Source organism: Myotis daubentonii, chromosome 1, assembly GCF_963259705.1.
Source record: "Myotis daubentonii chromosome 1, mMyoDau2.1, whole genome shotgun sequence".
NCBI classification, from domain to species: Eukaryota; Metazoa; Chordata; class Mammalia; order Chiroptera; family Vespertilionidae; genus Myotis; species Myotis daubentonii.
Genome location: NC_081840.1, coordinates 224,997,673 through 225,285,073, shown reverse-complemented (window position 1 = coordinate 225,285,073; position 287,401 = coordinate 224,997,673). Strand labels below are relative to the sequence as shown.

Here is a 287,401-nt window from a genome sequence, read left to right as displayed (position 1 = left end):
TGCATGCTCTGAGTGTTCCGCTGGGGAAGTGGGAGATAGAAATCAAGACAGATGGCTCTAGTAAGTGTGGGTGAGTCTGACATCAAGCTTATGAGCCAAATGGTGTTTTCCAAGTTCTACGTTTCCAGATCCCACACATAACAGACCCACTAACTCATGCCATGGGTTCCCACCTTTGAAGCCTCTCGTGCCCCTTCCAGCACAGTCCATTTGCTTTCTTCTGATAATAACAAATGACTCCAGGAGGATAAGCATGGGCTGCCTGTGAAGCATTATGACTTAAGCGTCATCTTCCACAGGTGTAGTTCCTTGAAGGCCACATGATGGTCTTCTCTCTCTGTATCCAGCCAGCCCAGCATTTCTCCAGTTACTCAGTACCTACGTAACACCTGCATGTGCCAGGCAGTGTGCTTTGCCCTAGCGAACCAGCATTGTTCTAGAAAAGAGCAATAATATAGACATAAATAAAAAGAAGGAATCTGGCTCCTGGTTAAAAACTTACGCGTGATGATTTTTCAGGACCAACTACAAAAAAAGGGGAAAACCTTGAAAACAAGGTTTTTCACTCTGAATACTCAGTATTTTTCCACTCCTAGCCCTCCCTGTCATTCTCCCCATGACCCCAAGGTTTATAAAACTGCTGGAACCAATAACCAGACAACCCCCACAGCTGTGCTGACCACCTGACCTTCCCATAAAACCACAGTACTCGGTAGGACTTTGTCAAGCTTGAGCCTAGAAGTACAGAAAACACATTCAGTTGGATGAGGATCTGAAATTTTGACATTAAATTGGACTAGGCTATTTCATATCTAAAAACAAGATGATTTATCACTCAAAATTATTGTAATAGCTACAAGATTTGCTTGCAATATCATCCTTGGCAAATCCTTCCCAAGCAGGTTTGAAGCTGTGATAGGTAAAAAATAAAGTTAGTTCCTGATCTGATCTTACCAAATATAGCCTGTTCAAATGTCAGTTAGTGAAACAAAAAGGAAGCTGAGAGGCAGACAGACCAGGATGAAATCTGCTTTAGAAACTGGGAAAGCTGAGGAGGCAACTGGTAATGAAAGAAGGTACCTGCTCTGTGCAGAGAATGAGAAATCATTTCAGGCTGAGGGAGGGTATGTGCAAGAGCCATAAAGCAGAAAAGAGGAAGCAGTAGAACTATGATGTCAGCAGCAGGGCAGAACACATCACACACACACACACACACACACACACACACACATTTCCTCCCTCAACCACCAAAAAGCTCAAAACTTAATTTCATGTTCTAGTATGGTAATTTCTCACCTTGTTATCAGTTTCTAATCTCTCCTTTAATATGATTTCAACACAAGAATGTACTTTTTGGTTCTTCATGAGCCACTTAAAATCCATTTTGAAGATTTTTTTGCACAGCCTGCCCAAAGATTTTTTTCATAACAGTTTAGAAATCAGGTTAAAAAAATACTTCCAATTATCAAAAACTGTTTCAATTCTTTTTCTATGCAAGTTACATGGAGCAATCCATCTCTGGCTTGACCCTATAGGATAGCTAACCCACACAGACCCACTGCCAGCCCATGAAGATAAGCTGCAAACACCTCCTAGGGTTTGAGACATTTCCCAAGAAACCTCACCCCCTCTTCTACATTTCAGACCTATTTTAATAGCTATTATACATTGAGCACTTTGTTCTGTGCCAGGCACCATGCTAAGCACTTTATGTATATTATAATAATCCATCATCACAAAAGCTGTTTAAGGTAAGAACTATTATTATATATTCCTACTTTATAGCATAAGAAACTGAAGCAGGAGAGTGTTAGTAGCATATCCAAGGTCAACCAGATGGTCAATAGTGACACCAATGTTTTCACTCTAAATCTATCTGCTAAACTTTTGTGACTGAGACCCTCACCTCGACTCCCACCACAGCCTCACCCTGACGGGGTGTTTGGCTATGTCCTCTCTAGCTCATGGGCCTTATCTGTCTGCTATATGTACTAGCCTAGCCCTTAGCCTACCCACCCACCAGCACCACCCATGGGAAATCTCAGGCTTGACTCGGGCCCTAAACCACCACTGTTTCCATGTAGGGGTAATGGAATCAAGACAGACTGTCCTGTGCTAGATCAACTTATAAAGGTTTTGGGGAGCCAATCATGTGCATTACCTCTCAATTATGCATTCAGTGATATCATATTGCTAGCTTGAAATCAGCCACAATGGGAGATTTACACCACAGAAATTGGCAAACACCACAAAGATGTTTTGGGAAGGAGAGCCTCATTTACCAGTACATCACTTGAGACAGACATTGGGGATAATAACAAAAGCATTCCTTAGACAGTCTTTTCTTCACAGCCCTTGATAAACAAATCATTCTGAACCCCCAACACCCCATCAAAAGAAGCTCAGCTGAAATTGTACATGTCGGAGCCAGTTCTTCTTGCCCGGGATACAAATCTCCTTCCTCAGCCTGTGCTGCTTTCCTTGCTGCATTAAGAGAAACAGGCTAGGAAATTTTTTCATGCTTTCCTACATTCTGTTGAGCTTGCAGTCTTGCTGGAAGGAGGGAGCCAATCTCAGGTGCTGAACATCAAACTGGTTATTGGAACAGCTGCTGCTTTCAGCTGAGTAAGCAGGACATTCAGGGGTGGCGCTTTCTACCGATGGTGCTTCAGCCAGTGAAAAAATTAGTGTTAGGGATAGAAAATAAGAAACAAAAGGAAAACCATCTGATGGCTTGATAGGAGCCATGTGTTTACACTTTTAAACGCTGTAGCATGACGGGAATGATGTGAACACTAAAATAAGAAAGACCTACATTTGAGCTTTCACTCTTACACTTGCTACATGTTCTGATGGGACAAAAAGGTAAGAGGAAAGAAAAAAATGGTGTAATGAGTATAAAAGAGCTATTAGCAGTCTGAAGAAACAAAGACTCTACTAGGACAGAAACTCGGTGATGATTCTAATACATCATTCATTCACTTGCTTATTCAATATTCATTGGGCGCCTTCTATGTGCCATGAGATATGCTAGATATCGTTGTGACCAATACAGACACAGTTCCTGCCCTCATGGAGCTTACAATCTACTGGCAAGCAGAAACATGAAATATGCAGTACTAAAAAAAAGTAATTTTTGTCATGATAAAGAAAATAAATGAGCCATGGGAACATAACAGGGTGAAACTGTGGTTGACCTAGTCCAGGAACCAGAGAATCAAGTCCTGCTCACTGAGTAGAAGGGCAAAGTGGCTTGAAAGCCAAAACACATTGGGTGACAGCATGACCGACCTCATTACTCTTGTAATGGTCTTGTAAGAACTCCAGGGTGGGCCAGACACTATGGGTTTGGAAGTCAGATACTTGGATTCAAATCTGACGCTACTACTGACAGGCTGAGCAGTTACTTAGCCTCAGTGAGCTCTAAACCTTCATCATGTGTAGGGACAGTAATACTCTTTACCTTCCAGACTTACTGTTTGGTGTAAATTAGTGGGGGGTGGGAGGTGGAGGGGGGTAATAGAACCCAGCATGGTGCATGGCCTACAGCAAATTCCCAATACATGATAGCTACATATATATAAAGATTAATCAATGAGAATTGTATTTTAAAAATTAAGGATCTCTTCAACTGCACACACAGGCCACTGGGTGAGTAAATGCCCAAATATCTATCAGCAGAGGGATTTAATGAGGTTTCACAGTCCTGTCCTGCACGGTAACCTGAGAGTTTGCACAGCAAGAGGCTTCGAAAATGCGTGGATGAAACACATGCAGAGTAGTCAGCATTTGCTTTCAGCATCAGAGGCAGCAGACACTCTCCTTCCCAACCCACCTTGTCTTGCTTTATCCAGCATGTAGTTCCCACCTGCAGTGACTCTATGCCCAGATATTCTCAGGTGAGTTTCCATTTCATTCTTTCCAATAAATAGCAATTGCATAAATGGGGTTTCATGTGTTTGCCTTTGTAAAGCCTTTCTTTTAAACAAATTCACGGATCCGGGGGAAAATCCATTGTCTAATGACGTGTGCCAACTTGATAGTAGAGAAAATATGGTCATTATAGAGATTTCTATAAACCTCTTGAAAGTCTGAGTTGGAATAGATCAATTCAATTGCTACCAATAGCTTCTGTGAAACGTGCTGCCTTGTTTTTCATCTCTCTGGTGAGGTATGTGAATTTTAAACATCTGCAATACTTCCATATGCTATATTTGCTGCAGGGACGATGGGCTAAAACACGTTGTCTCCCTTGCACCTTTGCTCGCCTTCAACATAAATTCTCAAAGAAGGTAACAAAATGCAAGTTGATCCATCTCCCCATTTTAATTTAGCAAGGCAGGTTCTAATGGCTTTGTTCCTTGGCCAGACATGCCAGGGAGCTGTTTTCACATATTAATGTGACATGACTTGGAGGGTCATAATAACTATGACAAGATAAAGGAATTAGTTAAAACTTAATTAAAACCACATGGATAACAAGTAGAACACTGTATGTTTAGTACCTTGAATTCGTTGTTGCTGGATTGACAAGAAAAAAAAAAGGGAAGAAATGCTTCGCAGCAAGCACAAGGGCCCCAATTAATAAAGAGCATTTCACCCTGGTCTGAAGTGACCCGATCAAAATCCGAATCAAAGGAAATGAAACTGGCAATTCTGATACCTGTCAGCCCTCTCCTGGCCCACGAGTGACAGGAGAAGAGGCCATGGGTGGAGTTCTCATCAAACCAGAGATCGGAAGCTCTGTCAGGGGTTCCGGCATTTTAACATGCTGATAATACCTGATTTGGGGATCTGCCCCAGACGTTCTGATTTTGCTGAGCCTGGTGTGGCTGACCTGAAATCTTCATTTTTAGCTGGCACATTCCGTGTGAAAGTTATTTCTAATAAAAATGTATTTGGTTACAACAGGCAATGTGGGGAGAGACTCTGAGATTAAGATTATGTAAAATCCTGCTCTTCATTAAACTATCACCCCCTAGTGTTAGCATGCATGGATGAACCCATTATTACTCTCACGGTTGCAAAACAGTGACTTTTCTAACTCCTACATTTAGGAGTTGGCATTTATTGTTTCTTCCTTCTATATCTATTAGCTAGGATATATTATTTCTTCATTGTTCCTTTCTATATTTATTAGCTGGGATTTTCCTACAGGGAAAAGCTCGCCCATTGACTGAGGATACTTACTTTCTCCCATGGGTGACTGATCCATTCCTGTGGTTTACTGGCAGTGTTCATCTTGTCCCCCATCTGATCAGAGGTAGCTCCTTCAAACTGGTTCCTGGAAGTTTTCAAGCACTTTCTTACTTTCTGGACAACAAGATGTCCCAGGCTCATGGGTTCTCTCCCTTCCCAGCCTTGGGATCAGACATTCCTCAAAGGAGCCTCGTTCCTCTAATTCTGGGGAACAATATTTGAAAATAAATTGCTGTATTCAGAAAGAACCAGCAGCATTTCTGTGGCATTCCTGCCCAAAATGCGTACCCTCAGCTGATAAAAAATAAACATCAAAAAAAATAAAATAAAAATAAACATCAGACAAACCAAAATCAAGGGCTGTTCCACCAAAACAGAAGCCTGTGCTCTTCAACAATGGCCATGCCCAGAAAGGCAGAGAGGCTAAGGTAAAAGAAGGCTCAAGAGGCACAAAAAAGCAAAAGTAACCCATGATACTGGTTTAGATCTTGATCAGACTCTTTAAAAAGGCTATCTGAAGAACATTTGGGGGACAACGAATAAATTTTGGATAAGGACTGTAGATTAGATAATATTGTACTAATACTAAATTTTGTGATTTCGAGAGAATGATAAATGTTGTACACAGCACATCCCATAGAAGTTTGTTCTCTCTTATGCCCTCACTTGCTCATTTTCTAAAGGGGAAGTTAGCTGAAATGTACTGAGGAAAGCCAACCAAAAGAGGAACAAAAAGATAGTCTAGTTCACAGCTCGACACTAGAGGTTCATTAGGGTCAAAAGAAGATATACTTAAACCTAATTAAGATAAAGAATTCCTCATTAGGCTGAGAGAAACTCTACGAGTAAAACCTCGGAGGACACGTTGACTTCTGTCTGATCCCTGTCAGAAAAATGTTCCATCAAGGAAGCACACAGACAACATGAAGAGAGACAGTCCTGGCTGTAATTCTGAAGGCATTTTCGCTATTATAAAGCTCAGGAAACAATAATACCGTCATACTGACCCATTGTTTTAAACTTTATAAAACCCTTTGGCATGCGCTAATGAATCCCAATCTCACTTCTTAGCCTGCTAGTGTTCTATTCAAATTGGAGGCTATGAACCCCTCCAGGGTAGGGGCCTTGTTCATATGTGTATCCCCAACATTGGGCAGAGGTCTGGCATCTAGCAGGCATTCGACAAATACTGTTGTGAAAAGATTTTCCCCCTGGTCCTCAAAGATATCATTTCCCCTTTCCTTGAACTGAAGCTACCATCAATTATACGACACACTATTATTTTATGCATCTCAAAGAAAGAAAGAAAATGCTTCCTTTGAAACCTTGTGCACCATTGATTGTAAGATTCATCCCAATTTCAGAGATATTACAATGTGGAGAAGAAATGTACATTTAGAGTTGAGAGACTACAGTAGGTGTGGTCTTCTAGATGGTCACCTACCCAGAGCAGACAGAAAATGGTTAATGGCAAAACATTGGGATTGCTGAAGAAACCATGGGTAAGGAGGAAGACAAATAGGGACAGGGAGGTGTTTCTTTATAACATAACTAGAAGCCCAATGCACAAAATTCGTGCATGGGTAGGGTTCCTAGGCCTGGCCGACAATCAGGGCCAATCAGGTTCCCCGCCTCTCTGCCTCCCTGCCACCTCCTTCCCTCGCTCCCTCAGCTTCCCACCACCACCACTGGTTGCCTACCATGTTCCGTGCCCCCCGCCCCTGCCCCGGTGGTCAGTGCACGTCATAGTGAGCAATTGAACTCCCATTCTCCTGGTCAAACTCCCAAGGAGACACTTTGCATATTAGCCTTTTATATATATGGATATGTATCATACTTTCAATGACTCTGGGGCAGGTGGTATTTCTGTCAGATTGCAGTCAGGTTGGCAGCCATCTTTTCTCAGGAAAAATACTGGGGGACCCTTGCCTTTACAGGGAAAAGCACAGACCAAGGGGAGAGCAGAATCCACAAGACAGTGTTGTAAAGCCAACGGCCCTTTAACAGAAAGCATCCTGAAGAAGTGAAAGGCAGAGAAGGAGAAGGAAGAGGAGGAACAGAAGGGATGTCATCACTTTCCCAAGTTACACAAATCTGTGTAGAAGCAATCAGAGGTACCCAGAGCTATAGAAACCCAGTGAGTGAGGCTGCTTGGAGCAATTGCAGAGGACATGACAAAGAATTCTCAGTCCCTGGTATAAATGCCTCCATTCAGAGTGGGCACTTTCTGCTATGGGTAAAGGAACCATATTTGTGTTGTCAAAAGAGGTTCTCTCAACAGATAATCATGTTGAATGCTAGACTCTAGGGCCCAGCAGGACAAATGAAGAAACCTGACTGGTCCCCCAGTTAGCTTTCCCTACGTGGGTGAGCTACATGTCACCATAAACCAGAGTGACAGCAACATGCCATGTACTCTACAGCTGCCTTTATTTGAGCGGAAAGGACATTTGTGAAGGTCAAGTAATGACCTAGGGCAAATTACTCTGTGCCTCAGTCTCCTCATCTATAAAATGGTGAGAGTCCTGGTCCTCACTTTCTCCTTGATATGAGGATGGAATAAGTTCATCCATGAGAACCTTCGGAACAGTGTCTGATATAAGGCAATCCCTCAATGGGTGTTACTTACTTTTACTCTTATGATCTGACATACAGTTGTTCTTAGATTAACACAATGACATGACTCATGGTTAGTGATCATGCAACAGGTCACATCAGCCAGCAGTGTTCCCATGGTCCTATCCCAAATTTTTTTTTAAAAAATGTTGGACTTACACAGGCAACAGGAAAATGGCATGGGTCGGGGAGGGGAAGGGGAAAGGGATGCCTTCTAGAAAGAATCCAATTCCAGGAAACCAGGAGCCTGGCCTTCCAAGAACCAAGACCATGCCAATTCCCATGAAGCCAGCTTGCAGCTATGACAACACAGAGACCAGGCTGTTGGTGGGGCTGCCTTAGCTCTGTGTCTCCTCTCAGGATGCAGACCATGTGCTGTGTAATCTGTCTTGGCCACAAAAACATTAACCTCTGGAATCAAATGTGTCTGTTAATAAACCAGCACACCACTCACACCGCCAGCCCCTCGCGGGTCCCCGCTCCAGAGCCGTGTGGCCGACACATCTCATGCATCAGCTGGTTCAACTGCTTAGACACGATATAATTTGGAAATGTGAAAGATCCGAAATTATCTCATCCTGAGGTGACAAAGCAAGTACAGTGCCCACAAGCCCAGGCAGTTTACACACCAAACAAACAAAGCGCACCAGGAGCAAGGATCTCTATCTCATAACAGTTTAGGAAAAATAAGTTTCTCTCTTATCTGCAAGATTAATGAACCCGGCTGTAACCTCGCCTCTAATTGTGGCTGCAGAGAAATTAGGTGCTGTTTTTAATCTATTCTGTGGTAACATAATAATGCCTTGTCCCAAAAGTTCATAAAGAGAAGCTCTACACTTACCTCTGGAATTATTTAAAATGCCCACAGACTAGCCACTCATGTGAAATTAATAAATTTTTCTCAGATATACTGCTGTTTTTAAAAAATTAGATGTGGGCAAACTAAGAACAACATCTTCTTACTAAATAAGACTTTGTTTTCCTACTCTAGACACAGCTATAAAGAATATTTATTTATATGGCATATTACTGGGATACCTAAGCTACTGCTATTGTATATCTTTCTGACATTTTGCTGAACCTATTTGTTCCAGTAGCTCCTCAGTTTATTTCTGCCTCTTGATTTTGAGTGAATATCTATGTTATCTGCATTTAACCAGGCCCACTCACCCTGCCTCCACATCTGAGGTGGGACAGAAGCCTGTGAGAAGCTGGGGTGAGGAAGGAGGAGTGAAAGGCAGAAGTGATTGAGGAAAGAGAACTCAGGGTCCTTAAGACAGATACGCACCAGGGCAGACGGAGAGCTCCTGGAGGCTCAGTCTCAAAGTCCAATGCCTCTTCTATTCCCACATTCTGCCCAGAGCATTATATAATTCATGAAACTTCACATGGTTAAAAATAGAGCCAGGGAGCTTTTTTCCACATGGAATGTATTTTTCCTTAAAATTCCATATTCCACCAGCAAGATGCTGAGGAAAAACCCAGTTTCTTAGAGAGGCAAGGGCAGGCAATGCCTACAGAGAGGCAAAGGTGATATTTCCCAGTAAATCCCCAACCTGGGAGATGGGCTGGAAGCGTGGGGCATGGCTACACTGCTGACTTGGGCAGTGGAATTTGGATATAAGTTCAAGTGGGATTGTCCTTGTTATACTCATGTGTAAACTGATTTGAAAGGAAAATTGTAATGAACCAATACTGAGGTTTGGTCATTAGTCTAAGTGATGAACTGTGCTTACCTAACAACCCAGGAAGTTCTAGACTAGGTACATGCAAATGAAATGATCTTTTAGTGTGAGTGAGTGTGTGTGTGTGTGTGTGTGTGTGTGTGTGTGTGTGTTTTCAACTGAGGGATTGTTTCATGTCTAAATTATCCAAGTTATGCATATTCAACACATACTAAACCAGGCCTTTTTACTAAGGGGTAAATAATCAAATGACTACAGGACACCCTCATTTCAGAGAGAACAAAAAAACTAGAGTGGGAGGGAGGTAGCCCAAAACCCATTATTTCTTCTTTGTGACCACCTCACTTCTTTTTTACTTTTATTTTTGTTGATTGATTTTTAAAAGTGATAGGAAGGGAAAGAGAGGGGAGGACATTGATTTGTTGTTCTGTTTATTTATGCATTTGTTGGTCAATTCATGTATGTGTCTTAACCAGGGATCGAACCCACAACCTTGGTGTATTGGGATGATGCTCTAACCCAGGGGTGGGCAAACTTTTTGACTCGAGGGCCACAATGGGTTCTTAAACTGGACCGGAGGGCCGGAACAAAAGCATGGATGGAGTGTTTGTGTGAACTAATATAAATTCAAAGTAAACATCATTACATAAAAGGATACGGTCTTTTTTTTTTTTTTTAGTTTTATTCATTTCAAACGGGCCGGATCCGGCCCGCGGGCCGTAGTTTGCCCACGGCTGCGAGTCTAACCACTTAACTACCCAGACAGGGACCACCTCATTTCTTGTACCAGAGAAACCTTCAACAAGTGTAAGGAGACTGCACACCACAGGTTTCTGACTACCTCCCAAAGCTTCAGTCTGGGAACCCTTGTAATTCTGGGATGTTGCTAGATGCAACATTCAGGTCAAGCATTTCTTAGTTTTAAGCTTATTGGTGAAGGATACAAAGTCTGATTCCGCTACTGGGAGCAGAGAAAAACATTCAAGTACTGAATTCCCTCTGTTCATGGCCCTGAAATCTTCCCAATGACCAGAAAGACTTGAGAAATCCATGGAGTGGGCATATTCTTTTCTTCTTACCAATGAGATCAGACCCAGAGAATAGCCTCATTCCTCACTAATAATGACAAGAAGGAGTAATATTTAAGACCAATATAAACACACTGGGATAAGTGCCTCCCTAAAAGAATAAGAAGACTTCACACAGCTTAATGGGAGGGAAGATCTGGAAGCAAGTAATTAAATACAGTGGGTTAAGTGTTAAACTCAGATAAATGAAAGTACTGTGTGACAGAAAGTCAATGTTTACTATTGTGGTAAAAATGTAGAGAGAGGTGTAAAAGCAAAAGAAAATGTTATTCAAATATCTGGTACTAAAGTTTTTCTTAGCGGAGAAACTTTCTTTGGGGAAAATCACATATTGAGTTTTGGGGTACACTGATACTCTAACATGTGCATGGCAATGGCCCCCCAAACTTCAAAGAAGGAGAGTTAAGTGTTCTTATTCAAACAAGAAGATGGATTTTTTTGTTGCTGAGATAAAGAGAGAGAGAGAGAGAGAGAGAGAGAGAGAGAGAGAGAGAGAGAGAGGTGCTGAGTGGGCCTGGCCCATGAAAGGGACCTTGATCACAACATGAGCAACCTGGAGAACAGAGCGTGGTTTGCGGTACACCTGTCCCCATGAATTTTGTCTCTTAGATAATATTTTCGGTGGTGGTGATGGGGTCCTCAGGACTGATGATGAAGGGGCTAGAGTTCATGTCTGGATTGACATGTCAGACAAGAAGCTGCCTGAAAAGAAGCAAGAAGCAGGAGGCAATCAGAGTATCTCCCAGTTTTTCCATGATTTCAAGGGGCAGGGCAAGGAGAAACCGGCTCTCATCTGGGTTACCAAAAAACCCTGACCACAACTTCACCCACTCCCCTGCCCGCCACCTTCCTCTTGGTGTATCAAAGATTGTATCCTTTAGGATAAATTCCCCGAACTGGAATTACTAGAGAAAAGGTAAAATGATTTCTAGCAATTTGTAGTCCCACCTTTTTTAATGGGAAATTCTAAAGAATAAAGCAATGCTGTCTGTAGAAATGGTTGTCTTAGATTACAAGTTCTAATTCTTACACTCTTTAAAAGTACACACACCATAAGCCTTTCATAAGTGATATTTGAATTAAAGTCCTACCATTCCTGGTGCTTAAAACTAGCCATTTTTAATATGGACATTTTCTCCCCATCTCTAAGTAGGCTGCTGTATGTCTTGATTTTTTAGATCATAAGTCCTTCATCCCAATATTTACAAATATCCCTCGAGCTTTTGAACTCATGTGTGCTTTACAAGAATCTCGGTTGTGTGGATTTTCCAATTCTATTAATCTTGTTTTTTAAAGTTCTTAACACCTGTACTGCAGATTAGCATAATAAGATCACAGTGCTTACCTAAATCTTTCTGGAATTTAAGTAAGATTTTGTTGTGTTTCATTTTATAAAATGTGGCATTATTTTGAACCAGTACTTGTTTTTTTCTTTTTTTCTACCAAATTTGGTCCTCCTCTTTAATATTTGTTATTAAAAATTTAGGCAATATGGTGGGAAAAAATAAAAATAATAGAATAATAATTTCAGAATTTATCATGGAGCCATTCTTTTAGACTCCATTGGGCTTTCTATTTCTTAGAAAAAGAAATGGGCTCTGAGATTAAAATAAATAAATTTAACCTGTACTAGCCATTTTATCCTCTATTTATACTTTATTAATACATTAAGGGGTTTTTTTATCAAAATTTTTATTTCTGCAATTGATCACTTGGCCTGATACATTAGTGGTTGGATTAGAATCTGGCCATATAATGTTTTCTAGGGCACAGCAATGCCACGTTAGAAACTTATCCTACAGTTATACTCTCACAAAGATTTACACACAAAAAGGTTTATTGTGACATTGTTTGTAATATCAAAATGCAGGAAACCATGTAAATCTCTAGCATTAGGGGACTAGTTAAATAAATTAGTTAAATTGCAGCCAAAAAAAATAGAACAAGACATAATTACATGTGTCAATATGAAATGAATTCTAAGATATATTTTCAAGTCAATAAAAAAAACTACAGAATATTGTGTATAATATATGTTTTGTATGCTTAGAACATTTCTACTGGGTTACCCAAGAAATAATAATTGCTGTTTCTGGGGAAGGCAGTGGGAGACTTGGTTCTGACATGGAAGGAAAATTCATTTCATTTTTTGTTGAAATGTTTTCATTTTTACCATGAGCATATATTAATTTTTAGCTAAAAGTAGATAGTAAAATGGGAAGAGGAGGAACTTTGGGTCTATATTTCACACAAAAACATCAAAATTCCTACCAATTTCAGTTGATGATAAATTGAAAAGTACCTTCTGTCAGCAGTATTTCAGCATCTTACCAAATCTTGCTAAGAGTAAACACATGCTGAACAGTCATTGGCACAGTCATTCTTTCATTGAATCATTCAGTTCACTCTAACTGTGGACCTGTGCCACGCCAGGCCCTGTATCAGGATGTAGGAACGCAGCAGTGAGCAAGAATAAAGATAGTCCTGACCTCCTCAGGCTCATAGTCTAGCAGAAAAGACAACCTTCTATCTAAATAACTGGAGAAATGTTGATGAGAGTGTGGGAGCTTACACCACTGAGAGAAGCTTACACCAGTCTAGGTCTCAGGAAAGACCTCTAAGAAAGGTACATTTAAACTAATACCTGTAAGATGTGCAGGACTTAACCAGGTGACAGAAAGAAAGGCTGTTCTAAGAAAAAATGAGCAGCTATGCTGTACACATAAAACTAATCTAATATTGAATATTAACTGTAATTGAAATAAAACATTTTTTAATTAAAAAAAGAAGAAGAAAATATGGGCAAATGGTCTCTAAGAAGAGATGGCTCTAGAGTAAGAGAGAGCTCTGCTTAGAGAGACTGAAGGACATTAAGTTCAGAGGAAAGGATGGGAGCAATGAGGCTGGAGAGAACATGAGAGAGCAGACCTAGAGGACTTGAGCAAGGTTACAAGTCTGTACCTCACTCTGATGACAAGGAGAACCACAGCAGGATTTTGAGCAGAGAGGTATTAGTTTCCTAAAGCTGTTGTAACAAATTATCACAAACTGGATGGCTCAAAACAACTGAAACTTACTTTCTCACGGTTCTGGAGGCTAGAAGTCTGAAGCCCATGTGTCCACTGGCCTATGCTTCCTCTCAACTCTCTAGCCCAGTGGTTCTCAACCTTCCTAATGCCGCGACCCTTTAATACAGTTCCTCATGTTGTGGTGACCCCCAACCATAAAATTATTTTCGTTGCTACTTCATAACTGTAATTTTGCTACTGTTATGAATCATAATGTAAATATCTGATATGCAGGATGTATTTTCATGTTACAAATTGAACATAACTAAAGCATAGTGATTAATCACAAAAACAATATGTAATTATATATGTGTTTTCCGATGGTCTTGGGCGACCCCTGTGAAAGGGTCGTTTGACCCCGAAGGGGTCGCGACCCACAGGTTGAGAACCACTGCTCTAGCCTCTTCGTAACTTTTGGAGGTTGCCAGCAATCGTTGGTGTTCCTTGGCTTGTAGATACATCACTCCAATCTCTGCTTCTGACTCACATGGTCTTCTCCTCTCTGCGTCCAAATGTCCCTCTTCTTATAAGGATACGGGTCATATTGGATTTAGGGCCCACCCTAATCCAGTATGAATTTATCTTAATTTGATTACATCTGCAAGAACCTGCTTCCAAATAAGGTCATACTCCCAGAGTCCACATCAGCCATGGGCAAACTACGGCCTGCGGGCCGGATCCAGCCCGTTTGAAATGAATAAAACTATTGAAAAAAAAGACCGTACCCTTTTATGTAATGATGTTTACTTTGAATTTATATTAGTTCACACAAACACTCCATCCATGCTTTTGTTCTGGCCCTCCGGTCCAGTTTAAGAACCCATTGTGGCCCTCGAGTCAAAAAGTTTGCCCACCCCTGGTCCACATGAACATGAATTCTGGGATACTATTCAATCCAGTGTGGCAGGAAATGCATAATCTGATTTACATTTTAGGAAAATTGTTCTGAAGATAGAAAGCTTGAAGACAGGAAGGGCTCAAGACTGAGAGGATAGAGATTAACTTCATGTACATATTTATTATTATTTTAGGTTTCTCTTGAGGTCCTACAGCATCGGACATTGAACTAAAAGCTATTTCCATGATATATCACTCAGTCCTCACATGCCCTGTGAGAAAGAGAGGTGACTTTACTGTCCACAGTCACACAGTACAGCTTCAAATCTGGGTCCCACAGACCCTGGAACCCCTCAACTCTCCATCCCAGGCCCAAAACTGAAGACTTAATGGAGGCAGGGGGAATCCTTTGACTCATCTCCAGGAGGTGGAAATTACCAAGCACATTCCTTATGTAAAGCCAGGGCAAAAGGTGAACAGCTAGCATGTCTTAAAAAGCAGCCGTGCCCTAACCGGTTTGGCTCAGTGGATAGAGCATCAGCCTGTGCAATGAACAGTCCCAGGTTGGATTCTGGTCAAGGGCATGTATCTTGGTTTCGGGCACATCCCCAGTAGTGGGTGTGCAAGAGGCAGCTGATCAATGTTTCTCTCTCATCGATGTTTCTAACTCTCTATCCTTCTCCCTTCCTCTCTGTAAAAAAATCAATAAAATATATTTAAAAAAAGAAAGAAAAAAAGCAGCCGTGTTGCAATGCCAGGAAATCTGACAGTTCCAATCACATTAAGCCGGGTCTGGTGATTCAACGCTAGGTCAAAAATGTTCTTTAAAAAAAGGGCCTAAGTAAAATTCATGCTTCACAAACACAATATCATATGAAAACAAGCCTTCTTTTTCTAAGATGAACAAACTTGAAGCCATGATCTGAAAATTCAGACTACAGAAATTAATTTAGGGCAAAGAAGTTAATTGGTGGGAGTCCTTCAAACTGATAGCTGTTATTGATCAGAAACAGAGACCTGGACCCTCTTCCCTGCTTTGTCTCCAAAACCCACAATTTTAAAGGTGGATTGAAATTTTAAGAAAAGACAGTAAAGACCAAGGTTATTCTCTCTTGATCTCGGTATTTTTCCGGGGGGGCGGGGGGGAGGGGGAGGGGGAGGAATGAGTATTCTGGGTGTAGGCTACAGCTTTCATTACCTATCAGGATTTTGGAATCTCAAAATCTGGGCAGAGCACTCAACTTTCAATTATTGCTTTTTGGTCCATGTCTTTTCCCTGTGATGTTAAAAAAGCAAGGAAGGAAGAGAGGCAAGGAGGAACGGAGAGAGGGAGTGAAAAAAAGAAAAGAAAATGGAAAAAGAAGAAAGTAAAGAGGGGTCCAAAAGGGGAGGAAAAATACAATGGTCCGATCAATTATTCTGATATCTATTGCTAGTTTAAAACAATAAGAAGAAAAAGCAAAACTGTAAGCCAAGGTTCTATTTTGAAAACTGGTTCCTAAAAATAAAGAATAAATGTGTTAAAAAGCAATTAATAAGCAATTTTTATCTAGGAGTGGGTGATTTTTGTGCAAAGGGCGGGGGGGAGAAAGGCTTCAGGCTTTGCCTCGTCTCCTAGAAGTATCCCATATTCTTAGATGTGACGTTGCCTTGGTAACCACAACTTGGTGATCTCGTTATTTCAACCTAATCCCGCTTTGAAATTATAGTTGCTCCACCCTTTTGCCTGGCTAGCCTGATAACATAATCATTGTAAATGAGGATGGGGAAAACCCAGCAGGACACAGTCCCTTCGGTGACACAGGACCAGTCTCACCTTCTCACGGAAATAGACCAACAATTAAACAGCATGAATCTGAAACCCTAAAAGTGGATTTTCTTCTTCTTTTTTTTTTTTTACATGGTTTGTTATGCTTATTTTCAAAACCTACTGGTTGACTCAGCGTAGCAGGGTATCTCAATATTACTGTATGAAGATGGAAATTTCCTATTTATGTTAAAGAGAAAAATAAAGGACAGCTAACCTGTCAAAGGTGCCGTTCTTAATTGTGCATTCGTTTTGCCCAACAGCAAAGAGAAACAGGGATCAGAATATAATTTTTTAACAAATAGAATGGCAGGATCCGGGTTTGTTTGCCCGGCTTAACTTCCTCTGGCTAAAGCCCCACAAATCCTGTGTCATCTTGAATTCAGATTCCTCTCTTAAGGAAGGGGTCTTAGGAGACAGTACTGCTTCAATTCCGAATGCTACAAGTGTAAATACAGTTTTAAAGGACATAAAATGAGCTCATTTGTTTCCATTTTAATCTGGGTGCTTTGAGATCTCTGTTATGCTGGGAAAGAGAGGAAAAATCTATTCTCTCTCTCACCCATTTCTTATTATTATTATTATTTTTATTCCAAAATGACCAGGGTAGATGAGCGCTGGGTTCAGCTCTCAATAAAATTTCATACTGCCGAAATCGGTTTGGCTCAGTGGATAGAGCGTCAGCCTGCAGACTGAAAGGTCCCAGGTTCGATTCTGGTCAAGGGCATGTACCTTGGTTGCGGGCACATCCCCAGTAGGAGATGTGCAGGAGGCAGCTGATCGATGTTTCTCTCTCATCAATGTTTCTAACTCTCTATCTCTCTCCCTTCCTCTCTGTAAAAAATCAATAAAATATATTTAAAAAAATAAAATAAAATAAAATAAAATAAAATTTCATACTGCATCCAGTTCATAGAATCTAGATGACTGTGTGACCCTGTCTCTTAGGATCCTGAGTTCCCAAACCTCCCCTCTAGAAGACCCTCCCTATCTCTGACTGCCACACACCAGCTTGTCTAGTGTCTTTCCAAGAGATCCCCAAGTGTTGCACTTGCAGGGAGGGGAGTTGTGTGACTTGGCTATACCCCCACCACTTACTAGCTGTATCTCTTGGAGGTTACTTAATGCCTCTGTGCCTCAGTTTCCTCATCTGCAATATGAGGCAATACTCATCTTACAAAATAGCTGTGAGGTTTAAATCAGTTCATATATGCAAACTATTTAGAACAGAGTGAGTACATGTGAGTGTCATATGAGTTGACCACTGTTATCCTTTTTCAGGATGTAAAAGAGTAAACTCAATGAAGAAGGAGAAGTAGAGAAAGCAGGAAAAACAGATAACCTGCACAGAAAGAATGGCAAAGGGCTCTAAGATGCCAAGTGAGTCGGTCAGCAGGCTCTCTGCATTGGTCCATGAGTGATGGGGGGAGGATTCATAGTGCCTGGCACTGCCCGATGGGTTAAGGACAGACCCAGAAGAATTAGATGATGTGGCCTCTATTTCCTAAGACAGCGGTTCTCAACCTGTGGGTCGCGACCCCTTTGGGGGTCAAACGACCCTTTCCCAGGGGTCGCCTAAGACCATCCTGCATATCAGACATTTACATTACGATTCATAACAGTAGCAACATTACAGTTATGAAGTAGCAATGAAAATAATTTTATGGTTGGGGGTCACAACATGAGGAACTATATTTAAAGGGCCAGAAGGTTGAGAACCACTGCAAGACATTAGATTCAACAAGACTAAACACAGGAAAGAATTTAAGAAGTATCCAAGACAGCATATAACTAGTGTGGACCTAGTGCGGACTAGTGCCAGACTCCAGTGATAAGATCAAGGGAAATATAAATGACAATATCTATGTGTTTACAATGTGCCAGCCACTGGGCTCAACACTTTATATGTTTTTCCGGTCCATTTCAGTTTATAAATATCTGTTATGTGACTTTCTTCAATGACAAAACCTCCAGGAGATCTCAAAGAATGAAGAGAGTGACCAAAGGGCCTCATGAAGGCAGTAAACCTTGAGCTAGGCCTCGAAGAGAAGGATGGAATTTGAATAGAGAGATGGGTGAATTAGGGACAGGGCAGGGTTCATCTGATGGAAATGTAATGTGAGCCACAAATACAAGCCACATGTATACTTTCAAATTTTAATAGCCACCTTTTTAAAAATTAAAAAGAAACAGATGAAATTAACTTTTTAAATGTGTTTAACCCAACATATGCGAAGACATCATTTCAACATGTAGACAGTATAAGAAATTATTAATGAGATATTTTAAATTCTTTTGCCCTTGAAAAAGTCTTTGAAATTCGATGTGTTTTTCACACCTAGAGCACTTACCAGCTGCAAGTAGCCGTGTGGCATGCATCCAATAGCCACATGTGGCTGATGGCTACCATCTTGGACGGCACAGGTCATGAGGGAAAAAATGACTGGCACCCCCCTGGATTCAGAGAAGGGGAGGAAAACAAACAAACAAACAAACAAACAAACAAGCAAAAAACCTTTCCCTTTCCAGATAAGTAGAAATTGAAGCTCTAACACTGCTTCCTAACAGCAAAGCTACAAAGGCATCGCAGGAGACATATATAGTATATAAAGTATATACATATATATAGTATATAAAACTTGTGTTGCAGGGATGAGTAGGATGATGAAATACGTGGGGCTTCTCAGACAGGGGAGCAGGGCTCCCTTGCACCTTTCTCAGGCTCAATTTTGTCATCAATTACTGTTTCTAAAACTATTAGGCGGGGGGAAAGGGGAAGAGTATAAAGAGAATGAACAGTAATTTATGATCTGCAAAGGGACAGCAGGAGTTTGAAATCTGTCTCCATTAGGACCTTTTCCCTGTGCTCACTGGACCCCCACGCCACAAGATCCTGTGGGAAAAGGATGTTGATACCCCGTTCCTGGCAGGAGAGACGCTTGCTTTTCCTTGTGCCCAGAGGGCAAGTTCAACCCACTTTCCTCTGGGGAGTCTGCCTGTGCTGAGCATGCTGCCGGGACCCTATCTCCAGTGTGGGAGATACTGAGCTTTTTGCATTTTTTGTTTTATTTTATTTCTTGTTCAATGATCCTTCCCCGATGTCCACAGGGGCCTCCAAGCCTGCCCTTCGCCACCTCAACCATCAGCAAAGCCCGCAAGAAAACTGCCCAGAGACACACTGGTTGTCAGCTCTTCAGTGGAAATGTTTTCATGCTTCTGTCTTCCACAGTTCCAGAGTCTTCCAGACTCTTCCAGACAAAGGTTTATTCTACCATTGAAGCCATGTTATGCCGTGCAATTTCACTTTGCAGAGCCCACTTTTCAAGTCAAGGAATTGCAAAGCCACAATATGTAGCAACTTGAGTTGGAGTCCCAAAGGAGAGCCAGCTGCACCCCAGAATTGTTGCTCCTTTCTTCTTTTTTTCTTTTTTGGTGGATATTAGGATGTTGTGGCCCTGCTCTGGCTCTGAACACTGCCTCTGGCACGTGCTATGGTCCACTCGGGTTAATGATGTGATCAAGTCTTTGGGTAAATTCTGGCGCTAAAGGAAGAGGACAGAAAGAAAATTTCATAAACCACCCCCAGAATCCATTAGCTGTAGCACATTTTTTTTTAATGTCTTCACCAGCCAGTCTCTTAGATCACTAGCGACCCCAAGTGGCCGACTTAAAATAATGGTAATTTTTTTTCTGCAGAAAAGAAATATGTACTTCAAGATATTTCATTTCCAAATCCTTGTAGAATTTTAAAACTACGGAGCTGGAAAGACCATTAATGCTACTTGACCCAACCACCTGGTTTGACAGGAAGCACAGGTCCAGGAAGGTAAAGGGGGATGCTAAAGGTTGCACAGCATGTTAGGGGCAAGTTAAGAAGCAGTACAGGAATGGCTCTGAGAGTTCCTTAATAGAAAAAAAAAAAAATTCCTCAACCCACAAAAGAAATGTGGCTATTACAGAAGAATCACCGTAATTGGCATGTCCTAACAGATCCGGTACGTATCCACTGCACACTCCTTTCTTCCTCTTCTATGTCCAAACTGACAGGGTGCATTAAATTGAATCATGTCAGTTCTGATGCCAGCATGGCAGAGAAGGGGTCGTCCACATTTGGCAAATGTGAAGCAGATGCTTATTCACAAACCCTGGGCCTTGAGTAGAGAAAAAGTTTGACTTTGGTTCCCACCCTCATAAGCACCATCATTCCCATTTTAGATAAGAAAATCCAGGCTCAGGGAAATTAACTCACTTGCCCAAGATCAGTCAGCTACTAACTTGCAAAGCCAACACTCTGCATGGCTTTGCCTATGAATGCCTTGATTTGTCCATCCATCAAATGGCATCATAAATTCAGCCTATAGAATTAGGTAATGGTGATATAGAAGGCACTCTCAGAGGAGCGCTTCTTCAAGCAAAATGGACCCCCGGTTTATAAACGATTACTGCCTACTAGTATTTATGATAAAATCAAATCCAAGAGAACATGGGTATTGTTGTCATGAGCACCAGAAAATCCCACTCTTCCTAAAACAAAACGAGAATCTCCAAGGTTTCACTCCAGGCCAAATCTCTATTCTTCCCCCATCTGTCACCTTCCCCTTGCGGCGTCCCCCTCGGTCTCCTCCTGCCCTCAGGAAGCTGGACCCAGGCAGGACACGGCTGTCACTTGGCAGCTCTGTCCCGAGCATGGAGGGAGTTCCTTTTGCTGCCGGCGTTGAGCACCATGGAGACAGTCTGGAATTTCCCCAGTGCCGTCCCTAAAATTGCTGCAGAATAGAAGGTGCATAAACAGAGGGGGAGAAGCCTAAAATCGGTCGGATTTACAAAGCATGAAATTCTGACTTCTCCAGAGCTAGCAGATCCCACTCCTCTCTGGGAAGGGCCGCATTTAGAAGCACTGTGTGTAAATTGTTCCCTCCCCTCGGAAAAGCAACGTGGCACTACGTTCCAGGGTCTGTGAGAGATTCCTACCCGGTAATTCCACTCGTGGCAATCCACTTGAGTGAAAGAATGAGAGTGCAGGCATAACATATACACAGATGATCATCACTAACTTACTTGTAATTGTTAAAAAAAGGGGGAGCCAATTGTACAATGATAGGGCTTATAATGTAACCAGAGAATGGAAGACTATATGACCATTAAAAACTATACTTTCAGCCTGGCTGGTGTGGCTAACTAAGAAGTTGGGCATCGACCTATGAACCAGGTCATGATTCCATAGTGGGTGTGTAGGAGGCAGCCTATCAATGATTCTCTCTTGTCATTGATCTTTCTCTCTCTCCCTCTCTCTTCTTCTCTGAAATCAATAAAAATATATTTTTTAAAATTTATGTTTTCAAAGCATTTCTCATGACACTAAATCTTTAAAAAAAAAATTTAAGAGATAGTAAGTAGGGGGAAAAAAGCAGGGTGCAATACTAGTACACCTTATGTGATCAAATATTTTAAACCGAAACAAGAGAAATGTGAATATGTAGAGAGAAAAAAAGGAGAGAAATGTTTTTTCTCCAAAATGTGCACAGTACAATGTAATGACCATGCTCCAACTCCTATGACCAAATGTTGAGATCAGTGTTAACTTCTTTCATGATTATATTTTGCTTTAGTTTTACAGTGAGGTTGCATTAATTTTTAATCTGAAAATAAAATAATTGTTTAAGATATTGATCTTGTGGCCCAAAATGCTGATGCATTCCTCAGGCCACACCCTCCTTACGGCTGCTCTGTGCCCATCTTGCTGCTCTATCTTGGCACCTTCTCCACCCACCTCCCCTCTGCCCTCCTTTCTGCTTGTCCATTCATGCCCCAGCAGTGATGTGACCCATTAAGGGAACCTTCAGGTCACATTTGTCCAGAAGCTAGTGCCCCTTCTCAATTTTGTACCATGAAACAGGGGAATCCAGGGGGACCTACATTCCCTGGTCATCTTAGAATGCCGTTTTCTTTCCCCCTGGTCGAAAGGCAGGGTCTATGCTATTTATTGAGTGTCTGCTATGTGCCATGCTCTGTTCTAGCAGGATGCGAGAGACCAGGCCCCTACCCTCAAGGAGCTGGACAGGTAACATTAATGGTGCAAATGAAAGCAGGATCAGCTCCGAGATGCCAAGCCAGGAGTGACTGGGTGGCTCCCTGAGATGGCTTCGCATCAGATCTGTGAAGGCAAAGGCGGAAGGGAGCATTCAGAATGCACCTGGATGCCACGATGTCTGGAGAAGCCCTCCTTCTCCAGGGCTGGGCATTGGTGGTGAATGTTAGACGAGGCTAAGAACTGGCGAGGAGAGAGCTGAGAGCTTCAGGAGACTTGGGAAGGCAGACGTGTGTGCAGACCTGCGGGTGCCAGCTGACCACTCCCGCTTTCTGCCGACACTCCCCCTGCTCCTGACATCTGATGAGGTTAGGGGAGAGCCTGGAGAGGACTGTGAAGGGATGTTTGAGGCTTAAATGTCCATCCTCGAATGTCCTGGAAATGGCTATAGGTACCCTATTGCTTACTTCTCCTATGACTTGTTGCTGTTTACCAAAGGAATAACAGAAGCTTTAAAATCACTATTATCACCTGGCCGGTGTGGCTCAGTGGTTGAGTGTTGACCTATGAACCAGGAGATTTCTTTCCCTCTCCCTTCCTCTCTGAAATCAATAAAAAATATATATTTTTTAAAAATCACTATTGTCGCACTGGCCAGTTTGGCTCAGTGGATAGAGCATCGCCCTTCGGACTGAAGGGTCCCAGGTTCGATTCTGGCCAAGGGCACATGCCTGGGTTGCGGGCTTGATCCCCAGTGGGGGGCATGCGGGAGGCAGCTGATCAATGATTCTCTCTCATCACTGAAGTTTCTATCTCTCTATTCCTCTCTCTTCCTCTCTGAAATCAATAAAAATATACTTTTTTTAAAAAATCACTATTGTCATAATAGCTTCATCTTCATTAAGTTTCATCAGTGACTACCTTAGAGTCTGAGGTCCTAGGAGCACACATCAAATGTACAACAGATATAAGAAACCGGAGAAAGTAGTACAATGACAATCCAAAGAGGAGAGAGAATCTCCAACTCACTTCTACACACACACACACTCAACATGCTCACACATATTCACTCAGTCATACTCACTCACACACACTCTCACACACACACATGCTCACACACACTCACTCACATTCACACACATTCACACACACTCACATACACACTCTCACTCATACACACACACACACACACACACACACACATTCATTCATACACACTCTCACTCACTCACTCACTCATTCACACCTGTCCACCAGTCCAGATCATATGGTGTCACCTAGCCTCCATTCAGAAATTTTTCCAACTTTTCTGTAATTTATATAACACTTCTTTCTGGACACAAACAGGGATTTCCGCTGGGCAGCAAGCCATCACTAAATCACCAAAATACTCATCAAGCACCAAACAACAGAGCGGGAAGTGGCTTGAAGCTGATCGTAAGAGATTAAGGCAAAAGGTTCCGTCCTGAGGAATCGCTGTTTCAACAGGAAATCAAATGACCGAGGTGGTTGTTGGGAGAGGGGATGGACAGACATAAATCAAGGCAACAGCCCAAAACCTGCTGCTCTCGGGTCTGTGGAAATTTTTTAGAGAAAAGTCAAGCAGATGAAAATGGAACCAGCCCCAAATATATCCCAGATGTCCACTTTCCACTCCCAAGAAGCGGGAAGGTGAAGGGGAATGACCATGCTCCAACTCCTAAAAATATTTAAAATGCAAAGGGGCCCTTAGAATCTGTGCCCACTACGTGGCCTCCAGAATTACCTTCTCTAATTGCTGAAACCAAACAGCAAATTGACGAGCCGATGCTGCTTTGTTCCCGAAATGGGTCAGTGTCTGCTTTATTTCTGCTGCTGCTGCCTTAATGGGCCTTGAGGGTAGAGCCAATGTTTGCACTCACCATGGCTGCTCGGAGGTGTCCAATAAATATTTATTGATTGACTGAATGATAAACCTTTAAGATGTGGGGGTCTATAGATACATATTGCCTGTTAATAAAAGGCCCACCAGCAGCCAGCCTCTGTGGAGCAAGTGTTTATGAAGCTATTGGCAATCACAATAATGGTAAATAAATACCTCTTTCCCGTTTACAAAGCACTTGCATAAACTTTATCTCTTAACTCCCATAACAGCTATGTGAGATAGTATTGAGGTTAATTCTCCAGCCCCAGCACCTTTCCGAGAATATAACCAGATGGCCTAATTACTCCGTTCATAAAAGAATATGCCCACTCCGCCCCCAGGAATCCCCAATAGAGCTGTGTTAGCAGAAGCGGAGGGCAGTGAGCCTCCTCGCACATCCTCACAAAGACACAGTCTGGGCGGCAGCTATAAACGGCACAGTGACTTCACCTGGGAAGGGAGACTGGGGACTTTATGTTTCATGTTTCTACCATCGTGGGCTCATTTTTTATTTGTGGGATGTCTTTGTTTTATTTCATTTTTTAACATAATTTTTGGTCAGCATAACCCCTTGCCCCCCAAATACCTAACACTCAAATAAACAAATAAATAAATACACAAAAATGGGCTGGGGGAAGAAAAACTAGAAAATAGCTTTTTACGAAGATGGCGCCGAAAGCTAAGAAGGAAGCCCCTGCCCCTCCCAAAGCCGAAGCCAAAGCAAAGGCTTTGAAGGCAAAGAAAGCAGTGTTGAAAGGCGTCCACAGCCACAAAAAAAAGAAGATCCGCACGTCACCCACTTTCCGACGGCCAAAGACACTAAGGCTCCGGAGGCAGCCTAAATACCCTCGGAAGAGCGCACCCAGGAGAAACAAGCTTGACCAGTATGCCATCATCAAATTCCCCCTGACGACCGAGTCAGCCATGAAGAAGATAGAAGACAACAATACGCTGGTGTTCATTGTGGACGTCAAGGCCAACAAGCACCAAATCAAACAGGCTGTGAAGAAGCTCTATGACATCGACGTGGCCAAGGTCAACACCCTCATCAGGCCTGATGGCGAGAAGAAGGCATATGTTCGACTGGCTCCTGACTATGATGCTTTGGATGTTGCCAACAAAATTGGAATCATCTAAACTGAGTCCAGCTGCCTAATTCTAAATATAAAAATTTTACACTGTAAAAAAAAAAAAAAGAAAAGAAAAAGAAAATAGTTCATGCATCGACCTACTCCAGCTTGACTTATTTTATTTTAACAAGTCCACAGCTTGAACCAAGAAACTCATTAATAAACCTATTATTACAATGTTTCTACACCAATTTTCCAATTTCTAAAGGCTTTGAAAAGTGAATTCAGGATTGTACAGTCCTCCAAACTTTTCAGATTTTTCATGTTATACTACCTATAATTTATATTAAATTTCATCAGTATAGGAAATGTAGTGTGTGTGTGTGTGTGTGTGTGTGTGTGTGTGTGTGTGTGTGTAAATTAGTTTTAATCTACCACATAGAATAGGTTAGTTAATACTTGAGGAACCCTTATCAGAAATATGTACCCCAGGAGTGTTAATTAACTAATTAGAAGTCCTAACCCCAGAAACAGAAACTCCATGACAATCACTTCAAATATCAAAATTCTTAGTCTGTAATTTAGGGTGTATTCAGTGAACATAAGGAATATTTTAAGTAATTTCTCACTGTTGAAATGCATAGTGTTCAAACACGCAGATTGGGTTCAAATGCCACACAGGTATCTCTGTTACAGCATGATGGAGCATAAAAGTCTGAGGAGCCCAATAGTCGACATCAGTGGGACACCCTGGCTTGGTCTACCTTTCATACTGTATTGCACCTTGCCAGAGAATTCTATTGCCTGGTCCAACTGAAAAGCAGGCTAATCTGACCTCTAGATGGGATATTGCTACATCTCCCTACAGTGCACCTTTCTTGCAACGTGCTTTTAAGAGTGTTAAAGAGTAAAGAATCAGAACTTCCCCCAAGATTACAAGCTCAAACCCATGACTGCTGGGGGTCCTGCTTTTAATTTATGTTTGCACAGGCAGCAAAATTCATTGCCACCTCATGGTAAGATATCACCTGATAGCAAGGTCATGGGTGAGGGGACTGTGGCTCTGGCCTACCTATGATTCTTGGAGGCAACCAATATCCACCAAAACAAGTCAATTCTGAACAGCCAATTTGACTTAGAAGAGTCAACATAGCTCAGCTTGAACTAATCTATGTGAAATATGTTGGGGTAGAACAGTGGTTATGTTTCTCTACCTGCCTTGCAGCTTTCTCTCTCTCTCACTCACACACACACACACACACACACACACACACACACACACACATACACACGTCTCAAGATTCACATTTAGGCCTAAGCTATGTTCTCCAATCCATCTTTCATGAAAGATGGGTTCTTGGGAGCTTGCCTGTGCACCGCTTTATAAAACAGACCTTCATTCATCATCGGCTATTGATCCCTAGGTGTATATTCCATTGGTCAGAAACTCAGAGAAGAGGAAAGATGTGTAGCACTCCAAATCCCTACCAGAATGCTCTACACCCATCAAAATCATTTTTTTCTAATAATATATTTACAATATTGTAAGAAAAAAAGCTTAGTGCTCAAGAGGATGTGGAGTATGGTTTCAGTTTTGTTTTATATATGAAAGGATAATGGGACAAAAAATCTCCAAAATGCTTATCTGCCTATCTCAGAGAGATGACACTGTTAAAGACTTCTATTTTTGATCATGTTGTCAAAATGTTTTACAATAAGCAAAAATATTTATATTCAGTTAAATATAGATAGATGATAGATGATAGATAGATAGATAGATAGATAGATAGATAGATAGATAGATAGATAGATAGATAGACACACACACTATAGCCCTGGCTGAGTGGCTCAGTTGGCTGCAGTATCATCCTGTACACCAAAAGGTTGCAGGTTCGATCCCCCATTGGGCCCATATGGGAGGCAGCTGATCAATCTCTCTCTCTCTCTCTCTTTCACTCCCTTCCTCTTTCTCTAAAATCAATAAACATATCCTCAGATGAGGATAAAAATATATGCAAATATATATGTATATATATATATGCATATATTCACTGTAACAATTTAAATATTTGCTCTTACCAGGAACGTTCTATACCAGTGAAGTCCAACAAGAATATAATATAAGCCACAGATGGTTTTTAAGTTTTCTACCAGCTATGTTTTAAAAGTACAAAGAAAAAAGTAAACTTTAATAATACATTTTCTTTTGCCCAATATACCAAAATATTATCATTTGAATGTAAACTCAATATAAAAATTATTAGTGAAATAGTTTTTGTACTAAGCCTTCCAACAAAATGTTGGGTATATTGTACACTTGGAGCACCAGCTGTATTTCAGACTGGCCACGTTTCAGGGCCTCAATAGACACATGCGCCTAGTGGCTCCAGAAACGGACAGCACAGCTCTGTACACTAGCAACAGAAGAATCAACATGGAAAGCATGATGCTGGGAGAATCAAGGTCTCCCCTAGTGTGCTCTGGACCTTGACATTCTCACGTCGCCATATTTTAAAGTTGGGACTGTAAAGGTCCCTGTTTAGAAAGTAAACATTCATCCTTTACTCATCTATTGTTCAATGGGCCATCACCATAGGTCAGGCACTTGGCTGGTGGCTAAAGATGATGAGGTGAAAGAAAGAGAGCCTCACTCCTCTGGTAGCCCACTGCCCAGTGGGAGAGATGGACCGTGAATAGATGATAACAATGGTACATGTAAATATGATCATTACACATCATGTGTGATGGGGAGATGATGACAATGTCATTGATGGAGCACAGGTACCTACAGGAGAGGAAAGTTGAGTTTATCTGGAAGATGAAGGGAGAGCCTTGACAGAGGCAATAGAGGGTGCAATGGGCACAGATGCATAAAGGGGCAGGCATCTCTCCAGGAGCCGGGTGAAGTCAGGAGTGGCTGGGTTGCAGGCTGCATTGGGAATAATGATGGAGCTGGGAGGAGAGAGAGGGCAGATGCCTTGGGTGGGAAATAAACAAAAGACACAGGATTAGCTTTCTGTTCTAGAAAGACCACGTTGGCTGCTGTATAGAAGATAAATTGGAGCCAATGAGAGACTGGCAATGTGAAGACCAAATAAGGAAAAGAACTATGGCCAGAGAAGAGCAGAAGGTGCCTGGACCACACAGTGGCAATAGGGAATGGAGACAAGTGGACAGGGGTAAAATTCACATAACTTGGCAAGGAACATGACATGGGGATGAAGGAGACAGGAGAAGGTTTCAGTAAAGGTTTACTTCTCTTGTCCAAGTTTGGCTCAGTTGGTGTGCAGTCATGACTGTAAACAGTGGGGACTATGTTATCTGCACACAGGAGACTGGGGACTGGGAATCAGCAACCCCTGCCCAGCACATGAACCCAACCCACGGAAGAGGCATGAGCTTGAGCCTCTCTCCTCCACCATGCAGCCAGCCTGGCAGGGCCTGGTGCTCCTTGAGACTGGGCCCCACCCTGACCCCTTGCCTTGACTTGGAGATGCCCCGGGGCCTAATCCACCTTGCCAGCCCCTGCCCTAGTGCTCCTGGGTGGACAAACCACAACTGATTATCCACTCATCTGCTTTCCTGAATTTTCTCTCCTACCAGGAGGGGAGGAGGGGGTCATTCCCAGTCATTCCCCTTAAATATTCTTTCTTTTCAAATTTAATGTCAGACTGACTTGAAAAAGTAATTTAGCAATACCAAAATACTCATGTTTTTTCTAGTGCCCAAAACATTTTCCAGGAAATGAAATTCCTTATACTAAGTACAAATGTCCAGCTTATGCCAAAAAAAAACAGTAATGTTATTCATCGTTTTAGAGCACTTTTCCTTTCCAAAGCACTTCATTGGCTCCCCATTTACTCTCAAAGCAATGTCCCAATGCCTGTTCATGACATGCCAGGCTCTTCCTGACTTCACCCCCTCCTTCTCTCACTGTCTCCTCTCTCACCACCCTGCTTCCCAATCACACCCACAGCTCCTGGACTGCATCACACACACTCTCTCACCTCTATTTGCACCTCTGCATGTGCTATACCTTCTACCTGGAAAGCCTGCCCCCACCTCGTTCACCTTGTTCATCTCTTTTCTACCTACACTTTCAAGCCCATCCCAGCCCCACCCAAGGCAGAGTTAGGAGCCCCAACCCTTGGGCTCCTTAGCAACTTGCACACACCCTGCCCTAGGCCTGGCCACACTGGATCAGAAGGGCCTGCCTGCGTCTCCATCTGCCTCAGGCCCACTAGACTGTGAGCAACATGTGGCCATGTCCCATGTCTTATTCATCCTCTTATTCTCCTTGCACAGAGTCTAGCATGGAGTTTAATAGATGAACATTATCCTATTCTCACTCTTGGTAATAAGAGCATAGTAGGTTAAACAGTGGCCCCCAGAAGACACATTCAATATCTAATGCCTTTATCTGTGAATGTGACCTTATTTGGAAATAGGCCTTTACAGGTGTAATGAAGGATCTCTAGATGAGATCATCCTGGATTTGGTGTCCTTATGAGATGAGCAGCAGTCACACAGAGATTCAGAGAGATGGCCATGGGATGATGGCGCAGAGATTGGAGTGATGAGTCCACAAGCCAAGGACACCAGAGATGACTGGGAACTCATGAAAGGTAGGAAGAGACAGAAAGGATGCTCCCTCAGAGCCTTCGGAGCAAGCTCGGCCCTGCCGCCATTCTGACTTGGACTTCTGGCTTCCAGAACTGTGAGAGAATAAATGTCTGTGTGTTAAGCTACCACATTTGTGGTAGTGAGTTACAGTAGCCATAGGAAACCAACACAAGGAATCACTACGAAATGGAAGATGGACACAGGTGTGATACTAAATGCTTGAGCAAAAAATTGCCTGTTTATGATATGGTTTGATTTTGGAAATTTCCATAAATGTCTAAGCTGCTTCACCCTCCACACCCCACCCCACCCCTGCCAGCAAATCATCCTTCTAGAAATAAGCAAGTTCATGTTCTTCACTCTACTGTCCTGTTCTTCCTCTCCCCACACTCCATCACGCCTCATACCCCACAGTGGAGCCCAATTGGAATCTGTGACCCTGTGTAGCCCTGGCCCCTGTCCCAGCTTTTCTTTCATCCCCAGTCTTCAACTGCTGTGTCTGCTTTCTGACACCAAGTGCTACAGGGTCCTCCTCTGGGCCATACAGGGTCCTCCTCTGGGCCAAACTCCTCCCCTAGGACAAGTTCCAAGATCACCCCATTCCAACCTTGAACTTGCCTCTCTCCCACGCATGGCGGACTCCTAAACACAGAACCAGTGAGCGTGTAATGAGCCAACACATCTTCCACAGTTTCCATGCACCATCAATGCAGATAACAATGGTAATTGCTACCTTAGAGCAGCATTAATTAAAGAAGGAGGATCTTTTCTTGTCTACCTACAGCACATTTTCAGCATCAAAATCATACATGTTTTCTTTAAGGGTGCCATTGGTCCTCAAGGTGTTTTCTTACTTACTTTTCCCGCTGAAACTTGGGAGCTGTCTGACTAAGTAGGAAGGTAGGCTGGCCTCCACAAACACAATCTCTGTGATACATGGTTTTAAAAAGTCACTATCTAATCCCGCCCTAATTTAGTGGCTAATTGTGCGAAGGTAGGTAATAGTCCTACTCATGGACTCAGCCAGCCCCTAGACCCCCCAAAAATTAGATTTCAAAAATGCAGTGCCAGCAAAGCAAAGGAAGAGAGTCCCACTCCTGGAACACAGCAGGGGCTTTGTTGTTAGGAATAGGTCTGGGTGCAGAGGGGGAGCACAGCAAGAAGCAATATTAGCGGGTCTCTGTGTGATGTGGGAAAGGCACCGTTGAGGAGTCCAGGATTTATTTTTGTAATTTTGACTCAATTCAGTAATTTTCCAGAAGGTCAGAGGGCCTGAAGCAGATGGTTGGTTCCCTCTGATTTGCAACAGTAACGTCCTTCCTGGCCGGTCTTCTCACCCTGGTTCAGCGCCTCATTATCTTCCCTCCTGCTATTTCTAAAGCCTCCTGCCTAGCCACCCTGCCACTTCCCACAGCTTCTCAGTCCCTCAGTCCTGGGATACCAGGGCGTCTGTCCAAAGTATGTATTTAAACTTGCCGTGTCCTCTCACAATGGCCTTCGGGATAAAATCAGATTTCTCGGCCCTTTCTCTGGCAACAAGAGGCACCTGAGCACCGACCACATTGGAGGCATTTGAATTTCTGGATCACTTCTCTCACCACCAATTGACAGCATTTTCTAAACTAAAGGGATGGTTTTATGGTTGCCAGGCACGAAGCGCTCTATTTCATTTACTTTTGAACTCTTCGGTCACCTTCCCTTCAAATTTGGTTACAATTTAAACTATTTACTTCTGTTTGTTTTATTTTTATTGTCTTTAAAATTCCAAAAAGACCAAAAGAAATAATAAGTTCCTCACAAGTAGGCAACATGGTAAAGGAAAAAGCAGGTGTGCTAATGGTCTTGTGGCTCCATAGTAGAATGTCCTCATCCTTAGGAGCCCCCTGTAGGAATGTTAGGCTAAGGTGTCACGTGTCTGCAACATTTTCTCAAATGATTCAATTAAAGAAAAAATGTGAATGCGAGAGGGTGAAAATTTTCCAAAATAAAAAGTTGGGCCCTAGCTGGTTTGGCTTAGTGGATAGAGCATTGGCCTGCGAACTGAAGGGTCCCAAATTCAATTCAGGTCAAGGGCACATGCCCAGGTTGCAGGCTTGATCCCCAGTAAAGGGCATGCAGGAGGCAGCCTATCAATGATTCTCTCTCATCACTGATGTTTCTATCTCTCGCGCACTCTCCCTTCCTCTCTGAAATCAATAAAAATATATTTTTTAAAACTATATTTTTATAGTGGGAAGTAGATTGACTTTTAAATTCAGCTGGTTATGGAACAAATGAAGCCTAAATGAGCTGGCTTAGGGAAAAGCAACTGTGACCTCTAAACGTCCTTCACACCCCATTCTGCTCCCTGCACCTGAAGCCCTTGCAAAGTCCTCAGTTCAAACACTTGCTCCTCCATGCTCCCTCCTTTACAATAATGCTCTGTTGTGAATTCTCTTCTTTCCTATAATGGCTGCATTTGGGGTTGCAGTCAGCTTCCCGTGAGGAGTTTGAGAGCTCCTAGTGCCTAGGATGAGGCACACAGAGGGGCTCAAACATGCTTTCTTAGAGAGGCAGTGAAGAGGGGAGGCGATGAGTGCAAAGATACCGTCTATTTTGTACAGAACTATATTCTTTTACCACCACCACCAGCCCCCTTCAGGGCACTTGGATAAATGAGGTCATTGGAAATTCACTGGGCTCATAGAGCTTAGATGTTAGGAAGCCTGAGGATTTGAGAGCCTGTGAGAGAATCAGGCTGTAGGAATCAAGTCCGTTGCTGTGTTGGGATGAGCAACATCCCAGCACCAAGCAGTGGGGACAAGTTCCCGGTATGTGAGGTACCAACACTGGGCACCAGCTGTGGGGCTGTTCTTGGCCCAGCCAGCCATGTCAGGTGTGTCTAGAGGGGCTGGCTTCAGCCAATCCAGCCCAGGTGGCTGGTTATGCATCCCCTGAGGTCATGGCTACTAGTCCTCTCTTCTCTGTGGACCCACTACATTCACAGGGAGCTCCCCAGAGCACTTTCCCATGTCAAGTTCACATGCACACATTACAGCAAACCGGTGACAAAGAACAGGGCTTGCACAGCCAAGATTGTTGGCAGCCCTGAAATGAGAGAAGGTGTGGAAATGCAATCACCACCCTCCAGGGGAGCCCGAGTGCGCGGATTTTCCAGCGCCTCACCGCAGACCATCCACTCACCTACTCTGTTCACGCCATCTTTACACCATCACTCCCTCCAATGACCTCTCTTCTCCACCGTGGAACCCCAACACATCATAATTCAAAACACTTTGGACCTTAAATTGGCTTTAAAAAAGCATTTCTAAATTCCACAGTACCTTTCTTATTGTATAACCTATGGGGTGTATATACATCACTTCCCATGTCTTAAGAATCCACATCTGCCTTCAAACTTTTAAACTATTTTTTAATGTGAGGTTTGGGGAACTGAATCATAATCTGGATTTTTACTAAACTGTCTGTACATCTACGGAAGGCAGAGGGGAGTGGGAAGCCCACAGTCCTTGCATAGGCCAGACTATGTGACTTTTATAACTGTCCATCATCTCTCAAAATGCCAGATTCCTCAACTCCAATAGCAGCAGTTGTTCCAACCTCAAAGATGACCTGAATTGTCGATGACAAAACAAACGCTGATTGCCCAGCCTGATGCATGATACTCAGATTCCAGTTCCCTTCCCCCCATTCCAACAATAATAAGAGCTGGGGTTTACTGAGCACTTACTATGAGAGAGGAAAATAAATAACATCTGCAAATGTCCTGCCTAAAGAACCCCTGTGTTTAGAAAGCTGGCTTACTTACATGTGTCCCCAGAAAGGCAAACTGTAAGTTCCAATCAGATGTTGACTTGGGCTCACAATTTATGATCTTAGGGGAAAAATTTAAAGGACAGCTGTATATCTCCTACTCTTGTAGGGCCAGTCCCCCCAAGGCCTTGGCTGTGGGCTTCAGGCAAGATCCCCCTGATGCTCCCCTCACAACCCCCTCACTGGGCCACTGTGGGACTAGGAAGCATTTGACATGGGAAGATCACACCCCCATCCCTGCAAGAGTTAGTAACTGGATACCATAGCCTGGCACTGTATCCATAAAGCCCTTCGACTGGCCTCCGCCTCCCAGCAATCAAAATAACTAGTCAGGGTCTAGTGCAGGGAAGAGAGATTTGCACTAGGCTTGGCAGGCCCTGGGACAATGACTTTGAATTGAGTGACTTAAGTTTAGCAAAACTTGGGTTTCTTACCCAAAAATATGACAATAATAATATCTGTTGTGACTGTTTCAAGGCCCACTGTGAATATTAAATTTAGGGGACAACTGGGCAAAATGGTGAAGAGATCAGATTGGAGAGCCAGATTACCTGAGTTCAAACCCCAGCTCTGCCGCCTACTAGTTGCATGACCTTAGGCAAGCAATTTAACTTGTGCAAGCCTCAGATTCCTTATTTGAAACTGGAAAAATTAAAGGTCCCAAGTCAGAAGGTTGTTGTGAGGATTAAATGGGATAAAACATGTACAGCATTTAGAGTGGTGTCTGCCATATAAGTAGTTTGGCTTGTGTTACCTGGTAGTCATTATTATGTGAAAGAACAAAAAGCAAAAGCAGTCATCCAAAGATACTGGTGCACTGTGGAATGGGCCTTATCCACCAGCTTTCTGCTAACTTCCTAACAAGAGCCTAGAAGTTGGCTTTTAGAGCATTTCAAAATATCCCCTACCCAAGTCACCAAGTCCGTGGCAGGCCCCCGCCCTGCTTTCTGGCACCCTCAAGCACCCACTTTAAGCAAGCTAGAAAGGACTTCCTGAGGATGGTGGTGAGGACTGGAACCACATGGGATCATTGGATAGCATTTTACAGCAGCGGAAGCATTAACCCTTCAATGACAACCAATTCACAGATCATCATTCTCTACTGCCCTCTCTTAGAGACAGACGTTAAAAAGCCTAGATCATAGAAACCACATGCCAGCAATACAAAGAACCTCCACTATTTCTGAAAAATTACTGTGACATTCACCCCCAAACCCTCACTGAATCAGTTCCTAGGACTAAACATCTAATTATTCTATCAATTGTGACCTGTCTCAACAAGTTAATGGCTTAGACTCCAAGACACACAAAGAGAGAGAAGCCATGCGTGTACAAATATTACTGGATGATGTAATGGGGGAGACACGGGTTAGCAACTGTCTCAGGCACTGGGTGGACATTTGATCATCACATCTGTAGGTCACATAGCACGTTACCTAACATGCATAAGGTGCTCCGTGAACACGTTAGAGTTGGGGTTTCTGAAGCATCTTCACATACATCACATGGCTTTTCAACCTCAAACCACCCTTCACAATAGGCATTTTCACTTACACTCACTCACTTCACAGTCAGTGAAACTGAAGTTCCTGGCCAGACACCCCAGGGGGGACACCCACCCTGAAGGGACTGTGGCCAGCCTGCAAACAGCCTTCAGCCCCTCACCCAGGCTGGCCAGGCACCCCAGGGGGACCCCCACCCTGATCCAGGACACACTTCAGGGCAAACCAGTTGGCCCCCTCCCATGCACCAGGCCTCTATCCTATATAATAAAAGGGTAATATGCAAATTGACCCCAACAGCAGAATGACTGGGAATGACTGGTCACTATGACACACACTGACTACCAGGGGGCAGACGCTCAATGCAGGAGCTGCCCCCTGGTGGTCAGTGTGCTCCCACAGGGGGAGCTCTGCTCAGCCACAAGCCAGGCTGATGGCTGCCAGTACAGCAGTGGCGGTGGGAGCCTCTCCCGCCTCCTCAGCAGCACTAAGGATGTCCAACTGCAGCTTAGGCCTGCTCCCCGCTGGCAAGTAGACATCCCCCAAGGGCTCCCGAGCTGCCAGAGGGATGTCTGACTGCCAGCTTAGGCCCAATCCCACGAGGAGCGAGCCTAAGCCAGCAGGTGGTCATCCCCCGAGGGGTCCCAGACTGCAAGAGGGCACAGACCGGGCTGAGGGATGCCCCCCCCCCACCTGAGTGCACAAATTTTTGTGCACCGGGCCTCTAGTTATACTGTAAAATGCTTATGTACAAAACGATACCATAATATGACTATCTTAAAACCTGTTTGTGTTTTTTACTCAACAAGCTATCATGCACAACTTTTCATGTTAAGGCATAAAAACAGTTAAGCATCATCATGATTTGGGCATAAAGTATTTAATTAGTTCACTATTGATGAACATTTAGGTGGGTTCTAAATTTTGATATTTTAAGCAACACTTATATGAGTACTGTTGAATATATGTCTTTGTACATCTGATTTATTTCTTTAGGATAAATGCTAACAAGTATCTGATTATCTTATCATTAGGAGATTTTTAATGGCTTCATTTTCTAGAATAAATTTTGATTTTTAGGATAAATTACAAATGCATTATCTTAGCCCACTCTTACTCTTACATCCCTTCATCCCTTCCTTTCCTCACATCCACTGTTGGTACCGTCTCCTGTTTTTGACCTTCTGTTCCTATCTTCCACTTCACTTATTCTTTCTTCAGCTTTAAAATTCAAATGAAATATCACCTAGAAGTTTTCCGTCATCCTGGTCCTTCATCAGTACAATTCAAATTTTACTTCTACCACTAATCATCACCATCATCATCATTACATACTTGTAGTACTTATTTTGTGCCAGACAATATTCTAAGCATGTTACATATACATCATTTCATCCGTTCAACAAATCTATGAGGCAATTATTGATACCCCACTTTTACAGATAAACAAATGGAGACTCAGATGCTATATTAGAATTTCTGAAACTATGAGTACTTATGCAAAATTTTAAATTACATAAGTATACATGTATGTATGCTGCTCTAGCTAAAGGTATAACTTAACTATCTGTGTTGATGAATAAATTCGTTTTCAGAAACATATAAAACTGGTATCAATCATCTGGAGGAAAGAACTATAAGATGCAATTAAAGAAAACTAGGGTGGAGCTGGGCAAAGGGGGAGGGAGAAGTCAGAGACATCTGCAATAGTGTCAACATTAGAAATTTTTAATTAAAAAATATGCATCTGAAGGTGAAGCTATTTGGATAAAAAATGAGAGATGAAAGTGAATTATGAGCGTTCTAGATTAAAACTCAAGCCCCAGAATCTGGTGAACACTTTAGTTGCCTTTGCACATCAATGAGAATTGGGGGAAATACAACCTCTGTGCACCATTTCGGTATAAGTATTGGGCCATTTTGTTGGGTAGTTAACATCCTACAATAGAAATCAATGCTATTACTTTATTTTACCTAGTTGGTCAAAAAGAAAATTGGAACCCCTACCCCTAAGAAAATAAAATTCAAAACAGCACCACATTATAGCTAAGCATTTATATAAAGCACATTCCATCTTTAAAGTATTCGATAAGTAATGAGTTGAACCTGAAATTAGATTTGTTTTTATCATCGGAATGTGGAAGTCAACCTACTACTGAATAAGTTATTCAGCTATTCACCCTTGACAACCCCCAAAAATATATTAATTGCTTACACTGCTATAAAATGAAAACAACATTTTTTTCTTTCCAATCAGCTAGCAAGGCCTGCGTGGCATCCACTAATTCACTTAGTTTCTCACTGAGTGTGTAAAATAATACACGCTCAGTGGAGAGGCCGGTCCTGCTTGTCAAAAAGGGGGCAGAGCCTCTGAACTGAGGGCTCTATGCCTGGTGATGTGAGAACACGTGATAGATAGAATCAATCTTCCCAGGGCATCCATTTTTCTAATGATGTGAGGAGATAAACATATGTTTTTTTCCAAAATGAGCAATTACACTATGAAATCAAACAAAATTGCATGAATTTTGAAAATAAAAAACTATCATCTACTTAAACGCCTTCCTTTTCACTTTACAACAAACATGCCTTCTGCACCATTTTAATCTGTGACCTCTTAGAAAAGTGAACTTTTTAAAGCTATAACATTGGAAAAATAATTTAGAAAAATGTAAATAATTGTTCTTGGCACACCTAAATTTGTGGAGAATTCCCACCTGCTATGCCTGTGTGTTCTCGGTGGGGTAGCCTCCATGTCCCCACTTGTCACTGGTGGAAGTGAGCTCCTTGGGGTGCCATAGGAGCAATAATTCCCTGAGGCCCCCATGGGAGGAGGATGTATCGTGGAAAGCTTTATTTCTGTGGGATTAAACCCCTGAGTTTCCAAGGTGTCATCTCCCTCCATCCCAGCATGGAAAAGTCCCATTTTGTCCTCAGCAGAGCTGGGATCAAAGCCACTGCCCGAGTCACTCCATATTTGCACAGTGCAGGCCAGCACCAGGCTAGGTCAGCTTGTGCCCCCAGCAGCAGTCCACTGCGGGTGGGGTCCACATGGCCACGGGCCCTGCAGCTTCTAGGGCCACATGGCAGGCCACTGTAGGTCATGGAACAAGCAAGAGCGAGGAAACAGGAACACAAGAGCAAATAAGCAAGAGAGAGAATTCTTTGTTTCTGGGATTTTAACTAGGAGCTTATCCAAGGAATCCTTCGGGATTTTGTGTGCTCCATCCCCTCTGGCCAGTTATCTTTTTCCCAGGCTAGACTGGCAGGCGAGCACCTTCCCTACATCACCCCGACTTCACTGGGCATGTGTCCATCTTCCCCTTTCTTGGACCTCGTCCCCCTGTGATCTGCAGGAACGGACCTGTGGTTCCCTGTAGAGTGTAAAGTTGAAGCTTCCTGGTGAAGCTGCCCAGATGGCCGTGCTTATAATGCCTGGCCTTCCCTTTGCTCTCTTCCTATTAATAATATTAGCCAGCTAGTTATGACAGTAGCATGTACAACTGAAAAGATTATCCTTGCCCAAAATGTGTATATTAATCTCTCTCTCTCGACACTTGTAATATTTCTAAAGGTATCCACAAAAGAACTGCTAATAGCCAAAATAAGCAAAACTATTCACCCCCTCTTCACTCCAAAGACATGACCCAGAGGAGCCACTAGAGATAATAAACTATTTTTTTTACTAAATATTTTTGAAGTCTTGGTTTTTTTTTATGTCTATTAATTTATTTTTAATGTATGTTTGATTTATTTAGCTTTTTCTTGACAATTTTAATTCATTTGAATAGTTAAAAAAAATTATAAAAGAATAGATATAAACATTTTCCCTTTCACCTCAGCCCCCAGTCACCCCATTTCCCTCCCTGAAGTCACCATTGTTGGGAGCTCCTGTGAACCCCTCCAGAGTTCTCCTTAAATCTGACCCTGCCCTCATCACACCAGGCTGAGAGAGTTTAATCTCAGCCATGTCAAGAGATACATTTTTGGAAAAGGTATAGTCATGCCTTCCATACAGATATAAAATGAAAATATGTGAACATTTTATAGAACTCATTAAATAAGGAGAGAGCCAGTAAGGTGTTAGAACCAGTCTAACAAGGCCGTGGATGGGAGAGCCTTGGTTGGCCCCGGAGACTCTGAAACCTGTGTCCTAACCTTCGTGCCCCTCTCAGCCTCCCTCCTCTGGGGCCCTGCCACCGCTTGTCCCAGGTGCTATGAAAGTATAGGACATGACTTACAAACCATCAACCCCTGTCCCTTGCTAGTCCCGGGCCTGTCCTTTTAGAGAGCTGATCTCCCTACTCCCAAAGGCACCCTCTTCCCTCTCTAATTCCTGGTGGGACTACCCAAATCCAAAGTCACAATAGCATGGCGCCTTCCATGGACATGGAAGCACGTTTCCCTGGAAGAATGGGAAGCAGAAGGTGCAATTGCCTTCCGGAAATAGAGAGAAAGCAAGAACACACACACAAGCTCAAGTCTCAGACTTTACCCTGCGTGCAGGCACTCTGCTCTGAGCTGCTTGGGGAGAAGGAGTGGTGAAAATACGGCACCCCTCTCAGCTGAGATCTGATGGTCTCTGCTAACGACTCCCCTGGCCCCATGTTTGGAAGGCAGGTATTTCCCAGATTGTCCCTTCCTCCCCAGCCCAGAGCCGGAGTTGGCAGATTCTCCTCCACCCAGGACTGTGAAGAGGTAGTTATACCTCCTGCCTTATCTGCACATTTCACGTTCTCATTATTTTAAAGTTAGTTTGTTCTTCTCTAGCTTATGATGAGAAATGAGAGTAAAAACCACCCAACCCTGCCTCATAAGACGCATTTTAAGATAAGAACATTGAGGGCCAGAGAGGTTAAGAAATTTCCCCGAGGTCACAGAGCTCCAGTTGGAACCAGGGTTCAAACCTAATCCATCTGACATTTCCCACTAGACCACGGCACGCACTTCCTTTATTAAATCTTAACCGGCTTTCATCCCTTCCAAGCTAAAAGTTTATGAGATGACGAAAACAATGGAATTTTCCCTCAATCTTTTCAAATCCTAGTAGGGGAACGTTGAGATCCTCAATTATGATGGTGACAAATAGAAAATAAGACTGAAGAAAATGTATTGCATCTGTTAGTGGACATCAAAGTCAATCTGCCACGTTCCGGGAAGTCACCTTCTGCCACGTGAACCACATTTTTACGTAGCACTCTTGGTAAGAACAGTCTCCAGCGGCCTTCAGCAGGCCGCACCATGGTTCGCACAATGAAGCAGTATTTCACCTGTTTCCTCTTATGCTCATGGGAGGAAGTGGCCGTAGTGAAAAGGTCAGAGGCGTGGCGGACAGAGCAACCGAGGACGAACAACGTGACCCTGACAAGCCCTTCATGCATTGGACCCGTGCTCACTGCGCACCTGCTATGTGCCAGGCTCTGCGGGGCAACTGGCCCCGACCCACAGTAACTGTGAGACCCTCAGTGTGTATTGCTTTAAGCGAGTTGGTGGCAGTTTGTTCCATGGCAATAGAAAACTAACACAAAGCACAAGAACAGGATGCTTGGAGGGAGCCCGGGAGAGGCTGCTGAGACGAAGTGGCGAGAATGGGCCTCTCTGAGGAGCCACATTTTTTTATTCTTGTTAATCCTCACCTGAGGATATTTTTTCCATTGATTTTTAGAGTGGAATGGAGGGTGGGAGAGAGCGGGGAAAGAGAGAGAAACATCGATGTGAGAGAGACACATTGATTGGTTGCCTGCTGCATGCACCCTCAGGGGGCTGGGGATCGAACCTGCAACCCAGGTATATGCCCTTGACCAGGAATCTAACCCTCACCTTTCAGTGGGCAACACTGACCAGGACTCTGAGGGGCCAATTTAAGCACAGGCCTGAACGAGGACCAGGAGCCAGCCAGGAATGATGGGGGAAGAGAACTCCAGGTCCCTTAACCTTAGCTGAGCGCCAGTTTTCTGAGATGGAAAATGAGAATTTTCTCTAGGTGCCCACCAACAACGGCCTACCTCTGACAGCTGTTCTGAGGACTAAGTAGACAATGTGTGTAGTGTGCTTTGGGTGGTGCAAACAACAAACCCAATTACAGTGATGGGTGGTGGGGGTGTCATTACAATCAGTGTTTTCTGAAGAAAGTACTATGACTGAATGGCACCCAATGCTCAAAAACTACAAGAATGAGCATTTCCTGCCCACAAATTATATTCTTTGTAAAGTTCCTCTGGCTGCACGTGCCCTTGCCAGCAGGCTGGGGGAAGAGGCTGGGGAAGCCCGCTCCCTAACCATTTTGCAGATACCTTCATTTCTCTGTTGTAAACCACTGTGGCATGGCTGGCTGGCTCTCCTACCAGCAAATAGCAAATAATTCCACACGTGGCTCTGGCAGCCCTGCCTTCTGATTCCATTCACTCCCATCTACCTAATGAAAATGCACTCCCAAAGGCAGGGTTGTAGCATATGCCCCTTTATGTTTTAATTTCATCCTCACCTCCTCCTCCCCCCACACTACTGTCCAATGGACCAATTCCTAACAACCCTGAAAATCCCAGCTCAGAATCACAGCCCCTGAGAAACCATCTTTCCCTTCCCCAAGTGATGGAATTAATCATCTCGCTCCTCTGGACCTTGAATCTGCTTCTATCATTGCACTGATCAGAATGTGTTGTGATTGATTTATGGGTGTTATCTCCTCAACTAGTAGCTTCTTGAGCTCTGGCAGCATATTTTAGAGCCTACTGTGTGCCAGCAGCTGGGGATATAGTAATGAACCCAGCCTGTCCTGTAGGAAAGGCAATAATGAACCCAACACAGCCTACCAAGGAGGGGAGGAGGATGTAAACAAGGGGTTGAACATAATAGGGCTAGTGCTCCAATCCATGTATATCAAGGTGCTTTCAATCTGAAAGGGCAGGAGCTGAGCCCTTGACCAGCCTCGAGACCCCCAGAGAATCTAGAAAGGCTTCCTGGAGGAAGCAGCAGGGGATCTGAACTCTGAAGGATGGGAAAGCTTTGGGCAATGCTATGGACTGAATTGTGACATACACACACACACACACACACACACACACACACACACACAAATTAATATGTTGAAGTCTTAACCCCCAGTGTGATGATACTTGGATATGGGGGTTTGAGGAGGTAATTAGAGGTGGATGAGGTCATGAGGGTGGAGCCCTCACAATGGGATTAGTGCCCTTCAAAGAAGAGACACAAGAGAGCTTGCTCTCTCTCCCTGCCACTCGAGGACACAGTGTAAAGGAGGTTGTCTGAAAACCAGGAAGAGTCTTCACCAGAAACCATGCTTGCACCCTGATCTTGGATGTTCTCACCTCTAAAACTATGAGAATTAAGTTTCTGCACTTTAAGCCACTCAGTATGGCACTTTTTTGGTGTGTTTGGTTAGGGGATCAAGAGTTAGAGATTTATAACAAAGGTATTTTCCTGTATGAATTTCATTAATAAAGACATAATTTTAGTTGTATAGACATCTTATTAAGGCAAAATGATAAGTTAATTTTTTTAAATGAACAAAGACAAATCTAAACATCACCTGAAGCCACCAACTTTTTTTAGGCATTCTGATGATAACTCAAATTATAGAGTTTGAGTTTGGAGATTTAAAGAGCTAGGTCGTCTCAAAGAACAAAAGTGAAACAGACTTAGAGAAATCGAGTGCTCAAGACCAGAATCCAAACTATAAACCAGGCTCTGCTTCTCCTCATGGGTACCATCCTCTCTCCCCCCTGGGATTGGAAAGGTGATGATAAGAACAGAGTTGGTAAGATGATAACCCAAAGCAACTCATGTCAATGCTGACAAAAATCCATTGGGCTTATTTGACTTCTATGATTGATTTATTAAAAGAAGATTTTTCCTAATCTTGATGAAAAAGGGTATTTCCCAGAAAGAAAAGGAATGTCAAGGCATGTGTTACCTTGGCAGAGCCCAGTTCGAGCACTTTAATAGTCCACAACCAGATGTGCATTTAGAGAAACCATCTGCTCCATTCAGGATACAAAATAAATGACAAAAAGGGGAACTCTCACTCCCAATCCCTCTCTGAATTGGAAGAAATAATCGGGGAACCATAAACAGAAGTTAAAGAGGTAGATAGGTAATTAGATGAGTAATAACACAGTGAGAATTGCATTAGAGGGCAACAAAGGTAGGTGCTTGATAAAAGTTGGCAGACGAAACAGGTGTTCAGACTGTGGTTCCATGTGCTTCAGTGAGAACATTTTCAGTCAGTGAGGCTTGGGGGAAAGTCTGGCAGGACGGAAGCTTTTACCCACAGTTGTGTTCACTCCACAGACAACTACTTCAGTATTTTTTGGCCTATTGACTTCACATTCTAGCTCTCTCTTACTTCCTACTATTGGTTAAAAGTGTACAGTCTTTATTTAAATAAAAATTCACCTTTTTATTTAAATAAAAAGCTACCTTGTTGGTAGCTTGTTCAGGGAAATAAATACCAGAGAAGCTACATTTGGCTTGATAGGAAAGCTGCTTTTGGAAAGCTCTCACCATACCAGCACTCTGTTTAGACCTCTTTCCATTTTGATTTTATGCTGATACACTGGAGTATGATTTCAGCAACTCAGTATTCACCATGCGGAAAGTGCTCTTGATCCTGATGAGCTCAATGTAGCTATGAATCCACATCCAAGAATGTGGGACAGATTTAGTTTTTTTGCTCAAAATCCCATTTCCCACAAACGTGTCTCAATGGAAGGGCTGCAATAGGATGACTAGTTTCCTGAGGAATTACAAGAACTCTCTTCTACTATTTTGATCATGTGTAGGCAACCATCCATGTAGGCAACCATCCATGCATTCTTTCAATCAACATTTACTAAGCACCCATTTTGTGCTGGACCCTGGGCTCAATGAAGAAGATACTGAAATGATTCATAGTCACGACCACAGCTCCTATCTCCAGAACTCATCAATGAATAAGGATTGGTTTAGACCCTTAGGCAATCGCCCCCACCATGACCCCACCTCCTGTAATATATATAAAATACTATAGGTACTATATGTATTATATTATACATTATGATATATATATATTATACACCATATTACATATTCTATAATCTCCTGCCCTTGAATGCGGGCAGGATCTGTGACTTGCTTCTAATCAATACAATATGGCAAAGCTGATAGGCTGTCACTTCCTATGATTAAATTGCATTTCTTTTCTTTTTTTCTAATATATTTTATTGAGTTTTTACAGAGAGGAAAGGAGAGAGATAGAGAGTTATAAACATCGATGAGAGAGAAACATTGACCAGCTGCCTCCTGCACACTCCCCACTGGGGATGTGCCCGCAACCAAGGTACATGCCCTTGACCGGAATCGAACCTGGGACCTTTCAGTCCGCAGGCCGGCGCTCTATCCACTGAGCCAAACCGGTTTCGGCTAGATTGCATTTCATAAGACTCCTTCTTGCTTGCTTGATGCAGCCATGTTGAGGAAGCCCACATAGCAAGGAACTGCAGCTGACAGTCAGCAAAGTCAGGGGCTTCGGTCATACAGCCACAGGAATTGAATTCTGCCAGCAACCTAGCAAGTAGATTCTTGCCTAGTCACGCCTTCCGAAGGAAACACAGCCTGGCTGACATCTTGACTGTAGGCTTTTAAGACTCTAAGTAGAGGAGCCAGCTAAGCAATGCCTGAACTCCTGACCCACAGAAACTGTGAATTAATAAATAGGTGTTATTTTCAGAGGCTAAGTTTGTGATGATTTGTTACATAGCACTAGAAAACTAACACAGCAAAGGACAGCCCCCGGGCCAGATCTGTTCTGCTACCTGTTTTTGTATGGCCTAAGACTGCTAAGAGCAATTTTTTGCATTTTTAAGTGGTAAAAGAAAATCACGAGAAGGAAAATCACAACATAGGAAAATTATAAGAAATTCACATTTCAGTGTCCATAAAGTTTTAGTGGGAAACAACCACACCCATTCATTTATGCATCCTCCAGGGCTGCTTACGCACTGCAATGTCACAGTGCAGCAGGTGTGATGGAGACCAGATAAACTGAAAAACCTATAATATTTACTATCTGGCCCTTTTTAGGAAAAAAAATATGTGCTGGGCCTTGATCTAATGGAAGAAACAGATATATAAACAGATGACGTACAAGTCAAATGGATAGAGCTCAGAAGAGGAGCTGGGTCCTGACACTAGGAGTTTTCCAGATGGAAAGTCAAGAAAGGATGTCCCAGAGGAGGAGTCAGCAGTGGAAAGGCTATGGAGATAGGGCATGGCTCCATCATCAGGAATTCGGGATGAACTCCGAAAAGCCTGGAGTCCCACCCACCATTCTACAATGCTGTAGCTTTCTGGAGACCTACCCGACTACCATCAGATCCCATGTCAAGCTTTGGGAAGTTATTGCCCAGAACAATATCGGCAATTTAATCCGTTGGTTCCTGTGGTTCCCCTGGAGCTCTTGGCCACATCGTGTCACACATGCTCCTGCCTAAATGAGTTGGTTGATACAGCTGCCTCCCCACTTCCAAGGGCCATAAAATCCACACATTGTTAGTTTTCATATCGGAAAACATTACTATTGTACTGCTGTTTTTATTTTGTGTCGGGGGTGGAGAGAAACACATCTCTTCAGCTTAGTAGCTACAGATCATAATCTGTTACTGGGTTATTTACAGGATTGAGTTTCACCTCATCTTCTCAAGTGTTCTACTCCTGTCTTCTCCAAGACCCACATCACTTCATGTGTAGGTGCCACTGAAGTTTGAAAAATAAAAAGCAGGAGGTGAGAGCATCGCGTGGGGCAGATCGGCCAGCTGGCTCCAAGGGACCTCACGAGGCGAATCTGTCAGGGTCTGGCCTGCAGCTTCTCAAGCCCAGAATCTCTTCATTAGAACTTTCTTTCTGTCACCAATGTTGTCATTATTGCTATCATCATGCCTCTCTGATTTTATCAGAGGGTATGCCATTGTGTGACTCCAACCTACATGACCCCAAATCACTGAATATTTTGTAACTGAATATTATGATTTTTCTGTCCTCTTTGTGTACCTGGGATGTGGGGGCACCTCTGCCTATCCCATTGACTGCCTATCAGTAGCCTCCACACTGTCCATTTCTAATTGATGAGAGCTTAAGAAGAGATAACATAGGTCTTTAAATTATGTGTAAAACAGCCCAGTTGATATGGCTCAGTGGTTGGGCATTGACCTATGAACCAGGAGGTCACAGTTGGATTCCAGGTCAGGGCACATGCGCGGGTTGTGGGCTTACTCCCCAGTAGAGGGCATGTAGGAGGCAGCTGATCAATGATTCTCTCTCATCATTGATGTTTCTATCTCTCTCTCCCTCTCCCTTCCTCTCTGAAATCAATAAAAATATATTTTTTAAAGGAACATGGGGCTCACCATACTTTAAATAAATAAATAAATAGTGTGTGTAAAACCATCTACAGGCAAAGAGTAGAGCCCTAAAGAGCTCCTCAATTATCTAAGCTGCATGACTGCAGTATACTCCATTGGTGCCCCCTCTGGCGCTCAGAAGCCTTTTTCCTACCACTGGGCTTTCCGTTGCATTCCAGACAGCAAAGTTCAGTATAAGTTAGCAGTTACCACTTTGCTCTTGACACACTCATGGACAGTAGAGTATGCATGCCAAGAAAAGGCAAAACTCTATCAGGCAAAATATTTATTTATATTCACTGGGTACATAGCTGTCTACAGATCATTCTATCCACATTATACATCGTATTTCTCCTTAATGTCCTTTAGCCTACACCTAAGTTTGAGGAATTCAGCAAATTGATTAAACTAATCAATGGCCCCCATCCTGCCAGGGCTGTGGAACATTTTCAGCAGCTCAGCAGTTACTTACAGGGCTGTCTAGTTGCCAGTGGCCTCAGAGGGCCACCCTCTCTCTCCCTCCCATTCTCCCCCTGGGCCCAGCACAATGAAACTGCCCTTGTTCTGGAGACAGAAACTAACAAGATCTCACTAATTCATTTAAAAATATGGGAGGTAGGACAGAAAAGGGGCAGGGCATTCTGTTCAAACAAATACGGCAATAGTGAGCCACTGTCCTGACAGGCCCTCAACTGGGGGTGCTCCCAGGATGTGGGAATTCCAATGCCAAAACTGGGAAGGATTCAGGCAAACTGGGATAAGTTGACCACCTTCTACCGTATATTCATTGTGGCTATGGCTTTCTTACAAACCTATAACTGAACTGAAAAGGAAAAAGGAAGATGAATAACCAGCAAAAGTCAAGAGAGAAAGGCACAGTAAGAAGCTCCTGGTGTTTCCACTGATTGGCAGTTTATCTGTGAGCATGAGTTACTCTTGGCTGTGTTTCATCAGAGGTGAGGCAACAGTAGGCTCAAAAGCCAAAGTTGTTTTTGTTTCCAAGTCCTTTTCAATTGATTTATCCAAACAAATGTTAAATACCTAAGTGCCATACACTCATTTACTGTGCACTTTGAATATACAGAGGGATGGATAAGTGACAGTCCCCCACTCTTAAGGAGCTCATGATTAATGGGAAATGCAGACATATGCAGAATTAATTATGATGCCCTCTATTAGGTATAATTATAAAGATGTTCACAGGGCATCAGTATGCCACTGACACAGAAAGCAAAGCCAAAGCCTCTAACATAGCAGAAATGGTACTTCATCAGCCGGTCCCCGGCTGCTAGCCAGCCCCATGCTTTCCTTTTCCTGATGAAACTCAGCCCCACACAATTCTCTTCAACTTCTGAGCACTTAACCAAGCAATTCTTGTGTTACTCCTCACTTCATGGTGCACACCTTATTTTTCCAGTTAGGATGTAAGGCCTTGCAAAACAAAGACTTTTGAATTAAGCTTCTTTTCTACATCTCATAACCCCTCATACAATGCTGGGCTAATAATGTAACTAAACAAAGGCTTTGAGAAACACATTAACTTTCTATAAAAACGTCACCCATTGGACACAAGCCTGGGTAGGATAGTAATTAAGGACAAATTCTAGAGTCCAGTAATCCAAGTTCCAATCCAGGTATTTAAGTATTTGTCCACCTCTCACTAGCTCTATAACCTTGGACCATTCATTTAACATACCTAAGTGTGCTTCCTCAATGGGCAAAATGAAGGTAGTAAAAGTACTTACCATATAAATATATACATATATATGTATATACTTATATACATATATATGTATATATATTATTTATTACATGCCAGGCAATGGAGGTACAATTCAGATCAAAATAAAGTTTCTTATTTGTTAACAAATGGAGACAGACAATAAATATTTAACCAACAAATACTATAATTCCAGATAATGGTAAGTGGTACAAAGAAAATATACTGGGGCATTGAGAGAGCATGATGGGTAGGTGGGATAACCTTAGATAAAATCCTATATAATAAATAATATATAATATGCTAAGTATCTGGTCATCTGTTCAACCAATCAAAGCGTAATATGCTAATGATATGCTAAGGCCACTCAACAGCTCGCTATGACGTGCACTGACCACCAGGGGTCAGATGCCCCAGCTGGTAGGTTAGCTTGCTACTGGGGTCCAGTCAATCAGAACTGAGCGACATGCCGAGGCCGGTTTGGCTCAGTGGATGGAGCGTCAGCCTGTGGACTGAAAGGTCCCGGGTTCGATTCCGGTCGGGGGCATGTGCCTGGGTTGCGGGCATATCCCCAGTGGGAGATGTGCAGGAGGCAGCTGATCGATGTTTCTCTCTCATCGATGTTTCTAGCTCTCTATCTCTCTCCCTTCCTCTCTGTAAAAAATCAATAAAATATATTTAAAAAAAAAAAAAAAAAAGAACTGAGCGACATGAGCTGGACACGCCCTGGAGCCCTCCCGCAGTCCCTCCCCAGCTGGCCAATCTTCCATGTCCCTCCCCAGCCCCTATAATGCACCAGTGGGGTCCCTTGACCTGACCTGGGCCCTCTCACAATCCAGGACCCCTTGGAGGATGTTGGAGAGCCGGTTTCAGCCCCATCCCTCAGGTCAGGCCAAGGGACCCCACTGATGCATGAATTCGTGCACCGGGCCTCTAGTTGCAAATAAAAGCCTCATTGAGGAGGTTAAACTTAATCTCCTAAACTACAGAGGGATTCTTGTGAAGATAAAATGAAATAAATGCATTTAAATTTCTGAAAAGTGAATATAAATATTGTGAATATTCTACAGTTACTGTTGCTATTACAGGGAATCCCCACTAGAGGGCATGACCATTCATTGAGTACTTGCTGTGTGCCTGGCACAGGGTTCGTTGTTTTACATGTAATTTTCATTTAGCCTCTCCACAGATACAACTTGAAGCACAGGTATTATTGGCTCCATTCTCCATTTTCCAGAGAAATTGGCCCTGCAGTCACACAGCTGATAAGTGGCAGCGCCAAGCAGGTCTGTGCGACATCAAACCTGTGCTTTTTCAGTTAAACCACACTGCCTCTTTCTTCATACCACTGACTTTCCTCAAAGACAAAGAAAAGAGCGCAGCAGTTGAAGATCAATAAGTAGGAGGAGGAAGGAGAAAGATCTATAGGAAGTTCATGGTTCACAATCTGGGGTCAAAAGCACGGGCAAGGCACAAAATGAACATGCCACTTACATCAAGGGGAAATTCTTCAAAACTGCTTTCAGAGATAGTCCCGTGTCCCACCCCATCCTGGGGCTTCAGAACTCCGAGAGGCCCATGAAATCAAAGCTCAAAGTGACACTTCACAACCGTGAAACAAGAACAGAGACCCTTCCCCAAGACCCCCTCAGGGCAGAGGGGGTGGGCAATTTCACTCCGTGAACCCAAAAGAATGTTGTAAACAACATTCTGGGTTTCCCCCCTGACATACAAAGACTCCGCTCAGAGAAGCAGATAAAGGGTCCCACATGCTCTATTTCAGAAATTTGGAATGTAGGGAAGCACCTAGAATTCAATCAATGTCAGATTTTACAGAGCCAGCTGGAAAGAGAGTCTGGGGCAAGAAATGGCAGGAGAGCTCTGCTTCGTGGATAAATTAAAACCTGTGTAATGAACACAGCCAGTCCACACTAACTTCGGAGACAAGACACTCAAAAATGGTTCATTCAATCCCCCAAACATTAACCACTAACATTGTGTCGGGCTAAGAAGGACAGTATTATTCACACTGTTAATTTATTTGCCTTTTGGCTGAAAATAAACCCAATTGTACAATATTTGTTGTAAAAATACATTCTGCACTTTTCAAATTAAAATCAACACTGGTGTGCTGGTAAAGGTTTATCAGCTGTCCCTGTAGGAGTGGGTGGTAGGAAGCCTGATTGTTAAGATTCGCCCCTTCCCCTGGTATAAATATTTCCGCCAAGGCCAGTTTTAAGCTATCACTGGGAAACCACTGAAATGAGGAGTTGAGGAGAGATGTCAGAGCCAGTGTGAACCAGTGTAAGCCAGTGTGAGCCAGTGTGAGCCAGTGCCAGCACACCAGGGGCTAAGAGACATTCAATAGAACGGGATTGAGGCAGCCAACCTCCCTTTACTAATAGCAGCAAAGACACCCAGACAGTAGAAATAGCTCTCAAGCTTCACAAGGAAGTTAGTAAGATTATGTGGCTTCTGTGTTGCTTTTCTTTACCCCTGAGTTTGATACCAGGCACCAGGAGGTCAGGAACCCAGTCTAAAGCCCAATCAGCAACCTTGTTTTAAAAATACTTTGGCCCTGACCAGATTGGCTCAGTGGATAGAGTGTCTGCCTAGGGACTAAAGGGTGCCAGGTTCGATTCCAGTCAAGGGCATGTACCTTGGTTGCGGGCATATCCCCAGTGGGGGGGTGTGCAGGAGACAGCTGATTGATGTTTCTCTCTCATCGATGTTTCTAATTCTCTACCCCTCTCCCTTCCTCTCTGTAAAAACTCAATAAAATATATTTTAAAAAATACTTTGGAAAAAAATATAAATTAGAATTTATTCCCAAAGGAAAAGATTATCACTTTTAAAGTAACTGCATGTTTAGCCAATTCTTTCTAAGGAAACTGCATCCTGACTCTTAGAAGTGAGATGTAGTCAGAGGACAAGACACAGCTCGAAGATTTGGTGCTGTTGACTTGGCCTCAGAGAAAGAGAAGCTTCCAGCAAAGTAAATGAAGGTGAAGACATGTGCGAAATAAAATTAGCAAGGGGAGATGAAAACAAGTTAGGGAAGTGAGTTTAGAGTTTGTTTTTTATACACGTACCACACTTACGTTTAATCATTTTAGTCATTAATCATTATTAATGGTTTCCACCTCCCATGGTCCTAAACAAGATCCAGGTGCCTCCCTTTGTCTTGCCATAATATTTAGCGATAGGGAAAGGAATGCCATTCCTCACATGGGTAAAACTAGGAATTTACCTAGTTCTTTCTAATATTTATTCCCACTTAATAAGGATTGAGAGGTATTTGCATGAGTATCTCAGCTAACCTACAATAGATTGGTATTTTTCCAAATGTATGCTTTCTTATAAAACGTCTAAAAAACAGGAATGAAGGGAAAAGCATACTGATGGTCCCTTCCCTCAGGAAAAAAAAAAGAAAAGATTAAATAACACATCACGGAGAAACAAGTCACCAAGGAAAACAATGTGCCTTTGTTTCTACATTAAGCACACGATCCTTACCTCTGAGTCCATTTCCTGCTCAGACCTACTGAAGCACGCTGTCTTGGATAGAAGTTCTTTCTATTGAAATCAAGATCAAGAAACAAATGGCTCTGAGATATATGTACAGTATAAAACTTACAGGTTCTTCCGCCACAAAGGCCAATGTCGGGGGCAGGTCCTGGGCTGGCGGTCCCTTCTGTGTGGGTATCTCCACGTTGTTATTGGATGCAGGCTGCTTTCTTTACTGCTTCCATTTGAAGCAGCGTCCTGTTAGCATCCGCCATGGTCAGAAGGGAGCATTCTGGCCCTCCCATTCATCACACCAACAAGCCACAAGGGGCACACATCATTAAAGGAATTACAGAGTGGTGTTAAGTGAGCTGATTATGGAGGCAACCTGTGTGGGTTTGAATCCTATTAGCAGCTGTGGGATTTCAGGAAACTAACTTAACCACTCTGGTCCTCAGTTTTCCTATCTAAAAGTTTGGAGGACAGTAATACTCATCTTAATATTCATCTTATGATTAATAAATGGCTCAATTTATTCAAAACACTTGGACCAGTCTTTGCACTATGTAAGCATTTCTGATCACAGTTCTTTCTTTTTCTACTTCAGGAAACAAACTAAATGCTTGTTGATTGGCCCATTGACAAGATAGGGGACCGAGTAAATTATTAAAGAACTAATGTCCCCATGATCTTACCAACATGTCCTGTCTCACGTCTGTGCTCCGCCCTAGCTGAGCCTCCTTCGATTTCTTAAACTCTCCATGTTCTCCTTATGTTTGACCTTGCACCTGATGTGCTTCTGTGTGGAAGGCTGACACCCACCTCCCCCAACATGGTTCACCTCACTGCCTCCAAGAAGCCTTCCTTGACCCCTGCATTAGTTCCATTAAGGATGCCTCCTTATGAAATGGGAGTGTTCCTTAAAGTGACATGGTTCCAGCTAGAATCACACTTTCTGTCTGACTGACACGGAGCTGAGGATTTGTAACACTCATCAGTATACTACAATGTCCCACTTGGCCACTATAATGTTCAATTTATTTGATTTCTTAACTGATTTCACACTTACTAGAAATTTCACATTATGGTCACACTGTTTTTATTAATAATCTCCCTATAATACCAGGACAGATAGGGGGAAATAGATTTTTGCCAGAGACTGTTTTTTTTTTTATTGCAAAATACAGATTTTAATGGAAACTTATCACATCTCTCTCTCTCTCTCTTTCTCTTTCACACACACACACACACACACACACGCTCTCCTATAAAACTAAAGCCATCTTATTTTGATATATAAATATATCACATAATTTGTATCTTTAATCAACACATATAATTTGGCTAATGCACAGGGTGACTTGGTGTCTGTGCTAATACCAGTGTCTGAGTGCTAATGGCTGGGGAAGGCTAAACCCCCTGAGAACAGACTTGGAGTAACTATGAGCACTTGCCTCTTGGCTTTCCTAGAACTGTTTGGTTTCACCTCCATATAACCTTGACATTTATAAACCAAACCTAAAGACTTGGCAAATAGGGACCCGACTTAAACACAAAGCAGAATGCCAAAAATCCCACATATATGCCCCCAAGAGCATAAAAGGCAAAACTGAGTGAAACCATCTTCATTTAATACCTTGTACTTTGTCCTCATCAAGTAAAGATGATGCAAGAATCAAATAGTCTACTATTAAAAGGAGTTCTTGGTGGGTAAAAGAATGAGGAGTACTTGATTACCCATAAAACTATTCAAGGACTTCTGTCCTTGAAGAAGTGATAAATGCCACACTTCCCAAGTGTTCCAAGGAACATCATCCAGCACAATCCTGGATGAATGTAGAATTCTATTTTCTAATAAGTTGAGAATAAATAAATTATTGAATATAATATACCCCCACCCACCTCTGAGTTTCACATTATGGATCTCTATCTGAAAGGCTCAAAAAACTCTCACGGCAGAGAAACCTAGTGATATTTGGTTAATCAATTGTTGTCTACATTGACTTGCTCACAGTATCGTTTTTGAGCATCAAAATTTTGGGATGTTAGTTAAATGAAAAAATAACTGCGGGGGGGTAGGGGGGCAGGCATTGAGGGGATCAGGACACTTAAAGGCTAAGCGTAGCTCTCCTTTAGTTGACTACACAACCTAGAACAAGTATTTCCATTTAGCTCATGCTTTGAGAAAATGAAAGGGTTGGACTAGATGAGCTCTGAGGTCTCTTCCAGCTCATAAATTAAACGATCCAGGGTCACTCTAATGAAAATGAAGTTTAGAGGCTGAAAAAATATTAGACATCACTTCAAGGACTGGGAAAAACGAGGTGAGAATAACGACCAGGTGGGTCAAAGGTATGAACTTGGACAAAGTTATTTCCAAAGACTTCAGCAAGCAACTTGGGGAAGGTCCAGATCCTCGTCAAAACGAGTCCAAGTCAGACACAGGAAGATAAGACCTTGCAACAGCAAGTAAATAAGAAAAAGATAGAAACCAAAACTCAGCCAGAAGCATGGATGGGGGTATCCATTGTATACGGGATGAAAGGAGGTTCATGGACTAGTTCAAGGTGAGTGGTTCAAAAGTGAGACCAAGATGCCATCTTTTTTATAGATGTACGATAGTCTGGGACTAGCCGGACAAAAGTAGCCACAATAGACTGGACAAAAATTCAAATATAGGTCACCTTTTCTGCAATAGTAAGTTGGTTCTTTAGAGCTTTTAATACATTTTGAATGAAATTTACAATTTAGTAAACAAACAAACAAAAATACTGTGGTTAAATAAGACCAAAGTTTTCCAGCCTGGAGTCCCTGGGCTGCTATAGTTTGCAAGAGTCATAAGGGGGGGGGTCCAAGTCACCCCTTTGTAAAGAGAAGTGGGATGAGCCCTAGCCAGTTTGGCTTGGTGGATGGAGCATCGACCTACAGACCAAAGGCCCCTGGTTTGATTCCCTGTCAGGGCACATGCCCAGTTGCAGGCTCAATCCCCAGTAGCGGGTGCGCAGGAGGCAGCCGATCAATGATTCTCTCTCCTCATTGATGTTTCTCTCTCTCTCACCCTCTCCATTCCTCTCTGAAGTCAATAAAAACATATTTTTTAAGCTGCTTTCTCAGGATGCTGGTCCAGAGGCCATTGCCTGGGGTTGGAGTCCAAGAGGATGCAGGTAGGGCAAGAGGTTAACACTGGTTAGGGAAAGGCAAAAATACAAATCCTAAGACCAGAAGAACAAGGCAGAACAGAAGCTCGGGTTGCATGGCCAAGACAAAGCAACAAGCAGACCGCCTCTAATTCACATTCCATAATTTTTAAAGATTGAGTATAACACATACCTGCACTGTTTGCAGATTTTATATGTATAAAGCTGTACTAAGTCATATGCATTACAAAGTAAAGGGTGTCCCAAAATTCACGCAAGAAGTAATTTTGATAGAAATCAAAGGTTTATAATTAAAAATTGTAAAGTTTTTATTGATACATAAAGTATACAGTATAGGGTTATGTATTGAACAGCAAACTGGATTTCTATGTCGCGATAGCGAGCACCATTAACTGTTATTGCCTGAGCAGCCGCATTGAAGCAGTTCGTGAGAGTGTTGCTGAGAGTCCAGGGACATCAATTCGGCGCCGTGGTCAGGAATTGGACATTTTACGAAGCTCTCTACAGTGTATTCTCACGAAAGATTTGCATCTTCCTGCTTACAAAGTTCAATTGACTCAAGAACTGAAGCCTACTGACCACGCCCAGCGAAGAGAGTTCGTTGAATGGATTATGGAACAAGTGGATGCTGATTTTTTCGAACAAAATCACCTTCAGCGATGAGGCTCATTTTCATCTTGATGGCTTGGTTAATCGACAAAATTGTCGCATTTGGGGTTCAGAAAATCCACGAGTGATTGTTGAGAAACAAGTGCATCCACAACGTGTCACTGTTTGGTGCGGATTCTGGGCTGGAGGCATCCTGGGACCATTCTTCTTCGAAAATGCAGCTGATCAGGCAATAACAGTTAATGGTGCTCGCAATCGCGACATGATAATCCAGTTTGCTATTCCATACATAACCCTATACTGTATACTTTATGAATCAATAAAAAATTTACAATTTATAATTATAAACTTGTGTTTTCTATCAAAATTACTTCTTGCGTGAATTTTGGGACACCCTTTACATACAGAAAAGTTTAACCGGTGAGAGAACAATAAAGCTCTAACACTATATCGTTCCTGGAGTGGAAGCCCCCACTTTGGAGAGCCTGATAGGCAGATGAGAACAAGAGGAGAAAGATGCAGCGAGAAGGGGACCCCCCAAAGTGAAGACAACAGTGGGGGGCTCACTCTGGGGGAGTTTGCAGGCTGGTTTAAAGAATTAGAAGGAATGGCAATCGGACCTGAAAATCCTACTCAGAAATTGAAGACTTAAAATGTGCCGAAACCGGTTTGGCGCAGTGGATGGAGCGTCGGTCTGTGGACTGAAGGGTCCCGGGTTCGATTCCGGTCAGGGGCATGTACCTGGGTTGCGGGCACATCCCCAGTGGGAGATGTGCAGGAGGCAGCTGATCGATGTTTCTCTCTCGTCGATGTTTCTGACTCTCTGTCTCTCTCCCTTCCTCTCTGTGAAAAATCAATAAAATATATTTTTATTTAAAAAAAATGTAAAATATACCCTTGACTGTAATAAGGTTACCAAAACTAAAAATAAATCATAATAATTAATTTTTTTCCTTCAATCAGCTTTATCGAGCTAAATTACATTTTAAAAATTAGCAATTTTATGGTATACATTTCCCTGAGTTTGACAAATGTATATGCTACAGCACATTTCCACTACCCCTAAAAATGTCCTTGTTCCCTGGGTGGTCATTGCGGACCCCAGATCCTGGCCCCTGGTGACAACTGAACTTTTTATGGCTACACATTTGCCTTTTCTAGATTTCATATAAAAATTAAGAATAATATTTTAAATTTTGTCTAGGATTGTATCAACTTAATGCAGTCCTATTTTACCTCCTAACAGATGGCATCACATTTGTTTATGCCTTAAATTAGCAAGTGAGGGAAGATAGTGTCTATTATTTAATAAAAACCCTGTAAAACAGGACTTTTTTAAATCAGAAAATATACATAGGTTCTTAGAAGTAAAAATGTTGGGATTACTGGGCTAGAGTGTCTCTGATCTATGATTTGAGGTCACCAATGTGACCACTTTCCTTTACCAAAACTACTCAAGCATCTAGATCAGCGCTGTCTGACAGAACTTCCTACAGTGATGAAAATGGGGGAGCCCCTGGCCACATGTGACCACTGAGCACTTGAGGTGTGGCTAGTGGGATAGACAAACCGAATTTTTCATTTTATTTCATCTGAATTTAATTTAAATAGTCATGTGTGGCTAGTAGCTACTGTACCAGATAGTATAATTCCAAAATAAAGTACCAAACAAATATAAAAGTTACAAGTAGCAACCAACATCATTTATGAAGATTTGGGCAGACTTGCTAAAAGTCCACCATATAGCCCTAGCTGGTTTGGTTCAGTGGCTAGCATCGGCCTGCGGACTGAAGGGACCCAGGATCGATTCTGGATCAAGGGCACATAGCCAGGTTGCAGGCATGCAGGAGGCAGCAGATCAGTGATCTCTCTCATCATTGATGTTTCTATCTCTCTCTCCTTCTCCCTTCCTCTCTGAAACCAATAAAAATATTTTTTAAAAAAGAAAGAAAAGGGGAAGTTCAATAATTCTAAATTCATTTTCTTAAATCCACTATATAATTTGTCAAGTTGAGTCAACAAACCACAAAATCAAGGAAGCATGTTTAATAGGAATTAAATATAAGATATTAGACTGTAAACCAAAACAAAGGAAACCTACAGGTACAAGAAGGTCGAGGACCTACAAAGACACAGAAAGAGAATAAAGCCCACAGAACCACAATGGACACAAATGGGATGAGTCAGAGTGTGTCTGTGAAGATCAGAGGGGCCGAGCTGAGCGATAAGGATATGACAGGGCCCGTGAGGAGTCCTTCCGTGGGACCTGGCTCACAGTTTTTGGCCTCCTGCATGTATAGAAGAATGAGAGGGGAAAAAATGGAAAAGATCCAAGGAAGAAAGAAATGATTCAATTGTTGGATCACAGCAGCACAATGGGGCAATATTGGATGTATTGTGGCTTTTTAATCCAGAGAAATCGAATTTCAGGGTAACGATATCTGCCTTCAGGTACCAGAAGAGACACAATAAGTGGCATTTGCCAGATGGTCCCCATGCACATGGAGGGGAAAATGACTCTTAATACACAGTCAGGAAGATATTTCATTTAGCCAGAAGTGGGGCGTCTATTGAGAGGTAATGGTTTAACAAGAAAGCAGTTTCACTGGATCAGGGATATGGAGCAGTGGGGTCTGCTGGCACAGAGCCTAAAATATAAACAAGGCACACGCCCAGAGCGCCAGGAGCTCCACCCGGGAAGATGGGGAAAGGATCCGCCGCCTTAGCGCAACCACCAAACACTGGGGTGTGCTCCTGAGGAAGTGGGCTGTTGAATCTACACTCAGGCCTCCCTCCCCTCTCCACAGAGGGAGCAATTCACTCAAGCCACCAGGAGAAAACAAAGCAAGCCGTTATTCATAGCAGGGAAAGCAGCTGGAATCCCCTACCACCTCATGCTCAGGTAAATGCTGCATTGGAAAAGTTGATTCCTTGCCCTGAATCTTGGATGGCAGGGTCTGTGGGACAGAGCCTCCCCAACTTATCCTCTCAGGTGCCAGGGCCCAGGCAGGACCAAAAAATGTGGCAAGCCCTGTGCAGGTAAGTTTGCCACCTAGAAAAGAACACACAAAGAGCGTGGTACCCTCAAGGGGTCTTGCTGCTAGTGAGTCCTGATGGGGGTAACCACGTGGTGGCTAAGGGGGTGACCATGTGGTAATTAATCAGGGCTATCCCGGGAAAACTGGACATAGGGTCACCCTCCCCTTAAGGCACTGTACTCTCACTTTGCCCAATCAAGGCTGAAACTCTACCCAATCAGAACAGCATCTCTCTTGGGGAGAATGAGTGAAGGCTCCTGCTAACCTATTGCAATTATATCACAGATACAATCAAGCACTAATAAGAAATCAGAAAAGGGAATAGCATAAAAGGCAATTGCATATTATGCAACATTAATTTGAAAGTCTGTGATATTAATAAAGTCCAACTTACACACAAAATTTGAAATTATGCAATTTTCACTGCTGTTTAATTCATCAAGAATTGTTTCTTTTCAATGCTATTATGCCAATGAATTGTAGGCAGTGTTTACACCATTACCACTTGAGCTGGTAAACAGAAATACCTGCCATCAGAAATAGTTTTGTCAGATTTGTGAGAAAATGAATCTTTAATTATGTTTGTTTTGAATTATGTTAATTCTTTTTAAAAATCTATCCCTCATAAAAAATGTCACCTCTGTGTATGAGAGCAGCAGAAAGACAATTCAGGAAGAGATAAAAATGATTTGCAAGTGCACAGAGGCAAGAAAGAATTAAAGGAAGGGAGGGTGAAAGGGAAGGAAAGCAGCAAGCAAGGAAGAGGGCTTGGAATATTCCAGAAACAAAACCGTGAGAAGTGGGGGAGGGGGAAATGAACCTGGGAAAGATTAGTTGTGAGCCTCTGATTCCCAAAAGCCAGTCTTCATTCCAGTATCAGCCATGATGGAGTTTTCATAGATCCACAGTGAAATGAGGAAAAGATGGATTTTTCTATAAAGCTAAATACATAAAGTATTTATTCAGTTTTTCAAATTATCCTTTATTATGTCCTCCTTAATTTGTTGGCATTAAAATACCCTATCTGTTATGAATGATGACAATGGAAAGTAACAATAACAAGTAGGGTGGTTGTTTTTTAATGTCCTTATTTAAAAAATAAAATTTGACAAGCCTGTATAAATCCACAGTTTATTTTTCAGAAATATTACTGTTTCATAAAATGCAAGAGACCAGGAACCACAGCCCCATGGTAACAAGTTTAGGTAATTTAACACAGTAGCATATTAAGCACATTGAAAATAATTCTAGATGTTGATTTTTATATATTTTAAATGTACTAGCATATCAATAATTTTTAAAACCTACTAGAAGAATAAAAATTACATGCTTGTATTCCAAAGAACTAGAAAAAAAGGTGTAACAAAAACATTATAAATTCAACAAAGGGAAGAAAGAAAAAATAAACTAAGAGAGTATAAAATAACATAGTAAGAATAAGCCCAAATATATCATAAATCACAACAAATAAACTTGGGTTATATTTATCACACAGAAACTCCCAGATTGGTCATGAAAATCAAACCAAACTGAGCAAACAATAAAACCTATCTGTATGCTTTTTATAAGAATCACATTAAAATAACACCTTGAAAGTTTAAGAATAAGGTGTTGGAGAAACATAAATCAGGCAAATGCTAGGTACTATTCCCCAGTCTGTCCTCCTCAAAAGAAAACAACATCACAATGTTAATTTCAGGTATAATAAAATCCAATGGGGTGGAACATTAAGGGAGACACAAAAATTTTTATGTTGATAAAAATTAAAATCCACCAAATATCTAACAACATAATTGTGTACTTAACAACATAATTTCAAAATATATAAAGTAAAATTGTTAGAAAAACAAGCAGAAACTGACTACTCCATAGAAGCACTAGGATGGATTAATAGACAATCTCTTTAAAATTATTGTTTTTCTATATGGAAGTGGAGAATTGAATTTCACACCTGGTGGGTTCAATCAAATCACAACAGAAAATAAACACTTTTAAACACTTATGAAACATTTAAATATAAAGGCGACATACAAAAATCTCAGTAAGTTTTAAAACAATTCAATGGCAATATATATTTACATCAAACGATAACCAGCAGCATCCAACCCCAAAGTAACTATTTGGAAATTTTAAAGAGCTCTTTTCAACAACTTCTAAGTAAAGGCAGATATCAAAACAAAAATTATAGATAATTTCAAAATTAACACCAGTGACAACACTATACAACAAAAACACTGAGCTGTCACTTCCATGGTGCTCAGAGATCTTTGATGTGTTTATTGGGGTAAGTTATCTAAGTATTCAATTCAAGAAATTAAATATGAAAAGTCAAAATGGAGAAAGGGGAAGAAGGGATAAAAAGGGAGAGGCAGGCAAACGTAGGTTTACAGTTGTGAGTACACAACACATTTATTCTTGTGTTATTATTTATTTACTAGAGGCCCGGTGCACAAAAATTTGTGCACTCGGTGGGGAAGAGGGTCCCTCAGCCTGGCCTGTGCCCTCTCGCAGTCTGGGACCCCTCGGGGGATGACCAGCTGCTGGTTTAGTCCCGCTCCCCGGGGGATTAGGCCTAAGATGGCAACCCAGCAGCCCTCGGGGGATGTCCACTTGCCAGCGGGGAGCAGGCCTAAACTGCAGTCAGACATCCTTAGCGCTGCTGAGGAGGCAGGAGAGGCTCCCACCACCACCGCTGTACTGGCAGCCATCAGCCTGGCTTGTGGCTAAGCAGAGCTCCTCCCATGTGAGAGCGCCCTGACCACTAGGGGGCAGCTCCTGCATTGAGCGTCTGCCCCCTGGTGGTCAGTGTGTGTCACAGTGACCAGTCATTCCCAGTCCTTCTGCTGTTAGGGTCAGTTTGCATACTACCCTTTTACTATATAGCATAGAGGCCTGGTGCACGGGTGGGGGCCGGCTGGTTTGCCCTGAAGGGTGTCCCGGATCAGGGTCGGGTGCCGGGAGCCGGTCCATCCTTGCTGTTTCAGGGGACCTGGCATGTATGGCATGCTGTTCTTAATATGTTTGCTCCCCTTAGCGCTGTGTGTTTTGACCAAGGTCACCTCTCCGAGAGGGGTTGTTTCCCCAGGTGGGGATTTTTCCCTGAGATTGGGGAGGGAATAAAGCCCCTCAACTAAGTGCCAGGCGGGTAGTTAATCACTTTGACTGCGAACAATCGTGCTTAAGCTACATAATCTTTGCTCCCTGGAATGGAGATAGGAAACGCCCTAACCTTTGTAATAGAGATTGATAGGATTGAATCAACTGGTATAAATACAGATGTAACAAGACAGAAAGAGACAGAACTCAGAACACAGAACTTCAGAGACAGAACTGAGAAGAGAGAACCTACGGACAGAACCTACACAGAACCTACAGACAGAAGAACTTCGCTGGAGAGAACATGGCAAAAGATCCTGGACTGAACCTGACTACAGAAATTGGCAAGAGAACCTGACTAGAACCTGTTGACTGAACCTGGCTGGAGAACCTAGTACAGAACCTGGCTGGAGAACCTGGAGAGCCTAGCAAGAGAACATGGGCACAGAACCTGGCTGGAGATCCTAACCAGAACTTCGCTGGAGATCCAGACCAGAACTTGGCTGGAGACCCTGGCTGGGCTGCTGATCAACTGAACGCTGTCTCCGTGTCATTCCTTCTTCGCCGACTCCGTCCACGCCTTTGGGGACCCCTGGACCCGCTGGGGCTGGACCCCAGCAGTGGGGGTCCCGCTTGGGTGCCTGGCCAGCCTGGATGAGGGGATAATGGCTGTTTGCAGCTGGTCACACCCCCTTCAGTGTGGGGGTCCCCACTAGGGTGCCTGGCCAGTCTGGGTGAGGGGCTGAGGGCCGTTTTCAGGCTGGCAGGTGACTGAAGCTCCCAACCTCTCCTCTTTTTTTCTTTTTTTTATTCTGAGATTTATTTACCTTCTATGGCTGTCACTGGAACTGAGAGCCGGCTTTAGCTCTGAGGCTCGGCTCCAGCTCTGAGATCTCAGCTGCTGAAAGCAGGTATCTGGGTTTGTTTGGCTTCTATAACTGAAACACTGTTGCAGCTCCAGCTCTGAGGCCGGCTGGCTGAAAGCAGATTTCTGGGGTTTGTTTAGCTTCTATGATTGCAACATTGTTGCATCCGGAGCTCAGAGCTGGGCTGCGGCAGGCGGGGAACCTTGGCTTCCTCCATCGCCGGGGCAACCAAGCCTCATGTTCGCTTCAGCTGAGTGGCTGCCGGCCACCATCTTTGTTGGCAGTTAACTTGCATATCCTGCTGATTAGCCAATGGGAAGGGTAGCAAAGTTATGGTTAATTACCATGTTTCTCTATTATTAGATAGGATTATTATATTATTTTTCATAGGAACAACTAACTGTAAATCTACTTTTGTCCCACCCTGTGTATAAAATATACATCAATGGAATATAAAATAAATTGTAAATGAAAATTAATTTTAAACCGTTGATCAATACAATGAAAACTGGTCTTTGGAATAGAGAAATTACGAAAATAAAATAAAAATAAAAACGGGACATTTTAATCCTTCCTCATCCCAGTTTCCTTGTCTGTAAAATAGGGACACCAAAACCTACTCTCAAGTGACGTAATCAATAGGAAAAGCTGTGGTTGGCTCTTAATCACACACACACACACACACACACACACACACACACACACACACACACACACTGGGGTTGAGGAAGCCCTCAATGCTTTCGTAAGAGAATCCAGCCTCATGTGGAGAAAGTCTTTCAATATCAATCCTTTCTGTCCTTTGTTAGCATTTGGACTTCTAGGAGGAGAGACAGCAGTTAGAGCACAATCATGAGAAATCCAAATGGCTTTATAGATTCAAGCTTTTAATAAAAGCGATATTTTCATAGCTTTTTAGAAAAGAGGCCTAGATTGTCTTTCTGAAATCAATTTGCTGCATTCACAGAGACACTTTAGGAAAAGAGAAGTGGCTTTTCTAGGATCGATAGTAAGTGACTTGATTCGTACCCAAGCAATGAATTCACCAGGTGATCTCCTGGGAGCTGGGAGAAGTCATCCCAAAACCCACGCTTGCCGGATCTTGCTCGTCCCTGGAGACCCGACTTCCCTGCCACTTTTAATGGAATCAGGTGGAAAAGTTTCCAACACTTTTTAACTGTGTGCTCTGGAGTGAGTTGCTCAACCTCTTTAAGCCTACATTTCCTAATTTGTAAAATGGATATAATAAAATATCAGAAAACATAGGTTGTGGTTTGGATTTTTTTTCATGTGTCTTAGGTCAGGTTTCCCATCTGAGACTCTAAGACAAAGACTGTGGGCAGGAAGTTTTTAGAGAGTGTTACCCAAAGCAATGCCTGTGGGGTAGTGATGGATGAAGGATTAACTGACAGCGGGGCGGGGGAGAGAATGAAGTCACAACAGAGCCCTCAGCTGATCCCACAGAAGGTCTGGAGCTGGAATAGCCCCTCCCAGTTGTCTGGAATTGAGACAAAGGACTGGTCCCTTGTACCCTTCATCTGCTAATCACTGGATGCAGGCTGCCCCCAGGAGGGAGAATAACACTAGGTAAGGTGGGGTTCTTTAGCCGAGGACCATTCCTGTGGACCAGCAGCTGTCAACGCTGGCCAACAGCTGGAGCAATGAGTGCCCATTCCCCGCAGGGGTTCTGAGTGGCACAAGGCAACACCCACTACCACATATGAGAGAAGTTAGCCCACTAGATTGCAAACACGACAAAAGTAACCACCTTCTCTGCTGTTTGCTGCATCTTCCTAATGCCTAGAATAGTTCCCATCATATAGTTTGTGCTCAATAAATGTTGGTTGAGTGCAGAGAAGATCCATGATGAGTGTTAGCTACTATTATGATAAATAAGCCTTCCCTGATTCTTAATAGAAGGTCTCCTGTACCCTCTCCATTTGGGTCCTGTTGTGCCCATTCCCTTACTTTACCCTACCTTGCTACCCTACCTAAGTTTTTATTTAATCATTTATATCCCACACCATTCTGCAAAAGATCAGCCCTTAATTTTATCATCTCGGGTATTATCTGTCGCTCTTCAGCTGAAAGAGAGAAGGTGTAAGACTCTTAAGTGAACTATGGGTGGGAAGAAACCAGATTTCTAACCCATCTCTTCAGGGAGCAGGGGAGATAACACCTGTGTCTGTGTAAGGGGCCTTGGGGATGAAAACTTTGGCCAAGAGTGGAAATGGATCCCTTCCCTTGCACCTCACAAACTCCTAAGAGGTGAAGTCCCCATTGTACCTCCAGGGCACCTGAAACAATCCCCCCAATACCCAGCACTCTTAGAGGTGCCCCTCTGTAGTGAGGTCTCCCACTGGACTATAAGTGAGTGGAACCTGGGACCATCCGATGCCGCATCTGGGGCCCAGACCAAGCCAGTGCACACACATATGCGCACACGAACTACATACAACAGGCGTCCATGCTGTTTGGCCTGGTCAGTCCTGAATGCTCAGTATCCATTCCATAGCAGTTGTCAAGAATTTTGAAAATCACCTTTTCTTTTGCTTGCAGGACTTAGCACGAATCCTGACACACAGTGGGTGCTTGTTATACACTGAATTGTATGTCCCCCACCTAACATCCATATGTTAAAGTCCTAACCCCCAGGACCTCAGAATGTGGCTGTATTTTGAGATAGGGCCTTTAAAGAGATGATTATGTTAAAACTAGGTCGCTGGGACTCAGAGCGAGAAGGAGATGCCAGGCAAGGACAGGATGATCATGTAAAGAATCCCATGTTTCGGGGCTGCCCTACTGAGCTTAATGCTTGATACAGATGGCCCATTATCCCTAAGGCCAGGTGCATGGGCCCCAGACCATAAGGGACAAATAAAACTTGGCCTTGCTCAGATCTGTCTTTTCCGACCCCTCTGTCCCTGGGCTCCCATTATCTGGGGACAATGAGAAGATTTGTAGTGTTCTTGGTCATTTAAAGCCTTAAAAAGGTCATGCAGCACAGGAACAGCCCTCCGCAAATGATCAAGCAAATTGAACAGAGCATCCAGTTGACACTGAAAAAGCACAGGCAACAAATCCGGTTGTCTTGGTAACAAGGCCAATGAAGGAAACTGGACATAAAGGCAGCATTTGGCAATTAGCTTAGGAAAGGGGCTGGAAGAAGTCTGGGAGTGGGTGTGTGGAGACAAAGCATGGGATGGGGAGGAAACAAACTTGCTTGTCAATATCAGCACTGTATCTAAGTCCATGAGTTTGAGAACTTCTTAGGTTCCACAATGCCTCTTCCATTGCCAAGGTTGCAGTGAGTGTAAGTAATTGAAATGCCTGCGAGCCCAGAGCTCCTCAGGGCTTTCCTCCACCACCACCACAGCAAGCAAGAAAACTGCAACCTGAGCCAGGGGAATCCCTGTCTCCAGGGGGTGTTTGCAGATAGACTTGAGTTACTCCCTTGCTGCGTTGATTAAACTCCCATCCCCTACACCCATTCCAGAATGCCGAACCAACCGACGGAATTTAGGGTGCATACAAGGAGAACCTAAAAGATCTCTCAGCTTAGAAAACACATCCCCCAGTTTCCCCTAAAACCAAGAGACCCTCACCAGCTGTTTCCATTTCAATTTAAAATGATTCTCTCTTGCCCTAACCGGTTTGGCTCAGTAGATAGAGCGTCAGCCTGTGGACTGAAGGGTCCCAGGTTCGATTCCGGTCAAGGACATGTACCTTGGTTGTGGGCACATCCCCAGTGGGGAGTGCACAGGAGGCAGCTGAATAAATGTTTCTCTCTCATCGATGTTTCTAACTCTCTACCCCTCTCCCTTCCTCTCTGTAAAAAAATCAATAAAATATATTTAAAAATAAATTAAAAATATAAATAAATAAATAATTCTCTCTTTTCTTATAAAATGATTCTTATATTTAAGACCCAACCCCTGTAATCTTTTAAAGATAAAAGCTAAAGCCAGAGCAGGGGAGGCTAGGGGACTGTCTAGGGCGGGGGGAAAAAATGGACACATATGTAATACCCTTTGTAATACTTTAAGCAATAAAAAAATAAATAAATAAATAAAAATAAATGAGAGAAAAAAAAAAAAAAAAGCTAAAGCCAGAGCAAATGACAGTTTATACGCTTCACCTAAACATTTTTCTGATCAAAGCTTCCCTTCTCTTTCCGGCCTACCCCCAGAATGACTTTTCCTTATACCTTATCCCAATGTTTCTGTTATAAAGTAAATAAGGGGACACAGGCCAAGCTCCTGAGCATGTCAAGAACCAATGATAGAGTTCAGCAGAAAATAGCTCACAGGTAAAATATATGAGCCACACATGTTAGGAAGGACTTTGAGCTAAAAATCTGCCCAACCCCTTCCTTCTCTGAAGGCAAGAAAATGAATAAAACAGCCATGCATGAGAATGTTCTACTAGGAAGAAGGAAAACTTAGGACAAACAAGCTTTTCAAGTCGACCTGGTGAGTTACCAGCCACAGGGAGGACTGAAGGTTTGCGAAGAGTCAAAGCAACACAAAACCAGTCAAGTTCTAAGACATTTGTATTCCACTGGCTGCAGTGAAGTGAGTGCACCCTAATTAATTAAGTCACTAAAGTGCATGGTTCCCTCTCAGCATGAAACCTTAAGAAAGTTTTCTGTTTAATCTGGCTTCCCCAATCCCACTGATTGGGGTCATGACCAAGCCAATAGAGAGGTTTAGGAAACTGGTTAGCTAGATCTCTAAGAGTGGCAACGTGGTATGATTTTGAGGATGTAGGCTTTGAAGTCAAACAGATCGATGTTCAAGTCTCCTGGCCTGTCAGTCACTTTGTGACTTAGTATAAGATGCTGAACCACTCTGAGATGCAGGTGCCTCGCTGCTAAGTGGAAATAAGAATGTCTGGTTTGCAGTGTTGTTGTAAGAGTTAAATAAGATTATACTTCTAAAGTACCTGACATAGCGTTGGACAGAGATGGCTCCTGGTGAGTGTTAGGAAGGATGATCCTAATGATGGTAATAACAACCACCATGATGATGATGGTGATGGTGAGGTTGAGGATGAGGATGGTGATGCTGAGAGAAGAAGACCAAGACCAGCTCTTGTTCATCTGCACACTCCCCCTGAACTGGCTCCTCAACTCATAGAGTTAAAAAAAGAGTAAGCATATGCCAAACAGTCACCAATCCTGAGCCAGAGTCAGGACAGGAGGGAGATCAGAGGGGGACTCATCATGCACATACATGGCGATGAGAACTTCACCTCCAGTAAGTCCAGCTTCTCAGGGCAATGTCCCCAGCACGATGCACTAATGGACCAGAGCTTCTAACCATGGGCTCACTCCATGGACCTGTCTACACCACAAGGCAGGCATCATGTGCCTGGGCTCCCATCTTGTTTCAGCCCAAATGCTTACTGGGATCAGAAACTGTCGATGATTGCCCAGCCGCCTGAGACATGGAAATCTGCCTCAATAATGGTAAAAATGAATCTTTGTCACCTGATTCTTACTTTTTAGTGTTAACAAATGAAAACAGGACTGGGGCTCTTATTAAATACAAGACTCCATGGAGGGTAAGGATGGAAGATGAAGGGTGAGCTTCGCTATGAGGGGGTGGGGGTAAATAAACATCACCAAGTGGGAAATATTCTAGCCCTGTTCCCAGAAACAGGAGGCAGTAGCTCAAGGCAGAAAATGACAATAACTCCTTTGCTCAGGACTGTCAGCATGCATACATTGGAGCATCGAGCCCTGCCCGTGGATTCGCTTTCAAATCTCATTTCAGCAGCCTCCTTCTGGGAGCTGGGATCCCCTCCTTATGCCTAGAGGCGTACATTCTGCCTCTGCAAAAGGTAATTATTTTCAGACTTTCCCTCGAGTTGCCTGTTTTTGTTTAGGCAACAAAGTCCCACAAGCTTTTCAAGTCGACCTGGTGAGTTACCAGCCACAGGGAGGACTGAAGGGCAGACAGTGTCTGGCTCAGGGCCTCTCTGCTTCGAGTGGTTATTGTGTGTGTGCTGTCTCCCCACTCCCCACCCCCAGACCAGTCACACACCAACCTGGGCTTAAATCATAAACCTGTGCAAACCACTGCTCAAGCTATTCCAAGCCACCAAGCTGGCCTCCTCCGTCACGCTGGCTTTAGAACTTCATTGGCAGAGCGTGCTAGTGTATATGTGCATCTAGGAAAATGCATTCCAACTCTGTCGTACTGAAGGAGGGGACTGAGCTGTGTCCAGGAAAGCTCAGTCTCATAGTGCAAACGCTAAAGAGACAGAAGGGCATTTTAAAGTGTCATACTTTTGAAAGACAAACTATAAACATTCTTTTAGTAGCAAAATTTACACTGTGGGGTGAATTTTAAACTTTTGGATTTGGTAGCAATCAAAGCATTAGAATATAGGATTCTGTATTTGAAGGATCTCGGTGTTCCTAAGTTTTAAGTCTTAGCAATAGAAAGAAAAAAGTATTCAGGGAGAACTTCTCCGCTCAGAGGACACTCTGAACATTGTCATCCTCTGAACTTGAGTATCGAGACTCAGTGACCAGGCAGTGGCTGGTGATGGGGAAGACTGGGGGGGCGGGGGGGCGCGGGGGGGGCGGCGACAGAGAAGAAGCATGGACAACAGGGCCATCCCTCCCTTACGATGGCCCCTCTCAAAGTCCCAGCACAACTCCCAACATCCTGCAAGAGTATGACAACACTCAGAAACTTGAGTGAAGATGAAATGGAGTAAGGGAATCAAGAAGTTGTGGAATATGTCACAATTCCATTCATCCCGACATAGTGTTGATATCATGATTTGTTCAAGATTAAGACCAAAAATAAACATAAACCAAGTGCACCATCTCATAGAGAGATAGGCCTTCATCAGAGTGGCTCCTAACCCAGCTGTCACGAGGCCGTTTTCTCAAGGACACCTTTGCCAAGCGCAACCCCACAGCTTAAGGAACACACATTCATTCTCCACTTCTCAAGGCCCCACACAGGGGAGAGATGCCCAACGTCCCCTGCTGTATCAGTCAGGGTTCTCCAGAGAAATGGAACCAATGGCATAAACAGAGATATGCAGGAAGGGATTCGTTTATGGAATTGGCTCACGTGATTATGGAGGCTACGTCCCAAATCTGCAAGGTGGAGACCCAGGAAAGCCAGCGGGCAGTTCAAAGGCCTGAAACCCAAAGAACCAATGGTGTGGATCCCCCTCTGAGTCTGAAGGCCAAGGACCAAGAGTGCCAAGGACAAGAGATCAGTCTTGTAGAACGGAGCCCTTAACCCTTGGGTTCTGGCACTATCACCAGGTAGGCAGTGTCAGATTGAGTTGAATTGTAAGACACCCAGAGAATTGTTTGCTGGCATGGGGAGGTGGGGAGCGGGGGGGGGGGGGGGGTGGAGAATCCACACACTGGAATTGCTTTCTGAATCCTATTCCCAAAGGTACCCTGGCTGCCTCTCGGCCAGAAGGACTCATGTCCTTCCATGTTTCCAATGCACATCTTGGTTCCAGCCGTGTCTGCTCCCAAAGGCCCTTGACCTTGCCTTTGCTCTGGGGTCTCTTTGATGAAGGGTGAGCTTCACTATGAGGGGGTGGGGGTAAATAAACATCACCAAGTGGGAAATATGGAAGACTTTGGAAGACTTCCTGCCTCTTTCAGTCCCAGTTCCTTCCAAGGGTCTTCGTGGTCACTTATGCAGAGACAAAGAAAACCACACCTTCTCACATAAGATCTTCCCCTTCTGGCTGGAATTCCACAGCCAGCCAGACAATCTGTCTTTGAGAAAAATGCTGAACTCCTCCAAACCACATGAAATCTAGGGCTAAAATCCCAACAGTAGGGAACACAACATTCCACAGTAATTATTATCACTCAGTGCTTTTTTGAACATCGAAAGTACCATTCTCTGGTGAAGCTGGAAGCCCTTGACAGACGCCACCACACATGCCTGACATCAAAGGCCGCAAACACTCTTCCTGAGCAACACTTTCCAGCAGGGATGCCAGGAGCGTCTGCAGCTCTTTGGTGAGTGACTTTGCCAGGATTGAGAAACACCTCAAAAGAATTACACACAAAACATGAAGATTAAGAACAGGCAAAAATAGTTTTATCCTGCAGGGACAGTGCAGTGTATTCATTTTTTTATCGTTACTATAACAAATTACCACACATTTAATGGCCTAAACAATACAAATTTATTATCTTACTGTTCTGGAGATCAGAAGTTCAACACAGCCTCCCTGGACTGAGGTCAAGGTGTTGGCAGAGGTGTGTTTCCCTCCAGAGAGTCTAGGGGAGAACATGTTTTCTTGCCTTTTCCAGCTTCTAGAGGTTGCCTGCATGGCTTGGCTCGTGGCCCCCTCCTCCGTCTCTGAAGCCAGCAACGTTGCATTTCTCCAACCGTTCTTCCATGACCACGCTGCCCTCTGTCTTTTCTCTCCCACTTATAGGACCCTTGTGCTGACAATGGCCCACCCAGATGATCTAGGATGGCCTCCCCATTTTAAGGTCAGATAAATAGTAACCTTGTCCCTTTGCCAAGTAATCTAACGTATTTGCAGATTCTAAGAGTTAGGACATGGACATGATTCTGCCTTCCACAGGCAGATAACATGTAAGAGTAAAACAGACCAGACACAAGCTGAAAAGGGGATGCTAATTTTTATGTGAAATATTTTGCTTCTTGAACTTTAGCTGCTAAGTCAAACTTAACCCCAAACAAACCCTGTCCACATCAAAGTCATTTCTAGTCCACGTTCACCTGTAGTCTCTAGTATATAACTTCTGCCTTATATTATTGGGCAGTGACTAGTTACCGTTTTTTACCACCAAAAGCCCCATTTTGATTTCTCCTACTTAGATCCCAGGTTCTGATAGATTCAAACTAGTAAATGAATTCTGTTTGGGAAATAATGGCTCATTTTCCAAAGTTTTAGACAAAGGCAGAGGTAAACATTGATCCTCTGTAAGAAGAGCATAGGTAGGGTTGATAAATAATGAGGCCAGTGTGAACTGAGCACCCACTAACTGCCTTGTGCTATGCTAAGTGACTTCTATGCATTGATCCCCTGAGTCCTCACAACAATTCTATAAGATCAAGACTATTATTTCTCCCATTTTATCAATGAGAAAAATCAAAGCTCAAAAAGCTATGCCCCCAAAGTCACACAGACAATGAGTGGCTAAGTCATTCAAACCTAAATCTGATTTCAGGAGCCATATTTTTTTAAATATGTTTTTATTTATTTCAGAGAGAAGAACGGAGAGGGAGAGATAGAAACATCAATGATGAGAGAAGATCATTGATCAGTTGCCTCCTGCATGCCCTCTATTAGGGATCAAGGCTACAGCTCAGTCATGTGCCCTGACTGGGAATCAAGCCGTGACCTCCTGATCCATGGATCAACGCTCAAACACTGAGCCACACTGGCCAGGACAGGAGCCATATTTTTAATCGTTATGTTATTCTGCTGATACATTTCTAACATGAGAAAGTAAGTTTTATGGTCTTGTGTGTCTGTGCCACCTAAGGGTAGAGCCGTGGGCAAACTACGGCCCCCAGGCCGGATCCGGCCCGTTTGAAATGAATAAAACTAAAAAAAAAAAAAAAAAAGACCATACCATTTTATGTAATGATGTTTACTTTGAATTTATATTAGTTCACACAAACACTCCATCCATGCTTTTGTTCCGGCCCAGCGGTCCAGTTTAAGAACCCATTGTGGCCCTCAAGTTAAAAAGTTTGCCCACCCCTGGGGTAGACTATGGACATGAGTTTCTTTGAGGTGTTGAGAATAATATGGTTTTGTGCCTCTATTGCTTCCTTTGGTGACTCCTGAGGACCACCCAGCAGTGGAGTTTGAAATAATTCAAGCAATAGAGTGGTGACACACAGATCCCCTTCTCTCAGATGAAGCAGTCACCAAGATAATCTGAAAATTATCACTTCAAAGCAACAAGAATGCATAATAGATTGGGCATCACACACAGGAGACTCCAGCCATGCAAACAAAAAATCTTGAAAAGAAATCTGATTTCCTGAGAGACTTTCCACAGTTTGAATTTCCTTTTGAACAACTGCTAAAGGAGTCTGATTTCCTGGCAGCTCAGCTGCCCCTCCCCAGCCTGGAGAAGTCCTGGAGACCACTGCACCTGGAGCAGGTGCACCTCATCAATCTTAGAGTTACACGATGCACAGGATGATTGAAAATGTGGTACAACACTGTATGGTCAAGCACAAGCACAGTCATTAATCACCCTCAGCCTCCCCGGACAAAGACAGCCTGGTCCAGATGTTACACTTTCTGAATTTAGAGTCTGGAACTAAAACAAAGGCCAGTTCCCCAGATGTCTCTGGGACTCATGGTCAAGGCTTAGACCTACTCTGGCCTCTACTAGTAACACCAATCCTGAAGATAAATGGGAGGGAAGGAAAGAGGGAGAGAGAGAAAGGAAGGAAGGAAGGAAGGAAGGAAGGAAGGAAGGAAGGAAGGAAGGAAGGAAGGAAGGAAGGAAGGAAAAGAGGAAGAGGAAGAATAGAGGAGAGGAGAGGAGAGGAGAGGAGAGGAGAGGAGAGGAGAGGAGAGGAGAGGAGAGGAGAGGAGAGGAGAGGAGATAGGGGAGGGAAGGGAAGGGAAGGGAAGGGAAGGGAAGGGAAGGGAAGGAAAGGAAAGGAAAGGAAAGGAAAGGAAAGGAAAGGAAAGGAAAGGAAAGGAAAGGAAAGGAAAGGAAAGGAAAGGAAAGGAAAGGAAAGGAAAGGAAAGGAAAGGAGTGAGAAAGAAATACAATGTGTGTCTCATATCCAAGTTTCTTCTAATCATAGAAGTATCACATTTTCTTATTGTCTTTGTAGGTAGGCGGGATCATGTGACAAGTCTGCTTTGAAGCATAAGGATTTGGTGGCTGGTGCAGTTCCTCTTTGTTCTCTTCCCCTTCTGGGGTGATCATATGGAAATCGAAGGCCACGTGATGAGATAGAAGTGCCACAACACAGACAACTTTGTCCTGGAGAATTGCCCACATGCTCAGTGGACTTGAGTGAACAAGAAAGAAACTTTGGCCCTAACCGGTTTGGCTCAGTGGGTGGAGCGTCGGCCTGCAGACTGAAGGGTCCCAGGTTCGATTCCGGTCGGGGGCATGTACCTGGGTTGCGGGCACATCCCCGGTGGGGTGTGTGCAGGAGGCAGCTGATCGATGTTTCTCTCTCATTGATGTTTCTGACTCTCTACCCCTCTCTCTTCCTCTATATAAAAAAAATCAATAAAATATATTTTAAAAAAAAGAAAGAAAGAAACTTTGGCTTCTTAAGCCAGAGAGGTTGGGGTATTTTAGTTGCACACTGGCTAGGACTTAATCAGGGCTCAATAAATACTTGTTGAATATTATATGAAGGGTTTCCTCAACCACTAATTAGTGATGCCTTATCTCGTATGCAAAATATTCTTCCTACTACTCTCCACCCCTCACCTTCCATCTTCCTGTGCTTTAATGACTGTCTCAGGGTTGTGAGGATTCAGTGAGATGATTCACCTAAGGAGCTTTCAACAGTATTAGCACATAGTGAGTACTCAACCAATGTTGGCTACTGGTGGTGTTAGTGTCTTGTGATTCCTCCTAAACTTCATCCTCACTTACACTTCATTTGATCCTTTTCTCTTCCCTCACCCAAATCCCTGTGCTCATGGACAGCTGGCCACCTGAGCAAAGCTGTCCATCCTATGCACTGGGCCCCAGGACCTTCATCTCTCCCTCTTGGCTCCAATGCACTTGAAGACTTAGTGTTATAGGCACCAGGCTAAGCATGTTATCTATTTTAGCCAATTTTCGCAGTTCTAGGAAGTAGATGTTGTTATACCCACTTTATAGAAAAGGAAACTAAGACCCAGAGATGTGAAGTCACTGAGAGAAGTCACAGAGCCCCAGAGTGTCAAAGTCAGGACTCCACCCCCCAGGCCAATGACGCCGAGTTCACCGTTCTCTTGGTGCACATGGTTTCCCTTTGGAACATGAGCCAGGCACATCTCCCTCTCTAGAAATCGGGAAATGCGTCTCTACCTCTCTTTTAAGATGCTCTGCTGAACCCTTCAGGAATTAACATCTCAAGTGTCTGAGTAACTGCCATTGGGGATATGCAATCTTGATTAAATTAGCAAAGGGCCAACCCAATAAAAGCTCAATCAAAGTGGTTCATAATGGGCCTTCTGCTTTCCATAATGACATTTCATGTGTCTCTTCCTGAAGAAAGCTTGTGTCCGGGTAAGAGGTGGCCAGACTCACTCGCATTTTTCCCACGGGAAGACCCACTTAATACAATAAAATCTCAGACCTGTCAGAGAGTCTGAGCCCGGCTTCCTGGAAGGATTTTTTTGTTAAGTTCTATTTACATTAAAATAACCTCCACCCCAAGTCTCAAGGTTACTTCTTACTGCAGTTGACCAGGGAGCTGGAGATACACCCCAACAAAAAGAAATCAGAATGCATCTGGCTGATGCTAATCTCCCCCTTGAATACTTTCCCTCAGGGGAGAAAAAGATAAAACTGCTTTTTATATTCCACTATTGTCAAGTTTGAATACGTACACAGTTGTCTTGGCTTCATACATATTAACAAAACATCCTGGAAGGAACAGCTCAGACCCTCTATCCCCCTCACTTTCCTGGAATTCCGTTAAACCCCTTCTATTGAGTATTCATGATTAGAGACTAGAACCACCTCACACATTAAGTAAATGAAATCCCCAAAATCATAAACACTTTTCACTACATTTCTTACTCCTTAGGCTTGAATAAAAGCAGATACTATTTTTTCAACTCTATCTCCATTTTTGGCCCTTTAATAACTTCTGGGCTTGACCCTGTGTGATCAGAAGTCAGACATCGATGGTCCCGCTCACTGGGGCCGGGCTGACTCACCTACAGGTCCTCCACAGGTGCTGGGCTCGCTCTTGCCTTCAGTTCTTAACCACTGCTCCTCCTTCCGCCTAAAACAGGACTTTCCACTTCCCTCCTCCCAATATGACCTCGCTAGTGCCCGCTCACCCAGAAACTTCTATTCAAGGGCACTTCCAGAGCCTCCCTCCTGCTCTCGGGGAATGGAGTCCCCACAGCACCCGCACTTCCCTCCCTGGTAACACCATGAGGACAGTAGGCACACAGTGTCTAGAATGGCTGCTGCGGATTCAACAAATACAAATTCCCTTCTGTCATGTTCTCTGGTTATAAAGTTGCCTTGGGTAACTACCACCATGGCGCTTTCGGAGAGTCATAATGGAGTTAACAAGGCAGAGGAAAGAGGTGAATCCTTCATCCGGGTCTAAAACTACATTTATGGAGCATTTGCTACATGCTAGGGCTTGTGCTACTACTTAATACAGCATTTTATCAGATCTTCAAACCACACCAGGAGGGAGGCGTGGCTGTGCCCTTTTCACGTGGGGAAACCGTGTCCGTGAGGTGAGGCATCCGTGAGGTGAGGCATCTGCCCAGCCAGCAGCGATGGAGCTGGCTTCAAGCCGGGGTCCAACTCCAAAGCTCGCACACACCTTCCACCTGTTGCCTGCGGATCCATTAGTCCCAAGGTTCCTACTTCCCGGTCACCACGAGGACACTTACACAGAACCCCCCTACGCATTTGGAATTGGTTTGTTATATTATTTAAGACATTCTATTCTGCTAGAGAAAATCAGAAGCACAACGAGAAAAATAAATAAAACCAAGTGTAGAAGCAACTAGCTCGGGAAACACAAGCAGAATTCATTAGATGTTATTATAAAAAAGTTGGTTACATAAGGAGACATGTTAGCATGGACAAAGGAAGGAGAGCGTGCGTGTGCTGAACGTAGAAAGGAATGGAAGACCAAGAGGCAACAAATATTCATGACTCACTAAATATACATGAGGCACCTGAGGTTCCAAATAGTCATAAAACATGTAATATACATGAGGCACTCGACATGTATGAGTTCTTAAATCAGCCACCCAGTGGTGACTCCCAGGCCAGCCCAAGCCCTCTGCCGAATGAAACCCAAGCTGCTGTCAGGGTAACTGCTGAGTTACAATTAGGGGCCAGGCCTAGCGGCCCCTGCATCCCTCCCCTACAGCCAGTGCACCATGTTGACCCCAGGACCTTTCAGCTGCCCAGACCCTTCTTCCACCTCAACTCTGCCCCTTGTCCTTCTCCGTCCTCAGGGAAGACCGATGCAGCAGACAGGCAGGGGGGACACAGGAGCTTTGCCTAAGCCAGGGTTCAGGCAGTGTGGTCCTTGTCCCCTGTTGTCTGATCCTCAGGGCACCAGCTACCCCACCCCCCACTCCTCCTGCTTTGCACTGTGTGTTTTCCATCTCTACACTAAACCATGCGATTCAAGCATCTTAACTTGTTCCTTGAGCTTTTCTGTTACAAGAGTTTTGTGGTAGCCTTCCTTCCAGTTAGCATTGCATCAAGATAATTTCCCATGGGGCACCCTTGGGCAATTCTTTTCCCCTCCAGGGGTGCCCTGGACGCAGTGGTATAAGGAAGCAAGCGGTGGATTTGGAGTCAGGCTCCTGGATTTAACATTGCCTCAGCCTCGCTCCAGCTCTTTATGCTTTCATCCCCTCCAGATCTGTCAAGTGAGAATGGTAATCCTTCCCTCACAGGGCTGTTCTTAAGATTGAATGATGGTATTTGTAAAAATAGTTTGCAAAACCGTGAAACCTGGATGACTTTTTCTTTGACACTCTGATAGAATGTGTCTTATTTGGTATCTCAGCATCGATGGGAATCTTAATCCCAGTCTCTGGGTGGCGGGCTTACTCTCACGTGGATGTGTGAGGGTTCCAGGGCATTAGCAGGAAACTAACAGGCCCCTGAGATGCTCTCTGTTCGAGCCAGCACGGTGTGACGGGAGGTGGACATCTCTACTGCCCATAGGACTCACGCCCTTGGCATCAGACTCAGTTCTCGGACGTTTGCTGAGGCTGGATCAAGGCTGCATGCTGGGTGCCCAGTACCTAGGCGGTCCGTGTGCTGTTTGGGGGAAGGGCCACAGAGTCCCCACCTCTTTATTGCCCAGATCCAACTCTCCCTGGGGTGGAGTGCTCTCCCCTTCATCTCCCTGAACATCGCCCTCCCCGCCCCCCGCAACCAGCCCCGGCTCCACCATCTGGCGCTGAAGGTCCAGGTGCTGCTCACTGTCCCCTGGGAGGATAGTCAGCAATGCACACAGACGCGGGGGGGGGGGGGGGAGGGGGGAGGGGAGGCAGGGCGGGAGGGAGGGAGTCCAGGGTGTCCAGGGGGTCCAGGACAGCGTCAGAGTCCAGAGCAGAAGGCAGTGCCTGTCCTGGCCCTGTCACTGCCTGGCCTTGGGCAAGTTATGATTTAACCTCTCTGTGCATTGATATCAGTAAAATGGGTTTAATAATAGAACCCAGCTCATTGAATTGCCATGAGGATTAAACAAATTTTAAAATGCTTAGAATTGGGGAAGGGAAAGGATTAGGAAGAGAACAGAGGATTTTTAGAGCAGTAAAAAAAAAAAAAAAAAAAAAAAAAAAAAAAAAAAACACGAATATTATGATAGATGTCATTACACATTTACCCAAACTCACGGAGTGTACACTAAGCATGACTCCCACTATAAACGACTACCATGTATGTCAATGTAGGTTCATTATTTATAACGAAAGTACCATCCTGGTGGGGGATGTGGGTAATGGGGGAGACTGTGTGGGAGGGGCAGGGAATACATGGGAATTCTCTGCATCTTCACCTCAATTTTTAAAAATATCTTTTTATTGATTTCAGAGAGAGGAAGGGAGAGGGGGAGAGAAATAGAAACACCAATGAGGAGAGCGAATCTTCAATCGGCTGCCTCCTGCACGCCCCCTCCTGGGGACGGAGCCCACAACCCAGACATGTGCCTGGCTGTAATCAAACTCTAGTTCGTGGGTCGATGCTCAACCCCTGAGCCACACCAGCTGGGTTTCACCTCAATTTTGCTGCGAACCTAAAACTGTTCTTATAAGAAAAAAAATTAACTAAAAAATCCTTGGAACAATGCCCAGCATAAGGTATGCATTCAGAGCTAGACTTATTATTATTATTAATCTTTCTATACTCAAAGAAAATAAAACACAATTCACTTCTTTCCCTTTTAAAGTATAATTTACATACAATAAAATGTGCAAATCTTAACTGTACCAGGAGACCATCAGGCTCAAGGCAGACATTTCCACGTCCCCAGAGAATCCCCCCATCTTTTCCCAGCCAACACCCCACCCACCCAGATAACACTGTTCTGACTTTATCAGCGTAAATCAGTGTTGCCACTTCTTGGATTTCATGCTTCATTTCTAAACCAGGTTATCCTGTCGTGTGATAACAGGCTTCTCAGAGGCTAGATTTCCTGCGATCACGTGTTTCCACCGTATATACTCAGAGAAGCATCCTGAGAGAATGGGGGAGAGGGTTGTCAGCGTGACTTGACAACCCGCAGCCCCGCTCTCCAGACCCCCTGCTCCTGGCTCAGCCCAGCAGGGCACGAACAGGGGCAGAAGCCACAGCAGAGCTGAGCTGCGATAGCTGAGAAAGATGACCACCCCGACCAGGGTGTGATCAATAATTGATTCCCAGAATATGATTTTAAGGGGGATGGAGCTGTGGTGCGTGGACCTGAATCCCTGCGTCCTGCACCAGGCCGTGCAGCCTCAGGCGATAGCCCAATGCAGGCCTGTCAATAATTTTAACTCATGTCACGTGCACAGCTTGTTTCACCCCCAAATAAATTAATTATAGAGACTTTAAAGGATTTTCAGAGGGAATCTCATTACTCTCTGCACATTCGGCCCTACCAATCAATAGTCCTTTCATTTTTACATAGCAAGTGGGAGAGAAAAGAAGGCTTAGAAAAGGAAAACTTCTTCCAATTTCTCATCTCATCATCTCCAGCCTTGGCCCTTCGTGAGTGCTCTGCAACATGCTCAAACTCTCCGTCTCCGCCGTGTCACCTTGAACAACTTAATTAACCGCTCTGAGCCTCCTCACCTTTAAAACACCTTTGCTTTTCCCTCCACCTTGAATGCTCATCATTCTTGTTGGCCACATGAGAAATGCCTATTCATTCTACAAAACCCTACTGCAGTCATCACGGGCAGGATTCGGCCTGGTGATCAGAAGACCGAAGGTTAGAGTGAGACAGTCCTGGATTCAAATGCCACTCCAGCACTTACTAGCTAGGGTGACTGTGGGCAAGGGACTTGAGCCCCAGTCTCCTGGCCTGTACAATGGTGCCAATACACATGCCTCACCGGTGCTTATGTGGAATAAGTGATAGAAGGCACAGGGCTGACCACATAATAGGCGCTAAGTACCCGCTGGCTCTCATACTTATGCAGATATTTACGCCACAACTCTCTGTGGGAAGCCTACTATATGACGTCACTGTGTTGGGACAGAAGCCTTCCATGAGCCACTGCCCCATCTAAACAACCTCTGTGGACTCCCCATGGCTCCCCTGCTTTGTGCTCCCCCATTAGCCTGTGGGTCATATTCCATATTATATTTGTGGGTCAGCTGGTCAGCTCTTGGAGGGCAGGGACCAGTCTCACTTGGCTTTGCATCCTCGGCGTTTGGCATCCTGTGTGGGGCACACAGGAGGTGCTCAATACTAGTGGAACTGTTGGCATTTAAAGCCCCAGATACAGGCGGGTCCACGGTGCTACAGGAGCACCAGGGAGAAAGGGCACGACATGTCTTGAGAGTGGGAAAAATGCGCTAGGGAAGGTGCCATCTGAGCCAAGTCTTGGAGGATGAGCTGGGGTCAGGCAAGATAAAGGAGAGGAACTGCTTGGCCACCGAGGTCCCGGAGATGCTGCCACGAGCCCTGCTGTGGGTCAGCTCATGGCTCTGGCTCTCAGTGTCCAGGAGAGAGAAGCTGCAGATCAGGCCACTAGAACCCCAGTGCCAGCCCACAGCACTCAGCAGGGCCCCTGGCTGCAGACACTGCCTGACCCCTGGCCTGGAGATGTCCAAGGGCTGGAGGAACCAGAGCTTGCAGGACTTGGTGCATGCTAAGGAAAAATGAAGTTTTGGGAGGAGGGATGCTCCTAGAGCGGTGGTTCTCAACCTTCCTAATGCCATGACCCTTTAATACAGTTCCTCATGTTGTGGTGACCCCCAATTTCATTGTTACAAATTGAACATAATTAAAGCATAGTGATTAATCACAAAAACAATATGCAATTATATATGTGTTTTCTGATGGTCTTAGGCGACCCCTGTGAAAGGGTCGTTCGACCCCCAAAGGGGTCGCGACCCACAGGTTGAGAACCACTTTCCTAGAGGGTTCCAAGAAGAAACACATGCTCATACTGACTTTCTGAAACAGATGCACTGGGGAGCCAGGAGGACCGGCCTGCGAGAGAGTCGCTGAGGCTGGAGGAGCCGTGCAAGAGTCCCACATCTGATTGCGCTCGTTGCCATATCCCCCAAGGTCTGGCACATGGGAGATGCTGGGTAAATGAAGGAACAAGGAAGCATAGCTCCGAACTTGGAGGTCACTCAGGAGATGGCAGTGGGTGGAAAAGGAGAACCTGTGCCCTCCCCGGTTTGGCTCAGTGGATAGAGTGTTGGCCTGCAGACTGAAGGGCCCCGGGTTCGGGTCCCGTCAAGGGCACATGCCTCAGTTGCAGGATCCTGGCCCTGGTTGTGGGCATGCAGGAGGCAACCAATCGATGTGTCTCTCTCACATCAATGTTTCTCTCTCTGTGTCTCTCCTCCTCCCTTCTTCTCTCTCTAAAAATCAATGGGAAAATATCCTCAGGTGCGAATTATGGAGAAGGGGAAGGAGAAGGAGAAGGAGAAGGAGAAGGAGAAGGAGAAGGAGAAGGAGAAGGAGAAGGAGAAGGAGAAGGAGAAGGAGAAGGAGAAGGAGAAGGAGAAGGAGAAGGAGAAGGAGAAGGAGAAGGAGAAGGAGAAGGAGAAGGAGAAGGAGGAGGAGAAGGAGGAGGAGGAGAAGGAGCAGCTGGACCGGTGCTGTCCAGGAGCACTTTCGGTGATGATGGAACTGCCCTGTCACCAAGCTGCCACGTGGTATCCCAGCCATGGGGCTCCTCAGATGCAACTGGTGCCATGGAGGAGGTAAATTTCATTTTAATTCATTTAAATTTAAATAGACACCTATGTCTATCACCGTGCAGACCCATAGTAAGACCAGGACAGCATGAACAGCAAGGAATATCCCCTATGGTTCCCCTAATTTGAAATGTCTACACTCCCTAGCTGTGTGTAAGCAACATTTCTGTTTACACTTGTTTGTTACTCACAATGCCAATTAGGGTTTCTGATCAGCATAGTGTAATTACCAGTGAAGCTGGGCACTGCAGGCGGTGAGGGATAACAGTGCATGTCTGAGGCCCAGGTGCAGGAGCAGCTGGGGTCTATGGAGCCAGGCGGCCTGGGCTTGAGAGCCGGCCCTGAGGAGACAAATCCCATTCCTTCTCTGTGAAATGATAGCTCCTATTCCATGACATCGTTACAAGGATTCAGTTGCCGGGAGCCGGTCCATCCTTGCTGTTTCAAGGGACCTGGCATATATGGCATACGGTTCTTAATATGCTTGCTCACCTTCTTGGCGCTGTGTTTTAACCAAGGTCACCTCTCCGAGAAAGGTTGAATCCCCAGGTAGGGATTTTCCCCTGAAGTTAGGGAGGGAATAAAACCCCTCAACTAAGTGCCAGGCGGGTAATTAATCCCTTTAACTACGAACAATCATGCTTAAACTACATAATCTTTTCTCCCTGGAATGGAGATAAGAAACGCCCTAACCTTTGTAATAGAAATTGACAGGATTAGAATCAACTAGTATAAATACAGATGCAACAAGACAACAACAGACAGAATTTAGAACACAGAACTAGAGACAGAAGAACTTCGCTGGAGAGAGCATGCCGGAGGATCCTGGAGAGGGACTGGCCTCAGAGCCTAGAGACAGAGCCTAGCGGGAGAACATGGCAAGGGATCCTGGACTGAACCTGACTACAGAGATTGGCAGGAGAACCTGACTGGAACCTGGACACTGAACCTGACTGGAGAGCCTGGACAGAACCTGGCTGGAGAACCTAGCGAGGGAACATGGCTACAGAACCTCGCTGGAGATCCGAAGCAGAACCTCTCTGGAGATCCGGGCTAGAGATCCTGGCTAGGCTGCTGATCAACTGAACGCTGTCTCCGTGTCATTCCTTCTTCGCCGACTCCGTCCACACCTTTGGGGACCCCTGGACCCGCTGGGGTTGGACCCCGGCATTCAGTTGGTTCATACCCATGTTTAAAAGCCTGGCACATAGGTGCTTAGTGACAGAGGTGAGCCATTTTCGTGCATTTTACACACGTTGCCTCAATAACCCTCTCAATGACCCTGTGAGGTGGCTGTCATCATGCCCATTCTCCAGGTGGAACAACGCGCCCAGTGAGGAGAAGCAGCGGTCAGGTTTCCAGTGTCGCCCTGATGGCAGCACCAGGGCCAGGAATCAAACCCAGGTTTATTACCTCCAAAGCCCTGAGCTGAAGCAGTCGGACACCCCTAGGAAATGACAGTTTTCCTGGACATCAGGTGCAGGGCGATAACCCAGGAGAAAGGGGAACCAGCAGGGGGAGCCCTGTAGCTGCCCCAGCTTACCCCTGGGGAGAGTTTCCAGGCTGCCTGCAGGAAGGGAAAGCTGGGAGAAGGCCAGCAGCCTCTGAGTTGACTGGATAAACCTGGGAGTTAGGGGGTGGGGGGTGGGCAAGGGAGCCTGAGTCTGCAGGTCAGAAAGGAGAGGGCTTCACACACAGAGACAGAAACAGAAACAGACACAGACACAGACACAGTCACACACAGACACAGACACGGACAGACACAGACACACACAGGCACAGGCACAGTCACAGACACAGACACACACAGACACAGACACAGACACAGACACACACAGACACAGACACAGGCACAGACACACACAGACAAAGACACACACAGACACAGACACACACAGACACAGACACAGACACAGGCACAGCACAGGCACAGACACAGACAGACACAGACACAGACACACACAGACACAGACACAGACACAGACACAGGCATAGGCACAGGCACAGACAGACACAGACACAGATACAGGCACAGACACAGACACACACAGACACAGACACACACAGACACAGACACACACAGGCACAGGCACAGGCACAGGCACAGACACAGGCATAGGCACAGACACACACAGACACAGACACAGGCACAGACACAGGCATAGGCACAGGCACAGACAAACAGACACAGACACAGGCACAGACACACGCACACACATACAGACACACACACAGGCACACACACAGGCACAGACACAGACAGAGAGAGGAGAGACAGATACAGAGAGAGGAGAAAGAGAAGGAGAGAGAGCTCCAAAGACCTGCGGCGCTTCTTGTTCATAGAAGCTCAACTCCGAGCTCACTTACCCTCGAATGGATATTTTAACCATTCTTTTCTCTGGGGCCTCAGGGGATCTCTTTGAAGTGGTATCAGAGGAATAACTTTCAATTAATACTGAACAAGTAGAATGGAACTGCTGAAGATCGATACCCTTTTCCTCCCTTACTTTATAATTAATGGAGTGACTACTTTGCTTTGGCAACCACAGCTTACTACCGGGGGTGGCGGGAACCCCCAGGTGGGAGTGAAGTATACCAGTTATATATGAAGTATTTTGGAGTCTCTTCTGGTTTTTCTGAAGGCTTTGTTTTTACTCCCATTGCTGAGAACCATGATTTAAGCATAGGAATCTGCTTTGCAGTGATTTGAGACGTGTGCTTCTTGTAGCTTTTAGAAATGTTTAAAGAAGAAACGCACCTGTCGGCTTCTGGCCAGGCACAAAAGGGAGCCATGCTCTTTGGAGCTGCCCTGAGGGCCTGGCAAAGAGGGCCGTGGGGACTTCCACCCTAAAAGAGTGGGGGAGGAACCACGATCAGAAAACAGGAGTTCCGACCGGCCACTGTGGCTCAGTGGTTGAGCGTCAACCTGTGAACCAGGAGATCACAGTTTGATTCCCGGTCAGTCAGGGTACATTCCTGGGTTGTGGGCTTAATCCCCGGGGGGGGGGGGGGGGGATAAAAGGCGTGTGCAGGAGGCAGCCAATCAATGATCCTCTCTCATCATTGATGTTTCTATCTCTCTCTCCCTCCCCCTTCCTCTCTGAAATCAACAAAAATTTAGAAAAGAAAGAAAGAGAGAAAGAAAGAAAGAAAGAAAGAAAGAAAGAAAGAAAGAAAGAAAGAAAGAAAGAAAGAAAGAAAGAAAGAAAGAAAGAAAGAAAGGAAGGAAGGAAGGAAGGAAGGGAGAGAGAAAGGACAGGAGAGAGAGAAACATCTATCAGTTGCCTCCCATATATGCCCCCACTGGGGATCGAACTGCAACCTTTTGGTGAATGGAATGACACGCCAAACAACTGAGCCACCTGGCCAGAGCTAGAGGGGTTTTTTTTTTAACCCAACATTAGCTTAACCACAAAAATTTTATAGTTTAGTTACTCAAACTACATATGTATAAAATTGTATAAAATTTGACAGGGAAAGCTCTATATTAATTAAAGCATCACAACTTGCAAAGTTGTTGTACAATACAACCAGTTCCAAGTACAACTTCACTCCATAGGTTTCATAATTTAGTAAAAAGACTGTGTCTGTGTGTGTGTGTGTATCTGTGTCTGTGCCTGTACCTTGATACTGTGCGGCACCCAAAATTATATTTGTATTATTATGCTAAGACTAATTTTACCTTCAGTGTTGAACTTTTTAACTTCATCGACAACATTCCCCGTAATGTCAGACGTTTTCCCTTCAACCGAATGAATTTCCAAATTTCTTTTGTTTCCAATAATTGGGTGAAAAATTCAAATCATTATAGAAATTAAATAATTTTCTATCTGAAGCATCTCAGGACATGGATATAAACCCAGCACCATTTAACTGTCTGCAACGTTCTTCTTCGTGGAGAACTCTAAATAATGCCTCAGGACCAAGAAAGAGGACCCAAGTAAGGACCAAATCAAAGGGCCCCTCCCCCAGGCAGGATTCAGAGAAAAAGCTGTGTCTGTAACTTAGTAAACAGCCAAGAAGATCGTAGGGTTGCTAAAGCTGGTCCATGGTCTCCGGATAAGCAGGAAGTACCGAGGGGAGGGCGGTGGGGTTGTCTAGGCAGCGCACAGCCCCGGTGCCGCTGTCCACATTAGGGGGACTGTGAGAGGGGGTCTGGGCCAGGACTGTGAGTTCTCTAAGGAAATGCCTGCGTTGAGCTTACAACTGGGGCTGAGTGTTGACAAGGGTGCATCCCAACAAGAAGGAGCCAACACAGCAATCTGGACCCAGGAAGAGCGTCCTGACCTCCTGCAATGTCCCTCTAGCGCCCCCTCCTGACAAAGCTTAATATGTTCGCTGTTAAAGCTTACAGCTCCTGGATGGAGCCAGTACTGTCCTCAGGGGCGAATTTGGGACTCAGAGGTAATAAATTGATAGCTGGCATGCTGATTGAAAACACAGCGCATAAACCTTTTTTTTTAAATATTACACCTATTTATATTTCAAATAATGTTCAGGGGCCCACCGTTCAAGAGACGCTGGTCTTTGTGTACCAGAGATGATTTGCTCGGGGCGTTTTCCCGTTAGATGCATTCGTTGTTGTTGAATTCCAAAATTTGTTATGTCAACAACCACATCTGCAAAACACACTCCGCTTAGGAAGGCTGCCAAGGGCCGGGCTGGTGTGTGTGTGTGGGGGGGGGGGGGGGGTTAAATTCTGCAGCGAGGATTTTTTAATGCAGGAAGCAAAAAGATTCAATGAATCATTAATAAGAGCAATTTAGCAAAAGACATCAACAAGTCCTTGCGTTCCGTGACAATGTTATGACTACCGCCCCATTAGCCCAGATCTCTGGTGACATGGGCTTTGAAGATGCTCAAATAACACATCTCCTGAGCTAGCACAGAAATAAAAATCCGAAAGGCTAGAGATAGACTAGCTGCTTTTCACATCTCACAGAAAATCCTCGAGGTCTTTCTTGTCTTTCAAGTACCTGCTCAAGCGTAGACTCTCCCCAGCAGCCCCCAAATCAGAATGAGTCTCTCCCTCCTGCGTGGCCTGGTTTTTCCTTTGTGCCGCTATAGAAGCGCTTCCCCGGGCTAACTTGCGGAGCTGGTTATGTCTGCATCTTCCTCTCTCTCGAGGGGAGGGCGCATGCCTCATTCATCTTTGTATCCCAGAGCCAAGCACATGACTTGAGGTGGGAAGCCCCCGTCCGTACATGTTGACCCAAATGTGTTCACTTGGAGTGAAGGAAGAACATAGCTTGAAGTCTCGTGATTTTCCTTCCCGGCTTGCAAAGGAGCTCGGCCACGGGCAGGCACCTAATTAGCTGCTTTCTGCTGTGAGCCGTCTTCAAAGCATCTGGAAAACACTGGTCTTGGGGGGGTGGGGGGGCAGGCGGCGGGGGGGGGGGGCGGGGGGTTCTTTTGAGATCTGGTGCAAAATGTATTTGAGAAGTCTGGAATCCAGAAAGTTTACAGGCTAATTCAAATCCCAGGAAAAGTCATCAGACATTATTTTCTACGGCAATTCCGTTGCAGCTCACCTCGATTCGTTGCATGCCTTCTCCTCACCTCTCACTTCAAGTCTTGCTCCTGCACAATGTAAGACAGGACCACTTGTCTGGCACAGTCTGAAGATATTTAGTGAGTGGCACGGAATACTCTCCCCCACTCCAACCCTCCCTGAAGAGGTCAGATCCACTAGATCAGAGGCAGTAACCAACAGCCCTACGTTCCAGGGCCTTCAGGCTATCATAGTTTGTTTCTTACTTTTGCAAAGTCCACTGTGGGTCTGAGCAACCCTCAGGGCCACTGTGCCCAGGGCAGTAGCTCAGGGTTGCAGGTGACTCTCACCTGGTGCCTCTGACACCTCACGACGAGGTGATGAAGAAGAGCGAGGCGAGGATCTCACCCTGCGTGCCCAGTGCTGTGGCTCAGAAGTGGCACGTCCGGCATGAGTCACAGCAACGGTGGCCACAGCCAGACAGGATCCCCACTCGTGGGTAAGGAGATCCATATGCATGCATCCAAAGGAACAAACCTTAGGCTTCAAACAGGTGCTCATGGGGCTGAACGCGATCAGTTGTGTGTTCAGTTACGGGAGAGCAAAGACAAATTGAGGAGAAACATCCTGAACTGGAAATGTATTGGCAAAACTACAACTAAAAGGCAAGATGTAAATAGAAGTTTTATAGTATTTTTAGCTCTTGGAGTACAGGCCTTTCCTTATATAAATAAGCCTAAAGTTTAGACTCTTACATTTGATTTTCTCCACATTTTCAGGACACATTACACACAAAATCAGAATAATGCCAGTGTGGGTTGTTGTTGTTGTTTTTTACAATAGGTCTAACTTGTTCACTGTACATCCAGCAGCCAAATCAGTGTCTGGCACACAGTAGGCTCTCGGGAGGTATTTGCTGAACAAACAAATACCCAAATCTACAAAACTAATATACTAGTATATGACAACGAGTGAGGGAAATGTTTCAAAAGCTAGACCTGAAGACATGAACTCTTTGTAGGGAGAGAACTGCTTTTTGGGGGTAATAATTAATGCGACTTGTCCTAACCGGTTTGGCTCAGTGGATAGAGCGTCAGCCTGCGGACTCAAAGGTCCCAAGTTTGATTCCAGTCAAGGGCATGTACCTTGGTTGCAGGCACATCCCCAGTAGGGGAGGTACAGGAGGCAGCTGATCTATGTTTCTAACTCTCTATCCCTCTCCCTTCCTCTCTGTAAAAAATCAATAAAATATATTTTTAAACATGTTTTAAAAAAATAATTGATGAGACTTTTATGTCTGGAAGGATGACAGACCAGGTACTCTGAACCACCTTTTCATTGAAGAGTCACTAAAATACTAAAAGAAATTTTTTAAGTATCTTCAAAATGCATCACTAAGTAAGCTGGTACAAGTTTAAGGAATGTTCAGAGGCAAAAACAAACAAGTAAAATCTTCCCCATACAGAAAAGCTCATGAGCAAATAGCTCAATCAATTCGCACAAGGTGAACACATCTAAGTCACCGCTACCTGGATCAAGAAATAGGCTGTTACCGGAAGTCCTTGCTGCTTTGGCTGTTTCCTGATGCCTCCAAGCTGCTGTTTTGTCATTTTTCCAACTTGTATATTGTTGTCATTGGGCAGGGTTGGTCTCTCCCTAGCCATCCCTTTCCTCCTCTTTAAACAGAAGTTTATTGTATTCTACTGAATTCTCACAAATGCGTGAGGAGACATTATTATTCTAATTTTCCATTTGAGTATGTTGAGTCTCAGAGGTACATATTTTGCATAAGAATACCAGCTGGTAAGTAGCAGAGATAAGATTTAAACTCCCAGGTGGACACCAAGCTCACCCACTTAACCAGGATGCTACCTCCCTTGTCTACTAGACACAGCCCTGTGCATAAGGAGCTTACCGTCTTTAAGACATATTATAATATTATATGTAAATCTGGGTACCAACCCTTTTATATACTACTAGAGGCCCAGTGCACGAATTCATGCATCAGTGGGTTCCCTCGGCCTGGTCTGTGGGATTGGGCCAAAACCAGCTCTCCGACATCCCCTGAGGGGTCCCAGATTGCGAGAGGGCACAGGCCAGGCCGAGGGACCCCACCGGTGCACGATTGGGGCTGGGGAAGGACACAGGAGGTTGGTCAGCCAGGGAGGGACAGCAGGAGGGCTCCAGGGTGTGTCCGGCCCATCTCGCTTAGTCCTGATCAGCCAGACCCCAGCAGCAAGCTAACCTAGCGTTCGGAGCACCTGTCCCCTGGTGGTCAGTGCACGTCATAGTGAGTGGTTGAGCAGCCTTAGCATATCATTAGCATATTACTCTTTGATTGGTTGAATGGCCGACTGGAAGACCGGGCACTTAGCATATTGGGCTTTTATTATATAGGATATATACATGTGTATTGTATATATACAGTATACAGAGGAGGAACCTGAGAATCACAGGGTGAAGTAATGTCCCAGGTCACATAGCTGGAAACTAAAAGACCTGTGATTTGGGGTCTCTATCCACTTCTCAGTCACCCTCAATTGTAGACCTTCCCCAGTCTCCTGGCACCTCAGAGCCTCGAGGCTGTAACTGTCTTGCATGACCAGGGCACTCCTCAGTGCCGGCACACAGGACTCTATCGGAACCAGTGACTAGATCCTGATGTTCAAGGCTAGCATCCTGCCACCTTCCTAGCAGCTCACTTCCCATCTTGAGATGACTCTTGATTTGTTTGTCCTCTTGATAAGTATGTGCTGCTTAAAACTCAAAGTTCTCCCATCTTTTATCCTTCTGCCCTTTGGGGAAAGGCCACTCATTTCCTTGCTCAGACAGCTGGTTTAGGGAAACCGTACAGAGGAAAAGGGAACAACTTGTCCATGGAACTGCCAACCAGGAACACGAGTTCTATTGGAATTCTCCGCACAGGAAAATGCCCAGCCTGCTTACAAAGCAAGGGAGTGGCCCAGGGAAAACCAAATGCAACATAGTCCTTTTCTTGTGCTGCCTCCCTCACTTACATTCTCACCATCTTAATTCTCTTTGTTTCCTCCTTAACTGAAGCAGGAACGGCTCTTGGGCAGTGTAATGCACCTGTATTAGGCAGCCCCAACATGGCTCAATGCTCATAACTCCATCTGCTGATAAAAGTCAATTTGACACCAACCCTAAGCTGTTATTTTTCAAATAACAACGGTAGCATGTAATTAGAAATTAACCTGGTGCTTGCTTCCACATAACAACGGACAGCACACTAATCGTTTCCTGACTAAAGGAAGGACCGACATCCAGCGCAGTTGCCACATTTTACATGAGCTGCACGCGAGGGGTGTCTGATTATGCATAACACTCTGTCGTTAATTGCTTGTATTTCAAGCGGCTGGGAGGGTCAGCTGGTCTTTAGTCCTTCTGAGTAGGACAGCAAATTAGGTTAAGTCTCTGTCGGGCTATCACAATTGGTTTGTAAAGATGACTTGTATAGCCCAGCCAGTGTGGCTCAGGAGTTGAGTGTCCACCTACGAACCAGGAGGTCATGGTTCAATTCCTATTCAGGGCACATCACATGCCCATGTTGCAGGCTTGATCCCCTGGGGGGGGGATGCAGGAGGCAGCTGATCAATGATTCTCTCTCATCATTGATGTTTCTCTCTCTCCCTCTCCCTTCCTCTCTGAAATCAAGACATTTTTTAGAAAGGGGGGGGGGAAATATTTTTTTATTTCATTAAATATTCCAAAATACTGTTTGTTTAAAACAATTGGAATATCTGATTCTAAAGTAATTTTTTTTAAGTTGTGGCATTTAGATCACTTGAATTTTACCCATTATTTTGATAGTAATTAATTTTTCCTTATTGTTCAAAATGTTATTGACAAGTATCTAATGTCTTATGTTAGTCTAATTTGTTGTAAAAATGTTACCTGTATTATAAGTTAAATACTTGTAAAAATAAATAAATAAAATAAAAAATAATAATAAAAGAGAGAAAGCTGCTTCACATCTCCCCGCCCCCACATTGGTGACCCTCGATCATCCTCACATGGGGAGACGGCAGGAAAGGTAGCAATCCAGTGTGGTTTAAGGCGGGAACGCTGGAGTTCAAGTCCAAGCTCTGGCTTAAATGATGGCTCCGTGGCCCGCCAATATCGTGACCTTCACCTTTGTGAGGCTCAAGTGCCTTATTGTGAATACAGAAACTCAGGGAAATAACTATGCTCAACTTCCCAGCACCATGCCTGACCCAGCAGGAATTCAGTAAAGGGTAGTGAGGCCGCCATTGCCGTCAATAACCACCTCCTGGTATGCAGGGCGCTGGCACCTTTGCAGGGACTCCTGGCATAGGGGCAGGGATAGGCCTTTCCCAGTGACTGGTGTACACTCTCGTGGTCTAAACTGTGATGGAGGTGGTGGTGGTGGTGTGTGTGTTCATCTGTTTGCATGTGGATTGGGCTTTAACAATGTTGCAAGCTTGATAATGTTTGGGAAGCATCTACTACTTTTCTGAACCTGACTTTCCACTTCAGTGAAGAAAATAAACAAGAGAAATGCGAGAAAGGGTAAGAAGAAAGGAGGGAGAGAGAAAAAGTCAGAATGAACAGCGGCAAGTCTCCAAATGCTTGAGGTTACTGATCGATCTTAGATCTACTCAGAGAGCTGAGCAGAGGCCCCAGGAGGCAAAGAACAGTGAACCAAGTTTCGGCATGCTAGCTGGTTTTCGGCACCGCGTTTTCTCATCCATTGCCAACGCCTGCCCCCTTGTGGACAGTCCTCAAACTGCTTGTATTTTCTAAAATACCAGGGACCGGAAAGGCTCACAAGGAGAAAATGTATTAGGCTTTCAGAGGTTCCCCGTTGCCTGCAGGGTAAAAATCCCTAGACACAGATCCTTCGTGATCCATCCCCTGCCAACCAAGACAGCTCCGCACCGTGCCAGCACTTTATGCTCCAATAATAAGCTTCTCTAGTCCCCCAACAAAAGCGTTGATCAGAGACCAACCGGGTGATCGGGCCAGGGTTCAAACCCCGACTTCTTTTCTCCCTAGCTGTGTGACTCTGGGTAAGTTACCTAACTTCTCTCGGCTTGCACCTCATTTGCAATGTGAGGATAATCACAGCACCTCTCCGAGTTGTAGAGGTGACCGAGATAAAGCATGAGAAACATCTTACAAACGCAATACCCTTCACCTGCTATTTGTAAGCTCATCGTGTTCTTTCCACCCCTGGGCCATTTGTTTAGCGAGCATTTATTATGAACTACGTGGATGACAAATAAGGCCGGTTTTTAAAGACCTCCTAGTCAGCTGGAAGAGAAATAACTACAGATACATAATTATTCTTTTTAATTTTGGCAAAGGCAGTAGTAAAGTTAAAGATAGTTCGAGATTCCCCCCAAAAGCAAATCTCAGAGAAGGGATCATAGACTTTATTTGGGGAAGTAGTCCTTGAACACCACCTCCAGCCTGTAACACAGGAGAGACAAGATCTGGAAGAGTGTGGGAGAGCTGGACATTTCCCCTTTCCCTTCACTCTCAGAGAAGGGGCGGGAGGGGAGGCAGAGACATGTGCTTTCCCCCAGGCCAGATGTGACCCAGGTAGAAAGGAGCCAACCTCGAGCCATCCCGAAAGGGACACTGGCCAGCAGAGTGACCTAGAAGGACCCAGCGACCCAGCACAGGTAGCAGCCATGCACACCTAGGGCTGCAGGTTACACCTGCCGGAGGAGAAAACTGATGTTCAGGGTCATGGGCAGAGGACCCCAGGTGATGAACGCTTTGGAACTAGACAGAGCTGGTGGTGACGGATCATGAACATACCAAATGCCACTGCCTTTTTCACTTTGAAATGATTAATTCCATGTGGTGTTGTTTTATCCCAATTTTTTTTTTAAGAATCAAAAAAGAGCCTGGCCAGAGTGGCTCAGTGGTTGTGCGTCAACCTATGAACCAGAAGGTCACGGTTCACATCCTGGTCAGGGCACATGTCCAGTTTGCGGGCTCAATCCCCAGTGTGGGCCATGGAGGAGGCAGCCAATCAGTGATTCTCTCTCATCATTGATGTTTCTCTCTCTTTCCCTCCCTTTCTGAAAGCAGTGAAAATATATTTTAAAAAAAGAAAATCCATGGTACAGGTCTTTATGAACAGCAATCTGGTGCCCAGGTTCTGGGCTCAGTTCTGCCACCTACTGGCAATGAAGATGCTATGTCACCTCGGTTTCCTCCTGTGTAAAATGAAGGGTCCGACCCATCACTGGTTCTCAGGGAGGAGCAGCCTGCATCGTCATGTGGAGCGCTGCTTCCAAAGGTACAGGGCCCGACCAGCCGGCCACCCCAGATTCTGACCTGCCCAAGGGAGGGCTGTGCCTGTCACTGTATTGAAAAACATACTTCGGGCCCTGGCCGGGTAGCTCAGTTGGTTAGAGCAGTGGTCACCAACTGATGGTCCGTGAGGTCTGAAAGGTTGGCGACCGCTGGGTTAGAGCACTGTCCCGATATTCCAAGGTTGTGGGTTCGATCCCCGGTCAGGGCACATATAAGAAGCAACCAATGAATGTAGAAGTGGGACAACCAATCGATGTTTCTTTCTCTCTCTCTCTCTCTCTCTCTCTCTCTCTCTCTCCCCGTCTTCCTCTCTAATATAAAAAAACAAAACAAAATGCATTTCAGGGTTTGAATCTACCCCAGTGATGGTGAACCTTTTGAGCTCGGCGCATCAGCATTTTGAAAAACCCTAACTTAACTCTGGTGCCGTGTCACATATAGACATTTTTGATATTTGCAACCATAGTAAAACAAAGACTTATATTTTTTATATTTATTTTATATATTTAAATGCCATTTAACAAAGAAAAATCAACCAAAAAAACGAGTTCGTGTGTCACCTCTGACACGCGTGTCATAGGTTCGCCATCACTGGTCTACCCCCTTGCGAATACAGCAGACTAGAGCCGCTAGCAGCCCGTGACTCTAGCACACAACTGTGTATAAGACGTGCTTTGATTACAGAAGATAACACAATCAACGAAGTGCATTTATTAGGAAGATAACTCCAAGTCATCATGAGTGGCGACCGCACCGGGAAAAGATGCCTGACAGAGTCCATGGATTTCGCTTACACCACAAAAGGAGTTTTAAGGCGGTTTAATTCAACGCTGAAAAAACTACATCTGTGACAGAAACGTAACACTCAAACGTCCCCAGTGCCAACAAATCTCTGACCCAGTCAAGCCGACAGCCACTGTCAGGGGCAGATAAACAGTTTCAAAAGCCACTCAACGTGACCCCGACCCAGAGGGGCCCAAACCTAGGTGGTTAATACAGATGGACCACAGCGCCACCTGTAGGCCTCCCCACACACGGTTCTATTTCACATGAACACTTGACATTTACATTGTGTCTTAGGAAAGCAAATGCACATTAGGTGAGAGAAAAACAGGTGTCACCATCTCGAACCACAAACAGGACTACAGAAAACACGGGGCCAGACGCGGCTACACTGAGATACGCTGACGTTTCTGGCAGGCCCCTCGCAGGCACTGAGACGAAGCTTAAAAATACGCGGGGGTAAGTTCCGTCTTCCCCTCCGTCGTCACCACCTGGATCAGGCTCCCTGAGCTTGGCCGGTTTTTCTCTGTGATCCAGTCATGGAAGGTTCTAGAACAAACAAGAAAAGCATTACATTTTAAAAGCAAAAATCTAACATGTGCTTATATTCCCATCAACGGCTTGGAAGCTGCCATGAAAAGCCACTAAGGCAGTGGTTCTCAACCTTCCTAATGCCGCGGCCCTTTAATACAGTTCCTCATGTTGTGGTGACCCTCAACCATAAAATTATTTTCGTTGCTACTTCATAACTGTAATTTTGCTACTGTTATGAATCGTCATGTAAATATCTGATATGGCAGATACATTTTCATTGTTACAAATTGAACATAATTAAAGCATAGTGATTAATCACAAAAACAATATGTAATTATCTATGTGTTTTCCGATGGTCTTAGGCGACCCCTGTGAAAGGGTCATTTGACCCCTAAAGGGGTCACGACCCACAGGTTGAGAACCGCTACACTAAGGCATCCCAGACACATAACCAGGTCCCCATGATTTCAGCACTTTTCGAGTGGCAGGAGCTGGCAAGATTTGAAGGTTCATTTTTGTATTTTCCTGCATTGTTGGAATACGTTATAACACAGTGGTATGATTTTACGTAATTTAAAAAAAAGCACTTTAGCCCTAACCGGTTTGGCTCAGTGAATAGAGCGTCAGCCTTCGGACTAAAGGGTCCCGGGTTCGATTCTGGTCAAGGGCATGTACCTTGGTTGCAGGCACATCCCCAGTAGGGAGTGTGCAGGAGGCAGCTGATCGATGTTTCTCTCTCACTGATGTTTCTAACTGTCTATCCCTCTCCTTTCCTCTCTGTAAAAAATCAAGAAAAAAATTTTTTTTTTTAAAAAAGCACTTTAGTTTATACGCTGTTATATTACCTTCCCAGAAATTTGAAACAGAGAAAGAAGAAACTCATTTTTTTTATAGCAAACATGTAAGGAACACCTACAGCTGTATCAAGCAATGGGAAAAAAAGTACAAAAAATGGACTTTTACAATAAAATACATTAAATGCTAGAACAGGGGCATTTACTAACTCTGTGGGGGGAGGGGCAACCAACCCTACTTGAGGGTGTCAGGGAGAAAAGGCATCAGAAACCCAGGAGGTTGAACACAGAGCTGATGCTTTTTAAAACCTCTCCTGTGGCTGCTGAGTACACCATCCCCCTACCAGTCCCCCAGCCGGGACTCTGCACCCCTTTAACCGGACAGCACTCAGAGCTCCTGGGACATTCCTGAGTGCCAGGCTGTGCCCTCTGGACCAGAACTGAAGTTCAACTGCCACGTCTCCGGAGCTCCACCCTGAGTGTCGAACAAGCCGGGGGGAGGGACAGGCTCCAAACGCCAAGTGCCACTGAAACTCCCTGACATCTGCGATGGGTCATGCCCCTGTCTCTGGGGGCGGAGCAGGGCAGGGCTGGGGGACACTCTCCCGGCCCATGGACCGCCCCCCCAGCTGTATAAGATTCACACTGATGTGCCAGGTACACTCAGAGGCCAGTGAGCTCCCCGGCCACCCGTGCGGCTACGCCCAGGGGCACAGCGAGGGGCGGGAGCCGCCGGGCACTGGCACAGTGTGTCTGTGATACTCACTCCACGAGGAAGTCCAAGGGCGTCCAGGAGCTGAAGTCGGCCTCGGGCATGGACTTCCTGTTCATCGGGGTGTCGAGGGTAATCCTGGGGTGCAGAGATAAGCCTGTCACTGGTGTCTCCCCTCGGCAGCCCGGCCTCCTCGGCCAGGAGAACACACCGAGCGCCCCCAACAGCACGGGTGGCAGCGTCGCACGTGGAGGTATCACGCAGACAATCAGAGCAAGGCCAGGGAGCCGCTGCACACACAGAGGTCAAGTCCGAGTGCCATTCAGGGAGGCGCTTTGTGAACCCCCCGTCACGCAGACAGGAACCAAATGGAAGAGCCACATTTTGCCTTATTTTGTTAAATACAGTCTTCCCGGCCGGCATGGCTCAGTGGTTGAGCACTGAGCATTGACCGATGAACCAGGAGGTCACGGTTAGGTCAATTCCTGGTCAGGGCACGTGCCCAGGTTGCGGGGGGTGTGCAGGAGGCAGCCAATCGATGATTCTCTTTCATCATTGATGTTTCTCTCTCTCCCTCTCCCTTCCTCTCTGAAATCAATAAAAACGTATCTTTAAAAAAAAAAAAAAAAAGACAGAACTACAAGTATTCAAATAAAATGTGTGAACTAAGCTGAATCAGGGAAAAGGGGGAAACAGATGGGAGGAAGGAAAAAAAAAAAAAAAAAAAACAAGAAAGAGGCAGGACAGACAGACCCGCCGCCCATCAGCCAGTCCACCACTCTGGCCGCCAGGCTCACCAACACCAGAAGAAGGCTCTTCAGGGGTGAATTTTAGAGCCAAGGTGAGGGCACACACGCGTCCCTGGGGAAACGGCTCCAGGCCACGGGGACTCTGGGCAGAGGGGGGCAGTGGGGGCAGAGGGGGGCAGAGCACTTACGGGAGCACCGCGATGGCCGCAGCCCCGGGTGGCATGCCGCTGTTCTTCCCCGCGAGGCTCTGGCACAGCTGATGGACGGCGCCCTTGGCCATGCCATAGCCGATCATCCCTGGGAAATGGAGAGAAAACGGTTCCGTGAGCACTGGCCACCGCTGGTGTGCCCGAAGGCCACCACGCCAGGGTCCAGAGGCCAGGAAGAAGGGCAGGATGGACATCTATGGAGAGAGCGTGGAAGGCACGTAACGTTTCAAGTGCCCCGAGTGTCACCTGACAGTTAACGTTTATCACGAAAGCTGTAAGTTGAGCCTTTTTATTTTTATTGTTGAGAACATCAAGGCTCAGACAGGGTAAGTGACACGCCCAAGCTCACACACACACACTTGCACTGACGCCCGCGCCCCCCCCCCCCCCGCCCCCAGAGGTGAAGGGCCAGGCAAGAGCTGGGTTCTGAACCCCCAGATTGTTAATTGCTTGTGAGCAAAATCGAGCTGTCATTTGGAGTCAGGCTGCACAGGTTCAAATCCAAGCTCTTCCACTTACCACTAAAGAAATCCTGAGCTAGTTCTCATTGCCTTGCTAGCCTCAGTTACCCCATCTGTAAAATGGGAATGAAGTCCTTAATTCTGAGCTCAGCACACAGTAGGTGCTCAATAAATGTTTCCCATCAAATTCATAGAAGTAACGTGCCCAGGCGTCCACCTCCCTGGGTAAAGTGTGAGCGATGCTGACAGACGTATACAACGCTGCCCACGAGTCTTCGTGCGCCCCCACTGACCAGTGAATGCTTGCTGCCTGGACAAGGCGCGCCTTTCCTTAGGCCAGGTTTCCGCCTGCTCTGCAGACATAGGGCAGGAGCAGGGTCTCTCCTCTCCACAGTGCCCCACACCCCTAGCTGCGGACGCTCACTAAATGCTGGGAACACCTCTCCTCCTCCACAAAACTTCTTCAGTAGTCAGCAGCCTCTTTGAAAGCTCCCAGCAAGCATGCTCTTGTAAGCAAAACAGCTGAGGAGGCAGCAAAGGTCCAGAGGGAGGTGGGCATCATGTCCCTGCCGAGGGACCAATCACTGAACTGCTTCCACAGCAACCTCGGATTGCAAAAGCAGGTCAAGGTCTCACACGGTTATCTAGAAGCATAAGCAGAATATTTCACCATCCCGGGCTTCTCTGTTTAATCAGGGGCCGGGGGCCCCCAGTGGTAGAAAGGTCGCACAAACCCTGCAGGGGTTCAAAGCATATGACTCTCATTCATCCAGCCAAGACCCCAGCACACTCCAGGGCTCGCTCTTCATTCCTTTCAAACAACATGAGAGAGGATCTGATGAAGAAATAAACAAGCGCCCGGCTGGCGTGGCTCAGTGGTTGAGTGTCGACCTATGAACCAGGAGGTCATGGTTCGATTCCCAATCAAGGGCGCATGCCCAGGTTTCGGGCTCGATCCCCAGTAGTGGGCATGCAGGAGGCAGCCTATCAATGATTCTCTCATCATTGATGTTTCTTTCTCTCCCTCTCCCTTCCTCTCTGAAATCAATAAAAATATATTTTTTTGAAACAAGCAACCCGCAATCCTAATGGTTTAATTCTAGAGAATTCTACACAATGCAAGTAAGGACATCATTTGCAAGAAATTCTGGAAAAAAAGTATTTTATAAGAAAAGTGCTTTCTTCCCAATTATAAAATGATCAAGGTAGTCCCTCAAGACTGATTTCCAAACACAGCAAAACAAAAGTGATCACTAGCATTTAACACAGTTTATCCTCCAGAAGGTGACCTACAAATACAGCCTTGGAAATAAGAGGGTGGGTTTTCTCAGTATGTTTCCGTTTTTGAACAACTTTTCTTGGGTTTAAAGGATGACAGCCTCTTCGTCGTTTACTTTCAAATTATACATAGATTTCCCCAGATTTTTCTAGGGTCTGAACCAAAGCTGAAAAATTTCATGACTCAAATAAATTTAACAATACCTAACTCAGAACTTAAAGATGAACACAGTTATGAACATCTGCAGCAAAAGTAGCTGAGCAAGAGTAAGTCTGAAATAATCATGCCAGTTCACTTTTACCACTGACTCCGTCAGACCTGTCTAAGCCATTCACATCCATTAAGATGTTTGCAACTCCTAACTGCCACATAGAGTATTTTATTATTTATCCCCATTTTACAGATGGCACTATTGAGCCTTAGAGAGGTTAAGTAACTTGCCAAATATCACACAATAGGTGGCAAGATCACCAGAGACATCCAACCTGTGCAGTCCCAGAGCCTGCACTCTTAACCAGTATCCAAAACTATAAACAAAGAGATATTTACAAACCAAAGGAAAGTAGGAGAGTGTTCTGTCCTTCAGAAAAATTAGTCTTTCAAGTCTTGGGGTTTTTTCTTTTTTAAATGTCAAGCTGCTACTCATTTCTCTACTTACTTTCCAGTGCCTGTTCTCCGTCACCTTTAATAAAAGCCAGAACTCAACCAAGCTAGCATCTGACATTTACACAGCTTTAATGATTGCAATAGACATGGACGGGTAAGATCATAGGCTCTGAGACTCGTAGTAAAAAAACAAGAGACAAGAAACTGTTGGTTCCTAAGAGCCTCGCAGTTCAGCGAGTTGCATTAAAATGGAAAAAGGTGCCCTAGCTGGTTTGGCTCAGTGGATAAAGCGTCGGCCTGTGGACTGAAGGGTCCCAGGTTCGATTCCGGTCAAGGGTATATGCCTGGGTTGTGGGCTCAATCCCCAGTGGGGGGTGTGCAGGAGGCCGCCAATCAATGATCCTCTCTCATCATTGATGTTTCGATCTCTCTCTCCTTCCTTTCTCTCTGAAATCAATAAAAAAAATTTTTTTTAAAAAAATGGAAAAAGGTGCTCAAGCTCTCTAGCACACCAAAGAGGCCGAAAAGCAGCCCCCACTTTTATTAAAGAAGAGTTCCACTTAGGTAGTAGAGGTGGACACTTTCTGCCTCTGGGCTGTCCCCCCCAAACCGCCACTTAAGTTCCTTTAACCCTACCTGAAAGGGAGTATATAGGTTGAATTGTGCCCCCTAAATTCATATGTCAAAGTCCTAAACCCCTGTACCTCAGAATGTGATTGTACTTGGAAGTGGGGTCTTTAAAGAGGTCATCAAGTTAAAATGAGGTCATTAGGGTGGGTGCTACCGGTGTCCTTATAAGAAGAGGAGACTGGGACCCAGACGGGCACAGAGCATGTGAGGACACAGGAGAAAGACAGCCATTGACAAACCAAGGAAAGAGGCACCAGGAAGAAATCAAGAAATCGACCCTGCTGAAACCGGTTTGGCTCGGTGGATAAAGCGTCGGCCTGTGGACTGAAGGGTCCCAGGTTCGATTCCGGTCAAGGGCATGTACCTGGGTTGCGGGCACAACCCCAGTGGGGGATGTGCAGGAGGCGGCTGATTGATGTTTCTCTCTCATCGATGTTTCTGACTATGTCTCTCCCTTCCTCTCTGTAAAAAATCAATAAAATATAAAAAAAAGAAAGAAAGAAATCGACCCTGCTGACACCCTGATCTTGAACTTCCAGCCTCTAGAATTATGAGACGAGTGTCTGTTGTTTAAGCCGCAGGGGAACTTGGTTATGGCAGCCCTAGCAAATGAACACCAGGAGCAGAACATGCGAACAGAACTTGGATCTGCCTGACGCACTGGGAAAAGCACAGTTTAGAAGTGATGGGTTCTTGTTCAAAGCAAGGTTACAACTTACTGACCACAGAAACCCTGACAAGTGAATGAACCGTGCTCCGCCCTAGCTCCCGTACCTACAAACTGAGAAAGATCTCGAATGCCATCGGCCCCAGGATCCCATGAGAATACACAGAAGTGAGGTGGCCTACAGGAAACGGGCCCTGTGCTCGGCACCTCGCACCTGTTAAGGCCTCCCGCGCTTACAGCTGCTCCTCAAGGCCGACGCTACTGTCACTGGTTACAGCAACTCCGGCAGAAATCTGGTCAGATACGTGATTTGTTCAAGGCCACCCATCCAGGACGAAGAATGCACCCCGGCCTCTCTTACTCTATCACCCACACTTTTCTCGGCGGCCGAGCTGCTTCCCTGGGACACATGAGCACAACGTGATGGCGATAATACGTGTTTATGATCTAACTAGAGGCCCGGTGCACAAATTTGTGCAGGGGGGGGGGGGGTCCCTCTGGGTGGCCTGCAGGGATCGGGCTGAAACCCGCACTCCAATGCTGCCTGCAGCTCCTACCTGCTGCTCCCGCTCATCCCAGCCCCACTGTGCCTGCCGCAGGCTGGTGCCCAATCAGTCCCGATAGGGGGAGGCTCGCGCTGCCACAGCAATGCTCACCAGCCATGAGCCCTGCATCTGGTGCCCTCCCAAGGGGAGTGGCCTGCGGGATCAGGCTGAAACTGGCTCTCCGACATCCACCGAGGGGTCCCGGATTGCGAGAGGACACAGGCCAGACTGGGGGACCCACCAGTGCACAATCGAGCTGGGGAGAGACCATGGGAGGGCTCCAGGAAATGTCCAGCCCATCTGGCTAAATCCCGATTGGATGGACCCCAGCAGCAAGCTAACCTACCAGTTGGAGCATCTGCCCTCTGGTGGTCAGTGCACATCATAGCGGCTGGTCAATAGGTTGACTGGCTGCCCCCTGGTGGTCAGTGCACATCACAGCTAGCGGTTGAGCAGCCTTAGCATATCATCAGCATGTTACGCTTTGATTCGTTGTTTGGTTGTTCCGCCGTTTGGTATATTTGCATATTACCCTTTTATTATATAGGATTTGTACCTACTCCAGCACCATTCATACCCAGAGTGGAACATGGATAAATAAACCAGATTGGAGGGGGGTACAGGGGCAGATGGCAGCATTCCTTAACCACCAGGAAGATGAGGAATTCAGGAAGCAAAGGAAGCAAAACCCACCCACACTAAGCACCCCAGAAGGGAAAGGGTTTCAACATTCCCCGTGTCATCGAACTGCCCCGCAGCCCCAGCGAGCAAGCACTAGCACTCCCATTTCACAGAGGGGGAAACGGAGGCTCACCAGGAGTCCCGTCCAGGGCGGCCTTGGCACCCGCCAAGGTCAGGAGGCCTCCATCCTTGAGGTGCTTGGTGGCCAGGTGGCTGGAGATGGTGGACGTCCACATGCTCTGCTTCCACATGAGGTCGCAGTTTTTGAAGAGAGCTGAGGGAGGAAACACAGGTAGGCTCAGCCTCGGCGGGAGGAGCCTGACAGCTGAGTCGCTCAGGGCGCGGACACTGGGGAAGCACCAGCCTCTCCCGCCCCGACAACAGGGTCTGGTACGAGCAGCGAGGGCTCTGAGGTCAGAGACACAGGTTCGAATCCAGGCCACCAGTCCCAGCTTGCTCACCTGGAAACTGGCCACATTTCAGCCAGCACGTGCAGACTGTAAACAGTCTGCAGGACTGCCCATCAGAGAGGGTCCTGCTTTAGGTGGGCGTTAGGTTTGTAATAGAACCTGCATGTCTAAGTCAGGTTTGACTGATGATAAAAAGCTGAGGGGCCTTTACCACAAGGACATAGAGGGCTTTCACAAAGCTACATCATTTTCAAGGCCAAAAGTTTAATGCTGGCTTTAAAGACCTTTTAAAAGAAAGCTGAGCCCTGGCCGGTGTGGCGCAATAGTTAGAGCGTCGGCCCACACACCAAAGGGCTGCGGGTTCGATTCCGGTCAAGGGCACGTACTTGGTTTGCAGGGGTGCTCCCTGCCCCCGGTTGGGAGGCAACCAGTCTATGTGTCTCTCTCACATTGATGTTTCTCTCTCTTTCTCCCTCTCCATCCCTCCCTCCGTTCCACTCTCTCTGAAAAGCAACAGAAAAAATATCCTCAGGTGAGGATTAACAAAAACAAAAAAAGCTGAAATGATAACATTTCACACGTACTTTAACTCTCTGGCCTCACTAAAAATGCAAGAAGAAGCAAGTGGTGACATGTAACTTTGGCGGCTGGGTGGGCGGCTGTCCCCTTCCCCCCTCACAAGACACAAAGATCCCAGGGAGGCTGTGCCCATGACCCAGGAAGGAAGCCCCCATCCAGCGGGGGTCTTCCCCCAGGGACAACCAGGGATGCGTTTCCCTGCAGAAAAGGACTAGAAAAAAACTGATGGACCCACACTTACCACTCCTTGTCCCCAAAATACACCAAGGGCCACCAGGGTGTTTTGCCCAAACCCCACAAAATATCAGTTTCACATCCAAGTGTGGTTCACAGAAAATCAATTCCTTTTTACACAGCTTTGGCTAATACATGTAGAAGGAATGACAGAATTAGGACACTACCATTCTCCACCCCCGTCTGGAATCACTGACTCGGGCAGGGATAATCCATAGATGCTTAACGCCCTTGGGTTATAGAAATCTGGGATTCGCAAGGTGTTTGGGAAGAGGATACTTACACACAATACCAAAGCACAGTCCCACGGGTCGCTTACTAATTGCAAACAGAAAGCAGACCTTTACAATGGAAGCCTATCAGCTGCCACCTTAACCCACTGGCAAACGGGGCATCACTGGGGGTGGTAGGGCCATCTGACATGGCGACAGTCCCACTGGGATTAGTACGAAATACACATGACTCAGGAAGAATTCTCGCCTCCAAGATGCTTAACCTGATCCTAAGCAAGTCCCAGACCTAAATTCCAGTGCACCGGAAATACTCGGGCTAGATGAACTAGGTAAAGACACCTTGGAGAAACAGTGAGATACATTCATATGAAAACTGCCCTGCCTCACCCAGTGTATCACCGGGGGGAAAATTCTACATTAAGAGACTAAAAACAACAACAAAAGGAGGCATAAACCCTGATGTTTAGGGGGGGAAAAAACCCTCTAAAAGCTCTGGAATAAATTGGGGAATCTGAATGCAGGTTAGATATTATTAATCTTACGAATGACTATTACTTTCCTTAGCTATGATAGCAGTATTATGATGATGTAGGAAAACGAGCATATTCTTTGGAGATGCATGCTGAAATCAGCAAAGTGTTCATTTACTTGCAGCAAGTGGTTAACAAAAAAATGCCCACACAGAGCACCCCTGCGGAGAGCCAGGGAGCACGGACAGCAATGTCAGCAGTTACCGAATCCAGATGGAGGGGGCGGGTGCTCCCTGAACTCTTCTTCCAGCTTTTCCGTGTGTTTGCAAATGTTCATAATAAAAAGTTGGAAAATGGCCCTGACCGGTTTGGCTCAGTGGAGAGAACGTCGGCCTGCAGACTGAAAGGTCCCAGGTTCAATTCCAGTCAAAGGCATGTACCTTGGTTGCGGTCACATCCCCAGAAGGGAGTGTGCAGGAGGCAGCTGATCCATGTTTCTCTCTCATCGATGTTTCTAACTCTCTATCCCTCTCCCTTCCTCTCTGTAAAAAATCAATAAACTTAAAAAAAAAAGTTGGAAGATGTACTCAGCATTGATACAAGCTCAATGTTGAGTCCTTCTGACATGTGGAAGGATCTCTCCAAGTCATACACATCCCCCGATCCCCAGGAAAAAGCCCAGTGAGATTAGGGCGGGAACAATGCTGATTTCATCCTGCCTTTATACCTCCAGCTCAATGTCCCCTCCCCTAACCCTGTTGATGGGGAGTTGCTTCTCCAGCTGTGAAATGGGGTGGTCGTCCCTACCTCACAGAGCTACTCTACTGCATCTGGGAGACACGCAGGGAAACATCTGGCCTGGCACACAGAACCGACCCAGTCCCCACCCCCCGGACAAAGAGCAGAGCGGAGTGAATGATCAACTCAGAAAAGGACTCACACTTGGACTTGGCATTGCCCCCGGCCCAGCCTCCAGCCACACAAAGGATGGCGTCCACCTTCTCTTCACCGAGGAGCTTCCCGACATCAGCAGTCACCTGAACCGAAAAGGACGAAAAGAGGCGTAAATCGCCGGAGAAACCTAAACAGGCTGACGCCTTCAGACACATCAGTTTATTTTTCACTTTCTCTGAAGACAGGTAACAGCACCTGGCAAGGAACACTTTGAAAACTAAATGTAGGACAAACCTACGATGACCATTTGGGTTAGTAAAGCCCACCTACATTTCAATGTGATTTTTATAAAGCAATCTAGAATCTTCTTTTTAATTTTTATTGATTTCAGAGAGGAAGGGAAATAGAAACATCAATGATGAGAATCATTGATCTGCTGCTTCCTGCACGCCCCCTACTGGTGATCGAGCCCACAACCCCAGCATGTGCCCTGACCAGGAATCAAACCGTGACCTCCAGGTTCACTGGTCAATGCTCAACCACGGAGCAACACCGGCTGGGCCCTCCCTCCATTCTTAAGCCTTGTCCTGTTGCCAAGAGCCCAGAGCCCAGAGCCCAGGGGCTGGAAGTTGGATCACCTCCCCTGACATCTGTTCTACTTTTCAGGAAAGCAGGAAGCCCACAACAACAATGCAACTGTTTGACTTTTTTTATTTTTTACATCTAGGCATTTTTTAATTCCTCCCCCTTAAATGTTGCTTCCTGCCCAATAGTTTTCTATAAATAAATGTCATGCTTTCCTGGCTTCTGCATCTCTTCACTGTCACTAGTGAACTGCTGCCCAGGGGGCCAATTTTATATGTATTAGGGTTGAATTTCCTCTTCTAGAGCTTCACAAACAAAAACTGGATGTTGTGCTATTGTCCAGAAAATTCCTAATTGGGGGAGGGAGGGGGAAGAAGAGGAAGAGAAGTTAAAGAGTTTAAAAGTTCTGTAGAGTCAAGTCTCAGATACAAGCAACTTCACATTCAAAAAGCACATAGACATCAGCATCCGCAACTAACAAGAGCAGAGGAGACACTGACTGCAGGAACCACTCTGCCAGCGGCTCTCAGAGCCCAGGGCTCCCCTGCACTTAATTCCAGCTTGGGTTACTTGATTCGCATGGAGCTGCTTTGCTGCAAGGCAGCTTAGCATGCAGTTAGGAGAACAGGCATCCAAGCCCACTGCCCGGTTCAAATCCTGGCTATGCCACCTCCCACCTGTTTGACCCGAGCAAATACCAGGGCCTCTCTGTGCCTCAGACTGCCCATTCCTAAAAGGAAGATAAATTAGAAACTTTGTTCTGAGGGGTTACAGACATTCAGCAAGTTAATGTGAATAAAGCCCTTAGAATGATGCCTGACACAATGCCATGTCCATTAAAGCCAATAGTGCAGGAAACATCGGGACCAGGTTACGGAAAGTAAGAAAAGAGGCCTTGGCCGGTGTGGCTCAGTCGGTTGAGTGTGTCCCAGGCACCTAAAGGTCTCTGGTTAAATTCCCAGTCAGGGCACATATCCAGGTTGTGTGTTCAATCCCTGCATACAGGAGGCAACCGATCAATGTTCCTCTCTCACATTGATGTTTCTCCCTCCCCCTTCCTCTTTGTCTAAAATCAATAAAATAAAATAAAATAAAAACGTATTTTAAAAAGAGAACAGTAACAGCAACAAAAATCTACCTTCTGGAATAAGGCAGCTGGCTTTTTATATTCTAGCCCCGTGGTCGGCAAACTGCGGCTCGCGAGCCACATGCGGCTCTTTGGCCCCTTGAGTGTGGCTCTTCCTAAGCCTTAGGAGTACCCTAATTAAGTTAATAACAATGTACCTACCTATATAGTTTCAGTTTAAAAAATTTGGCTTTCAAAAGAAATTTCAATCGTTGTACTGTTGATATTTGGCTCTGTTGGCTAATGACTTTGCCGACCACTGCTGTTCTAGCCTATGTCAAACTGATGCTTTAGAAAGACGAAGTGAGCAGGACAGTATGCTCATGGGTTTTATTTTAAATTTATACATGTGCATGTCTGGAGCAATGGACCGAAAGGAAATCTCACAACATATTACTGCATAATGGGACTAGACACGATTTCCCCTTTCTTTTTATTTTAGTCTATCTCCTATATCATACATGCATCACTTGTAACATTTTTAAATGTGTTATAAAAAATGGCTAAGGACCACAAAACCTCCGGCCCACAACCGTGTTTAGATTACTCGGGAGAGTGCAACTAAACAAAAAACAGAGCCTGGATTTATTCAAGTTGTTCATGAGTCGTTAACAAGTCTCTTGTTCAGCGATTCATGCTCCCCCACCACCAAATAGCTTCTGTCTCTGAACCTCAGTCCCTTGGCTGTAAAGGGGGCTGCCACCCCTGCCGCCTGCCTCACAGGGTGCCTGTGTAAACACAGCCCATCGCACGGAGAAGGATGTCACTTCCTGGGGGATGTGGGCTGGAGCGCTGGCGCCAGGACCCCAGAAAGCACGTCCTTCGGGCGGTCTGTGGGAGCCACTTACGAGCATCTCAGCTACTGATCCCTACACATCCATCGAGCTGCTGAGAGAGCTTCCTGCTGGGGAGGGACACTGTCTCGGGGTCACAGGGGGAGTGCACCAGTGACTGAAATATTTACAGTTTTTGTTTGATTTCTTGGTTATGATAAGCACATCATTTTATAATTCAAAATAACCTGTTTCATTGGTATTCTTGCTTTGAACTAGGGATCTCCACTTTTTTAGAATGCACCCTAAATAAATAATCAGAGATGGGAACAAGGATGTTCGCCACTTGTTAATGGTAAAAGTAAAAAATTACAAAAATGTTAAATGTACATGTGGAAACTAAAAATTGTGGCCGATCCACAATATAAAAAATTACATGTTGACACAGAGGGTTTTTATTTTTAAGAGATTGAAGAAGGACTGAAATGAAATAAAATTTTATTTAAAAATGTTAAAAGCTGATCATAAAATATAAAACACAAGATGATTTCAACCTGTAACGCTAATAGGATCTATAGGAAAGACAAGAAAATCGGCCAAAATGTGAATACTCAGCTAGCTAGACATCAATTATGGGTAATAAATCTTCATTATACTTTTTCCACTTTTTCCAAATTTCCCTCAATGGGTACACATGGCTTTCATAATCAGAGAAATAACACTCGAAAAAGGGAAGGACACATGGCCAGTGGAGACCTATTCCCAGGGCTCCCCCCACACAGGCTTGGGGGGCCTTTTCTGGAATTACCTGGTCAGCCTGCTCGGTAAACGAGTCTGTCATTCTAACGACGACACTCGCGCTGGCCTCTTCATTCTCCACCACGTCAATGCTGGCCACCCACTGCAGTGAAGAAGGAAACAGCTTTGGTCAGAGACAACAGTTGCGATTCCTTTAAAGATCCATGCCCAGAAATGGGGGCTGTGGGGGCAGGTGACAGGCTTAGAGGAAAACCCACTAGAGAAAGGATCTAGCTGCTGACCTCTCGCACATACGGGGACGTCTGACCTAAGCCAGTCTACCCCAGCCCAGCCCATTCCGCCTCTGAACTCCTCATCTTCCTCTCCTTCCACTCTCAACTCTGAAAGCCAAACCCTGAACTTCCAGAGAACCCCCCCGCCCCAACCAGGGTCCGCAAACTTTTTCTGTAAAGGGCCAGAGAGGAAATATTTTCGGCTTTGCTGGCCCTATGGTCTCCGTTGCAACCGCTCAACTCCGCTGTTATAACGAGAGAACAGCCACAGGCCACAGGCGAACGAATGAGCGTGCTAATAAAACTTCAAGTGCCAAAGTATGAATTTCATATAATTTTCACACTTCACATGATATTCCTCTTTTAACCTCTTTTCAACCATTTAACAATGTGAACCCAGTCTTAGCTCTCGGACTGTACAAAAACAGACAGCAGGCTGGACCTGGCCCGTGCAAGGCGAGAGTTTTGGACCCCTGTTCCCAGCACAGAGGGAGGGAGATCAGGCAGACCAGGTTCAATCCTGCCTCTGTCATACAGTGGCTTTCTCCAGCTCATGCTCTGCAGAGGGTCCTCGCCTGCACAGTGGGGTTAGCAATAAACTCGGTTAGTGTGAGAATTAAATGAAACAGAGGAGGCTGCTGCTGCCAGCCCAGGTACACACGGATCTTACTCGGAGAGGGCCAGGGCCCTGAGGCCTGAAGGCCCGGAGATAAAGATCTCTACCAAGCTTTGGAGAACACAGCCTCCATTCAAGAACACTCACCACTTCTGTCACCAGCCATGGGAGAGACAGACAAAGACAAGGTTCCATCCCAGAGCTCCCAGGAATGAAGGGAGTGGGGACAAAGGTAAATCAGTTCACAGATCAAAGGTAAAGCCGTGCCCCCATCAGGGGGAGTACCCCCGCCAAGGGGAAAGCACAGTCCTCGCATCTGTAACACGTGGATACCAACAGGACTACACAGTAAAATTACTGCACAGAGTAAAAGAAACGAAGAGGACGTAAGGGATCTGGTATATAGGAACACAGTGCCTGGCCTGGCTGGAATCCTTAAACCTTACAATGGTCACCACCTCCCATCTATGCAGACTTCCTAGCTTCCAGAGCAGGTGTGCGTCAGGAAGGGGTGGTGTGTTTAGAATTCCTTACAAGCATATTCCTATGCCAGAGTCTGAGCCAGAAGAAAACCCTGGGACCCTCTCTCTCTGGCCCCAGGGCGCCCTCACCCAGCAGCTGCTGCGGCTGTGCTAACTGATCCCTCACGGCAGCTCCCCAGAGCTCCAGCGTGGACTTTGAGCGAGTGACAGATGCAGCAGGAAGACACAGGGCAGTCTCCACTGGGAACGCACTGATCCCCGCTGGGAGGCTGGGGGGTCAGGGTCCCTGGCCTGTGACCAGCTCCGTTCCTACATGGCCACCTTCAGGGAGTGAACCTGATTTGCAAAGTAGCTGAAATCGGCTACGCATCGAAGAAGCCTCCCGTGTTTGAAGGGCTGAGCCTTCGCAGTATCAGGTCCAATGGAGCTAAAGGAGCAGGAGCCTAGATCAGTATCTCCATAACAGGGGAGAGAGAAACTGCTCTCCCCTTCTAGAGTCTTCCAGCTGGCCTAATAATGAAATCAACATGAGATAATAACAAGGGAAAATAACTAAATTTAATTGCATATGTACATATGGGAACCCCACACAGATAAGGGCAGAGACAGAAAGTTAAAATGAAGTATAAGTTACATTCTGGGGCCTCAGAGGGGAGAAAGGTCATTCAAAGGACATAAGAAAAGCAGATGTTCAGTAATCAGAAGTTTGCACTGCCCTATACATTGGTCCTAAAAAAATATTTTTCTGGTGATGACTCTTATTACGGGCAAGGCCCCTAATTTAAAATTTTTAAGGGAGAGATAAAAGTTTCTCTTGAACCCACAGGGTCTCTAGCCTTCGGTTCAAAATAATTCACGTGCCAAAGTGACATATCTTGGGGAATCCTCTCGTGAACCCCTTCAATATACAAAATAAATATGCCAATAATAGCTAACATTTAAACATGTTTTACCAGGAGTCAGGTAAATTTACACGCTAGGGCACCAATGACCTCATCTCATCCTCACAACTCCCCTAAGGGGCAAATACTATCATTCTCCCCATTTTACAGACGTGGAAACGGGTTCGTGGAAGTTCAGTTCACGGTAGCAGGACTAGTGACCAGGGTCAGGCGGTAGAGTTTCCCAATCCTTCCTTCTTCTCTCTCCCTGGCCCCTCACCTGCGCTCCTCTTCCTCCGGCTCTGCAATTCTCCCCTGAGTCATGCCGGGCTTCCCGGGCCCGGCGGCGGCGGAGACCCAGGGGCAGCCGCCCCCACCCACTTGGCGCAAAGGCCGAACCCACGGCCGGGGTGGGCGCGCACGCGGAGGCCGGAGCAGACGTGCAGACTTGGGTATGCACTTCCAAGCACCCGTGTGTGGGGTGCACACGGACCCCCAGCTTCCTCCAGACCGGCCTCCCAGGATGCACCGGAAGGCCCCCGGCACCCCAATCACCATCGCCCCCGCCCGCCACCCAGGCCGCCCCTCCAAGGCACAGCCCGGGCGCCCCGCCCGCGGACTCACCCAGTTGCGGGCCCGGAACGCCTGCACGCAGCGGGAGCCCAGCGCGCCCCGGCCGCCGTACACCAGCACCCGGCGCGCCTCGCCCGCCGCCGCCGCCATGCTGCGCCTCCCGCGGGTCCCGCTGCCCCGATCGCCCGAGCCCGCACGCCACGCCCCTGCGCGCCCCGCCCCGCCCCGCCCCGGCCGGCCGGCCGGCCAACCAGCGAGAGGAACCGCGCGCACACCGCGCCCGCGCGCCCCGCCCCGCCCCGCCCCGCCCCGGCCGCCCAACCAGCCGAGGGGAGTCGCGCGCGGCCGCGCCCCGCGTGGCGCCCGCTGCTGCCGCCTAGCGCGCGGCCTGGCTCGGGGAGGAAGGCGACCCAGAGGGGCGGGCGCTCTCGGCCGCGCCCCCAACCCGGCGGGCCCGCCCCGGACCGGTGCGTCCGCTGAGCCCTGCAGCCTGCGGGTAGGTGCGGGGTTCTGGCGTGCAGGGCGCGGGGCTAAGGCCGGAGCGGTGGAGAGCAGGGCGGCGAGAGTGGGATGGCCCCGGCCGTCATCTCAGGATCAGAGAACGGGAGTCAACTGGCGAGAGAAGGCAAACCACTGGTGAGAACATATGTAATACCTTCATCAATAAAGAAAGAAGAAAATAAAAGTACAAACTGACAATTACAAAATAGTCATGAGGATCTAAATAAAGTACATCATAGGAAATATAGTCAATAGTATTGTAACAGCTATGTTGTACACCTGAAACTAATAGAATATTGTATGTCAACTGTAATTAAAATATTAAAAATTAAGTTAAAAACTAAAAAAAAAAAAGACAAACCACGAGTAATACAGTTTTCCTTCAGTAGGAGTGAAGGCTACTGCCTGGCCACCCTGCTTAACAGCCTCAGTCTCCTCGCCAGTTAAAGGGGAATATAATGGCCTAGCTGCCTTTGGTTTCGGAAAGGGTTTTAAAAGCTAGTACTACAGCTGTGTGGCTCTAAATAGTAGTAGGGGTTTGATAAATGCCGATTGAACATTAGTAATATTGACATTTTTGCCACCACTTATGCTACAATCCATTGGGCCTCTTCGAGATTGTGAGTTCCAGGCTTCTTGCATTTTGGGAGTAAGGGGGCTATTTTAATATCGATTTGGGGGGCATGTTTAAGCATTAAAATTTACCAAACCAATGATACAGAAATTGTAGCATACTGTAGTTTAAGTGTTTGTATCTCCCAAATTAATAAAAATAAATACTGCTTGCTTAAAAATATGAGTACGTAACAGGCCTCTGGTCTGATAGGAACACAAGTTCAATGGTGTCAAGTCCTATAATATTATCCTTGGAACTCTGTGACTGTGTGTAAGCCCCACCAAATGGTACCACCTGCCTCACCAATAGGCATTTTCTCTCTTGCAAATAGTTCACTCTGTGCCCCTCATACAGGGTTTCTCAATCACAGCACTGTCGGTTCTGTGCAGGCCATGGGTTGGGGTAGGGGTAGGGGGCATCTGTCCTGTGCCTTCTAGGATGCTTACAGCATCTCTGGTCTCTACCTCCTAGAGGCCAGGAGCAGCGCCCCACACCCTGGTCATCACAATCAAAAATATCACCAGGTATTTCCAAATGTACCCCAGGACGCAAAATCACCCTTGGTCGAGAACCGCTGTCCTAACTCTGTTGTAAGCTTGCCAGCAGGATCCCATATCACACACCTTTGTGTCACCCTCCACACAAACACAGGGCCCTGTACCCAGCACACACGCACGTTTATGCAATAAACTTGTGCCAGATACGGCATGCAGGAATACGTCATGAGGGAACAGGCTGCATCCTGTAACTCATTTTATTATCAGAAGCTTCATTACCGGCAATAGAATTACTGGGAGACTGGCTGGGGCAAACACCGGTTATTCAGGGCCCTCTATATGCCACGCACGCGCTGAGTGATCTGCGTGGGCCATTTCATGTGACCTCACACCGCAGTCCTGTGACAGGTTAGGAAACGGAGTCATGAGAGTCCCGGGCACGTGCCCAGAAGAGTAGGAATTTGAACCCAGGCCTTTAATGGTTCTGCTCAACCACATCTCCAATGTCATGCCAAGGGCTTGTTGGGAGTCAGTTGTTTCGCAGAGAGTATTTCTAAACAGAATGGCTTCGCCTCTGAAACATCAAAAGTTGACAGAGGCACATCATTTGGGGCCAAAATGTGATGCAAAAGTATTGCGCATGTCCTGCCTCTCAGAGCACGCTTCATGTTAAAACAGAATGTCATTATTGGCAAAGTATTCATGTGTCAAGAACTCTTTTTTTTTCTTTATTTTAAATTTTATTTCCCAATTACAGTTCCCTTTCAATATTATTTTGTATTAGTTTCAGGTGTACAGCATAGTTTACAAAATGTCCCTCCCAATATTTCCAGTACCCACCTGACACCATACATGGTCATTACAATATTATTGACTGTATTCCCTGTGCTGTACTTTGCATCCTCATCACAACTTTCTAACTACCAATTTGCGTTTTTTTTAAATAAATCTTTATTGTTGAAAGTATTACATAGGTCCCCTTTTTCCCCCCATTGGCCCCCTCCAGCCCCCCAAGCACTCTTTTATATGTAATTTGTTATTTATTGCCAGAAAAACACTATTTTAAGGTCATTGTGATGAAGATGAGCTATTGCAGGTCAAAGACCTGACCCTCAGTGTTCTCAGGAGAGAAATGGCTGGAATAGTCAGTACATCCCCGCCCCGCCCCACCCCCACCCCTGCCTCCCACAGAGGGTTATGGAGCATCAGGGTGGGAAAGCCCTGGGAAAGCCCTTTGCAGGTGGTAGAGCTCTGCAGAAGCTTCCGGGGACGGGGGGGGGGGGGGGGGGGGGGGGGGGGCTCTTCTTTGTGTTCCTTGTAGAGACACCACAGACGTGAACCCCAGTTATAGGGAAGGGACCTGGCTTTCCATTCTCCTGTCCCGCTCCTGTCCCGCTTCCCCCTCGGCACTCTCCAGCTGAGGTCCCCGAACCTCCTATTGGTTAGCAAGGAACCCTGGGGAGCCCCCCTCCAGATTTCTGTGACCAAAAAGGAATTTTTCCGTGACGCTTCTGCCCAATCTTGCTCCCCAAAGCCATTGCCAGTCTCATGAGATACTTTTTAAAATACATTTTATTAATTTTTTACAGAGAAGGATAGAGAGTTAGAAACATCGATGAGAGAGAAACATCGATCAGCTGCCTCCTGCTGGGGATGTGCCCACAACCAAGGTACATGCCCATGACCAGAATCGAACCTGGGACCCTTTAGTCCACAGGCCGACACTCTATCCACTGAGCCAAACTGGTTAGGGCTGTCTCACAAGATATTAAGGTAACATTTAAGCAATAGACCGCAAGTCAACATTTTTAAAGCTACCGTATAAGAAATAAGGGACTTTCTTTTCTAGTGCCTGCAGATTAAAAGAAAAAGAGAGGAAGAGCCCAGCGGGGGGATCATTATTTGCTAACACGTTGGAAAAATACGTTCCTTTCCCATTTCAGTGATGCCACAGGCAGGGGGTGGAAGAGAGGACTGTAGTGCGGGACCGGGCTGCAGTCTCACCCACGGCAGATTCACCCAGGGATACATCCAGGAGCCACCGTAAAGCCCGGTTTACACACGTCAGTTAAACGCCTTCGGCCCAGAAGTCATCCCACGGTATTTCTGACAGCGGTGACATCTTAGAGAAAGAAGTGCCCTGCACGCAGCGGAGTGATCGACATTCGATACCATGTATTGTTGGCAATATTCAAGGGCTAGTCATTCCACTTTCTTCCTTCCACTTAGGCATTTTGGATGCTTGCTGGTGTCTCTTTATAGTCAGATCTGCCTGGTTTTGCCTGCTAATAACATCTTCGTCACGAAGAGGTCCACACCAGGGTTATTTAAATACTTGAAACGAGGAACAATTAAACCCTGGGCTGAAACATTAGTCTAGTGGGAGGGATAGGGTTACTTCCTTCAGTAACACACTCATCTACCCTCTCAGGTGAAGACCGTCTCGCAGAGGCTCAGGGACATGGTTGTAAACACCGGCCGTGGACGCAGGCGCTGAGGGAGGACCGGGGGATGGACTTGGGATCTTGAAATGGTGGGTTTTGAAGAGCCGACCTCCGGCCAGAGGGTCATCGAGTGCCTGGAAGATGTCAACAGCCCCCGCTGCGGCTCGGACGCCTGGGGGGTGACCCGCACCCACTAGGATGCCCGGATGGTTCAAGAAGGTGTGGTACGGGCTGGCATCGCTACTCAGCTTCTCCTCCTTCATCCTCATCATTGTTGCTCTGGTGCTGCCCCACTGGCTGAGCGGAAAGATCCTTTGTCAGACGGGAGTGGACCTGGTCAACGCCACCGACCCAGAGCTGGTCAAATTCATTGGGGACATTTACTACGGGCTCTTCCGAGGGTGCAAGGTGCGGCAGTGCGGGCTCGGGGGCCGCGAGTCCCAATTCACGAGTGAGTACGTTCGGGGCAGGAAAGATGCTTTATTCTAACACTTATTTTTCCAAATCAGGAAGGGTGCTTATGTCTAAATGTGGAGTTTGACTTCTGCCTCACCCTGAGACACAATGACAAAGTCCACACTCACCCAGGGGTTCTTGTTCGGCACTAAGAAGAGACCTTTTTTCCCCTGTGAAGGCTCGTAGAAACATTAGAAATAGGGATTTGTATTCCTTTTCGTTTACCACTATTAATAATAGCTACTAAAATATTGAGTGCTTACATGTGGCAGACATTCTGCTAGTGCTTCACACAGCTGGTCTCTTAAGCCTTACAACAAGTTTATAAAGAGGGAATTATTAACGATCCCATTTTGCAGAGACTATACTGAGGCTCAGAGAGGTTGCATAACTTGCCTGAGGCCGCCCAGCCAGGAAACAGCAGAGCAGAGAGGGACTTCATGGCCACACCCTCTGCCTCAGGCTCTCTCAGCCAGTCCCATAGGCAGGTGCAGTAGGCTGCCAGCAGAAACCAGCCATCAGGGAGCATGGCAACTGCTTCTACTTCTGTTTTTATAAAAGCTTGGGAGTCTGCCCGGCTGGTGTGGCTCAATGGTTGAGTGTTGACCCATGAACCGGGAGGTTATGGTTCAATTCTTGGGCAGGGCATGTGAGGGGCATGCAGAAGGCAGCCGATCAATGATTCTCTCATCATTGATGTTTCTATCCCTCTCTCCCTCTCTCTTCCTCTCTGAAATCAATTTAAAAAAATTAAAAATTTTGTAGTCTGAAAAAAGCAAATGGGCTCTGTGCTGGGCTCTGGAATCAGACTACCCCGGTTCAAAGCCTAGCTTGCTTGTTTGCTGGCAGGAGACCTCAGGCAAGGCTGCTGGCCATGAACGTGGGCGGGCACGAGCATCGGCTGACAGGCACTAGTGTTGGCTGGCATCCAGTGTCACGTCAGAGCTGCTCTGGATGTAAATAGAGCAGGACTCCATGACTGGTCTTCTGGAAAGAAAAAACAAAAACAAAAAAGGCAATATCCTGCAAGCCTTTGGAGTCAGATTGCTGGTGAGAACAGCGTTCTACAAAATACAAAATCAAAATTACTCAACATATTGCTGAGAATAAAGAATTTTATTCATTATTTGATTTTATATTTCAAAATTGTAGTTCTTAAGAACCTGATCAGGGTTAGTATCTTTTTAAATGTATAAAGGCAGAAGCTGGGCCATTGACAAATACTCTAATACAAATTGACATCATTTAAAATACATGAAGGAAATACATATTTTGTTACATGCATTCAAGAAAATAGGAATAGTTGCATTTACCTGGCAATTAAATTAGAATGGGATATTGAGGATATTGGAATATATAGCTCTATTAAAAACATAACATAGCCCTGGCCAGATGGCTCAGCTGGTTGGCGTGTCATCATGTACAACAAAAGATCAGGGGTTCGATTCTAGGTCAAGGCACATACCTAGGTTTCGAGTACGATCCTCAGTCTGAGCACGTATGGGAGGCAACTGATTGATGTTTCTCTCTCTCAAAATCAATCTTTAAAAAACATAGGGTGAGAATTTAAAAAAAAAATAACATAAAAGGCTGAACACACACACACACACACACACACACACACACGAACAATGAAATAAAAATAAAGGACAAGTTAAAAGGAAACACCCCAGAGAACCAATTTCCAAACCAATCATAGAGAAAACCAAAGAACTATATGGTTGACCCTGGAACAATATGGAGGTTAGAGGTGCCAGTGCCCCACAACTGTAAGTTGATGCCATCTGTTTACAAGATGAAAATGGTCAGCATGTAAGTGGACCTGTGAAGTTCAAATCCATGTTGTTCAAGTGTCAACGGTAGCCTTGGCTGGGTAGCTCAGTTTGTTAGAGCCACATCCTGATACGCTGAGGTTGTGGGTTCCATCCCCAGTAGGGGGCACATACAATAATCAACCAATGAATGCATAAATGAGGAGAACAACAAATTGATTTATCTATCTATCTAAAATCAATCAATCAATAAAAATTTAGGGGGAAAAAGCCAACTGTATATTACAACCAGTTAAGATCCTTTTTCATACCTAAGGACACATGACTAGCAATTTCATCTTTTGATTTTTCTCCAATCTTTTGCTACTGGAATGAATATCCAATATACTAGTATACAGCTTTGAACATATGTGGGTGTGCTCTTGTGAAATTGCTTTGATAGAGTTACCAAATTGCCCTCTTAGGAGAGTAGAAGAATTACCAAATTGTCTTCTCAGGAGAGTATATGAATTAATATTCTACAGTTTGACACCTTTATCAACACACTGTATTAGCAAACTGTTTTATCTTTGCCAATCACATAGTGATTCATTTCTACTTTAAGTGTTTGGTGAGGATTGCGATGCTAGTCATGTTCTCAGGATTGCATTTCAAAAAAAGAGATAATGAGCCCAGCCAGCGTGGCTCAGTGGTTGTATGTCAGCCTATGAACCAGGAGGTCACAGCTCTATTCCCAGTTGGGGCATATGCCCAGGTTGCGGGCTCAACCTCCAGTGTGGGGTGTGCAGGTGGCAGCTGATCAACAGTTCTCTCTCATCATTGATATTTCTATCTTTCCCTCTCCCTTCCTCTCTGAAATCAATAAAAATATGTTTTACAAAGGAAGAAAGGGATAATGAAACAAGTAGGTAACCAGGCATAGGTACTATGTTTGGAATAAAAAAGGGCTGAAAGTGTGAAAAGAAAAACAAATATATATTAGGGGCACTGAGGTGGGAAGGAAAGAAAAGGGAGCTAGAAGCCTTACGCAGGAAAATCCCTTGGAAAGGAGTTTATTTTCCAGGGTACGGTTTCCAGTGCTGATCTGATAACCTGGTGGAGATAACTGTAAATGGAAACACTCCCAGACAGGAAGTTAGATCAAAACTAAGGACGTAGACATGGAATGTCTGGAAACTTCTGAGTGGAAAGGACACTTTAAAGGAAGAAGGACCCAAAACGCTCGCTCTCAGGCCTGGGAGACACCCACCTTCCATGAATAATGGGAGGCAGTGAGCCAGCAAAGGCCCCAAGGGGAAAGGAATGGGGTTGTGGGGTGAGTGGACTCAGGAGAGCTTTGAGTCCTGGATCCTGAGGGGGACAAAGAGGTGCTGGTCAGTGGTATCAAATGATGAAGGAGGGACTTTGGAGTTCAAAGACAGACCCCAATTTGACCGGGAGGTATTCAGTAGAAACCCTGGGATAGTTGCAGACAAGTGGGTCTGCCCATTTCTTTAGTGTTCCATCATTTTGAAGTCTTCATGTATAACTACAGAAAATAGTGATCTAAACTCTGTAGGCTACACAAGACTATAATCCTGTGTGTAGAGTTCAGGGTCACCTTCCCCAAAGATAAGGGAGTTAATGTCTCCAAACCTGTGGGGAAAAGGGGTTCATAAAGTCAACCACATATCCTTGTCACAAGGATGGAAGGAGAGAACAAATGTAAAATGCTCAGCCACTGACTAATGCTCAGTCAATGCTGATTACCCCCAATTCATACACTATGCAGGTATCATTACCCCCATTACACTGATAGGAGACAGGATCTGCAAAGTCAGAGAGTAAAAATAGCAACAGCAACAACCACAGCCACCCTTTTGGGGAACTGACTTTTTCCCAGGCAATATTTAAATTATTCTGGTATGATATATGCTTTAATCTTCACAGCTAGCACATAGTGGCAAATATAGAGAAAACAAATACCAATACTCAATTATCCTGCCACATGCATATGGACATTTTCAGAGTAGTGTGCAGCATAATTGAGTGTCCACCAGACATGGGGAAATAATGTCTACCTTGTGAGTCATTATGAGGGATGCACAGTGATGCTCCTTGCTCCCCATAGTGCCCACTGGTGGGCGCTATTATCATCCCTACACACTTCACTTGATCCGCTGGAAAATCTTGTAAGATGGGTATGAAGGGCAGGGTTTAGAGCAGTGGTTCTCAACCTGTGGGTCGCGACCCCTTTGGGGGTCGAACGACCCTTTCACAGCAGTCACCTAAGACCATTGGAAAACACATATATAATTACACTAGAGCAGTGATGGTGAACCTATGACACACGTGTCAGAGGTGACACGTGAACTCATTTTTTTTGGTTGATTTTTCTTTGTTAAATGGCATTTAAATATATAAAATAAATATCAAAAATATAAGTCTTTGTTTTACTATGGTTGCAAATATCAAAAAATTTCTATATGTGACACGGCACCAGAGTTAAGTTAGGGTTTTTCAAAATACTGACAAACCGAGCTCAAAAGGTTCGCCATCACTGCACTAGAGGCCCGGTGCACAAAAATTTGTGCTCTCGGGGGCAGGGGGGGGGCCCTCATCCCAGCCTTTGCCCTCTGGCAGCCTGGGAGCCCTCGGGGGATGTCCACTTGCCAGGAGGGAGCAGGCCTAAGCTGCAGTCAGCCATCCTTAGCGCTGCTGAGGAGGCAGGAGAGGCTCCCACCACCACCGCTGTACTGGCAGCCGTCAGCCTGGCTTGTGGTTGAGCAGAGCTCCCCCTGTGGGAGCTCACTGACCACCAGAGGGCAGCTCCTGCATTGAGCCTCTGCCCCCTGGTGGTCAGTGTGTGTCATAGTGACCAGTCATTCCCAGTCATTCTGCTGTTAGGGTCAATTTGCATATTACCCTTTTATTATATAGGATAGAAGCCTGGTGCATGGGTGGGGGCCGGCTGGTTTGCCCTGAAGGGTGTCCCGGATCAGGGTGGGGGTCCCACTGGGGTGCCTGGCCAGCCTGGGTGAGGGGCTGAGGGCCGTTTTCATACTGGCCACAGCCCCTTCAGGGTGGGGGTCCCTACTGGGGTGTCTGGCCATCCTGGGTGAGGGGCTGATGGCTGTTTGCAGGCTGGCCACAGCTCCTTCAGGGTGGGGGGTCCTGCTGGGGTGCCTGGCCAGCCTGGGTGAGTGGCTGATGGCTGTTTGCAGGCTGGCCACGGCCCCTAGTCCCAAGCCCCCAGTGGAGGCTGGCTGGAAGCAGGTATCTGGGATTTATTTATCTTCTATAATTGAAACTTTGCAGCCTTGAGCAGAGGCCACAGCCAGCCAGGGCAGGCTGGAAGGTTGGCTTTCTCCATTGCCAGGGCAACCAAGCCTCCTGCTTGCTCCAGCTCTGTGGCTGCCAGCCGCCATCTTGGTTGGGTTAATTTGCATATAATCGCTCTGATTGGCTGGTAGGCGTGGCTTGGGTGTAGCAGAGGTACAGTCAATTTGCATGTTCTCTTTTATTAGATTCGATATTGTTTTGTGAATAATCACTATGCTTTAATTATGTTCAGTTTGTGACAATGAAAATACATCCTGCATATCAGATATTTACATTACAATTCATAACAGTAGCAAAATTACAGTTATGAAGCAGCAACGAAAATAATTTTATGGTTAGGGGTCACCACAGGAGGAACTGTATTAAAGGGTCGCGGCATTAGGAAGGTTGAGAACCACTGGTTTAGAGGATCCTATTTGACAGTTGTGGCAAATGAGCAACGCTGAGATTTGAACCCAGATCTTTGGGTGCCAGATCTAGGCTTCACTCGGCTACATCCTGCTACCCTCTTCACACATATCCCTGAGACCAATCCTGATTTAATGAAAGCAACTCTCTTAACACATATTCAAGCTTTGCAATCGTCCCTCTTTCACTGACTCTCTTGCCAACCTCTTTTGCCAAAGAGACGCCTTCTGCCCCACCAGTGTGGCTCAGTGCTTGAGCATCCACCCATGAACCAGGAGATCATGGTTCAATTCCTGGTCAGGACACATGCCCAGATTGTGGACTTAATTCTCTCTCATCATTGATGTTTCTATCTCCCTCTCCCTTCCTCTCTGAAATCAATAATCCTATATCATAAAGATGTAATATGCAAATTGTTGTTACTTAATGACAGACCGCGTAAGGACCAGATCACTGATCAGCAGGAGGGTGGGGCAGCGAGCTACAAACGGGCGGCAGATAGCTACAGGAGGGGACAGGGCAGCAAGCCAATGAGAGGGGGGAAAAAGCGGGGAGGGGGAAGGGGACAGGGGCAGCTACAGGAGGGTGGGGCAGCAGGCGGAGAGCTACAGGAGGGCAGCAGCGAGCTACTGGCACACAGATTCATGCACAGGGCTACTAATATATATATAATGCCATCTGGGTTTATATGCACCAGCTCACACCAGACCCCAGGGCTGTGCAGTCAATGCACTTTAAATTGCCAACAGGACACGTTTAGAGTTTGCATTCTCCTCAAGGAAGAGAGGATGGTTGGACAACTAACAGGTGGCAGACCCGGAGGCCATGACCAGCTCCAGCTCTTTGAAAGCCCAGCACTTGCTGCCCGGCCTCACACCCTCTAGTAAAGCCTCCGTGGTACGCAAGCTTGGGCCCTAGGAACTTGAGCTGAGCTCTGGTGTTGACATAACGGCCGTGTCCTCTCCGCAGTCTTCCCACAGCTGGTGAAGGAGCTCAACGCGGGCCTGCACGTGATGATCCTGCTGCTCCTCTTCCTGGCCTTGGCCCTGGCTCTGGTCAGCATGGGCTTTGCCATTCTCAACATGATCCAGGTTCCCTACAAGGCGGTCAATGGCCCCGGGGGCATCTGCCTATGGAACGTCCTGGCAGGTAAGGAGGGCCCCAGGGGGAGAAACTGGTGTCCTCGCAGTCACTAGGCTGAGTTCCGCCTTCACTTCCCTGGGTCTATAGCCTTCCTGACGGCACGGATGTCCTCCTTATTAAACGAGGCAGAGTCTCTGTCACAATAAAGGACCCAATGGTTAGAGCGCATGACTAGGGGCTGCTGCTGGGAGGAGCCCTCATGGATGACAGGAGAGAAGAAACCTGGGGATTTCACCTGCCTCTTTTGTTTAAACCTCACAACCTCCATGCAGCGGTTGCCAACCTTTCGGACCTCACGGACCACCAGTTGGCGACCACTGAATGAAGTGTTATTAGCCCCCTATTTACAGATGCGGAGCCCGAAGCTCACACGTAAGGTCACACAGCAGCGAGTAGCAGAGGTGGGATTCCAACCAGGTAACGCTGAGGCCAAGCCCTTTGCCTTTTCATTAATCCTTGGTCTCATTGATGACCATTGCGCCCTATTTTCCAAGCCAAACACCAATACAAAAGGAGTGTGTGTGTGTGTGTGTGTGTGTGTGTGTGTGTGTGTGTGAGAATTTGGGCGTATATTGATACATGGACATTAATTCACATTTAGTTCTAAACTTTAAAAAATCATCTGTAATGAAAATAACAAAATCCTGAGAAATGAGGGCCATCTCAGAAAGCCCAGGTCCCATGGGCAATGTGTTCTAGCAATAATCTGCTACCTTTACCTGACAAGGGTGACCATGAAGTACAAAGACAGGTACTGTTGTTGGACCCTGTATTAGAATGCATTGTCCGTAAGTCAGTTAGCACGTAGTTGCCTGTGTCTGAGACTGTGGCCATCCTTTAGGATCACTTCTATACATGCTTGACCCCCCACCTGGGCTGCAGGTGTCCCGTTCACCTCTGCATGAACCCCCACAGTACTGGCGTGGAAAAGTGCTCAGTCCTGCTTCCTAAGTAAATGCTTATCTCTGGCAATTTCCTTCCTCAGAGAGACAATACTCTCAAGCTCCACTGACCAGGTACTAAAAAAAGGCATTTTGACAAAACTTTAGCATCAGAGGGCATAAAAATATGAATATCGTCCTAGCTGGTTTGGCTCAGTGGATAGAGCATCGGCCTGCAGATTGAAGGGTCCCAGGTTCGATTCCAGTCAAGGGCACATGCCCAGGTTGCAGGCTCGATCCCCAGTAGGGAGCGTGCAGGAGGCAGCTGATCAATGATTCTCATCATTGATGTTTCAATCTCTCTCTCCCTTTCCCTCTCTGAAATCAATAAAAATACATGTTTTTAAAATATGAATATATTTTCATGAAACAATTCCAATGGGAATTTTTGCTAAGGAAATAACTGGAAAAGATATTCATAAGAAGGGGTTTGCTGCAGTGCTTTCTAATATCAAAAATTAGAAGCAATCTAGGTACCCAGAAATAAGATCACACTTAATCAAACTGTTGTACCAGTGTAAAGTGGTGCAGTAACAGAATATTTGACAACGCGGGGAAATGTTCAAGTAAGGGGGGAAATCAAGTGTAAAACGGTTAGAGCGCCATAATACTGATTTTGTTCAAGAGAAAGAAATGCAAAGAAATACACTAAAATGTTTAAAGTGTTTATACCTGGCTTTTAGGATAAAAGTACATTTGTATTTTCATCTTTCTGATTTTTTCTGGTGTCCAAATTTTCTTCAATGGAGATGTAATAATCTAAACAAAAAGCATAGTAAATGTGTGTTTTTTTTTAAATACAGATAAAATCAAGGCAGTAGGAAAGAGAGAGAGAGAGAGAGAGAGAGAGAGAGAGAGAGAGAGAGAGGATAAGAGAGAGAAAGAGAAGTTAAAGTTTGAAGCAACAGGTCGGAAACATATGAAGCTTGGAGTCCTTTCCTCCTTTTCTCATCTCTTCTTAATCTAAAACATGGGAAGAGGATCATTAAAAAGCAGAGAGCAGTCTACCCTCTGTGGAAACCCCGATCCACACATAAGATATTCTTTTTTGTTATTGTTGTTAATTCTCACCCAAGGCTATTTTTCATTGATTTTTAGTGAGAGTAGGAGAGAGAGGGAAAGACTGAGAAGCATCATGTGAGAGAAACAAATCAACTGGTGGCCTCCTGCATTAGCCCAACCAGGTCCTGGGCCAGGGAGGAAACTACAATGGAGGTGGATGCCCTTGACTGGAATCTAACCCAGGACCCTTAGGTCTGCAGGCCAACACTCCATCCACTGAGCCAAACCGGCTAGGGCCGTGGTCGGCAAACCGCGGCTCGTGAGCCACATGCGGCTCTTTGGCCCCTTGAGTGTGGCTCTTCCACAAAGTACCACGTGCGGGCGCACACGTACAGTGCAATTGAAACTTTGTGGCCCATGCACAGAAGTCGGTATTTTATGGAAGAGCCACACTCAAGGGACCAAAGAGCCGCATGTGGCTCGCAAGCCATGGTTTGCCGAGCCGCAGTTTGCTGACCACTGGGCTAGGGCATTTTCTTATATCTTCCCACATCGCCCTCAGGGTCTACATCCTAATCCTAAACAATTTAGAAATTGAACTAATCCAGATGTGCACACCCTAGAAAGAACGGCACTGGGCAGGAAAAAAATCAGAGGGGTCAAGGGTGAAAGCCCATCTGATCTGAAGCTTACCCTCTTTCTGCAACATCGCTCACCTCTCACACCGTGTGGGCTATCTGCCGCTTTAAAAAGCAATTTAAAATTTGTGTCTCCCGCCCTAACTGGTTTGGCTCAGTGGATGGAGCGTCGGCCTGTGGACTGGGGGGTCCCGGGTTCGGTTCTGGTCGGGGGCGTGTGCCTTGGTTGCGGGCACATCCCCAGTGGGGTGTGCAGGAGGCAGCTGATTGATGTTTCTCTCTCATCGATGTTTCTAGCTCTCTGTCCCTCTCCCTTCCTCTCTGTAAAAAATCAATAAAATATATTTTAAAAAAAAATTTGTGTCTCCCTAAGGGCTTTTTTATACATCTGTGGGGTTTATTTTTTAATATATTTTTATTGATTTCAGAGAGGAAGGAAGAGGGAGAGATAGAAACATCCATGCTGAGAGAGAATCATGGATCAACTGCCTCCTGCATGTCCCCCACTGGGGATCGAGCCCACAACCTGGGCATTTGCCCTTGACCGGAATCGAACCTGGGACCTTTCAGTTCGCAGGCCAATGCTCTATCCACTGAGCCAAACCGGCTAGGGCTCCCTCAGGGCTTTTTTAAACCCAAAGCGAGTTTGTTGTCTGTGCCACAGAAATGCCACCTCCCATGAAGTCGTTACGACTGACGAAAGGAGCTGTGAGTGAGGGCCACCTTTCTGGGTTGCAGGTGGCGTCGTGGCCTTGGCCATCACCAGCTTCATGGCCGCCGTGAGATTCCACGACCTGACGGAACGCATCGCCAACTTCCAGGAGAGGCTCTTCCGCTTCGTGGTGGTGGAAGAGCAGTACGAAGAGTCCTTCTGGATCTGCGTGGCCAGCGCCTCCGCCCACGCTGCCAACTTGGTGGTGGTGGCCATCAGTCAGATTCCCCTCCCAGAGATTAAGACCAAAATAGAAGAGGCCACGGTCACGGCCGAGGATATCTTGTATTAATAGCCTTCTCCTGGCCACACCCTCTCCTCAGTCAGTCTGGTGCAGGGATGGAGGCCTCATCTTTGTTGCAGGCTTCGCCATCCAGAATGTCCATGATTTTGGCAACGAGAAGAAGGCGATGGGAGGAGGGAGGCTGGTACCTAGGCCAGGAGAGGAAAACGTTCCCGGATTCCTGGCATCTCTGTCCTTCTCTCTCAATGACCTTGGACTTGAACTTGAAAACGTTGCATTTGCCAGCTGTGTGACCTTGGACAATTCATTTCAGGTCTACTTCTCAGTTCCCTCATCTGTAAAATGGGGATAAGAATGACCTCACGTGATGTCCTGGGCTATAATGTTGCCAGGCTTTGGATATTTTAGAGCATTTCATGAATATAAGACACTGAACACTCTAATAGATGCCTATAGACCCTGGTCTATTCCATGCATTATGGCGGGGGGGAGGTTTGTTGCTGTCCCTGCCCTCCAGAAACACTGGATCTTTCCACCTGACACAGGAACCAAAGAGCAACAATAGCATTAAGAATGAAAATAACTGCCTTTTTTTTAGTGATTACTACATGTGGAAAATTATTCTTAGAGTTTTAGGTACATTAGGTTCTCACTACAACCATAGATTGTCAGTACAACTTTGTATTTCCATTTTTATAGATGAAACTAAGGCACGGAGAGGTTGGGTAACTTGTGAGGTCGGGACTTGAACCCTGGGAGCTGGAGCCGGGGTTTGCATTTGGCACCACTTTGCTAGTCTGTTGTCTGATGTGTAAGCAATTGCAGCGCAGTGTGTGTGACCAGTGCTGCCACAGCACAGGCATAGAGGGTCGAGGAAGGAACGAGTTCTTCGGGAAGGGAGGAAGGGATGTGGGATTAAAGGAAGTGTCACACCGGTGACATTGGATCTGAACTCTGAAAGGTGAGCAGAGTTTTTCCAGTGTTGAAGGAAGCAGGGTTGGGCAAAGGCATGCCAGGATGTGTCCGTGATGAGGGGAGGCACAAGGTATGAAATTACAAGGGGAACTAATTCACCGGTTGGATAAACCCAGCTGTTTTGTGTTGGGTTTGGGCTTTCCTACATGGTATTGTGATGGTTAATTTTATGCGTTGACTCAGCCAGGCCACAGGACCCAGATGTTTGCTCAAACACTATTCTAGATGTCTTTGTGAAGGTATTTCTGGGGTGGGATTTACAGTTAAATTAGTAGACTTTGAATAAAGCAGATTGCTCTCCATGTGTGGGTGGGCTTCATCCAATCAGTTGAAGGCCTTAAGAAAAAGACTTTCCAGTCCCAAGGGAGAGGGAATTCTGCCAACAATCGCCATCAGACTTAAAATGCACATCTTTCCTGGAACCAGCTCACCTCGCAGATTTTGGTCTTGCCAGTCTCCACAATCATGTGAGCCAATTTCTTAAAATCTCTCTCTCTCTCTCTCTCTCTCTCTCTCTCTCTCTCTCTCTCTCTATATATATATATATATATATATATATATATATATGCACATACATTCTATTGGTTCTTGTCTTCTGGAGAACCCTCACTCATTCAATCGTATTAATTTATTAATTCCTGGGGTGGATCTTTTCCCAGGTCTCCTGTCTTCATGCCAAGTAAAAGTTATCTAATCCCCCAAATTAGCTCCTTCTTACACGACACCTGATTTGGACTCTCTCTGCCTTGCTTAATGCGAAGTGTCCATGGCATTGTTCTGTTCTAATTGCTTATGACCCCCTGTGGGGCCCATCTGTCTCTTCCAGCCCTCAATCCCCATCCCAGACACAGCTGCAGTGCTAGTTAGTGGACTGATGTCACTCATCAAATATGCAGATGGCACATGGCTGGAGTGGATAGTTAACTCGATAGGTGATGGATCCAAAAGATAGTGGCAGACTGCAGTGCTGTCTCAAAACACATGGAAATGTCAATGTCCTACTAAGTTTAACGGACAGTCCTGCTGACAGTTAAAAACAATCAATAACATAAATCCGGGACACTCAAGCAACAGGTTATAATGATCTGTACTCTCTCTAAACTAGTGGTGTAAGTGCTATAGACAACATTTTTATTTGACTTTGATACTGAACTATGTAATTGGATTAAATGGAAAAAAAACCCACCCATGTAAACATATAATAAATGGAAATTTTATTAGAAGGCTGAAAATGATAATGAGTTAGGCTGGGAGAGTGATTTCACGTGGACACAAAAAGAGTAGTAATAGATCGGGTCCTATTATCATGTGCCTGAATGTAAGAGAAAATAGATGGTGGATGGTATTTTTTAAAAAGTCAGATGCCAAGTTCAAAGATGTATAATATTGTTTTAAAAAATGCTCACCCATGCCCAACTGGTTTGGCTCAGTGGATAGAGCATCAGCCTGCGGCCTGGAGGGTCCCAGGGTCTCAGGTTCAATTCCCGTCAAGGGCATGTACCTTGGTTGCGGGCACATCCCCAGTAGGAGGTGTGCAAGAGGCAGCTGATCGATGTTTCTCTCTCATCGATATTTCTAACTCTCTATTCCTCTCCCTTCCTCTCTGTAATAAATCAATAAAATATATTTTTTAAAAAATGCTCACCCTATTAATTGGTTATCTTGACAGTTTAGGACCTGAATATTCCTAATGCAGTGAAAACTGTATCCAAAACTGTATATTTTTATTGATTTCAGAGAGAAATAGAGAGTGCGAGAGAGATAGAAACATCAACGATGAGAGAATATATCATGGATCAGCTGCTTCCTGCAAGTCCACAACTGGGTATTGAGCACGGAAACCTGGAATGTGCCCTGATCAGGAATCGAACCATGACCTGCACTGGCCAGACTAAAAATATGTTTTTATTGATATTTTTTTAAGAGAGAGAGAAACATTAATCAGCTGCCTCCTGCACACACCCTGATGGGGGATGGAACCCAGAACCTGGGCATGTGCCCTGACTCAGAATCGAACCCGTGACCCTTTGGTGCAAAGAATGACGTTCAACCAACTGAGCCACACCAGCCAGAACCAACTAGAATATAATAAATCTGAAGACAGTAATGGGGTGTAATACTAAGGTTCTAAAAATAACCAATGATTAAACTAAACAAAGAACATAAAAACAAAAATCTCAGATACCACCCTAAGATGAGGGTCAGTATTAGATCAACTATCTTGTCCTGTACTGTAAGGGCATTTTTTGTACTGTAAGGGCAGTCTTGGAATAGAAAATAGGTGGACATTACAGTTTAAGAAATGACATATATCACCATTACGTTTCTGTTTCTTCAATTTGTATTCCCTCCTATGAAACTTTATCTTTGTTCCCAACCAAGTGTACAAAAAGACATTGATGATATTTGGAAATGTATCAAGAAGACAAAATCATTCGTATATTTTAGATATCTCTAAAATTTGACTGCACTGTTGAAATGAAATGCATCAGCATGTACATCAGAGATGATGATGATGTTCTTAAAGTCCAAACTCCCATAAGAAAAACAATGCTGAGAAATCTCCAGCTCATAAACATTGATGAATCTAAGATTTTTGCTATTATTTAGCATAATGATAATATAACTGATCAGAAATTTTCTGGAAGGGGGCTATTTTCATGTTCTAAATAGCTGATTGATCAAATTTATCTGATTTATAGAACTGTAGTGCATTACAGTTCAGGACTAAAGGAAATTTATATATATATATAGATAGATATATATCTATATCTATATCTATATATATATACACACACACACACACACACACATATATATAATCTCCCACGTTCAAAGGCTGTTAAATCGCGTTGTTTACCCATATCTTCAGAAAAAAATCACTTCTACTGTTGTGGTAAACAACCTGCTTCCCTATTTATAATGGTCTGGCCCTCTAGCACTTCAGTGTGAAATTATAGCTAATTTGCCTACAAATGTCAGGTGGTCATAATAATCTGGCCACTCAGTGTATAGTAAAGTGTGATATTTTTAAAGCAGGTAATAAATTTACTCAAAAATGGCTTTTCAGCATTATGTATCATTTTATAGTTAATTAAGGCATCTAATCATTATGACTTCAATTATAAATATCTAATTAATACAAAATTATTTAGAATATTAAATTAGAAAATGTATGTTACTTTTGTTACATGTTGGTAATTTATCATTGAATCGGTATTTTACAACCCTACTAGTATATTGGATTGTTTATTTTTGTTGCAAAGGAAAAGAATAGCTTTTTGGCTTCCAAATGGTCAAATAAATCATGAAACTGTTAATTTGCCCAGCAATTTATATCTATACTTGATACTGTATAAGAACTCTATAGATGTGTTTATCAATTTTAGGTAAGTAATAGTGAACTTGATGGATATTTATGGTGGTGTCTTTGAAGTAATGACCCCAATTTGCTCACACCTTTCTGTATCCATGCCATTTGTTAGTGTCCTCCAGACATGGGACTTGGTCATCTGATTTGCTTTGGTCAATGGGACAGCAGCAAGCACATATAAGGCAGCAAAGACTTGAAAAGCACTTGCACATTAGTGCTTACGCTCTTGCTGTGTTTGACATGCTGCCACTATGTAAATCGGCTCTAGCTAGCCTCTGAGTGATGAGACGCATGAGACACATGGCTCAGTCATTCCCATTATTTCAGCACATAGGAGCCAAACTCCAGACCAGAGTGAAGCCTTCCTAGATCATGCAGTTTCCAGCTTAACAATCCCAGCCAAGATCAGCAGAAGCTTGCCAGATCAGCAGAACTGCCCATCTGACACGTAGAGTTTCCAGCAGTAATCTTTTAAGCCACTAGGTTATGGATCGGCTTGTTACAGAGCAATCCTATATAATAAAAGGCTATGCAAATAGACCAAACAGCGGATGACGAGTCACTATGACATGCACTGACCACCAGGGGGCACATGCTCAACCCAGGAGCTGCCCCCTGGTGGTCAGTGCACTCCCACATGGGGAGCAACGCTCAGCCAGAAGCCCAGAGCTGGCGAGTGCAGCAGTGGTGGTGGGAACCTCTCCACCAGTGGGAACCTCTCTACAGCAGTGCTAAGGATGTCGGACTGACAGCCATCAGTCAGACATCCCCCGAGGGCTCCCAGGCTGCGAGAGGGTGCAGGCCAGGCTGTACACAAATGTCATGCACCCGGCCTCTAGTAAACAAATGATACACTATATATAGGAAATGGACTGCAGAACAAAAACATCTTTCCAAAGAACATTAACATTTCCTTTGAGAGTAACTAGATTTCCAGCGTAAGAGACAATCTTGAATATGACCCTCTTCTATCCTTAGATTTGTGGATAGCTGGCCTAGAAATTCTAGAGATACTATATTCATTAATTTTGTTCATTAACATTTCTATTCCCCTTTCTTTTAGGGAACATGGTAACATTACACTTTCCCATCTGCAGTTGATTACAAAAGTGGCCACAGATGATTTTTCCCCTCTATCCACACCCTTTTGCAATGTGACTTGCAACTCTTCTTGTTTAAAAGGTACTTACCCTCATTGACTCTGGGCTTGGCCATATGATTGCTTTAGCCATTTGGACTGGAGCAAATGTGACCCAAGCCAAAGCTTTAAGAGTGCCTGTGCATTAGGGCTTGCTCTTTTACTGACCTTGAAATCCATGTGAACAAGCCAAGGCTAGCCTCTTGATGATAAGGGACTATTGGCCTGCTTGGTCTGTTGTCCCAGATGACAGTCAACTCACCCTCAGAAACAGAGTTGCCTCTCTAACGGGAAGCTAATCACAAACATCTGAGTGAGCACAGCCCAGGTAAGTTGAACTATCCAGCTGAGACCAAACAAATTGTCACTCCATGGAATTATAAGCTAAATCAATTGTTGATGTTTTAAGCCAGTGGTTCTCAATCTTGGCTGCACATTAGAATCACCTGGGAATCTTTTTAAAATTCTGATTTCTGGGCCTCATCCTCCGGAAATTCTGTTTCCTTGCTAATGTTGTTGCCCCACCCCATAACAAAGAAAAAGAATTTCCGGAGGATGAGGCCCAGAAATCAGAATTTTAAAAAGATTCCCAGGTGATTCTAATGTGCAGCCAAGATTGAGAACCACTGTTTTAAGCTATTAAGTTTTCGGGTAGTTGGTTACACCTGCAAGCTATCCTATATAATAAAGAGCTAATATGCTAATTAGACCAACCATCCAACGACCTTCCAGATGAAACCAGGCTGTGAGGGGCGAGGCAGCCAGGGATTTGAGGACCAAGCCCCTTAAACAAATTTCATGCATTGTGCCTCTAATTATATATATGTATGTGTGTGTGTATATATATATGTATGCCAAGCGACCAGAACGACCAGTTGCTATGACACATACTGTGGCAGCCAACCAGCCCGATCGTGGCCCTGATCACAGCCCCCCCAAACCTCCCTCGGCCCCTCCCCCTGGCCGGCCCTGCCCCCAATCAGCTTTCCCCCAACCCCGATTGGGGGATCGGGGTGGGGGTGGCCAACCTCCCACATCTCCTCCCCCCCACCAGCCCGGCCTGATCAGCCCCTATTGGGGTGGGCCGGCCAGACCCCACCAGTACGTGAATTCGTGCACCAGGCCTCTAGTCTGATATATTACTGCCTTAAAGTTAGGCATGACCATTTGATTTGCTTTACCTAGTGAAATATGTCACTTCTGGCAGAAGCCTTTAAGAGCTGGACAGTGATTTAACACCTTTTTCTTGTCATGGTGACTGGGGAGGTTCCAGGTGGTGGTGCTCCATAAACCTGGGTCCCTGAATGGACATGGAACAGTTCTCCCCGCCCTCCTTCACACTGATTTTTGGAGGACATGGACTTTAAGTAAGAACTAAATCTTTGTATTAAGCTACTGAGGTTTTGAGTCTCTGTTACTAGAGAATAATCTAGTCCAGTCATCGGCAAACTCATTTGTCAACAGAGCCAAATATCAACAGCACTTCTTCAAAATAGACTCACCCAGGCCAAAAACCAACTTCTGTGCATGGGCCACAACGTTTTAATCGCACTGTATGTGCGCCTGCACATGGTATTTTGTGGAAGAGCCACACTCAAGGGGCCAAAAAGCCGCATGTGGCTCTCGAGCCGCAGTTTGCCGACCACAGATCTAGCCCATTCTGACTAGGTAGAAATTGGTACCCAGAAGGAGGTAGAGTTATGACAATGGAAAACCTAAAATATGTGGCTGTGACTTAGAGGCTCAGTGGGTGGTGGCAAGGAAACTGTTAGAGGCCGGAAAGTTAGTAGTCCATGTTAGCTGTGGTAAAATATGTGAGGCTCTCATTCTTTACCTTTACCATGGTTATTCTGACTCTGTCCCACCACTGTATATTGAGTGTGTGTGTGTGTGTGTGTGTGTGTGTGTAAGCAGAGAGGGATGAGTCTTCATCTTTTGAGGTCTCTATATCAATAGAAGCTTATTCCTGTTCTAATATAGGGACCATCAGCCATTGTTATTGTTACAGAAAAAAACCAGACCAGAACCAAACAACGCTCTGAGAGTTTGGAGTTACACTTTATTCACCACGGCGGGCTCAGGGAAATGAATCCAAATCTAAGCACAGCTGCAAGCAGAACTTCCCTTTTTATAGAAGAGCCAGCCCTTTGTGTGCTTGCTGGCGGCGGCCTTGAAAACTATACAGTTCTATCCAATTAAAAAATGCACCTGGCATGGCATTGGGTGTATCTAGTCTCTGGCCTACAAGGTCAGATAGCTAAGTTTATCTCCCCCACTATTCAAGCAGGCTAGAAAGCAAAGTTACTTTTTCAGAATAAGAGGCCGTCCAAAGAATAGCAGAGAATTCCAAACAGTAGTTTTACAGAATAGGGGTTTTCCTTCACATTATGGGTTAGCTCAGCGAGATAGACCACCGACTCAGAATTTAAATTTTAAGAGCCGTTATTAAGCTGACCAGCTGACTGCTGAAAGGCGCACCACCTCTCCGGGCGGTGCGGGGGGAGGAGTCTGACCGCCCGGCTCTGAGATCCCTCCGCGCCCGCCGTAGGGCCTGGTCTCCCCGGAGCGGGTCCAGGTCTCCGGACCGGCTGCGTGGTGGCCGGCGGCGGGCCGAGGGGTGGGAGCCTGGCGGCGACCGACCACGGGGGAGGTCCTGGGAGCGGAAGGCCTCACCGCCTCGCTCTTTCCTCCCTTCCCCCGTGGTCGGCTCCCCGCTTGCCCGCGCAGGGGCCGAGGGTCCGTGCAGCCCTCGGGGCCCGGTCGGGGGGACCGGGGCCTGCGTGGGCCGGCCGCCGGGCCCCATGTGGGGGGCATTGGCTCCCCAGCCCACAGCGGGAGCCCAGCGCGGGCTGCCCCCACCCCCGGACCGGGCCCAGTGCAGCAGCGGCGGCAGCGGAGTGGGGCGCGTGCCCTGGCTCGGGGAGGCCGCCATGCTGCAGTGTGCCGGCCCCATGGGCCGGGCCTGCTCCGAGCGGATGCCGCTCCTCCAGAGCTGGGCGCTCCACCGGCCGCACCCCGTTTGCTGGGCCTGTGCCGCCCAGACACGCTGGAGTCCCGGTCTGCCCGCAGGCCAGCTGCGGGTGCTGTGCGGAAGGGCCATCCTGCCTTGTGGCGAGTTCGAGCGGCAGCAGCAGGAGCCGGACAAGGACTGCGCCCTCCATCTTGCCTTGGGTTCTCCATCTTGGGACAGAACCATGTGCACCCTCCATCTTGCCTTGGGTCCTCCATTTTGGGATGGGGCCATGTGCTTCCTCACGGGAAGAAGCCGCTGCTAGCCACACCCAGGATTTCTCTGAATTAACCAATGGTGATCAAGGGAAGTGCACGCCATCACTATGACCACATCCTGTACCGACTCGTGCCTGGCCAATCGGCAGGGCCCACAGTGCCCTCTCCTGCCCTCACTCCACCCCCCTTTAAAACCTCCTATCCCATCAGGCCTCGCTCTCTCTGCCACTGGACTTTCCGCTGTGTCGGTGGGTCTGGTGAACGGGGAGCGCAGGCCGGCTTGCATAATAAAGGACTCTTTGCTTTTGCATCGGACTGACTGGCTCCCTGGGGGTCTTGGGAACTTTGAAATCTGGGCACAACATTTTGGGGGCTCGTCCGGGATTCCCAGGACCATCGAGGGACCCGCAATCCGAAGAGTCTGACTGACCGCGGCAGGGGTAGGTGTGTTGTTTGTTTTGTTTGTTGTGTGTTTTGTTCAGTGTGAGCTCGTTTCTGGAATCTGTAATTGCCTGAGAGGGTCTAGGTGGACGCGCCCCAAAAGACCACAGGCGGGGGGGAGTTGGAAGACGTTCCGCCCCCCCAGGAGGGATGGATATGCCCCTCAGAGGGATGGATATGCCCCTCGCGGAAAGCAGGTCGCTCCTGCTAGCTAGTTTGGTATAAGGCCATTGTCTAGCTTTCAGGTTTGGCTTCCATGGAATTGGAAGCCTGTATTTTCGGGCCCTGTTCAGTGTTCTGTGTTTGTACTGGATGGATGTTATGGGATGGACTCAGACTGCACCTTTGCGTATTGTGATTGATCATTTCAAGGAGACTGGGGGAGGCTTTAGAGCTCCCTCAGGGGTTGGGAAGTTGTTAGGAATTGAATGGATTGTTTGTCTGGTGAAGGTATGCGAGTGTGGAGGGAGGGGGACTGCCCTCCCCCCTCCTTTGTGTGGCAGTCGGCGGCTGCCTGAGTGAAGGTCTGTGGAAACAGGTCACCCCCTCCCCAGGTGTAAATGCGTCTGGGATTTCTGTGCACGTGTAGGGAGAAAAGCTGGCTTAAAACCAATGTGCGCACCGTCCGATTTTGGATAGGGTTTTGAGCTAGCGTCTCCCTTCAAAAGTGCAGGATAAATCCCAAGACTAATCCATAATAGAGAACAGTTTTTCCGGAAAAAAACAAAAAAACAAAAAACTGGTCCTTTGTTAATTAAGAAAGCTTTTCTTAATGGAGGGAGGAGATAGTCGCCTCCTGCCTGCAGCAAAATCTTAAAGAATGTGGTCAATTTACATCTGAAAAGACCAGGGAGGCCAAAAACCTGTCTTGCAAGGCTCCAATGTGGTTCTCCAGAGCCACTTGAAAGTAAAAAAGTAATTTGCCTCATGAAAAATCTAGAAGACAGAATTAAATCTGTTGGTTAAGTATTGAAAAATGAAATCTAGAAAACACTGCTTTCCTTAAACTAAGGACAATTAAAGGTTATGTCAAAGTCTTTCAGGTAGAAACTGTGGTTTCACACTGATCTTAAAGGGCTCCAGTTACCTTGCCAACTCAGTATTTGGGAGACCCAGGATATGCCTAAGTTTAACCTAGGTTCTAGATAATGTGTTTACTTAAATATGTATCTTTGTTGTTTAAAATTGTTTAACTAGTGCTAATCACCTAAAAATTAAGGCTAAAAGTTCTAGCTACCTGGAAAGCATGGCCTTGGTGTGATAGGAGGAAAAAAAGAAATGTTAAATGGATGGTAGACCAGTGAGCTGGGACTGGTCACTAATGGTGGATTGTGAGAAGGGCTGGTCGTGGCCTAACTTCTCCTTCCTTGGTACCCCTGAAACGTCAGAGGGTACTTCTGGCCTTGGTTTTCCAATGTGTTTAATCTGTCAATTTTGTTGTTTCGCCGAAATCCTCTTGAGTGACATTGAATGATTCTTTCCTTCCTCTTTAACTTTTGGGGGACTGTGTGAATGGATTAATAGCTTCTAGATGGTATTCACCATCTCTGAGACTTCCAGAGAGAAGTCAAAACTCAGACTGGCTACACAACTGAAAGTGATTTGTTGGTATTTTGTGGTATAAATGTGGACCGTTTCTATCTGGATGAGACATAGGTCAAAAGTCCTGTCCTAGGATGTGAGAAAGGGAGGCCTCCACATCTGTTCCTGTCTGCTCAAGATCCCAAGACTGTAAAGGTAGACGGCGTCACGACCTGGATCCATCACACTCACGTGCGGTCAGCGGATCCATCCATGACCCGGAAAGACTTCATCACCAAATGGAGCATCGATCGAGATCAATGCAACCCGTTCAAGCTCAAGCTACGGCGTGCTCGACCTGCCTGATGCCGGTAACATGGCTCGCGATCACTCCTGTCACCAGGAGCCCCCACAATACTGTGTAATACACTTAGATAATGCCTGCATCTTCATGGACAAGGCTCCAAAGAGACAAGGACAATTTATGGGGTCACATGTTTTTCATTATATTGATATGTTACATTAACCTTTGATTCTTTTGCAGGTTTTGAATGTATGTTGGCTGTCCTGGAAGGGAGCTGTGTGGGGTGACCCCCAAAAGTAAAGGGTGTCTAGCTGGCAAGGGGGCAGGTGCCCAACTGGGCAGGAAAGGGTGCCCATCAGGTTTTGGACTCTGTTGAGAGACAGCTAACAGTTGGCAGCTTGTATACTGCCTTGCAGGCCTGAGTCACCATGCCATGTCAGGGGTAGTAAAGCTGGGGAAAAAAAAGCCTGTTTAGAATAGAAGGTCTGGGGCATAGTTATGCCTAGGTAGAAGGTTTTATGCCAACAGTTACTGTTTTGTTTCAAATCCATGAAAAGGAAGTAGCAAGGAAAGTCAGAAAATCTTAGAGTAGATCAGTATGTTTTTCTCCTTATGTAATTCCTCCGAAATCTGGCAATGCTAAATAAGTACGTTTCTTTGCATAGATCCAATGAGATTGGTTCCTAATAATGGTTTTATTAACGGAAAACTTTGACTGGAGTATCATGTTTTAAAGAGCCCTGTCTGAGCTCTAAAGACTTGAAGCCACTAAGAATGCCACGAAGAAAGCCTGGTATCCTGCTTGGGAGCCCTGAAGATGGCTGGCGCTGGAGCGTCAGGCCCATGCCCTACCATCACTGGCGGTTGGTAAGAGTAGAAGGGGAGCAGTAAAGATGCCTCTGCATCCCTGCGGAACCCCCACACACTCTGGGCCGCAACGAGTAGGAGGGCTACTGAGATGGGCCTTAAAGCCTGGAGCGTGGGCTCAGGTGGAGTTGCTACAGGTGAGGGATTCACCTAACTCAGCAGATACTGCAGGCAGGCCTGATGGCATCTGGATGGCTTGGCTTCCTGGCCCTACGGGGCACATTAAGGTTCAACCATGAAATTCCAGCAAAGGTAATCAGTTACCATTCTTGTTGTGTTTATGCAAACATCAGGAATCTTGATTTGGTTTTTTATGATAACCATGGAGGAATTCTAAGAAGAAAGATCCTATTTCAATAGAAGTTATTAAATCTAAAATGGTTTCTTTCACTTCCACTGGACCATTTGTTAGCCTTATAGGGATAGTTCAGTTGATAGTTTTGGTGGAATAGAATTGCAGTCCGTCTCATGATTGAGCCGGAAGTTCCAAGACAAGGGGGGAATGAAAGGCGCACCACCTCTCCGGGCGGTGCGGGGGGAGGAGTCTGACCGCCCGGCTCTGAGATCCCTCCGCGCCCGCCGTAGGGCCTGGCCTCCCCGGAGCGGGTCCAGGTCTCCGGACCGGCTGCGTGGTGGCCGGCGGCGGGCCGAGGGGTGGGAGCCTGGCGGCGACCGACCACGGGGGAGGTCCTGGGAGCGGAAGGCCTCACCGCCTCGCTCTTTCCTCCCTTCCCCCGTGGTCGGCTCCCCGCTTGCCCGCGCAGGGGCCGAGGGTCCGTGCAGCCCTCGGGGCCCGGTCGGGGGGACCGGGGCCTGCGTGGGCCGGCCGCCGGGCCCCATGTGGGGGGCATTGGCTCCCCAGCCCACAGCGGGAGCCCAGCGCGGGCTGCCCCCACCCCCGGACCGGGCCCAGTGCAGCAGCGGCGGCAGCGGAGTGGGGCGCGTGCCCTGGCTCGGGGAGGCCGCCATGCTGCAGTGTGCCGGCCCCATGGGCCGGGCCTGCTCCGAGCAGATGCCGCTCCCCCAGAGCTGGGCCGCTCCACCGGCCGCACCCCGTTTGCTGGGCCTGTGCCGCCCAGACACGCTGGAGTCCCGGTCTGCCCGCAGGCCAGCTGCGGGTGCTGTGCGGAAGGGCCATCCTGCCTTGTGGCGAGTTCGAGCGGCAGCAGCAGGAGCCGGACAAGGACTGCGCCCTCCATCTTGCCTTGGGTTCTCCATCTTGGGACAGAACCATGTGCACCCTCCATCTTGCCTTGGGTCCTCCATTTTGGGATGGGGCCATGTGCTTCCTCACGGGAAGAAGCCGCTGCTAGCCACACCCAGGATTTCTCTGAATTAACCAATGGTGATCAAGGGAAGTGCACGCCATCACTATGACCACATCCTGTACCGACTCGTGCCTGGCCAATCGGCAGGGCCCACAGTGCCCTCTCCTGCCCTCACTCCACCCCCCTTTAAAACCTCCTATCCCATCAGGCCTCGCTCTCTCTGCCACTGGACTTTCCGCTGTGTCGGTGGGTCTGGTGAACGGGGAGCGCAGGCCGGCTTGCATAATAAAGGACTCTTTGCTTTTGCATCGGACTGACTGGCTCCCTGGGGGTCTTGGGAACTTTGAAATCTAGGCACAACACTGCTAGCCGTGTCCTTCCCATAAGAGCCCACAGCTTGCAGTCCCGACGAAGAGTACAGCAAGACCTTTTATCTGCAACACTAGTATTTTTTTTAAAAAAAGAAAAAAAACTGCAAAGCGGTTCATTAGCCGTTCCTGGTACTGGCAGGGTAAAAAGTTTACATAAAATTTACGAGCAGGGTCACACCTGGCTGGGTTCAATCATAACACATTGCTTTTCTAGCGAGATAATTAGCAATTTTTCTCCCATGGTCCCTGCCCCTCAGCCTACTTAGTAATTCTTTTTTGTCAGGCCCCTACCCCTAGCACACCATCACCCAGAGAGCTAGACTAAGATAAATGCCATTACTGAATAGAACTTTTGGATTGTCTCACTTGTGACAGGGGTGAATATATTTTGTAGTGTAAAGAGAGTGAACTGTAAATTGGTGACTAGAAAGATGGATTGCAGTATTGTCTTCACTAGCAGAGAGGTGTGGACAAGGAACCCAGAAGGCCGGTAAACTGGCAAAGGTCAGGGCTATGCACCCACTGTTTAGTCCAGACAATGGTAGCTGAAGCAACTTCCCCATCTATTATCATGTAAATCCTTGCTGATGGGATAGTCTTCCTGTTACTGGAACTTGCCTGCCTAAGGGCTATGGGTGGATCCCAAACTGAATAAAAAGATGGCGAGGCCTGAGCACAAGTGGAGCCCATCCTCTTGGGATGGGCTCTCGCCTGGCCCCCCAATCTTGAAATTATTATTTCTTGTCTCGTCTCTTTTCATTTGTGTGGGGCCCCTCTTCCAGATCCTGAACCCTGAACCACGCGGGACGTGCGGGGAACAAAAACAAACACATTACACACATTGGTGCTCTTCACCAGTAAATTTTGGCTATCTTCCTTCTGGAAAAACAGGATTGCACTTCTGAGCGCCCTTGAAAAATAGGCATGCCTGTATAATTTGCTTTTATCCAAGAAACGTGAATGGAATTTACTTGTATCACTTTCAGGAAGAACCAATTTGTCATTCATCTTCCTTGGCCCTATCATGCAAGTGGGGAAGTTACACTGATTGGGGCTCTCCTAAATGATTAGGTTGCTTGGTGACAAGGACCTGCTCTGAAGCTCCACCCCCCCCCCCCCAAAATTTTGGACCCTTGGTTAGGGCTTGTCGCTGCACCTTATACTACTAGACCATCCTCACTAATGTCAATTACTGTAAAAGTGATCAGAAAGCTACAAATGCTGATGGTTGGCAATTATAAGTGGGATCAGTAATTGAAACTATCCACTGATAATTCCTAAAGCACCTTCACAAGTGATTTTACTTACTTCTCCAATAGTGACCATTCTAGAAAGGTGATTAGGAGATTTTAAACTTCATTTTCTTAATCTGTGAAAATGTAAAACTACATCTTCAATGTCGAGAGGTAGTGATGAGCAATGAAATACTTCCTTGTAGGAAAAAAAAAAAAAGGCAAGGAAAGGTGGATAAGGATAAACTACAAAACAGGGAGGGTAGTACTGAACTCAGAAACCAGGAGTTTCCAGGAAGAATTGACACATATTGCCCACATACTTGTGCATAAATTTGCAGTAATACACAGAACTTCTTAGTAAATTTTGGGTTCGGCCCCCTCACATATACAGAAACACATGCACAATTGCTGTGGTGCAAAAGTCAAAAGTGTCACTGAAGTTTATTTTAAATGAAAAGCTCATTCTGAAGAAGAAAAAATATTTTCTCTAGCATAGTGTAGAATTCATTCCATAACATTTGTAAAGTGCTAAATACCACGCCACTCACTGTACTAGGTCAGGCAAGTGAAAGATGTCACGGTACAGAAGTCTCAATGGTCGCTGTCCTCCAGGAGTTTACATTTTGCAGAGGGTAAAGAGTTTCCTCTTTGGGGGTTTTTCATCCAGTCACACCCAATGCCCTCCGTAAATAATTTTCGGTGAAAAGCCCCGCATCTTTCCTTAACCCTTACACATATTCACACTTTCCGAAATCTCTTCGCCTGGAAACTGATGTTAGGGCGGGATCGCTCTGGATATTTCGCAGTTATTTGGGATGCGGCCCCAGGACCAGCTTGCTTTTTCCCTGCAGTGGCGGGATGACAGTGACCGCCCGCCCCTCCAAATTTCCAGGACTTAAAGCACAAAGTGCAGCTTGAACCATCAAGAAGCGGTCAACCTTGCGGTTTGCACCGCCCTTCTATAGCAGAACCTAAAGAAGTTGAGGCGTCTCGGTCAGACCGGGCAACGCGAGTAGAGCAGTGCTGGGCGCAGGGCGTCGGAGGCCAAGTCCACCAGAGGCGCAGCGCAAAGGAGTCCAGGGCCGGTCTAGAAGCCCAAGTGTGCAAGGAGGACTGAAGAGTGCCCGTCCCTGCGGGACTACAAGGACCAGCATGCATGGCGCCGCGGGGTCCAGCTCCGCTCTGGGACTCCGGCGCAATGGAGCCTGGGAAGTGAAGTCTCCGCGCAGCCCCAGTCGCTTCGGGAAGGCTGAAGGGAGGAGTAGTTAGTCCGCTCCATCCCACGCCGGTTCCCGGACGGGCTCGGAGCCTCTCGCTGTCGCTCGGGGATTTCGCGGGCGGCGGGAGCAGGATGGCTCGCTGGAGTAAACTCCGGGGGGAGGAGGCGGCGGCGGCGAAGGGATGGGGAGGCGGGGCCAGCGGAAGCGGCAGGTTGCTTCTATCTCCTCGCGCTTCTCCCAGTGGGAGCGGTGGGAGGGGGAGGGCCGAGCCGAGGGAAGGTAGTGACACGTGTCAATCAATCCCCCTCCGGGGGGCGCGCGCTACGGAGCTCGCGACCCTGCCTCGCGCCTGCGCCGCTTGTATGTAAATGAGGGCGCGTGACGCGGGACGCAGATGGACCAGGGAAGAGAGGATGGACTCCGACGCGGTTGCTCATTGCGGGAGCCATAGGTGCGCGGCGGAGAGGAGAGGATTCCGGCGGGAACTCAACTCCTGGCGCCACCGCCTCGTGCACTGTGTAGGTAAGAGAGACCCGGGCTGGGCCGCGGCTCCGCGCGGCGGCGTCCGCCGCGACCCGAGGAGTTTGGGGCTGAGGGGCTGAGTTGAATCTCCCGTTCGGGTCAGTTCAATGGGGGAGCGAGCTGGGAGCGGCGGCGGCGCGGCGGCCCGGGCTCGCCTTTTGTCTGGGGGCTCCCGGCCCGGCGCGGTCCGCGCTCCTTCCCCTTCGGAGCTGTTGGGCTCCCCGGGAACTGTTAGTTCGGACCCGCTCGCCCAGCCCCCGGGGGAACCGCTCGCTCGCGCTGTCCCCCAAACTCCTCGGCGCCTCTCGCCGCCCGGCGTCCGCCCGGTCTGGAGGGAGGAAGCGGCCCCGCGGTCGGCGTCCGGGCGGAGGGGAGCCGGCGGGAGAAAGGCGGGCTGGTCCGCGCCCCCACCGGGCGCACACACACCCCCTTCTCGCCGCCGGGGGCCGGGCCGGCCGCCGCCACGGAGTTCCAGAGGAGGGCATCCCCGGCGCTCGCGGGGCCGGGACCTCGGGGGGCCGGCGGGGGGCTCGGGGCAGCGGGGGCGGCGCCCGAGGGGCGGGGGCGCCCTCCTCTGCCCTCTCGCGCTCGGCGGCGGCGCGGTGTGTACCCCTTTAAGAAGGAGCCGCTGGAGCGCTGACGGTTGGGATTTGAAGTTCTTCCTCCCTCTTTGGAAGTCTGGACGGCGGGGAGCGGGGGGGACTGTTGCCATAGAGATGACACCCTCACCCCCCTTCTCTGCGCGGACGCCCCGGCGACTCTGGTCCTCTTTCGCTGTCATGTGATGGACCCCTCCCCGCACTTACCCGCACGACTCCCTCCCCGCCTCCCTCCCGCGTCCTCCTGACCGTCCGTCTTCCCAGTCGGTGGGGTCGGCGTCGTTCGTGCTTCTCAAACTTCTGGGCTCGGAGCTGTCATTCTGCAGGTTGCCGGGGGTGGCGGGAGGTGGCGGTACCTCTGGACCTCCGCCGCCGGCGCTCGCTTTTCTGTCCGAGTGGGACGTGTGCAGGGAGCTGTTCTCCCGCAGGTTGGTGTCCTGGGCAGGAAGGGGGCGACGAGGGGACAGGGACGAGGGGTGCTGTGCGCGTGTGTTTTGGAAGGGGATTTGGGGTGAGAGAGGAAGGGAAGAAGTGTGGGTAGTGGAAGCAGCTGGCTCAGTGAGCGATTAAATCTTGGCACCTGGAGTGGAGGCACTAACCTTCTCTTACTTGTTTCCATCTGTTCTTGCGCCACCTCGAGCCGCCCCCCACCCCCACCCCCACCTCCGCCCCCACCCCCACCCGGGTTTGTTCGTTTAACGCCTGGAGGAAGATTCTTCTTTTTGGCGAGTGAACAGGAGGTCGCAGTAGGATGAACTAGTACAACTTCAACTCAGAGGCGTGCACTGCAGAATACGATGGACATAGGAACTATTACTAGGGGCACTTTTATGTTTAAGCCACTTACTGTTTACCCTTATAAAATAGGTTTTGGTCTTAGCTAAGGAGACATTCTGGAAAATAGCTTTGATGGAGTTCTCATAAGTGATTTTAGTTTAAAAAAGTGTAGAAAAAAACACGGTATTCTTTATATAAAATTTTAAAGGTAAGTGTTATTAGTGCTTCCAGAATACAAAATGGACCCGTTTTTATTGGAAAGATCTCTTCTGCCGACAACCTGTTTAGAAATTGGGTTCATTGAATTAGGATCAGGGTAACGGCATTGTAACACTGGCTGGAGACATTATTGTGTCAAGTTTTCCCCCGAGGCACGCAGTGATTTTACGATGTTTTTGGTCAATTTTAAGTTTTTGAATCCTTTAAGGTTTTTATCCCCTCATCTTTTTGCTTATGTGGGTACATTAAGTATGCTCTGTATTTAAAAATATGTGTGATTTTGAAAAATAGTCAAATTTTAATTAAATACAAAATTAATTGAATTTCATGGGAAAAAGGACTTTCTGCCTTACCTACTTGGATACTGAAGTAGGATTGGGAAACATTGAAAGTTGAGTTCATGCTGTTATGTCTAACATGCAATCTCTGTATTACATTTTTAATGTAATATATAATTATACCATATTAGAAAGGAAATGTTTAACTGGGCTCTAATTATATTGCGAATTTTCCCCCATAGTCCTAGTCCTAGTCAGGAGACCTAGTAAGACCCGTCTCATACTTTTGTTTTTGCATTGTTATTTTATTTTTTAATTTTTTAAATACATCTTTATTGATTTCAGAGAGGAAGGGAGAAGGAAAGAGAGATAGAAACATCATTGATGAGAGAGAATCATTGATTGGCTGCCTCCTGCACATACCCCACTGGGGATAAAGCCCGCAACCCAGGCATGTGCCCTTGGCTGGAATCGAACCTGGGACCGTCCAGTCCGCAGGGCAGGCTGACGCTCTATCCACTGAGCCAAACCAGCTAGGGCGCATTGTTATTTTTAAATAAACAATGAAGCTCTCTTAAACAAGAAATTCACTTGTTGCTTGGGTTTTGTTTGTTTTTTTCAGTACCCTATATGTGAAGCATCTATTAATGGTGTGAATTGGGATTACATGTAGTTTGTGTACTTATTTCAATTTATCTTTTGCTATTAATGTGCTTACATTCAATATTTCACGTTATAAACATTTGCAAACTGGCATATTCTTTTTCCTTTGCATGTTTGTATGTGTGTGTATATATATGTGTATATATAAATTTCCGTATTGCATATCCAGTGCTCTTACGACTTGAAATCGTTTTTTATAAAATATGATCCTTTCTGCCATTGGGGAAGAAAATTTTTCAAAAGTGTTATTTTTAAATAAGGAAATTGTAAGCAATGTCTTAGGATTGTACCACAAGTTAGTATTAATCCAGTCGTAATGTTTTAAATCTCAGTTCCTAGAATAAGTCTTTCATTTGATTCACTTTTTTATAACATATATAATATTCTACTTTTATGGGGGGAAAGTTCATCATCCTTGTAGTTAGCCAAGATGTACCAAAACACCACATTTCTGAATTCAGTTGAGTTAGCCACACTTGGAGTTGGAGAGGCTTCATTGATAGAGATTAAGATACTTCAATTGTGTGGCACAAGTACCCCAGGCATTTCAAAACAAATAGGTATTAATGAGGAATGGTATTATTACAGGTGCTTTCTTAGAAGACCTAGAATTTTTGAGCCAGGCAAAATAAGGAATGGAGAAGGAAAAGAAGGAGAAGCCTATAGAGGCAAAGAAAAAGGAATGAACAGAGTGTTTTGGGAATAGAGTTGAGACAGTTGAGACAACCCGCTCTACCTTACTGGAGTAGAGGGTATACTAGTGGTAAAAGAAGCTATGTAAAGTGGAATAACCTCAAAATTTATTTTTTTAGTCTTTCATTTTTAAAAATAGTATTTCTTCTAATTTCTACCTGTACATATAGAAGTTGATTTCACCTATCAGGGAGGGGATTAAGATCATCTGATAAACTCTTCTATAAATCTCATATTTATATGAACACTAGTGGCCCGGTGCATGAAATTTGTGCACATTAAAAGGGGACTAATTAGAGGAAATATTTTAATATTGCTATTTGCCCTTTCTCTATAATAGAAGTGTCAGAGATGAAAGAAAATTAGTAAAATGTATATGAAAATCCTCCTCTTGTCCGAGTCTGGGACACACTGCGGGACTCAGAGTCAAGTCCCTGCACACCCGCGGCACCTCAAAATTGCGCGAGACCCAAACCCAGCCGGCCCCACCCCTGTCAAACCCTGCCGGGAGGGGGCACAGCCTGAGGTCCCCCGTCAAGCCCCATTGGGCAGGGGACGCAGCCTCAGGTCTCCCAGCCCAGCGCTGGGTGGGGGGTGCAGCCTCAGGTCCCCCGGTGTACACGGGGCAGGGAGCACAACCTCAGTTTCCCCAGCACACCCTCAGGTCCCCCGGTGCTGGGGCGGGGGGTGCAGCTTGAGGTCCCCCCGCCTGAACCAGAGGGCGTGTCTTGAGGGCCCCTTGCCCAGTCCAGGGGACGTGGCCTGAGGTCCCCTGTCAAGCCCCGCCGGGTGAGGTGTGCGGCCGGATGTTCCTTGGGCCAGGGCGGGGGTGCGCGCCTTGAGGTCCTCCGTCAAGCCCCGCATACCGGGGGGCACGGCCTCAGGTCCCCCAGCCTGTTGCTGGGACAGGGGCGCAGGCTCAGGTCCTCAGTCTGGGGCGTGGGTTGCAGCCTCAGCCCAGAACCGGGGCCAGGGGGTTGCGCCCTGAGTTCCCCCATCAAGCCCTGCCAGGCGAGGGGCGCGGCCTCAGATCTCCTGGCCCGAAGCTGGGGCAGGGATGCGTGGCCTGAGGTTCCTCAGCCTGGCGCCGAGGCAAGGGGAGCAGCCTGAGGTCCCCTGTCAAGCCCCACCAGCTGGGGGATGCAGCCTCAGGTCCTTGCTGATTGCTTGTTAAGGCTCTTTATGGGAACTCGGCCTCCACTGTGTGTGCAGCCATCTTGACCATTATGGCATGACAGTCAATTTGCATATCCTTTATTAGATAAGATATCACATTTTCCTTATATTTGTCTTTTTATCCTTTTAGTCTCAAAAGCGTTTTTTCCCACATACAGTTTTTCTGTGTAGTTTGTATCATGATTTTGCTTTCAAATCATTGTTCTATCCGATACAAAAAGCTTTTTATTTTTGAGAATCGTGGAATTTTTATTATGCTATGAGCATGTAGACAGCTACAGTGGGGCCTTGACTTACAAGATCCTGACTAACGAGTTTTTCGTGATAGGAGCCATCTCTTGGCCAATTTTTTGCTTTGAGTTGTAAGCTAAAATTCAGGTTACAAGCCAGCTTTAGATACCCCACTGCTAGTTGGCGCAGTGAACGCCACAAATTCAGCCCAGCATTCAATTCATTGTGATGGTGAAAATTGATTTGACATATGAGTAATTTCAGTTACAAGCTCCGTCACGGAACAAATTAAACTCGTAAGTCAAGGCACCACTGTAATTACCTTTCTTTTTTTTTTTAAGTAGAGCTAAATCGTTTTGTTTTTTTACTTTTTTTTCTTTATTGATTAAGGTATTACATATGGGTTCTTATCCTCCTATTGTCCCCCACCCCACCCCACCCATGCTCTCACCCCCCTGGTGTCTATGTCCGTTGGTTAGGCTTATATGCATGCATACAAGTCCTTTGGTTGATCTCTCCCCCTCTCCGCCCTCCCCTACCTTCCCTCTGAGGTTTGACAGTCTGATCGATGCTTCTCTGTCTCTGGATCTGTTTTTGTTCATCAGTTTATGTTGTTCATTGTATTCCACAAATGAGTGAAATGTGGTATTTATCTTTCTCTGACAGGCTTATTTCGCTTAGCATAATGCTCTCCAGTTCCATCCATGCTGTTGCAAATGGTAAGAATGCCTTCTTTTTTACAGCAGCATAGTATTCCATCGTGTAGATGTACCACAATTTTTTAATCCATTCATCTGCTGATGGGCACTTAGGCTGTTTCCAAATTTTAGCTATGGTAAATTATGCTTCTATGAACATAGGGGTGCATATATCCTTTCTGATCAGTGTTTCTAGTTTCTTGGGATATATTCCTAGAAATGGGATAACTGGGTCAAATGGGAGTTCCATTTTTAGGTTTTTTGAGGAAATTCCATACTGTTCTCCACAGTGGCTGCACCAATCTGCATTCCCACCAGCAGTGCACAGGGGTTCCTTTTTCTCCACATCCTCGCCAGCACTTGTCATTTGTTGATTTTTTGATGATAGCCATTCTGACAGGTGTGAGATGGGACTGCATTGTCATTTTGATTTGCATCTCTTGGATGATTAGTGACTTCGAGCATGTTTTCATATGTCTAATTCCCTTTCCCTATTAAATTTACTGATGACTTTGACACCTGAGTTTTAGTCTTCCATCTTTACTCTAAACCCTGACCATTATTCATGATTGACTTTAGTTTGCTTGTTTGTTTTTTTAAGGATGAACCCATCAAGTCATCTACTGACCTTCAACTTTCTCTGCTGCAGAAACTATCCATTATGCCTTTTCTTTAAAAAAAAAAAAAATTAGCAAGGTTTATTAACATATAATTTAGAGAATACAGTTCTATGAGTTTTAACACACAAACAATTGGATAACCAATTTCTCAATAAACAAGATATAAAACAGTTCCATTATCCCTAAAAGTTGTTTTGTGATTCTTCATAGTTATTTCCTTACCTAGGTAACATGGCACTAGCAACCATTGGTCTGCTCTGACTCTATAGTTTTGCTTTTCCCAGAGAATAAATAAGTGAAATCATTAGGTATATGCTTTTGAGTCTGGTTTTTTCATTTAACAATATGCATTTGATAAATATCCATGTTGTTGCATGTATCAGTAGTTTGTTCCTTTGGCTATGTAGTATTCCATTGTACCAGTTTGTTTTTTCATTCAGTGGTTGAAGGACATTGGATTGTTTCCAGTTTGGAGTAAATGTGACTGAAACTCTATGAATACTTGTGTATAGGTGTTTGTGTAAGTGTAGTTTCCATTTCTGTTTGGTAAATATTTAGGAGAGGGATTGTTTGATCATGTGGTAGTACATGTTTAAATTACTAGAAATTGTCAAACTTTTCTAAAATGGTTGTGTCATTTTGAATTCCACCAGCAATTTATGAGAAATCCAATTTAGTAAACTTGTATAAGGTGAGGCTATATATTTTGTTCAATATACAATAGAATGACATCTTAAAATAGTTTGTTTGCATTGTTAATTTTTGGAGTCCATTGATCACAGCATAATAGAATTAGATTATCTTAGTAAAAGAAAGAGATTTGGGGCTTGTTCGCTCTGAGGTTTTACCCAGTAGGAAAGTCTTTTCGATAGTGTTCTTGAAAGTGTTCTCTGGTTCTAGTTCATTTACTTTTCTGCCTGGAATGTCCACTCATGAGAACTAGTACTGAATCATTTCACATAGATTTTTTTAAGTGCATATTTCCTAAGTTCCATGATAACTACTTTGTCAAATCTAAGACATCATAAGTTACTAGGGGCCCAGTGCACAAGTTCATGCGCCTGAAAGGAACTGTGGACCATGAGGCTGTGGTAGGCACAGGGGCGGGTCTCAGCCCATCCTCTGTGCCCCCGCCCGGCCCCTCCTGCCGTGGCCCCCGGACACCTGTCTGCCCACAGCCCCACTCCCACCGCCACCACTCCCACATGCTGATGGCACTGGCCCTGGTCATACCTGCTGAAGGCACTAAGCAGTTGGGGCTGGCGCCAGCAGCAGGTGCAAATGGCAGCTGCTGGCCTGATCACCCCTCAGGAGCAGGGGGAGGTGGAGAAGCCGTGAGGGGCGATTGGTGCCGTGAGGGGCGATTGGTGCCGGCAGCCGCCACTCATTCCTGCTGATGGCACCGAGCGATCGGGACCTGCGCTGGGCGCTGGCAGTGGTTGTGAGCAGCAGCTCTGACGCCAGTTGTGGGTACAAGCGCCGGGCGGGACCACAGAGCACAGGAGTAAAGAATTTTCAGTAACCACCAGAGGCTCACCCTCTGCCTTAGTCTGGCGCCCCTACTCACCTGCTCCACCATCCCGCCGCAGCTGACAGCCACCTGTTCTGCGCACACCCCCTGGTGTCATAGGGACCGGTTGTTCCGCCATTTGGTCTATTTGCATATTAGCCTTTTATTATATAGGATAAGATGCATCATTTCTTCATGTTCTATGTCACTTTTTTTGTTACTTTGACACATCGACTTGAATATGCATCTTGATTATAGAGATGTTAACATGTCTTTTTAAAGCATGATTTATGGAACATTTCTAGAGTAGTATTTCTGCATTTTTACAATTTAGGAATATCACTGAGAAAATATCCTTTATCTTTCATTTTTCAGATCTATCATTCTACTTTAATATTTTCCCTCCCTAATTTAAGCATTCTTTAAGTAGTTCCTTTTCTTAATTTCCCAGTTATTTTGCCATTCTGGTCATTTTCCTTTGGATGCCTTGTAGTTTATAAAAAAACTGCTTAAAATTTAATATAATACAGATTTCAAAAAGAAAATTGTAAAATCTTAAAATTAGTATATCCAGAAAGTAGGACACTATGTAAGTTCGTGAACGAGGTTTTTAACTTGACAAGATTTTCAATAATTTTTTAAAATAGTCCATACCCATGAATAAATTATTGTCATGATTTTTACAAGTAGGTTAACATTTTATACCTCATATTTTTTTTAATCCTCACCCGAGGATATGTTTGTTGATTTTAGAGAGGGGTAAGGGAAGGGGGGAAGCAGAGGGGGGAACATCGATGTGAAAGAGAAACATCACTTGATTGCCTCCTGTAGGCGCCCCTATAGGGATCAAACCCACAGCCTAGTTATGTGTCCCAACCTGGAATTGAACTGCAGCCTTTTTGGTGCCCTGGATGATGCTCCAACCAACTGAGCCACCTGGCCGGGGCCATCATACATTTCATAGCAAGAATTTCTCTCCACTGGCACTCATTTACTCATTTTGGTAATTGAGGTTCAAGATGCTACTTTTTATAAACTAACATAGGTTGTTAACAAATATAAACAGAATTATACATCTTTTCTAGTTATTCTTCTCCTCTCTACAAAATTATTACAAGAGAAATCTGCCCGTAATAATTTAACCTGGGAATATTTCTAAATGTCAAAAATGTTTACCTGTTTTAGTAGTGAACATTTACATTTGAATATTTCTTTATAATCATGTAATTTCTGATGGTTATTATATGACTGTTTATTATGTTATGTATTTCCTAGTTCAAATTAATTCAACTAAAGGAAAAATGACACCTTATAGTATGTTAAGTTTATAATTTGCTGATTCCTATAGAGTTTATGGTTTTTTGTTATTGTAAAATTAAGCTTTCTTTCATAGTTAATATTCTTTTCTTTCTTTAATAACACAGGTTTTGAGAGTATTTTAGAAGGGCTTTATGGACCACGGCTACGAAGACACCTCAGTTTATTTGAAGGTAACGTTTTATTTCAAAATTTTAACCTTCTGTCCCATTTAACAAATGAGAAATGGATGTTCTACACTAACTTTATACTAAACATGAATTTGTGTTATTGTTTAGTTAAAAATATTTTAAATGAATACATAAAGTCATCCAAATATTCCTATTACTACATAATGTTATAATCTTTAAAAAAATTTAGATACTGATTAAAAATTGTAAATGAAGTTTGTTTTGGCTCAGTGGTAAAATTTGATTTTTGTCATTTTATACATTACATTCCCTGACTTCTTCTTAAAGAGGACTTAAAAGGGTTCAGTTGCGTGTTGCTTATGATATAGGCATTCTAGAACTCAGATTGTCACTCTGAGAAATCCTGCCACATATGTGTTCAGAGTTTTCTATTTATGTGTAGCCTCCTCTATTTATTATAGCCCACCCTTCCAAATGTTGTTGCATAAATCCTGGTATAAGATTTTGATCTGTATTATAATTGCTGTGGTAGCATAGTTTAGCTGTTTTACTGCTTGCTTGGAAACCTAGAGCACTAGGAGAGAACATTTTTGTAGGCATGTGAAAGTTTACAGTACAGTTCATTTACAAAATGGGTAATGCTAGAATAGATTTTCTAGTTTGATTTTGATTGGATTATTTCTGTATCTTGTCACTTTTCAGTGCTAACTCTTTTACCTTCTGCCCTACTCTGGTACCTTCCTTTCTATTAAGACCAAAGTCCTATCTAGTTGACTTAAAGGCCCTTCTCTCTGTGTATGTAAGTCTGTTGAGTTGAGGTGGTTACAGTGATAGTTGGTGTAGTCAAAAGTTTTCTGCTCATTCTTTGTTAATGTTGAGGAGGATGGTTGAGCTATGAATCATAGAGCTGACAGTATCTATGCAAGATCATTTGTCCCAACCACCCATCTTCAGTCAGATGAATGATATCCATGCAGAACATGACAATAAGGATCAAGATTCCAAAATATTCCCATTTCAATATTTTATCATTCTTATGGCTAAGATCTTTATCTTCTTATCTTTTAAACTTTCAACATCTCTCACTATGTCATAGCTTAACACTGAATTAAATATTTTTACCTGTTATAAGCAAAACTGACTATAGTTTCACCTTTTTTTCCTGAGCTTATAAATAAAGGAAAAATCTAAGAAATAAGAGTTTAACCTATGCTTGGTATTTCTCCAGCCTGCTGTTTTTCATTCATGTCAGAAGGCAGCATTATACTTAATTGCTTTCTGATAACCCAAAGTCCAGCTTGTGATTTTTAGCCTCTTGCTTTCATTTATTTACATATACTAGGGGCCCGGTGCACGGATCTTATGTTCCTATTTGCTGCCTTTTCCAAGTTCAGATAAATAGCAGGAATATTTCTGGACCGCTGCCAAAAATCAAAGGAAGCTATCACTACACTTTATATTCCAAAAATTATAGTGTCTTCTATGTATTATCTTCAAATGTGTGTTTGGATTGATGCAAGAGTATCCTAAGGGCTGATTCTAACTAAATTTTACTCATAATCACTTCAAAAACAGATAAGTGTATTTTCTGTCTAGTTTACCAGAAACATATTAAACTTCATTATGTATTTCAAAAGTATGAGAGTAAATTACTGTGGTACATCAGTGCTTTTCAAATTAGTCCTAGTGTAACTGCCTCAGATTGATAATGGTTGCTTTATGGTTTGAGGCTCTACATATGAATTTATTTGGAAAAAGAAATTGGCAGGTGGCGGGGGCGGGGGGGGGCAGTTCTGTTACAGGGAGTAAGTTTCAAAAATCACTGCCTATACTAAGTATAGTTGGGAGGACAATGTTATATCTTCAGAAAACCTTTCATCACAAAATGTTCGTTTTCCACAAATATTCTATATTATAGTAATCTAATCTAATAAAAGACAAACATGGTAATTAACCGTACCTCCGACACGCTTCACATTGGCTAATCAGGGCGATATGCAAATTAACTGCCAAAAAAGATGGCGGTTAACCACCAAAAAAGATGGCAGCACACGTAGGCGCAATGCTGGGAGGCAAACTGGGAAGGATGGAAGAAGCTGCCTGCTGCTGACGGTGATTGGAAACCCAAGCGGCAGGCAAGAACTGGGCAGCCTTTGCTCGGCCCCCCAGGCATGAATGGAGAAGCGGCGGCCTTTGACCCGCCCCTCAGGCGTGATCGGAGAAGCAGGGGCTTTGGCCCGGCCCCCGAGGTGTGATCGGAGAAGCGGGGGCCTTTGCCCCGCCCCCAGGTGTGATCGGAGAAGCGGGGGGCTTTGCCCCGTCCCCTAGGCATGATCGGAGAACCGGGGGGCTTTGCCTGGCCCCCCAGGGTGATTGGAGAAGCGGGGGCCTTTGCTTGGCCCCCCAGCCATGATCAGAGAAGCGGGGGCCTTTGCCCGGCCCCCCAGGCGTGATCGGAGAAGCCGGGCGGGGCAGGGAAGAGGCGGCACTGACACCTAAGTAGATTGCAAGCACCTTTCAAACTGCGCGGGTAAAACCCCATGAGACCAGGTCCTGACTCCCACATAGATTGAACTGCAAACCCCCTGAGACCAGGTCCTAGCCGCCACATAGATCGCGAGCACCTTGCAAACTGCACTGGTAAAGCCCCATGAAAATAGGTCCTGACCACCAGGTAGACCGCGAGCACCTTGCAAATGCAAACGCCATGAGAATGGGTCCTGGCCACCATGTAGATTGGGAGCACCTTGCAAACTGCACGGGTAAAATCCCATGAGAATGGGTCCTGACCACCAGGTAGATAGCGAGCACCTGTCAAATTGCAAACCCCATGAGAACAGGTCCTGGCTACCACCTAGATTGCGAGCACCTTTCAAATGCAAACCCCATGAGACCGGGTCCTGACTGCCACGTAGATCGCAAGCACCTTTCAAACTGCAAACCCCATGAGACTGGATCCTGGCTACCACGTAGATCGCGAGCACCTTTCAAACTGCAAAGCCCATGAGACCGGGTCCTGGCCGCCACGTAGATCGCGAGCACCTTTCAAATGCAAACCCCATGAGAACGGGTCCTGGCCACCACATAGATCGCGAGCACCTTGCATACTGCACGGGTAAAACCCCATGAGACCAGATCCTGACCGCCCACGTAGATCGAACTGCAAACCCCCTGAGACCAGGTCCTAGCCACTACGTAGATCGTGAGCACCTTTCCAACTGCAAACTCCATAAGACCAGGTTCTAGCCACCACGTAGATCTTGAACACCTTTCAAACTATGTGGGTAAAACCCATGAGACTGGGTCCTGGCCTCTATGTGTGCTGCCACGTAGATCTTGGGGGGCCAGCAGCTGCCTCTTCCCTGCCTCCCTCCTCGAGTCCCCCGCGGTGATCAGAGAAGTACCTGTATTTTTTTTTTCCAAAGTACCTGTATTTTTAATAATTTCTTGACAATGTAAAAGAATTTTACATTATGAACCAAGGGTGGTGGGGTGAGGAGAAGGAGCAGCAGAAAAATCCAACAAACAAAAAGGGAAACAGAAATGCATGGTGGAAGGGATTTGAAGGGTGGGTAGGGGCATTGCCCAACTAAAATGCAATTGGTTTGTTACTGAGTACTATCCATGGGAAGACAGCATCCTGACTCCTTCTCTATACAGAATATTGGGAGTAAATATGATGCATCCAGGTGGAAATATGATTAGGGGTTGGAAGACAGACAGGGAAAGAAGTCATAAATAGACACTAAGAGAGTTACTGGCTGGCTGGCTGCAAATACTGAGTCTCCAATAGTGATAGAATAAAAAAGTGGGGGATATCTCTGGAAGATTCAAGAGATAGGGGGCAACTCTTCTGTGGTTTTGACTTGCCCAGCAGATTTCCACATACACACGTGTACATGCCTGTATTTGCATGCACACACATATACACATAACTGACTGACCTCCCTGGAAGCACAGAAGAAGAAGCCGCCAGAAGAAGAAGCCGCCAACCTTTGGTCCAGGCACCAGCACCTGTGGCTGGCTGCAGCCCAGGAGACGGACAATCCACCCGCCTGAGGTCCCAGGCTGCAGCCACCCAGAGAAGCTGCCAGCCCTGTGGTCCAGAGCGCCAGCGCCTATGGCCAGGGAAATTGGTTCCCTCTTCTCTGACTGCAGTCATTACTTCAATATTCCCCTTCTGAATTTCTCTCCTGTGCTGCAACCCAACTCCCCTTTTCATCGGAAGGATACGGAACAGAGAGAGCAGTGTTAAAAGCTTACATTTTTAAGCTGGTAAGGTTGGTACTTAAACATATACATGGAAAACTAGAGTCCTCCTTAAGGTCACAAAGGCTACAAAGGAACAGGGACAGCGCATGACCTATTACATCCAGCAATCCATATGGGGACTGAAAACTTTGCAATGATGACAATTACTGAAGATATGAATCAACTAAAATAGTTGACAGGGACAATTCTTCCATCTTTGAAAATATCTATATCAAATCTGTTTAAATAGATTTGCATCTGCATAATATAACACATTCTGACAAGACCACCACCACCACCAATGTGGTCAGTGCTGTGCCAATAAATGTTTAATAACTGAGGGACACCACCCCTCCCCGAGTGCACAAATTTTTGTGCACCGGGCTACTAGTCCTATATAATAAAAGAGAAACATGCAAATTAACAGTCCCTCTGCTATGCTCAAGCCACGCCCATAACCCAATCAGGAGCAAGTATGCAAATTAACCCAACTAAGATGGTGGCAGCCACAGAGCTGGAACGAGGAGGAGGCTTGGGTTGCCCCCGGCGATGGAGAAAGCCAAGCTTTCCACCAGCCCTGGCCAGCCCTCAGCTCCACTCAAGACCACAAAGTTTCAGTTATAGAAGATAAATAAATCCCAGGGGGGAAAAAAGGAGAGGCTGGGAGCTTGAGTCGCCGGGAGGCATGGCCAGCCTGAAAACAGCCATTAGCCCCTCACCCAGGCTGGCCAGGCACCCCAGTGGGGACCCCCACCCTGAAGGGGGTGTGGCCAGCCTGAAAATGGTCCCCAGTCCCTCACCCAGGCTGGCCAGGCACCCCAGCGGGACCCCCACCCTGATCCGGGACACCCTTCAGGGCAAACCAGCCAGTCCTCCACCCGTGCACTAGGCCTCTATCCTATATAATAAAATTATATAGGATAATAATAATTATCCTATATAATAATATGCAAATTGACCCTAACAGCATAACGACTGGGAGTGACTGGTCACTATGACACACTGACTACCAGCGGCAGATGCTCAATGCAGGAGCTGCCCCCTGGTGGTCAGTGCGCTCCCACAGTGGGAGCTCTGCTCAGCCACAAGCCAGGCTGATGGCTGCCAGCACAGCTATGGTGGCGGGAGTCTCTCCCACCTCCTCAGCAGTGCTAAAGATGTCCGACTGCAGCTTAGGCCTGGCTCCCCGCTGGCAAGTGGACATCCCCCGAGGGCTCCTGGGCTGCCAGAGGAATGTCTGATTGGCAGCTTAAGCCATCAGGTGGACATCCCCCGAGGGGTCCTAGACTGCAAGAGGGCACAGGCCAGGCTGAGGGACCCTCACCCCCACCCCCCTAGTGCACAAATTTTTGTGCACTGGGCCTCCAGTTGAATTATAAAGGACCATTCTTCTGGGGGGAAAAAAAAAGTCATGTTGTGTGTTGAATAATATAACTTGTTTACCTGGTTTTTGCTCTAACTCTTGCAACAAGCCTTTAAACAATGTAATAAAAATCTGGTCTGACTTTTTAGCTGTGGATTTCTACTTTTGGACAGCATTACATGTTCTCAAATCTTTGGGCTTTTCTGGTGCTTTATTCCATTTCTGTGTTTTATGTTGTCTTTCATAATATGCAAAATTTATTCCTTTCCCCCATATTTCTTTGTTCTGATTTATTTCATAGTGAAAATAAAAAATTAATAGGCAGTGATAAATTGAATCTTGCAGAGGCTATATGAACCCTATTGTTAGAAAATTAATTTATAACCGGCTCATTGTTCTTGCTACTTTATCCCCTAATAGTGCAAAAATACTCTCCTTACAGCCTTCTCTGTTTATTTCTTTCTAGATGTCACCAGTTTAATTTAGGTGTTTTCCCCTTACTGTTAGTAGCTAGTTTTTTAACATGAGCCATTGCTCTGGAGAGTGGTATTTTTGTTTTAATAAAGTTAGTGTATTTAATGAATATTTTTCCCTCTTTTAAAGACTGTGAACCAGAAGAACTGACTGACTGGTCTATGGATGAAAAATGTTCATTTTGTAACCTACAAAGAGAAGCAGTCAGTGTAAGTTTCAGTGCTATGAAATTATTTCTAAACTATTTGCACAATTGTAACACAATTTTTAAACTTAATTTGTTTTGAAACTTTGTGTCTTATAGTAGAATATAAATACTTGATTTTTGGTAATGAGAAGAAAATTAAAGTCTCATGTTAGAAGTCTAACATTTAGCTTATCTAGTAGGTGAAAATCCCAAACTACTCATCTTTTTTGCTTATTTCACATTTCTTTCTCATAGCTCCCTAACTCATGAAATCAGTTCAGATCTGTTTGTATTTACATAGACAAGGTTGATGATCTTGGAGGCCTGGTTTGGTCTGAGACCATCCTACAGGCTGATTTCTCAGGAATCAGTAGTTGGAGGATAATGTGGTATTACATTTTAACTTTCTTCTTTCTCTTGAAGTCTTTTGGATATCGTAATCATCTCCTGTGTAAATTATTAAAATATTAGTGTCTACTCTAAACAGGGTATAAACTAGACAAGCAGCAGCATGTATGGTTGGATCCTAATTCTTTACGTACTGTTGTGAGAGGGCTGAGAGGAAATGAGAACTCAAGAACCTGTACCTATTTTGGTCAGATTAGTAGGTAAACATAACTGCTTTGTTGTTAAAATTCTCATTGCTGGCATGTTATATAGTGAAATTATTCAGCAATATATCTTATCTGCTCTTCCCTCTTTTTTGATTATAGTTTTGCTAAAAAATAAGGCTAAGTTGGCCCTCTGTTAGAGCTAAATTTCTTTTTTCCTGACTCCTGTTTCAAATTTAATATTCTCTATATAATTTGATATATTTAAAAGGTAGAACAAATGAGCATTTAGAGAGTTAAATTTTTCCATTTTTAATGGAATCCCACAGTTACAAAGTGATTTTTTTAATGTTGGTGTTTTATATATATATATATATATATATATATATAATTTTAGGATTGTATACCATCTCTTGATTCTTCACAGTCAACACCAACAGAGGAACTATCATCCCAGGGCCAGTCCAACACTGAAAAGATTGAATGCGAAGCAGAAAATTACCTAAATGCACTCTTTCGAAAGAAAGGTAATGTTGGTACACATTTTTTATGCTTCTGGTATTCCTTATTTTGTTGCTGTTCTCAAGACTTCAGATGTTCTTTCATGTTTAATAAGTGATAGATATATTACATTGCAAAACTATCTTTAGAATAAATTATAGCATTTATCAGCTGTTTCTTTGGTAGCTTGAGTATGCTTACTTGACATTAAAATGTCAGTATTCTTTTTAATTCCTGTTTATCTAAACTATATATAGTGGGGCCTTGACTTACGAGTGTCCCGACTAACGAGTTTTTCGAGATACGAGCTGTCTCTTGGCCAATTTTTCGCTTTGTGTTGCGAGCTAAAATTCGGGTTACAAGCCAGCTTCAGATACCCCACCGCTAGTTGGCGCAGCGAACGTCACAGTGAACGCCACAACATCAGCCCAGTATCACGTGTCTCACTCGTTCACTTTAAGCGGTTAGCTCTTAGTTGAAGCATCAGTGTTGTGCTCGCATTTGTGCTTGCAGTTATTTTGCAAAACTTCGTTTTTTCAACCATGGATCTGAAGAAAGTAAGTGCGAAGGACAGTGCTGAGAAGAAGAAGCGGATGATGTGCATTGAATTAAAGAAAGAAATTATCGAAAAACATGGCCAAGGTGTGCGTGTAATCGACTTGGCGAAGCAGTACGAGCGTAGCACTTCTACGATCTGCACCATACTAAAGCAGAAGGAGTCGATACAGGCTATAACTCCAGCCAAGGGCATTAAAATAATTTCTAAACAGCGGACATCTATCCATGAAAATATGGAGAAGCTGCTAATGGTGTGGTTAACGGAGAAGCAGCTCGCAGGAGATACCATGACGAAAGCTATTATCTGCGAGAAGGCACGAGCTATTTACACTGATTTGCTGCAGCAGACCCCAGGCACTTCAGTGGACGAGGCATCGGGCGAGCCATTTAAAGCCAGTCGGGGCTGGTTCGAAAATTTTAAAAAGAGGACCGGCATTCACTCCGTTGTCAGACATGGTGAGGCAGCGAGCACGGATATAAAGGAAGGTGACATCAACGAGCTCATCGAGGAGCACTCTGAGGAACTGACAACGCAGGAGCTAAAGGAACTACAGACGCAGCAGCACACGGAGGTTTTGCAGGAAATAGATGACACGGAGGAGGAGGTGGAGGAGGAGGAGGAGGAGGAGGAGGTTATCTCTATAAGTAAGATAAAGGAAATGTTGGGAATGTGGGAGAAACTTTCAGACTTTATTCAAAAGAAACACCCAGAAAAAATTGCAACTGGGCGTGCGATGGAGCTATTTAATGACACTTGCCTAACTCATTTCAGAAATATTCTGAAAGGGAGGATGAAACAGATCTCATTGGACAGGTTTTTATCGAAAACTCCTGTAGATGAAAGTGATGAAAGCATGGCGAAAAGGGTAAAAATCAGCAAATAAGATTCAGTTATTCAGTTCAGCCTTTCTCCTCCAACTCCATCAGCATCTTTAAGTTGCTTGATCTCCAAGGTAAATGCTGTACGTTAAATTTAATAAAACAAGTTTATTGCACTACATTCTATTGTTCAGTATTGTGTTTTTATACAATATTCGTTATTTTTAAATACACTTTTCTTATTTAAAAACATTTAACAAAACAATTGCGGTGTTTTTTGGGTGTCCAGAACGGATTAATGGCATTTCAATTCATTGTAATAGTGAAAATTGATTTGACATACGAGTAATTTGAGTTACGAGCTCCGTCACAGAACACATTAAACTCATAAGTCAAGGCCCCACTGTAAACCAAATGAGGCTTGTTTCATTTGTTACTTGACTTGCTACACATTATCAGGCAGAAGTAGCTTTACATCTTCGTTACCTGGGGAAAATATAGAAATATAGAATCTTCCATTTTTTGTTCTTGGCCATTTCTACAGTAGTAGAGTGTCTTAATTTTCACCACATAGTAAGTCATGGTGTAGAGCAGTGGTTGGCAAACCACGGCTCGCGAGCCACATGCGGCTCTTTAGCCCCTTGAGTGTGGCTCTTCCACAAAATACCACGTGTGGCGTGCACGTACAGTGCGATTGAAACTTCGTGGCCCATGCACAGAAGTTGTTTTTCGGCCTGGGCGAGTCTATTTTGAAGAAGTGGCGTTAGAAGAAGTGGGAGGTGTTGGTCAGTTGGCGGGCGGGCGACTGGAGACGCAGCTCAGGCGGGCCGCGGGATACGCTGCATGGGGGAGGTGCGCACAATTCATATACGAGTTGAGTGAGCCAGTCAGTCAGCAGTTGCATCCTCAAATCTCGTGAGGGTGACAAAAGTACCTACTCGAAGCATAAAGTTACCTGTATTTTTCCAACCAGCTGCAAATCCTACAGGTATTTTTGTCATCAATTTAAGAATTGTAATTATTTTGTGTTGGTGGCTTTATTATTATAAAATGAAACATTTTTTTAGGTGCCCTGTTTGACATGGCTACAAAGAAGAAGCAAAGAAAAACGGAAGACGAAAACCGTGAATTTAAAGTTGAATGGACTGAGACTTTCGCGTTTATTCAAAACTTAAATGGTCTTCCGACCTGTCTTATTTGTCAGGAAAAATTGGCGCATAACAAGAAATCAAATTTGGAGAGACACTTTACAACTAAACACGTGTCATTTAGTACTAAATATCCTGTCGGTGATGCAAGGAAGAAAGCAGTTGAGGAACTTCAGAAGAGTCAAGAAAAATCAAGTTCTGTATTTAATTACTGGATGCAATCTTCCAACAATGTTAATATTGCAAGTTTTGTGGTTAGTCAAGAGATTGCTAAGAGAGGAAAACCATATACAGACGGCGAATACATAAAAAGTTGTTTTATAAATGCATCCGAAGAGCTATTTCGGGATTTTAAGAACAAAGCAGATATTCTAAATAAAATTACAGAGTTACCATTGTCTGCTAAAACAGTGAAAGATAGAACAGTCCAAATGTCTTCACATATAACCAACCAGCAAGTCGAAGATCTTAAATTGGTTTCAGCTTTATCAATAGCAGTTGACGAGTCTTGTGACATAAATGATACAGCGCAAATTTCACTTTGTGTACGATTTATTTCATCTACAGGTCCTAAAGAAGAACTTTTAGGATTATTGCCACTCAGAGGTCAAACACGTGGAGAGGATATAGCAAATGCTGTAATTGAGTGCATTGAAAAACATCATATTCCACTCGATAAAATTGTCTCAATTTCAACAGATGGGTCGAAAAGTATGACCAGCGTAAGAAACGGGTTTGTTGCTATTGTGAAAGAAAAAATTAATCACGACATACTTACTTACCATTGCATCATTCATCAAGAAGCGCTTTGTGTGCAGACATTTCCAGAAGAAATTTGCAAAGTTATGGAATTGGTGATTAAGATTATCAACTCCATTATAGCTAAAGCTCTTAATCATCGCCAATTTAAAGAATTTTTAGTTGAAATGGAGAGTGAGTACGCAGATCTTCTACTGCATAACAAGGTACGTTGGTTATCAAGAGGAAACGTTTTAAAACATTTCGCTTCCTTATTAACAGAAATTAAAGCATTTCTCCTTGAGAAGGGTGTTCACTATCCAGAACTAACGAACGATCAGTGGATCCAAAAATTTTATTTCATGGTAGATGTTACATCTCATCTAAATCAGCTTAATCGTAAACTACAGGGGAAAGGAAACACAGTTTTTTCGATGTTAGAAGAAGTTATTTCATTTGAAAACAAATTATCTCTTTTTGCTGAAGATTTTGAAAGAGAAACTTTGATTCACTTTCCAAGCCTGTTGAAACATCGCCAAGAAAATAATTCTGATATTGACATTTGCTATTTCAAAACAACACTTTTAAATATGAGGGAAGCTTTTCTCAATAGGTTTCAGGAACTCAGAAGCAGCAAAGCAACGTTAGCCTTTGTTAAAAAACCTCTCAGTGCTACTGTAACAGAATTAAATTTTTCTCCCTTTAATATTGACATTGGCAACTTTGAAATGCAATTGCTGGATTTAAAAAATAGAGAACTGTGGAGCTCAAAATTTGAACGTCTTTGTGCTGATATAGAAATATTGGAGAAAAACAAATGTGACCTTATTTCACAGCACAAGTGGTCTTCTTTGGAAGACCTGGAGAAGGAAGATATGTTGATTTTTAACACCTGGAATAGTATTCCTGACTCATATAATCAACTGAAAAAACTAGCGTTTGCTGTTCTTTCCTTATTCGGGTCAACATATTTATGCGAACAATCATTTTCAAGCATGAACCTTATGAAGACTAAATTGAGAGGTTGTCTTATTGATAAGAACCTGGAATCGTGCCTAAAGTTAAAAACAACAACATACAAACCTGACTTAACCAAACTTTCCAAGGAGATGCAAGGCCATTGTTCACATTAGTGTTTGTCAGCCATTGTCATGATTTAATTTTATGGATATTGTAAGGTAAATTGTAAGGAATTTAATTTTATCAATAAATAATATCGTTATTAAGTATGATATCAAGTTTTATTCAACGTACCTATAGTTTAACTAAGACTTAAAACTTTAAGTAAAGTTTATTTAGTTAATTTTAGGGAACGTTGTGGAGTGAAAGAAAATGTAGTGTCGAGGATTGAGAAAGGTATGTTGAGATGGTTTGGACATATAGAGAGGATGAACGAAAGGAGATAGATGAAACAAGTACACAAGACTGGTGTGGATGGGAGAGTTGGAAGGGGTCGACCTCAGCGAACGTACCTCAATCAGATTGAGGACATTTTTAGCAAAGGCAAGCTTAGAAGTACCCTAATTAAGTTAATAACAATGTACCTACCTATATAGTTTAAGTTTAAAAAATTTGGCTCTCAAAAGAAATTTCAATCATTGTACTGTTGATATTTGGCTCTGTTTACTGAGTTTGCCAACCACTGGGTTATATGAATAACATCTGAGGATCTGGGCACATTTATTCATTCAACAAGTATTGGAACTGATCTAGGTGCTGGGAAGTAGAGGAATGAGCTAACAGAAAAAATCCCTGCCCTCCAGAGATTTCCTTCTCTGAGCGGCTGGGGATGATGTGCTGAGAAAGTGTGTGATGGAGCCACTAAACCCTTAGCCCAGCCAAACTCTCACCCTGATGGTGACCTCAGGCATGTTCAGACTTTCACGAAGAGACAGTGAATTTGCTTTTGCTCCCAATAGAATTACGTTATCAAGATGGTAACCTTGATCAGATGGAGGTGTTCCAAGGAGCCGAAGGGCAGGCTTTTGTTCAAGTGTGTGTATTTCTGGCGAGAGAGTTCACAGCTTTCAAAAGAGTTTCAGAAGTGTCTGTAGCACCTTAAGAGTTTTAAACCACGACCCATCAGGGCCAGCTGCAAAGTCGCCGGAGCTAATCAGGTCAACACAGTTCACTCGCATGGTCACCCAAGTGTGGAGAGAAAGTGTAGCTCCTTTAGTTTGACTGTAGCTAATGCCCTGGTCATTCGTACGATCTCTCCAGGGAATGCTAAGCCTCCCTGGGATACAGCGGCTATTCCATCACTCGCCTTCTCCTGAAGGTGGCTCTCAGGTTATGGAAGAGGGAGGCACCCACACACGTACTCCTGGCCTCCTGCTGGCTCTGGGAGGTGCACTGGCTAGGTTCACTGGGCTCCTGGCCCCCTGACTGCCACTTGCCCTGCCAGCCTCCCCAGCACTGTCTGAGGCTGGAATAATTCGTGAAACGTTCTTTCAACTGGTCCAAGTTCAGTCACTGCCCGAAGGCTTGTCCTCATCTTGGATCCTGCTGGCCATGGACACCTGAGTGGCCAGCAAGTCCTCGCTCACTCCAGCTCACCTGTCTGCTGGTCCATGCCCAGGCTCTGCTGCAGAGTCACCCACCTGGTGGTGGTGGTGGGGGGGGTGTGTGTCCTGGGCTCCTCTCCATTTCCTCTTACAAAGTAATTAAGTTGATTCACAGACTATTAATCTCCCCTCGAATTGTACTTAAGTTTCCTGCTGCTAATATGATATAGTCAAATATGAAATAAATTCCGTTTTAAAATTTAAGTCTCCAGACAATTAAAAATTCAAAAGTTAAATCACAGAATAGTCTGTAATTGGTATGAAATAGTATATAATTGGTATGAAAGTAAAATCTCACACTCAGAGCCCATTGAGATGGTTATATTCCCCCCACACCTGGAAGAAACTCGCAGAACTCACTTCCTGCCTAGTGCTTCAAGTGGCCTTGACACTAGCCGCAGGTCCATAGGGGAACATGGTCCTGTGCCTTAGGTGCTGCCCAGCCCTTTTGGGGTCACCGTTTCCTCATTCGGAGAATGAGAAATCTAGACTGCATGCTAACGACCACCTAGTGTACTTTACGTACTTCCTTCCTGTGTCTGACAACAGTTACTCAAGATACATAATGCTATCTTTATTTTACAGACTCCAGAGAACTTAAGTAGCTTGCTCAAGACACATCCTATGTAATAGAGGGAATATGCTAATTGACCACCACGCCCTCACAAGATGGTGGCGCCCACAGCCACAAGATGGCAGCGCCCAGTCCCCTCAGCCCCACCAGGGGCATCGGGTCCTCCTGCACGCCCCACTGACTGAGACTCAGGCAAGCAGAGCCGGCCGAGGCATAGGCAAGCCTCAGATGGTGGCTGCCCAGCCACCCAGGACCAGCCTGAGGCACTGCCGGCAGTGGCAGCAGCAGAGCTGTGATGGGGGTGTCGCCTTCTCCTGATCCCTGGGTCACCTCCTGCCCCTGAGGGCTCCCAGACTGTGAGGGGGCAGGCCGGGCTGAGGGACCCCCCCCCCACCTCCAGTGCATGAATTTTCATGCACCGGGCCTCTAGTTACTAATAAAGAATGGAGGAAGGGTTCAACCCCCATCTGCATAGTATCAAGACCACCATTCTCCCACTACCCCATGCTTGCTTTTCCTGAAAGATTCAAGAAACTCCTTCCAGGGCTTCTGCAGATGGCCGTGCAAGTTGCACCTGCCCAAGGGGTATCTGCTCAAATCAAATCCATGTTCCCCTGGCTGTCATGGCCTGAACGCTCAGGGATGCTCCCACCCAGAGAGGGAGTCTCTTCCTTACGCTCACCACGGTGTCTACTAGGCTCATAGTGCTTTATCCCCGTCCATGTAAAGTCCAAATGTTCATTATAAAGATTAGTTAATGACATGGATTACAGCATGATAATGATGATTACTTTTCATATGTCCCTTAGAAGTATCATATCATTGATAGATTATCACTCCCCATTTTCCTTTTAGTTGTGCTTGTTAAAGTAGGAGTAGGGCTTCGTAAGAAACCTATGTTACCATGACCCACATGAAATTATTGCCGAATAAATTAGGGTTTATGCTCTCCCCTGCTTAACTGCAAGGCACCAGTGAGCCAACAGGTCACATGCCAGGCTTTGTGCTGAATTCTCCACACGAATCGTCTCATTTCATCCTCACAAAAACCTAAGTAGTTACTCTGATAACTAGCTGTTGAGTTAAAGAATTAGAAACCTAGTTTTCTCCCTTGTAAAATAACCAGCTTGAATAAGATGATCTCTGATTTTGCTTTTCACGCTAAAATGTTTTTTAATCTTATTTTAAAAATTGATTTTAGAGAGAAAAAGGGGGGAAGAGGGGGAGAGAGGGAGAGAGAGAGCTTGCCTTGAGGGCTTCTATCCAATTCCAAAGGCAGGGACACTAGGGTACGTCTCAGGGGAGGATCTCAATAGAATATTCATCATTTTCTCAGGTGTGTCCTTTCAAGGTCATGGTCTGGGGGTCATTAGTCAGTGCACCTGGCTCTGAGGTCAGCCACTAGGACAGTGATGGCGAACCTATGACACGCGTGTCAGAGGTGACACATGAACTTTTTTTGGTTGATTTTTCTTTGTTAAATGGCATTTAAATATATAAAATAAATATCAAAAATATAAATCTTTGTTTTACTATGGTTGCAAATATCAAAAAATTTCTATATGTGACACGGCACCAGAGTTAAGTTAGGGTTTTTTAAAATGCTGACATGCCGAGCTCAAAAGGTTCGCCATCACTGCACTTGGACCTAGATGTACTCAGAGGACAGACCTTGTGAAGACCCAGGCCGTCTGCAAGCCAAGGAGGCAGGCCTCGGAAGAAACCAGCCCTGCTGACACTTGGTACTCAGATTTCCAAGCCCTAGAACTGTGAGACATAAATTTCTGATGTTTAGAAACTAGGATTCTGAGGTTGAATGACTTTTTAAAAACTGAAGCGGTGTGATCACTTTTCACCACTAGGGGGAAGCAGTCCACTGGCTCTCATTGCATTGTGTCCTGGGCTGTGACCATTGGCTGGACAGGAGACCTTGAATGGTTCTTCCAACTCAGATTTAGTCTGATTCTAATATGCAATTCCAAATTTCAATCAAATAGGAAAAGCCCTTTTACATTTTATATAAAATTTCTGGCTAATTATTATGGATGTCATTTCTGAGGGGGGTATTGCAGGACCCCAGAAGATAGAAACTGCTAGAATGTTAGAGGTCTTCTATCTTCCAGTCATCTGTAAAGTCACAGCCGCAAAAGGTTTTCTTTTTAATCCTCTAGGGGCACAACAATAAAATGCTTGGTTAACTGATAACTTATCCTATCTAATAAAAGAGAAACATGGTGATTAGCCGTACCTCCGCTACCCTTCCCATTGGCTAATCAGGGCGATATGCAAATTAACTGCCAGCCAAGATGGCGGCCGGCAGCCAGGCTGCTTGAAGCGAACATGAGGCTTGCTTGCTTCGGTGACGGAAGACTCCAGCGTTCCCCGCCTGCCACTGCCGGCCTCTAAGCTTGCAGTTTGAAACATTGTTACAAATATAGAAGCTAAACAAAACCCCAGAAACCTGCTTTCAGCCAGCCGGGATCTCAGAGCTGGAGTTGAAACAGTGTTTCGATTATAGAACCCAAACAAACCAGATACCTGCTTTCAGCAGCCGAGGCCTAAGAGCTGGAGCCAAGCCTCAGAGCTAAAGCTGGCCCAGAATAAAAAAAAAAAAAAAAAAAAGGAGCGATTGGGAGCTTCAGTCACCCGCCAGCCTGAAAACAGCCCTCAGCCCCTCACCCAGACTGGCCAGGCACCCCAGTGGGGACCCCCACCCTGAAGGGGGTGTGACCAGCTGCAAACAGCCATCATCCCCTCATCCAGGCTGGCCAGGCACCCAAGTGGAACCCCCACCCTGAACCAGGAAACCCTTCAGGGCAAACCAGCCAGCCACCACCCGTGCACCAGGCCTCTGTCCTATATAGTAAAAGGGTAATATGCCTCCCGGCACCGGGATCAGCGTGACAGGGGGCAGCGCCCAAACCCCCTGATCGCCCTGCAGCTTTGTGTGTGACAGGGTGCGGCGCCCCAACACCCTGATCGGCCCTGCTCTGTGTGTGACAGGGTGCGGCGCCCCAACCCCCTGATTGGCCCTTCTCTGTGGGTGATAAAGGGCAGCGCCCCAACCCCCGCCCCCCCTATGGGCCCTGCTCTGTGTGTGATGGGGTAGAGCCATAACCTCCCTATTGGCCCTGCCCTGAGTGCGACAGGGTGCGGTGCCCCAACCCCCTGATCCGCCCTGCTTTGTGTTTGACAGGGGGCGGTGCCCCAACTCCCCTGTCGGCCCTACTCTGTCAGTGACACGGGGGAGCTCCTCAACCCCCTGATGGGCCCTGCTCTGTGAGTGACAGGGGTCGGCGCCCCAACCCCCTGATTGGCCCTGCTCTGTGCGTGACGGGGTGGCGCCGCAACCTCCCCATCGACCCTGCCTTGAGTGTGACAGGGGCTGGTGCCCCAATCCCCCAATCGGCCCTACCCTGAGCATGACTGAGGGTGGCATCGCAACCTCCCCATCCGCCCTGCTCTTTGCATGACAGGGGGCAGCGCCCCAACTCCCCAATTGGACCTGCTCTGAGCCCGACCAGGGGCTGCACCTAGGGATTGGGCCTGCCCTCTGTCACCCGGGAGCAGGCCTAAGCCAGCAGGTTGTTACCTCCCAAGGGGTCCCAGACTGCGAGAGGGCACAGGCCAGGCTGAGGGCCCCCTCCCTCCCCCTCTGAGTGCACAAATTTTTGTGCACCGGGCCTCTAGTCAAATATAAAAAGAAAGGGGACCACCCTGATGGGATCAATTTTTTTTTAATCTGGAAAGGTTCACTCTTTAAAAGTTATTATCATTATAATAATACAAACCAAGAAAATTTGGAAAAAACAAAATTATGAGAAAGCAAATATTAACCCAATATGGATATTTTATTTTCTTAAATGATTGATACCTTAAATCTTTTCTAGAATAAGGAAAGCAGATGGATGGATGATTACACAGGAAACATCTCAATAGTTTCTAAACCTGAGCTTTAAAAAACTAAATAAGAATCTACTGGGGACGGGGAGGAGAGAGGATAATAGATTCGTGTGTGTGTGTGTGTGTGTGTGTGTGTGTGTGTGTTTTCTCTGAGTTCTCTAGTTGAAAGTTTAGATGTGGCATTTGGAAACTACTGATGTACTCGAGTTTGTGGGTGGTGCCACAGAAAATATTCAGGGCCAGCAAGGTTAAGTTTCACTAACCCAAATTTCCGAGGCCAAATTGCAATTAAAGTAGTTTTTTAAAAAAGAAATGGTTTTGCAATAGGAAAAATTGTAGAAGTCATGTATTTCACACTTTGACACCTAATGATACTTCCTTTTTTTTTCCTTTTAAAAAAATATATTTTTATTGATTTCAGAGAGGAAGGGAGATGGAGAGAGAGATAGAAACATCAATGATGAGAGAGAATCATTGATCAGCTGCCTCCTGCACGCCCCTCACTGGGGATCGAGCCCGCAAGCTGAGCATGTGCCCTTGACCAGAATCAAACCTGGGACCTTTCAATCCTCAGGTCAATGCTCTATCCTCTGAGCCAAACTGGCTAGGGCGATACTTCCTTTTTTAAGTCAGCAATATTTATTAGAGGAAGGAGTTTATCTGAAACCTCCACTACTCAGAACAGTTTGCCGCTGGAGGTATAAAGAGAACAAACTGCTGAACAAGGGAGTGAGCGCTATCACTCACTCATGACCTTCATTCACATTACTAGGAAGATTATTCCCCAAGAAGATCAAGGTCAGGGGATTATTGAAGGAGGGTCCCAGACCTGATAGTGGTGAGAATAAGAGAAGACGATTCATCTTTACTCTTAGCTCATGGAGGTCCGAGAATGCAAGGAAACGCTTTAAAAGGCATGTGGGCACACCTTCAAGTATAAGGACCTTTAGATTCGGTTCTTGTAAGTAAGCAGGACTAGATTCCTTTAAGGCTGGATGACAGGGGAGCTGGGACGGGGAGGCCAGTCACCCCAGGTGAGACTCTTGCCAAAAAAGGATATTAAGACCAGAAGTATCATCTGGCCAATTTGGTTCAGTGGTTGAGCATCGACCCATGAACCAAGAAGTCATTGGTTCAATTCCTGGTCAGGACACATGCCCGGTTTTCAGGCCAATCCCCAATAGAGGACATGCAGGAGTCAGCCGGTCAATGGTGTTTCTCTCTTACCAATGTTTCTACCTCTCTATCCCTCTCCCTTTCTCTCTCTCTAAACGTCAATGAAAAAAATTTAAAAAAGACCTGAGGAACAGAAAGTTCAAGTGGGCTTGAAAGCTAAGACAAGAACTACCTGGTTAGAAAGACTCACAGTTGAGACCTGAGTCAGGTAGAGACGGGAGACAGGTATGGAAGGGAGAGGACTGTTATGATTCACTGGCAGCCAACATGGCACTCACATCAGGAGCTGCTGAGAGCAAAGTCCACCTGCCTGGGCCAGCAGCCTGACTCAGAGGTACCCAGGGACCACGGAGCCTGAGAAAATCCCCTCTGGAGGTCAGAAATGAGAAGGTGCTTCTTAAGCGAGACTGCTGCTCACTGGTTCACGGGCCAGCAGCATCACGAGAGAGCTGGTTAGAAAGGCAGAATCTCAGGCCCTACTCCAGAGCCATTGAATCAGAAAGTGCACTTTTACAGGACCCTGGGGCCATTCTAAAACTCGAGGTTAGGAGTTCTAGACCACCCAACCGTAGTGGTGAGTCAATGGCACCAAGAGGGGCCACTGCAGACTCATTCATTCATTAACTTAGGAAGACGTCCGACCTGAGGGGTCCTGATGCAAATGCAGAATTAGCAGAATCAATAGGTTAATGACTACACTCCGTGCAGATTAGAAGAGTACGGGGATCTTAGACTGCTCAAGGTACAGAAGTGTAGCATTACATTTATATTCACTGGTAGAATTGATAAAAACGAAACAAATCTATTTCTTGTGTATTTCACTTGTCAAAGGCAAGTCAAAATATTGCCTTAACTCTAGGAAAATCACGACTACAGGTGTTGCGTGCTCACGATGCTTCAGGCATTCTTTCTCGCACTTCACAAATCTCTTCCTCGAATTCAGTCCCTACATAGATTCAACTGGCCTTCACTTCCACAGACTGCATTCCGCTGCAATTGTTGGGCATTGGTTTTCTAACTCTGGAACTAGATTCTGTGGCACTCAGAAACACATTTCTACAGTTCTCACATTTCAGAATCAGCCGGTTAGCTTTTGAAAAATACAAACTTTCAACTCACCCTCTTCGAGATTCTGAGTCAAAGAGTTGGGGGTGAAACCTGGAGCGCCCGTCCTAGAAGCACCCCAGGGAAATCTTACACACGCGGGCCACAACTGCGCCCAGAGACACGTGAGTCTAGTGATTAATGATCGCTTCCTACCCAGAGGCCTCCACTTCCCCAGAGGTGAAGGGGGGTTAACTAGAGCAGCCCCAGAGGTGCACTGGCTTTACAAGCGCCTCTGTTACACCAGTGATGCCAATGAAATCGGGTTGAAACAGGGCAGAACTTGGACTGACTCACCTGGCGATGCTTCCCTGGCAGGATGGGGTGCCTGGAACTTGAGCCTCTGCCACCTGGAGAGAACAGTGACTCACAGGTGAAGCCTAAGAGGTTAGGGATTTTGTATTCTCCAGCAATTCTCTCAGAAAACTGTCCCAATATAACCCCGCTAGAAGCAGCAGATTGCACAATGATAATTTTTTATTTTCATTTTTTAAATATATTTCTATTGATTTCAGAGAGGAAGGGAGAGGGAGAGAATTAGAAACATCCATGATGAGAGAATCATCTATCGGCTGCCTCTTGCACACCCCACACTGGGAATCGAGACCGCAACTAGGGCATATGCCCTGACCAGGAATCGAACAGTGACCTCCTGGTTCATTAGGTTGAGGCTCAACCACTGAGCCATACCTGCGTGATGCTTTGATTTTTATGTAAGGGGATTAGAAAGGTGTCGATATTGTTGGGTGAAGGAGAGTACAGCCATGATCCTTGCAGGTCAGTTAGGCAAGAATGCCTCCCAGTTACTATGGGAGGGTAGGTCCTATTTAATGGGGAGGCACCTCACACTTGCACGGGCGGTCTCTGCACTAGGAAATGCGATGGCAGGTACATCTGTGACAGTCACTCTGATGAGGAAAGTATCTAATTTCAAGCATTCACCTTTGAAAATGCAGGGGGCACAGAAGAATTACTAGCCTTGGTTGGACCCTGTCGATGTATAAACACTCTACCCAAAGTGGTTATCTCTACTGATCAATTCAATTCTCACAACAGCCCTTAGCGGTGGGTACACAGAGGAAGGAGGCAGGGAAGCATTGAATAATGTGCCCAAAGTCACAGTCATGTGGCTCTGAGGTGAGCAGTCTGGCTCTCGAACCCAGTTTACTACGACAGTGTCTGTCTGCAACACATTTATGGCATTTATTTGTTCTGGATACAAACCCTTTGCTGATTCCACGGACTGTAAATATCTTCTCCCAAGCTCTAGTTTGCTCTTTTATTCTTGATGTCTTTTTCTTGAACAAAAGTTCTCCATTGCAATGGAATTGGATTTATCAATCTTTGTTTTTTATCTTGTGGTAGTTTTTGGTTCCCTATTTAAGACAGCTTGGCCTACCTCAGGTTCACCAAAATCATCTCCTGTGTTATCTCCTACACCAGTGATGGCGAACCTTTTGAGCTCGACTTGTCAGCATTTTGAAAAACCCTAACTTAACTCTGGTGCCGTGTCACATATAGAAGTTTTTTGATATTTGCAACCGTAGTAAAACAAAGACTTATATTTTTGATATTTATTTTAGATATTTAAATGCCATTTAACAAAGAAAAATCAACCAAAAAAATGAGTTCACGTGTCACCTCTGACACGCGTGTCATAGGTTCGCCATCACTGTCCTACACACTGACTTGGAAATGAGTTTTGTGTTTGATGTGAGGTAAGGGTTGAAACTCCCTTTACCCCTCATGGATATCCAGCACAACCAGCTTCATTTATTAAAAAAGAGTGCAATAACACAGCTCCACAATACTACCTTTATAATAAATCAAATGTTCAGATAAGAATGCTAACTCACTTTTCAATATCAGTTTGGCATTAACTAGTGCACAAAATAAATCATATTGGAATACGTTTTCAATTTCAGGAGATTTTACTAAATATCTGATCACGATACTCTAATCCCACATGTATTTAAGTTTAGATGTATGCCTCCACTGGTGAAACTCCATGAAGGTTTAATGCACCTCTATCCTATCCCAGGGCTTTCCAATGTTGTGTGAGGAGAAAATTGTTCTCTCGGGGCGGTGGGTGGAGGGTAAGGGAGAGCTTAGAAATGAATGCAGAGAGGAAACCTATGAATCCTTCACCACATAAACTCATTTGTTCAGGCCAAAGAAAATCACCAGTTCCCCCCCCCCCCCCCCCCCCCCGGATTTTTCTGGACCTAGGGAGCTGCATTAAGAAGCATTTCCCATATTCATCCGACCACAAAGTCTTTTGATCTCAGATCACAGGGCCTCCATTCTGTTTAATGAGGAGTAGAGAAGCCATTCTGTTCCTGCCCCAAACCTGTAAAGTCACCTGCGTCTGACCTCATTCCTTCCCTCCTCCTCTGTTCCTGGGGCTCACCCTCCAGTCTAGGATTGTTGTTGTACACTGGGGAGAGCTTGTATTACATGGTGGCTGAAGCAAGGGAGAGAGGCAGAGAATTCCCATGCTGTTAGAGGTGGAAGCAAGATGACTTGGTGATGGGCTGCGTTGAAGAGTGAGGGAAAGTGAAGATTTAAAGGTGACGCCTAGCCCTAACCGGTTTGGTTCAGCGGATAGAGCGTCAGCCTGTGGACTGAAAGGTCCCAGGTTCGATTCCAGCCAAGGGCATGTACCTTGGTTGTGGGCACATCCCCATAGGAGGTGTGCAAAAGGCAGCTGATCGATGTTTCTCTCTCATCTATGTTTCTCTCTATCCCCTCTCCCTTCCTCTCTGTAAAAAATCAATAAAATATATTTAAAAAAAATAAAAATAAAGGTGACGCTTAAATATCTAGCTTGAGCAACAAAGTGAATGTCCTGCTTTAAAAAAATTTTTTATGTTTGTTTGTTTTAATATATTTTTATTGATTTCAGAGAGGAAGAGAGAGGGGAGATAGAGATCAAAACATCGATGATGAGAGAGAATCATTTACCAGTTGCCTCCTGCACAATCCCTATTGTGGACTGAACCCACAACCTGGGCATGTGCCCTTGACCAGAAACAAACCTGGGACCCTTCAGTCCATAGGCCGACACTCTATCCACTGAGCCAAACCAGCGAGGGCTGTTTGTGTGTGTTTTTTTAATTGATTTTAGAGAGAGGGAGAGAGAGAAAAACATTGATGTGAGAGAGAAACATTGATCAGTTGCCTCCTGCATGCACCATGACCAGGTAAACAGACACCTGGGTATGTGCCCTGACTGGGAATTGAACCTGCAACCCTTTGGTGTATGGAGGACACCCCAACCAACTGAGCCATATTGTCCAGGGCAGATGTCCTGCTTTTAACTGAGATGGAGGACACAGAAGCAGAAACAGCCCTGGTGGGGATTAAGGAAAGAGGCAGCAGAGCAAAACGGTTCCACTGTACACGAGTTGAGTTTGAAGGACTTTGAAACATCCAAGTGGAAATGGGCACTAGGCAGCTGGATGTATGGGTCTGGAGCTTGGGTGAGTCATCCTGGCTAATGATACCAGTTTTGCAAGCAAAAGCATATAGCTGGAATGGAATTAGGGGGATGATAAGATTGGCAAGTAGGGTATTTATGCTTGGATGATATGAGGGCCATTGGATGATATGAGCACCACATACCTAATCTTGACGAAGCCCTATCAGACAGAGGAAAAGAGACTGGAAAGGTGTGGCCTCAGAGGTAGGAGATAAAGATACTTGTTAGAGGACAAGAGTGGTCAACAAGCTAAAATACTGTTGAAAGGCCAGTGAGCAAGAATAAGGACTGAGGAGAGTCCAGTGGATTCTGCAAAGTGGAGATTACTTACCTTGGCAAGAGCAATTTCAAAGGTCATTTCCATCTTCACCAAATCTTGTAAAAATGGAGGTTACTCATGTCACTCCTCTGCTTTTCTGATTTACAGTGTCTGAGAAGGGATCTGGTCTCTTCACTTCCAACCAGTCATTTCCTGTCCTACAATTCTCTGCTCCTTTCACACTTGCCTCCTTGTTGTGTCTTTTTTTTTTTTTTTTTTTTTAAATTAAATCTTTATTGTTCATATTATTACATTTGTTCCTTTTTTTCCCCCCCATAACTCCCCTCCTCCCAGTTCCCGCCCTACCCTCCGCCCTCACTCCCCACCCACTGTCCTCATCCATAGGTGCACGATTTTTGTCCAGTCTCTTCCCACATCTCCCACACCCCTTTCCCCCCCAAGAATAGTCAGTCCATTCCCTTTCTATGTCCCTGATTCTATTATAATCAACAGTTCATTCTGTTCATCAGATTATTTATTCACTTGATTCTTAGATTCACTTGTTGATAGATGCATATTTGTTGTTCATAATTTGTATCTTTACCTTTTTCTTCCTCTTCCTCTTCTTAAAGGATACCTTTCAGCATTTCATATAATCCTGGTTTGGTGGTGATGAACTCCTTTAGCTTTTCCTTATCTGTGAAGCTCTTTATCTGACCTTCAATTCTGAATGATAGCTTTGCTGGATAAAGTAATCTTGGTTGTAGGTTCTTGGTATTCATCACTTTGAATATTTCTTGCCACTCCCTTCTGGCCTGCAAAGTTTCTGTTGAGAAATCAGCTGACAGTCGTATGGGTATTCCCTTGTAGGTAACTGAGTTTCTTTCTCTTGCTGTTTTTAAGATTCTCTCTTTATCTTTTGCTCTTGGCATTTTAATTATGATGTGCCTTGGTGTGGTCCTCTTTGGATTCCTTTTGTTTGGGGTTCTCCGCGCTTCTTGGACCTGTAAGTCCATTTCTTTCACCAGGTGGGGGAAGTTTTCTGTCATTATTTCTTCAAATAGGTTTTCAATATCTTGCTCTCTCTCATCTTCTGGCACCCCTATAATTCTGATGTTGGTACGCTTGAAGCTGTCCCAGAGGCTCCTTACACTATCCTCGCATTTTTGGATTCTTTTTTCATTTTGCTTTTCCGGTTGGATGTTTTTTGCTTCCTTGCATTTCAAATCATTGACTTGATTCTTGTGCTTCTCTGGTCTGCTGTCGGGCGTCTGTATAATATTCGTTATTTCAGTCCGTGTGTGCTTAATTTCTAGTTGGTTCCCCAATATAAGATCGAGGGTCTTATTAGTTTTCGTGTAGATCTCATTAAGTTTATCGGCAGCTTCTAAACAGTTCTTGAGAGACCTTAAAAGTGTGGTTCTGAACTCTATTTCTTCCATTGACAATTTTGTCCTGTTTCTTTGTCTCCGCATTTTGTTATGCTTCCTTGGTGCACCCCCTAGTGGTCTTTGTTCGCAGTCTTATAGATAAATCTTGATTGCTGTAGCTAATTCCAGGGAGGGTTTGACCTCCAGGCCAAGTGGCTATGAGATTCAGCTGTGTCAGCGGTGAGAGAACTTCTGTCCTCTAGGGAGGTGCTAATCTGGCGTTTGCCTGAGGCTATCCGGCAAATGCCTCTGTGCAGGGCTTGGGTGGGGCGGGTCGCACAGGATCGACAGGGTGGGCCGGAGAGAGCAGTTATGGCGGCTCTCAGTCCTGTCCCAAGGGGCTCTGCCTCTCTGAGTCCCAGCACCCGCTGCAAAGCTCAGAGAGAAAGCTGCACTCGCTCTGACCGAAGCCAGACAGTCCCGCTTCTCCCGCCTGAGTCTGGGTCCCTAAAGACTCGCCCGGATCTGGAGCTCAGAGTCTGCGACTCCCTCCCGATTGAAAACAACAACCGCGCCCTCCGCCGCCAGCCCGCTCCGCGCACTCCACACCTCAGAATTTGACTTCAGCACTGCGCCTCCTCTGAGTGTCCGTGTGCGTTTCTCTTTCCTCCTAGTTGTAGGACTTCCACTCAGCCAGCGTTCCTGTGGTTCTGGGTGATGTCCCTTCCGTTTTTTGGTTTCACTTTTGAAGTAGTTGTTCAAAGCAGCAAACTCCGGCGTTAACCTATGCCGCCATCTTGGTTCTCCTTGTTGTGTCTTTAAAAAGCCAGGAAGGCTCCTGCCACAGGGCCTGTGCGCTTGCTGTTTGCTCTGCCAGAAGTGATGCTCCCAGATTTCTGTCAAACTCACCCCTTTGCTTCCTTCAGGTCTTTGCTCAAATGTTACCTTTCAGTGAGGCCTTACTTGACACTCCATTTAAATCACTTTTGTTTCCACTCAAGCCCTTTCCCTAGTTCCTACTTTATTTTTCTTCACAGCACTCATCACCATTGACATGCTATCTATTTAATTGACTGACTTTACTGTCAGTCATCCCATCCTCCTTCAAAAGTAAGTTATATGAGGGAAGAGATTCTTTCCACTTGTGTGTCCCCAGAACCTAGAACAATGCCTATAACATAATGGGCACCTACAAATATTTGATGAGTAAATTCACTAAAATTTTCAGCTGATGAAACTGGTTTATCCTGATATCCCCGAGGGACCTTTCAGGAAAGGTTGGTGGACTGAGGGCTGCTCATTTCTTTTGAGCAAAATGAAGAAGAGCTGCCGCCATTTTCTTCCATGATCTTGGTTCAAACTCCTCTTCCTCTTCTTATGTCACCAGGACCTGCCCATCCAAGGTCTTCGAAGTCGCACATTGTGTCTCTGCACCTTCTCCTTTCCTTTCTTGCTGTTACTACCCCGTTTCAATTCATGAATGGAATAATGATGCAGGAAAAGGTAAATATGGAGAACATAAGCTAGAGAAAATGCTTCAAATAAGTTTGGCTGTAAAGAAGCAGAGAGGCGATTCCTGGTGGGGACTGTGGGTGCCAGGGAAGCTGAGATGTTTTTGTTTGTTTGCTATTTTTCCTTTTTTTCTTAGCTTTTTACTTTACAAAAAGTATTGCTTCACAGAAAATTGGAAAGAAAGTACAGCGAGGTTCTGTTTGCTCGTCACTTGGTTTTCCTACAAATACATAACCACAGCACAATATCAAAACCAGGAGATCGACGGTGGTGTAACCTGCCTGTATAATTCCCTGCTCCTCTGTGACATGGGCAGAGGAGCAGTTTGCTCATCAGATCAGTCATGGGCAGGACTAGGGCATTGTTTCTGGAAGCTCTTTTCTTCGGCCCTCATGCCTCCCTTTTATTACACCCTTCTGCTGAATCAGCCACGGTTGGCAGCCTCTGTTAGCCTTTCAAAATCTTCCTTAATCCAGCATCACTGTCTTTTATGACCACCTTTTATTCCAGGCCTAACCCCTTCACCCCAAGCTAAGCCAACACCTTCACATACCCCTCCATATCCTCATGTCCTCCTTAATCACCTGCATTCTTTTCATGCTACTGGCTCACTTCACGCTTTTTAATATTTTGCATTTATTATCTGAAGGACACAAGTGGGACCTATCCTGTTCTTTAATTGTCAATGTCACATCTGTTAGACCTTGATCATGCATTCATTCAAACATTTTATGAACACCTTGTGTGTGTGTGTGTGTGTGTGCCAGCTACAGTCTAGATTTAGAGATGAAAGTCAGGGCTCCCAAGAGGCCTCAGGGTAACAAACAGTGGTCACACAGGTGATTAGCACTTTGAGACAGGCTGCTACGGGGGCAAAGGAAGGGCACATGACCCAGATGTGGAATATCAGTGAAGGTTTCCTGGAGGACATGTGATAGAACAAAATCTTGGTCAAGCAGAGAAAGGGGCAGAAAGAACTGGAGCATACACACAGGTAACTGTATGAACACTGTCGATTTTTATCTCTTTACTAGAGGCCCGGTATACAGATTCCTGCACCGTTGGGATCCCTCGGCATAGCCTGCGGGGATCGGGCCGAAAACCACAGTCCAACACCGCCTGCTGCTCCTGCTCATCCCAGCCCAGCTGTGCCTGCCATGGCCACTGTTCGGTAGGCTCGCTGCTGCTCCACTGTGGTCTCCAAGCTGTGGTGGCCAGCTGTGAGCCCTGCATCTGGCATGTGTTGGTCAGCTGAGTGGTGCTACTGCTGTGGGAGCGCGCTGCCCCCTGGTGGTCAGTGCGCGTCATAGAGACTGGTCGACCGGTTGTTCGGTCGCTTAGACTTTTATATATAGAGATAGTCACCCTATATCTTGTCTCTACTAGATCATAAAGTCTTTGAGGCCAGGGACACAAATTCTGTTGTATCCCACAGTTTCCAACAGAAAAATACAGTAAATACTTTGTACTTAGAGTTTGATGGATTACTAACTTTTACATCCCAAAGTGTTCAATATAATTCTGTTCAGTAAGGACAGAAGGTTTTTGGAGGCTGTGGAATTTCTTTCTCCCATATCCCATTAGGCACATGAAAATGCACATGCTGTGGTCCTTGAAGCAAATGAGGATATGCCAGGAAGCAAGTTATTCCTTGTGGGAGCAGCAGACAAGTAAAATGAAGGGAACACACTCAGTTGAGTGGAGATAGTGACAACTCTGCACCATGGTTGCCTCTGAAGTTGACAGACAAGGTTGGGAGACAGGTTTTAGCCCTTAATTTTTGGTTGTGGAAACTGCAGCTTGATCTCATTGAAACTAGAGTTCTAAAGTGATTACAAAGATTTCTCTCTGTTTAAAGAGAATATAGGTGACTTCTGGAGAGTTTGCTGAGTTTATGATGCAACTCTTCTTTAACTATCTAAAGGAGGTGGAAGCCAAAGAGGACTGTCATTCCTGACTCTCAGGAAAGGACAATCACATCTCTCTGGGGCCAGCCCTCTTCTAGACAGTCTCTCCTTTCTGAGACTCAGACCAAGGCAGAGACTGCGCACTTGGGTTCTGTACCCGCCTACCCACCCCCCCCCCCTGAGCTAGAGCCAAAGACCCAGTTAAAACTAGGATCAGGTGTAACATGTAGGAAGGCCTTCGGATGCCTCCTTGAGCTAATGTTCTCTGAATTGCATTCAGCCGTGCACTTTTTTACCACACAATATTTTAAACACCGTTAAAAAAATAAAATGTATTAAAACATTGAGCACTACTCACAAAGTTCCTGTCTTCAAAACAGTATTTGGGGTAACTGCCCTACAAAGTTACACCTTTGGACCAGATGTAAGTTCCAAAAAAACTGAAGAAAACAAAAGGTCAGGAACTAAAAAAACAACTCTGTAGGAGCCTCATTCCTACAATAAGACCTCTACTGTACAGCCACGTGCATTGCCTATTTCCCGGTGTTCCCCGGAGCCCCGCTTCCATCCCCGCACCTCCTTGCCTGAGAGCCAAGACCCCGCCCTCGCTGGGGCGCTGGGAGGAGAGCCCCGCCTTTCCGAGCCCCACGGCACGTGCACGCGCGCGATGGCAACCTGATCCCAGCCACAGCCTCGCGCCCATCTCCCCGGACCACCCAGGCCTTCGGGGCAGACCCGCTCGCCCCGCCCCCACGTACCCGCTCCGCCCCTAAGGCGCGCCCCCCCCCGGCCCGAATTAGAAAGCCCCGCCCCCCTAGCGCGCGCCCGCCGCCCCGGAAGCTCCGCCCCCAGCCGCGCGCCCACCCTCCATTCGCCACGTGCTCGCCGAAGGGCGGTGCTGGGGGCCGAGCCGAGAAGATGTTCTTGCTGCCTCTTCCGGCCGTGGGGCGAGTCGCCGTCCGACGTCTCGGGGTGAACCGTTTCTGGAGCCGAGGTTTCGGCACCGCAGACATGACGAAGGTGAGAGGCGGCGGCGGGATCCGGGGCCGCCCCAGGATGCCCTGCCCGCGGGCGACGGGGGCTGCGGGATGGGTCGAGGTCGCGGTGAACCCGGCTTCTTCACCGAGTTGCCAAAATGGGCACAAAAGAAGAGGTCCCTCCCTTGGCAGAGCTCAGTCTGGGCACGGCCGGGGGTGGGGGCTGCGAGCACCCCGCGCATCTGCAGCCGGGCTTGGGTGCTGGGGTCCGCACTCCGGGCGCGCGAGCATGGCCCCAGCTGCCATTTCCTGGGCTCCCACCGTGTCATGCCCTTCATTATTTGGGTAGTCCTCGCAGTAACCCCGGAAAACACGGTGCCGGTGTTGTTCCCCCCTTAGCTAGGAGGGAGCCCAAGTTTGCTGAGGCGAAAGGTCATCTAAGGTCCCAGAGTTGGTCTGTAGGGCTCACCACCCGACCCGGTCCTCTGCGGCTGAATTCGGCCGGGAAAACGTGGGTAAGCTGCCTGCGGGGTTTCCTACGGGGACACAACGCCTCTGGGGAAAAGGGCTTTGCAGAGAGACCCATCTCTGCGTGAGATTAAAAGGAGAGGTCTCCGGGAAGAAACGCCTTCTCCACCCAATTGAACTCGAAACGATTACGAAGATCACTGTTGGGCTGTGGAGGACCTGGGAAGGGGAGTTTATGGGTGGGAGGTGCATAAGATTGGGAGTCCAGAAATAAGCGACTGTCCCTGGCGAGGAATGTTCTAGAAAGGGCTTGGGCTCGGGGCTCAGGTTGTGTCAGATGGCGGGGGGACCAGACGCCTGTCCATGCTCTTTCCGGTACCCCGCGACCACGTCCTCCCCAGGTAACACCGCTGTCGCGTCTCCAGCTCCCCACTTGGTTCCATGGGATCCCAGGAACAGCCGCCCTAGGAAAGCTAGAACCTGCAAAGGTTACCAACGCCAAGGAAGCCCGCTTTCTTGGATGAAAGGACACGACTTGGTCTGAGTGCCAGTGTGATTTTGTAGAGAGGAGGGAGGCTGAGAGGAAGGTGTCAGGGTTCTCGCAGAGCTCAGTTGCGCCCAGGCTAGTATGTCAGACCAGGTTTTGGTTTCCTCCTCTGTCAGGTGAGAAGACTGCACATTCGTTCCATCTCTCAGAGTTGCCTCCAGGCAGAAAACATGTGTAAAGTCATAACTTGCCGGGCAAAGGCAGAGAGCGATTTCTGTGTTTATGTCCTTATTTCACTTACCTGAGGCCCGGGGGGGGGGGGGGGGGGGGGGTGAGTTGCTTGGTGTTGGGCAGGATGCTCTGCTCCTGCCCCTCTCTGAGAAGTTGCATCCTTTCCCTCTTTCAGTCTACGACAGTGATGGCGAACCTATAACACGCATGTCAGAGGTGACACGCGAACTCATTTTTTTGGTTGATTTTTCTTTGTTAAATGGCATTTAAATATATAAAATAAATATCAAAAATATAAGTCTTTGTTTTACTATGGTTGCAAATATCAAAAAATGTCTATATGTGGACACGGCACCAGAGTTAAGTTAGGGTTTTTCAAAATGCTGACAAGCCGAGCCCAAAAGGTTCGCCATCACTGGTCTATGAGCTGGGCCAGAGTTCTTAGTATTGGCAGGTGCAGCCATTGGCTGTCCTGGGGTAGCACCCCTGCTTATCCGAGATTTGCCGTTGAAGGTTGTAGGAGAGGGAAAACTTCCTTTTGCTCTCCTGGGTCCTGCGGCTGGACCGAAGAATTAAACAGACATCAGATGAACAGGAGAAAAGCAAACAAGTTCTGTTTGGTATTTTCGTGGTTATGGGAGTCTTCGGGAGGAAAATAAAGACTCCAAAGCCTTTAGGCCCCCAAATGGATATACCTTTTTAAACAGAGAACGAAAAATTGTGGGGCAGTGATAGACAAAGGGGCTTGGGCTAGGGCAGTGCAGTGTGACACCGTGACTAGGAAATAGGTGGGGGGAAAGTATTGGAAGAGAAGGGTGATTTTAGTAGGTTTGTTTATACAGGTCCATTCTGCTGTCGACTCCCAGTCTCTGGGGATAACAGTGTCCTCTTGCTAGTACAGAGAGAGCACCTTTCTCCTGGGAAATTTCATGGCCTGCTTTCGGGTAGAAAGTGGGAGGTCAGAGAGCCCCTCCTATGTCTGTCTCCCGAGTACCGGTACCTGCAGCTCAAAGCAATATGACAAGTTCGGCATATTGTGGAGCGGCGTGTTCTGAACCCCTCTGACCTGGTTGCAGATGGAATTGGTTTTTTTAAACAAAACACCTTTCTGCTCTTATTTGACCGTGAAGGAAGGCCTTTATGTTGTGAGAACCCTTGGGAAAGGACCATGAGGCCCCAGGATACATAGTAATTCCAGTCTTGCTTGGCAAGAATTGGAAACATGTAGGCAGCATGTGAGTGTAGCTGACTCCCAGTACTACCTGCTTTTTTGGTTTTGTTCTCTCTGATGGGGACACAGTTTGCATGGAATTATTTGCTCCTTCTGGAATTTGGGGATCCAGATTAAATCCCCCCCCCCCCCTCTTATTTTCAGGGACTTGTTTTAGGAATCTACAGCAGAGAAAAAGAAAATGATGTGCCACAGTTTACAAGTGCAGGAGAGAATTTTGATAAACTGGTGTCTGGGAAGCTGAGAGAAATTCTGAACATGTAAGTATTCGCCTACAGGTTCCAGGTTTCAAAATGCCTTGAAATAAAATAGGGTATTTCTTCTGTACTCTATTGTTAGCAGATGAAAATTCTCCGAAGCATGCTGGGCACTGTCGGTCAATGAAAGTGAAAGCGGGTGCCTCTGGAATGCACTTTGGTTCCTTGTGCTTCATTATGGGTGGGTCTCCAGTGCTGGGAAGTCAGGCCACTTCAGCCATATTGCAGAGTTACTGTGAAAGACTGACCCAGAAGGGTCTGGAAAGTACCAGATTTCCTCAGTTCACCCTACGGCCTCAGATTCACTTCCCCTCACCCTCATCCTACCCCCCACCCTCATCCTACCCACCAGGTCGCCTTCCCACAGCCTCTCTTTCTTCCTTTAGTTCCCCTTTGCTTATGGGAGACCTGGGTTGCTGGCCTAGTTCAGAGCAGTCTAAGGGGGCCGCACCCGGCATTGCTTATCTGCAGTTTAGGGCTTCTCAAATGTTAGAGTACATGCCGGTCACCTGAGGGTGCGGCGAGAATGCAGGTTCTCATTCAGTAGATCGGGTGGTCCTGAGATTTTGGCCTCTCTCGGATTCGCCAGCATCTAGAGAAGGTGGAGAAACACTGGGGTTTCCCAGTCCCGAGCTGCAGGAATAGAAGTGTCAGCATAAGCCTCTGCAAGTACATCTTGTTCAGATCATAGATAATTTCTTGCATCTAATACATGTAGTCTAATAATGAGAGAATTGTCTGATCATCGGATAACAGAATTCGCACCTCCACTTAATTTTTAGCAGTCACCCACTAGCGGACAGCCTTCCCCTGTGCCTTGATGAATTCATTAATCCCAAAGCTGACCTGTTAGAGTGTAGAGCAGCCTGGCCTTCCTGACCGATAACTTTCAGCATTGCCACCTGGTTGGTTTGGGAATTGCCTGGTATCCCACTTGCAGATTAGCCCCCATAAATGACCTCCCACCAAACACACTGCAGTCAGCCTGGCCCCTGAGGCTGATGTCTTTATTAAAAAGAATTACGATTCCGCTCTCCTCTGCAGCCACGCATTGTCCATCCACGGCATTGCTTTCTGTATTTGTTTTCAAATAAGTTGGTGTTCACTCTAATAATCTATATGCTAAGTAGTTTTTGAGCTAGAATTAGAAGTGCTACATCTGAGAAATCTGGCCCGAGAAAATTCTGTATTTTGATAAAAACATAAGTGCAGCAAATTCACAGAAGCAGCAGAGTATTATTTTTAATTTAAATTTTTATTTTTATTTTTGGCAGCAGAGTATTTTAATAATGTTAAATATATGCAGTTGAAAATTCTCGGAAGCATGCTGGGCACTGTATATATCACTTCTCAAAGGAACAGAGCAAACTAATATTTTAAACAACTATTTCTTCTTGTTTCAGATCTGGACCTCCGCTGAAAGCAGGCAAAACCCGAACTTTTCATGGTCTGCATGAGGTATGAGATGAAGATAGGTTTGGCAAACCGTTAGTGAGCACCCACTATATGCCAAGGACTGTGACTGCATGGCCAGGCAGAAAATGTTGTATCGGATTGTGCCCTAGTATTAAGCCTTAAGTATTGTTTAAGATTGTATAGGGGTGACTTGCTGTCAGAAAGTATCGCCTCTCCTGTGTCGCTTAATCTGTAGTTTCTTTTGTTTGCTGTGGGGGTTGGGGCACTCTTACATAGTAGAATTATTTACAGGATTGTCCTCACCCTCTACTTTTCAAACACACATGTTATGAAATTTAAACAAAGTACAGGACTCAAAAAACCCAGCAATCAAATTTGACGCTGATTTTACCATGTGCTAAGGTTATGGTAGGTGACCTCAGAGACCATTCCCTGTGGAAAAGAATGCTTTAAAGATAGAAAGTGGCTGATTTTGTGTGTTTCTGGAACAGGACTTCTCCAGTGTGGTGGTAGTTGGCCTCGGCAAAAAGGGCGTTGGTGTGGATGACCAGGAAAACTGGCACGAAGGCAAAGAAAACATCAGAGCGGCGGTGGCAGGTGATTTTCCTTTTAAGGTTTAATATTGGTGGAGATTCCTAAGGATCTGCTCTTTAAGGTTACTCTGTCTCCCCTCTTTTGGTCCCCAGACCATCACCACCCCTACCACGTTCACAGAGAAATAACTCATCTGCATGCGCAATTTCCCTTACCCAGCGTGCTTGGCCTTATATTAGATACAAACGGGGAGCTTGTGGAATTTTATTTTTATGTTTCTTTAGCTTGTGTTTGGAGGTTTCATGGCCATTTGTTCATTCCCACAGAATTGACCTCAGAGATTTTATTTTACTAGAAAGCTCTGGTGTGTTGATTTTTCCCCCTTTTCTAATGCCACTTTAAGCCACACGGAGTCATCATATTTACAAATCAGAGAAAATAGATGCAAAGTGTGGGGTGCTTGTTTATCACTAGTTGCCAAAGGCCCCAGCTCCTCGTGTGGCTGGTTTACCATTGAGGTAGGTGCCTTTAGTCCCTGCAGAGCTGAGTGGCAGGCCGAGGCCCTCACTGCAGACGCTGGTTAAGAAGCTGTGAGCAGCATTGCTGGGGTGGGGAGAATTAACTCCATTGGTCTTTGGCCCCCTGTGTATCATATATGCTTGTTCAATGTACTTTCAAAGTTCGTGGTGCCTGGTGATGTCATACTTTTGATTTGGGAATTTTGCTGACCTGATCTTAATAAAGTGCTGCGTTAATAATGGACTTCGCCCAGTCCCTTGGATGTAATTTCCATCTCATCACTTTGTCATTTTTAATCTGGCGAGTTCCTGGTGAATAGGACACTTGATTCATCAGGAAATCCTGGTGTTTCAGAAGTAATGCTACTTAGTAATCAGAGTAGCTCTGTGAGGAGCCAGACCAGTCATTTTATCTGTCAGCCTGTCCTCCCTGACCTCGAAGGTGTGTGCACACCCTCCTTTTATCTCAGAGGCATGGAGGCTCCCAAAGGCCAAGTGTCAGAGCTGGGATTCGAAGCCCGGTCCTGGTGTTTTCTCGGCACACTGCACCGTGCCTCTGCTATTCACGTTGTCTCTGACTGACTCCGATTTTCTGGTTCCTCTGTCCTTACGAAGCGGGGTGCAGGCAGGTTCAAGACCTGGAGATCTCCTCCGTGGAGGTGGACCCCTGCGGCGATGCCCAGGCAGCGGCGGAAGGAGCAGTGCTCGGTCTCTATGAGTACGATGACCTGAAGCAGAAGAAGAAGGTGGCCGTATCGGCGCAGCTGCATGGAAGGTGAGGGAACGAACCATGATTGGGGTTGCATTCCTGGTGTCTGACAGCCGGGCCTCCTGGACATGAGCTGCCTGCCTTTCAGTATCGGGCACTGCTGCATGGCCTGTCTGCCATCTCCGCCGTCACCTTGGCCATTTTAAGAGTATGGTGCCTATCCCCACGTTCTGCTCCTGGCTTTCGTCATGTGCGTGTCCCCCCATTACTCCCTGGCCCCTCCATGCTTGCTGATCACTAGGAAACCACACCGGGTTGGCTCCCCAAAGAGGAGGGAACAAGAGACCAGGTCCCAGCGGGTTTCAGCCCAGACAGTTCCCATTTCACCAGCACCTGATGGCACTGTGCTCACCACCGGAGCTACACAGATGAAGGGATGCAGTGCTGGCCCTCGTGGTCTCCCGGAAAAACTCACCTCTCAGCAGATTATTGAGAACCTACCACCTTCCAGCTCTGTTCTGGGTTTTGGGAAACAAGGTCCCTGCTGTCAGGAACGGACCATGTGAGCCCTTCAGGAGATGGTGCTGTGGAGTGGGGATCTTGGCACAGCCTGGTGGTTGGCAGCTATGCTGTCGTGGTTAAGAGTGAGGGTTCTGCGACCCATCAGCGTGGCTCCCTCACTTACTGGCTGGCACCTCAGTTCCGGGCCCAAAGTCTCTCGGTGTTCCGTTTTCATTTGCTTAGTGTCATCGTAATTCCGATTTCATAGGGCTCATGACGATCGAAAGGCACAGCTGGCGAGTAAACCAAACGATGAGCTCTTGTTCTAGCCTTGCTGCTCACATGAATTCCTACTGTGCACAGGAAGAGCTGGGGTCGAAACATGGCCACATCTTCTCTCTGTTAAAGCTGATTCTTGCCCTCTGGTGGGTTGGCGTTCGGAGCCCTTCTCAGGCAAAAATTAGGCAGAAAGGCCTTCAGTTCCCCATCAGCATTGAGCGGTACGTCCTCTACAGTTAGCACGCAGAGCGGCGTCACTGCTGATGCAGAGAAGGGGGACGGAATGGCCTTGCTGTGGAGACCTCTGTCATCAGCTTGGATGGTGGACCAGGGCCTCCAGACCCATCAGTCCAACCCCTTTTTTATGCTGATGAGGATTCTGGGGTGACATGCTCACCTGGATCTCCCAGCTCGCACAGTGGGGGCCATGTTTTCTAGCTCTTTGCACGCGCCCATCAGCCACCCTGGGTCAGATCCCGGACAGTGAACCCAGTCCCCCGGGCCCACCTCTGTGTAGGCTTCCTGTTTTTACAAGCTGCGACATGTCAGTGTCTCCAGAGGTTGTCTGACAGTGACCCTGTACTTCCTTCCGCCAGCGGTGACCTGGAGGCCTGGCAGAAAGGGGTCCTCTTTGCTTCCGGGCAGAACCTGGCACGCCAGTTGATGGAGTCGCCTGCCAATGAGATGACACCAACCAAATTTGCCGAAATCATCGAGAAGAATCTCAAAAGTGCTAGTAGTAAGACAGAAGTCCACATCAGGTAATTCAGGATGATGTCTCAGACTCACAGGAAGCTACAGCCAGGAGGAGCAGGGGTGCAGAGACCCCCTTGGGAAACCACAGGGAGCAAAGGGCAGCCCGCCAGAACCAGGAAGGGACAGGTGGGTGTAGTCTAACCCATTAAACTAGACACTGCGCCAGACCCACTCGGGTGTAGGCGTGTACAAACCAAGGAAGTACAGTGCTTCCAGGAGGGCAGCCCTTTCATAAAACATCCAGGGCTGAGTTTGTGAGTAAAAATCCCCATATGATAATGTAGACTTGCTTCTTTTGAAGTGGTTTTTTTATTGCCATACCTCCCATTTTTATATTCTTTTTTTTATTTTTTTAGTATATTTTTATGGATTTCAGAGCAGAAGAAAGAGGGAGAAATAGAAACATTAATGATGAGAGAGAATCATTGATTGGCTGCCTCCTGCATGCCCCACACTGGGGATTGAGCCGACAACCTGGGTATGTGCCCTGACTGGGAATCGAACCCTGACCTCCTGGTTCATAGGTCAACACTCAACCACGGAGCCACACTCGCTGGGCCATTTTTTATTCTTTTCCCTCTGAAATTCGGTGGCCACCTCTCCATAATGCAGTCCTACTTTAATAGTTTCAACGAGTAGATAAGCAGTCAAGAGGAGCATTCCTTGGATATGGCTGCTGCTGGTCGGCCTGAAGGGGTATAGGATTTCTCCCGGCCTAGTTACAGTGGATAGGAGGCAGTACAGAGCCCTTTTGTACCCCAGCCCAGAAGAATAGCGATGTGGCCTCTGCAGTCTGATTGGCACACAGGACTGTTCCCGTTCTGTTACCCTGTTGGTCCTGTGCTTGTGAAGTCATAAACAATCAGTTTCTCTACTGCAATCGGACATCTGGAACTGGGATTGAAAGCTGAGAAATAGTGTGACAGCATGGAAAAGACTGGATTCCAGCAACTGTAAAAACACAAAGAAAGAGGATATATTTATATAAACAGAAACAGTAAAGTATAGCTTTGCTGTGTTTTTTGTTGTTGTTGTTGGTTGATTGTCTTTTTTTAGAAATACCAAAAAGTAAAGCAATGGACCCCTAACTATCTTTAAGTACCCTTTATGGTCTCAGCCTTATCTGTACACTAAAACTTTAAAAATATGTGAGTAGGTTAGTGTGGGGGGGGGGGGGGCAGGAATTATTTATTGATTATGCATTATTATCTGACATTGTATTATGTACCAGGGATGAATTCTAGTAGTAATTCTGTAGCTGATCTTTTGAGGGAGGTGTAATTGACCTAATTTTATAGATGAGGAAACAGACTCAAACAAGTAATTTGCCCCAAAATGAGAGCAACTAGAACATGTTAATCGAAGCACTGATGTGTGCATATTTTAACAGCTTGTACATTAGACTTTGTTAAACATGGATGAGCTTTTTCTGAGTTATTTTGAAATAGAGACAACAAAATGTATTTACCTTTTCCCCTTTCTATCCTGTAGACCCAAGTCTTGGATTGAGGAACAGGAAATGGGATCATTCCTAAGTGTGGCCAAAGGGTCCGATGAGCCTCCAGTCTTCCTGGAAATTCACTACAGAGGCAGCCCCAATGCAAGTGACGCGCCTCTGGTGTTTGTTGGGAAGGGAATTACCTTTGATAGGTAGGTCTTTACGGTATCTGTGCTTTGTGTTTTGGTGAATGCTTTGCATGCACTTGTATTATTTGATGTTTGGTTGGTTCGCTTCCAAAGCATAGTGTTTGGTCATCTCGTATATGTTCACTTTGTGTATTTTTTTATTTTATTTTTTTTCATATATGTTCACTTTGAATGTGTTAAGTTGCCATTTATAAAATGTTTACTGTGTATCAGAGACTGTGAGTCATTTTACATAGATTAGCCCTGACCTTACCCCTAGGAAGTAGGCACTGCGGACCTTCTACAGGTAAGAAATGTGCTTATTGGTCATTGGTGTGTCTTTAGTGCAGTGTCTGTCAAATCTTTTGCTCTTCTTAGAAACGTTTTTTAATAAGTGTATTCTGGATGCAAGTTCTTTTTCAGATGTATACATATTGAAAATACATTTTTCCTATTCTGAGGCATGCCTATTCGTTTCCTAAGTGGCACCTTTCAAAGAGTAGTTTTAAATTTTGATGAAGTGTAATTTATCCATTTTCAGTTTTATCCATTTTCATTTTCAGTTTTATCCATTCTCAGTTATAGTTCCTGTTTCTTTTTACATTCAAGAAATGATTGCCAAAGTCTGTATGTGTTTTTCTGTAAGTCTTATGGTTTTAGCTTTTAGGCTATGGCCCATTTTGATTTTTTGTGTATGGTATGAATGCATTGAGGCTCTTTTTCTCCTTTTTTCTTTCTATGTGGATATTCATTTGTTTTAACACCATTTGTTGAAGAGACTATCATTTCCCCATTGAACTCTGCCAGTACCATTTTGAATCAATTGACCATATAATGGTTGGTCTATCTCTGTTCTGTGTCCTTCCATCAGGACCTTGTGACCAAGTATCTTGATTAATGCTGCCCTGTCCTGAGTCTAGTAATTGAGTCCTCCAGCTTTGCTCAGCTATTTCAAAATGACGCTGGCTGTGTCCTTGGCAATCTGCATATCAATTTTAAAAATATATTTTATTGATTTTTTTACAGAGAGGAAGGGAGAGGGATAGAGAGTTAGAAACATCGATGAGAGAGAAACATTGACCAGCTGCCTCCTGCACACCCCCTACTGGGGATGTGCCCGCAACCAAGGTACATGCCCTTGACCGGAATTGAACCTGGGACCTTTCAGTCCACAGGCCAGCGCTCTATCCACTGAGCCAAACCGGTTTGGCTTGCATATCAATTTTAGAATCTACCATTTTTTCATACACATCTGCTGGGATTTTGATTGAGATAGACTTTTTATAAAATAAAAATTTGGTAGTTGTATGGGTAATGAAATGAGAGGATAAGACTGATATAAGGAGACCTGAGTATGTAGGGCCATGACACACATCTGAATGACAGACAGTGGTAGCCTCAACTAGGATGGACGCAGTAGAAAAGAAGTGGATGCGTTCCAGAGAGATCTAGAAGATGAGCAAAGATAACTGCTGCTCTTTGGTTACTTTATTTTTTCATTTTTTAAAAATATTTTTTTATTGATTTCAGAGAGGAAAGGAGAGGGAGAGAGATAGAAACATCAATGATGAGAGAGAAGCATTGATTGGCTGCCTCTTGCACACCCACTACTGGGGATTTAGCCTGCAACCCTGGGCTGGGAATCGAACCATGACCTCCTGGTTCTCATAGGATGATGCTCAACCACTGAGCTACACTGGCCGGGCTGACTGGTTACTTTAGAATGAGAGTCCTACACATAGAGATTGTAATTCCCAGAACAGAAGTGGCCTTGAGAAAAAAGTGGCGTGTAGGTGGGACACCTGATGAACCAGCGTGCTCCCTTTGCCCCCAGGGGGCTGTTCCTGGACTTCTTGGACCAAGAATGTGTTTCTTATTCTGAGTCCGTGGGTAATCATTCATTCTAGGTGTAAGCGACAGCCTTCTCACTGTCGAGTGCTTCTGCGGTGAGTGAGAATTAGGACCTGGTTTGTTATGAAAGAGACTTCCGTGCAGGGAGTAGACCATTCAGAGTCACCAGGGCAAGTCGGCAGCAGATCCCAGAACTGGAAGTCGAAACCCCATCTCTGCCCAGCGTGCAAAAAAGCAAGTGCTTTCTGAGTTCACACATCCAAAGCAGAAAGTCACTAGTTAATTATAGAGGCCTATTTGGGAAGTGGTTTCGGTTTCTTGCTGATTGAAACCCTTGTCAGCTCTCATGTGTGAGCGCTGTCCTCGAGGCTTTGGGTCAGCACTTTCCTTTGCTGGTCCTGGTTCCAGTTGCATTTTGCCATTAGCAGGACCTAGCACACCTTGGGGTGTTGGAGGGAATTGTTCTCCCCGTCCTTCTGTGGGGTAAGACCCTCCCAGTCTTCTATGAGCTTGTCGGCTCTCCTTAATAGTTGGTGACTTTCAGGACCAGTGAGTTGATTTGAGTCATAAAATTTGCTGAAGAGACAAATCTATGTGGGGCCAGGAGTTAATGAGCCAATACTGAGGTGGAATTGAGTTGCGTTGATTACACGATGTAGTGTTTTAGGGGCGCCATTTAAATTTAATTCAAATAGAAACAAAATGAGCTAAGACCCCCGTCTGTAGTTTTATAAGGACTGCAATATCATCTTTGAAAATGTTGTAGTCATTCAGATTCTCAATTAGAAATTTGAATTTCTCTGCCAGGTAGATGGTGCCTTTGTGTGGTGGCTAACCCTCAGTGTGTGTACTCTTTTTTAAGACAGTGGCCCTCTTCTCTGTGTTAACATCGCACGTTGTCCTTTCCCCCCATAGTGGTGGCATCTCCATCAAGCCTTCTGCAAATATGGACCTCATGAGGGCTGACATGGGAGGGGCTGCCACCATCTGCTCAGCCATCGTGTCCGCTGCCAAGCTCAGCCTGCCCATTAACCTCATTGGTGAGTGGGCCAGGGGGTGGTGGGGGGTGTCCTGGAAACCAGTCCAGTGGTAGAACTGAGATAACACACATGGTTTCCTCTCAGCCGAACAGATCAAGAAACGGTTTTGAAATAGCTTTTCATCCAGCAGAAGCTATTTAGCTGGAATAAGTCTTTCTTGTCTGGACTGATTGAGTTAACTGTACTTTGCAATCATGGGCTGTAGCTAGAATAGATTTGTTTTACTTCTGCAAAAAGTGGTTAGCAGTCAGGGGTACATCCAGTCAAGTTTGTGGTTTCCTCCAGCAGAAGGTGCCCAGTCGTCAGGGTGGAAGGACATGGTTGATCATTTAGTGACTACAGCATAGGGTTGTGGCCGATTAAAATGCCACAACACACAGGAAATGCTTGAAACTGAAAAAGGGCGCTGTACATGCAGCTCTTGGTGCAATACACGATGCCAGAATCAATGCTGGGAGTCTGCCATGTTTCAGAGAAGTGGGGAGGAGGGGAGACCTGCCCAGTGTATCACCTCCGTAGCACGGAAATTAGAATGGGATCCAGGTCTGTCTGACATCCCCCAGCCCCCTTTAATATCACAGTCCCCTTTTTTTGCTAAAGTGTAAGTAGCAGACATCCTGACTTATCACCCCTGAATACTTCAGCATGTGCTCTTAAAAAGGACATTCTAGGTAATGACAATATCATTATTATTTCCAAAGATCGATACAGTAACCTAATTCAAATTTCCCAGTTGTCTAAAAAATGTTCATTGTGTGTGTATGTATACACACACCTATTTATTTTTTGAAAACTAGGAGCTAGAGAAGGCTCACACACTGCCTGTGATTGCCATGTCTCTTTAATTTTCTTTAATCTAGAACCCTAACCTGCCCTTTTTCCCTCTCATGACATTGGTGGTTTTGAAGGGTCCAGGTTCCAGGATTTGGATTAATTTGGTTGTTTCATGATAGAATCAGGGTAGGTGATGTGTTCTGTTGCTGATAGGTATGTCACTTGGGTCATGGATGATGCTACATTTGATCACTTGGTTAAGGAGATATGACCTCCTTAGAAGCCTGCAAGTTAGAGTAGATCAGAGTCCTTTTCATGGAGTTTTCTAAAGATATAATTTACCTGCAAACACATCAGAGTAAAGTAACGGCTGTAGATGAATGACGAAATTTAAGAGTGGCATGGCATGCCTCCGATGGCCCGCCAGGGGCATCTCTCCTGTGGGTGGCATATTTGGACGCAGCACATTCCACGTTCCTTCACTTGTTTTTTCCCAATAGGTTTGGCCCCTCTCTGTGAAAACATGCCCAGTGGTAAGGCCAACAAGCCTGGAGATGTCGTTAGAGCCAGGAATGGAAAGACCATTCAGGTTTGTAAGTGGGAGACGCAGCCCTCCCCGTGCTGGCGTTCCTAAGGGAACCCCCAGCAGCCTCACAAACGCACCGTGAACGGGTGCAGAGTGCAGACTCCATGCAGGGGGGAGGTGTATTCATTTCATGAGGCTTTTCATGCAAAGTCAAAAGTATTTCTTTATGGGAATTCTAAGAATGTTTTCCTACCTTATTCCTTCTACATCCTGTCAACTACACACACAGAATACCGTGAATTTGCAGTGAGCCCCTCAGAGCACAGCAGAGCAGTGAAAGTACGGCTGTTTTTTTTTAATGCACCCGTGCCATGATCAACTCTCTCCATGTAGGTGTGTGTGGGGAGGGGGGCGGACACTGTCCTGAGTCACGGGCACTGCACTCTGGGCACATGGGTGTACACACGCTGCCCATAACCATCGGGCCTCTTTGAAAGAAGGGAACCTGTGTATGTAATGTTGTTGAAGCGGCAGAGTTCTTGGGTTTGGAGGTTCAGGCTGCCACCTCGCTGTCATTTTCTTAAACTCTTCAGCTTATTTGTTTTCGGAAATCCTGAAATCTTTACCCCTTCTGTTAGAAACTTGTTAATCTAACGGACCAGATACTTTCTATTGATTTCAGCTTCCAGAGTCATCAGCTCTGGTACAGGGGCTATTAACTTATATTTGCTCTTCAGATTAATCATATGCCTTATTCTAATTGAAGTTGAAGTAGAAGCATGTTTTTGAAGCTCGGTGAAAAACATCGCACCAGCTCTTTCTCACTTTTGAGCTGAGTGTCTAGTTTCGATGTCCGTGCTTGTGCTAACACTCTCTTTTACCTTCCTCTTTGCAGGTGGATAACACCGATGCCGAGGGGAGACTCATCCTGGCCGACGCGCTCTGTTACGCGCACACCTTTAACCCAAAGCTAATCATCAATGCCGCCACCCTAACAGGTCAGACAGCTGCTCGCCCTGCCTTTGTGTGAGGAAAGTCTCCTGTGTTGGCGCAGAGCACACGCTGTGCTCAGGGCAGGGTTTACTGAGGTTTGCATTCAGGGATCTTTCACCAGCGCAGTTGTGTGGCAGTTATAAACTGCTTTGAACGTGCCAGACTGTAGCTTTAAAACAAGAACTAACAAGTGGGTCAGATCAGCCCTTCCAGAGTGATGTCTAAAAACAGTATTGAGAGACGTTTTGTTACGACGACCATTTGATACAGATCTGAAAAGATAAATCCCCAAATCAATCGTTTTTTGAAATTAATCATGATGTGTCTGATGGCACTGAGCTCTCTGAACTGTTTGTACTAGACGTTATACAGAAATAAAAACATTGCGGGGGGGGGGGGGGTAGCAAGATCCTCATTTAACGGAGCCAGGGCCGTGTGTTGTGAAGCGGGTTGGCTTTAAGGCCAACCCAGGGTGACTCCCAGCTGGGCCCCTTACTAGGCCGTCAGCCTTGGGCAAGGTACTTGACCCCTTGAGCATCAATACCTGAGGGCACGTCTGTTTGCCCAATTGTGAAGGGTCAATACCTGAGGGCGCGTCCGTTTGCAGAGTTGTGAAGACTGGAGGGAGTTTTGGGCAAGCCCCTTTAAGATAGCGCCCGCATAGTGGGTAAATTCCTGAGGGGCTGACAGCGGGCCTGGCCTTATTGCAGAAACCCTGTGTTCATACTCGTTCATCCAACAGTTCTCTTTCTGGGGATTCATTCCGTCTGTGCCTCTTTGAAGATTAAAATTCAGAACATTTTTCATCCTTCGTTCTTATTCTTCCCCTGGTCATGTGAGCCTGCACTTTAGCAGAGCTCTTCGCCCTCTGTGTGGGTCTGGCAGTGGTGCACAGATGTACTGCTGAGTCCTTTCTAAAGCTGGCAATAAATTATGTAACTTCCTAGTCTTTGTTTCCCTGTTCAGTTCAGCCAACGCTTTAAGCTGAATGATGAAGGTGCTGGGGTGGGTGTTTGGGAGCCATGATGAGGTGGGTGGTAACACATCTTTCTGTAAATGAGGAATCACAGCCCCCTTTCTTTCCCAGCCTGAGGGTTTAAGAAGGTTTGAAATTGAAAGTTGCCCCAGGTAACTAAGGGCAACCTACTGGGTGAGCACTCAGACCTCCTTGGCCATTGCCTTGGCTGAAGGCTGTGTATAATTCACTTCAGTGCCCCAAATACTCACTGAGTTCCTCGTAAGTTTGAACTGGGGTTAAAGGGGAGAATGAGAAACAGTTTCCAACCCCAAGTTCATGGCAGAAGGAAGTACATAGTCTTTAGAGAGAGCGAATCTGATTTTAAAACTTGATCTCTTCCTAATAGCATGCAACTTTGGACAGTTACCTCATCTGTAGAAGAGGTATAATAGCCCCTTGTTCATAGAGGGGTTTCTGAAGTATATTAAAATCATCTTTAGAGCCTGGTCCCAGTTGGATCATCCTATATATTAAAGAGCTAATATGTTAATTAGACCGAACAGCAGAACAACTGTGCGGATGACATTCTGGATGAAGCCGGGGCTGTGAGGGCCGAGCCCCTTGCACGAATTTGGTGCATCAGGCCTCTAGTATTAAATATCAAGTTATCATTTTCTATTCCTTTAAGAAAACATATCATGTTCTTGTTTGAGGTTCGTGCTTATCTTTCTCTGAGACATTTAAACACTGATGCAAAACTTTTGGGGTGGATAGGAATGTTTTGAGGACAAATGTATCAGTATGGAAAAACCACTGACTTTAAAACTAAAGTATTAATGAGTGTGTGTACCCCAAGTCACATAGGCAGGGATTAGCCAACACCTGTCATAGTAACTGGTATACAGCGGGTACATATTTAACTGTTAGTGGCTGGGGTTAGAGGTAGGTCAGAGCAGATGCGAGTGGCAGTCAGCAGGTCCTCTGACAGCTGAAGTTGCAGGTGACCAGCATAAGCAGCTGAGTTAAAAGGAGCGTGGGAGCCTGTGCAGCTGGGGATTTGAAGGGCTGGGAGGTCAGGCACCTTGTCTGAGAAGCACTGGGGTCTGATGGAGGAGGCATCACCGAGTGGAAGGACGCGCATCCCAGCAGCCAAGAGCACACGTGTGTGGGGGCTCATGGGGGCAGCAGCGGTGAGTGGGATGGAGAAGAGCACATTTTGGCTGGGGGGTGCAGTGGGTGACCCGTGAGGCCGACATGCTGATAGGTGCCAGACCCAGGCTGGCCTTGGCGTGTTGCAGGGTTCTGTCCTGAGCCAGTGCAGTAGGAAGTACTGAAGAGTGTTAAGCATGGAGACAGTAAGGTCATGTTTGTACATGAAAGGGACCCTCCTGCAGTGTCAGAGTGGACTGGAGAAGGGCCATTGGGCTACTGAGCGGTGTGTAGTTGACTCCTGTGGATGTGTAAATGTGTGTTTTAAAGATGAATATCACAGTATCTATGGTTGGCTTCAAAATCTGTTGGGTATGGGGTGTAGATGAAACAAGTCTGCTATGAGTTGATCGTGTTGATGCTAGCTAATGGGCACCTGTGTGTTCATTATGGTATTCTTTTTACTTTGTGTATATTTGAAATTTTCTACAAGTTTTGTTAAAAGACTATTATAATCTAGAGGTATATGATGGTAGCAGTCATGGTGGAGGGAAGTGAACATAGGTTTGAGAGAATTGGGAGGGAAAGGGTAACAAACCTGAAAGAACAAATGACCCAAACAGACCCAAGTTGCCAAATGTCCTGCAGAAGGCACAGGGGTGTCAGACACTGAAGGGCTGCTCCCTTCCCTGGAAAGAGACAGTTTAATCACTGTGGTGCTGTGTGTGGTCAGTGACATTAACCACATTCACAAAATGAAATGATGGCTCTAAACTTTATTTCTGAAGTCAGCCAATAGGACATAGCATTGTTGGAGAAGAAAACAAAGATGAAACAAATGAATATGATAAAATAACAGACTTTTTTTTAAAAAGGCATCAAACTCTTGTAGCAGATACTTACTGAGATGTGATTTGAAATATTGAAAAATTAGAGATGCCTCAGTACCCAATAAGTAAATTTTGGTATTTCTACTCAGTGGACTTTTGAAATCATTAAAACTACTTTCAAACATCCTATATAATAAAAGGCCAATATGCAAATCAACCAAATGGCCAAATGACCGGTCACTATGATGCACACTGACCACTAGGGGCACATGCTCAATGCAGGAGCTGCCCCCTGGTGGTCAGTGCACTCCTGCAGGGGGAGCACCGCTCAGCCAGAAGCCCAGAGCCGGGCTCACAGCTGGCGAGCACAGCGGCGGTGGTGGGAGCCTCTACTGCCTCTGCTGCAGGCGGGCGGTAAGAAACGAGGGGTCCTGGACTGTGAGAGGGCGCAGGCCAAGCTGAGGGACCCTCTTCTCGCCCCCACCCCCCCATGAATTTCGTGCACCGGGCTTCTAGTTTGTTTATAAAAGAGGAATGAATCTTTAAAGCATAAAAGGAAGAACATGTATTTGGACATATACAGTGTGGTCTTAATTATGGTTTTCTTTGTTTAGAAAAAATCTGAAAGGAAATATTAAAAAATGTGATGGTTATCCCTGAGATGGGGTTATTGGTGATATTTAATATTACTTCTTTTGCATTTTTCTCTAATAATTGAAGGTGAATTGTGGCTTGAGAAATGGAAAGCTGTATAGTGTAAGGATTTCCTAAGGTTATCTATTTTTGGAAATGAGGGGGACATTTAATAGGGTTAGAGCTAAAGTTTTGGTGGGAGTAGCAGAGAGACCCATCGTGTGTGAAGAGACGGAACATTGACCCAGAGTATGTGTCTTGCAGGTGCCATGGACATAGCTTTGGGCTCTGGCGCCACTGGGGTCTTTACCAATTCATCCTGGCTGTGGAACAAACTGTTTGAGGTAGGAATAATACATAGAGACCTAAATTGTGGAGATGGTTATTCTAGCCTTAGAATGACAAAGTTCTTCAACCACTGTGTTAGAGTGATTTTTATGCTGTAGATTTGCCTTTGAATCAAAAATGCAATAAATTTGATTCATTATGCTTTGGGTTTTCTATAAATGTCTCAAAATAATGGCTATGATACCACCCTCATCCTCTCCTCCAGTAGCCTCACAATGATGTGACAGTAACTCCCAAAATACCATGGCCATAGAGTCTCTGAGGTAGAAAAGGTAATGAGGGCAGCTTTGTAAAGGAAGTGGCCTTTAATGAATGAGTGTCATGAGCAAAGTAGGCAAGCATATAGACAGGGCTCGCCTGGTCCATGAGTAGGGGTGATAAGGATGCCTCCGGCTGTGCCTTCACAGCCAGCCTCCTCCAACAGCTGTCTCCTGTCACCACCACCCCTGTCCCGGCCCCCGGCTTTCACTCACTGCCATCACTTTCCCCTGCCAGCCTCACTCTGTTAGAGGCCGCATGTAACGCTGACCTTTTGGTGACACCCATTTTGGCTTCTGTGATAATCTCTGGTCCCTTTCTTCACTGACTTCTTTGCCAGTGTTTTCCTTTGTCTACCCCTCTGGTGGGTGTTCAGTCACGGGCCACCGGCCCTTCCTGCTGTCCACGGTCCGCACTGAAGCTCATCTATTCCGGGCGTCAGCTCGCCCCTCCGATGATTAGTCCCATCTCGCTCCCGAACTCCAGGCCCTGCATCCACTTGGCTACCAGGCAGCTCCATGTGGCACCTCATTCTTTCAACAAGTAACTGTGCCAGTAGGGAGCAAATACAAAATGTCCCTGACTACATTCTTGATGTTGGTTTAAGGTCCTAAACTTCTTTTCACCCTGAACTGCTTCCTTTTCATCATTGTCTTCTCCCCATTTGTGAACCCCCACCCCCTCCTCCGTGCTATCAGCTCAGTTGTCTCCTCCCAGGCTGGGTCGTGGGCCTCCCCTCTAGCCTCCCCTGCATCCAGTGTCTCTCTTAGCACCCACGACACTGTCAGGTTTTTAAAAATATGTAGGCAACTTTGAAAAGAATCAGAGTGGTGTGTGCAACATTATTTAAATAACTGAGACCCTTAATATTAGTCTGATGATATTAGCAAATGCCCTACAAATTTGTGGGATTGTTTTATAACATACTTGTTTCTTCTTATAATTCTTATGTAAATGTTTTAATTAATAATAAAATGATTGTGGAACCTGCTATGTAGCTTGATGTTCTAGAGCAGTGGTTCTCAACCTTCTGGCCTTTAAATACAGTTCCTCATGTTGTGACCCAACCATAAAATTATTTTCGTCGCTACTTCATAACTGTAATGTTGCTACTCTTATGAATCGTAATGTAAATATCTGATATGCAGGATGGTCTTAGGTGACCCCTGTGAAAGGGTCGTTTGACTGCTAAAGGGGTCGCGACCCACAGGTTGAGAACCGCTGCTCTAGAGTAATAGGTCAGAACAGCTCTTTTCTTCCTGCATTGAACACCCACATTCAGAGCCACGTTTACCTAATCTCTTCCAACTTGTGCCTGTTCCCTCTGTAGGCCAGTGTTGAAACAGGGGACCGTGTCTGGAGGATGCCTCTCTATGAACATTATACAAGACAGGTTGTAGACTGCCAGCTTGCTGATGTGAATAACATTGGAAAATACAGGTATGTAAATGAGCTATAAAAGTGCATTTTCCCAACCAGCATTGGTTGCCAGCGTGACCATTTTCAATTTTAGTTCTGTTCACAAAAGGTTTAACTGTCCAGTTTTCTTTTGACTTAGTGCTCATAAGCACTAATTTCTAATGTCTTTGATTTTAAGGCATTTCCCAATTGGTTCTCAAAATTTTGCATATTTTCAAATCTAAAGGTCATTTTTGACAAATGGTAAGGGAAAGAGTTGGATAATATAGGAATTCATTACCTTGGGAAAAGGGATATGGAATTTATCCTTTACTGCTTAAAGCTATGTTTAAAGCCCTGGCCAACGTGGCTCAGTTGGTTGGAGTGTCATCCTTGCACCAAAAGGTTAGATTCCTGGTCAGGGCACATACCTAGTTTCAGGTTTGGCCCTCGTTTGGGGCACATACGAGAGGCACCCAGTCAGTGTTTATCACTTCACTGTTTCTCTCTCTCTGTTGCTCTCTCTCCCTTCCTCTCTCTAAAATCTATAAACATATCCTCAGGCGAGAATTTAAAAAAATTAAATCTATGTTTGAAGTAAGTATGTGGAAGTGACTTCTGGGTTAACTTCTTAATAGGTCTCATAAGCTTGACTTTTGCTCTCTGGTCATAGACTCTCCTTAGCAAGAATGGAGGATCTTAATAAAATGTTCTGTGCACGTGCCGATGAGGTAACAACCATTTCTGTCTTTTCAGGTCCGCAGGAGCATGCACAGCTGCAGCGTTCCTGAAAGAATTTGTGACTCATCCGAAGTGGGCACATTTAGACATAGCAGGTGTGATGACCAACAAAGATGAGATCTCATATCTGAGGAAAGGCATGACCGGGAGGCCCACGAGGACCCTGATCGAGTTCCTGGTTCAGCTCAGTCAAGACAGTGCTTAGTTCAGATACCGTAAAACTCCTTCATTCCATCTTAAGTGGGCAGTTGAGCTTCAAAATCTTTTGCAATGAATGAAAATCTTTTAAAGGAAAAAAGGATGGTGTTTAAAAATGTAGAACAAAATGAAATTTCTATCCCTTGATTTGTTTTCTCATTTTTATGCAGTGATTTTAAAATGTAAAGCTAGTATCTTGCTTGGAAAACATTTTTAAGATATCCTATATATGATGATTGAATTTTTAAAAAACTAATCACTTTTCAGAGTATATGTTTTTAATTGAGGAGCAAAATTGTATTTCAGATTTGTGATGCCAGGAACATGAGTTACTATGAAGTTGTCAGAAACAATAAATCCAGCTTTTTGCGCTCCTTGGTGTGGCTCTGGTATTTCCTGATGTTTTACTACTATAAACCCAGTGATGACTATAACAGAACCCATCTCTTTGGCTTTGTTATGTGAACTAAGTGAGTTGAGGCACAAGGATAAAGGTGTTATCTCAATGTTAATCGTCACTTTAGGGCTCTCAGTGTGAGCTTGTCAGTTTATGATGAGGTACTATCACCCCCTATAGCAGATGAGGAAAACGAGGCACCGAGAGTGAACACCCCGTTCTGTGCAGATTTTGAAGACAGCTCTCCTGGTGAATCAAATCACCATGAATAGGATGTGTGCCTTTTTTTTATTTTTTTTTAAGACTTTGAGACATTTGTCAGGAAAAGCTGTTTATGGAGTTACAGTCCTTGGGTTCCATCGGACTCGACGTACATTGTTTTGTGGTTACGCCATCTCCCATTTATTTATTTAAAAAAAGTTCCATCATTTCGACGTATGTACATATGCGCTTTATGCTTTTTATTATTTATTTACCACAAGTAAAGGTCAGGAATTGTTACCTTTCTTTTAAATTTTGTTTACTGTTTCCCTTCATTACTGCTGTGTCTGTGCTCCATGTGAGTGATGTAGGTGCTTATGTGGGTGGGTTCTGATTTACAGCAAAAATCCCGTTAAGTTGTGCCGTAGGAACAGATCTCTGACGTAACCCGAGGACCTACTGTATTTTTAATATTTTAAAAACTTGACATCTCAGATGAAGTTGTGTCTAAACTGGTTTACAGACAGGGAAAGGAAATGGCCATGCATATTCATGCTATTAGAGTTAAAACCAGGCAGTAAAGGTCTTCCTCCAGGTATCCCTGTCCAGAAAGGTGAAACTGAAAGGTGGAACTACCAGCTTGTGAAAAGAAACTGAAATCATTTAGATTCCTTCTGGGTGACTGAGAAGACCAGGCAGGGATATGATGGAAGGCTTTCTATCAAAGGCCTTTTAGAAATAAAAGAACAATGGAACCCCTGTGTTTACTCGAGTGTGAGATACAGAAGGCTAGGCACAGCCCTGGGTTCATGTGCTTATCTAATCTGGTTGATGCCCATGCATCCAGCTGCCCGGCATTTCACAGACCCTTGGCTGATCCTCAGAGCCACGACCGGAGGCAGGTGGTATCTGAGTCGGTTTCAGTGAGGACTGGCTGGGCATGGTTGTGGGGAGCAGCAAACCCAAAGTAGCATTGGGTTAGAACCATAGTGTTCAAAGGCGGCTGAAAAAGGGAATCCAAAACAAGCAGCCCCACAGGCTGGAAATGTGCGTCACCACCAGGCCTCAGGCTCCCTCAGTCCCAGGTGGCTGCTGGGACAAGGCTGCAAGAAGATGAGGAAGGGGGGGAGCAGGGATGAACGTATTTTAAGGAGCTTTCACTCAAGTCCCACAGAACATGCTCCGATCATCAACCAGAGTAAGTCACGTTACGCCAGGGATTTGGGGAGATGATTAGCTGCTGAAGGAAGGGAAAAGAGGACAAGAGACTGGCAACTAACAGTCTGTGACACCACTGCGGAGACGAGGAAACTAAATCTAGTGAATTGCTCATGTTTGTGAACTAGAACGTAGTTCTAGTTTGTGAACCCAGATCAGTGGATCTGCAAAGCCCAGTATCTGAGACCATACCCCGTCTCTTGGTATGTCGGTTAGCATTGGGCTGGCCACTTCCTTGGCCTTTTCTCTACTGCCCACCATATTCTTGAACTTTGGGCTGGCTACTCCCTTCCGTCACTGAGGAAATGTTGGCCTAAACCAGTGATGGTGAACCTCTGACACGCGTGTCAGAGGTGACACGCGAACTCATTTTTTTTTGGTTGATTTTTCTTTGTTAAATGGCATTTAAATATATAAAATAAATATCAAAAATATAAGTCCCTTGGGTGTGGAGAGAGCAGAGCGCCTGAAGAATGGCTTCTCTGTGTACAACACAGCCAACAGCAACTTGGGCTTACTCCTCACAGGTGGCAGAATACTATGGCCTCCTGTGACATTACGCCCTATACATAAAAGAAAAACAAAAGAAAAAAATATATAAGTCTTTGTTTTACTATGGTTGCAAATATCAAAAAATTTCTATATGTGACACGGCACCAGAGTTAAGTTAGGGTTTTTCAAAATGCTGACACGCCGAGCTCAAAAGGTTCGCCATCACTGGCCTAAACCCTGATACTGTACAAATCACACTAGTCTCTCTGTGTGTGGACTACCAGTTTACTCTCAGATTACTGCCTGATTACTCCTGCCTCCATTTGCTTACCTCTGCTTCTATACTGGGGAGAGGTTATTTTTAAACAAATTACATCATGTCACTTTGTCTTTTCTCACTGGTAATCTATGCAACTCCCTATACACATTATCTCTTCTCAGTAATCTTTCCAAGGTAGTGTTCTCCCATTTTTTTACATGAGGAAACGTGTTTTCAACAAAATCCAAATGTGCTCTATTCTGGGGTGAATCCAAGAGAGGTACCACTAACCATTGAGGCAACTTACTCATGGTTAGGTAAACAATGGATACAGTCTTTTGAGCCAGACGTTCAAGGATTTATACTCTAAAATAATATTTATGTTGCCCAGCTGGTGTGGCTCAGTGGTTGAGTATTGACCTCTGAACCAAGAGATCAAGGTTCGATTCCCATTCAGGGCACATGCCCGGGTTGTGGGCTCGATCCCCAGTAAGGGGCATGCAGGAGGCAGCCAATCAATGATTCTCTCTCATCACTGATATTTCTATCTCTCCCTCTCCCTTCCTCTCTGAAATCAATAAAAATATATTTTAAAAAATATTTCGGTTAATATGTAATGCTTTTAAATAAAATTTTTAATTCTTAGTTTTAATAGGTAAATATTTTACCAATTCTCAATTTGAATAGGTAAATATTGGCCGACATCATCCATATAAGCAAAAACATTTGGAGTCCCCAATAAAATTTTGGAATGTAAAGAAAAGGATCCTGAGATCCAAAAAGTCTGAAAACTGCTGAAGTAGACTAGTTCCCTCCTGGGATTCTATTTTTGTTCATTCAATCAACAAAAATTTATGTCTATTTTATGCCAGACACAGTTCTAGGTGTTGGGAATCCATGTGAAGATAGGCAGGACCTGATTTCATGGCGCTTGCATTCCAGTTGGTGTATGTGTGTGTGTACGGCAGCCTAGTCAATGAAGAAGAAAACACACAAGTAATTGCAGGTGATGTGTAATGGTAAAGTGTCTGAGAGGGTGGGTCTAAGACTGAGGCTAGGAAGATGATCTCTGACCTGAGTGACTGGCAAAGGGAAGCCCCTGTCTCTGACCATTTCTGCCCTGCCTCACTCACTCTGGCCCTGCTGGCTTTTCTGTGATTCCTTCAATATGCCAGGCAGGTTCCTTCTTCAGGGACCCCTCTGTCTAGAAAGTTTTCTGGCTGAATTTTGTCTACAGCCCACTTCTCCCTGGAGTGGCCTTTTCCAACCACCAATCTCAAATCCATCACTAGCCATCTCCTGGCCAGGATACATTTTTTTTGCCTCAGCATTTATCTCTACGTGATATTGCCATATATATATATATATATATATATATATATATATATATATATATATATATATATATATATATATATATATATATTCTCCCACAAAAACAATAGTAAACTCCATAAGGGCAGAGACTTGGAGTGATCGCTGTAACACGCAGATCATCAAATGTTACCTAGGACATGGAGGGCTCAACAAATGTGTTGTATGATCACATATATAACTAAAATTAAACAATAAAAATATATTTACCTTCTGAAAAAATGAATAATCAGCTGTTGGAAGCAAGTTATTAAAATAGTAGCACAGTGACTTTCTGGTGTCACAATAATGATCTAACGGAACAGTGCCAGGCACATAGATAGGGAACCTCAACAATGTTAGTCATTTTTGTTACCTGTCTCTCTCCCCAGAAAGAACTGTCCTCGTTATATCCACGATGTCTGGATTAGTGGCTGGTGCACAGCAAGCTCTCTAAATATTTGTGGAAGGAATGGGTACCTCCAGCTGTTTGCAGCGGGTAAACAGAGCCCATAGACCAGCGGTTCTCAACCTGTGGGTCATGACCCCTTTGAGGGTCGACCGACCCTTTCACAGGGGTTGCCTAAGACCATCAGAAAACACATATAATTACATATTGTTTTGTGATTAATCACTAGGCTTTAATTATGTTCAATTTGTAACAACGAAAATACATCCTGCATATCAGATATTTACATTACGATTCATAACAGCAAGATTACAGTTATGAAGTAGCAATAAAAATAATTTTATGGTTGGGGGTCACCACAACATGAGGAACTGTATTAAAGGGTCACAGCATTAGGAAGGTTGAGAACCACTGCCATAGACTCTTGGCCAAAGTTACTCCAAGCGGTAAGGACAAAGTCCAGCCGCGACCGCAGCATCGTGACTCCCGCGGGAGAGCTCAGTTCAACGAATGTATTCTCTTCTCCACTCAGCTGTGTCAAATGCGGTCAAAGCCCTCGATTCTCAAGAGAAAAAAGAAAGGAAAAAGCCAGACATCCCGCGCGGGGAAGGAAGAGGAGACCAACCCCCAACAGCCGGTTTCCCTGACCCCCAACCAACAACCGCCGGCGCGGGGAACTGCCACGTGATCGGAGGCATCACGTGATTCGCGGACCAGCTGCTGCGCAGGCGCAATAGGCCCCTTCCGGCCATCTCGGAAATGGCGGCTCCGCTAGGAGGTATGTTCTCCGGGCAGCCACCCGGTGCCCCGCCCCCGCCGCCGGGCCTCCCGGGCCAGGCCTCGCTTCTTCAGGCCGCGCCAGGCGCTCCCAGATCTTCTCCGAGTACCTTGGTGGATGAGTTGGAGTCATCTTTCGAGGTAAAAGGAGCCGTGAGGGCGGAGGGCGTCTATGTTCCCATCCTCCCACCGTGCCTGAAATGTAAGCTGCGCATGCGCAGGTCATCTCCATCCGCGATCCCCGCACCCCGCTTACAAACGGGGAGACTGGCTCCGAGACTGGAAGTCGCCTGCTTTCGCCTCCACAGTGAGTGGGACCCGTGTTCCACTCGGGGCAGCTGGCGGAGGCGCGCGAACGAGCCGTTTCTGGGGGCACGTGGGCTTGAAGCCTGCGGGTCCCCATCGTCAGGGCCCTTCCAGGTTCCCACCCGCTGGTCCGCCCCACCCGGTTCCCTTTCCCTTGAGCGCCCTTCCCCGCACCCCTGCGTGTGTAGCGCCGCCCGCCCTCTCGGGGGCGCACCGTTACCCCGCCGCGTCCTGCGCCCTTCCCGCTGGGCTCCACCTCGCAGCGACGCTGCCGTCGTGGGGCCCTTGACCCGAAACGGGCCGATTTTAAAGGTGTGCGGAGCTCGATGCCCGGGTCGGGGAGGCGGGGCAGCTGGGGGTGAAGGAGGGCGGGGCCCCGGCAGAGATGACCCCAAACAGGAGTCGGCCCAAGGAGCACCCTGGAGCCCCAACTCCAACAGGAGCCCTCATTCAGAATGTCCCACAGGACGGGGGGTCTTTTTCTGATTTATTAAAAAACGGTTACAGGGAATTGCCTGGGGGGAATATTGTGATTTTTCTCCGTTAAATCAAATGGTGGCACCTGCAGGCAGAAGGGCCCGCCCATCTCGTCCGTGGCCTCAGTGTGGGCCCAGGTCTACCTGCCTCCTGCCAGGTGCGCGTGCTTCGTGCTGGCAGGGCCCTGCTCTCCTGGGGTTTGGGGGTTCCTTTCTGCCCCCTGTGGCCCCCCCCCCCATCCCGTAGGCCCTCTGAGTGGACAGAACTCCCCGGCTGGGGCACGCACACACCGGGATCCTGGGCCCTTTAGGGAGGACTCCCTCTTCGGGGCTTGTTTTTCCCCCCCGACGCCGACTGGCTCTTCTCTTGGGCCCTCCCCTGGGTGATTAGCGTGTGTTTATTGGGCACCCGCTTCGTGCCGAGCAGAATCCCTGCGCATAGTGAGCCAGGCAGGCATTTCTCCCGTAGGGGCAGCTGGTCATGGACTGAAAGCAGGGGTGAACGGCAGTGGGAAGCAGGACGGCGGGGCTTGGTGGTGGAAGAGTAGAGGGAGGGGGCCTGTCCCGGGAGGTGGTGGTGCGGGTCCTGTGCGCATCGGAGGGAGCAGCCGCGGGCAGGACTGGACCAGGGTTCCGGGCCCTGGTGTGGAGCGAGCGAGAGGGGAGAGCAGCGGGGGGCAGGAGAGACCGGATGGGGTGCCGGAGAGACCGGATGGGGTGCCGACCGGTTCCGGCGGCCCTTTCTCCCTGGGCCCAATCCAGTCAGTTTACCACGTGTCTTCACCGGCACGATGTCTTGTCCGGTGTGCAAACCAGATGCTATCAGCTCATTGAGTGGCTTCAGGAGGAGCCGTCTCTTACCCTAAGATAGGGTTTTGATGTGCGAATGACATTTTTTCCTTCTGTGATATGTTTTGGTCACACAGGCTTGCTTTGCTTCTCTGGTGAGTCAGGACTATGTCAATGGCACGGATCAGGAGGAAATCCGAACTGGTAAGCATGCCCTCTTGTTAGACCTGGTTCTGATGGCTGACTCTACACTTGAGGCGTTTCAGCCCTGCTGGGACCCTCAGAGAACTGTTCTGGGGAAGATTTATGCAAATTGCTCGGATACTGCTGGTTCTCTGTTCAGTTTATTAATTGACATCTTGTCATTCATGACGAACCATTCACGATGAACTATTATAGCGGCATTGGGACAAAGACCAATAGTGTTACTGCTTTTAAAGTAAGTGTTGTTTAGTGTTTGAATAGGTGTGACAGTCTCTTGTGCTTCCTCCTCGCCCAAGTCCTGTCCTCAGAGGTGACCAGTGGTTCTGGTTTCTTTGTACTAGATTTTACATGTTAGGTTTTAACTGGAATCATGCTTCTTGATGGAACTCTGGATTGTTTTTCTTAAGAAGAAGTGTGCTGTAGTAGGTCTCTTATTTACCTGATTAAAGTACAAATTATCTGCTATTTAATGTTGGCTAACACGTGGAAGGCTGGAGGTATCATTGCTGTGGCCAAATTTAAAATCCCAGATTACATCTATGAGAAGGTGATGTTTTGATATTCTGACTGTTCATGTATGGGGAGATTTTTGTGTCGAATATTTTTTTTGATTTAATATTTTGTGTGTTTTTTTTAAGGTGTTGATCAGTGTATCCAGAAATTTCTGGATATTGCAAGACAAACAGAATGTTTTTTTCTACAAAAAAGATTGCAGTTATCTGTCCAGAAGCCAGAGCAGGTTATCAAAGAGGTATGTGCTCCGTTATCTCCTTGCCTTTCGAAAGAGCACATGTTGTCAGGGTTCCGTCTCTGCTTTAAATGAAAACCCTTTTCCATTAGCTATGGTAGGTCTTTATAGATTGAGTACAAATGTTGCTCGTTGTCAGTGTTCGTGACAACCTGGCCAAGTAGTGGAGGAAAGGGGGTGGGGGAATCATGGCTTCAAACAGCATTTTTATATGTTGGCTGTCATGGAAGATGTTTCTTTCTTTTTTTTAATATATATTTTATTGATTTTTCACAGAGAGGAAGGAGAGGGATAGTTAGAAACATTGATGAGAGAGAAACATCGATCAGCTGCCTCCTGCATACCTCCTACTGGGGATGTGCCCACAACCAAGGTACATGCCCTTGACCAGAATCGAACCTGGGACCCTTCAGTCCGCAGGCCGATGCTCTCTCCACTGAGCCAAACCGGTTAGGGTGGAAGATGTTTCTTAAAGGAAAGGTACTGCTGCTTGAAAAAGGTCGGAAAGCCAGTCATGGAACTCACTTCGGACAGGAGCTGTGATCTGTGCATCCCCAGGTGCCCGTACACAGGAAGGGCTTTGTCCAGCTTTGTCCAAGGAACCCCAAATCAGTGTTCCGGCCCAGGCTCCTCCAAGCTCAGGACTTCAGTGTCTCAGTCGTGTGAAGCGGGGGATTTGAAGTGTGTTGGGGTGGCCAGGATGACTGGAGATTGCAGTGGCATGTCATGTGTTGGGCCAGGACCTGCCCCCTGCAGTGGGGAAGAGGGAAGACTCGTCCGCCCCAGCGGCCAGTGGTGCCTCTAATGCGAAACACTCAATTGAGATGAACGTTTTGTGGGCAGTGTTTGAAGTAACTACTTCCACAAGCTGACCAATTAAAGTATTTTTATTCAGTGATATCCCTGTTGAGAAGGTGAATGGTGAGGGGGTACTCTCATAGTTCATTACATCAGATCAGTTCCTGATTTGAATACTTCAGTAGTAACATAGGGGTGTTCAATAGTAGTTGAATAGGTGTAAGTAACAGTCTCCTGTTACTAGCTTTATCTCTTGAAAAGATTACAGTGCTAGTATTCACTAAAAAAACTCTTGAAAATGAGATCTTAACACTTCATAATATGATATGTTAGAACAGTGATTGTGGACTCTTAAATAGTTGTTACTATGTGTTTCAGATTCTCACTGTCTTTCAGGTTCTCAGCAGTAGCCTTTGGACAGAGATATTGAATGCCTGGGACCAGGGTGGGGAAGAGACTGGTTTCTTTTGGCTGCTCTTTGATACTTTGGAATATTATAACTTGGGAATTACTTATTAAAAGAAAATGGATTAAGAATAAAAACTCTCCATGTTAGGCAGACATTTGCCATTGGAAGAGCTGCTTTCGGTTATTAAGATAGTGGAGCCAAGCAGAGTAATGGTTGGGCGTGGTGTGGTTTAATGGATTTTCTTTGGTTTGAATTTACTTCTTAGTGCTCTTAATTATTCAGGGACTGCATTTGCTTCTCATGAGGTTGCTCTGACTCCGTCACCTTCACTTGCAGGATGTCTCGGAACTGCGGAACGAGCTGCAGCGGAAGGACGCGCTGGTCCAGAAGCACCTGACCAAGCTGCGGCATTGGCAGCAGGTGCTGGAGGACATCAACGGGCAGCACAAGAAGCCCGCCGACATCCCGCAGGGCTCCCTGGCCTACCTCGAGCAGGCGTCTGCCAACATCCCCGCGCCGATGAAGCAGAACTGAGGAAAAGCCGCAGGAAAGGGGCGCTTCTCGGTGGCATGACGTTTTGGAAGAACTCTGCCAGAGAACGAGACGATCTCAGTTGCATGCTCCCACCTAAAATGTTCCCGTTTTTTATAAGCTCTTACTTTATTACTTTATAAAATGTGCATAGCTTCGGTAAACCAAGTAAATATTCGTGTCTTTAACAAAATGTAGACTATTAGTGTGATGCCACTAACATTCCTTTCTATGTTTCTTTTTTCTGCTTGTTTTATTTTTTAAATGTTTGTGTTACTTTTAATCTGTTTGTGTTTTCAGTTTTAGATTAGTTTGTATCATGAGGGAAAAACTGGTCTGATCTGTGAATCAGAGGATGAGGATTTTTGTTGCAGGCCTTTTATCTTAATTAACCCCCAGTGGCAGTAGGTACAAATGTGTAAATTAGCCACGTTTCCAGACTGTGAACTACCTCAAGAAGAGGAATCTAATACAGCAATGTTTGTAACGCGTCCAGAGCTCTCAGAATGAGATCTTCCGTAAATACTCGGAAGGGGATTGTCATAGCCTAGGTTAATGCGGTGATATTACAGTAGGATCCTTAAGTTGATGTTGACTTTTATTTGTGGTAAGTTTATATTTTGTGTGATGCCTGCTTGCTTTTTGGGCTTGGGAGGCTGCAGGAGGAGCAGTGATGTGTAAATTTTGTCACATTGTGCAGTGAAGCATCAGTCTGAATAGCAGACCCCCTGGGGCAGAGGTGAAGTGTGAGGGTTAGTCTCTTTGTTTTGAGTTTTGTTTGCTTGTGTTGTTTGTGTCTTGCTTTTGTGGAGCAGAAATTTCCCATGAGGAAGGTTCTTGCTGATGGGTGGTGGTGATTCCAGGGGACAGGGCCTCAGGGTGGGGAGCGGCCTGCAGGGTGACCCCTGGTGACTTCCTCTCCACAGAGAGCATGTGCAGCCTCAGCATTTGGGAAGGTGCTTTACCCGCTCGGTGGTCACACAGGCCAACACGATTCTTTACGGAGACGCTGCTGCTGAGCGACACCCCGGGGGCTGTGTCTGGCTCCCTGAACGAGGCTCTCCTTTCTTGGTTGTTCAGTCTCCGGCTAGATTACATCCCCTAACCCCCAACAAGCACCACCGTCTCCTGAACAGGCAGTGCCTCTGGGGCTCGGTATCTTGCCTTGTTTTGTTTTCTCCAGCCTTGAAGGCCCCTCCCCGTAAGCACTGACATCTGCTCTCAGCGCTGGATGCCCCCTGCAGCCTCCAAATGCCCTCCCTGCTGCCCCCCCCCCCCGCCCCCCCAGGACACAGCACTTCCTGTCTCCCATCAGCCTTGCTTGGTGCTCCCTCCAGGGTTAGTAATTTGTATGTCTCTCTGTGCCCCTCGTGAGAATTAGGCATTATTTTCCTCTGAACATGCAGAGATCATGTATTATCTCTTCTACATAGTACTTGCTTCCCGTTGTTGTGCATGTGTGGTATACAGCCTGAGGCCACGTAGTCCCCTCCCTGAACATGTGTGAGTTAAACAAAACTTTAAACAAATTTTTTTCCTCAGATAACATGACTTCAGGGTTGTTAACCTGGCCAGCTCATGCTGATTAGAAGCGCTGATTGGCAGCTTTGGATTTCTTCATTAAAAAACAAATTAAACGTTTAGGCATCTTTCAGTAATAAAGCGGTTCTTGGTGAAAAGTTCAGGAACTGTCCTCCTTGGTGCTTAGTGAAAAGACTGAATTAATGTATGTATCAGTTATTGCCATTTTTTATTAAATTCAAAAAATTTCTAGCAAATAATTTTTCAATTTTTTCTGTTTGTAAATATCATTTTCCTTTTAATGGCATCTTGCTGGTTGGTTGAACATAGAAATCCCTCCTTCAATGAGAAATAAGCCATCAGCTGGGAGTTCCCTTGTCTCCTCACTCCCATGATGATAGAAGCATGCAAAAACTTAGTTAACACACATGTAATGATTGGGTAGGATCTAGAAATTTAACAAATCTTTTTCACTCACCTGCAACAAGAAAGGAGTACAAACAGATGCAGAGTGTTGAGTACAATCCTGTCCCTGCAGCAGGTGTTACGCCGAGGTATGGGACAGCAGAATGAAGGGAAGCCTGCTTTGCTAATCATCAGGAGCTGCAGGGTGGGAAAAGGTTTCAGTCAACAAAAGTAGAATTGTGTGCAGTCTTTAAAACAAGACACAAAGTCCTACAATGCTCACTCTGAGCAGGAAGCAAAAGACAACAATATATTGATCCTGAAAAATAATACGGTACGTTACAGGTGTAAGTATTTACAGTTAAAAAATTATCTTATTGGGGCCATGTGTTTTGATTAGATAGTAAATTTACCTTTAAATTAGGAGTTTTGAGATGTAATGCACTTTTTATTTGAAGATGATCCGATTGAGGTCATTGTGAACTTTCCATTTCCAAGTTCAGTCTTCATCAAATTTCACCCTTCTTTTGGAAAATCAATACACGTCATAACCATTTTTATCGCCCAGTTGTTTAAAGTTTTATTCAAAGAGCAAAGATTTGACAGTGCCTAGAATAAACTGTTCATGGGCCACCTTGCGGGGCCAGCACCAGAGGACAATACATTTTGCCCATTAAAAGATGTATTAAGTTTTATCAAATCACACTGCTCCTTCAGAGGGTCCGACAGTTCAGTGTGGGCTGAGCAGGTCAGCACCGAGGATGGCCACTACCTGTCCCCTTTAACCTACCAAGCATCCATGCAACGGGGGGGCAATGCAGCATGAGGCAAATGGCCCAAACCCAGAGACCAGAGGTTCAGTAGATCTTTGACTTGAAAGAACAGATAATCTAGAAACCTTCACAAATGGGCAACTGGCATTGCAGATTGAAACGGGGGTATGACGGGGCGGGGCTCAGTAATTCACAAATCCTGGCAGTGCTTAATTCGAATTCGTGATTGGGATCATTGCCATATTATGTTGCTTAATCCTCATAAAGCCCCATTCTGAGGTAGGTGTTATCCCCTCTATTAGATATGTCACGTCCAGAATTAGGAAATCCAAGTGTCAAGGTCTGTGGCTGTTAAGTCCTAGTAGCTTCAATTTGCTTGTTTTGTGTTTTAATTGGCTTTCCTGGTTATTCGGAACTTTGTTTTATTCCTCTTCTTAATGAGGTTCGATGTGCATCTTAAATTACATCACTTACATAGAAACACTTTTCAAGTGGATTTGAGTTGCATCCTCGAAAATGAAATCCCTTTAAAAAGCAGAGCGCAAGCTATGGACGCGAAATACTACAGGCAGGTCATCAGTAACATTCACATTTTCCTATGATGTTTTCGGGTAACACGGGTTCCTTTCACCCTAACGTCAAGGATTTTTAATGAACCGGTGCCACAATGAACAGTATGAAATGTCAGTGCCAAAATTTGTTTAGCTATTGGATGCAAATCATATTACAAAGCAGGTTATTTGGTTGATTGATTTTTTAGTTCATTCCCTCAGTCAGATGTTTTAAAAGACATTTTTTTCAAATGTCCTTTCTGTGATGGGTCCCAAGGGTCACTTTAGAAAGAAAAATACTTGGTGAACCATTCCTGGTGGGCAGAGCCCTGTTTCTGCTGCACTTCTTTGGGTTGGGCTGTTTCACCATCTTGTGTCCTAAACAAAAAACAACAACAAAAAGGATTAGATGGTTTTGCAGTTTTGAAAATTACTCAGAAAACATCTTAATACCCCACCATCTTTTCAGGGGAAGATAACTGCTTCTTTGCTCTTCAAAAAGTGCTGGAACGTGACTGGCCAACATTAGCATCTGGAAACCAGCTGTGAAGGGAATGTCTAATTCAGATTTGAAAACCAAAGGTTCTCCATTATTTCACTTAAGATCATGAGGCATATTTGCAACATTTATTCCAGGCACAAATCTACATATATAAAACCCTAATATGCAAATAGATTGAACAGCGGAACAACTGAACAATCAAACAACTGAACAACCAGTCGCTATGATGTGTGCTGACCACCGGGGGGCACGCACAGAACATGGTGGGCATCAGCAGCAGGCAGCAGAGCACGGAACATGGCGGGCGTTGGCCGTGGCGTGATGGTGGAGCAGGTGACCGGGAGTGCCAGACTAAGGCGGAGCACCGGTCGCTGTCATCGGAGTGAGCCTCTGGTGGTTACTAAAAATTCTTTGCTTCCACGTGCCATGGTCCCACCCAGTGCTCGCACCCACTGCCGCCACCGGCCCCACTCGCACCCACAGCCAGCACCGAAGCTGGCACTCATACCTGCCTCCCGGCGCCCTGCACCGGTCCCGATCACTCAGCGCCATCAGCAGGTGTGAGCGGCACCTACCTGCCCCGATTGCCCCTGAGGGCTTCTCCACCTCCCCCTGCTCCTGAGGGGTGATTGGGGTCAGTAGCCGCCACTCACACCCTCTGACAGCGCTGGTCTGCTCACACCCACTGCTGGCATCAGCCCCAATGGCTCCGCACCGTCATCGGGTGCAAGCGGGGCCAGCACTGTCAGCATGTGGGAGCGGTGGCAGCAGGAGCAGGGCTGCCAGCAGACGGGACCGGGGACCACGGCGCAGGAGGGGCCGGACAGGGGTGTGGAGGATGGGCCGAGACCCACTCCTGTGCCCACTGCAGCCTCGCAGCCCATAGTTCCTTTCAAGGTGCACGAATTCATGCACTGGGCCCCTAGTTAATAAATACCCCCCCCCCCCCAAAAAAAAAAACGGTAAAAGAGGAGCATTTGAGATCTTGCTCCCTAGCATATGTTGTCAGTTTGGTTCAAATAAACCCATAAAAATTCTCTACAGGAACAAAAGAAAAAGAAGAAAGAAATGGTTGATCAACACAGCATTATAACTTATGGCTTCTTTAAAAGTTATCTACTGTGTTCCAGCACCACAATGAGGCTGTGAAATTAGCCTCATAAATTGAAAAGGGGAAATAGTTAGCAAGCAAGTATGGTGTATACTGGATGAATGGTCTCTATCTGCAATTTTGGCACTTCATATACAGCAACTAAAGCCCTGGTGCACAAATTTGTGCACATTGAAAGGAAATTAGAAGAAATATTTTAATATTGCTATTCGCCCTTTCTCTATAATAGACATGTCAACCAAATTCACGATCGACAATGACAGATGGAAACGCATGTGACTGGCACCAATATATATATATTGAGAGAGAGAGAGAGAGAGAGAGAGAGAGAGAGAGAGAGAGAGAGAAACTTGCTTAATTAGACCTGCTTTCTGGTTAAGCTAAACTCTTTCCAGCCCAGGGAAGCACCCCAACTTCTCTTTCAGGTAATTATCAGCAACACAGCAGTAAATATCAACATGAAACAGATTATTATTGTAGATCAAGCAGGGAGAAAAAAGGATGAAATATTTAACTGCAGCAGTGTTTGACTATATTCTGCGCAGTGAGAAAACTTGAAGTTACTTTCAAGGTCCACCATTTCTTAATTCTTTTCAGTCCGGTCAAGTTTCTAAGCTTTCTAAATCTCTGTTTTCCAGCTAATGAAAAGAAAATAGGATTCCACCAAGTCTCCTATCTACCTGCTCCAGGACTTCTGTGAGGATCAAATGAGATGAGGCACAGGAAAACGCTTCACAGACATTTGGTTAAAGTGTAAAATGTTTGCACCTGGCTATAAAGCAAGCCGTGTTCCTGGGCTGAAGAAACACCAAGGAGGCTAGTCACTAGGGAGAAGAAGCCGGGCGCTATGTGACGTCATTACCCAGTGCCCACAGCGACTGTTCCCGGGCTGGGCTGGGCTGTGGGCTGCATTTTGCGCCCTGGGGTCTCGGCAGCATCGGCTGCGATTTGGTGGGCTGTCCCTCCGGGGTGTGGCGGGGCCTGTGTCCCACTTGGGAGAAGCTAAGTGCTGCTTTGTGGGCACCAGGTCCGCGGCGCCGTTTCTCTGTAAATGGCCAGTGTGCGTCATGGCAGCTCTTGCATTGAGTGTCTTCCCCCTGGTGGTCAGTGCATGTCATAGCGACCGGTTGGATGGTCGGACACTTAACACATTAGCTTTTTATATATATGTAGATGGGAAGATAGCCTTAAACACAGGTATACAAGTATGAGATGAACCCGGGAGGTGGCTCTAGCAGTTAATACAGGGATGTGCTGGGGGCTCCAGGCCTCAGGTTCCTTAGCTGTGAAACAAAGGGCTGGCCTCATTCAATGACTGACCACCAGGAGGTCCTTGCAGGCCAACACTCATCGAGATGCATGCCGCCCCATTTGCCCAAACAGCCGTGGGCAGGCAGGGCCTTAGGAAAAGGAACATTTTAGGAGTGGCCCTTTCTGAAATGCAAACTTCAAAGCCCAGAATTAAAAATTTTGCCTCTGAATGGATTCAATGCCTCTTGTCTATGAAAAAAAAGGGGTGTGTGTGTGTCGGGGGTGGGGGTCCTGGAATGTGGTACCAGAAATAGTCCCTCTTCTAAAGAATGGCACATTCTCTGCCCTTACACAATCTTGCCGGGACTGCCATTTTCCCAGGCAGGCCTTGACCTGCTGCTCTTTGTATCTGTCCCAGTGCCGGGTACTGCACAGGTGCCAGAACGGAATTCCGGTTTTCCTCCTATTCCGGGAAAACGGGATCACAGCGCCTGCCCCTACCTGGTGTCCGCTTTCACGTCTAGAGACTGGGTGGGCTTGTAAGGCCGACCACCCCCGGGGCTTGGGTCCAAGCTGGGGGACTTAGTGATTGGCGGGGCGTTGATCCGGGAGCTCAGGTCACCGCTCAGAAAGTTCTTTGCGTAGGAGGCGAGGTTGGGCACGCTGACCACTCGGCTGGGCACGTCCTCCATCTTCTTTTTCTGTTTGTGTTAAAGGACAGGCCTCTTAGCGTCACCCCAAAGAGGTGTTATTGTAAGCGTCAATAAGACCCACCCAACCGAACCCGTGCCCGTGAGGAGGAGTGCTTTTATTTACGTACTTCCATATTATTTTCCAAGCATTTTCCCCTCTAACCTATTTTGTGTTTTTAAAAAAACGCACATGTCCACAGTCTCTTCTCTGAAATTCCTGGGGACAGATGTGTTTTGTAATTCGAAGACCTTTGTTTAGATTTTAAAAGGCCACATAACACCCCAGCAGGGGCTGGACCCATCTTGTCCTCAAATGCATGACTATTTCTGAAGTGAAACTTACATTTTGTCACAGTAAGAAGGATATGTAAAAATCATAAGTGATCTTATCTCAGGTCAGCTGCTACTAGATTTATTGTTTGTGAGCCATTAAAAAACACTACTTTTTTTGAGCTTTTAGGATTTGTGATAGCAAATGAGGGATTTGGTGCATATTTTTATTGTAACAAATTCCATATAAGGAAAAATTCCAAGAATATAAGGGAAAAAATGTTAAGAAGTGGAAGATTCCTGCTCTTCCGACCACCAATTACTGTTAGAGCCACTATTAATAGTGACACATTTATTTACAGAAAATTTGGAAAAGGCAAAAAAAAAACACCATAAAAAATAAAAATACACATCATCTTCCTAGCCAGACATAAACACTGTTTAAGCATTTGGGTTATTTTCTGTGGGTCCTAGTGAGTCTTCTTTTGACCGTCTCCCAGCCATTGGTAAATACGCTGCAGGTGCCTCAGGAAAATGAAACCAGCAGATCCTGCAATGCACCCAAACCAGCAGAACCGACCTACCTTCATGGAAGGGGTCAAATACCCTGGGTGGGGGTTGAAAGAGAAGGACCGATTCCGGTGGGACATGGCGCTGGGGAACGCTGCGTAGTGAAATCTCCTCTCCTCCTGGAAAAACAGCACAACTGCGTCTAAATGAGCCTAACCACAGGGCCCTGGGCGGCTGTGTGAGGGTGGAAGACAGAGAGAAGGAAAGTCCTGGGGAGCGGAGGGAAGCCAGGCGAACAAGATGCCATCCAGGGAGCTGTGAGGAAGCGCCTTTACTCCTGGGTCTTTGTGTCCCGGCCCCTCTGGTAAAGCAATGGGCCAGCTTATTTGGAATGCCTTAGGGAAGTTAGAGACCCAAGTGCTATCAGCACCTGAGAAGAGTACTGCAGGAAGTTAACAATTCAAGTGCAGAAAGTCAATAAGGAGGCAAAGCAAGCAGACCCAGGTACAACCCCTATCTGGCTAATGTTGTTAATGTGTGCCACTCTTTCTTTCCTTCTGTATTATTTTTAAATAAATGGCTACCAGGCCGTGGTGGATGCCTGATACAGAAGCAGCGGGAGTCAAAGAAAGCTTTTCCCTTCAAGGGACCCAGGGGGTGGCTTTGCTAACTGGAAAACAGGAGGTCATTTTTACAGAAAATCGATATAGAGTAATTGGCTTGCTTGAATCTGCTGAAATTCAAACCTAAGGCGAGCCATTCTAGATCTCCCCAAATTCTGTTGGCTAATAAAAAAGAGTGATATCAGCCATGGGCAGATGCTGTGGGGCCTGGGAGCAGAGAGACTTTTGTGCCTTCTATTTTCCTGTGTTAATTTTTTTTTTAGTGAGTATGAATTCTTTTGTAGAAAAATAACCAAGGATCTCTTGTAAGGTGGTTTTATGGTTATCATCATTAAAACATGAGGTGCCCAGCAAAATGCCAGGTGCAGGGGAATGCCCCTTCCCTCCCTCCCTCCTCCCCCAGGAACTCTCAGGCACCCGCGCAGGGCCCCCTGGTAGCCAACAGCCTCACCGTGAGCTGCTTGATGATCTCCTCTCTCTCCTTCAAGCGGGTCTGCAGGCGGCCTATAAGCTGCACGTCCTCCGGCCTGGACTTCTCTCCGGAATCCTTCAGTCTGTTCCAAGCAGACATGCAGTTAGCCCCTCACTGCGACTACTCAGCCACGAGCAGGGGGAAAGGTGATGACGTGGTAGGGACGCCACTGGTGGTCAGCCTGGCCAGAAACTCTCTCTGTGCACAGAAGGGGAAACTGAGGCCCAGAGAGCTTACCCAAGATCACCCAGTGAGCTGGCTGCAGAGCTCGGGATGGAGCCCAGGACCCCAACTCCCAGTGTGACCTTTGTGAGTCCCCCCCAGGGCTGCAGGGCCCAGGAACCAATGGTGAATGTATGCACACAGATGCCGCACACAGTGGGGCTTCAAGAACCAGGGATGCCTGGGAGAGGAGGCCTCAGCAGGAAAGGGCCCCCACCTGGCAATGCCCAAGGCTCTGCTAATACCGACGTGGCTCTGGCGCCATCTGCTGGCCGACAGGGAGTGTGGCATGTGCAGAGCCCGTAACTCTTTCAGCCTGAAGCTGAGAAAGAACTCTCTGGATGGTGGGGAGAGGGAGGGTTAGGGCTGCAGATGACCCATTGCATATGGTCCATAAGAGGCTAGGTACAGCGATTCTCAACCTGTGGGTCGCGACCCCTTTGGCGGTCGAACGACCCTTTCACAGGGGTCGCCTAAGACCATCCTGCATATCAGATATTTACATTACAATTCATAACAGTAGCAACATTACAGTTATGAAGTAGCGACGAAAATAATTTTATGGTTGGGTCACAACATGAGGAGCTGTATTTAAAGGGCCAGAAGGTTGAGAACCACTGGGCTAGGACTTTGGGGTGAGGTGAGTTGGGCTCTAATCCCAGCTCTGTTTTTTTTCTAGCTGTGACCTTGGGTATGCATTTCACCTGAGCCTCAGTTGCTCCTTTAAAATGGGCGTGACATCGGGTGGTTGCGAGGATTCAATGAATGACTGGCACGTGGTAAGTACCCATTAGAGCAGTGTTCTCAACCTTGGCTGCACATTAGAATCACCTGGGAATCTTTTTAAAATCCTGATTTCTGGGCCTCATCCTCCGGAAATTCTGTTTCTTTGTTATGGGGTGGGGCCACAGCATTAGTAACAAAGAAACAGAATTTCTGGAGGATGAGGCCCAGGAACCAGGATTTTAAAAAGATTCCCAGGTGGTTCTAATGTGCAGCCAGGGTTGAGAACCACTGCCTTAGAGGGACGATGGTAAAAGCTTCCGCTCCAGATTTCGGATGATCTGCTTTGTATTACAGACAGTGGAGGACAGTTTTTAAGAGGGCAAGCCGGGGCTCAGGCAGGGGACATTTAAGTTCACTTAGTGCTGCTGGACCTGGTCTCCCTGATGCTAGCACCCAGTCCTCCAGCCTCTTAGCAGCCAGAGAAAGTAAGTCAGACCATGTTACTTCTGCCTAGAGCCTTGCCATGGCTTCCCAGTGTGCTCTGAATACAGTGGGGACTTGACTTACGAGTGTCCCGACTAATGAGTTTTTTGAGATACCAGCTGTCTCTCCGCAGATTTTTTGCATTGAGTTGACAGAGTAATTTGAGTTAACGAGCTCCTTAATGAGCTCGGTCTCAGAACGAATTAAACTCGTAAGTCAAGGCCCCACTGTATATCCAACCTCCTCCCTGCTCACTGTAGCATTTCCTTCATCACTTGGAGTTACTCCACCAGCCTCAGGTTCTACCACTCACCCTCTCGCTCATCCACAGAAGCCACAGGGCCTTCTGGTTGCTCGGGCTTACGAAGCAGACCCCGGGGCCTTTGCACTTGCTGTTCTGTCTGCCTGAAATGCTCGTTCTCCAGATGCCTCTCTCATTCCTTCGCCCCCCTGTGCGTAGATGTCACCTCCTTAAAGAGGCCTCGTTGCCCACTCTTGCCACTCTCTAGAAACGGATGCTATTTTTTCCCCAGCACTTTCACTACCGATATGAAGTTAAATATTTGTTTTTTTCTTGTTAGCATCCCCATTATTTGTGAGTTCTATGAGAGCAGTCTTTGTTTTGTTCCCTCCATAATCCAGAGCCTAAAACAGTAAGCCCTGAATAAACATTTGTAGAATGAATACATTAATGCCTTTTGTATTATCTATAATAATAAAAGCATAATATGCTAATTAGACCGGACAGTCGAACAATCTTCTGGACGTCATTCCAGACACCCTTCCGGACAAAGCTATGGCGGCGGGGGTTGAGGCAGAGGTGGTTAGGGGTGATCAGGCAGGGAGGCAGGTGAGTGATTAGGGGAGATCAAGCAGGCAGGCAGAGGTGATTGGGGCGATCAGACAGGCAGGCAGAGTGGTTAGAGGCGATCAGGCAGGCAGAGTGGTTAGGGGCAACCAGACAGGCAAGCGAGTGGTTAGGGGCAATTAAGCAGGCAGGCAGGCAAGTGGTTAGGGGTGATCAGGCAGGCAGGCAGTGTGGTTAGGGTAGATCAGGCAGGCAGGTGAGTGGTTAGGGGAGGTCAAGCAGGCAGACAGAGGTGGTTGGGGTGATCAGGCAGGCAAGCAGTTAGGGGTTAGGACAGGGGTGGGCAAACTTTTTGACTCGAGGGCCACAATGGGTTCTTAAACTGGACCAGAGGGCCAGAAAAAAAGCATGGATGGAGTGTTTGTGTGAACTAATATAAATTCAAAGTAAACATCATTACATAAAAGGGTACGATCTTTTTTTTTTTTAGTTTTATTCATTTCAAACGGGCCGGATCCGGCCCGCGGGCCGTAGTTTGCCCACGGCTGGGTTAGGAGCAACCAGGCAGGCAGGCAGGTGAGCGGTTAGGAGCCAGTTGCGAGAGGGCTGTCGGACATCCCCCAAGGGGTCCTGGATTGTGAGAGGGTGCAGGCCGGGCTGGGGGACCCCCAACCCATGCACGAATTTTGTGCACTGGGTCTCTAGTCTCTATATATAAAAGCCTAAGCAACCCTTACACCTGGTCAACTGGAACAACCGGAATGACTGGAACGACCAGAACGACTGGTCACTATGACGTGCACTGACCACCAGGGAGCAGATGCTCAATGCAGGAGCTGCCCCCTGGTGGTCAGTGTGCTCCCACAGTGCTACCAAGCGGCGGCGGCAGGCGCAGTGGGGCCAGGATGAGTGGGAGCGGTGGGGCACCTGGCCCCAGCTCAGGCTCCTCCCCAGCCGCCTGCCGCTTTGGCACTGCTACATCCCTCGGGTGATGTCGGACTGCTAGTTTCAGCCAGATCCCCAGTAGTCTGACATCCCCTGAGGAGTCCCAGATTGCAAGAGGCTGCAGGCTAGGCTGAAGGATCCCACCCGTGCACGAGTCCATGCACCAGGCCTCTAGTCTGTCCATAGGAATAATAATTTCCACCTTGCAGGACTGTGTTGGAAGAGGGCCAATGCTAATAAGAAAGGTAGCCTTGGTCCTTCTGCTTTCTTCCCAGTGTGAGGGCCAAACCAAGCCCATGAGGCAGTCTTACTCCTCACAGATTCCCAGGGCCCTGCACGAAGGGGGACTGCAGAGTCATAACGTGACAGGTGACCAACCATCCCCGTTCCTCCGGGGCTGAGGTACTTCCTGGGACTCAGGGTTTCCAGTTTTAAAACTGGGAGAGTCCCCTCATGAATGGCACGACTCTTTCCCCCCTCACTTACTCGGTTTCCAGGGCAGCCAGCTGGGCCTGAAGCCGGGCTTGAGCGCTGCTGAAGTCGGCCACCATAGCCTGTATCTCCTTCCGATGTTCCTGGCGTAGCATCTCCACCTCCCGGGCCCGCTGGGCTTGCTGGTCCTCCTCCAGCTGCCTGCAGTGGATGGAAGCACAACTGGGCTGACCCAGCTCTCGGGACCCCCCTTTTGGGCGCGGGGGTTTTCTCCCCCTTCTGCTGGGTGGCCAGGTTTGGAGACGATGGGTCCAGGTAGGTTATGCATCTGAGGTCAGGGCACCGTGGGAAGGAAGCCTGGGGTGTGTGAGGTGTGGGTCCAGGATAAGCCCCTTCTCTCTTGTGGAGCCCCTTCTCAGCACTCCCACCCCAGCATTCCGTGAGGGAGAAACCTCCTCATTCCATGAAGAACAGCCTACAGGGGCAGGAGTAGGAGGCAGCTCTGGAGGGGAGCCCTGGGAAGCATTTTCTCCACTCGGGGCAGGTGGGGAGGCCTGGATGCAGAGATTCTGTATCAGAATTACTGAGGGTTGGACTCTGAGACCTCGGAGATCCCCAGTCCAGGTGGAAAGGCAGGGTGGGTGGGGTCAGGAGAGCAGCGTGTAGAGCCGGGCTGCCACATCCGTCTGCCGCCTCCTCCATCACTCCCTAGCTGTGTGACCTTGGGCAAGGTATGCCCGGCTCAGTGTCTTCATCTGTTAAGTGGAGGTGACGACTGTGGCTACCTTACAGGGCCAGTGCAAGAATGACCCTGTCCATACATGTCCAGAACAGTCTGTAGCCCAAAACAGGTGTCCAGGCATCAGCCATCACTTTGCTTTAACCTAGGTGTGGGGTCCCTCAGGGGCCTACAGACAAGCCTCGGGTGTGTCTCCCTCAGAAAGTAGGTGCATAATTTTGTGTGATACATTCTTTTCCGGCGGAGGGACCATTGTTTTCTGAACTGGAGGGGGCTGTCCCCCAAAATGGTGAGGAGTCCTTACCCTGCTCCCCCCTCCTCACTCAGTGTCACGTGGTGAGTCCCTAACTGAAATCGAGGTGTCTCACCTTGGCCAAGTGGGCCCATAGCTGTTCTTGGATGAGTGTTTCAGTTGCACAACTACTTTCACTTGAACAACTGAGATAAAATGGACAAAATCCTTGGAAAATATGAACTGACAAAGCTCCCTCAAGAAGAAACAGATAGCCCAAAAAGTCCTATAGCTATTAATGAAGTTAAAATTGAACGCATGAACTTTCCAAGAAGTGGGGGAGAGGAGAGGCCTGTGAATTCAGGACTGATAATGAGCTATCCAATCTGGATTAGGTAATGGTAATGCCACAGGTTACCGAGTGCTCCCCCAGGCAGGGGCCTCTCGCATACAGTGCCCTGCCGTCTGCAGCAGCCCTGCGAGGTGGTGCCATCTCCACTACAGAAGAGGACAGTCTTGGAGAGGTTAGCTGACTCACCCAAACACAGCTAGTTAAGGGCACACAGCACTCTCTCCCTAAGGCTGGTTTTGAGGATACTTTTGGTATCGTTAGGTCTGATTCCATAAATTCCCTGATTTATAGAGAAACTGAGTTCCTGCCTCTATTTCAGGGCTAATCCCTGCATCAGGGGAGTAATGTCAGTGAAGTGCTAGTGGATTAGGGAGTATTTTCTTTGGGAAGGTGCTGTGGGGGGATCCCAGGCTCCCCAAGCGGCAGTGGAGGGAGGGAAGGGAGTGAGGGAAGCCCTGAGGCCCGCAGACAGACCTGTGCTGGTCGCGGAGCTGCAGCGCCTCCTGCTGGTGCTGTTCCACCTCGGCCTGCAGCTGCCGCACTGTGTCCTTGAGCTGGGAGTTCTCCCAGAGGAGGCACCCCTCGCTGGGAGTCTGCTCAGCGGTGCCCTTCGGGGAGCCTGCGGGGCCTGGGCCGCCCCCACCCTGGGGAGAAGGTAACCAGGGGAGATGTTTTCAGGAGGCGCAAAGGTGGACGTGGCCCAGATGTGCTCCTCCCAGCCTCCAGCCTCCACAGCAGTAGGGCGCCACTGAGGGCGACATACAAATGCACTTTATGAATGCCTGAAGCAGGAGAGAGGAGAGGGGTCTGGGCTCTTAGGAGGTCACTGTGCTTCCCAGCTCGGTGGGAATCATGGATGTGCAAGCAGGGGCCAAGGGGCCATGTCTGACCAGGAAGCTCATGGAGAGTGGGCCCTGAGCTGGGGTGACAAGGCTGCTCCCACCATGGGAACAGGGAGGTCTAGACGGGGAGAGGAGCTCAGACATCCCCCTGCAGACCTGAACAGGGAGTGGGGGTGGGGGGTGGGCACGGATTGGCCACCTTTAAGCTCTGCCTGGTACCAGCACCCTGAGAGGCTGCTGTGTCTGAATTAAAAACAACATGTAGAACCTGAAACCTGTGTTTTGCTTTATGAAGAGGGGAGTCTGCAGGCTCTCCAGGGACCCCCTAGCAGGAGGAGAAGGGTCCTCCCCATTTCACACAAGTACCCGGGCCTCTCCTTCGGGAGTTTGCAGTAGCCTTCACTGCTTGGAGAGGGGTGGGGTGGGTGGGCCAGGGCGCTGACCTCTGTGGTGTTGGCGTGGCCCTCGCTGTCCCCTGCACACGGGGTGATGGGCTGCCGCCTGTCAGAGCTGCCCAGAGCCTTCAGCTCAGCCTGCAACGCCTCCAAGTCCTTCTGGTGCTCAGAGCAGGCGGCCTTCTGCTCCCACAGCTCCTGCCTCAGGGACTCTGCCAAGGAAGAGCAGCGAAGGTCAGGTGTGAGCAGCGAAGGTCAACGAAGGTCAGGCGCACGGGGAGGCTGACGTCTGTCCTGGGGTAGGCGCTGCTGAAGGCTTTGGGTCAAGTTCTCCAAACTTATTTCAAGATGACAGTAACAAGAGTTCCATTTGCGGTGCTAAACCCCGGCGAACTGTTCACAGAAGCCCTACAACCATCCTATCAGTACTACCCCTCCCCATTTCATGGTGTGGAACCTGGGCCTCAGAGAGGTTGAGCGAGGAGCCCAGAGCCACACAGCTAGGAAGTTGTGGAGTCAGGATTCCACGTGTCCAGTGGTTCTTCCTCCCTCTGCACCACCTCGGAGATACTGCCGGGTGTTAGGAAGGTGGCGGGTTCGGATGGGACAGCCTGAACCAGCGCTGAACCCTGAGGCAACACTGGGCCTCAGCACCAAGTCCACAGACCGAGAGGAGCACAGGGAATTACCAATGACCAGGGGCCTCTTCTGGGGTTGCAGGTCTCCAAGTCTGAAATTTTGACATTTATGCCAACCCTTAAGGGGACAGAACATGGGTTCCCCTTCCCCTGGGTGTGAGGTCTTGGCTGGAATGTGGGGGCAGGAGCTGGCATGTTATCCCAACAGAACCAAGTAAAACCAGAATCATCCGAAGAAACAGACATGCCCTCCTCAACCCAGGGCAGATACAGCCAGAAACTCACATTTCTCCCGAGGATGGTGCTGATTTCTAGGGGTGCGCTGCCATGATTGAAAGTCAAAGAAAGCAATCCTTTCAAAATGACTATTTTCTGATAGAGTACACGCTACTCAATGACCTATTTATTTTTTTAAAAAAAGAAGATAATTTTTAAGGACTAGCATATTTAATACTTTTCTATTATGGACTTTTGAGACTATATTTTAGTTATTGCAAATGACTTTTGAAATATTGTTCCAATAATTCCATAAGCTATAAGATAAGCACCCGGCATGGGCCTCAGTACGTAGCAAGTGCTCAACATATATTTGTAGAATAAACAAATGATGTTTAGAGTGAAAATCAATGATATTGTGAAAGTGTATTAGTTGTGAAAGGTTTCCCATATACCTACTAAGCTTCTCTCAAAGGTATAGTATATTAAACACATATAAGAGTTTAATATATTCTGATGACATTATGCTGAAAAACTTACTTGGTCATGTTTTCTCCCCAATAGAATTTTAATCAAGCAACTTCTCTAGCTTCTTTTCTTAAAAAAAAAAAAAAATCCAGACACTGCCCCATTTTTTGAAATCCATTATCACAAAATGGCAATAAAACCCTTTAGCAAAGCACGAACTGTAGTGTACTCATTACTCTCCCCTCTTCTCCCACCACTCACCCAACATCCACTTATCCATCCATCCATCTGTCCATCCATCCATCCATCCATCTACAAACTCACTTATCCAACTATCTACCCACCTGTCCATCCATCCATCCATCCACCTACAAACCCACTTATTCATCTATCTGCCCACCTGTCCATCCATCCATCCATCCATCCATCCATCCATCCATCCATCCATCCATCCACAAACCCACTTATTCATCTATCTGCCCACCTGTCCATCTATCTGTCCATCCATCCATCCACCTACAAACCCACTTATTCATCTATCTGCCCACCTGTCCATCCGTCTGTTCATCTATCCCCCATGCATCCATCTATAGATCCACTCATCCATCCATCCACCCATCTATCCAGCATGTCTGGGTCCCCACCCCAGTGTATCACTCACCCTCTCAGCCCTCGCACACTGACCTACACTGCAGGTTAGGTGTGTCTCACACAGACAGTGAAGGCCTCAGCTCCCCCAACTTGCAGAAATCTTCAGAATGGAATGAGAGGTTGAGGCAATCCCAGAAAGTCCAGATATGTTCAATAATAATAATGATCATTCACGGGGCTCATGCTATGTGTTAGGTGTTTTATATTTACTATCTCATCAAATCCACATTACAACCCTATGAGGTAGGGCAATTGTAACTCCATTTTATGAAAAAGGAAGATGAGGCTGAGAGCGACCCACCCCAGGTCCCCAGGTCTCACAAGTAGCTGCTGGCAGAGCCTGTGTGCCTCCTCCCCCTGCCCCCTTGTCATCCCCCTCCCGCTGCCCTCCCCCCTGCTTCCCACTGCCCCTGGCTCCCCATGCGGAGCCCTTAGGGGTGTGGCTGGTGTACCTAGCAGCAGAGCCTGCTGAGCCTGCGTCCTCGTCTGCTCCCCCTGGACCTCTTGTCGGACCTTCTCCTCCGAGGCCTGGCGCTCCAGCCCGCGTGCCTGCTGCTGGATCTGGAGGCCGCGGCCAGATTCCTTTTCCAAGAGCTCTTCGGTGGCCTGTGGGGGGAAGTGGGAGGAAGGAAGCATGAAATTGGGCACAGCAGGGCAGACCTGTCCCCTCTGCCAAGTTCCTCCTCCGAGCTGGGACCGGCGGAGCACTCACCACTCCCTGGTCGGGGGCTTACCAGTCACCTCCCCGACCTGCCTGGGATGGCGGCGAAGGCCTGGCCACAGCAGCCATCCTGGACCATGTGAACCCAACCCTGGGCCACAGCTGACGGGACTAGAGGGCACCCCTGGCCCAAGCTGGACCGGTCACTGGGAATTGGGTGTTAGGAGGCAGGAAGAGAGAGAACAAGAGAAAGAAACAGACAGACACTGACTAGATGCCTTCAACGTTAACATTCTCAGGAAAACAGCCCTTCCAGCACCGGATGTTAGTTAGGACTTCTGATCTCCAGAACCGTAGGGTAAGAGCTGTGTTGTGTTAAGCCACCAGTTTGTGGTCATTGGTTACAGCAGCAATTGGATACCAATAGAGTTTCTTTCTCTTTTTTTGGCAACAGAGTTTTCCAATCCATACATTTTGAAACGAGAAACTGAGGCTAGGAGAGATAAACCCGCGTTTCCAAGGTCGCACAGAAAAGATGCAGGAATCATCACCCCCTCCTCCTCTCCTTTTCTCTTTACAGAGGAGGACACGGGCTCAGCAAGGTGAAGTGACCTGCCTGACGACAGGGAGACAGGGGGTGGTGGAGCAGGACAGGGTGGAGGCAGGATGTAGCCATGGGCTGCGGTGTCCACTCCCTCATGCAACCTCTGGGAACAGTGAGAAACGGGATTTCCACCTGAGGGGACAGAGCCATCCTGGAGCCTGAGGCAGCTGACCGAATGCCGAAGCACCTGGCCTTGCCGATCCCCAGCAAATGGGGAGACGCGGTCTTACTCCTCCCAGGGGAGGCTCAGTCCTCTGGGGTGAGTTTATTGAATAAGGCAGCAAAGGCTCCCACCATTCAAACTCTCCGATTGATCCTCCTCTTACTGCAGGACTCACAGAACTCCATCCCCAGTGAAACAGGAACGGAGAGACGGAAGCAAAGCTCTGCAAAAGACCTCGTTGGAGAAGCTGATGGCGGCAGCTCGCTGGTGGAGTCCGTCTCTGGGTTGTGTGAGCCAGAGCTGGTCCACAGTTACCGGTGAGGCGGGAAGAAGCCTCCACAGAACAGGTGAGCCCCGGTGGGTGGTGCTCAGAGAGCACGGGGCAGCCGTGCAGGCGTGAGGGCTGGAAGGTGTGCTGTCACCAGAGACCCCCGGAAGCTAGTCATTGTGTTTGGGCCAGGACTTTGAGGTCACCATGAGGTCACCGAGGCAGAATATAGCCTGATGTCCACACACCACTGCACAACTGTGCAGCAGAAGCCAGAACAAAGCAAAGAGCAGCTGCCAGAACCAGAAAGAGAAGCCTCCTTCCCCCTGAAAGGTGCCTCCAGCGCCCCCTCCTGGCAAAGCTTAACCCTGTGCTCTTTGCAAAGGAGCAGCGCTGCTTCAAGAGTCCAGACCAGCCGTGGGCAAACTACGGCCCGCGGGCCGGATCCGGCCCGTTTGAAATGAATAAAACTAAAAAAAAAAAAAGACCGTACCCTTTTATGTCATGATGTTTACTTTGAATTTATATTAGTTCACACAAACACTCCATCCATGCTTTTGTTCCGGCCCTCCGGTCCAGTTTAAGAACCCATTGTGGGCCTCGAGTCAAAAAGTTTGCCCACCCCTGGTCCAGATCATGACCGCAGGACAGGCGCTGCAGGGTCAGCTGGGGTCTGAGAGGCAGTACACTGAGAACAGAAGGCAAATCTAGTATTGGATAGGTCTGGTGACTTTTACTTCCCGGTATTTGATGTCTGGTGACTTTTATTTAATTCTCACACCGTGCTGGCAGGGTGGCCTGCTGCCAGAATCAAGGCCTTGCTGGGTGTGATGTCACAAACCTGCTGCTGAGAAGCATGTACACAACAGACACTCGAAGCCAGGCTGGGAGAGGAAGGCTGTTTCCACGTCACGGGGGAGGTGGGCTCAGGAATCCCGTTTCTATCCACGTTTCCAGCCGCCAGGAGACGGGCCCCCTCCCCCCCGGAGTAACGAAGGACCGCAGGGTGCGGCTAAGTCCTCCTCCAGCCAAAGCACACTTCTGAGGGAGTTCCTCATCTAACCGTCAGCCACCAGGACTCAGAGTGGCGACTCCGTCTACATGTGCAGCTGTCACGTCAAGAATCAGCTTATGTATATGAGGAAGTGCTAAACATCCGCCACAGGCAGGCGTGTGAGGTGCAGGAAGGATTAAGATGAATAAAAAACAGTTCTTTATTTTAACAAACTTGTGGTTCAGTGCGGGGGACCAACAGGCCATGAAAATGACAAAAACAACCCCCTCCTCTCTCTCCTACACATTGTTCACCTGGCATTTTGGACCAAAGTACATCATTTAATATACATTTCATTGATTTTTTACAGAGAGGAAGGGAGAGGGATAGAGAGTTAGAAACATTGATGAGAGAGAAACATCCATCAGCTGCCTCCTGCACACCCCCCAACTGAGGATATGCCCGCAACCATGGTACATGCCCTTGACTGGAATTGAACCTGGGACCCTTCAGTCCGCAGGCCGACACTCTATCCACTGAGCCAAACCCGTCAGGGCAAAGTACATCATTTAAAAGGAGCTGGGTGCTATTAAAATATTTCCCAATGGCCCTAGTCGGTTTGGCTCAGTGGATAGAGCATCAGCCTGCGGACTGAAGGGTCCCAGGTTCAATTCCAGTCAAGGGTACATGCCCAGGTTGTGGGCTCAATCCCCAGTGGGGGGCGTGCAGGAGGCAGCCGATCAAATATCCTCTCATCATTGATGTTTCCATCTCTCTATCCCTGCCACTCTGAAATCCATAATATATATATTTTAAAATAAATAAATAAGTAAATGCTTTACAAATGGACTTGACCGTGGAGATCAAGAGTTGGCTAAAAGGAGGCTTTCAAGCCCATCAATCCTTATTTCAAATGTGCACTCTGCTCTGAATTCCAAATGGAACCGTCCGTCTAGCAGCTCCTTTTCTGGTTATTTGCTTGGGACCCTCCCAGGGAGCTCCCCCCAGGGCCAACCCTGAGTGTCTCCTGAGTTACCCACCCCTAATCCGCACACTTGGGTACCCGCCCCCTTCCCCCCCCCCCCCGCCCTCCCCTCCCCCCCCGCCCATCCCAGGCATTTTCTCAGGTTCAGCTCAGCACTCTCTCTAGTGGTAAAGTGACCTGGGTATTAATTGTGCACAGAAAAATGAAGAGTGCTGCTTCTGCTCCAGCCACCCACTGCAAAAGCCTCCCCGCTACTCATCCTGAGCAAACAGCTGGCTATTTTCAACCTGCGTTCACGGTGGGTCTTCATCTTTCCTCTTCCAGGCAGTTCACCTCTTCCAGATTGCTTCTATTTTAAAGGGACGCCACACCCAGGAAATCCCCTCGAAGGGGGTATTCAAAGTCATTCTAAAGGTCAGCTGACCACCTTTCAAAGGTGCATTACGTGAATCTGAAAATAGAACACCTAATGCACTGGGCTTTGGCTGAGTGGTTACAGGGGACTGTAATAGATGCTATAAAGTCACTTCCATTTATAGAATGTTTAAGAGTTTTGAGAAGTGCCTTCATGTGCTTTCTTCAGTTCGTCATCACACGTCTGTGGGGCGTGGAGGGCGGGGATCATCACCTAACGGGAAGCAGTACAGCGACATGGCATACAGCACGGGCCCTGGTGCTGCTCTTGGTGCCTCAGTTTCCCTGTATGTAAACAAGGGTAATGATAACACTTGCCGGATAGGACTGCTGTGGGGTTTGGGGAAAGCACTGTGGGCCTGGCTCAGTGTCAGGGCCTTCTGTGTGATGCCACAGGGGTACAGGGGAAACTGCTCTCAGACAGGTGTTCGGACCCAAGGTCCCCACGCAGGTGTGGGGTAGAGCTGGGGTGGGATCCATGTCCTAACCCTTCGAGCGGAGCTGTGGCCCTCCCCGTGCTGCCTTCCTGGGCTCCAGCCTGGAATCTCCCCAAGGAATGCATCTCCAGGGCAGCCCACCGTGTTCCATGTTGGATGGGACCGGACCCCTCAGCCCACACCAGATGGAGGGTAGCAGCCCTTTGTGGTCTAGGGGGACACAGGGTGTCCGTGGTTAAGGGCTCAGTGATCATTTGTCTGTTGACCCCCAGGACCCTGATGCCCTCAATTCCAATGGCCCCCGTGAGCAGGGGACGCTTCTCAGGCCTGGGGGAGCTTGGGCAAGCCCTGGGCTCCTTTCCCACTGGACTGAGGGTTTTCGCCTCGGGACCTTTCACTGTGTCCTCCCCTGCCATGTCCCTTCCTGGTGAAGTCCCGTGCCACCTCAGTGTCCAGGCAGGGGGCAGCAATGTCACTGTGAGGCTCCTGGGTTCCCTGGGCAGAACCTCCCTCTCCACACAGCATCTTCCTGTCAGTATGAAGCATGTATCACACCGGTTATTAGGGACACCCATTCCCCCACTTGACATGGGGCTCTCCAAGGCCCAGGCCCAGGCTCATTCCCCCGGTACCCAGCCCCTGCCTCGCAGAGAGACCGCTCACATCCGTGCCCAAGTGAAATGGCCTGAATAATCATTAGCACAAACGACTCCCCTTTTTCTCTGGAGCAGGGGCAAGCAGGGGGACCTATGAGAACCTCCACCGCCTTTGCCCCGAGTTCTGTGCGACCAGGCACCAGGGGAGTCTTCCAGGAAAAAGTTTCCCTTCGGAGTTACCAAGGCTGGACTGGCTTTCTGGGAACCAGCGAATAAAACGATGACCCCGAGAGAATCAAGGGGACGAGACAGGAGAGACCAGGACAAAAGGCTCAGGGACGTCGCCGCTAACTCTGGTGGGACGGAGACACACCCAGGCCTGGCAGCCTGCCCTCGGCAGCGTGTGCTGAGAGCCAGTGAAAAGTCTGCTCTCGGTTGGCGTCGTTAGTTCAATCCTTTCTGACTCACGGAAATGCGGTGGCAGAACAGCTAAGGGCCTAAACACCAACTCCCGAGTCTTGAGGAAGCTTTAATGTTGCAGCGCCCGATCCGGCAAGGATGTCACTGGGAAGCTGTCCTTTTACACCCTGTTCGGATGTCCCTGTTTCCACCCCAAGATCAGCCATGGGCTGTTCAAACCCCACTCAGCCTCCTCCTTTCAGACTGACCTGCCCCTTGCGATTCCTGGGGTCGGGCTGCTCACACATCATCTGGTGAGTGGCCCTGGGAACTTCTCTAGGACTTTGTATTTCCAGGGCCCAGGCAAAGCTTCAGCTCACTGGGCTGGCATATCGGCTTGCCACCAATATTTTTTAAAAATATTTTTTAAAATTGATTTCAGAGAGGAAAGGAGAGGGAGAGAGAGATAGAAACATCAATGATGAGAGAGAATCACTGACCGGCTGCCTCCTGCACACCCCCTATTGGGGATCAAGCCCGCAACCTGGGCATGTGCCCTGATGGGGAATCAAACTGTGACCTCCTGGTTCATGGATGAACGCTCAACCACTGAGCCACACCGGCCGGGCTTGCCACCAATATTTGAAGAAATTACAAACATCCTCCGATTGGCCAAGCTCAGAAAGTTTTGTAGCTGAGTGTTGGCAAGGTTGTGGGGCCACAGCACGCCAGAAGGCAGAGTGGCAGGCCTATCGAAGTTAAAAATGCACGCACCACCCCTGGAAGTAACACAAAGAGTGCTGAACGTCAGCTAATTGACAAAGGAAGACACCCACGTGCCTCGGACCCAGCAAGTGCTACAATGGAAAGAATTAGCACCTGCTGAGCATTTGCAGGGGAAGGTGTGCCTCCGACACTGCAGCACGTTAACTCACTGAGTCCTCACAAAACCCTCAGAGGCAGGCGGAGCATCCGCCCATCTCACAGCCGAGGCAGCTCCAGCAAGTGGCCTTCAAACCTTGTGTCCAAGGTTCCCCTGCCAGTAAGGACACAGGTGCCTGGTTCGGCAGTGAGCTCGCTTAACTACTGCACTGCACGATACCCCTCCACACTTCTGTACTATTACCACTGAAGTATTTATTGTCTATAACAGAAAAACTAGGATGGCCCAAATATCCAGCATAACGGAGGGTTAAATATACTGTGGTTTTTCTGTTCAAGGGAACACCAGACAGTTGTTGTTTTTTTAAAGAAAACCATAAAGTTGATATTTGATATGGAAGTGTACTGATGGGTTACAACCTTGAAGCTAGAAAAGTGTAAGTTAGAAAAAGCAGAGTGCAGGAGAGTATCCTACCATTTGTGGGGAAAAATGCCTGCATATGCACGGTATGGCTCTGCAAAGAGAAATTAAAGAAGGAATTTTAAAAAAGCAAAACAAGTAGACAGGGAGCTAGGGGGAGGGGCGTGCTTGTCGCCGCACAACCGCCACACCTGCTGAACCCTGCACCAGGTACGGAGTGGATTACCTATTTGAAAAGAACAAAATAAAACTGATTTAAAAGAACAAACGACACCTGCAAAGTGCGTCCTAGTGGCCTAACAGAAAACACAGCGCCGGAGATGAACTCTATCACTGCATGTCCACATCGCGTTAACGCTGTCTGTGTGTGCGTATTTCTTCCCTGCACCGGCTGCTCGAGGTGCCAGCCTAGGACTCCACAACCGACTGTGGAAGGAACGAATAGCGCGATGCTAAGTTGAGCCGCATGGACCTGACATTCATGAGGTTGCCCGCAGCCCTGAGTAGCCCAGGGGTCTGTGTTTCCCTCTGGAAACTGAGCTCCGTGCGGACGAGCTGGGAGAGGCGTGGCGCAGGACCTCCCTCGGAGCCCCAGGAGGAACCAGCCCTGCCGACGCCTTGATTTCGGGCTTCTGGCCTCAAAGTGTGAGACAACAGGTTTCTGTGCTCTAAGCCACCAAGTGTGTGATGGTTCGTGATGACAAACCAGGAAGGGCATACGGCCACCGGAGCCGAACAGAGACTCACAGGCACCAGTTTCTGCCCCGAGCAGCATCCCTAGAAGGGCAGCGAGTGAGCTAGCATGGGCGCAGCTGGTGGCAGGGAGGGGAGGGAGGTGGCCTGGGCGTTGTTATGACCAAAGGCCCCCCTGGGCCCAGGCTGCTCTCAGCGGAGAGAAGAATCCCCTGACAAGCCTGCTCTTTTTCACACCCGTGGAGAACTGCTTAGGACTCTGTTTTGTTCCTGGCTTTTACAGAAGGGTTTTGTAGTGATTTATTTTTTTCCAGGCGTTTTGGCAGCTCTGAGGGGGACAATAAAAAAGCCCATTAATGCCAGCATGTGCCACCGGGGACGCTGGAGTGCTGACACAGGGAGACATCCTTAATCAAAGCCGAAGGAGCCGGGCTCACCTGGGTCTCCAAGTCGCCGCGGGGCGGGTAGTTCGGTTCCGGGGGCCCGTCCTCGCCTCTTCGGGGACATCGCTTATTCTGTTGGATGAATTCTTCCAGCCTTAAAACCTAAAAGAGAGGGACAGAAATGCTTGGCAATGACACCGTCTCCTGGACGTGGCCCTTTATCTGGGAGTTCCTTCTCCTGGGTCCATCAGTTCTGGGGACAGTGCCCCATTAGACAAGTTCAAATTACGCTTCCAGAAAGGCCATTTCTTTTTTTAAAAAAATATTTTTATTGACTTCAGGGTGGAAGGGAGAGGGAGAGATTGAGCCCGAAACCTGGACATGTGCTCTGACTGGGAATCGAACCAGGACCTCTTGGTTCCCAGGTGGATGCTCAACCACTGAGCCACAGCGGCTGGGCCAGAAAGGCCATTTCTAACCAGCTGGCTGCGTAGCGGTCCCAGAAGAGGCCGGGCCTGCAGGTTTGCAGGAGTCCACACCTCCCTCACATGACTTACATGCGCCTGGCTACACTGGAGCTGCTTTTCATTGGCTTCCACACCGTTCCGCACCATTTCTTTTCTTTTTTTTTTAAGTTAATTGGTAAAGAAAAGAAACAATATGTAATAATTATACAGATAAATTGAGAGAAGAGTAGCTGGAAGGTGCTATTACATTATAAAGCCTTAATTACGATAATTATTATCCACCAACTAATTGTCAAGTGTCAGTTTAACAGGCTGGCTTCCCAGCCTCAGACTTTGAAAGGAATGAGGCCAATAACCATAAAGGAAACTCAGACACCGCTAACAAGTCTTCATAGAAAGCAGAAGACTCCTCAGGCACCGTGCTAGGTACGTGGAGGGGAGAGGAAGGGAGTGAGTGCGAGCAAAATGGTAAAAAAAATATCATCCCTGCCGTCAAGAAGCTGTCATCTACGGCAAAGGCAGATACATGATTCTAATCACAGCACATGTACAAAATAATAACAGTACCATTCATGGCATGTTGGCTCTGTGCCAGGCCAGTACCTAAGCACTTACAGTATCAGCTCTTCTAATCTTCACAACTACTCCGAGGTAGGTACTACTGGGTGCTATTACCGAGAACTTACAACAATACACTCTGTCCGGGGGAGTCCAGGGCAGCCTTGGGGGCAGTGAAGGATGAACAGGAGTCCGTCAGTGGCAAGGGTGAGAAAAGGCATTCCGAGCAGCAAAGATCGCAGGTGTAGGGGTAGGGGGTGGGTAGGATGTGTGTGAGGACTGGAGGAAGGTTCCCTGTCAGAAGGCCTCGTACGAAGAAGTAGACAGGAGGGGCAGAGTCCTGGGGGATAGTGATGCTAAGTTAGGTTGGGTCTGAACTGCGAAAAACATGGGAATTAAAGATTCTAGGGGCCTGGCTGGTGTGGCTCAGTGATTGAGAGTCAACCCATGAATCAGGAGGTCGTGGTTCGATTCCCCATTGTGGGCTCAATCCCCAGTGGGGGCGTGCAGGAGGCAGCCAATCGGTGTTTCTCAACGTTGATGTTTCTATCTTTCTCTCCCTCTCTTCCCTCTCTCTGAAATCAATAAAAACATATCCTACTAATATGCAAATTGACCGAACAGTGGAACAACTGGTCACTATGACGTGCACTGACCACCAGGGGGAAGATGCTCAATGCAGGAGCTGCCCCCTGGTGGCCAGTGTGCTCAGCCAGAAGCCAGGCTCAGCAGCAGTGGCGGGAGCCTCTCCTGCCTCTGCAGCAACACTAAGGACCCCTCAGGGGATGTCCACCTGCCAGCTTAGGCCCACTCCCCCTGGGGCTCCTGGACATCCCCTGAGGGCTCTTGGATTGCAAGAGGGTGCAGGCCGGGCTAAGGAACATCCCCCCGCCCCCAAGTGCACAAATTTCATGCACCGGGCCTCTACTTTTTAAAAATTATTTTAGGGAAAGAGGAGTAGACCTTGAGCAGACTAGGGTTTTGGAGCACTAGTTCTGGAATTGGCTGACCTGGCAGAATGGGGAGGCGGGCCATACAGGGCAGGCTCTCAGGAGACTCTGGAGACCATCCCAGAAGAACTGCAAGGCCATCAGAATGTCTTCTCGGCTTTACATAATGAATATTTGGGGGAGGGATATTTAAAGGCTATGAAACCACTTACACTGCATCTTGTGAAGGCTTATGAAATATTTAAGGGAGCTCTGTGAGATTTGTTTACAAGCAGGTAAAGAAAACGGAGCCTGGGCAAGCCAGTCTGAGGGTCTTGACCAAGGCATTGGTGTAGAGAGGGGAGAGGACCCAGGGGCTTTCGTGGAAGGACCCATAGGACTTGATAACCTGACTGGATGGGATGGTGGGGCAGGGTGGGGACTCAGGCTGAGGACAGCAGAGCAGGAGAGCGGATGTGGTCAAGGTGACCCTTCCATTCCTGGCTTTGGTAGGTGGGTGGATAATGACACCATTAAGGTGGCAGGAGAAATGGAGGTTGAAGAGCGGCCTGAGGTACTCTGTCCACGGGCAGTCTCCGGGCCATGCCCAGTAAACACCCAGGTTCTGAATGATGCTCGGCATCACAGAGGCCACATGCCCCACTAGAGGGGGTATCAGCACAGTGGTCCACAGTGGGGTCGTTAGAGCCCCATCACCCGGGGTGAGTCCCAGATCCACTACTTTGTTACCTGTGTGACTCCGAGGAAGTGATTCACCTTCTCTGTTCCTCAGTTTTCTCCTTTGTAAACCGGAGATACTAACAGTACAATGGTTGTAAGGTTTACTAGTGCGAGTTAGTAGTGTAAACTGCTTACACAGTATCTTAACTGAGGAGGTGCTTAACACAGCTTCACCGTTGTTATTGTAAACGGAGAGGTCCTTAGGGGCATTCAGAGAAACAGGCAGGTGATGGTCCAGGTGTCCAAGTCAGAAGCAGAGGGGGCTGGTCCCACACACATATGTGAAGCCCTCCCAAGCTCCGCAGGGTGGGGTGGTCCAGGTCCCATATGAAGATGGCCGTATAGTCCAACAGGGAGGGAGGAAGGGAGGAGAGGAAGGAAGGGAGTGAGGAAGGGAGAAAAGGAGGAGAAAGGAAGAGCGAGAAATGGGCCTCTTTGCTGGGCAGCCCACCTTGGTCTCTGGGTGGTCTGGGCAGGTGGGCCCATGAAGCAAACTGTTGTTCATCTGGTCTCCATCCAATGCCTACCCCTTTCTCCCTTGCCTGCCTCCACCATGGAGGCCTGGCAGCTGACTCCGTGCTTTCCCAGGCGGGCCACCTGGCACAGGTGTTACCGACGGGAGCAGGAGTCCTGGGCTGCTGCGATCGCTCTCTGCTGCCTGCTGGCGTGGGCAGGCTGGTCACCACTGCTCCCGTTTCCTGGTTGAAATCTGGACTTGACAACGGGTGCGGCAACAGACACCAGGAATCTGAGCCGACTTCTCCATTCGATGCAGCAGGCTCAGTGCCCAGGGCCCACAATATTTTTAGGGGCCATGAAAATATTTTAATTCCTTTCAAAATCACAAGAAAAAAAATACAGCCTGGCTGTATTCATCTTTATAGGAATGCAGTCATAAAAAATAATTTCTAATTTCTGATCAAGGAAAGGAGCCACGACAGCAGGCGTGTCTAATGCCCACAGAAGTGATAACGAAGCCAGGGTGAAGGAGCGATCAGCACCGCAGCTTGGCCAGCTTGGTATCATTTGGCCACAGAGCCAACACCAGCAGCCTCCTGCCTCCTTCTCTCATGTGAGACATTAAGTGCCTCTTTGATAAGCCTCCATAAATCAGGCTCTCTGCTGGCTGCGGCTAAATTTATGCCCCGAGACAGCTTTCTTGTTGTGCTGAGTCCTTTTGTTTCTTCCGAGGATGCTGAATGTGATAAGGTCGGGGCAGCTCCCTGAGATTCCCGGCACCTCAGTTAACCAGCAGCTCCGAGGACCCAGAACCCCCCTCCCACACCCTGCGTTGATTCGAGACTTACCTGGAGCAGAGAATCCTGCAGCTTCTCATTTAGGGCTGCTTTCTCTTCTTCTAGCTGCTTTATTTCATTTTCTGATTTCTTCTTCACTTCTTCCAACTGTTCTTCTACTTCCTAAATGGTGATGAGGAGAGTTAGCCACACAAGGCACAAAAACATGGACGGGACACACCCTGCCTGATTCCCAAAGGGGTCCAACGAAGCTTATGAGAGTCATAAAATACTGAAAGGAAAAACAGCGAGATGGTAGACAACGATAATCACATTAAATGTAAATGGTCTAAATGACCTCCAAAAGTCAGAGGTTGTCAAAATGAGTAAGACCCAGCTATACCATAAAAGCTCTTTGAATAGAAAGACATAGGTCGATCGAAAGTAAAGAAAAAGATTAAAACGGACCATGAAACACTGACTATGAAAACAATAGAATGACTATATTTGTATCAAAGTAGACTTCAGGACAGCAGTATTTCACAAATGATTAAAGGGCCAATTCATTCAGAAGACATAATAATCTTTATCTAATAAATAAGTCTGAATTTACATAAAGCAAAAGCTAAGGAGAACTATAAAATGTGACAATTTAAATGTGAGATTTCAGTACTCCTTTCTCAGTAATCAACAGAACAAGTAGAGAAAAATTAATGAGGAAATAAAATATTGAGCAAGACTATCAACCAACACAACCTATTCAGCACTTCTAGAACACTCCGCCCAACAGCAGCAGATCCATATTCTTTTCAGTGCACAAGGACCATCCATCAAGACAGACCATATTTGAGCCATAAACAAGATGAATAATTGAAAAGGAATGAAATTATAGAGTCCATTCTTTGACCACAAGGGAACTGAATTAGAAAGCAACAGGAAAGGTCCCAATATTAAGCAACATATTTCTAAACAACCAAGAGTATTTTTTGGAGTTGATAGAAATAAAAAGTTGGGAAAAAAATTTTAAGAAAATTATTCAAATTTATAATTATTAGTGAAAGTAGAAAGCAGAGGCCTAGAAAGGTTTGGGTGATTTCTTCAAGGTCTGACAGTGAGTCCGTTTCCCCAGACTCAGCACTTCCTACACACTGACTTGAGTCTATGTTTGAGGGCATGGAGGATGGTAAGTTCCTTGAAAGCATGCGTGATTCCTCTGTCTCTGCACTGCTCAAAGCCCAGGGCACACATTCAATAAATGGTAAACACACAGGGAGTGGACAGTGGCAGGTGAGGACCGGCGGGCTCTCCAAGGCCGGGGCAGTGTGTCTTCCGTTACGCCACAGAGGACACTTCTTAGTGTCTTCGCAGTCAGGCAGGCTGTGTGACTCTCAATCACCTAATTCCCCAGGTTCCTCATCTGCGAAACAGGAAGACCGCTGCCTCCAGGGCTGACATGAGGAGGGAACCATGGAGCGGAGGGCTGTCGTTCCTTTTGGCTGCCCAGCACCTGATTCTCCTCCAGGTGTTTGGGAAGTCCGCCCTCCTCTGACACATCAGAGCTCTCCTTCCACCTCAGAACCCGAGAACACCAGACCTACCTCCCCAGACTTCACATTTAGGGCTGATTTCTCTTCTTCTAGCTGCTTTACTGGGAATGAAGCCAGAGATACATACAAGTGGGAGGCACCTGGATCTGGCAACTTCAGTTTCCAGGGCGGCAGGACTGGTCATTCGAGAGCAGCACTGACCACTGGAATTCTGTGGTGATGGGTCTAAAATAGACTATCCAACATGGCAGCCACTAGAAACATGAGCACTTGTAGTGTGGCTAGTCCCATTGAATTCCACATTTTATTTAATTGTGATGAATTTAGATGTAAACAGCCACGTGTGTCTCGTAGCTACTATGTAAGACAGCATAGTCCTCCAGGCCATGTCCAGGGTCCGGTACAGGTGGTGTCAGCAATGAAAACTGCAGGTCTGGGCTCAGAGGTTGGGGGCTGGTGGGTGGGGGGGGTGTACTCACCAGTCTCTCAGTAACTTTGGACATTCCTGGCTGGGTAGCTGCTCAGTTCCCTGGCCTTCCAGAAACCTACTCATGACTACCCATTACTAAATTCCTTTTCTGCTTAAACTCCCCAGGGTGGGTGTGTGACACCTGCCACCGGGAATCCTAAGCTATACAACCAAGATGTGGAATGCAGCAGGAGCTCGCACAGCCCAGGAGGCATTCAGTAACACTCTCCCTAGGAATCGGTGCAGGCAAGTGCTTATTCTAGGATGTGTGCTCTATTCTGTCTGTCAAGATTACGTGGTCATAGGATGTAATTCTGTGGACGAGGAAGACAGGCAGTCCTTCGGGGGCAACTCCAGCCACCTGTAGTGTCTTCCTCAGGTTAAGGTAGCATTCAGAACACACAGTATACCCACAGCAAAGGCCTCAGAGAAATACTGCCCTCTTAACTCTAGAGGGGAAGACACTATCTATTTTTAGTCCATGAACCCTAGATTTGGGGCCTCTTCAAGGTTTTACCTAATCTGCATGGCCTAATTTATATAATGTATATCCTCAGTTTATAGAAAATACCAAAAAGTAAAAAACTGGCCCCCCTCCAACCCAGGAGGAAACACAATTTATTTCTACATGATTCATTTCCCATATAGACTCATGACCCCTGATTAAAGCTGAAGTGGGATTTCTACACTCAGAGTCAGGCTTGGCTGATGGGTTACCAGGGCAACCAGTAGCTCTCCGGGAGAGCTACTGTCCCTCCCACTGACTGGGGCTCAGGATGGAACGACTGTGAGTCTGAGAACTGGATTTGTGCGAACAGTCACAGCTTATGGGGAGAAGAATGCTTTCAAAACAGTTGTTTCCTACCCAGCACAGGAGTGGGAAAGCATGGGCTCTGGAGTCAGGCTGTCAGGGGTTCTTTTGTGTTTTTTAAGAAAAATGTTTTTATTGATTTCAGAGAGAGGAAAGGAGAGGGAGATCGAAACATCAATGATGAGAGAGAATCATTGATGGGTTGCCTCCTGCACGCCCCCTACTACCTACTGGGGATGGAGCCCGCAACCCAGGCATATGCCCTGACTGGAAATCAAACCATGACCCTTGGTTCATGGGTTGACTCTCAATCACTGAGCCACACTGGTGTGGCAGGTTTTAATACTATCTCTATCACTCACTGTCTGTATTAAGACTCAGTTTTCTCACCTCTAAAATGGGCATATGAACACTCATTTTGTAATATTGTTAGGGAGGATTAAGTGTGTTAACAAGAATTTAGTGCTTTTTTTAAAATATATTTTATTGATTTTTTACAGAGAGGAAGGGAGAGAGAGATAGAGAGTTAGAAACATCGATGAGAGAGAAACATCGATCAGCTGCCTCCTGCACATCTCCCACTGGGGATATGCCCGCAACCCAGGTACATGCCCTTGCCCGGAATCGAACCTGGGACCCTTCAGTCCGCAAGCCGACGCTCTATCCACTGAGCCAAACCAGTTTCGGCAAGAATTTAGTGCTTTATAATATTACTAGAGGCCTGGTGCACAAATTCGTGCACGGGTGGGGTCTGGCTGACCTGCCCTGATAAGGGCTGATTGGGCAGGGCCGATAGGGGGTAGGGGACTCAGGAGGTTGGCCGGCTGGCCCCGCCCCCAATTGGGGTTTGGGGGGGCCGATCAGGGGCGGGGCTGGCCTGGGGGAGGGGCCACGGGTGGTTGGGGCCACAGTGCAAGTCATAGTGACCAGTCATTCTGGTTGCTTGGCTTTTATATATATAGATCAGACATGACGTCACACAGTGCACATGGTAACTAACCATAGCCACTGTTTATTGAACTTTCACTACATGCCGTGCACTGAGCTAAGAGTTTAGACATAATACCCCATTTAACCCACATAACAAGCCTTCGAAGTATGAAGCCTTATTTCAAAATCAGGTTTCAGAGAGGTTAATGGCCTGTCCATGGTCATACAGCTAGTGGGAGAGTCAGGACTTGGACCCAGGACTAGTCTGGGCCTTTCATGAGTTCATTTATTTATCCAACACATATGTCCTGAGCACCTCCTACTCTTAACCGTCACACAACACGGCATTCCTGTGACATATGACCATCTTTCAGGGAAAACTGAAATTGATGGTAGGCTCTGGGGTATAAAGAGGCTTTCTTGTAATACAGTTGTCCCCCTTTATCTGCACTTTCGCTTTCCATGGTTTCGGTCACCCACGGTCAACCGCAGTCCAAAAATATCACATGACAAATTCCAGCACCCTAGCCGGTTTGGGTCAGTGGATAGAGAGTTGGCCTGTGGACCAAAGGGTCCTGGGTTGATTCCGGTCAAGAGCATGTACCCTGGATGCAGGCTCCTTCCCGGCCCGGGCCCTGGTTGGGGCTCATGTAGGAGGTAACCAATCAATGTGTTTCTCTCACATCAATGTTTCTCTTTGTCTTTCCCTCTCTCTTCCACTCTCCCTAAAAATCAATGAAAAAATATCCTTAGGTGAAGATTAAAAAAAAAAAAGACTCTTTGCTCTAGCTGGTTTGACTTAGTGGATAGAGCATCAGCCTTGCAGACCGAAGGGTTCTGGTTTCGATTCCGGTCAAGGGCACGTACCTCAGTTACAGGCAAATTCAACTCCACTCAGGCAAATTCAAGTCCACTAGTAGCAACTATGGTAAACAGTAGCTTGGGAAAAATATCCTTGGGTGAGAATTAAAATAAAGAATGAAGCCGGAGGTATCACACTACATGACTTCAAATTAGAAAAAAAAAAAAATTCCAGCAATAAAACTATTCATGTTTTAAATCATGTCCCATTCTGAGTAGTGGGATGAAATCCTGCACCATCTCACTCTGTTCTGCTGGGACGTGCCTCATCCTTTGTCCAGCGTCTCCACACTGTACAAGCTCCCCGCCCATCCGTCACTTAGCAGCCGTCTGGGTCATCAGATCCACTGCCATAGTATCACAGTGCTTGTGCTCGAGTCCCCCTTATTGTACCTAATAATGGCCCCAGAACCATCCACATAACTTTTATTACAATATATTGTTAAATTGTTGTTTTATTATTAGTTATTGTTGTTCATCTCTACCAGGTCTAATTTATACATTAAATTTTATCTTAGGTATGTGTGCTCAGGAAGAAACTTAGTGTATACATGCTGGGGTCCAGCCCCAGCGGGTCCAGGGGTCCCCAAAGGTGTGGACGGAGTCGGCGAAGAGGGAATGACACGGAGACAGCGTTCAGTTGATCAGCAGCCTAGCCAGGGTCTCTAGCCAGGATCTCCAGCCAAGTTCTGGTCTCGATCTCCAGAGAGGTTCTGCTTAGGATCTCCAGCCAGGTTCTGTAGCCATGTTCCCTCGCTAGGTTCTCCAGCCAGGTTCTGTCTGAGATCTCCAGCCAGGTTTGGTCACCAGGTTCTAGTCAGGTTCTCTTGCCATATTTCTGTAGTCAGGTTCAGTCCAGGATCTTTTGCCATGTTCTCTCCAGCGAAGTTCTTCTGTCTCCAGGCTCCGTGTAGGTTCTGTCTTCTGAATTCTCTTCTAAGCTCTGTGTTCTAAGTTCTGTCTCCTGAGTTCTCTCTCTTGCTGTCTAGTTACATCTGTATTTATACCAGTTGATTCAATCCTATCAATCTCTATTACAAAGGTTAGGGCGTTTCTTATCTCCATTCCAGGGTGTAAAGATTATGTAGCTTAAGCATGATTGTTCGTAGTTAAAGTGATTAATTACCCGCCTGGCACTTAGTTGAGGGGTTTTATTCCCTCCCTAACTTCAGGGGAAAATCCCTACCTGGGGATTCAACCTTTCTCGGAGAGGTGACCTTGGTTAAAACACAGCGCCAAGAAGGTGAGCAAACATATTAAGAACAGTATGCCATATATGCCAGGTCCCTTGAAACAGCAAGGATGGACCGGCTCCCGGCATATACAGGTACTATCCACGGTCTCAGGCATTCACTGGGGGTCTTGGGATGTGTCCCTCCTGGGTAAGGGCGATGACTGTTATTAAAGGTCCACCTATGTTCACAATAATATTTACCGTTTTCCTAAAACATTCACGTAGGTTATTTGCTTTCCCAGCAAATGGGAGAGACGAGGCTTTGCGTTCCTCCTTAGCAGAAAGCCGCCCCTTTGCTGGGAGGTTGGAACAGCACCCAGAGGCTGAGAATCCTGCACACTGCCAGGCCTCCACGCAGCACCTGCACCCATGGGGTGCTTATGCAGCCCCAGGCTCTAGTATGTGCTTTGCTTTTTTCACATGGATCACCTCATTTCATCCTCTTACTCTACGGGGTGCTGTTTTCATCGTGTTTTATACATGAGGAAGCTGAGGCTGGCAGAATTTCTCTCTGAGGGGGCCCAGGTTAAATAACCGCTCTGGTCATGGAGCTAGAGGGTGACAGGGTTGGGATTTGAGACCAGCCGTCAGCCTGGCCTGAGTGTTTGCTTCATATTATTTCTCTCTGTTTTTGCTGAGTGGAGTTGAATTTGCCTGTTAAACGCTCAGATGACACAATTCTAGCCCATGTCAATGGCTCCAGGCCCACTGTCTTAGGGTGTGATAGGGGGGACTTATAATCTAATAAATAGAGCACCTGTATTAGTCTGCAAAGTAATCATATTATTTTAAATCTTAGAACACATATACATATGTGAATAGGGGGTTACGTTTTTCTTAAAGTTTCCTCTTCATGTTTAAAAAAATATTTTTATTGAATTCAGAGAGGAAGGGCAGAGGGAGAGAGATAGAAACATCAATGATGAGAAAGGTTCATTGACTGGCTGCCTCCCGCATACCCCGCACTGGGGATCGAGCCTGCAACCTGAGCATGTGCCCCGAGCAGGAATTGAACCAATGACCTCTTGGTTCCTGGGTTGATGCTCAACCGCTGAGCCACACTTAGCTGGGCTTAAAGTTTCCTTTTCAAGGCCTGTGTGAAGCCATTAACTGAGCTGTGAATTCAGCATGGTCAGGCCGACCCACCAGGAATCAAAACATCATCTCATCAGCATCATTTCATCGCCTGGTGACTAATTCCTCACCCCATGCCCTTCCCCTTTATAATCCCGTCCCCTGAATCTTGCTGGAAGGCAGGATTTTTTTTTTTTTTTTTTTTTTTTTTTTGGTGGTTAACATTTTTTCATACATTTACTTTCATTTTCTTTATCTCCTCTGTTGACATGTTGGCTTATAAATTTAAAGTTTTGTTTACATTTTATTGATTTTAAAAATACATTTCACAATGTTTTTATTGATTTCAGAGAGGTTAGGAAAAGAGAGAGAGATAGAAACTTCAATGATGAGAGAGAATCATCAATAGGCTGCCTCCCACAGGCCACTGACTGGGGTGGAACCCACAGTTCAGCATGTGCTTTGCTTTGACCAGGAAGCTGACCATAGTCACTGTGGTTGGTTTTGACAGCCAGGATTAGAAAGTGGGGTCATGGCTGAACTGTGGGCACTGTGGATGGACTTGACCTTCTCTGCAGGAGGCCTCACAGTTTGTGGAAGGCAGGATTTGATGCTGGTAAGGGCCCTACTGTCTTCTTGGTTGGCTGGCCTTCTCAATAAACGCCTAATATGATTCAACCCTGCCTTCGTTATTGGACACAGCGACAGGCAGCCCGAGCCCAACCGGGGGTTTCCCGGTAACAGGTGTCCCATCCCCTCCAAAGACCCCGGACCTCCTTTGGACGGAGAACTAGCTCAGATCTGCACACAGCAGGAGCTCAGCAAACAGGAAGGAAAGGGGAAATAAAAGAGGAAAGAGGGAGGGAAAGAAGAGGAACCGGAAAGCATCCGTGAGAGCGACCTCACCATCTGCAGCCGCTTCCTGTCGGCCTCCGCGGACGAGCGCACCGACTTGATTTCCGCCTTGTGCGTCCTCACCAGGTCCTCCAGGCGCCGCACCAGCTGCTCTTTCAGATGCTTCTTCTCCTCCTCCGTCTGCTGTTTGAGTTTCCGAAGGTCCTGTTCGTACTGTTGCTTCAGGTGTTCTGTCTCCACACCCGCCTCTTTCTCCGTCTATAAAAAGAGAGCCCCGTAAACCTGCGAAGGGTGATGAGCAGGGGACCACCGCTTCTTTTCTGTGCAACTTTTACAGTGTTTATGTACTGGTTTTACAGCCCGTTTCACAGGGTGCAATAAAGTTTATAAGACTATATATTTGATATTGGTAAGAGACTTGACTTTATGCACCATCGGACAAGGGCTCTTCAGAATAATAGCGTATCTATTGTCACAGGATCAGACAGTCAGGCCCATACTATGGAGCAGGGGTGGGGAACATCGGCCCACGGGCTGTATAAGGCCCGAGAAATCGTTTGGTCTGGCCCTGCCAAGGCCTGAGGGGTGAGTTAATGAAATGTTTGACCAAATACAGCAGGCTAATTTTTAAGCTGATAATTTTGTATGGCCTGTGAATGGTATTATAAATATCTAAATGGCCCCTGGCAGAAGAAAGGTTCCCCACCCCTGCTGTACAGGTTCCCAAAGAATGCTTTCTTTGTTTGAACTAGGAACACACAGAGGGGACACTAAGCACGTTTCCAGTTTCCCAGGAGTCGATGATAAGGAGTTTGGAGAATTCTGCTACATTCTCAGTCTCCTAGTTTCAAATGCCATGAAGTTGGTGGGAAGTTGGCTGGACTCCAGACCCACATACCCACCCCTGGAGCCATGGCACCTGCTGCTTCCTGATCATCGTGGTTAGGGATTGAGCTCTCACCTGAAGCTCATTCTAGCAAAGCCCCGTGTCCCCACCCCCAGGGCTGGCTCACACACACCTGCGTGTCTGTGCCTCCTTTCGTACGCGGACACTCCGTGGGAAGGTTCTCATCCTGCTGAGGACGGGGACTGCGGGCTTCCACGTCGTTTCCTTTCCCTAAGGCCTCATTCTCCGAAATTCGCTCCGTCTTCATGTCATCTACGAGCAAAAGATTCATCACCATTTGGAATGCCCTTGGCCTTGACCTCAGTCTGAGTCTGAGGCCTTCTGCCATTGAGTGCCCATGCTGCTATTCAACCCTTTCGCCCACCACTCCCTATGTAATGCCTGCTCCTCGGCCTCCCGACCCTCAAGCATGGTCTAGTCCAGTGATGGCGAACCTATGACACGTGTCAGAGGTGACACGCGAACTCTTTTGGGTTGATTTTTCTTTGTTAAATGGCATTTAAATGTATAAAATAAATATCAAAAACATAAGTCTTTGTTTTACTATGGTTGCAAATACCAAAAAATGTCTATATGTGACACGGCACCAGAGTTAAGTTAGGGTTTTTCAAAATGCTGACACGCCAAGCTCAAAAGGTTCGCCATCACTGGTCAAGGTGGTGATTGCCATCTTTGCTCAAGCAGCACCCTGAGTTCAGATAGTTGTTCTGCTCTCCCTTCTTAAACTACTTATCTTTAATTTTTGTGATGGTTTTCCAAAAGTTAAAAAAATTGAACATGTTCCTGGGCATATGTACATTCAAAGGTTTTAAGCTAAAAGGAATTTAAAGGATAAGACAAAAAATAAATATAACTAAAACTGCTCATTTTCTTCCCCTATTCCCCTAGGTACTCATTCCCCACTTTAGAGACCACCGCTCTAAACCCTCCACACCCTCTGGCTCCCGCTCGGACCTCTCCTCCCCTACACCTTTCCAGGCCTCCGGGATTTCTCCTTTCCCTGACACTGCCTTCTCCTCCTGCCTGGGCCACGCCCCGGAAACCAAAGCCGTGGGCTGGAATGTCACTGTCCTCCATGCCCGCTGCAGGCAGAGCCCCTGCTGTGTGCCTCTGTTTTCTCTCCCAGCCAAGCTGGTCACACTGTAGGTATTAGAGAACTTTCTGAGGACGGAGCCCAGTGGGAGGCACGTAGGAATCAGATATTCTTAGACACAAGCACCAGCGCTATCACCAGCCAGTCTGGCTGGCCCTGACCTAGCCGTGTTCCCTTTCTCAGACTCAGTTCCTCAGCTGTAACATGTGATGCGGACACCACCCAGCTCACAGAATTATGGGGAAGACTCAGTAAGTCACAGTGTGAGATAATGTTAAACGGGTAATGTGTATGGTGGTTACCAGAGGAGTAGGGGGTTCGAGGGAAGATGAAGAGGAGAAAGGGGGATGAAGAGGGAATAGGGGGTCAAATATATGGTGACAGAAGGAAACTAGAGCTCAGGTGTTGAGCACACAACAAGTATACATATGCATTAATGAAGTTGTACAACTGAAATTTGTATGTTATTAACCAATATCACCCCAATAAATTAAAATATTAAAAAGTATAGTGTTGTCTAAGTGTGGGGGCAAAGCCAGTGCTGAGAGGTGCGGGCACAGTGGTGGGCTGGTGGGGCAATATTTGGGAGCAAGGGGTCCTTTCGATTCACACCTTTTAGAGGTCTGGCCTGCAGCAGCCCGAGGTGCTGGCTCACCTGTGTCCTCCATGGACCGGACTGGCCCACCAGGTGGGGCCGATCAAACTGCCCTGCCCCTCCACTCCGCTCCGCTCCCAACCCGGCGGCTAACCTTCCCCCTGCAAGGAAATCGTTCCAGGGTCTCACCGGTTTTCTGTGCCCCGTGGCACTCCTGCAGTATTAGTCTGTCTTTGGCCATGGCCAGCTTCTCCCCAAGTTTCTTGGCAGTGCTTTTCAACTCCGAGTTCTCCTGTCGAGCCTCCTTGAGCTGCACATCCAGGTCCTAAACAGACAGATGGTCTCATTTCTCTGGTTACAGTTCTGGGTAGAGACACCCTCTGCACACAGAACCAGCATCAGGTCTGAATGGTGGGGAAGCCCTTAGTCTCTGGAATTCAGTGGCCCGGGGCTCATCAAATGCCTACTCATCCTCTGATTGGCTGTGTAACCTTGGGAAGTTACTTAACCTTTCTGTAGTGAGGATCAAAAGAGAGGAAGTGTCTGGGACAGAAAAAATGCTGAGAGTATTAGGAATAGCAGCCTCTGCTACTTTTAGGGGTAGGGGTCTGTAAGTCTGTGGGGTTCACATAACTGATTTAGTGGTCTGGCTCTCTACAAATACAAAGCCCCAAGGATTTTAGGGTAGGCAAGTTGTTATGGAATGAGCAGGGTCTTTAGAATTAGGCTGACCTAATTAGACTTACAAGTTTAATTCGTTCTGAGACTGAGCTCGTTAACTCAAATTACTCTGTCAACTCAATGCAAAAAATCGGCCGAAAGACAGCTGGTATCTCAAAAAACTTGTTAGTCGGGACACTCGTAAGTTAAGTCCCCACTGTATTGGCCATGTGCCCAGCTAGGCCAGCCCTTAAGACTCTCAATTTCAGTCTTGTCTTATCATCTGTAAACTGGAAGTCTAAGCTCTCTGAAGTCAGGGGCCAACATTAGCTTACCACGTGTCTCCTGCCCATAGCCCTGGCCTGGCACATAGTAGGTGTTCAATAAATACTTGCTAGATACATGTGGTTGGACTCAATGGAGATAATAAAGCTCATTTCGGTAGAAGTCGAGTGCTCCTCACAGTGCCTGACACATAGTAGGTGTGCAGAATTAGGGGCTACGTTTATGATCCCCTTGGGCAGGTGGGAAGGGATCTTGCTCTACCTGGATCCTTTCCTTCAGCTTCTGGGCGTACTTCTTCAGGTCACTGATCTTGCGGCCTCGGTGCTCCAGGTCCCCTTCCAGCTTCCGGACCTGGGCCTGCAGGGCCGACTCCTGCACCTGGAAGTTCCTGCGCAGGTCGGTCTCCTTCTCCTGCCACTGCCACAGGGCCTCGCTCACCGACTGCTGCATGGCCTGCCGGATGGCCTCGTTCTCCCGCTCGTAGGTGGCCCGCAGCTCCTCGGCCTTGCGGGCGTAGTCCTTGCTCAGCTGCTGGTTCTCCCCTCGCAGCCGCTCCACTTCCAGCAGCACCTCCCGCATCTCGGGCCCGGAGCTGGGCTCCGCCTTGGGGTCAGGGCCCTCCGGCGGGAGCCGGCCCCATGGGGGCGCCTCCTGGCTCATCAGGCGCCGCAGCCGCTTCTCGTAGTCGGCCTTGAGCTCCAGCATCTCCTTGGACAGCGAGAGCACCCGCTCGGCGTGCTCGGCCTCCGCGCGCAGCTCCCGCTCCTTGGTCTCCAGGCGGCACGAGGCCGACTGCGCCAGCGCCTCCTGCGTCAGCCGCCGCTGCAGCTCCAGGGCGCCCTCCAGCGCCTGCACGCGCTGCCGCAGCGCCTCCTCCTCCGCGCGGCCCTGCTCCTGCAGCAGCCGGGCCTCGGCGTCCGCCACCGCCTGGCGGAGCTCCGCCTCGTGGGCTTCCCGCAGCGCCTCCAGGCCGGCCTCGGCCTCGTCCTGGCGGGTGTTCAGGGCGTAGATCACCTGCGGGAAGAGCCGCAGAGCCAGTCAGTGTGCGCGCGGGCGAGGGGACCCGAGGAATCCTAGACGCAGGCGGGACCCCTAGAGTAGGACCTGGGAAGAGGGTGTGTGTGGAAGTGATTTATTAGAAATCGTGCCCAGCCCTAGCTCAGTGGACAGAGCGTCCGGCTGCGGACTGAAGGGTCCCAGGTTTGATTCTGGTCAAGGGCACATGCCAGGGTTGCAGGCTTGATCCCCAGTAGCGGGGTGCAGGAGGCAGCCAATCACAATCAATGATTCTCTCTCATCACTGATGTTTCTATCTCTTTCTCCCTCTCCCTTCCTCTCCGAATCAATATAAAAGAAATTGTGTCCAGGAGAAACCAGTAAGGGAGCAGGGAAGTGGGACAGGGTGGACGCAACAAGGGGGTGATAATACAGAAAGGGTGTCCATGGCAGTGTTCCCTAGGGACTTCCGCAGTGCTGTGGGGATCAGCGGGGCGTTCAAAGCTCTAATTTGTTCAGAAAGAACACTTGGGGTGCAAAACACAGAACACAGAATTCAGCTATACATAGAAAGGATTCTACCCGAGATCAAGGGGGAATGCACCTCATACACCATAGTAGGTACTCATACACAGTAGAAACTCATACATAGTAGGTACTCATTTCCCAGTAGGTACTCATACACAGTAGGTACTCATACTCAGTAGGTTCTCATTACACAGTAGGTTCTCATTACACGGTAGGAACTCATACACAGTCAGTACTCATACACCGTGGGTACTTATACACAATAGGACACATACACTACAGTAGGTACTCATACACAGTAGGTACTCACACACAGTAGGTACTCATACACAGTAGGTACTCATACACAGAAGGTACTCACACACAGTAGGTACTCACACACAGAAGGTACTCACACACAGTAGGTACTCATACACAGTAGGTACTCACACACAGTAGGTACTCATACACAGAAGGCACTCATACACAGTAGGTAAGCCTGCCACATGAACATCAAACTCATGTGTTTATAAAAAATCCTATTGTTTATTAAAAATCTCCATTTGAGTACCTAACGTGCATCTCAAATTTAATCATGGATTTTTCCTTCAAAACCTGCTCTTCCCACAATATTCTCCATTTCACTTCATGGCAACTCACTTCTTCCAGTTGCTTAGCTCAAATTTTAGAGCAGACCAATGAGCACGTGAAAAGATGCTCAGCATCACTCATCCTTAGAGCCACAGTGAGATACCACTTCACGTCCATTTGGATATTTATTGTAAAAACTAGAGGCCCGGTGCACAAAAATTTGTGCATTCGGGGGAGAGAGGGGTCCCTCAGCCCGGCCTGTGCCCTCTCGCAGTCTGGGACCCCTCGGGAGATAACGACCTGCTGGCTTAGGCCTGCTCCCGGGTGACAGAGGGCAGGCCCAATCCCTAGGTGCAGCCCCTGGTCGGGCTCAGAGCAGGGCCAATTGGAGAGTTGGGGCGCCGGCCCCTGTCATGCACAGAGCAGGGCGGATCAGGAGGTTGTGATGCCACCCTCAGTCACGCTCAGGGTAGGGCCGATTGGGGGGTTGGGGCACTGTCCCCTGTCACATTCAAGGCAGGGTCGATGGGGAGGTTGCGGTGCCACCCCCTGTCATGCACAGAGCAGGGCCAATCAGGGGGTTGGGGCGCTGCTCCCTGTCATGCACAGAGCAGGGCCCATCAGGGGGTTGGGGCGCTGCTCCCTGTCATGCACAGAGCAGGGCCCATCAGGGGGTTGGGGCGCTGCCCTCTATCACCCACAGAGCAGGGCCGATCAGGGGGTTGGGGCGTCGCCACTCTCACACTCAGGGCAGGGCCGATGGGGAGGTTATGGCTCTACCCCGTCACACACAGAGCAGGGTCCGTGGGAGGGGTGGGGGGGCGAGGTTGGGGCACCGCACCCTGTCACACACAGAGCAGGGCCGATCAGGGGGTTGGGGCGCCTTCCCCTGTCACGAACAGAGCAGGGTGGATAGGGAGGTTGTGGCCCCGTCCCCTGTCACACACAGAGCCACAGGGCGATCAGGGGGTTTGGGCGCTGCCCCCTGTCACGCTGATCCCCGTGCCGGGAGGTCTCGCTGCTCCGCTGATCCCGGTGCTGGGAGGCATATTACCCTTTTACTATATAGGGTAGAGGCCTGGTGCACGGGTGGGTGCCGGCTGGTTTGCCCTGAAGGGTGTCCTGGATCAGGGTGGGGGTCCCCACTGGGGTGCCTGGCCAGTCTGGGTGAAGGGCTGAGGGCTGTTTTCAGGCTGGCGGGTGACTGAAGCTCCCAACTGCTCCTTTTTTTCTTTCTTTCTTTATTTTTTTATTCTGGGCCAGCTTTAGCTTTGAGGCTTGGCTCCAGCTCTTAGGCCTCCGCTGCTGAAAGTAGGTTTCTGGCTTTTCCTTACAATGTTGCAATCCTGCTGGCTGAAGCCGGGCGACTAAAGCAGGTTTCTGGGGTTTTGTTTAGCTTCTATATTTGTTACATAGTTGCTTAGAATTGCAGCTCAGAGGCCTGCAGTGGCAGGCAGAGAACATTGGAGTCCTCCGTCACTGAAGTAAGCAAGCCTCATGTTAGTTTCAAGCTGCCTGGCTGCCGGCTGCCATCTTGGCTGGCAGTTAATTTGCATATTGCCCTGATTAGCCAATGGGAAGGGTAGCGGTCGTATGCCAATTACCATGTTTCTCTTTTATTAGATAGGATATAATAAAATAAGCCTTGATGAGGATGTGGAGAGATTAGAACCCTGTGCAGTGCTGGTGGGAATGTTCAATGGTGCAGCTGCTGCGGAAGTGATATGATGATTCCTCATAAAATTAACCACAGGATTACCAATAATCCAGCACTTCCACTTCTGGAATTTCAGTTCCAAAACAACTGAAAGAAGGGACTAGATCTGTACACACAAGTTCACAGCATGATTCACACTAGCCAATAGGTGGGGACAACTCAAGTGTCCATCAACAGATGAATGGATAAACAAAATGTGATATATACACACAATGGAATATCATTCCGCCTTTAAGAGAAAGAAATTCTGACACATGCCACTACACGGATGAACCTTGAAGACATTATACAAGTGAAATAAACCAGTTACAAACGGACAAATATCATATGATTCCACGTATATGTCCCTACAGCAATACAAGGCACAGAAACAGAAAGGAGGATGGTGGTTGCCAGGGTGTGCAGGGAGGAGGGAATGGGGAGTTCATGGTTAATGGGTACAGTTTCCCTTTAAAGATGAAAAAGTTCTAGAGATGGTGGTAATGATTGCATAACAGTATGACTGTAACTAACGCCACAGAACTGTATGCTTAAAAACGGTACATTTTATGTAATTTATATTTTAGCGCAATGAAAAAGTTGTCTAGAAATTTATTGAAGTCACCCTCTCACACCCGACATCCACTCCACCAGCCAATCCCAACTCTCTCCACTTCTCACCGTTCCACACTCCCCTTAATCTGGGCCATGAGCACCTCTCACCTGGACCACAATGGCCTCTTCATCCTGTTTCTATCTTGCCACCTAGAGTCCGCTAAAGTCAGTCACCTGTGTCCCATCACTGCTCAAACCCCCCTGATGGCTGCCCAGTGCACTCAGGAACAGCCAGAGCCCTGGGCTGGGGAGTGGAAATGCCTGGGAAGTGCGAAGGTCATGTGGTTGCTGTCCCTTCCTGTATGGAAATGGCTCGGAACCCGGCCCACACGAGGCTGGGCTCCTGCAAGCAAATGGGCTTGGAATGGATTTCTCGATGGAGTCCAAGACGCTAATTAAAATCTCACATCACCCGTCAGAGAGCTCTTGCTAGGCGCCTGGCTGCACGAGGCATTGAGCTGTGAGGCATTAGCTTCTGAGTAATTGAAGCCCAACTGTCTCCCAAACCAATTTCGATGGAGAAGTAGCTGAAAGGTGAGGGCTGTCTCTCCACAAAGCTCTTAATTAGAGCCCCTCCTCTTACCAGCCGAGGCGAACACTCACAGAGACAGAGGCCAGCCTGCCTTCCAGTGAGTTTCAGCAGCAGCAGCAGATGCGGGACCTGGAAAGGGACGGGCTTGTCTTTCTGATCTCGAACGACTTGTTTGCAGCTTTTGGAAGACAAAGACTAGTGACCGCTCCCTCGGTTCACCAATCTGATCAATAGATACGCATGGGTGTTAGTGATGCTTCTTCTGTGAATAAAACCAGTACAGAGGAATCTTAATGCCTCTCACAGAAAATATTTTAACAGGGAAGTAATCCAGGTGGGAGCCGCAAAATCCAGGAAGGCAGGCCGGCCTGTGTCCGTGTGAGTGTTCACCTCGGCTCTAAGTAAGGGCCTTGTGGTTGAACATCAACCTATGAACCCAGAGGTCACGGTTCGATTCCAGGTCCGGACACATGCTGGGGTTACCAGCTCGATCCTCAGTTGCAGGGAGGGAGGGGGGGCATGCAAGAATTCTCGCTCATCATTGATGTTTCTATTTCTCTCTCTCTGAAATCAATTTAAAAAAATTGCGTGAACTCAAAAGCAGAAATAGCCACTCCTCAAGTTTACCAGGCTGGCCTCCGTGTTCCAGTCCCACCAGACAGACAATTAAACAATAATTGGTTTTGCCCCAACAGTTGGCCACTAAGTTCCTTTATTATTATTATTATTATGCTTGAAATTTGTGCACGGGGCTCGGCCCTCGCAGCCCCGGCTTTGTCCGGAAGGTCGTTCGGCTGTCCGGTCTAATGAGCATATTATGCTTTTACTATTATAGATTATTATTATTATGCCAGTTGCTATCCCTCATCATTTATTTTGGGATGTGCTAGGCCCAGGAGAACAAATGACGACGGAGCTCAGGGCTTCCAGCTCCTTCTATGGGCAGTCAGTGCAGGCAGGTCCTGCGGGTGGACGGGGGTGGGGGTGGGGGTGGGGTTGGGGGGGAGTGCACTGGGCAGAGCAAGGAACAGCTCTGGTCAGACCTGGGCCGAGGTGTGCGGGGGAGCGAAGGATGCCACGGGAGAGCTGGGAGAAATACTGATTTAAGCCCCAGAGAGCAGATCTCAGCATACTAGTGTAGTTATTTTTAGGTGGTCGAATTAGAGGGGATTTTAATTGTTAAAATTTTTATTTTGGCCGAAACCGGTTTGGCTCAGTGAATAGAGCATCAGCCTGCGGACTGAAGGGTCCCAGGTTCGATTCCGGTCAGGGGCATGTACCTGGGTTGTGGGCACATCCCCAGTGGGAGATGTGCAGGAGGCAGCTGATTGTTGTTTCTCTCTCATCGATGTCTTTAACTCTCTATCTCTCTCCCTTCCTCTCTGTAAAAAATCAATAAAATATTTAAAAAAAAAATTTTTATTTTGCTGTTTTGCATTTTCTAATTTCCTACAAAATATATATTACTTGGTAAATTAAGATGATCAAAGGAAAGGGAAATTATAAAATATTTTTAAAACCCCAAAATGATATGAACAATTTAACCATGAGACTTTTTTTTTTCTTTATTGATTAAGGTATTACATACGGGTCCTTATCCCCCCATTGCCTCCCCCCCCCCCACTCATGCCCTCACCCCCCTGGTGTCTGTGTCCATTGGTTAGGCTTATATGCATGCATACACGTCCTTTGGTTGATCTCTCCCCCTCTCCGCCCTCCCCTACCTTCCCTCTGAGGTTTGTCGGTCTGATCGATACTTCTCTGTCACCATGAGACTTTTATATATTTATTATTGTATTTGTTAAAAAGGGAAACGTATTCGCATGAATGGTAACTTCGAAGGCTTCTTCCTTAGATGCCTGTCATTGGCATTCTTTTAATAATCAAAGAGCCAATGTAAGGGTGACAGCTATAAAAATAAACCCTTCTCAGCTCAGCGTTTCATTTCCCCGCATTGCTCCTGACCTCAGTTCAGGCGCTCTGGCCCCAGGGAGAGTGCTGAACTTGCAAAACCACGGGCACAGCGAATGCCACGCTCAGTCAACCTGCAGATGACGTTACAAGCAGCACAAATGCAAAAGCAGCAGGTGTCTTTAGGACACATACCCATGCAGGGTACTGAACTCATCGTGTGTCAGATGCACAGAGAACCCCAGAGCGCTGAATTCAGAATGAGTTCAGAGTGCTGTATAAGGATGACTATTCTTACAGTTTCCAAAATGTGGGGTACTCAGCAGCCACTTTTAAAGGGGTATAAATAGCCACAGATGGTTTGGCTCAGTGGACAGAGCTTAGGCCTGCAGACCAAAGGGTTCTGGGTTCGATTCTGGTCAAGGGCATGTACCTTGATTGCAGGCTCCTCCCCAGCCCGGGCCCTGGTCAGGACTCGTGCAGGCGGCAACCCATCAATGTGTTTCTCTCACATCGATGTTTCTGTCTTTCCCTCTCTCTCCCACTCTCCCTAAAATCAATGGAAAAATATCCTCGGGTGAGGATTAACAAAAAAATAAATAAATAAATAAAAGGACGTAAATAGACGATGATGGTGGTGCTGGCAGTGAGGATGATCCTGATAATACTGACAATGGCAACTAACTCTTCCTCGGAGTTTACAAGGTGCCAGGCACTAGGCTCACAGCTTAATACACCCTCTCTCATCTGATTCTCACAATAATCCCATAGCAGGTAAGTCTCATCGTTGTCCAGCTTTACAGATTGGCAAAACAAGGCATGGAGTGGTTGGATAATGTGACTGAGGTTATGGGGCTGGTTAGCAACCAAACCAGGACTCGTTTCCATTATCACTCTGGAGCCTGTGTTCTTAACCACTGTGTAAACCATCGAAGGAAAACAGGAGTGCCAATTAAGTATTAAAAGTAAATCCTAATGTTGTGATTGGTAGGATATAGGCTAAGCTGATACAAAAGACTCCCCCAAATACAGAGGGTTAAGTAAGGTGGAATTTATTCCTCTCTTTCTCATAATAGTCCCACACCTGGTGCTGGTCAGAAGTGGGTGGGAGGCTCTGGTCGCTGATCACTCAGCTCTGCCACCTTCAACCTTCATCAGTCCGCAACCTGCAGCTTCTGTTATCTGGGCCCAAGGCCACTGTCATGTTTGTTGACTTTCCCACCAATAAGAAAGGGAGATAGAGGGGGTCCAAGGTAATCAGCTTGTGCTTAGGCTGGGGATGGACTGGTGCATACATCACCCTTCTCACCTCCCATTGGCCTGCACTTAATTCCATAGCTGCAAGGGAGGCTGGAAGATGCAGTCTCTGACTGGGCTGCCATATGACCAGTGAAAGCATAGTTGTTTCTATTACTAAAAAGAAAAAGGAGACAGCCTCTTTCCCCCATTCCAGTGCCTTAGAACGCTAAAGCTAGATCTTGCCGTTCACCCAATCTACACCAGCTGTGTTACGTGTAAATGACGAAGCCAAGGCTCAGAGAGTTTAGGCCAGTGATGGCGAACCTTTTGAGCTCGGCGTGTCAGCATTTTGAAAAACCCTAACTTAACTCTGGTGCCGTGTCACATATAGAAATTTTTTGAGAGAAGAACCAAGATGGCGGCATAGGTTAACGCCGAAGTTTGCTGCTTTGAACAACTACTTCAAAAGTGAAACTAAAAGACAGAACGGACATCACCCAGAACCACAGGAACGCTGGCTGAGTGGAAGTCCTACAACTAGGAGGAAAGAGAAACGCATACGGACACTCAGAGGAGGCGCAGTGCTGAAGTCAAATTCTGAGGTGCGGAGTGCGCGGAGCGGGCTGGCGGCGGAGGGCGCGTTGGCGTTTTCAATCGGGAGGGAGTCGCAGACTCTGAGCTCCAGATACAGGCGAGTCTTTAGGGACCCAGACTCAAACGGGAGAAGCGGGACTGTCTGGCTTCGGTCAGAGCGAGTGCAGCTTTCTCTCCGAGGTTTGCAGCGGTTGCTGGGACTAAGAGAGGCAGAGCCCCTGGTGACAGGACTGAGAGCCGCCATAACTGCTCTCTCCGGCCCACCCTGTTGATCCTGTGCGACCCGCCCTACCCAAGCCCTGCACAGAGGCATTTGCTGGATAGCCTCAGGCAAAGGCTAGATTAGCACCTCCCTAGAGGACAGAAGTTCTCTCACTGCTGACACAGCTGATTCTCACAGCCACTTGGCCTGGAGGTCAAACCCTCCCTGGTATTAGCTACAACAATCAAGGTTTAACTATAAGACTGCGAACAAAGACCACTAGGGGGTGCACCAAGGAAGCATAACAAAATGCGGAGACAAAGAAACAGGACAAAATTGTCAATGGAAGATATAGAGTTCAGAACCACACTTTTAAGGTCTCTCAAGAACTGTTTAGAAGCCGCCGATAAACTTAATGAGATCTACAAGAAAACAAATGAGACCCTCGATGTTATATTGGGGAACCAACTAGAAATTAAGCATACACTGACTGAAATAACGAATATTATACAGACTCCCGACAGCAGACCAGAGGAGCGCAAGAATCAAGTCAATGATTTGAAATGTGAGGAAGCAAAAAACACCCAACCGGAAAAGCAAAATGAAAAAAGAATCCAAAAATGCGAGGATAGTGTAAGGAGCCTCTGGGACAGCTTCAAGCGTAACAACATCAGAATTATAGGGGTGCCAGAAGATGAGAGAGAGCAAGATATTGAAAACCTATTTGAAGAAATAATGACAGAAAACTTCCCCCACCTGGTGAAAGAAATGGACTTACAGGTCCAAGAAGCGCGGAGAACCCCAAACAAAAGGAATCCAAAGAGGACCACACCAAGACACATCATAATTAAAATGCCAAGAGCAAAAGACAAAGAGAGAATCTTAAAAACAGCAAGAGAAAGTAACTCAGTTACCTACAAGGGAATACCCATACGACTGTCAGCTGATTTCTCAACAGAAACTTTGCAGGCCAGAAGGGAATGGCAAGAAATATTCAAAGTGATGAATACCAAGAACCTACAACCAAGATTACTTTATCCAGCAAAGCTATCATTCAGAATTGAAGGTCAGATAAAGAGCTTCACAGATAAGGAAAAGCTAAAGGAGTTCATCACCACCAAACCAGGATTATATGAAATGCTGAAAGGTATCCTTTAAGAAGAGGAAGAGGAAGAAAAAGGTAAAGATACACATTATGAACAACAAATATGCATCTATCAACAAGTGAATCTAAGAATCAAGTGAATAAATAATCTGATGAACAGAATGAACTGGTGATTATAATAGAATCAGGGACATAGAAAGGGAATGGACTGACTATTCTTGGGGGGGAAAGGGGTGTGGGAGATGCGGGAAGAGACTGGACAAAAATCGTGCACCTATGGATGAGGACAGTGGGTGGGGAGTGAGGGCGGAGGGTGGGGCGGGAACTGGGAGGAGGGGAGTTATGGGGGGGGAAAAAGAGGAACAAATGTAATAATCTGAACAATAAAGATTTAATTAAAAAAAAAGAAAGAAAAAAAAAGAAAAAGAAAAGAAATTTTTTGATATTTGCAACCATAGTAAAACAAAGACATATTTTTGATATTTATTTTATATATTTAAATGCCATTTAACAAAGAAAAATCAACGCAAAAAATGAGTTCACGTGTCATCTCTGACATGCGTGTCATAGGTTCGCCATCACTGGTTTAGGCAACATCCTTCATCTCCTCAGGGCAGAACTGAATCTAGAGCGTGTCCCCTGATTTCTAGTCCAATGTTCTTTTATTCTAAATTGAGTCTTCAGATTAAGTTGAAAAGGTTACCATCACATTTCTAACTTACTCCAGTAAAACGCAATGACCTTTAAAAAATGATACATGACTGTGACATTGCTCAGACATTGAGCTGAGTTTCAAAAGGAGTCAAGAAATGTTAAAAAGAAAGGTGAATATATTCACAGAATTTTAAGATTGTAAGCACGATATCACCAAGACCATATCTTCCTCATTTCATAAATAAGGCAAGTTTGGCCCCAGGAGCCTACTGATTTCTACATGGTCACACAGCTTCTGTGAAAGAGCCACAGTTGGGCCTTTATCTCTTCATTTTTAGCATTCCCTCCACTGAACCTCAAAGCCCCTCATGAGAAGGATAAAGGGCCTCAGAACACCCTACAATTGGAGCCCCTAAGACTCCCAGGAAACCCCACTTCTATCTCCTGGGGCGTTAGCTACAGAATCTTTTGTCCTTTGAACTGGCTCATATTCAGAAACCAGCTAGTTTCAGCTCAAGGAGATTCTTCCCTTCATCAAGTACCATGCTAGGGGTAGAGGGATGCGGAGATACAAAAGCCCTGGTCCTTGCCCTGGGAGCTTACAATTTAGTGGCAAACACATAAAAACCACCATGAAAAGGTGTAAAATGATGTAGTGGCTGGATATAGTGTGGTGGCTACTTTATTTATTTTCCCAGAAAACACTAATCCATACACCATCACTGATGGACTCTCTGTCCACAGAGGTGAGTAGGTATTCTTGGCTGGGCTGGTGACAGAACCCCAACCAAAGTGATTGACACCTGATGGGTATTTGATCCAAGCCAGAGCAAGCAGAGTACTCCCTGGGACTTTATTCAGTTTGGAGAGAATCTCTCTAGCTGATTGGGTCTGAAGATTGAAAGGATGTGAATTCAGAGTGACCTGTCATCTTCTTTTCTATAACATGCTAAAAGCCAATTAATAGGAAAGAATGAATGACTCTGCTATACAGACCAATGCAGAGAGATGAGTGGGAGAAAGAGTTAAAGATATCCACTTTCTGTCCGTGGATTCATTCTTCGCTTCTGGCAGACAAAGAATCCGGGTTCCAGTCCAAAAATTCGGTATCATCACCATCATCACATCCTCATTATCACCACCACCACCATCTTCCTCCTCCTCCTCCTCATCAGAATTAACATTTGTAGTGTTTACTTTATGCCAGGAATGGTAATGGCTCACAGCATTGCCTGGGGGGCTCCCCACTGCCCACTGGATAAGAGGGTGCTCCTTAGCCCCACATTCAAGGCTCCACACAAGCCAGCATCAGATCCTGCCACCATCCTGTCAGGCCCCAAGTGATGGCGACATTGGGTTCCACGCTGATGCCTAAACAAACTGCACACGTTCAGACCCTCCCACTTCTGCTCACGCTTCTCCCTCTGTCTGCCCCCCATGCCATTCTCTCCCTGGTGAAATTTTCTTCCAGTTCCTGATGCAACGTCACCTGCTTTCCAAAAGCTCCTCCCCGGGGGTTTATTCATTTACCGAGTCCCTCAGCACACAGCTGCGCACCAGGAGCTCTCCCTCCTAACCAGAGGACAGGGACAGAGATGAGCACTCTCTTACTGGTATTACTTTCTTTTCTCAAAGAGGTTGGGGGTAAATGTAGACTCTCTTCTCTGCTCCCCCATGTCCATCCCTCTTGTGGCGCCAGACCCTGTTCTGTGGCAGAGACGGTTCACGCTGGAAAGGCAGTCTCAGGCATGCAGTCTTTCCATCCCTGTTCGACACGTAAGAAAGGGCCTTGGGCCGGGAACAGCTCCTTACCTAAAGACCAAGGGCCCACAGAGCCTGGGCAGGGTTTCTCACCTGTGTAAACAGATCTTTCCCCGTTTAGGTTTAGGATCAATGGGTGATCCTTAGTTCTGCTGAAGCTGGGTGTCCATGGCCCTCCCGCGTGCTCCCAGCTGTCCGTATTCCCGACTCCAGGAGGGAGGGAGGGATTGTCCCGGCTGCACAATGGCCATGCTGGCTGCTGGAGCATTCCCTGGACTGGAGACCCACACACTGTTGGAGCTGATCTTTCTCACTAAAGCATTGGCTGTTCGATGCAGTGCTTGACTGAGCTGTGTTTTCCTTGGCAACTCCAACAAGAGGACTTCGTGGGCAGAAGTGTTTGGACTTCTGTGCCTGGTCGCCAGCAGTGAGGGTCTTTGCTTTCGTCCACAGAGTGGGAGCCCTCCCTGGCACTGGTAACCAGTGAACGGCGTTCTGCTCCGCAAGCTGCCTCTCCCTAGAATCTCAACTTTTAGTTGATATCCTGCTAATAGACTCCATTTTCTAGAGTCTCTGGCAGCTGGTTGTGGCCACAGGGCTGGGTTCTACTTAAGAAAATCTTAGCAAGAGTATTCTGTTGGGCCCTAACCGGTTTGGCTCAGTGGATAGAGCGTCGGCCTGCAGACTGAAAGGTCCCAGTTCGATTCTGGACAAAAGCATGTACCTTGGTTGCGGGCACATCCCCAGTAGGCAATGTGCAGGAGGCAGCTGATTGATGTTTCTCTCTCGTCAATGTTTCTAACTCTCTATTCCTCTCCCTTCCTCTCTGTAAAAATCAATTAAAAATATATATATATATTTTAAAAAAAGAGCATTCTGTGGGTCTCCAGGAGGCCTCCTTGAGTGGGAGGGGTGGTGTACCCTTCGCTCCGCCCTTTGTCCCAGCGGAGTGGAGAGTGGGCACCATGGCGGGGCTCCAGCAGTTCTCTTGGACCATCAGGTGACCTTGAGGAGGAGCCTTGCAGCTGGCACAGCAGAGCAGAGAGACAGAAAAGCAGGAATCCTCCACCACACCCGGAACTGGGCACCTCTTTTCTGTGAGAGAGGAACCCACTTTCATTTGTTTGGGTTTTTCTGTTGTCCGTAGCTGAGCCTGACGTGAAATAATAAAAAGTCCATGTTTTGTCTTGCTCACTTTTGTAGCTCCTGTACCTTGCACGGTGTTCGGCACCAACAGAGGTGCTCATGAGAAATGTCTGATCAGTCGTAAACAAATTGGGTATGCGTTTAATGGCCCACACCACAAAGACAACAGGAAATGGGTGTTATGCCTGCGTATATACAGCATATGCAGGTATTTCTAGTTCAGGGGACATTTAGGGGGTAGATAGGCATTTTCCACTGTGGCTCTTAGGACCCAGCTGGGCTGCTGTTCACACTCTTCACTTCTTGAGATAACACACGCCTTGCTTTCCCAGGAGCCCTGCTGCCTGGCGGGCCTCAGTCAGGCCACACCAGACAGACTGGAGGAGTGGCGGCAGGAAGCTGCCTGGGGGAGGTGAGGGAGTGGTTTCAGGATGATCCTTATTTAATTGTTACAAAAGATAACTGTCACCTGGAGCCAACATCCAGGTCCCCAGCGCTTTGTAACACCCAGTCTTGTGGGGACCTGCGTTTTATATCATGTGTTTCTTTTCCAACACAGCGGCCCCACTGTTGACTCTGCACGCACAGCCGGCTGTGAAACCACGCTGTCCCCTGCCCTGCAGTTTTGCAGCTAGTGAGGACAAACAGCCAACTGACGGTTTTTCTTAAAAAATATATACCCACCCCCAATTTCTTTTAAGGAGAAATTGCTCTTAGGCAGTGAAATATATCTCTCCTATGCACGCATTCCCCTTTCATTCAATCATTTAGAGAATATTTGCAAGAACCTGCGATATGCCCGGCACGGTTCACGGAGGTGAGGGTACCAGCACAGACCCAAATCCTTGTGCCCGCAAAGCTTAGCGCTCTGGTGAGTCACACAATCAGCATGTGAAATAAGTAAAATAAACAATTTGTTAGGTAGTGATAAGTGCTAAATAAAAGAATAAAGCAAAGAAGGAATGTTGAGGGGGTGGCGTTAGCATTGTACATGGGGCCCGAAGGAAGGCTTCATTAACGTGTGAATGAAGGTCTGATGAGAATGAAAGAGTGAATGATGAGGCGTCCAAGGGAAGAGCACTCCAGCCAGAGGAGCAAGAGTCCTAGAGGTGTGTGTTGTGGGGGGGGGGGGGGGGGGGGGCGCGGTGCAGGGGGGCGGGGCGATTCCTGGATTAGCAAGGAGGCCAGTGTGGCCTGGGCAAAGTGAACAATGTTAGAGCAGCAGAGGTGAGAGAGGTGGGGCCAGGCCATGGAGGTCCCATAGGTCATCAAAGAGCTTCAGTTTTTACCTGGGAAATGGGAAGCCCTAGAGAACTCTGAGCAGGGCAACGTGATCTGATCCCATTTTCTAAAGATCACTGGGCTGCTGTGTTGAGAATGGGTCCACCTTCCACCAGCCACTCCCCACCTTCTCCCTCTTCATTCCTTTGCGGATCTTTTCCCCAGGACACTGCAGAGCCGAGAGCCATCTCTGCTCCTTCTGTCCCCATCAGAATGTATTTTTGGACTGTGCATGCCTGGTGTCTCTGAAGCTGAGATGGCAGCCAGTACCCGCCCTCTGAAGAGTGTAGGGCTGCCAATGATCACGTGGCATCTTATGAGCTGCACATCTATGGCCTGTTAGCACATGGAAGACTCAGTAGGACCTCTTTTTGCCACATTCTTTGAAAAGCAAGCTAAGGTGAAGAGGGGCCATGGAAAGCAATTCCTAAGATACCCTAAGGATGTGAGAGTAAAATCTGCCTTCCGGTGACTGAGAGGCCTGAGATAGATAACTGGGAACCGGCATTCAAGCTCTGGAGCAGGGGTTCTCAACCTTTCTAATGCCTCGACCCCTTAATACAGTTCCTCATGTTGTGGTGACCCCCAATTTCATTGTTACAAATTGAACATAATTAAAGCATAGTGATTAATCACAAAAACAATATGTAATTATATATGTGTTTTCCGATGGTCTTATGCGACCCCTGTGAAAGGGTCATTTGACCCCGAAAGGGGTCGAGACCCACAGTTGAGAACCACTGCTCTAGAGTCTGCCCTGGAGTTGGGGAACCAGCTAAGCAAGCTCCTGCTAGACCTGGAGACCATAGCTTCTGCCAACCAAGTGCCTGGATGAACAGAAAAACGAAATAAACTACCTGCAACGCCAGCATGTATGTCATAAGGAATTAGAACAGCAGGCCTGGGAGGAGGAAGCCCGATTGGAAAAGCCTGCGGAAGTGCTAGGTGAATAGACCCCACACCGGAAGGCAGCAAAGCAAGTCCTCCCCTTGTAGTAGGTCCCAAATCGGCCACTTAAGCATCTCAATCGTCTCCATTGGACAGGAGATTGCCTTCCTTTGTTGGTGTGTGCACAAATAAATTTTTTTCGCATTTAAAAAAACGTACTTTGGGATTCTTCCATCATAGTCAGCAGCAGATGGCATTGGGAACAGATTCATACCCAAGAAAGCAGATGAGGTTGTGGACATTCTGTTTGTTATTCTGTCTCCCACAACTACCCCAACAACTCTCTTCCTTCCTTTTTTAAATTTTTTTTTAATATTTTGATTGATTTCAGAGAGAAAGGAAGAGAGAGAGAGAGAGAGAGAGAGAGAGAGAGAGAGAGAGAGAGAGAAACATCAATGATGAGAGAGAATCATTGATTGGCTGCTTTCTGCACACCCCACACTGGAGATTGAGCCCACAACCCGGGCATGTGCCCTGACCAGAAATCAAACCGTGACCTCCTGGTTCATAGGTCGATGCTTAACCACTGAGCCATGCCGGCCAGGTCTTCCTTTTTCCTTCTTAACAGGCCCCCCCGTTATGTTTAAGCAGCTGCTCCCCCGCACAGTCTGGGAGACGCAGGGTAAGCTGACCCCAGGCCCGGCTCCACTCCAGCAATGGGTGTCCGTGGGTTTTGGCCATTTGAAACAGAGCAAACACAACCCTAGACTCAGCTCTAATCTCCGCCCTCATGGTTACTGAGGCTGTCGCCGGCCAATTTGATAGGCTTCCTCAGGACAGACGGGCCCTGCTCCAGGGCCTGGGACAGGAATAGCAAGTCTGGACTGGACGGGCGGACGCACTCTGGCAGCCCGAGGAGGAAAGCTCTGCGAGATGAATGGCGGCAGTGTCGCTGGCTCTTCCCGCTGTATTAATTTCTCCTTTAGACGAAAGCTGACCCATTTCTCCAGCCCAAGGCTCTAATGGACTTTTTATTCAGAGGCCATCCTTCCCGCATAAAGACCTGCATTGTATTTAATGATAAGCCTTTTAATGGAATTTGCTATTTCTGGGTCTCTGGGAAAATGCCATTAAGGAGCTTGCAAGAGCGAGGGCTGGCAGATGTCTGAGGGGTGCGCTTCTCAAGGGCGGACTGCCCTGGCAGGAAAAGGAACAAAAGCCAGAAGCAGGTTCTTTTTCACTCCTTGGACCTGGTTTGGCTTAACTGCAATGGTGATGTGGGCAAATTCTCCAAGACAGATTGCTCTCCCCACAGCAGGGCTCCTCACCTCACACTCCAGCTTCTTAACAGGCGCTGGCCCACGGCAGGTCTGTGGGGTGGCCGATGTCAGCCTGCTCAGGGTGCCCGGGGGCTTGGCCTAGCTGTGCACTCTGCTGATGATTTCACTTGGACTGGGATACCGGAAGCATCTGTGGATGACAGCCCAGTAGAAGCAAGCATGGAGGACGTTGTGGGGACGGCGTGTAGCATGAAGAGAGCTACATACTCTGCACCATACTCTATCTTTTGAATATATTTTTACTGATTTCAGAGAGGAAGGGAGGGAGAGATAGAAACATCAATGATGAGAATCATTGATCGGCTGCCTCCTGCACGCCCCACACTGGGGATCAAGCCTGCAACCTGGGCATGAGCCCTGAGTGGGAATCGAACCGTGACCTCCTGGTTCGCAGGTCTATGCTCAACCACTGAGCCACACCGGCCTTACTCTTTCTTTTATTGCTTGGAGCAATACAGTTCTGCCCCCAAACCCAGCAGGACAGAAGCTTTCTGGTTAACCAGTGGTGCCCTCCGTCACAAAATACTTCATTGCTCATCTCGTTACTCCACAAGGTCCTTCCAAGCGGCACCTCCACCTGGGAATGGCTCGTGGAACCACATGGAGTACTTCTCTTAAGGTGGGTTCTGCAATTTTGGCATCATCCCTGGGCATTTGGTGTGATGTACTGGCACCCAGCAATTCGTTAGCATCCTTATAGATGCAACTTTGCTGGCCCACCCAGCATTTAATATGTCTCCGAATGGCACCCCCTTGTGACCTGGCACTAATGGAGGTGCTAAGATATATAAATAAGGTACATAAGGTACAAGGTGAGGTCCTTGTCCTCAAGGAGTTAACAGCTCAAATTAATCCAGCTCATATTATTGAATGTTAATGGGAACAGGGTGCTATGTAAGAAGCACTTAAAAGTTCAGAAACGAGGAAGGCAAAATAGAATCTGGATTATCTTTTTGTTGTTGTTAATTCTCACCCACGGATATGTTTCTATTGATTTATTTTTTAAAAAAATATTTTTATTGAATTCAGAGAGGAAAGGAGAGGGAGAGAGAGATAGAAACATCAATGATGAAAGAATCATCGATTGACTGCCTCTTGCAAGCTCCCTCCTGGGGATCAAGCCCACAAACCGGGCATGTGCCCTTGACTGGAATCGAACCTGAGACCCTTCAGTCTGCAGGCCAACGCTCTATCCACTGAGCCAAACCAGCTAGAGCTCTATTGACTTTTTAAAAAAGAGATTTCTTATTGAATTTTTAGAAAGAGAGGAAAGGAGAGGGAAGGAGGGAGAGAGAGAGAGAGAGAGAGAGAGAGAGAGAGAGAGAGAGAGAGAGAAACATCAATGTGAGAGAGAAACACTGCTCAGTTGCCTCCCATTCCCACCCCGACTGGGGATTGAACTTGCAAACTGGGTATGTGCCCTGACAGAACTTTCAGCAAGGGCTGATGGTCCAACCAACTGAACCACAAGGCCCAGGGCAAGCCCCAGTTTGGCCTGTTCAGACTGGAGTCCGCAGCATCACCTGCACTTGTTTAGAATACAAATTCTCAGGCCCCACCCTTGACTGAATAAATGACAAATGCTGCAGGTGGACCTAGCCATTTGTGTTTAATAACATTTGAGCAGAATGGGCCTACAGAACTTCTAGAAAAGTAGAGGAAATAAGAGGCTACCAGATGGGGTGATGGACCAGGACCTATTACAGACACCATGCGAGGGCCAGGGGCCTGCGACAATAGTTTTTGGTTAAAGTCACAGTCACCAGTGGAGTTTTGAAAATGCATAGTTGCCTCAGCTCCACCCAAAGGTTTGAATCCACTGGTTTTAATCCCTGTTAAAACTGTTCCCGAGGTGACTGACAGCTATCAGAGAGCACCCCAGTAGGGGTCTGAGAAGGAAGAAGCCCTTCTTTAAGGTCTAGAGCAGCGGTTCTCAACCTGTGGGTCGCGACCCCTTTAGGGGTCGAATTACCCTTTCACAGGGGTCGCCTAAGACCATCGGAAAACACATATATAATTACATATTGTTTTTGTGATTAATCACTATGCTTTAATTATGTTCAATTTGTAACAATGAAAATGTATCCTGCATATCAGATATTTACATTACGATTCCTAACAGTAGCAAAATTACAGTTATGAAGTAGCAATGAAAATAATTTTATGGTTGGCGGTCACCACAACACGAGGAACTGTATTAAAGGGTCGCGGCATTAGGAAGGTTGAGAACCACTGGTCTAGAGGATGTTGTGATGGAAAGTCAGCGCATTTGATTCCTGTGGACGTCATAACAATTCACCACAAATGCATGGTTTAAAGCAACAGAACTTTACTCTCTCACAGTCCCGGAGGTCGGAAGTTCAAAGTCAGGGTGACTGCAAGGCCTGAGGCTCGGGGGGGTGGGGGGGGGTGGGGAGCACCTGTTCTTCGCCTCTTCCAGCTTCTGGTGGCCCCAGGTTCCGTGGCTTGTGGCCGCATCACTCCAATGTCTCTGCTTTGGTCTTCACACAGCCGTGGCCTCTTCTGTGTCTTCTCTTCTGTCCCAAATCGCCCTCTGCCCTCCTCATAGAAGTAGAAGTACAACCATATAACACAAGCAATGTCACCCACACACGTAACTCAATCATCTCTGCAAAGGCACTTTTCCAAAGACGGCAGCACTCACAGGCTCCGGGGATTGGATAAGTCTGGGTGGGGGTGGGGGGTGGGGGGTTGGTGGTCTCCCACAGCGACGATCAAGAGAAGACAGCGTTTGCCAAGTGCACAGTCAGCACGAAGCAGGAAAAGGCAGAGCAGTCTCCTGGGCTTTGAAATTTTAAGAAAACAAGAGCCAGGAGTAAAAGTGTTACGGTAGCTGTTCAGGATTCGCGGGCAGGGCCACATCTTTTCAGGAAGATCTGACACCCATCCTGCCTCAGAAGACGGGGCACAACACTATTTCTGACGATGATGTCAAAGATCCGCGGCCAGTCTTTCTGCTGGATGTGCTGAAGGCTGCACAGCTAAGCAAAAGGCTTCCTCATGAGACAGGGACAAGACGGGGGAATCGCTGGTGTGCTGTTGGTACCCCTGGACCCTGAGCTGGGAGAGAGCTGCCGGTTTCGCTGATGCCTTGAGCAATCTGGGAGCCCTGCCCAGCTACATCCTCCTGCCCGGAGGCTCCGAATACAGCAGTAGCTTCAAACAGGTCCATTACACAGTCATAATGGGAACTGACAGCCTGAGCCCGGGATTATGTCACTGCGGTTTGAAAATAATTACCCCATTGTCTCCTTAACGATGAGAGTTCCTCCCACGAAACTGTGCCAGTGTTTGGATTGTAGGAGAAAAGCTTGTAGTAAATGCCTTTTAAGAAGGCAGGCTTTGTAGTTCACAGCTCAGGACCTCAGTTCATCTTGTCTGTGAGGCTGTTTTCAACTGATCGCTAAACACTCCTCTCTCCAGGTCTCTCTCCTCCAATCTCTCTGATATTCTTTCTCAAGAGTCTATCTGTAACAAAGGTGAGCGCTGTGCACGGAAACTTATCTGAAGGAAATAATCTAGCAAGTGTGCAGGGATGCCGCCCCAAGAATGCCCATCACCATCGTATATAATAAAAGCATAGTATGCAAATTGTCCCCTCGACCGGGAGTTCCTCTGTGAGTTTAACCAGGGGGCGGGGCCGGCCTGGGGAAAGGAGGGAGGCCCCACTGGCAGCCAGCAGTCGTTAGGGACCATACCAGTGCACGAATTTTATGCACTGGGCCTCTAGTGCTGATTATAATAATGGGAAACTGGAATCAATCAAAATGCCCACCAGTAACTGTCCCTGCCTATCTCAGGGAACCTTCCTTGATCCCTCAGATTGTTTAGTGTGTTCATATTTCTCGCTTGGCAGCACATCAATATGGCAATTCACCTTTTTTTTTTAAAATTCTCACTCGAGGATATTTTTTTCCATTGATTTTCAGATAGAGTGGAAGGGAGGAAGAAGGTGGAAAGAGAAGGGGAGAGAGAGGGAAAGAGAAACATCCATGTGAGAGAGGCACATTGATTTGTTGGCTCTCTCATGTGCTGCAACCAGGCCAGGGATTGAACCCGCAGCCAAGGTATGTGCCCTAGACCAGAATCAACCCTGAAACCCTTCGGTCCTTGGGCCTATGCTCTAACCACTAAGCAATCGGCCAGGGCAGTAATTCACTTTTTGTATTAAAACAGTAGAAGCTCTTGTAACCAATCTCCATTCAACCAACATGTGGATAACTTAATACCCTTCCTCCTTCCGCTGGAAAACTGCCACACGTCTGCTCACATTAATGATCCCCTGTTAATGCCGGTGGTATTGCTATTGTAATTATGTAATTCAACACCGTACTAGGTCAATTATATATGAATGTCAAAGTAAGGTGCTGTTCCTATGGAAACTGGGGTGAATGCTTTGGAAAGACTCAGTCAAGATGATACTAAAGAAAAAAACATAGTACCAAGTTAGGTGTGACAGAGAAGGGAAAGTTTTAAAGGTTTGGAAGGATTCAGAACTCAGGTTTGAATTACATATGACTTTCACATGTAACAAAATATTCTTCTTCTTTTGATATTTTTTCAAGCATTTAAAATTGCAAAAACTGTTCTTGATTCACAGCCAGACAAAAACGGGCAGTGGGCTGGATTTGCCATCTGGACTGTGGTTTGCTGACCCTGCTTTACATTAAGAACATATATATTATGTTTTGTAAGTGTTAGGTTTTTCTTTTATGATTTTCATTTTTAATTATTCAAAATGTTCAAATGCCATTTAAACAAGAAGGCTGCTATTTTGTTTGGTCATATCCTTTCTATTTCTCTTGCTTGTAAGATCCATGATAAGGGTTTTTACCTGGCACATAATAGGTGCTCCAGAAATGTTTCCTAAATGAATGAAGTGAAATTATTCAATAGTCATACAATGGAGTACTAGCACAACCATTAAAAACTAGGTCAGAGCCCTGGCCGGTTTGGCTCACTGGATAGAGCATCAGCCTGGGGACTGAAGGGTCCCAGGTTTGATTCTGGTCAAGGGCATGTACCTTGGTTGCAGGCACATCCCCAGTGGGGGTGTGCAGGAGGCAGCTGATCGATGCTTCTCTCTCATCGATGTTTCTAACTCTCTATCCCTCTCCTTTCCTCTCTGTAAAAAAAATCAATAAAATATACTTTAAAAAAAAAAGTAGGTCAGAGAGTTCAAGATTCATTGTGAAGGGAGAAAAAAAACAGGTCACACAATAATATTGCATAATATAAGCCTATTTAAGAAAGCTCTACGTCTATATATGTATGGGAAACGGGATAGTAGAATATATTAAAATGTTATTAGTTATAGAACTATAGTTATAATAGGTTGGAGGATGCTTTAGAATCTTTTCCTTTTCCCTTACCCGTATATTTGATTTTTCTTAGATAGGTATTTTCTGTGTATAACTGGTCACTGTTGTTTTTATTTTTCCTTATAACACTAGTGTCCTGAAGGAATTTGCATCTGACCAAATGGAAGCACCAGTTTGGTCAAGCCCTGCGTCTGTGGTCAGGGGCTGGATGGCCAAGTCCGATGTTGGCCTGGGAGGGGACGGGGGAAGCCACCCTCTTGTCACACGGGTCCTTTTCCACTGCGCTCAGAAAACCAGGAACTCCTGAGCCCTGGCCTGAGAAAGGGGGCTCCCCACTCTCCCACAAGATGACCGTGCGCAGCCACGGTTAAAGTTTGGCATTTTATCCGAGGAGAGACAGGAGGTCCCAGAAGCGTTTTGTTCATTAGCCTCTCAGTGACCTGGGTACCAGCCTCTAACCAGGCCCTGTGTCAGGCACTGGAGGTTCAGGAGAGAACAAAGCAGACAGAAACCCCTCCCCTCATGGAACTTCCTCTGGGGAGAGGAGAAAGCAACAGCCAGAGAGCGGGGCAAAGGGAACAGCAGGGGCACCGAGGGACCCTCAGAGGGCAGCGGCCCTGTCTGAAGAGACGTGAGCCAGGCCTGTCGGCAGAGCCAGGATCCGGCCGAAGAAACCAGGAGGACGAGGTCCAAGCAGCCCGAGCCAGCCACACGCAGGCCTGAAGGAAGGCGGGTGAGACCCGGAGATGATGCCAAGAAGCGGATAGCAGCCACCTCGAGGGACCATGACAAGAGGATTCATTCCAGGTGGACAACGGCAGTCCAGGCGACATGGGGGCCACGGTCGTTTTAAACAGGAAAACGAGATGCTCTGATTTAGAGTGTAAAAGATCGTTCTTGTCCCTGTGCGAGAGGGCAAGGGTGGGCCACGAGGCTGCCAGGGCCACGGCAGGGGCGGAGGGGGCCTGGACTAGGACGGCTGTGCAAATGGGAGAGGGAAGGTGGGCCGGTGTGGCAAACCACCTGACTTGTTTCAGAGCTGGATTTAAACAGGAGAAAGACAAGATTCAGCTTGTTTATTTCATTTTAATTTTATCTCCATAATTTTTATATCAGTAGCATACAGTTTGCCCATTTACTGTGTACAAGTCCACGGGTTTCAGTTTACTCACAGAGTTGTACAGCCATCACTGCAACTGACTTTAGAATCTTCTCATTACCCCCCCCCCCAAAAAACCCCTGCATCCCCTAACCGCTCTCCCCACCGTACTTTCTACCACAGTTATGTACCCATTCGACGGATGGACATTTAGTTTGTTTCCATTGTGGGGGCTAGTATGGATAATGTTGCTGTGGAAACTGGGTAGCAGTTTATGTGCAGGTGTCTGTTTTCATTTCTCTTGGGTGTGTACCTAGGCATGGAGCTGTTGGTTTCTATGACAACGCTCTGTTTTACTGCTTGAGGAACGGCCGCACTGTTTTCCAAAGCAGCTATGCAACATGGTACATTACCACCGGCAGTGTCTGAAGGTTTTAATGTTTTGTTGTTGTTGTTGTAATGTTTTTATTGATTTTAGAGAGAGGAAAGGAGAGGGAGAGATAGAAACTTCGATGAGAAATACTCATCAGCTGCCTCCTGCACGCCTCCTTCTGGGATGGAGCCCACAACCCGGGCATGTGTCTTGACCAGAAATTGAACCTGGCGACCTCTGGGTGCATGGGATGACGTTCACACCAACTGAGCCACGCCAGCCAGCTGGAGTCAGTGTTAAGATCACACTGGCTGCTGTGTGGAGAACAGACTGGAGGAAGGCCGTGTGGGAGTGGGGGGAATGCAGAGACCGGAATGGTTACGCAAAAGTGGTGGCATTTCAGTAGGGTTCGGAGATACCCAACTTAAGGTGTTCTTCATGCTGTTTATGGCAAAAATATTTTGTAAGATAGCCATCTTTGCATCATGAATCACATTGTTAAATTAAAAGATTCCAACGGAGAGGACTTGTTAAAACAGATCTGCAGTTTTCAAATCTAGAATCCTAAGGCAAACTGGTACAGAACAGCTTACCTATCTCCCCAAACAAGCTCCTGCAAGCAGCTCAGGGAGTCTGGGTGCAATAAAACCTCCACACCTCCAAGCCAGGAAAACACGGGCGCAAGTGGCACCGGCTGCTGAGGACTCCAGCGGCGGCAGGGAAGGGCTGGCCTCGCTCTAGGCTGCTGGTTTTGACAACTGGGCAGCTTTCTGTCCCTCGTAAGTTCTTCCAGGTCAGGGAGCAAAGGCACACCAACATCCGCCAAGCTCACCCTGTGCCCGGCCCTGGGTGAAGGGCCCCACTTACACTCCTGAAGTCTGCGAAACCTCACAGCAAGTCACCAAGGAAGAAAGAATAATTGTTCCCAATTACAAGGTGAGCAAAGTTGGTCCCTTTGGACTGGAAGGTCATAAAGGCCTCTCTGAAGAGAAGGCATCTTGGCGGATACTGGCCATGTGAGGACCAGAAGGAAGAGCATCTCAAGGTCAACCCCAAAACTGTCCATTAGCTTTCCAGGCATCTTCACTCTTATTCACAGGCCATTTTTAAAAAATGTATCTTTATTGATTTCAGAGAGGAAGGGAGAGGGAGAGAGAGATAGAAACATCAATGATGAGAGAGAATCATTGATCAGCTGCCTCCTGCACGTCCCACACTGGTGGTCAAGCCTGTAACCCAGTAATGTGCCCTTGACTGGAATCAAACCTGGGACCCTTCAGTTTGCAGGCCCAGGCTCTATCCACTGAGCCAAACCGGCTAGGGCCACAGTTAATTTTAAATCTATATGTTTAGAACAAATAAGAGTAAGAAGTATCCCTCTAGAAATACGTCAAGTTTAAATTCATTTAAGAGATAACTTCAAGTCCACCCAGAGCGGCTCAGTGGTTGAGTGTCATCCTGTGCCAGTTCGATTCCAGGTCAGGGCACATACCTAGGTTGTGGTTTTGATCCCCAGTTGGGGAGGTACGAAAGGCAAGTGATGGATGCCTCTCTCTCACACCAATGTTTCTCTCTTTCTCCCTCTCTCCTTTCCTTTCTAAGCATGTGCTGGGTGAGGATTTTTTTTTTTAAAAAAAAGGTAACTTTGAGTAGAGAGTATAGATCTTTTTCCTTACTATTTCTAATTTTATACTCAGTGCCTGTTCTCCATAACAATACCCCCTACCCCTTTTCTACCACCTCCTTACCCAACCCTACCTACCCCCCGCCCCCTCCAATACCATTATTTCTGCTTATTATGTGTCTTAGTTGACATTGGCGAGGTTCTGGGACATGGCAGACACAGCTCCCTTGATCTGGTTGTGCTGGAAACAATGGCTTTGACCTCCAGATCTCCCCCTGAAAACAAAAGTATCTACGGATACAGGAGCCCCCCCCTTATCCATGGGGGTTATGTCCCAAGACCTCCTGTGAATGCCTGAGACTGCGACAATCCCAAACCCTATACATACTATGTTTCTTCCTACGCATGCATACCTGTGATGAAGTTTAACTTATAAATTAGGCACAGTAAGAGATCAACCACAGTAACATAATGAAGTAGGACAACTGTAACCACAGACTGTAATAACAGTTGTGGGAATGGCTCTGGGGTCAGCATTCAGTGAAATCAGGGTGACTGGGACACCAGCAGTGGCAGCTCAGGCGACCTCAGAGCCGAGACAGCTCCTAAGTGGCTAGCGGGTGGGGATGGATCTGGAACCCCCTGTTGTCCTAAATGACTCCTCTGTGCCCACTTTACAGCTTAAAGCTTCAGTTGTTCTGAAACAGTGGCTCTCACTCTGTGTCAACGTTAAGAGCTCTTCAGGGGCTTTGGAAAAACAGGAATGCCTGCCACCACGCTCCCCTCTCCCTCTGCGATGGGGCCTGGGCCTTACATGCTTTTGTTTTTTAGAAATATTTTAAAACATGGGGGGGGGGGGTTGAGGAGGGATGCCAGAAAAAAATAGTACAATGAACATCCACACACCGTTTACCCAGATTCATCTATTTTTTAATAAAATGCTTGAGAGTAAGACATCATATGCACCTCCTTAAAAGACATTTTCAACGTGCATTTCTTCACAATAAAGACATTTTCTGCCCTACCCGGTTTGACTCACTGGATAGAGCATTGGCCTGCAGACTAAAGGGCCCCGGGTTCGATTCCGGTCAAGGGCACATACCTCAGTTGCAGGCTCCTCCCAGGTCTGGGCCCTGGTCAGGACGAGTGAAGGAGGCAACCAATCGTGTTTCTCTCACATTGAAATTTCTCTCTGTCTTTCCCTCTCCCTTCCACTCTCTCTAAAAATCAATGGAAAAATATCCTTGAGTGAGGATTAAAAAAAAAAAAAAGACATTATCTTACAGAGCCACAGTGTAGTTGTCCATGGGGGGAAGTTTAACATTGACACAAACACGTGTACTTTCTCTCTATCATCATATTCCAATTTCTCAGTTGCTCCGGGAGCATTTTTCCATCTAGCACAGAATCCAGTCTAGGATCAGGCATGAAGTGTGGTTGCCGTCTCACTCGTGTGCTTTCAAAAGCTCTCAGGTGGATTTAAAACGTGTCCTGGTATTTATTTACTTGCACGAGGTAAACATGTATTAGCTGTTTACCATGTGCAAAGTATCATGAATAAATTAAGGAGTTTTTTATTTTAAGGGCTAGACTATATACCAGCAATTTTCAACCTTTTTCACCTATCAGAGATACAAGTAAAATAAAACTTATGGAAAGTTTAAATATGAAGAGATGACAAACACGAGATAAGTAATCAGTTGCCAAAAGAAAGGTGGTGTTTCAATAACAATATCAAAAATGTCTAATCTAAACAATTAGCATGAAAATGGTAAAAAGAGGCACAACAGAGTAAGAATGCAGAACATACTTTGAGACATGCTGCCTCCTACGTGCTAGGGACCATGCCTGCTTTCTTCACTGCCATATCTTCAGTGCTTGGCACATAGTAGGTGTGTCATACATATTAATGAGTGAACTGATTGCATTCTATTCAAATGCTCTGTTTATGTGTTTGTCATACCACAAGGGGAGGGGCCCTGTCTTACTCAGTTTTATGACATCAATACTCAGCACATAGTACGCATTCCCTAAATTCACACTAAATTCAAGGTTTACCTCTCCCACAAAACCTCTCTGAACTGCTCTTACTCATAATGACTTTGTTTCTACTTCTATAGAACTGATCATTTGAAACACGCAATTTAGCAACTGATTATACAGTAGTGTCTTTTAGTTTTTTTATTGTCTAAAGCTTTACACATGTCTCCTTTTTCCCGATGGACCCCCCTCCCGTGTCTTTTAGTTTTTGATCCAACCTTGTTTCTCCAAAAATATTTTAGAGAGGATGACTTACACTGTTTTTTTTTTTTTTTAAGATTATTTATTTATTTTTTAAAAATACATTTGTATTGATTTCAGAGAAGGGAGAGGGGGAGAGAGAGAGAGAGAGAGAGAGAGAGAGAGAGAGAGAGAGAAACATCATTGCCAGAGTAGAACATGGATCTGCCACCTCCAGCACACGCCGCAATGGGGATCCAGCCCGCATGTGCCTCTGACTGGGAATGGAACCAGTATCCTTTCAGGGCACAGGAAGATGCCCAACCAAGCCATGATGGCCAGGGAGCCTTATACTGTTTACAGTACCTTGAATCAAGAATATCAATACTGCCCTAGCTGGTTTGGCTCAATGGATAGAGCATTGGCCTGTGGACTGAAGGGTCCAGGGTTTGATTCCGGTCAAGGGCACATGCCCGGGTTGCAGGCTCAGTCCCCAGAGTGGGGCATGCAGGAGGCAGCCGATCAATGATTCTCTATCATTGTTTCTATCTCTCTCCCTCTCCCTTCCTCTCTGAAATCAATAAGAATATATTTTTAAAAAAGAATATCAATACTTTTGGGGGGTTGATATCACTTCTCGATGAATATAGATTAGGTCAGTGGTGCCAACAGCACCTGCCATGGCCTCCAAGGACTATCTCCACCCCCCTTTTCCATCCTCGACTAAAGAGATCACTATTTAGAGACAGGCACATGTGTAAGAGTGTGGAGAAGTTAACAAGGGAGCCGGGGGATTGGGGAGAGGAGGCAGCTACTGTCCAATTCCTGGTCTCTAACCCTCCTGGCAATATGGGACGGAAAATGCCTGCAATCCTACAAAAAAGTGGGTGTGGGAAGTGGGAGGGAAACAGGGAAGAGGGCAGACCCTGGACCTGGAGTTTGTTATGAGATCAAAAGGAAACCCGAAGGGAAACAACTCAGTCCCAGCTCTGGGGGCCTGGGGTAGAAGGCAGAGAGGGATGTTGCTCATCTACCCACAAGGCACAGCGGGGGGACCCACCACAAGGAGCTCCTAATCGGGAAGCCCCAGGGGCTACTAAAGGGCAGAGCGGTATCTCCTTGCTGGTCTTCAGGAAGGCACCACAGTCCGTGGAGGTCAACCAGGGCCCTGGGATGAGGAGAGGAGAGGGGTTGGCTGACCTCCCAAGGTCCTTTGTAATCCCACAATTAAATGGTGAATCCTGCACTTGCTTATTTACGCTCCCACACACGTCCGCACCCAGTTTGATAGTAAGTCCCCTGGGCTGCCTTCCAGGTTTAGTTACGGCGCCACGCAAGCTACTGGCATTCAACAAACGACTCAAATATTTGTTGTAAGAAAAAAAAAAGAATCAAGTGTTTAAATAGAGCGCACATGACCTCCGCGGCTGTAAAGTACAGCGATGAATAAAATCACAACATTCCAGGCACGATCACTAGAGCAGAGCGGGCAAAGGGAACACACACACACGCACACACGCACACACACACACACACACACGCACGCACGCACACGCACACACACACCAGCACTGATTCAACTGGATTCGCATCCCCACCCTGGGAGCAGACCACCTGCTCAGCGCGCAGGCTGTGGGAGTTTCCTTGCCAAGGAACCTCTCTGGCAGCTGCTTATGTTGGTGCCGCCAGAAGGTCAAGTCACCAAGATTTAGGACCGCTTCCCTTCCAGGGTGGCCTCCGAGACAAAGTTTCCACCTGGCTTAGGCCTGGTCCTCCCCTGGGCGCGTCCGCACTCCCTCCGGACCAGGGGAGCCCCTAGAGCGCAGCCAGCCTGCTGGCAGGCTTCCCCTTACCTTGGTGAGCTGCGCTATCTTCTTGCACATTTTCACGTGCAGCTCGGGGTCGCAGTCCATTCTCCAGCAGGCGCCCCCGTGGGCATCAGCTTTGGAGCCCGGGCCAGTCCCGGGTGCATGAATTTTGCTGTTGACCGCAGAAGCCATCGCTGAAACGCGTCCAGCGCTCCCGGCCCCCGCTCGTGTGCTCGCGGCCCACGGTGTGCACGTGCGTGCGCGCGCGGGCGTGTGAGCGTGTGCGGGCTTTATCGGGGAGGTGGCACTGCGGACCGGCCGCCCGCACCGCCGCGTGGCCCCCGCTCCCCCCCCCCCCCTCGCCCGCCCGAGTGGCCGCCTGCCAGCCCCCCGCGCGCCCGCTCCCCCTCCTCCCGCTCTCTCCCGCTGGCGGGCTCTGCGGGCACCCGCACCCTGCGGCGAGGCGCCGAGGACCCGCACGTGCCGCTCGCAATCTGCACGCTGCTCCCGGCCCGCGCGGGTTTCGCTGGCAGCGGTAGAGCTGCCGCGACCCGGGACGCTGGCCTGGGAGAGGTTTGCGCTGGCGGGGCGCGGCGCTCTCGGACACGTGGGTGTGCCCGGCTCTAGACTCAGCGGCGACGGCCCCCGCCGGTGGTGGGCATCCCTGGCTAAGAAGGGAGAAGAGCCGGCCTCAGCCGCGGGCAGCCCGTGCGCACGGTCAGGGAGGAGCCCCTGACGATGTGCTGCTGGGTGAAGGGGGTGACGAGGACCCGGCACCTTCCCCAGCTTCCTCGCCAGAGGCTCTGGGGCCTTGGACCCTCGTCCGAGGGCGGAGGTGGGGGGCGCGATGCCCAGACAGGTGCAGGGAGGTGAGAGCGAATATCTGGAGCGAGAGGGGGCACGGGGGACCGGGGTGCACGGTGTGGCCCCCACAGGGGCTGCAAATGGGTGTCCTCACCTCCCCCATCTTGGGGAGGAGCCGGGGCGTTGCGGGAGGATTGCCAGGGATCACCAAACAAAGGGTAGAAGGCAAAGCGGGAGGGGGTGGGGGGGAGAGACGCACAGTGCGGGAGGCAGGAGGAGCGCAGAGAAAGTAAATGGAAAGGTAGAAAGGATGGTGGGAAAGGAGGCGGTGAAGAGGAATGGAGGAACTGAGTAACAGATGGAGCTGAAAACCTAAGTAAATCAAGCCCAGCGAGAGTGAAGTGACTCGTCCTGATCCATGACCCTGGATTGCGAATTTGTTCGCCGAGTGGAGAGGGGAAGGGGCCACATGTCTTTGTGGCTCGCTTTCTCTGGTTTCAAACCGTGGGCTTTTAGGGAAGTGACAGCACCCCATCCAGACTCTCCGAAAGTGTGAATAATAGTGTCATCATCATCATAAGCAATTAGCATGGTTAATATATTTCCTTTTACAAACTGCCTTATACCAAGAATTTTAATCTCGACAAAGCAAGCAAGCTTCAGAGAGTCTCACAAACCACAACCCCATGGCTTTGCATTTCTGTGAAACATCTATATAATTTTATTTTTGAACAATACAGTTTTGTTAAACATCTTTTTGAGTGAACAATTCAAGAAATGAATACACAGTTTAAGTTGACACTATGCTTTTATTGTAATCCTAACACACATTAACTAGTACTGGGGTTGCAGTATATCAGGTATTCCATCTCATCTCCACAGGAGGAAAATAAACATGAAACATACCAGCATGTGCACAGAGGTTATAGTATGTCGACATGAAACCATGGAACATGGCATTTTGGGATACAATGTTTTGTGGCAAAATTATAGCCAGATTATCGTAAACATTAATATAATTACCATGAGCTCCATAATGCGAGTCTAAGAGCTCTAGCATTGACAGTCTTTTTTTCTTCTTCTTCATATTCCTACCTAAAATTCTTAGTGGTAACAAAGGTGTGAAACAGGCATAAAAGGGGGATACATGGGCTATGAGCAATGGCACAAGCAGTCTTTCCAATACCTGAAATATTTAATGACCAACTTGCAAAGTACGTTAGATTTCACCTTGGCGTTAACAGGCAGGGAATGAATCTGGCAGCTCAATACTGTTGTCCCTCTGGTCTTTCTAGAGTCCAAAGGTAATTAAATTATAGAATTCTCCAACATTCAAAAATGAACGGAACAAAGCTTTTTAACTGTTTATTGCAAAGCAAGAGTGTTCTGTACTTTCTTTTTCTTTTTTTTTAATATATTTTATTGATTTTTTACAGAGAGGAAGGGAGAGAGACAGAGAGCCAGAAACATCGATGAGAGAGAAACATCGATCAGCTGCCTCCTGCACATCTCCCACCGGGGATATGCCCACAACCCAGGCACATGCCCTTGACCGGAATCGAACCCGGGACCCTTCAGTCCGCAGGCCTACGCTCCATCCACCGAGCCAAACCGGTTTCGGCAGGATATTTTTCTATTGATTTTTTTAGAGAGAGTAGAAGGGAGAGGGAGAGAAGAGAGAATCACCGATGTGAGAAAGATCAGTTGCCTCCTGCACGCACCCCAACCAGGGCCAGGGAAACTGCAACGGAGGTACATGAACTTGACTGAAATCGAACCTAGGACTCTTCAGTCCACGGGCTGACGCTCTATCCACTGAGCCAACCATCTAGGGCTCCTTAATGGATTTGATAACAAAGAAAAAAACACATCACCACATAATCATATGCAATTAAATCAAAATTTATTCTGAGAACATGTAATCCTATATAATAAAAGCCTAATATGCTAAGTGTTCGGTCATCAATTCAACCAATCAAAGTGTAATATGCTAATGATATGCTAAGGCCATTCAACCACTCTCTATGATGTGCACTGACCAGTAGGGAGCAGACACTCTGACCGGTAGATTAGCTTGCTGCTGGGGTCTGGCCAATTGGGACTGAGTGAGACAGGCCAGACTGGCTCTGGAGCCCTCCTGCATTCCCTCCCTGGCTGGCCAACATCCTGTATCCCTCCCAGGCCCCAATCGTGCACAGGTGGGGTCCCTAGGCTTGGCCTGTGCCCTCTCACAATCCTGGTTGAGGGACCCCCTCTCCCAGAGTGCATGAATTTTGTGCACTGGGCCTCTAGTAATAATATAACAAAGTACAGAAAAAACCTCAAACATAAAACTCACAGGAAAAAAATCTAAAGTGCTATGTAGGAGTATATTATGGATCTGTCACTGGATTTAACTATATTTTGATGGCAAAAATAGTATGGAAGATAAAAAACTATGACACTTCAAAATATTATTTTTAAAGATGTAGATAATTCATTATGCTTTTGACCCCAAAAAGGTAAAATCGAAATGAAAAACTCGTTGAAATTACTGCTGTAGATTATGCATCATTTTTATAAATAAACATTTTTGAGACTTGCCTAAGCAAGGGACAGTTTCTTTTACAAAATAAATTATTAAATAATATTTATTTTCTGAAAAAAATTTCTGCAGTGCACACCTTATTGGAAAGTGAGCACTTATTGCAATTGTGGTTTATGATGCCTAAAGGATCAATTTGCTGACACTACATTTGTACTACATATTTTTTTTTTTTTGGTGCAGTTATTAACTTTAATGTAACGAATTCTAAAAAAAGAAAGTTGCTTTCCTTTAGAAAGAAGATGACAGAGCAATTCAGGCACATAATTAATACATAAAAAGTCTGGCCTGACCGATTTGGCTCAGTGGATAGAGCGTCAGTCTGCGGACTGGAGGGTCCCAGGTTAGATTCTGGTCAAGGGCATGTGCCTTGGTTGCAGGGCACATCCCCGGTGGGAGGTGTGCAGGAGGCAGCTGATCGATGTTTCTCTCTCATCAATGTTTCTAACTCTCTATCTCTCTCCCTTCCTCTCTGTAAAAAAAATCAATAAAATATATATTGGACGTGGAGGGAAACACACTCAACAAAATGATTGTCCAGGTCACATTAGCAGTTCATTGAGTTATCCAAAGTCATGATTAGTTTATTTGTCACATGTAGGACTGAATGTTCTTGAGCATCTCCAGGAAGGCCTGCGGGGATGGTGCCTCCACATTCTGGAAGGTGTTCTGGACTCTGCGGTACAGCATGAAGTATTTCATATTCAGGCAGATGAACCCGAAGTGGTTCTCATCGAACAGGATGAAAACTCCAGGTAAGCGCCCAGTGTAGGCTAAGCCATATGAGGTGTTCATGCAATAGAAACACATCCTGCAGGTTTGAGGGTAGTTCTGGTCTGAGTCCACGCCCACAGGCAGAACAAACGGGACAGGCTGCTCCTCCAAAGCTACAGCCCCGGACTCCCTGACGCTGGGCTGGGCAGGGCTCTGCCAGCCATCACCCTCGCTTTCCTCAGTCCTGTCTTCTTGCTGCTGCTGCTGCTGCTCCCGGATCACCTGCTTGTCAATCTTCCTGACCACGCGGGAGAGCTCATCGAAGTTGCAGAAGAACTCGCCATCTGGCAGCTGGATGCGGTGCATGAGATGGATCTCTAACCTCTTGATGGAGTTTCCGATGATCTGGGTGACGCTGGCATACTTTCCATGGAAGCTGAGCATGACAGTCGCTGTGCTGTAGAGATTGCAGTTGCCTTGGAAGAGGCCGGGACTGATGAGGTCGTCCGGGTGGTGCGGCGGGAGGTAGAGGCGTCTGAAGGTCAGGCAGTCATAGTGATGTCTGTCCTTTTGCACCAGTTCCGGCCCCAATTCTCTTCTAAGCGACCTTGGTATATAGGTTGGGCAGTCTGTCTTGCACTGCATGGTGAACCTGTCCTTCTGAATCTGCATGTGGCGGTGGTGGGGACTACTGGCACGGCCTTCCATGCACTCCACCACAGCTGATCTCCCCTCCGTCAGGCGAATTCTGAACGAGGGCTGGAAACGTATTGGGCCATGCACATGGGTGATAAGGCCAGGCCTGTAGATCCAGCCAGTAATGCATTCACCATCCACCACGACATTCAGCAGTCCTCTATTTCCTCTATAGTCATGAACTAGCTGCCACAATCCCAAAATGTGTCTGTACGGGTGGAACAGCTTCAAATAGACTTCTCGATAAGACATACCGATCACCTCCAGGTTCTGCAAGTCTTCAGGAACGCCAAAGTCTTTGCGGCAGCGCCGTCTCCAGATGCTGTCGATGCGCAGGATGTGGTGGAATTTGGTGCAGACCTGGGCCAGGCTGAGCAGATCGGTGCCGGGGAGCCGGGCGAAGATCTCCACCAGCATCTCCACCGGTAGGTCCTGCAGCGAGCAGTGCAAGGGCGGTGGGGGCCGCATGGGGCTCTGGATTCCTCCACTCCCACAACAGCACCCGGCTGCCCTGTCAGCCTCGAGGTTATTTTCTGCAGGGGCCAGGGCCGGGGCAGGCTTGCCCTCAGCCGCTGCCATCTCAGCTGGGCCTTGGCCTTGCTGAGGACATCGACATCCCTGCAAAGAGCCCAAGCCGCAGCTGCAAGCGCACTCCTCCATGCCTCCACCTGTAACAGCCACCACCTATACTATATTTTAAAGTGACTACTAAATCTTACTACTAAAACTGTAATAATTACATTTAAAAAACAAAAATTTCAGATTTATTTTTGTGACACAGTGACACCCATCCAAAAATGTGTATTTGGTATATTTCTAATTGTCTCATTTTATTACTAACCTAGTTTTCTATGTAATTATCTTCCTTTTTCCCTAATTTCCCAATATCTGTCTCATTCTTTTCTACATTTTCCATATGCTCACTTTGTCCCAAGTTTTCTCGAGACGTACTTCCTGAAACCCCATCCTACTTACTTGACACAAGAGTCATCCTGGGATTTTTCCTTCATTGTATTCCTTTGTGAGATCTTATGTTTTCAGGATCCCACGCCTTCTTAGATTACTCCTTTGTTTTTGGGAGGCACATCCTCCAGTAGCCTAAGGAAGGGTACAGGGTAAGGTAAAATTTTGAGACCATGCAAGTCTTGACCTTTATTTTAGCCCCATACTGGATTGGCTGGATACAGAATTCTATATCAGAATTTTTAAATTTGAAGGCCTTACTTTCATAGTCTTCTAATACCCAGTGTTGCTACCAAAAAGTCTAAATGCCATTCTTAAAACACCATTTTCTGTAAACCTTGTTTTCTCCCTTGGGAAAGCTTTAGGATCTTTAACCCTGGGATCCTAAAATATCATGATGTGCTTTTGGATTTTTTTAATTCATTGTGATGGGCACTCCGTAGATTGTTAGCTTAGGAGACTCATGTCCTGTTTTTGGGAAATCTTTTTGTTCTCTATTCACCTGTTCTCTCATTTTGAGGCTCTTATCAGATGTTGCATCCCATTCTGATCTTATTTTCCTATTTTTTCATGTCTGCCTTTTTATTCTTTCAGAAATTTCTTCAGCTTATCTTCCAACACATCTACTGAGTGTTTAATTTTGACTTCCCTATTTTTCCCAATACTTTTATTTTCTGATTCATTTTTTTTAATAGCATCCTGTTATTTCATGGATGTAATATATTCTCCTAAATTTCTGAGATTATAGCTTCTTTGGGAGTTTTCTGTTCCCTGCACTATTTCCTGTTTTTTTTCCCCCAGGTTCTTTTGTTTTGGTACTCATCTTTCATTGTTGAAGGTATCCTCAAATGTCTAATGATTCTTAGCCACCAGTTCATGGTGAGTTCAAGTGACTGAAAGCCGTGTCTGAATGAGCAGGGTTTCACTGCTACAAATAATCAAGTGGCCAGTTGTTTTGTTTCTTTTTTAATTGCTCATCTTTCTGGATTGGGTGGACAAGGCTGGGTGTAAGCCTGGCTACCAGATTATGTAGCTGGTGGACAAAAGGGACTGATGGCTCATAATGTTAATACATTCTCTCATCTTTGTGTTTTCAGGATAGTACCTCACTACCACTGTCCCCCAGGTCCCAGTTCTTAGTCTAACTGGGACTTTGGTTCAATTTCTCCAGAAACAAGCCTCCAATCTTTGGCTAGAAAGAGGTATAGTCACCTGGCTACAAAAGGAGGGCACAAATAAACTTTTCAAATAATCCCCTTGCTTCCAACTCTGCTCCTCACCCTCACCTTTCTGGGTACCTTGTGCTTCAAGTCCTTGTGTCTTTTGGGGGCTCTGGTAGGAAAAGATAGGTGATCCAAATTTGTGGACTTTTCTTGAAATGAAGAGCTGCCAGAACTGTGCTACTTATCAAGTATTAGAATTAAAATACTAATTTTTCCCTTCATTGCAAAGAATGAGAAAGTAACTCTTTTAAACACAAACAAGAAAATAACAAACCCAGTC

The 287,401-nt window shown here is 46.4% G+C and overlaps 7 protein-coding genes and 1 non-coding gene across 25 annotated transcripts; 6 read left to right on the top strand and 2 right to left on the bottom strand.

The window, feature by feature from the left end:
• Positions 1-24,876: 24,876 nt before the first annotated feature.
• LOC132221105 (large ribosomal subunit protein uL23-like) lies at positions 24,877-25,443 on the top strand. The gene has a single exon (XM_059675031.1). The coding sequence runs from the start codon at positions 24,898-24,900 to the stop codon at positions 25,366-25,368; it is 471 nt and encodes a 156-aa protein (XP_059531014.1). The 5' UTR covers positions 24,877-24,897; the 3' UTR covers positions 25,369-25,443.
• A 68,776-nt stretch (positions 25,444-94,219) lies between these two features.
• Positions 94,220-111,280, bottom strand: QDPR (quinoid dihydropteridine reductase). Its single transcript, XM_059675006.1, has 7 exons — positions 111,120-111,280; positions 108,294-108,386; positions 105,048-105,144; positions 102,315-102,455; positions 97,292-97,400; positions 96,409-96,492; positions 94,220-94,863 (listed from the first exon to the last, which is right to left on the bottom strand). The coding sequence occupies exons 1-7, from the start codon at positions 111,216-111,218 to the stop codon at positions 94,758-94,760; spliced, it is 729 nt and encodes a 242-aa protein (XP_059530989.1). The 5' UTR covers positions 111,219-111,280; the 3' UTR covers positions 94,220-94,757.
• A 98-nt stretch (positions 111,281-111,378) lies between these two features.
• CLRN2 (clarin 2) lies at positions 111,379-128,230 on the top strand. Of its 2 annotated transcripts, none has more exons than XM_059675017.1 (4): positions 111,379-111,564; positions 114,626-115,577; positions 122,053-122,232; positions 125,546-128,230. In XM_059675017.1, exons 2-4 carry the CDS (start codon positions 115,325-115,327, stop codon positions 125,809-125,811), a joined length of 699 nt encoding a protein of 232 aa, XP_059531000.1. In that variant the 5' UTR covers positions 111,379-111,564; positions 114,626-115,324; the 3' UTR covers positions 125,812-128,230. The 2 variants fall into 2 exon arrangements, with proteins under 2 accessions (XP_059531000.1, XP_059531005.1); XM_059675022.1 differs by lacking the exon at positions 111,379-111,564 and adding an exon at positions 111,587-111,704.
• Positions 128,231-141,929: 13,699 nt separating this feature from the next.
• Positions 141,930-179,139, top strand: LOC132220998 (ligand-dependent nuclear receptor corepressor-like protein). 17 transcript variants are annotated; one of them, XM_059674882.1, is made up of 6 exons: positions 141,931-142,226; positions 147,529-147,581; positions 151,115-151,180; positions 157,356-157,435; positions 158,362-158,491; positions 160,910-164,325. In XM_059674882.1, the coding sequence occupies exons 2-6, from the start codon at positions 147,548-147,550 to the stop codon at positions 162,859-162,861; spliced, it is 2,262 nt and encodes a 753-aa protein (XP_059530865.1). In that variant the 5' UTR covers positions 141,931-142,226; positions 147,529-147,547; the 3' UTR covers positions 162,862-164,325. The 17 variants fall into 17 exon arrangements, with proteins under 17 accessions (XP_059530961.1, XP_059530855.1, XP_059530948.1 ...); XM_059674978.1 differs by lacking the exon at positions 147,529-147,581 and having other exon boundaries at positions 141,930-142,226; positions 158,392-158,491; positions 161,558-164,325; XM_059674872.1 differs by lacking the exon at positions 147,529-147,581 and having other exon boundaries at positions 141,930-142,226; positions 158,392-158,491.
• Positions 179,140-180,439: 1,300 nt separating this feature from the next.
• Positions 180,440-201,639, top strand: LAP3 (leucine aminopeptidase 3). Its single transcript, XM_059675000.1, has 13 exons — positions 180,440-180,598; positions 183,117-183,232; positions 184,633-184,687; positions 185,137-185,242; positions 186,313-186,472; positions 187,783-187,947; positions 189,434-189,592; positions 192,335-192,459; positions 193,734-193,822; positions 194,655-194,757; positions 198,587-198,666; positions 200,259-200,368; positions 201,083-201,639. Exons 1-13 carry the CDS (start codon positions 180,497-180,499, stop codon positions 201,270-201,272), a joined length of 1,560 nt encoding a protein of 519 aa, XP_059530983.1. The 5' UTR covers positions 180,440-180,496; the 3' UTR covers positions 201,273-201,639.
• Positions 201,640-203,524: 1,885 nt separating this feature from the next.
• On the top strand, positions 203,525-203,652 carry LOC132225162 (small nucleolar RNA SNORA11). The gene has a single exon (XR_009450803.1). It is a non-coding gene; the product is annotated as a small nucleolar RNA SNORA11 (small nucleolar RNA).
• A 2,686-nt stretch (positions 203,653-206,338) lies between these two features.
• On the top strand, positions 206,339-211,624 carry MED28 (mediator complex subunit 28). Its single transcript, XM_059674848.1, has 4 exons — positions 206,339-206,512; positions 208,080-208,146; positions 208,785-208,897; positions 210,438-211,624. The coding sequence occupies exons 1-4, from the start codon at positions 206,354-206,356 to the stop codon at positions 210,633-210,635; spliced, it is 537 nt and encodes a 178-aa protein (XP_059530831.1). The 5' UTR covers positions 206,339-206,353; the 3' UTR covers positions 210,636-211,624.
• A 2,244-nt stretch (positions 211,625-213,868) lies between these two features.
• Positions 213,869-280,453, bottom strand: FAM184B (family with sequence similarity 184 member B). Its single transcript, XM_059674835.1, has 15 exons — positions 280,183-280,453; positions 250,875-251,627; positions 249,858-249,993; positions 248,093-248,232; positions 247,125-247,331; positions 239,365-239,475; positions 235,417-235,524; positions 227,915-228,068; positions 225,538-225,701; positions 224,727-224,896; positions 222,984-223,130; positions 219,293-219,395; positions 218,293-218,397; positions 217,248-217,447; positions 213,869-214,260 (listed from the first exon to the last, which is right to left on the bottom strand). Exons 1-15 carry the CDS (start codon positions 280,327-280,329, stop codon positions 214,167-214,169), a joined length of 2,739 nt encoding a protein of 912 aa, XP_059530818.1. The 5' UTR covers positions 280,330-280,453; the 3' UTR covers positions 213,869-214,166.
• Between the last annotated feature and the right edge of the window lie 6,948 nt (positions 280,454-287,401).

What these genes read in the sequence shown, in the direction of transcription:
- LOC132221105 (XM_059675031.1), top strand. Translation starts at nt 24,898, where the DNA reads ATGGCGCCGAAAGCTAAGAAGGAAGCCCCTGCCCCTCCCAAAGCCGAA.
- QDPR (XM_059675006.1), bottom strand. Translation starts at nt 111,218, where the DNA reads ATGGCGGCGGCGGCGGGCGAGGCGCGCCGGGTGCTGGTGTACGGCGGC. An exon ending in GCGGCCATCGCGGTGCTCCC is followed by an intron (nt 96,493 to 97,291) that starts GTAAGTGCTCTG and finishes TCTGCACCCCAG; the next exon opens with GATTACCCTCGACACCCCGA. An exon ending in CCCTTGGACTTCCTCGTGGA is followed by an intron (nt 94,864 to 96,408) that starts GTGAGTATCACA and finishes TGTTTGTTCTAG; the next exon opens with AACCTTCCATGACTGGATCA.
- CLRN2 (XM_059675017.1), top strand. Translation starts at nt 115,325, where the DNA reads ATGCCCGGATGGTTCAAGAAGGTGTGGTACGGGCTGGCATCGCTACTC. An exon ending in CCGCGAGTCCCAATTCACGA is followed by an intron (nt 115,578 to 122,052) that starts GTGAGTACGTTC and finishes TCCTCTCCGCAG; the next exon opens with TCTTCCCACAGCTGGTGAAG. An exon ending in CCTATGGAACGTCCTGGCAG is followed by an intron (nt 122,233 to 125,545) that starts GTAAGGAGGGCC and finishes TCTGGGTTGCAG; the next exon opens with GTGGCGTCGTGGCCTTGGCC.
- LOC132220998 (XM_059674862.1), top strand. Translation starts at nt 142,073, where the DNA reads ATGAGGGCGCGTGACGCGGGACGCAGATGGACCAGGGAAGAGAGGATG. An exon ending in ACACCTCAGTTTATTTGAAG is followed by an intron (nt 151,181 to 157,355) that starts GTAACGTTTTAT and finishes CCTCTTTTAAAG; the next exon opens with ACTGTGAACCAGAAGAACTG. An exon ending in TACAAAGAGAAGCAGTCAGT is followed by an intron (nt 157,436 to 158,361) that starts GTAAGTTTCAGT and finishes ATATAATTTTAG; the next exon opens with GATTGTATACCATCTCTTGA.
- LAP3 (XM_059675000.1), top strand. Translation starts at nt 180,497, where the DNA reads ATGTTCTTGCTGCCTCTTCCGGCCGTGGGGCGAGTCGCCGTCCGACGT. An exon ending in CCTGCCCATTAACCTCATTG is followed by an intron (nt 192,460 to 193,733) that starts GTGAGTGGGCCA and finishes TTTTCCCAATAG; the next exon opens with GTTTGGCCCCTCTCTGTGAA. An exon ending in CAATGCCGCCACCCTAACAG is followed by an intron (nt 194,758 to 198,586) that starts GTCAGACAGCTG and finishes TGTGTCTTGCAG; the next exon opens with GTGCCATGGACATAGCTTTG.
- MED28 (XM_059674848.1), top strand. Translation starts at nt 206,354, where the DNA reads ATGGCGGCTCCGCTAGGAGGTATGTTCTCCGGGCAGCCACCCGGTGCC. An exon ending in TCAGGAGGAAATCCGAACTG is followed by an intron (nt 208,147 to 208,784) that starts GTAAGCATGCCC and finishes GTTTTTTTTAAG; the next exon opens with GTGTTGATCAGTGTATCCAG. An exon ending in CAGAGCAGGTTATCAAAGAG is followed by an intron (nt 208,898 to 210,437) that starts GTATGTGCTCCG and finishes CTTCACTTGCAG; the next exon opens with GATGTCTCGGAACTGCGGAA.
- FAM184B (XM_059674835.1), bottom strand. Translation starts at nt 280,329, where the DNA reads ATGGCTTCTGCGGTCAACAGCAAAATTCATGCACCCGGGACTGGCCCG. An exon ending in TGCAGGATTCTCTGCTCCAG is followed by an intron (nt 235,525 to 239,364) that starts GTAAGTCTCGAA and finishes CCTCTCTTTTAG; the next exon opens with GTTTTAAGGCTGGAAGAATT. An exon ending in GCGGCGACTTGGAGACCCAG is followed by an intron (nt 228,069 to 235,416) that starts GTGAGCCCGGCT and finishes TTCCCCCCACAG; the next exon opens with GCCACCGAAGAGCTCTTGGA.